The sequence below is a fragment of the Typopeltis vanoorti genome, chromosome 3 (genome assembly GCF_054136105.1).
Source record: "Typopeltis vanoorti isolate ZY-2024b chromosome 3, IOZ_Tvanoo_1.0, whole genome shotgun sequence".
In the NCBI taxonomy this organism is placed as follows: domain Eukaryota; kingdom Metazoa; phylum Arthropoda; class Arachnida; order Uropygi; family Thelyphonidae; genus Typopeltis; species Typopeltis vanoorti.
Genome location: NC_143551.1, coordinates 127,054,034 through 127,324,243, shown reverse-complemented (window position 1 = coordinate 127,324,243; position 270,210 = coordinate 127,054,034). Strand labels below are relative to the sequence as shown.

Genomic DNA, 270,210 nt, shown 5'->3' with positions numbered 1-270,210 from the left:
ATTAAAACGATGCCGCATCCGTATGTCACGTGTTATTGTTAATAAAGATGCCGAATATTTTCATGCCAATTTAGCTAACTGTGGCTCAGAAACAAAGTAGAAGATCATTTTCGAGAATGTAGCGCCTCCGTAGCGCAATTGGAAGAACGACGGTACATTGCGCCCTTCGATTGGAATAGGCCTAAGTTCGATTCTCGTCGCGACGGGAGGAATCTTTATCTGGTCTATTTCAATCGAAGGTGAGTTAGCCGATCTCATATGGAGGTAGCAGGGTTTTTTCTCCCGGAAACTCGGGTTTTTCATCCCGCATACATACAAATCGGCCCATCAGAACACACGCAATTTACAGACAAAAATTACTAGTTGTGGTGGTGTTGGAAGTGGGCGGTAGATGGCGTTGATGGAGATGAGTCGTAGTAGAGGTTAGGTGTAGAGAGAATTGTAGATGTCCTCCCACGATGAGTCTTCGGACTCCTTGGAGGTATCAGGAATAATAATAATAATAATAATAATGTTTCCAACGAACTGCGTACTGTATTTTGAAGTTTTCAATGTGTATATCTTGAAGGTGTTGAGATTGATTTTGTGCCTAATGTGAACCATGGTTTGATGATAGATCATTGAACTGTTTTGCAATTCCACGCATATGTCTTAGATTGATTCAATAACGTTCTTCAAAATGTTAGTCATAACATTTCTATGGCCATCACACAACAAAGTCAACAAAGGTTGTACATAATTTTCACGTTCAACATATACAATATATACTTCGCAGTGATATACTTCCACCACGACAGCTTCAAGATTGTGCGTGCGTGCGTGCGTGCGTGCGTGCGTGTGTGCGTGTGTGTGTGTGTGTGTGTGTGTGTGTGTGTGTGTGTGTGTGTGTGTGTGTGTGTGTGTGTGTGTGTGTGTGTGTGTGTGTGTGTGTGTGTGTGTGTGTGTGTGTGGATACTACGAAATATTACATTATTTCCCCTTGAATTCTCTTAGTAATTTCTACACAAAAATTATATTTATATTTTCGATTCTTACTTGTAGATTGCAATTAGTATTTGAAGTAAATAACATATCGCTCATTTGATAAATAAATTTGATTTCTGAGATTCACTTTCTTTATCAAACAGATACATTGAATGTTCTCCCGGATCATCAATAAAGTTCCTGGTGAGTCTTCATGATTTAGGGCAATTACTCCGACTGGATATAGAATGGCGATCATCTGCATCCTTTCTCAACCCGCTTACATGGAGGTTATTTGATCATCCAAGGATATACATCAATGAAATTTATGTTACTCACTTAGAAACTGGTGAAAGGTAATAATTAATCTCTCTCTCTCTCTCTCTCTCTCTCTCTCTCTCTCTGTGTGTGTGTGTGTGTGTGTGTGTGTGTGTGTGTGTGTGTGTGTGTGTGTGTGTGTGTGTGTGTGTGTGTGTGTGTGTGTGTGTGTGTGTGTGTGTGTGTGTGTGTGTGTCATGTATAATTATCATCAATGTAAAAAACAGACATCTGATTATGTAACTGAAATCTAGCATATTCTTTGATTGGAACATTGTTATATTAGACCTATTGAAAGTTGAATTTCTAATTGGAAAATGGAATTTTTGTTGTAACTTGCCAACAGGATCAGTTCTTTCACAAATTCCAATGACTTAACACATATCGACGATCCTATGGCTCAATACTGAATAGCTGAATATGATATAATAACCATCCTTTGAGACTGATTAAAGGTCATAGGTTTTCGTCAGAGTGAATTGAATCCTGCTTACTATGACATATCTTGGTTATGAACTTAGTGGAGTAGACGATGAAGTCAAGAAGAAACATGGAAATGTTTAATTGATTTTATTAGGACTGTGAAGAACAAGATAAGTCTCAAATAATAAATAAATAATGAGTAAGATTGAAAACGTTAAGTGGCCCAAAATGAGTCTGGCTCGTAGAATGGATAGCATATCCATTTTTCAACAGGACTTTGGTTCAAATCCTGCCATACGTTGTGAGATTACATCCCACTTATAAAGGCCTCAAGCGGCTTGGAGATTCTATGTTTATTCTGTGATCCTTGTCCACTCAAGGTGTAATGTGCTGTAAGGGTACATAAAAAAGCGATTTCAGTTTTGAGGAAGAATTGCAGAAATTTAGTTTGTGGTAGAAACTATGGCCTTTGATAAGAAGTGAGGGCAGATTCCGTTTACATTGAGTAGGAAATCATTATCGTAGCGACCACAGCAGGAGATGACAGTGAGCCGTTCATGTGACGAGACATTTCAGCCAATTTCCAACCTTTTCCTGGGAAGAGATTGGCAAGGACTGTACCAAACTGTCTCCTCCGTGGATAAGCCAAAGACTTGTTGGTAGATTCGGCCACTGAAAGTAAGCAATTCGTTGAGGTCGTTGAAGTATTTCAAGTATACCAATGGAAGTTGGCGCAATTGTGTTAGGTTCATATTGTGACTTATTGAACTACGGTAATCTTAAACCAGTATTCAGTTCAGTACACACAACAAACATGAGTACGGACTAAACAATAACTCTTAAACTGTACCCTTCAGCTGTGGTCATTAACGTTTCTGATTCAAACTTGAACCAGCATTCTCCATCATCTTTCCAAGACTTTAAATGTAGGATACTGCCTTGGTTCGTCCCTGATACATGAATTCCTTATTGGATTTCGAAATTAACCTTCGAAATGGATCAAACACTTTCATTTTTAAAAATTAATTAGGCATTATATAAAATAAATTCCAAAGTAACCTTTTCAAACTCTGTGAATTACACTGATGTCCAATTTAAGCACCAACTACATTTTTACCTATATACGAAAAAATTTTCATGACTACAGCTAAATGTGGACAAATTTATTGCCAGCATACTAATAAATTATATTCCACAAAAAAGTGTTATAAATTTCGTTCAAATTAAATTGCAATACGTTTCTGGCAAAAGTTACAAAACACCTAAGGGTGCAGTTAAGGATGTAATGTACAGTACTTACAGGAAACTACGCAGAGACATTTCATTATGGAATATGTCCACCCCGAACTGCGATGCAGCTCTCAAAATTTGGTACCAAAGATTAGCACCAAGTGATTTGTAAGTTCTTGAGGAAACTGCCCCCAATTCCTGCTTCAGAGCAAGGGCCTTGATTGTTTTCTAGAATGGAATTTCGAGCAGCAGTGTGTCTCTCTATTGCGTCCCAAACTTCCGTTCTATGTGGTTGAAATTTGGGGAGCTTTCTGGCCGCTTCACTCGATTAATATTCTCGGTCTCCAGGAGTATCTCTACTGCTCATGTACGCTGTGTTGTGGCAGTGTCATCCATAAAAATGAATTCTTGGCCTACAGCACCACGGAACAATCGCTCATGACGTTGAAGAACTTCGTTTTTATATCGTTCACCAGTCATAGTTCATTTTTCCAGCACTTGTAACTCGGTGCGTCTCGCGATGGTAAGCAGTACCACTTTCAATCCAGATCAAGAATCGGAGGAAAGACTAAAACTATTCTCATCTGTAAAGAGTACATTAGCCCATTGGTATCTTGTCCAATTTTTATGGATACAACACTACTGAAAACTTGCTCTACAATCAGCTGTGGATAAAGAGACGCATACTACAGACTTTTAAGAATTACTCGCTTCTCGAGAATTCGATCATCGTAATTGTTACTTGTACCTTTAACTATCATAACGAACTTCTCAACATTATCGGTTATATATAAAATAAGGTAGTTCAATAATATGCTCTTAACATATTTATTAACACTAAGAAGGTGTTTTTATTTTTAACAAATTATAAAATTTACTTTAAATGGATTTAGGACAAATTACACTCTTAATAAAATGTTAACTGATATTGATTAAGTTTAATTCTGAAAGAATCCAAATCGAATTAGATTTTTATGTAGTTAGATAAAGCATATATACGAGGAGGTACCCCAAAATAACCGGAATTATTATTTTTTAAAATTTATTAACGTTTATAATGCCATATTCTAGTCTCCTTCAAAGTACTCTCCATGTTCATGTGAGTCAATGCCCTTATCCGAACCTTTATTCTACTGCTGGAAACAGTTTCAGAACTGTTTCCAGCAGTAGAATCATTCAACTGGAATACTGTTTATGGCCTCCAGCTACTTTTCTTTCACTTCGTCCACATGAACCAATCGCTGCCCTTCCAAGGTTTTCTTTATCCGTGGGAATAAAAAAAAGTCACAGAGAAAGATTGGGCAAGCAGGGAGGATGGGGACAACCACCATTTTGTGTTTCGTCATAAACTGTTGGACAGATAGGGACCTGTTGTGTGGGACATTGTCGTGGTGTAGCAACTAATCTCTGCTACTCCATAAGATCTTGCTCCTTGGAATCGCGGCAAACGTCTAGACGATGTTTTTTTTTTTTTTTAAATTAATATCCTCAGTGAGCAGACGAGGCACAAATTTAGCGGACACGTTTCATTTGCAAATCTTCTCTTAAAATTCGGTGGCACGAACTCCTTGACAAATTCGTCTTTTCAGAAACTTGCTCAATGTTTCTTCGACGATCTTCATTGATTGCCTAGCAAACCTTTTCGATGTTTTCATCATTTCTGCTTTCGAAGGTCGGCCAGATCGTAATTGTTCTTCAACTGATATGTCCCCGTTTTTGAAATGGGAACACCACTAGTAGACCTGCGATTAACCTAAAGTGTCCTCCTTAAAGGCTTGCCGAAGCATAACAATAGTTTCAGCTGCAGTTTTATCCAAAAGAAAATAAAATTTCACGCACACTCTGTTCCTTGTGGTCAGCCATCACAAAATCGCCAAACTTACTTGCAAGCAATAACAAAAATGCAGTCAGAACAATGAATAAGTTCACAGTATGATGCCACTTGCCAGACTGGTGCGGAAAACTGCACACTCACGATCCCTAGCGCCATCATTCATAACTAGAAAAGGCGAGAACGCTAAGTTCAGATTCCGGCTATTTTTGGGTATCCTCTCGCATCCATCCCCTATATACAATATTCTCCATATTGTCTAAATATGGAGAATATTTAGACAAAAAAATTAATGTCTAAAGTGGAATTTAGCAAATTAATATTTCTTTACTGAATATTGTTACATTGTATTTTTCTCCCAACAGAACCATCTTCTGTGGAAACGATGAAGCAATAGACCAACAGAGGATTAAAAGCATATTTCCTACGCAGAAGTGTAAAAATAGTGAGTTAATTCAAGATCAAATGCATTAATAGCATCTATGAAATATCTGCTGCTGGTCAGTAGTGACTTTCAAATCAAGAAAGTGATATTTGATTACTCAAAGAATTAAGAGGAGTCTGCCAAATCGGTGAAATTATTACTCGTCGTTAAAATCTCCAAATAAGAAAAGTGAGACAAGATATTATATATGCGATCTTTTATAGAAACAAAATCAGTGAATAAATATATATGTTAGGTATTCAGGGATTTTTCATATTTTCAGCTATGAACTTATTATATGTCAAAATTACTTATTTATAAATCCAAAAGAGTTTCCTTTAATTTTAGGAAAACAAATTGCATCATCAGGACAGAATTTAAGTTTTTAATGGCGTTCTTCATTATGTCTCGGTGCAGCATTTGCTCATTTATCAAATATCATAATTATTCCTACTATCTGAAGAAAAGTTATTGTTTTATCCTTTATTAAATAAATAAAATTCCCTTAGTACCTTTACATATCCTCAAAGAGAAGAGGCAGCACGCTTTTAGCTCTAAAGTTTGGAGATCAGCTGGCGACCAGTCTCGGCTTTATTTTTTATTGCTACATTTGACTGAATTCCAACTGTGGCCACATGTGTTGTCTATTGTATTGTCAAATTTGAATTCTACGTGTATGTAAAAATCAGAACTTCTTTGGGTTTTTAAGCCCCCCCCCCAAAAAAAAAGATCGAAGGTTTGTGAAGAGAGTTCTGTTCTTGTATGCATTATTAAACATAAAAACATATAAAAACAATAATTTAATATTCTATTTCTTTGTTCGTTTTACTTCTTATTTTGGGGGGGGATACTCATATTTAGTGGCTGGTGATACGAGTAGATACTTAAATAATGAATATTGCTCTTAGTGTAGAGTTCCTTTTTCTTCTCACTATTTTATCCATTTTCTAAAGAACATTTTCCCTCTCTCATTTGAAACCAGACAGTTGGTTAAAAGTAAGCACTTTTAGAGTGGTAATACAGTAAGCGAGTTAAATCAGATTTAGACATTGATGAATACAAAATGGACTTCTCTACTGAAATAACAATCTCAATAGCCATAAGCGCCACTGCGTATGCTTCTGCAACCTCAGCTATTGTAGGATTGAAGAGAAGCCCATCTTAAGATCAACCTTTACATTTTTATTCCGCCTGCCTTCCACCTTCAAACATTTATATCGAACTGTGATGTTTCTCTGATTTTACACATTTTTAAATATGTATTCATCGTGTAGCCATTTCCATTGAGTTGGATAAAGAAAATGCTGCACGATGATTTTGCAAAGGCATTTGACAAAATATCAAGTGGAACACTGTTATACAAAATAGAACAAATGGAGATACGAGTAGATATGACACGAGTTAAGTGGAAAAGAGGTTGGCTGCTAGACAGCTATTACAAAGTAGTATATGAAAGGACAGAATCTAGACAAAAGCAGGTGACTATTGGTGTGCCACAAGGTTCAGTGCTGGGACCATTGCTGTTTAATTTGTACATAAAAGATATAGGAAATAATCTGAAAGGAAATAATTAGTTGCTTGCTGATGATGCGAAATCAGTTACAGTAATAGTTAATCAAGCTACGTAGAGGGCTTGCAGAAGGATTTAAATACGCTGTCAGTATGGGCAAAAGTTAATGGGTGTCAGTCTGATGTCGAGAAATGTAAAGTTATGCAATTTCGGATCAATAGATTGCGAGCCGTGTGTGACATTGGTGGCACTGTACTCCAGGAAATAGATGAAACTAGAGATACGCCCACATCTGGATTACTGTGCTCAAGTCTGGTCCCCAGGGTTTCTTGTGCTGAGGAAGCAGTGGAGCAGATTCAGAGGCAAGTGACCAAGATGGTGAGTGGCCTGTGGAATGTTCCTTATGAGGATAGATTGAGGGTGTATGTGGATTGCAGAAATTGAATGATAGGAAAAAAAGAGGGATATGATAGTAACATTTAAGTTGCTTAAAGAATTTTATTGGATAGATGCAAGAGAAATGTTTCAGCACTTGGCTAGAGTCACCAGAACATGAACAAGGTCATCTCTGGAAGTTGAATATGGACTAGAATTTTTGCTTGGAGAATGGTGAATGAGTTGAGTAGGTTGTCAGAGTCAGTTGTGAGTGCTCCGCCTGTTAATGGGTTCAAGGAGAGGTATGATAGATTGTGTCGATAGACTGGGTCTCTCGAGATGGGTCTTCGGACTCCATGGAGGTGTCCGTATAATAATAATAATAATAATAATAATAATAATAATAATAATAATAATAATAATAATAATAATATTTGAATGCCTCTTGTGGAATAAGTCTGCTGCGACCTTAAGAAGATAGGAATCACATCTAAGGAAGCAGGAAAAAAACGCTCTTTTTTAGACAGTTAAAAGCCAGACTTCCTCATCGTAGTTGTGCCTTGTTAGCCATAATGGATAGACGAAAATCTACAAGATTATATCAAACAATTGTCAATATTCCATTACTAATCCGAAAAAAAAAGTGTATTATTTTTATTATATGTTCGGAGTTTTCTATCTTGCCCATGCGGAAACCCCAATACATTCCAAGAGAAAACTAAAGCCTACTAGCCAAAGATCGACTAACTCCAGAATTGGGTAGAAAATCTTTAAAAAGTTCAGTGACTAGAATTGAAAATGCAAGCATTTCTTCTGCATATCTAGCAAAGGAAGTTACCAGGAGGTTATGCAAGCCCTTCAAATCAATGCTACCCTACATGCATGATAAATTAAAATGATTAATAACAGTATGTTATTAACAAAAATTGATATACTAATTTAAGAACTTTAATAATCTACCGTTTTTGCTCTTGTGCAGCAGTGTGAGTGACGTTTATTAATTTAGATTGTTTTAGTTAATAAATTTGCCTGTGTAGTTCAGTGGAAGTGACACTTGTATCCTCTTTGCTAGGCAGCCCGAAGATAGATTTAAGTTCATGTCTAGTCTCCGAATGGAAGAACTTTATCTAAGCCTTCTTCAACCGATTCTAAGTAAATCTGTGGAAAGAGCAAACGATTTTTTCCCTCCGGTAAACTCTCGTTTTTCGTCCCGTAAACTCAAGAAAATCGACAGTAGAACCCACATTATTTCCGATATTAATATATCCTGTTAGAATTAGGTACCAAGAGATGACAGCACTTGTTTGCTTGTCTCTTCATCATTTGCCGCTTATAATTAGTGATAGTCATGGGCCAGCTATCTCTGAATGGCTACCGGCGGAGATTGAACTGCCGACTCAGTCTCCAAAAGGTAGATATTGTCAAAAAACCTCGCCTGCTCTTATAAGGGAATAAAAGGCGTTAGCTGATTATTTATTTATTTACTTATAGTTAATAAATACCCATAAATAACTTGACATTTAGCTGAATATAATATCTATGAACACACAGGAAAAAAATGTACTTCTTTATGTTTGAACTTGAACTGTGAGAAGGTAATGATTTTCATACATTTAGAAAGGAGTTGGAGAATTATCGATGCATAATCTGATGAATAACATGAAAATATTTGTAGAATATGCACGCAGCAAAAACTGAAAAACAGTGGAGTGAATTGGTGAGAAAATGCATCATTAATTAACCTAAATGCTCTTCTACACTGCGAAAGTAATTTTTTTGTCTTTGGGAGATTACTTGAAATGTTACAGGTAACTTTTTGCGCGATAAGAAAAGCTAATTATTTGTATGCTGAGAAGGAGGAGATATATTTATATTTATATTTATATATATTTAGAGGTTAATTGTAGAGAAACTCCATCTCTACCAGAGATTGGGTTGTAAAACTTGAAGAAAGGAGTTTTTTTTATTTTTTGCTGGAAGTAAAAATCTGTTATTAGGCATAAGACTAACTTTATCCTAACATGATGTTTACGAAAGGGAGCTGGGACATATTGTGAACCTTAAGAACCTGTTAAGTACCCCGAATTATTATTATTATTATTATTGTGTATTATTATTGTATATATTATAGTATTTAATAATATATATATTATTAAAAAAATTATTATTATTAAGACAGTACAATACACACATAATTTTTTTCATATCAGTATCATCATTTATTATTATACACGGTATTGAACATATACATTACAATAATTTGCAGTCTATGATTATGAGGATTAGTTGAACGTGGCAGGATAATCCCCCCCCCCTACTTCGAACCTAGTGTTAGCTTCTATGAAGAGAGTAGGATTAGCCTTCACTATTTACTGTAGTTTGTTGGGTACTGTTTATGGATGGAATGTAGGCGTTGGATGCTTGTGATTTGCCATGTGTATATAAATGTTAATGTGTTGGTATGGTTTCCAGAGTTCGCGTTTTAAGGTTCTGAAGTTTTCTATGTGTTTTAAATTTCTTGGTAGGTTGTTGAGTAACGTGGGTATCACATGCGATCTCACAAAAGAACCGTATGGTTGCTGAAGGGTCTAGGGATGTAAAGAGTTGTTGTGGGTTGTGTTATGCGATATGTGTCTCTTTTTTTACGATAGGTGATGTTGAAGTAATTTCTTAGTAACATTATGTAGTGTTTCAGATTTTTAATGCTCAGGGATTCTGTGTGTCGCCATAAGCGGTTCGGATATTGGCTGTTGTGAATAAGGTCTCCAAATCACTGTTGACACTATTTTAATATGTAATATTTCTAATTTTGTTAAGTGGCTGTTTGATGTGTTTGCGTATCACAGATATTGTGATATAGGAGTGTTTTTATGGTAGATGGAATCATGTCTTTTACTTGGAAGAGTTTTTGCTGCGATGATGCGGAGTTTAGTATGTAGGTAATCTATATGTTTTGTCCATTTAAGTAAGCAATCTATGTAAGGCCAAGGTGCATGTGTTACAGGTTTGATTTCGGGATATTGGCAGGTATTTTTGTTGTTATGTATGACATGTATCGATAGTGGTGCGCGGCACGTGATTCTCGGATTATGTATTATTACCATCTGTGTCTTGGTGCCATCGATTACAATTGAGTTTTGGTAGAAGTATGTTGTGATTTCATTTAGGTCTTGTTGTGCTTTGGCGAGAGCCGTGTTGATGTCTGTGTGAACTGCTAGTAGCGCGGTGTCATCAGCGTACTGAAACATTTGACTTCGTGTGGCCAGGTTATGAACATCGTTAATGTATATGTTGAATAGAGTAGGTGATAATATAGCGCCTTGTGGGACCCCGTGTTTTAATTGAATACCCCGGCTGTAACATGAGCCTATTTTTATTACTTGTGTTCTGTTTGACTAAAACCTGAATAATAATAATAATAATAATAATAATAATAATAATAATAATAATAATAATGGTGTTTAACAATTAACTGACAAGTTCACAGATAATTGTTTGAATGCTAATGATTTTTTTCATGACTTTAAAAAGAAACAAAGTAAGAAAAATCAGAAGGTAATTTCATTAAAAGATTCATCATTCTTTTTAAGAATGCATTGAATATACGCTATTTTTTAGGCAGCATAATAGGTACCAGTGGAATAGGAGAATAAAATGGCAACAAAGAACAGCAGTTAACTCTGTAACAAAAACACTTCCGAAAAAAAATCAGAGAAATGCTAACAAGTCGAGGATACTTTTCAGGATTGTTATGCTTTCCTTCTTGTGAAAAGTCAAAGGGAGAATTGAATGGACATGTCTGGGAATTGTAGGAGAACATCTCAAGATTGTCTTTGCCCGAACTAGAACGCGAGTAATAAGAGAGATGATTGACTGCTTCTGGGAGTAACGATGCAATAGACCCATTCGAGTGTTAAAGGAATGGAAAGATACTAGCTTTAGCAAGAAATTGAAAAGCATTACTGACATGTTTGCAGAGATGTGAGTTTTCTGATTTTGGACATTTCAGAATCAGTTTTGGATGCTCATACTTTGCTTGCAGCTATTTTTTTGTATTTTTGTATTTTGTATTTTTTTTTTTTTTTTTTGAATCAATTCCATAGCGATCAAAGCCAGTTGTTATGTTAGATAGTTGATCTGTGGCACAGAAATAGTTTTTTTAATCAAGTTTTAAACCTCAGAAAAAAAAAAAAACATAGAATAGAATTACACAATTACAGACAATAATCTGGTGTTAAGATTCAGGATTAAGATGGCACGAGTTTTCTGTTGTACTCTGACTTCATTCTTTTCTTGTCATCAACAGCCATTGCCTCAGCATTCTGTGATGAGTAAACACTCGGTTTCCTCAGGTTTCCTAAAAGTTCGGGTTAAAAAAAAAAAACGCTGTCTGCTTTCTTTGTTATAAAAGGCATTGGAGAATTGGGGCGAAAAGATTAAAACTGTTTCAGTGATATCCTCATTGCAAATATTTGGATCCGATAACCAATAATTCAGCCATGGAAATCGGGAACTAATTAATGAATATTATTTCTCTTGCATTCTTCATTTAAAAAAAAACAAACAAAGAGAGTTGTGTTCATCAGTATTAAAAAATCCCCTAGTGCATTTTATTCTTCAAAGGGAGTAAGGATAAATCCTTTAATTAAAACTATCTTTTGAAGATAGATGGGAAGCCAGTCTTCAGCTTCACTGATAGAGAGAGAGAGAGAGAGTTTAACGGAAACGTTGCTTATGGTGACTGTGTAATATCATTTAAAGGAGCCAGTCCAGGATTTACAAAAGAATGCTTGTTAATAATTATTCCATTTCTGTGTGGTTGGTTTGGAAACCTTCAGAATGAACAATACGTGTGTAGTACATTATAATCAGCAGACAAAATTCCTTCTATCCTTTTCCTTCATGGTGGTGCACTTGGCAATTTTATCAGTATCTTTTTGCAGGGATGCAATGTGGGATTGTGCACCAGTAAATCATAGGACCTCACAACAAATAACTAGGGATACCGTTGTTGACAGTTTGTGCATTTTTCAAAATTGAATTTTTTGCTATTTTCGATTCGTTATTATAGAATGTCTCCTTCCAGTTGCCTAATGATTTGTTTAAAAAACAAATCCATTAACAATACCACTTATTCCTCAAATGAAGTAGGTGAGGCTGTTTAGCCCTAACTAACTTTTTTGGAAGAAAAAAAAGTTAGTTAGGGCTAAAAATAAACGGCCCTAAAGGCTAAAGCATTACTCCCTTTGCTACCAATCCCCACACCTTGTCAATTACTGACAGCTTGCTCAAGGCTATCAGTACTGTTTAATCGGTGCACAGGACAGGACGGAGAGTATAGCAAACTATCACGCCTCTGATGGTACTTAACTGTAATACTATATATTATTATCTGAAATAGTTTGAGTTCTATGGTCGATTTTCTTGAGCATATAATTATAAAAAAATCATTTATTTAGAGAACATACTAGGCCTTCTACTTGTGGGATCTTGACTTTCTAGGTGAAGGAAAGAACCGCAAGCCTTATTAGTATGTCTATATGTGGAAAAACCCACAAGAACCATATTTTTCCGCCTCAGACGAATATTTTTTCAACAGCAAGAGTCAAACTTTGTGTTCCTTTATTACACACGGCTGTGACATCATGACGATGCAGGTAAATGGATATTTTTTTTTCCTTTCTTTTTTTTTTCTTCCCCCTATGGTTGTAAGGCTACATCTAACAAGCATAGGGCTAAGAATTATAATGATACTAGATAGTCCGAATGTGTTAGTCTTTTCATCTAGGGGAATCTCTCTGATTATCAAGTTGTAGATTCGAATCCAAATACACTGTAAACATGGATGTTTGGGAATGTATTTAGGTGATAGAAGTCTGTCATTACTCAGCATGAAGATTTCCATCTTTCTTTATTGAATTTTTTTTATTATTATTTTACTTTATTTTTCTACCTTCGCACCTAAATCAGTGCCACATTCTATTACTTCACATGTAGACCCAGAGAAGCTTAGTCTCCAACAATATCATTATGCTACCCAACGTCGACCCTGAGAATCGGGAAATCATTCTCTGGTAAGTTGGTCATGGTGCCAGTTCTCCAAAATACACAAAGAAAATATCTAAATATAAACCCGAGAGTGTGGAAAGCTAAATAAACCCGTGTAACTTTGATGATCGGTTACGACTTGAAAAAAAAAGTTCCATGTTTGGCTTACAGAAGCGGATATTCCTCCCATTATGTGTATGCACTGTAGAATCACAACCTTTTGTAAGTAAGATTCACATAAACAATAATGATGCAGTGAAATATGTGATTCATTAGTATAACTTCATATAGAAAGCTTTCTATTGTATAAAATTAAATAATTATGTTATTCATTATATTGTCGTGTCAGATATCTTGTTTGTTGCAGTAAATTGATGCAGAGTTAATCCTATTTCAAAAGCGTACGTGACGAATTCAAGTTAAGACATTAATATATTGATGTTTCTACTTATATGAGAGAATAATTATTCCGCCCATTCGCACATAACCATAATATTACATTTACTGTCGACTCCCCTTACATATAAATGCCCTTGATGTTTATTTTTAACTGAAGCAATGAATAATTCAACATTTGTATTATAAAAATATGCAGATGAAAGGATTATTACCGTGTGGGTAAAAATCAATTCGTAAGCCTGAAACAGTCGACTCATTAATCGTGACTGCAGACTACATTGAATGTGAAGGATAAAGGATAACTGTCAATACAAACGAATTATCTTGGTTAATGAATGCGTTTGTATGAAGTCCTCGAGTGGCATGAACACTCAATTCATTTATTTCATAAGGTGTGGGGCTCTAAAAAATATTTCAAATTCAGTACATTATACATGCTTGTAAGCGATAAAGCCAGAATTGAGATGATTTTTCTCCCCTCTTCTAGTCTTAACTCATTCATGTGTTTGGCAAAATATGGTGAGAAACAAGGCAGTCTCGATTTTCTAGCCTGGGCAACTGAGCGGATTACATCTATATTTTGCATCCAAGAGAGGGTTGGATTCGATTCCCATTGTGGATATTAATGAAAGGTTTTTATCAGCCTTGAGAGAGAGACTGCCACCGGCGTGGTGTTGGTGCATGTGAATAAGAGTCTCCATGAAAATATGTCTCAGGGGACAGAATAATCATAGTTATGCTATAGGCTATAATCATCCTAACTGATCTACTAATTACAAATGAACGCCAGTTTAGCAATACCATAACCACAAACCATCACATCATAATAACTGTGCAAATTGTCTGTGTAATAAAGATAATATCCACAATTTACATGGAAAACAGATTCGTGCTTATATATGTTTATTTGGGCAGAATAATTTTTTCTTAATGACCATTAACTCAAAACTGAGCGATCAATATTGAAATCTGGATGCCATGGCCATGGTATAGCTGGGCAGGTTCATGCGGACATGATCTCGTGTACGTCAAAGTTGGACAGCTGAAGAGTAACAATCATATAGGTTATAGCTAAGGTTAGTATTAAGTTGAAACGTATTGAGGACAATTTCTATTTTTTTTTTTTTTTCAAAATTCTTCTCTCCAGCTCATCGTATCATCTAAAAATGTTTTCTGATTTTTTCCAGATCACTGGATGAGTGAAAGAATCTTCATCATTAGGTTGAGCAGAATTAATAATGTGATTAGAAAGTGCGCTGGCTTGGCTCTATTTCTGCCATATCTCATGACTCATATATTCTTCCATATGCAACTCAATGGATTTCTCCGTCTAACCCAAATAGGATACAATACAGTTACACCAAAGACGATAAACCTCTGGATACTTTAGGCTGCAATTTTTCGCTTTATGTATACCAAGTAAAGAACAGAGTTTGGATAGAGGAGTAAAAGAGGAGAAACTGGGGTAATACCTTGTATGAATATTAAATATCTTGAGAATGTTAGTTAACTTAGATGAAACGGAGCTGATATATGGTAGAGATATAGAGCAGCTTTTTACATCAGTACTATCATCGGTACGTTGTGCCGGTGGATTAATTAGTGGCTTGTGAACAGTCTGTTTAGGATAACCGTTTTTCTGAAAGGTTGTAAGAAGAAACTGTAATTCTTTGGTAATCTCTTCCTCTTCACTTAGGAGGGAGCGAGCACGTTTACCTAATGTAGAAATTATGCCAAGCCTTTTGTCTTTTCCGTTCATGTTATGCACCCGATGAACGTTCCCTATAAGGATAGATTGAAGGCGTGTGGATTGCAGAAGTTGATCGATAGGAGAAAAAGAGAGAATTCGATAGAAATATTTAAGTTGCTTAAAGGGTTTTATAGGATAGATGCAGAGAAAATGCTTCAGCACTTGGCTAGAGGGACCAGAATAAGGGATCATCCCTGGAAGTTGAATACAGGTGTGGTTTGTAGGGCTGTGAGGACTAGATTTTTTGTTTGCAGAATTGTGAATGAGTGGAATGGGTTGCCATAGTCAGTTGTGATTGTTTTGTCTGTTAATGGGTTCAAGGAGAGGTACGATAGATTGTATTGGATAGACTGCGTCTCTCGCGATGAGTCTTTGGACTTCATGGACGTGCAATATAATAATAATAATAATAATAATAATAATAATAATAATAATAATAATAATAATAATAATAATAATAATAATAATAATAATGAGATATCAGCAATAAATGTGGAATTTTCCAAGGTGATTCCTTGTCACCATTGCTCTTCAACATTTCTTTCATATCGTTAGTTATGATTCTGAAGTAAACAAAATTTGGATATGAAATTCCTAAATGTAATATTAAAATTTCCCATCTGTTGTATATCGATGCCTTGAAGTTATATGGAAAATCGTGCCAGGAAATAGACTCTTTAATGAACACAGTTCGTATTTTCAGTCAGGACATCAAAATGGAATTTGTTTAGATAAATGCGCAATTTTATCTATTAAACGAGGAAAAATTAATGACACTAGCAATTTTAATTTTGATCAAGAGAAATATATAAAAGCAGTTTCAGCTGACGAACACTATAAATACCTAGGAATATTAGAAGTTAATGATATTCTCCACTCGAAAGTTACATAACAGGCAGCATCAGAATGATCAAAAGAGTTAGAAATATTCTGAAAACAAAACTAAATGGATTAAACACAATTAGAGCAATGAATTCTTGCGCTATACCAGTTATCCGATACATAGTTGGCATAATAGATTGGATAAAAGAAGACCTGGAAAAATTGGACCGCAAAACTAGAAAACGTATGACTATGCACCATTCATTACATCCATGAAGTGATGTTGACCGGTTGTACCTACCAAGGAGAATAGGTAGACGGGGTCTGCTGCAAGTGAGACAGACTGTGGAGGAAGAAGAAATTAGCTTAAATAGTTACATCGACAATAGTTCTGAGAAAATGCTTCAAGCAGTTACACAAGAGGGTCTTCTGAAAGCAACAGGAAACAAATGCGATTACAAAAAGGAACGGCAACATAACCGATATGTACGCTGGAAAAATGAGACTTTGCATGGCAATTTCTTAGAGATACTGAGTACAAAATTGACGTGAACAAGACGTGGCAATGTAAGACGAAGAAGATGAAAGTAGTTTAAGAAGGTCCATCGACAATATTTGTGAGCCAGTGTTTGAAGCAATTGCACAAGAGGACCTTCTAAAAGCAACAGGAAACAAAAATTCAATTATAAAAAGAAAACAACATAACCGATATGTGCGCTGGAAAAATAAACCCTTGCATGGCCAATTTCTTCGAGATACTGAGGACAAAATTAACGTGAACAAGACCAGACAATGAATACATGATATATTAAATAAGAAACAAAGGATTTATTCTAGCAGCTCAAGAACAGGCATTACAAACTAATGCAATCAAAGCAAAATTTTATTTTTGAACATCAATAATAACAGCAAATGCAGATAATGCGATCAGAAAGATGAGACTGTGGAACATCTCATCAGTGCCTGCAGCAAGATAGCTCAAACTGACTATAAATACCGCAGTGATCAAGTGGCCAAAATAATTCATTGGCATGTATGCAAAAAATATGGCTTTCCTACTTCTGATAACTGGTGGCAGCATAAAATAGAGACTGTATTGGAAAACGAAACCGCAAAAATTCTCTGGGGCTTTCGAATGCAAACTGATCGGCATGTGGAACACAATGGACCTGACTTTACAATTATCGAACATCGACAGGTTTGGATTATCGATATCGCAGTGCCCAGTGATAACAACATAAAAACAAAGAACTGGAAAAAAAATTACTAAATATCGAGATCTGCCAATCGAAGTTGGCATGTTATCGATGCACTTGGCGCAATTTCAAAGAAACTATCCAACTATTTACAGCAATTAAATATCAACGAAGTGACCTCATATGACCTACAAACCACAGCATTACTTGGAACAATCCATATTTTACGACGCTACCTGACAGACTATTCTTAGATTCTTGGTTGAATCTGAATTGTTCAGTATCACCAGTCAAATTGTTGTTTAAATAATATTTTTGTTTAAATAATGTTTTTTTAAATATTTTTTGACTGTGTATCAATTATGTGAATAATAATAATAATAATAATAATAATAATAATAATAATAATAATAATAATAATAATAATAATAATAATAATTATTATTATTATTATTATTATTATTATTATTATTATTATTATTATTACATTTCAATTTTCACTTTTATTACGTTTCCCAACAATGAATTGTCGGCGAATAATTTCGGTGAATCTTTCAATATTTTCCATTTCTAGAGTTACTTAGTGAGTTATGGCCCTACCTGTCACATCGAACTGCTATTGTATATTATAGATTTGAAGATTTAGTAATTGTTTTGCTAACAAGATGGAATTCTTGTTAGCAAAACAATTACTAAATTGTTTTGCTAACAAGAATTATTTTCGTTGAATTCATGTTTCTTTCTTCATTAGCACTTTCCGCCCATTGGAAATATAGGCTCCTCACTTAACTCTCCAGTTCTCTCTGTCTTAGCCAATGTTCACCATCTCGTGTGAAATCTTTGTAGATTTTCTATCTTGTTCTTTGCTTCGGTTTCATTTTCTTTGTATTTACCCAGCTTAAATTTGTACATCTTTCTTCTGAAAATCTACTAATATGGACAGGCAATCTCTATTTACATACGTGGCAATATTTCGCAATATCTTTTACTGCAGCCATCTTCGTAAGCCTAACATTTCTTTGGCTTACTCTATAGTCTGCTCTATCTGTTAAATGCGTGTGTGTTCCAGATCTGGCGGTTTTACAGTTTCTTGATTGCAGCAAATTATTCAAAATAACAACAACAACAACAACAACAATAATTAATAATAATATTTTTTACGATGACAAAGTTTATTATCTTCTATACCAGCGCTTCCCAAACTGTGGGCCGAGGCCTCTTGGGGGAGCGTAGGTTTTGTTGAGGGGGGCCGTGAAATATTGAAAACAAATTTAAAATTGTTTTAAGACTAAGTAGATTTTTTTCATCTTAAAAGAAACGTATTTAATTTTTATTATTTTAATGGAAAAAAATCACACATTGGTGCGGTGCTTTATATATAAAGTTTTGTAGATGTTTACCAGAACTTTCCAAACCCTCCCCCCTCGTAAAGTGCTAACATTATAAATTCGATCATTTGTTTTATATGCTTGAATAATGTCGAATTATTTGTAATGCGATGAGGGGTTCGCAAAATTATTTGTTCTAGGGCTCAAGACGGCTAGATAATGTGAAATTTCAAGTTATGCATTTTTTAAAAAAATATATAAAATAAAATCAAATTATCACCCGATGAACTCTAAAAGATTTCTATTGCACTCTGCACAGTAAAAGGAGTCAAAACACAAAAAAGTAACAGACACAAGAAGTTTCAAGAAAAATAAGTTTTATTGCTTCTCTACTTCAGTTACAGAGATTCTACTTCGATAGCGGGATTAAAAACCCGAGTTTCCGGGTGGAAAAACCCTGCTATCTCCGTACGAGAGCGATTAACTTACAACGAAAGAAATCTACATGAGCATTTTTCTCGTCATGATGAGAACTGAAATCAGGTTTTTGCAATCGAAGGGACTCTACGGAAGGTCATTCATCCAACTGCTTTATGAAGGCGCATTGCAGACAGGTTTCTGAAAGTAGCTTCCAGAATGTCGTTTTCTGTAATCGAGAAGCGTCTTCTGGATTCAGCACTGGCAACTCTTCCATGTTTGACTGCAAATCTCTCTCTCTCTCCCTCTCTCTCTCACTATGTTACCTGTAACAAAGGGAACAGAATTCATTATTCAACCGGATCTTTAGACGGGATTTCCCTTTTCGGAAGGACACCAGCACGAACAATGAGTGTCACCGTTTCCTCCCCCTCCTCACGGGCAAACATGTGCTGCACGGGTGGCCCCACCCCATCGTCCGGATCCAGTTGTGCTGATCGATACTCAACTTAACCTAACTTAAAGAACTAAACTGGCTCGTGGCTGCCAGCTCAGAAGAGCGGCTCTACACAGCCTGTAATGCTGTGACGTACCCCTTCTGGATGGAGACGCCGGATTTCAACTACGCAAGACGTCGTGTAGGAACAATTGGCGTATCCTCCAACTCCTAACGACAAAGTTCGACTACAACAAAGTGCTGTTCAGTTGGAAGCCAACACGCCCATCGTACATCACCTTGGGCTTCTCAACGAATGAGAATGGTCACCTTCACAAAAAAAAAAATAAAAAATAACAAATAAAATAAAAATAGAAAAATCACCTGAAAACGACAAAAATACAAGAAAACCTATTCTGAAAGCAAAGTTGAATTTGCTAATCAATGCTTAGAATTATTATTAAAGGGAAAATAAAGACCAGATAAATAAATTGAACACTATCATTGAATAACTTTCACTAACTACTAGTGACACCATTTTCTCATTCATTCATTCACTCGCATTCAAGTTACCAATATAACACCGATTTGATGTTTCCTTGTTTTTGCCATCTTCTGCAAATTCACTTGTGACATCGCAAATGTACTCATCGAAGACTCGGCGTTCTATCTTCCGATTGAAAGGTGTGAAATATGTTGATTACACTTAAATTTCCTTTAAATGCAATCAACATATTTCACACATTCCATTTTCACCGACACCTTTCACATTATCTCCCGTTCATTTCAAAATCAGTCCTGTTTATTTATCTGATGTGCAGGGAAATTCCATTAAACAATGAAAATTCTATAATCGTTCTTTCAACAGCAAATGACTCTGTTAGGATGCATTCCATTGTTGACAGGAAAGCTAAAATTCACTTTCACTAATTCTGGATCATTGTTTGGTTTCTTTGTTGAAATTACAAAGGAATACAGAAATTACCACAATGATTAATTCTTCAATCGGAAGACAGAACGCCGACAATTTGATGAGTACATTTGCGATGTCACAAGTGAATTTGCAGAAGATGGCGAAAACAAGGAAACATCAAATCGGTGTTATATTGGTAACTTGAATGAGAGTGAATGAATGAATGAATGAGAAAATGGTGTCACGAGTAGTTAGTGAAAGTTATTCAACGATAGTCTGTAATTTATTTATCTGGTCTTTATTTTCCCTTTAATAATAATTCTAAGCATTGATTAGCAAATTCAACTTTGCTTTCAGAATAGGTTTTCTTGTATTTTTGTCGTTTTCAGGTGATTTTTCTATTTTTATTTTATTTGTTATTTATTATTATTATTATTATTACTTTTTTTTTTTTGAAGGTGACCATTCTCATTCGTTGAGAAGCCCAAGGTGATGTACGATGGGCGTGTTGGCTTCCAACTGAACAGCACTTTGTTGTAGTCGAACTTTGTCGTTAGGAGTTGGAGGATACGCCAATTGTTCCTACACGACGTCTTGCGTAGTTGAAATCCGGCGTGTCCATCCAGAAGGGGTACGTCACAGCATTACAGGCTGTGTAGAGCCGCTCTTCTGAGCTGGCAGCCACGAGCCAGGTTTAGTTCTTTAAGTTAGGTTAAGTTGAATATCAATCAGCACAACTGGATCCGGACGATGGGGTGGGGCCACCCGTGCAGCACACGTTTGCCCTTTAGGAGGGGGAGGAAACGGTGACACTCATTGTTCGTGCTGGTGTCCTTCTGAAAAGGGAAATCCCGTCCAAAATCTACAAAGACTAAATATGCAGGAAGATTATATTCATTTGCTTTTTCTATTAATTCACAGCCTCGGGTGTTTTGTCCGTAAACTCCAGAAAATCGATAGTTGAATCCAAAGCATTTCGGACAATAACATGTTGTGTTTGTGGACTACGAGATGTCGCGCTTAAATAGATAGCTGATCGAAGACTATCACTGAATGACTTGGGTCAGCTCTCTCTGACTGGCTACCCATGGAAATGGTACTGCGGACTTAGTTTCCAAAAGTTACATAGGGCTAAAACTCCCTCACCTACTCCCTAGAAGGAGAATAAAAGGTATTAGCTAATTTATTTATTATATATGCTGGCCTGTTTGGCCGAGTTGTTAGTGTATCTGCTCTCCAGCCAAAAGGCTGCTGGTTCGGATCCTGCTGTGGGCATGGATGTTTGTGATTGTCTGTGAAACTAGTGGTGGTGGTATATGGCGTTGGTGTAAATGATGAGTGTAGTTGCAGTTCGTTCTAGTTGGAGAATTGAGTGGTGGAGGCAGTGTTGTAGAGTCCGTGCCATCCATTGATAAGTCTTTGGACTCTCTGGAGGTGTCATGTAATAATAATTGTTTTTATAATAAATACATACATTACATACATTGGTTTACATGTGATACATACATTTCATGCATTTGGTTACATATGATACATCTTGGATGAGAACTAATTTCTCTGCTTTCATCCTCGAAGCTTATATGTACGCTTATATGAGGATGACACCAGTTGGTTACTATTTATTGTTTTTTTTTTGCTGTGTTGGGAAGCTACGACATCTATGATTGAGAAATTCGCACGCGCGCGCGCACGCGCGCACACACACACACACACACACACACACACACACACACACACACACACACACACACACACACACACACACACACACACACACACACACACACACACACACACACACACACACACACACACACACACACACACACACACACACACACAAATAACTTGGAATGTATTGATGCGTCGCTGAACTGGAAGCCTGAACGAATATATTGTGTTTCATTAAGTTTGTATGGTATTTTGGGTGCGTGTTTCTTGTTCACAGTATGTCCTTAGAGCTCTTTTCAGGCTATTATAGCTTGTAAGGTTTCTGTATTCAAAAGGTAATTTGTTTATCATGTCTGAGATGTAGAAGTTTCGCGTGGCCTTTCCGTAGTGATTTTGTGATTATTGTATTTATATGTGATGTAATTAGTTGTCTGAGATCTTGTTATACGGTATGTATTTCTGACTATCCTGTAGTTGGCATCGAAATAATGTTTTAGCAAGGCTGCATAGTGACATATATGTTTTGCTGTCAGTATTTTATGATCTGACATTGTAATGTATATAAGGTCATTATTTTCTCTTTGTTCCCCAAAGATCAGTTTTATCATTTTGTACTGTAGCGACATTAATCTAGTTAATTTGTAGGGTGCACAGAAAGAATACGTTGTTATAGCGTATCTTAGTATATTTTGGCATAGTGCTTTGTATATTAGTGTTTTTAGGCGTTGGGAACTATGTCTTTTAACCTGTAGAGTTTGCCACTTATTGTTTGGAGTTTGTTATGTAGATGGTTTATGTAGCTATTCCAGTTCACTTCATCATCGAAGTAAATTCCAAGGTATCGTATTGTTTCAACCTGAGTGACTGTAGTTGTTTTGCTGTTCTGTGTGTTTTTTGTTTGGAAAGTGGATGTTGGATGGTCATATATTTGTTATCAACTGGTAGCGTCAGCGGATTTTTGAATGTCATCAATTTTGTATTTTCTGAGTTTAGGTGTATGGAGTTTTTCGTGAGCCAGTCTATGATCAGATTTATGTCATGTTGCCTATTTGTTTGGGCTATGCTTGCTTTATTGTGGATGGATATTATTGCTGTATCGTCTGCGTATTGGAATATCTTACCTTTGAGTAGTAGCTGATTAATATCGTGCGTGTAAATGTTGAATAGAGTTGGGGAGAGTACAGCTCCCTGTGGTACTCCACAGGTTACTAGTAGCTCTCTGCTTCGGTTTGACCTGATACGTGTGATATGCTTTCTATTTTGAAGGTAGTTTGTAAACCACCTGTGAAGAGGCCCGTCTATTCCAACATGCCTCAGCTTTTCTAACAAGGTTTGATGTGTAAGTGTATCGAATGCTTTAGTTAGATCAATAAAGACTACCATGGAAATTTTGTTTTTGTCCAAGGCGTTATTAATTACGTCTGTAAAGTCTTCCAAGAGAGATGTTGTTCCCTTATTTTTCTGAAAACCATATTGTGTTTTTTGGGGATAATATGAAAGGTCTCTGTGTATGCTGTGAGTTTCTTCAGTATGATCCACTCCATAATTTGATTGATAATTGGTAATGTTGCTATGGATCTGTAATTGCTGATTAAATTTCTTTTTCCATGTTTGTATATGGGTGGGATTATGGTGGTCTTTAGCATACTTGGTATATGTCCTGTTTTAAATATTTTATTTATTAATTTTAGTAGGATAGACTTAAACTAGTTGTACGTTGCTTTATACCTTTAGGTCTGATACCATCAATTCCCGTGCCGTTGTTTGGTTTGATTTGATGTATTGCAGAGAGAAGTTCTGCTTCTTTTATGGTTGGGAACCATTATGTCTGTTTTGATTGTGGTCCAAGTGGAGGGTCACGTTTTGTGGTTGGGGGAATATTTCTGTGCAATTCTTGGATGGAGTCTGCAAAGTATTGGTTAAAGTCATTTGCTAGTTGTTGGATAGGTTTTGCGTCTTTCATGAAGCTGTGTTTTATGGTTTCGGAGGCTGTGGTGTTGGGAACACAATCTAGCATCTCATTGATCAATGCCAGGTTTGTTTCATGTTGTTTTTAGCAGAGGTTATTTTGTCTATGTAGTAGCTTATTTTTGCATTTCTGATTTGTGTTGTAAGACGATTCCTTGTTATCTTATATTCAGTTTTTAAAGCTGTGTTATTTGGATATCGCTTTAATTCTTTCCATAAAGCGTCCTTTCTGTGTATTTCTAGGATTAAGTTTTGTGTTATCCAAGGATTTTGTGTTGTTTTTGAACGAATTCTGACTTTCTTTGTAGCTTTCTTATATATTTCCTCCAGTGTGAGTTTAATGTTGTTGAATAAGATATCTGCTGAATCTGATGCCAGGTGTTCCCAGTCTGTTTTTATTATTTCGTGGTTGACTATTTCTTCGTCTATTATTGTTTTCTGTCGCTTTTCTTCTGTAGGATTGCATGGATATTGTCTTGGTGTGCAGGTTTAGAACGGTGAAGTAATGGTCTGCTACTTTGCACTTTATGACTGATGCAGTGTAACTGTTAGGTGGTGCTCGGACGTTTATATGGTCTAGACAGGAGGCAGTGATAGTATTTCCGTATATTTCTTCTCTAGTACGTGATGTTATTGTTGGTATTAGATTATACATGGATAGCGTGTCTAGGTATTGTACAGTGTTGTTCTGGTTTTCGTTTGCAATATTTATGTTTATATCGCCAATTAACATTAGGTATTCGGTTGAGCATATTTCTTGGCGTGAAAGCCAGCAATTGAGTTAGTGCAAGAATTTTATCATGTTTAGGTTTGGTTTCCTGTAAATAGCATTTAGTATTATGGGGTGCTGTCTATTGGTGGTATTAGTGATTTCGAGGCAAAGAGTTTCAGCATGCTCAAACTCATAGGCCGTTTCTTTTGCTATTAATTTTTGTTTGATAAATATTAATATTCCACCCCCTCTTTTTGTTCGGCGGCATGATCTATGTTGTTGGAAGCCTGGAATTTGGAACGCAGTTGCTTCGTCATTAGTTATGGATACTTCTGTTAGAATCATTATATCAATAATATCAGTATAATTCCTCAGATAAGCCTGTAACAATAACCAATGTTTTCGGATGCTTCTGATGTTACTATGCAAGATTGAGAGACCTCTCGCTTGTACTGTGTGTTGTTTCCATGCATCAAGCGATTCGAAAGTACAATTACTGACGTATTCTGGTATAATTACATATATCTGATAGTTCACATTCATTTTGTTGTGTTGAGATCTTCTTATTGAACTAAGTTGGAGTCCTTTGTTTCACTCTGGCAACTTATCTATATCTTCCGAGCTATTTTGCCGTCTTTGATCCATAAAAATTGATACTTTTTCTGTTTTTTCTTTTCTTGCTTGGTTCAAAAGATTCTGATTGAAAGGTGTTAAATACTCAGAGAGAAAGAATGGCGCATTGTCTTGCGATACATTTAAATCCTTCACAACTGTTTTTTTCAGTCTGCTGGCTTTTATGAGATTGTCTCTTGTAGCCTTGCTTGTCAGACGGATTATTACCGGTGCGAGTCGTGGCAAGCCTTGTTTTTTGTTCTTCCTGGGAATCCGATTTATGGTCTGAATATCATTATGCTCTAGTGGGGGATGTCAATTGCATGGCCTAACTTTAAAACTACGTCTCTGAGATTTTCTGTGGATTCAGTTTCTGGAAGACCGTTTATGACAAGGTCTTCTTTATGTTGTTGTTGTTGGTTTAAAACTTCGTATTGTAGTTTCAGGGAATTAAATTCTTGACGGAGTTCCGATATGTCTTTTATCAATTTGTACTGCCTGTCAGTTAGTGCATTAATGCTGGTTTTAATGTCTTTTACCGTTTGTAAGACTTCTTCGACTTTTGAATTATTAAATTGAACAAACTCTTCATATTCGCTAATTTTTTTAGTTATTTGGTTATTCTGTTTATCAAATAGTTCTTGGACAAGATCTACCATGCTGGCTTTTATATTTTCTAAACCTTTTCTAGTAATAAATTTACGGAACTCAAATTATAAGACTCATCGGTATTTTTTTGTCTGTTGTTCATCATCCGATTCTGCCTTCGGCGTAATCCGTTGCGTCGTGGGTGGCGGCGTTTCTTTGTTCTCTCTGCAGTATAGGCATTTCCATTCCTCTCGTTTGGCATTGGATTTGCGTTGCCATGTTGTTTGTGAAAACCCGGAACATGTAAAGTGAAGATTCCTAAGGTATTTCCTGCAGGTTATATAACTTCCGTCGGACGGTAATTCCTTCAGGCACTTGTTGCACTTCATGGCTCACCTTTCTTCCCTTCGACAACTGTAAAGATGGCGACGTCCTTTGTTCTGTGCTTGTTAATGACCACAGTGACCTCTGCTCAACCCTCAGCACACTCAAAATTTGGGTTTAACTTGAGAGATTTCGATGAATAATAATAATAATAATAATAATAATAATAATAATAATAATAAGAAGAAGAAGAAGAAGAAGAAGAAGAAGAAGAAGAAGAAGAAGAATGTATAGAATTTTTATCTGAATCCTGCTTGTTTATATGGCTGTGCAACATCAAAAAATCTTGTGATTCTATTTAATGTAATGGACATAAACATTTTGTATAATTGTGATATCAAAAGTGATTTGCATATAGTTATTGATATCTCTTTTTGTAACAAGGCAATCAGTGATTTACATACTGGACTGGAATTTTTTTCCATAGTTAAAATATCATTGAACAACTCCTAGAGTTAATTCTAGAGCTAATACATGCAGCAGAGCTCCGACCTTCGGGGACGAGCGCTTTTTAATTATTATTATTTTTTTTTTTTTTTTATTAGACACATCTGGGGAGTCCAAAGACTCATCGAGGGAGAGTGTGCCAACAGCATCGAACGATTTGTCCCTTTCCAACTACTAACCGCGCTCAAACTTACTTAACTGAGTCATTAGTAGCAGAGGCTCTACCAATCGACCAACCTTTGCCGGCTATTATTAGACCTTTTTTGTTGGCCTTTTGTTGGCTGAGTGGTTAGAGTATCTGCTCTGCAGCCAAAATGCTACTGGTTCGAATCCCGTCGTGGGCATTGATGTTTGTAATTGTCTGTGAAAATACTAGTGGTAGTAGTGGTAGATGGCGTTGGGGTAGATGATGAATGTAGTTGGTGGATGGAGTGGTGGAGACAGAGAGTTGCAGAGTAGGTGCCCTCCCTCGATGAGTCTTTTGACTCCCTGGAGGAGTTATGTAATAATAATAATAATAATATCTAATATGATCTTATGAAACAGTGAACATCCTGATTTTATGTGTTCTACTAATATATCCATATTCTCCAGGAGTTTTATTATTCCTTGCTGACGTGAGGGCTTTCCATTTCTTCCATTACGGTTGGTGGTTCTATATTAGCCTCATCTAAATACAGTGGAGTATTTGTACCTTTTTCCTTACTTGTATATAATTCCCTATAAAATTCACTACATATATCCCTGATTTCTTTTCTTTTTTATTGTACTATCTGTTTTTTTTTATTATGTTTTCCCCTTTAAATGTGACCTTTGTTTGATCATTTTCAGGAACGTTTTGTTTTTCTTTTATGTTCTGAATTGTTTTTAAATTATATTTTATGCTGTCGTTTTTTAAATTTCTTTTCTAAGTAACTTTCGCATTTCCACGAGCTATTTTTTATTTTAATACGGACGCGAAGCAAACTGATTTGTGACTATGGAAATGATTACAATTGATAATTCAATGCGATATCTGCACTCCTTCTAGCGGAATCTCCTGTGTTGAGGGTTTCGGTGTGTTGTTGTTGTGTAATGCGGTTTTCGTAGTTAATGGCTTTCGGGTATCGGTGTTCCGTGTAGATAGATAAGTGTATATATGAAATAATATGGCACAAGATACTGAATTACGCCACCAATTAGTAGATTTTTTTCACAGCTATCCAGAAATTAATGTACGTCTTCTTGATATTTGTCGTGCGTTACGTCAACCAAAAAATGTTGTGAACAGCCTGCTGTATAAATTAAAAAAAGAGGGAATTTTAGTGAAAGTAGTTGAAAGCCCGCCAGTTTGGAGGATACTGAATAAACAAGTTCAGGATATAAGTACTCGTAATATTAGTGATGGCATTGAATGTAGGTTGTCAAAATTGAAAATTCAGAATTCTTTACCTGGACAAATTAGTAATCTTAAAAATGCATCTAGACCCTTAACTGTCATATCAACAGAAGAAAATTGCAATACTGACATTTCTGCACCATTCAACTTAAGTCAGTCCGTGAGTAAATTATTACTTGAAAGCAGTTACGAATTGTTTCGTAATAGATTATTTTGATTTTTGCTATATTATCATTATTATGCTACACAAATTACGTGGTCCTTTCGGTACATTTCCTCATATAAGAGGCATTATTATTATTATTATCTGAGACCTCCAGGGAGTCAAGGACTTATCATGATATTTTGTGCTAATATACCATATGCCCTTTATTTAAGAGGACAGTCCCTTATTTCACTGCTCTGACCTTTAGATTTATTTCCCCCCCCCTAAATTTTGTCCTTTATTTTGTGAATTGAAATAGTACATCGAATATTGGCGTGGGGCACACACCCATAGAAACATGAAACTGTCATTGAAAGCATGCATTTAAACCAAATGCAACTTTGACATGAATTGTATACAGTTTTATGAATTTTTAAAACACAAAACCGGATTTATTAAAAAAAAAGTCCATTCTTCTGAAAAGTATCAAAATTAAATTCTGTACTGGTTTTTCTTTTAGATACAAATTTAACATGACAGCAAGTAATCTGCAACTTGACAGAAACTAAACATTTATAAACACCTCTGTCATGATATCCCCCTTCTGTCATATAAAACTAACCTACTGTACATTCATACTAATGAATTTAAGCTACTTTAAACTGTGTCACATTCTTAGAGTGACCACCAGCCATTATTCAGAAACCAAAGAATAATGATTAATACATTAAGTGATATGGGATGTCTTGCATCTTTTGTTCTTCTATACCAGAAACACTTCATCACTAGTAGTAGTAGATAAATGGTAGTTTGCCAAGACTGTAGTTAGATTTTTCAGCCTAAAGTGATGTTTGCTGAATATGTGTTATCTGTCTTTATTAAGTCTTTTGCAAGTGGTGCTCAAGTTAGGTGCTTGTTTTGTACATGATACATCTGTGTACATCTCGTAGTGTGACAGTTATGAATGACATTGTTTGGGGTGGGGGGGGAATTGTCTCATTAGCACAGTTAAGCAATATATACCTCTTGATTGAGGATACAAATCTTGAAAAGGACTCAAGGCTTTTCAGTTGTCAGAGCATTCACTTCCCATGTGGAAGTGGCAGAGTGTTTCCCTCAAGGAAGTAAACTTTTTATTCCTACAGATGATATTCAGATTTGAGTTTGAGATGGCAAGGATTCCCTCTCACAGGTTTCCTTGGCCTTCACTACCAATAGAAAACCCATATACACAAGTAAATACCTCCACCAACAACAACCACATCTACCTCCTTCCACCACCCAACAATATGGCATTATAAAACCATAGTAAACAAACCAAAATTGATTTGCTCTGATTACACCGCAATCACTACTGAACTCAACCACATACAAAACACCTTTTCAGCTGATGGCTACACCACCACCAGATAAAAAGAATGCTAATATCCCCCCTCCCCCTCCAAACATAGATTACAGTAAATCCATATTAAAACGATATTAGGAAGAAAATTACCATTACTAGCATTTAGGAATGTTAAACTTCTAAACTCAGGTCATTTAAATAGAATGGAAGAAGAAAGGTTGGCAAAATGTGTTTGATGGCAGGAAAAAAGATACAGAGAAAGGTCAAGATCTAGATGGATTGATGCAGTTAGAATTGCTTTAGAAGACCAAAATATAAGACCAGACAATATTTTGGTCTTCTAAAGCAATTGTCAATTGAAAGTTAGTAGTAATGTACATTTTTTTCATGTACAACCCATACATAAAAGGTTGGTCAACCTATATTATGCCAGTACTGTGGATGGGCAGACATTGTAGTATAATCATAGTATCCTATATAACTTTGAGGATACACATCAAGGATTTGTGATGCTGAACTTATGTTTTTGAAAAAATAAAAAAAAATGGAATTATTATTTTGAAGACTTAATGCAAAAATTCCTGATTCCCATTTTTATGGGAATCAGGAATTTTTGTCTGTTTTTGAACGTATACATCTTTTCTGTAATAGATGAGTTCTCCTTTGTATGAGGATTATATGAAACCTTTTAGCAGGTAAGTTTGGGTTACTGGAGATTTTAAATTTTCTCCACCTGTAGATCAAAATCTGGAATAGGAAGTTAATATATACAGTTAATGTTATTAGTAGACATTCATAAAAATTACTATTGAAAGTTTTATATCTTGCTTTTTTTTTTTTTTTTAATTTCCATTTATAATCTTCATTTCAACTTCTTATTTTAAAAATTACACCAATGTGTGTGTGTTATGGATAGTCCACATAAATTCACCTGTCTTGCTCATATGATGATGTCACCATACTGTGTGTGTGAGAACTCTGATTTGGTTTATTGTTTCTTATCAGATTTCCGGATGGAATAATAATAATTTTAGAATAAAATTACAGGAAGGCAGCTGGAGTAGATGATATTTGATCAGAAATGCTAAAATATGGAGGCATAAAAGTTTTACAGTGGCTACAATGCATAATTCAGAAAACCTGGTCAGAGGATCTACTTCCAGATGATTGGAGAAGAGCACTCATAGTGCCTATCTATAAAAAAGGGAATAAAGTTGAATGTTAGAATTACAGAGGAATTTTTCTGCTTAGTGTTCCTGGTAAGATTTATGCAAGTATTCTTGAGAAATGGCTCAGAAAAATTGTGGAGGACAAGCTGGGTTCAGGCCAAACAGAGGTTGTCAGGATCAGATTTTCACTTTAAGACAAATAGTTGAGATATTATAGGAAGATCTGTATTTAAGTTTTGTAGATCTGGAAAAGGCATGTGACAAGGTGCCAAGAGGAAAGCTGTTCAAAACACTCCAGTTATATGATGTAAATGGGACATTATTACTATTATTATTATTCAGGCCTCCACGGAGTCAAAAGACTCATCGTGGGAGGTCATTCTTAGGAAACGCAAAGTCTATCATACCACTTCTTGAACTCGTTGACCGTTCTTGCTCTAACCTCTCAATCAATGCATTCTATAGTTCAACCACCCTCTACACAAAGAAACCACTCCTCAAACTCTTGCTCACGGCTTCCTTTTGTAACTTCCAGGGATGACCCCTTATCATTGCTCCTTCCTCTCATTCCACCAAGTGAAAGAACTCCACAATGTCTACCCTGTAACTGCCTCTCAACAGTTTAAAAGTCTCCATCGTGTCACCTCTTTCTTCTAACCACCAAACTCTGCAGTCCACATTCCCTCAGTCGATCCTCGTAGCTGACATTGTACGGTCCTGAAACCGTCTTTATTATCCACCTCTGTACCTTTTCCACAGCTAATTTATCCCCTTCAAATGCTAGGGACCAAATTTGAGAACAATAGACCCTGATCAGACCACACATAGTGTAGTCTGATCAGGGTCTTATACAACGGAATGGTAACTCTTTTATTTCTACAGGTCAGTGTCCTTCTCGGTATTGCAGCAATCCTCTGCATTACCTTCACCACCTTTGCAATTTGCACTCTGAACTTCATTTTTCTATCAATCATCATCCCCAGATCTCTTATCTCCCCTTCCTGCAGTATAGCTTCTCCAATCGAGTATGCATCCTCCCATTGATGGATCCCAAACTTCAAAGACTTTACATTTTGCTGCATTAAACCGAGACTCCCCCATTCATTTGCCCATCTGTCTAGTTTATTCAGATCCTCTTGCAGGGCTGCCACATCTGCACTATTACTGATAATCCTTCCCAGCTTCACATCATCTGTAACTGAATATCCCCTTGCCGTCCATTGGCAATGTCATTGATATAAAGGTTGAACAATTACAGGTCCCAGTACTGAGCCCTGTGGACAGCCAATCCTGAATCCATTTGACTAACCCGACATTTAAAATCATGTGCTGCAACTTAAATATAAGCTTATCATGTGGCACCCGGTCAAACGCCTTTGAAAAATCCAAAAAAATGGCAGTATATGCCTTTCCCTCATCAACTGCTCTTGTCACTTTATTATAAAAGGCAATCATGTTACTAAAGCAAGAGCACCCCTTAACAAATCCATGTTGATTCTCACAGATAACATTACCCTCATCTGCCGAACGCTGTATGTAGTCCCTCACTAATTTCTCCAATACCTTAACAACTACTGATGACACACAAACTGGCCTATAATTAGACACTTCCAGTCTGCTACCGCCCTTGTGCAGCGGCACTATCTTGCCTTCCTTCCATTCCTTGGGTAACTTTCCCGCAGCCAGACTTTTATTGAAGAGCCAGGTCAACGGAGATGCCAGTTCTTTAGCACATTCTCACAAAACCTGTGGTGAAATACCAACCAGTCCCACAGCTTTACTGATATCCAGAGTACTCCGTATTTGGAACACCCTCTCCTCTTGCACCTCTAAACCCTGAACCTGCCTTATCCCTTTAGTATTAAAACCTTCTTCTCCAGGATGAAATACTCCAATGAAGTGCTCATTGAACAACTCCACTATGTCCTCTGCATTAGTCACTCTGTTCTCATTTTTATCCGGCAATGTCATTCTTCCACAATCATTTCTCCTCCTGCTGGCCATATACCTAAAATATTCCCTAGGATTTTCTTTAGATCTTAGTGCCAATCTCTTCTCATATTCCAGTTTTGCCTTCCTCACCATACTAGTCACTCTCCTGGCCTGTGTCTTATATTCTTCGTGCATCTGCCCTCTACCTCTCTCCTTATATCTCTTCCATAATCTCTTTTTCAACTGCAGTTCCTGTTTGATATTGTTTGTTATCCACTTTACACCAAAATTATATGAAGCAATACATAGCCTCTATTTGAGTTGTAAATCAACTCAAATAGAGTTAGAACTGAAGGAGGTACAGGAAGATGGTTTGATGTTAAGTCAGTTGTGCGACAAGGGTGTATGTTATTTCCACTGTTATTCATCATTTATATTATGAAGGAAAGTGGTATCAAACCTAATATCAAGATTGGAAAAGTTGGTCTCAGCTCTTGACTTTATGAAGATAATGTTATACTCCTAAATAAATCCAGGACAAGTCTGCAGGATTCTCTAAATTTGAATAACTGCTATAATAAATTGGTATCAAAATTGACATTAAAACGACAGTGAAGATAGGCAGAAACATTGAAAACATCAACTGCAACCAGAATGAACCTATAGAACAAGTAAAGTATTTCAGCTATTTAAGTACAATTTTTAATGAAGATGGCAAATTAAATTTGAAAATAGACAGCAGAATTAGCACAGCTGGTAGTAAGAAGTCAACTGAATAAATTTATTTTGAATAAGAGAGAGAGAAAGATTAGTCAAAACATTCAACTAGCTGTATACAAGGCAGTGTTCAAACCAATTTTAACTTATAGATCTGAGAGCTGGGTTAGAAATAAAACACTTGATCAAAGGACTGGAGACATCTGAAATGAAAGTCCTGAGAAAGATTAGGAGGACTGAACACATGGCACCAATGGCAGTATCATATTAAAAACAAGGATATTAGGAATTGTTAACATTCAGGAACATGTTAGCAGAGCTAATCTCAGGTGGGATGGCCACTTAAATAGAATAGGAGAGGAAAGGTTAGCTAAACATGTGTTCTTTGCCAGGATGACAGGAAAAAGACCCAGAGGACCAAGAGGATTGATAATACAAAAAAGTGCCTTAGAAGACAGAAAGGCAGAAATATAAGATCTGATAATATTGGAATATTGGCAGATAACAGCTTAATTTTGAGGAAAATTGTTGATAGGAAGTAATGGTGTAAGTTTTCTTGTGGTACTATCATAAGATCATGTACACCCCCTGATATGTCATATGTCACATCAGGGGATATGTCAGGAATTTGATGATGATAAAATTACAGGAGTAGTTCACAAGGGAATGAATATAGTATAATATTTCTGCATTTGCAAAGGCATTTGACAGGTTGATGCATGGCTTGATATTTAAATTGATAATGAATGGTTTAGCTGATCAGCTAGTGGATTTGATTTGATTGGCTGTCAAAAAAAAAAAAAAATTGTATTGGGAGTATCGAAGGGCAGTTAGAGGAAGATAATACTTTGGGTTTTTGCTTAGCTGAGTACTAGTGTTAAATTATAATATTGGTTTATAATTTAATTGTTAATTGATGTCAACTGCTCCATTCTAGTATTTTACGTCTATTATCAACTGTGCCTTTGTTATTCTTTTACACGTGCACTTTAGGCTTAACTTACTACTTCTACTTTACTCAGTCGTAACTATAATATGCTTAAGATAAACCTCTCTATTAATCCCTTATAATCTTCTTTATGTTCCCACTGCTAGTGAATGACCTTTGCTATTAGTCTATCCACGATAAACAGGTTATCAACTCTCAAACTTCAGTTAGAACAATTTATTTGTTTAACGACTACACTATTCTAATTTGTATATATAGCTTGAGAATTAAAGTATGGAACATAGGCAAGATCAGATTTAACATATGCAATCTCTTATAGCTAATCGTGGCGATTTTTTAATCAAACAAGCTCACTAATTTTGGTTAGTTAATTTTTTGGGAGACAGTGCATTGGCAATACATCAGGCAAGATAGTTATATAAACAAAACATTTTATTTTGATCTTAGTATGAAACTACAAATCACAATGTAAGAGGGAGAAAATCTCTTTCTCAACCTAGTCATATACACATTAGGTGCAACATGCAATTAACTTTCTCTTACATAACACTTGCTTAACCCTTTACATTGTTAACTCATCTAAATTTAACATACAGTTATTCCTTATGCACTGACTTAGCTAATCTCTGTTCATTCTATATACAAAATTTATATTCATTTTCTTTCATGACCATAACTGTTTACTTAACTAGTTATTAACAATTTTCTGTAAGCACTTTCATTACATACATAAATTTCAATAGTAAGCATTTAAAACATTAACAGAAATTATGTTTAGAGTAGTCTTTACAGATATAGTCCAGTTAACATGAACAATTCTTCAGCTGGATTTGCTTAACATTGTGACCTTTTCCTGGAATACGACAGTTGACTGGACGATGTAGCGGTTCTTCACTTTTGCAGTTGCCCGGAAATTTAGGTAGATTTCTTCATCGAAAACAGGAAATGAACTGCCAATATCTTCTTCATTATTCTAGTAGCAAGGCTTATACATTGGTCATACATAACTGGTAATTATCTAAGGAATTAACAACGCATATAAAGTATATTAATTAAAGATAACTTTAATAAATAACTTCTATATTTTGGCAACGTCACGTTGCCATCTTCAGGAACATAAAGATATGGTATGTGCACGCAGGCACTAACAAAGGCAAATGAGGAAGAAAGCAAGAAACTAATATTGTTCCTAAAGTCCTAATGGTGCCCTCTGGCGGGCTAATTTGGTTGTCTTGGCAGTTGGGCTGAAGTTCTCAAAATGTAAGTCTCCCAAATTTGGGGTAGTTTCATGCACCCAAATTTGTTGAGGTTAGGAACGTTTTTTAGAGCTGATGATGATTCCTTGAATAATCTTTCGTATTTAAACTTGCTGCGGTGTATTATTTTTGTTTTCTTCCAACGGATTCTATGGTGGGTATCTAAGGCATGGTCTGCCAGCCCAGAGCGGCTGTACTGGTGAAACCGGATGTAGTCTTTGTGTTCTGAAATCCTGATATTTGTTGTTCTGCCTGTTTGGCCAAAGTAGGACAATTTGCAGCTGCAAGGGACCTGGTATACACCAGGTGGGTCTAAGGGAAGTGGTTGGTCTTTGGTAGAGCGGATAAGGGATGCCAACTTTTTATATGGTCTATAACAAGAAGTAAGGTCATATTTTCTGAGGATATTGGTTATTTTCTCAGAGGTGCCCTGGATGTAGGGGATGGTGATAGATTTGGTGTAATCTATTGTGGAGGGGGGGGGGGATTGTGGTTTACTGGTTTGAGTATTTTTTGGAGTTATAGCCATTGGCTAAGAAAGTGTTGTGGATGTGGTTTAGTTCAGTAGTTAGGGCCTTGTCATCTGAGCAGATTAATTTTGCCCTGTTATATAGTGTTTTTATAACCCCATATTGTTGTGAGGGGGGGGGGGATTGCTGGTGAATGTATCTGCCAGTATGGGTGGGTTTTCTGTAAACAGAGAAAACCAAAGCTCCATCAAGCTCAGCTGGCAGGTGATTAAAGTGTCTAGGAAGGGGAGGGTGTTGTTTTCCTCTTTTTCTAAGGTGAACTGGACTCTGGGATGTTGGTTGTTTAAGTGTGTTAGGAAGGAGTGGAGTGTGTCTGAGCCATGTGGCCAAATAGCAAACACATCATCCACATAACGAAGCCAAATAGTGGGTTTTTGTGGGGCGGAGTTTAAGGCTTTCTCTTCAAATGTCTCCATAAAGAAATTGGCCAAGGGTGGGGAAAGTCGTGAACCCATGGCTGTCCCCTCTATTTGTTTGTAGAACTTTCCTTGCCAAACGAAATAGCCTGAGTTCATTGTGAACTGAAATAGGGCTGAGATATCGGGAGGAAACTTGGCTTGGATGAGCTCTAGGGTTTCTTTGAGTGGGACAATAGTGAATAGGGAGGAGACGTCAGAACTGACCATTATGTCAGTGTGTTGGAGTGAGAGGTTTTCTATACTGGCTTTAAAGTGGGCTGAGTTTTTTATGTGCGATGGTGTGTTGCCAGTATAGTGTGTGAGCGTTTTGGCTAAATGTTTGGCTAATTTATATGTGGGGGAATCAATGCCATCCACTATGGGACGTAATGGCACATTTTGTTTATGTATTTTTGGGAGTCCATATAATCGGGAGGGGGGGGGTCTAGAGTTATAAGGTTTTAGTTTGTTAGTGATCTCCACAGGCCAAGAAGTGACTTTCTTAAGTAGTCTGTGGAGAGTTCTAATCTGAGAGCTGGTAGGATTATATTCAATGGGGAGGTAAGTAGTATGGTCTAGTACTAAAGCATTAAGCTTATCTTTGTAGTCCTTTTGATTTAGCACTACAGTGGCGTTTCCCTTATCCTCTTTGGTGATTATTATTTTTTTGTGTTATTCTTCATTTCTTGTAGGGCTGTATATTCGTCTTTGGATAAGTTGGTTTTTGGAGGTTTGGCTTTAGTTAGAACACCGACTACATCCAGTCTGACGTTGTTGTCGATATGGTTAGGAAGGTTGCGAATCAAAAGTTATCTTTAATTAATATACTTTATATGCGTTGTTAATTCCATAAACTAATTACCAGTAATGTCTTCTTCTATGCCCACTGATAGCTGTACGCTCCTATCACGTCATTGCAATCTAGCTGGAGTTCCATTGAAATAGGCCTTGCCTTCACCACCAGAACTCTGTCCACCGAAAGGGACTGGCACCAGAAACCTACAAAACTCAGGAAGGAGAGCAATAGAGTGTCTAGTGAGAGTCTTCTAAATCCTCTATTCTCTATATTTTTGAGAGTTCTCTTAAATATCTTGTCTCATTCTATGTAACCACATAATTGTTGCCAGGATTCACCCGGTTAGAAACCTGGGTTAGAAATAAAACACTTTACCAAAGACGTGCCAAACATTGGTCGATTGGTAGAGTCTCCGCTACTAATGGCTCACACAAAATGTTAAGCAAGTCTGAGTGTGGTTAGTAGTTGGAAGGAGACCAATCGTTCGATGCTGCTGCCACTGTGCTGAGGGCTGGCCATTCTCATAGGGTTAGCTTCGGCCTGTAAACTGACATATGTCAGTTTACAGGCCGAACAGTTTACATGACAAAGTACCAAAGACTAGAGACCACAGATGTACCAAAGACTAGAGACCTGAGAAATAGGGATGTGAACAGATGGCTTTAATGGCAATATCATATTAAAAATGAGGATATTAGGAAAGAACTTGACATTGTTAGTATCCAGGAATGTGTTAGAGAGCTAATCTCAGGTGGTATTGTCACTTATACAGAATGGGAGAGGAAGATTAGCAAAATGAGTGTTCTCTGCCAAGTTGGCAGGAAAAAGATCCAGAGGAAGGCCAAGATATCAATCAAAGAGTTTACTATATCAATCCAAGAGGTAGATTGATACAGTAAAATGTGCCTTAGAAGGCAGAAATATAAGATCTGATAATGTTGCAGTCTTGACAGATAACAGATTAATTTGGAGGAAAATTATTGATAAGAAGTTAGTAATGATGTAAGTCTTCATATAGTACTATCATAATATCCTGTACACCCCTTGAGAACACATGTCTGGAATTTGATGATGACCATCCCATTTGTAGGTATGGCAGTGAAACAGTGCTTCCCCTTACACAGAGTCCATTAGGTAGTGCATGGGACTTGATCATATAGCAGAAGATTAGATGCTTCTTGGCCAATTAATGAATAATCCCACTGCTATTTTTCTACGTGATCATGCCTGGATGGAGGAAGCTGAAGTATGTGGTATGCAGGGAGAACTGTTGAGGCTACACAGATAGGAATTTGGGTTACACAACTGTGTGTACAGGCAGTATGTTTATGAATCTCTCACTTCCCTATGTACATGTGGCATTGATATGCTGTAGGTCTTATGACCTTTCAAGTGTGGCTCAGATGTTAAAAAAAAAAAAAAAGGGGGAGAAGATGGCAACAAAAATGGGAATAACTTTGTGATTTAGAAATTAGCATAATGGACCTCAGCAGCGTTAGGTCAGAAATGGGTGAATACCAACTGAGAGAGAAGAGTAGCATGATCAAGGGTGATGATAACGAGCAGAATGTGAATGCAAAATAAAAGTAGGTAGTGTAGTAGGTTTGAAACATCACGAAGTTTTCGAAGATGGTGTTAATTGTGAGATGAATGTTGAGCAAGTGTAGATAGCTTGCAGAGAGAGAGATTGATGCACTGAAAGAAGAAGTGGAATGTATTGGGAATGAGCTGAGAAGTGCAGAGAATGAGATTAGGTGACTGGAAATAATGAATGCAAAACAAATCAGAGTAGGAGTGAGCGAGAGAGTTATGGGAATGATGGAAAGGGGAGAGAATAAGAGAACCAGTAAAAGAGGTGGGGGGGGGGTTGATTGAGAAAAATGCTGGATATGGAGAGATGACATGACAACAGGTAAGTGGGAGAACAAAGAAAGAAAGAGAGAATGTTAGAGGAGAGTGAGGGATGCAGGTGGACAAGGAAGAAATATAGTGTTAAGAGATGTGATGTTTTTTGATTTTTTGATTTTTTTGAGACACTGCTCCATCATACACAATCTGCTGGTATCATTCAGAGAGCCTCTGATCCATCTAACCAATATACTATCTATTCCCATCCTCTGCAGCTTGTACCAACTTATGTGGTAATCTTTCCAACTCTTTTGCAAAGTTTAAGAATATCACTATATAATTCTCCCTTATCCAACACACTTATCGCCTTATCATAAAATGCAAGTAAATTACTAAAACAGGACCTACCTACCCTTTACAAATCCATGCTGACATCATAGAGAATGCTATGCCCATCAGCCCAATTCTGTATTCTATTCCTTACCAATCTCTCCAACACCTTGACCACAACTGCAGTTATACAGACTGGCCTATAGTTGGAAACTTGTCATTGAACTATGCTTGTGGAGTGGTACTATTTTGCCTTCTTTCCGCTCCTTAGGAACCTTACCTATTGCAAGACTTTCATTAATTAACCAGTGTAATAATATTTTCCGTGTCTTCTATCTATTCTATCTATCTTACTTCCTTACTTAGTATTACTTCTTGCCCCTTCCCCCCTCCAACTTCTGCTGCTAGATAGATCTCGTTTTTAAGATCTATCTGGTGTGGAACTCTCTGAGCAATCGTACACAAATCAATTAAGAAATTTATTTAAATTCCAACTGCGCCACTTAATTGATCTAATTTATGTTAACAGTCAGGGCGAGAAGAAGACAAAATGTAATCTTACACTTCTACACAACTATCCAAAATTGCAAGTCGTGGTTTGCTGTTATAATTTACTCCTGCAGGTTCGTTAATTATTTTCGGGATAGTACATTGGCTTAGGAATTAGAATCGGGCAATTGTAAAAACAAAACATTTATTTTGACTTCAAAGACATGATACAAAGCATAGAAAGAATGATTAAATATTAACTTAAACAAAATGCACCATATATCACGCATTAACTCACTAACTGAACATCATAGATTATAGCACTTTTACAAAATTACTCAATCTTACTTATCACAGAATATCCTCTATGGGACAAATATAACTCATAAGTATATACAATTGTTATAAGAACATTATCACAGTTAATTCTCTTCCATTCCCTTTTCTTCTTTTGGTGGTCAATTTTTTTTCAGTCACAACCTTTGAGCCATGTTCTCTAGGTTTATGTCCTTTCCTTCCACTTCTCTTGGGGGTTTTTCTTTCAGCATATTAAGAACTAATTCAGATATTGTATCAAGCATCTCGAGAATCAGATAACATTAACAAAACAAGTTCTTCAAAAAAACAAGACATTCAGTTCACATACAGCTGCCAGTTAACAATTAGGCTCTTTCTTTCTATTTACGATTTCTAGACACAATCGTATCGCATACTGCAAAACAAAACGAGGGCTTACTTGTTTACAATTTCCTGAGAGGAAAGTTCGATTCCTTAATGATACACATGGACACTTCTATCAGGTCAAATCCTCGATAGTCTTCCTTCGAATTATGCACTGGACTTCTGTTCTGGCTATCTGCAGCCTATAGCGAGTGGGTGGCAAAAGTACATCAGGCATCGGCGGCAGGAAAAACAACCATCCTTCAACTCTGGAAGGAGCCCTCGTAGGTGCTGTGCTAAAGTCCAGGAAAGGTCAGCCACAGGTCGAAAAAAGCCTTGAACCACGTGCTGTATTGCCCTTTTATTCAAATCACAGTTCTTTGTTCTCAATTCGGAACATTCCAGGATTAGCCACGAGCAATGAATGAACCTACTTCAGCACAGATGGTTTGACGTTACGATCTTTTTGGTGCTCGGCGCTAATCCGACTTATGTCTTTTTAAGCTCTTAGTAACATTTCTTTAGTGCAGGTGCACTTTTAACAGTATGTACATCTTTACAATTCTTTTATTATTGCAACTACTTAGTACATTCTTATATTTTATTTTTCTAGACAAAATTCTCATTGTAAAATAATTAACAAAAATCCGTTAAACAAAACTTATTTCTCGCGATATTTTATAAAGGCCATCCTTTTCTTTAAAAAAATTAAACTCAAAGGTTTAATTTTTTTTTGTTCTTTGCTTCCCTCGTTCTCTGGAGATGACTTTGACTAGTTCTTTACACTTTCAATTTTCAAACCTCTGTTGACACATACGACAACTTGCCACATATTCAGCAATATCATTTTTCATTCCTTTCCATGTGTAGTTTTCACTAATCTGGTGCCATGTTTCATCAAATTCTCTGTCTGTTAGAATCATGGAACTGGTAAATTATCCATGGAATCATGTTTCTTGGGACAAGAACCCTTTCTGCAAAATTTGTCAAGACTCTCCTCATAGATGAGAGAAGTCTGTCTTTGTCCAGATAAAGTGTTTTGAAGAATATTCTATTCTTGGGAATATGGTCACCTCATTTAATTTTTTTATATATGTTCCTCAACTCAGCATCTCCTTTCCGAGCCTCTATAATACATGGCTTACCCCAGGTTTGGCAATGAGGGGGTTTATATAAGACTCTTCCTAAAGTCTCAGTACTGCTTAGCTCACCTATGTTACTGTCTTCCCTCATCACAGGATCAGCCAGCGCAACATTGGAAATCACATATGTTTCAGTAACCATTGCCTTTTCGAGACTTCCGTTTTCTATAGGATTATCGGAAGAGCCATTCGAATCAAATCGGCACTTGTCTTTATCTTTCTTTCTTTGCCTATTCATCTTTCTGCCTTTATTTGCTGGCTTGGTTCCCTTGTCAACCTTTTTTGCCTGAGACCTAGGATTGCTGCTGCCATTTTGTGTGCGTTTAATCCCATTAGGGAAATATTGCATTTTTGGAAATCACAGGAAAAGTTGCACTCTGCAGAAAATTCAATTCCAAAACAATTTGAACGTTCAGATAAGAGGACATAGGAAGAATTAACAATTCTTGGGAAACGTTCAAATTAAACTCGGGTAGCTTAATGTCTACTTTTATCTTTCTCTGAGTACATATATTCAGATTTTGAGATGCCTGTTAGCTTGATTGGCTTTCTCAGCTATCACGTCATTTATGATATGGGTACTTATTCTCTTGAAGAATGACCAGGTTATAGCTGAGACGTGGGACCCAGTATCCAGTAGGATATCACAAGGTATCCCTCCTACCAGGCCTTGAATAATTGTCATAGAACTGTCAGGTCTCTTCTTATTAAACATGACATATCTCATTCCTCTAGGAGGTGATTTACTCCTCACAAAGCAGTTATTAGCTGAATGTCCTTCCTTGTTACAGTTGTAACATTTAGGTGACTTTCTTTTGTCGTTCTCTTCACTACCTCCCCCCCCCTTTCCTGACATGGATTAAATTTTGGGGCCATCATTTTGAGCTCGCCTAATTCTTTGATAATGGCATCTAATCGCTCCATTACTGGTTGATGTAATCTCTCTATTTCATGCTTAATTAATAATCTTACTGACTCCATATCAAAGGGATCAGTTTCCTTCGGATTGGTGGTCAATTTTTTTTCATTCACAACCTTAATATGAGCCATGTTCTCTAGGTTTATGTCCTTTCCTTCCACTTCTCTTGGGGGTTTTTCTTTCAGCATATCAAGAACCTTTTTTGAGTTACAGGTGGAATCACCTACTTGCTTAATAGAGTGTTCTTGTTTGAGGATAGAGGCAGGATGTATATCTCAAAGACTTTCCTCTCTGTCTCTGACTGCAAGGTAACACTCTTCCAAGTTCGTTATTTTCTTTTTATATGCTGTTTCTTTTAGTTCTTCCCTTAATCCCAATTGAAATTGATGGAAGACTGCCCAATCCAATCTAAATGCGGCTTATCCTCTTCAGAAACACTCAGACTACTTGCAAGGTTAGTAATTTATTATAGAAGTCTGTAACACTTTCTTTGTTTCCTTGCCTGCATTTCTGTAACTTCCAAAGATTGGGGCTTACGTTCCTCACTTTGGAATACTGAGATATTAAAGTATCCTTAAACTTTGAATACTCTAACATGTCTCTAAGAATAGGAGGAAGCATTTAAGAAGATCTTTGCTTTACCAACCAGTTTGTTTCTTACGAGAATCAGTAACTGGAAGTCCGTCCACCTCCCAATTTTTCTTAATTCCTCTACAAAACCAAAATAGGAATGAATGTCATCATTTTCATCCCCAGAGAACGATGGAATAACAAGGTGAGGATTACAGTCCTAAAAAAACTCCTTATCATCTATTCTTATGTCAGTGCTAGTTACTTTACAATCAGTAGTATCATAATTCATATAAATTCAATTTCAATTGCAAAAAAGGAAATATTCTTACTTGCTAAACTTGACCTGTTCCTTAAGCCAAACTATCCCAATCAACTTCACTTGAATTTTATTATGTGGATTTTATCCTGCTGAAGGTGCACCATTATAATATTTTCCGTGTCTTCTATCTATTCTATCTATCTTACTTCCTTACTTAGTATTACTTCTTGCCCCCCCCCCACTTCTGCTGCTAGATAGACCTCGTTTTTAAGATCTATCTGGCGTGGAACTCTCTGAGCAATCGTACACAAATCAATTAAGAAATTTATTTAAATTCCAACTGTGCCACTTAATTGATCTAATTTATGTTAACAGTCAGGGCGAGAAGAAGACAAAATGTAATCTTACACTTCTACACAACTATCCAAAAATGCAAGTCGTGGTTCGCTGTTATAATTTACTCCCGCGGGGTTGTTAATTATTTTCGGGATAGTACCTTGGCTTAGGAGTTAGAATCAAGCAATTGTAAAAACAAAACATATTTATTTTGACTTCAAAGACATGATACAAAGCATAGAAAGAATGATGAAATACTAACTTAAACAAAATGCACCATATATCACACATTAACTCACTATCTGAGCATCATAGATTATAACACTTTTACTAGCAAAATTACTCAATCTTATTTATCACAGAATATCCTCTATGGGACAAATATAACTTATAAGCATACACAATTGTTATAAGAACGTTATCACAGTTAATTCTCTTCCATTACATTTTCTTCTTTTGGTGGTCAATTTTTTTTCAGTCACAACCTTAATATGAGCCATGTTCTCTAGGTTTATGTCCTTTCCTTCCACTTCTCTTGGGGGTTTTTCTTTCAGCATATTAAGAACTAATTCAGATATTGTATCCAGCATCTCGAGAATCAGATAACATTAACAAAACAAGTTCTTCAAAAAAACAAGACATTCAGTTCACATACAGCTGCCAGTTAACAATTAGGCTCTTTCTTTCTATTTACGATTTCTAGACACAATCATATCGCATACTGCAAAACAAAACGAGGGCTTATTTGTTTACTATTTCCCGAGAGGAAAGTTCGATTCCTTAATGATACACATGGACACTTCTATCAGGTCAAATCCTCGATAGTCTTCCTTCGAATTATGCACTGGACTTCTGTTCTGGCTATCTGCAGCCTATAGCGAGTGGGCGGTAAAAGTACATCAGGCATCGGCGGCAGGAAAAACAACCATCCTTCAACTCTGGAAGGAGTCCTCGTAGGTGCTGTGCTAAAGTCCAGGAAAGGTCAGCCACAGGTCGAAAAAAGCCTTAAACCATGTGCTGTATTGCCCTTTTATTCAAATCACAGTTCTTTGTTCTCAATTCGGAACATTCCAGGATTAGCCACGAGCAATGAATGAACCTACGTCATCGCAGACAGTTTGATGTTATGATCTTTTTTTTTTTGGCGCTCGGCGCTAATCCGACTTATGTCTTTTAAGCTCTTAGTAACATTTCTTTAGTGCACTTTTAACAGCATATACATCTTTACAATTCTTTTATTATTGCAACTACTTAGTACATTCTTATATTTTATTTTTCTAGACAAAATTCTAATTGTAAAATAATTAGCAAAAATCCGTTAAACAAAACTTAATTCTCGCAATATTTTATACCAGGTCAAGGGCATAACCAGCTATGGTGCACATTCCTTAAGAATACATGGTGATATGTTATCCATTCTCACAGCCGTATTCATATCTAATCCCACCAACATCTGATACATTTCTGTTTCTTTCACTTTCAATTCTTCTAATATTTGCCTCTCTTTTATATGTTGCACTGGATCATTTATACCAGTATGATATACACCGATAAAGCTCGTTCATTAATTCCACTATATCCTTTGCAGTTGTTAGTCTGCTGCCATGACTATCCACCAATGTTAATCTGCCATGATTATTCTTCCTCTTGCTTGCCATGTAACGGAAAAATTCCCTCGAGTTAACCTTGGCCTGACCAGCCAATCTTCTCTCATATTGCACCTTTTCTTTCTTTACCATGCTTGTCAACTTTCTAGCCTGCACTTTATACTCTTCATGGATTTGATCACCACCAACTGTCTTGTACCTCCTCTGTAACATTTTCTTTTCCAGCACGGCTTGCTTGATTTCACTGTTCATCCATTTCACTCCTACTTTATTTACTCGCTTAACCCTCGGTATGCAGTCATACATTGCTTTTGTCAGATACTGCCTTGTGAGTTTTCATGCATTGGCTACATCTTTTTGCTCAACTCATCTACCCACCATACTGATGCTAACTGACTACAGAGCTTTCTATAATCACCTGCTTTATACTTCCACATGTATCCATTTTTGGCAGTGACTTTTTCTTGTTTCATCACTTCCCAAAAAAGTACCTAATGATCACTGCCACCAACCAGCGGCAGTGTCAATAATTTATTAACAACTACATCTTGTGAAGTTATCACCAAATCCAAAACATTAAAGCCTCTAGTTGCTTCAGTCACATACTGCTTGAGATACTTATCTCTCAGAAATTCCACAAACTCGCTCTCCTTGTTCCTATACATTGTCTCCTCCTTCCAGTCTATATTCCTGTAATTAAAGTCTCCCATCAGGATCACCTTTTTACATACCCAACTAATTTGCCTGAACATTTCACAGTCACTATTCTCTGCATTCCCTGGCCTATAACAGCATCCTATCAGATATACTAAGCTGTTTATTTCAACCTCTTTTCACATTTCTATTTCAACTTTGCACCACATAGATTCAAAATCTGTGCATGCACTATCAACTTCCACACTTTGCGGACACAATTCCTCTGCAGTCATTAACAGCACTCCCTCTCTTCTTTTGATCTATCCTTCCAGAAACTTACATATCCTTCTAATTCTATTCCCGGCATTACATTCTCCTCAGACAACCAAGTTTCACTTATTCCAATTACTTTTGAGCTATCTCAATCAATGCAACAAACTCAGCTCTCTTGTTTCGAATGCTCCTTACATTTATGTATAAACATAACAATCGCTGTGTGTTTTATGCCATTCTACCAGCACCAACATTCTCTATTCTAGCTGCTATACTACACCTCTCTTTCTCTCTCTTCTGTTTGATCACTCCCTGTGATTTCCATTCCTGCTTGTCTCATCCTCACCTTTATGCATTCCATCACTTTGTGCTGCTGCAACCACATCTTCAACCTCATATCCATCTTCCTCCTGCTGTACCATCTGTTGATTTGTGCTATCACAGGTAGACTCTGATCATTTGCTACATTAACTTCTTGAGTCTGTGCCTTCTTAGAAAACAATAGCCTTTCTAAATGCCCAACACCAAACCCATTCAAATGTAATCCATCAGCTTTATACCATTCCAACTTTCCTTCAAATTCACTCCACAGATTTACAAATTGAATCCCCTTTGCCTCACACAATTCATTTCACTGTTATCATGTCTGGCAACATGCCTACAACTTTCCCAACAACACTATTCTTCTTTACCTGCTGCAACAACTTCCTCAAGTTTCTATCAACATTCTTTTTCTTCCCAAATAAATTATTTGTGCCCACGACTACCACTAATTTTGACGCCTGCTATTTCCTTTTTCTGCAACACAGTTATTTACTTCACTGTTCCAGCAGGAAAGCATGTTTTGTGCACTTTATTAGTAATCACACCTTTAATGATCAAGTCCCCATACACTGCTATATGACTATCCTTTGATTCTTTCTTTATAAGATTAACCTCCTCCTCCTTATCATCAGAAAATCTCTCCTTTAGTTGTTTAATATCCTCTTCCAGATGTTTCATTTCACTTTTCATTTTCACTAACTCCTGCCGAAGCTCTTCTACTACGGTCCCAACATTTGCTTCCATTTCTAATCGCTCTAATCTGTCCAGACACTTTTCACATACATTATGCTTTCCTTCTTCTCATTTACCCAAACATTCCACAGATCTTTCACATATGTTGGTGCATACATATAACAGTTTTCAAAACACATCCACTCCGAAAAATCCAAGGCAGAGCCATACCTTTGGACAGAGGCTTCTGTGCCACTGACATATGTTTCTTTATGAATACCATCTTTACAAGTTGCTGTGCATTTGAACTGTTATTGTACAAAGAGTTCTTGTTAGGGGAAATTACTTCTCGATATGAGATCTATGGAAAGTCAGGGAAACTAGACAATGTAGGAAGGAATGGTGAGTATCTGTATGTAAGAGCAGATATGTTACATAACTGTAATAATGATACAAATGTGCATAGTAAGGGTGGTAAGTATAATGAAAGGATGATTGTGTGCCTGCCAGATTCAGTAGTTGGAGTATTTTATACGAATAAAGATCCTCAAATTGTCCAACTGAACCAGCAGGCAACAGAAGTGAATATACAAAGAAAATGGGAGATAACTTGTCTGTACATAAATGCAAGGATTATCAGTAACAAAGGGATTGAGTTAACTTGTGATTATTTTGCAGCCTCAAATTGTACACATTAGTAAGACCTGGTTTTTGGATGCAGATATATTAACTGGAGTTGAGTAGAAAAGGTACAGTCATCTGTCAGTTTAGGAAAATGAAATCCTCAACATGCTTCTTATGAGATTTCATTGGCACTACCCAATCAATGTTTGTGTAATAAATTTCTCATGATAATTACTTGTTTGTTAGTGTCTTTCATCTTCACTCTCAACTGGTCCACTCAGTCTATAATACCATTCCACTCTGTATTTTATCCGGTTAAACTCTATCTCACATCAGACAGGTTCAAACTCGCCTCCACATGGAGCATTATTACTAACATTGCATTTATAGCTTTCTAACCTGAATGGATTTGAATCCCCTAATACGGTGTTTCTCAACCTGTGATCCACAGGCAGACTTTATATATATATATATATATATATATATATATATATATATAAAGGTCTGCTCTTTATATATATACATATATATAAAATAAATATATATTTTTTTTAGTTATCCAAACAAAACAAATTAAAATTGAATAAGTAAGTAAAAATTATTGAAATCAAATGAGGACTTAAAAAAAAAACCCAAATAGCACCAGAATGTTCAAAGGCAGAAGCATTAAAACTATGTTGTTGTTCACTTCACCCCTCTTTTATTATTCATCATTCTGCTGCTACAAATTTAGCGGCCGAATGACGAATAATAAAAGAGGGGGTGAAGTGAACAACAATATAGTTTTATTGCTTCTGCCTTCCCTTGCTCTTTTGTCAGATTTGAAGTGAACATGTGTTATCCACATTCCAACCAATTGTTTGTTGTTTATTGATTTTTATTACTGAAGGTTTTCTTCCTTCAACCAAACCTCAGTATATCTTCAGAAGTGCTAAGTGATACTTGGACAAAGTGTCATGAGTTAACCCTAGTATTTATATATTTTACAGAAATGTTTTTTTAATAATGGAAAAGTGGCTTAGAACTAGGACTTTGAAAAGAAGAGCAAATGAAACAGACTATGCTTACCCTTGTGATACACATGTTGTAACGGCGAGTAAATCTGATACTATTAAAGTAGAAGAAACAAGCAGTTCAAAGAAAAAATACAGTAGGAAATATAACAGTTCATATTCGTTATTCGGGTTTACTTGGTGTGGAGATGAAAGTGAACAGAAACCTCAATGTGTTTTTTGTGTTATGAAGTGTTGTCGAATGAGTGCATGAAACCTGCGAAACTCCGACATTTAGAAACTAAACATTGTGCTGTGAAAAATAAGCCAATTGAATTTTTTCAGTGATGCTTAGGGACATTAAATCATGAGAAAGATATAGTTTCGGCCATGGGTTCCATTAATATCAAGGCACTGGAAGCATCCTATCTCTTAAGTTTGCACATAGCAAAAACAGGAAAATCCCATTCTATTGCATAAAATTTGTTACTTCCAGCTATAAAAGATGGTAAGAACTATGTTTGGCAACAAGTTACTAAAAGATGTTGATTTGACTCCTCTTTCAAATGACAATGTCAGTCGTGGAATTAATGATATAGCAGGTGACAAAGAATCTCAGTTAATCGAATGAGTTAAGAAGAGCCATTATTATGCGTTACAAATAGACGAGACTACTGATGTTACAGATGATGTGCAGTTAATATGCTGCGAAAGATATGCACATAACAGCATTCATGCCGATATTCTCTTTTGTAGAACTGTGTCATCCCAAACAACTGGAGAAGAAATATTTCATACTCTCAATAATTACATAATACACAAAGGGATGCAATAGGAAAAATGTATAGGCTTGTGTTTGGATGTAGCTCACTCCCTTACAGGCAGATATAGTGGGGTTGTTTCTGTGGTCAAGGAAGTAGCTCCGGATATGAATTGGGTACATTGTTTCATATATAAGAAAGCTTTAGCCTCCAAATCCACCAGAATATAAAAAACTGTGCTGTATAACACTGTAAAGCTAGTTAATTTTATTAAAGCTCTAATAACAGGTTATTTTTAGTACTCTGCAATGAAATCGGCAGTGAATATATATACAACTTTTGCTTCATTCTGAAATTTGCTGGCAAAGTTATTTCAATTAAGGGATTAATTTTTTTTCGAAATTAAATGAACTAAATCTCTCCCTTCAGGGAAATTCTTTAATTGTTCTTGAATTGTAATTGCCTACAGAAAAATAAAGGCATTCGAGAAAAAAACTGGTTTTATGGATTAATTATGTAAAAGACATACAATTTGCACCTTTTCCAACATTGGAATCCTTTTTAGTGGAAAATGATATTTTGTTGATTCTGAGTTTCTGGAAAGGGTTTGTGACCACCTCAAAAATCTGAAACGGAATTTTGAAACATATTTTCCAAATAACTTTTATAAGAAATTTCTGTGGATTCGAGATCTATTTCAGGCTTATATTCACGAGAACGACCATTCGTTATTGAAAAAAGAAGAGTTAATTGAGCTTTCAAGTGACAGTGGGCTTAAAATGCAATTCTGTGATCTTGGTTTGGTTCTATTTTGGATCTTGCCTTCAGTGAGAAGTGAATTTCCTGAATTATCTGAAGAAGCATTGAAAATCATCATGCAGTTTTCTACAACCTATTTCTCTGAGAAAGGCTTTTCATCGCTCCTTCAAATAAAAACAAAATACAGAAATGATCTTAGTATGCGTGCTGATCTTCGACTGAAGTTGACCAATATTGAGCTAGATATCCAGCAACTCTGCAACGGCCGAGAAGCACAACCATCTCGTTAAAAGTAAGTAGTAACATAATTATATCATATTATTCATTTGTTTAATAAAAATTAAAACTTTGTTCAATGATAATACACTTTTAATCGTTTACTTCCAATTTAATTGAAAGTAAACGATAAGAAAACAATTTCTTGGAAGTTTAATTGGAAGTAATTAGAATTTAAATTTCCAATTTAATTGGAAGTAAACTTTTTTCCAATTTAATTGGAAGAAAGCGCCTCCTCCGTAGCGCAATTGGAAGAACTATGGTACGTTGCGTCCTTTGACTTGAAATGGCCTAAGTTCGATTCTCGTCATGATGGGAGGAATCTTTATATGGACTTTTTCAATCGAAGGTGAGTTAGCTGATCTCATACAGAGGTAGCAGGGTTTTTTCTCCCGGAAACTCGGATTTTTCATCCCGCATACAGACAAATTGGCCCTTCAGAACACGCAATTTACAGACAAAAAATACTAGATGTGGTGATGGGCAGTAGATGGTGCTGATGTTGTTCATTATTGGTAGAGGTTCGGTCTAATGGTGGAGACGGAGAGTTCTACAATAGGTGTCCTCCCGTGATGAGTCTTCGGACTCCTTGGAGGTGTCACGAATAATAATAATAATACATATGTATTCAAAACATGCTTTTAGATTTATTATGTTATAAATGGCACAAAGTTTTTCCAAAATGTTGGTAATTCCTACATAGATTTTTAAAAAAATAACAAAAGTCAGAATGACGTGTAGGGAAATAAATTAAAAACATTGTTTATTTTTGAAGTAAAACTTGAATTCCAACATTCTAAAATGTTAATTTTGCTGTTCGCAAAATCGTCGATGACATTGTCGAAGTGTATTTCATCACTAAGTTGTTTTATAGACAGTATGGCAAGATTTCTTAAATGCCAAAGAAGTGCCGCTCAGGGCTGATCCTCCCCCAGCTACGCTCTGTAACTTAGTGGTCCATAGAATTGTTTTAGGCATTTTACTGGTCCTTGGACTTAGAAAGGCTGAGAAACGTGCCCTAATATCATTAGCAATGCACCCTCTTATCTCTCCTATCCTGTCTGGCCTCATGAGCAAGAAATTCTTATGAAAAAGATAAGGATGCAATGCCATGTATAAAGATGATGATGGTTATGAAAACTACAAAATCAGGCCAGAAAAGTTACAAATATTGTATGGAAAGCTAAATCTGAATTTGAAAAAGCACCTGACTGTATGCTAAGGGCAACAGAAATGAATTCTGTTATTTTATTGCAAGTAAAAGAAATAATCCTACGGATTGTAAATGATAGATGCAAAATAGAATTCAGCCAATGAGTGCCCGCTTTGCTAAGAGTTATGAACATGGAGTTTAGTGCTGCATCTACACTGAATGATGTGACTCAGGTATGTGAGGAGGAGATACAAGATGGTTGCAGAAAACTAAATAAGTATTTGGCAGTAGGGGTTGATGAGATTTCAGCATAGTTATGTCAAGGGAGTTAAAAGCAAAAGTGGTTGTGCCTTTGACTTCTAGTTGTATAACTTTGAGTCTTAGCATGTGGAATAATCCACAGGAGTGGAAAAAATGCATGATAATTCCATTACACGAGTGATATAAACTTTTTGTCTAAGAGGAAGAAGTGTCTAATTAAGGAAAGATGTATATATAATGTGAATGGCATGCATCTAAACCAATGATTTGGCATTCAGGTGTCTTGAGAAAGTGTTGTTCAGTGAGAGTTTGGAAGTACAAAGTCAGGAAAACCAGAATTTTTTTTTTTTTTTAGGGGGTTAGATGCAGGTGAGTGTGGGTCCAGGCAACCTAGTGGTTAGTAAGTGGGACAGTTATCACATGACGCAAAATGTAACACACCAGTTTAACTATAGTCAGCTAAGTAACAAAAGGTGTAAGGGAGGGTATTGCAGTTTATGTATACTAATTCTAGAAGTATTTGAAATAAGGTTGAACTTTTTTGCATTGGTTAGCAGCACAACTTGGCCAAAAGTTATAGGCATTAGTGTGATGTGGTTTACTGAGAATGATATGATCATATGAAGCAAGGGATATAGTTGTTTCAATAAGGAAATACTGTGAGTAGGCATATTTAAATAAATAATTATAATACTGGAATAAACTTGCATAAAATATTATTTGATTAGTATAATTTTCGCCTACGTATCAAAGGCCTCTTCAGTACATGTAAAAAGCTAATCGAACAATAACTGACAATTCCAAAAGATGCTGCCTAAGTAGCTAATGTAAGATAACTAAAAAAAGGTCATTAAATTTCCTAACTTATTAAAACACAAATAAAATAAACAAACAAATAAATATATATATTTTTTTTCTTACGTTCTCTTCACCTCTTATTCCACGCATTTATGGAGTTCTGAAGATATACAAAGAAAACACCCCTCTTCGCCCAATTGTGGAAGGAATTGATGGTCCTACTTATAAGCTTTCGAAACATCTTGCAGAATACCTCAAGTGTTTCTCCAATAAATCTTCATTGTTCATCAAAAACACCACAGACTTCGTTTCTCATATCAAAAATATTTCAATCAGTGAAAATGATATAGCAAGTTTTGCCATTATCTCATTATTTACTAACGTTCCTACTGAGGAGGTATTAACATTACTTAAGGACAAATTGTCTAAAAAGATATTTGCTTTATTAAAGCATTGTATTCAATCAGGCTACGTCAGATGTACGGACTCCATTTACAAACAAAACCAAGGCCTAGCAATGGGCAACCCTTTATCCCCAGTTCTAGCAAACATTTTCCTGGAAGATTTTGAAACAAAAGCCATATCGTCCTTCTCATTTAAGCCGAAACTTTGGAGACATTATGTTGATGACATTTTCATTATATGGTGTCACGGACACACACATCTCTCATGGATTTTCTTCAACATCTTAACAACCAGCATCCTGATATAAAATTCACTGCTGAACTAGAACGAAATAACTGCCTTCCTTTCCTGGATGTAATTCTTACACGATGCTCTGATAGATTTAAAATCTCTATATACCGAAAACCAACTTATACTAACAGATATCTGCACTGTCAATCTTATCACTTTCCACCACAAAAGCTCAGAACTATTTCTACCTTAGGACACAGAGAACGATCTCTTTTAAATGAACCAGATGAACTCCAAAAAGAAATTGAACAACTTTCTCTTATTTTTAAACAAAATGGATATTCTGAAAAAACAATTAAGAAATTTCTTCTGGACCCTAGGCAGCTTACTACGTACTACGGAAACTACTGATTTTAAAGATAGCATCTCAATACCTTATAGTTTTTCACTACACTCCCTAAAGTCCGTTCTCTTATAAGCCATCCGAAGCCTATTCATCATAACCTGAAATATCCAGGTGTTTACAAGTTATGGTGTGACTGTAATATTCCTTATTTTAGGGGGACAAATGGAGACCAACAGAGCTAAATATGTATTTGACTGCTGTTATAATCCATGGGGTAAACAGAAAAATGTAGATAACATACACTTGCAAATTAGCATGATTAGTACAGTTTGAGTAATTATTATTGTGTATTTCATCTAATGGGGACAGACTGGGAGGAGGAATAGTCACAGTTAGGGATGGAAATTGAATTTATACAGCTGCTGAGAGATAATTACCTGAAGCAACATTTAATGGAGGGGACATGAGGTTCAGGAGTGGTGGATCTGATCATTTCATCAGAGAACTTAATGCTAACACATTTGCTGTGCTGCCTCTGTTTGGAGAAAGTGCTCATGTGGTCTTAACCTGGAAGATTGCCAGACATGCAGAATTTTCTATTAAGAAGGGATATATGTGGAATTACAAAGCAAGTAATTATAATAAGCTTGAGGAGACAGCTTTCAGCAGAGCAATAGTATGAGAATTTGGAGGGGGGAGAGATGTTGTTGGTGCATGGGAGGCAGTCAAGGGATGTTTGAAGAAAGCAGTATCTGAATGTATACCTAGAGTCAGAAGGATAAATCAGGTAGGAGTTAGATGGATGAATAGTTTCATTAAGCAGGAGTTGCACACAAAGAAAAGGTTGTGGAGGGATTATAAAGAAAAAGGTGATCAGCTTGTCCATGAGCAGTATAAGGCACAGGCAAGAAAGGTGACTGGTATGGTAAGGAAGGGCAAAGCTAATTATGAGAGAAAGCTAGCTGACAAGGTGAAAAGAAACCCTATGAAGTTCTTTCACTATGTGGCAAGTAAAAGGAGGAATGACTATGGAAGGACGACTTTAAATAGTGTTGATGGTGGGGAGGTAATAACAGAACCAAACCAAATAGCTGAATTACTGAGTGAGCATTTTGCAGGGATATACCATCTTGGTGGTGACATTGATTAATAGGAGAATAGAGGTTGAAGAAATGGAGGTGCTTAAAATATTGGAGAATTTCAGTATGAATACAGCCATGGAATTAGATGGCATATCAGTTCATGTATTACAAAAATGTGCAAGGGAATTATCAACTCCTCTGACCAAGCTGTTTAATTTAAACCTGCGTATTGGGAAGGTGCCATTGGAGTGGAATGAAACAAAATAGTCCCATTGCTTAAAGGAGGCTCCAAGACAGAAATAGCAAATGATAAGCCAGTCAGCATCTCAGAAGTGGTGGTTAAGGTATTGGAAAAATTGGTGAAAGACAGAATTCTGGACTGGGTGGATAGGAATATGATACTCTATAAGGGACAACATGGTTTTGTGAAGGGCAGGTCTTCCCTTAGTAATTTGCTTACTTTTTTTTATAATCAAGTGACAATGGAGTTGGATAAAGGAAATGGCTACTCCGATATTGTTAGACTTTGCAAAAGCATTTACAAGATTCAACATATAACTCATCATCATCATCATCATCATCAAATTCCTGCCATGTACCCTCAAGGGGTGTACAGGATATGACAGTACTACATGAAAAAATTACATCATTACTAACTTCCTATCTACAATTTTCCTCCAAATCAGTCTGTTACTTGTCAAGACTCCAACATTATCAGATCTTATATTTCTATCGTCTAAGGCACTTTGTACCATATCAATCCACCTATATCTTGGTCTTCCTCTGGGTCGTTTTCCTGCCAACCTGGCAGAGAACACTTGTTTTGCTAATCTTTCCTCTCCCATTCTATTTAAGTGACCATACCATCTGAGATTAGCTCTGCTAATGCATTCCTGGATGCTGACAATGTCAAGTTCTTTCCTAATATCCTCATTTTTAATATGATATTGCCATTGATGCCATCTGTTCACGCCTCTAATCTTTCTCAGGACTCTCATATCTGCGGTCTCTAGTCTTTGGTCAAGTGTTTTACTTCTGACCCAGCTCTCCGATCCATAAGTTAAAATTGGTTTGAACACAGTCTTGTATACAGCTAATTTAGTGTTCCGACTAATTTCTTTCTTATTCCATATGAATTTATTCAATTGACTTCCCACAATACCAGCTTTGCTGATTCTGTTGTCTATTTCTATATTTAGTTTACCATCTTCAGTAAAAATTGTGCCTAAGTAGCTGAAATGTTTTACTTGTTCCACAGGTTCTCCATTCACAACACAGTTGACATTTTCAATGATTCTGCCTATTTTCATTGTCTTTGTCTTTTTATTGCTGACCTTCATGCCATATCTATTACAACAGCTATTCAATTTAGTCAGAGAATCTTGCAGACTTGTAGCGGATTTATTTAGAAGTATAACATCATCCGCATAAAGCAAAGAGCTGACATTAACATCTCCAATTTTGATATCAGGTTTAATACCACATTCCTTCATAATGTGATCCATATAGATAATGAATTACAGAGGGGATAATGTACATCCTTGTCTCACACCAGATTTAACATTAAACCATCTTCCTGTACTTCCTTCAATTCTAACTGCTGACTCACAACTCAAATAAAGACTAAGTATTGCTTGATATAATGCCCCATTGACACCATATAACTGCAGCGTATTGAATAGCTTCTCTCTTAGCACCTTTTCATATGCCTTTTCCAAATCGACAAAACTTAAATACAGATCTTTGTTATATTCCCATGCTTTCTCGACTATTTGTCGTAAAGTGAAGATCTGATCCTGACAGCCTCTATTTGGCCTGAATCCAGCTTGTTCTTCACCAAGCTTTTCTTCCACAATTCTTCTCAACCGTTTCTCAAGTATACTTGCATAGATCTTGCCAGGAACACTCAGTAGAGAAATACCTCTGTAATTCTCACATTCAGTTTTATTTCCCTTTTTATATATGGGTACTATGAGAGCTCTACTCCAATCATCGGGAATTCGTCCCTCTGTCCAGGCTTTCTGAACTATGCAGTGCAGCCACTGTAAAACTCTTATACCACCATACTTCAGCATTTCTGGTCGAATATCATCTACTCCTGCTGCCTTTCCACATTTCAAGCCTTTGATGGCTTTTTCTACTTCAAGTATGGATATGTATTCCTGACTGCAAGCCTGGTCAGTGTTTTTTATCACTGTGCTCTCATCACTGCTTGTTTCATTTAGCAGTTTTTCAAAGTAATTACTCCATACTTCAAGGATATCTTTTTCTCCTGTTTTCATTTCACCTTTATCATCTCTAATTCCTTTTACAGCCCTCTTTCCTCCATTCCTAAGCTTCTTCAACAACCTCCAGAATATTTTGCCACCTTCTTGATATTTATTTTCTATATTCTTGCCAAAGTCCTCCCATGACTTTTGTTTAGCTAGTTTTACACACTGTTTAGCTTTCTTACATTTGTCTCTGTATTCTGTAAGAGTAAAAGCTGACTTATTTGCCAGGAACTTTTGATATGCTTTCTTCTTTTCCTTCACTGCCTCTTTAACTTCCTGTGTCCACCAGGGAGTTCTGATTTTTTTATCTTTGCACACAACCTCACCACATGCCTCTGTGGCAGAATCAATCAATGTTTCCTTCAGAGTTTGCCACTGAATCTCCAAAGTTTGATTCCTGTTCTCAAACTCTTTCATTTTCTTTTCAATAATATTGCTGTATTTTAGTCTACAGTTTACATCTGAGAGCTGCTCAACTTTTATTCGCTTTAAAACTTTCTTACATGTTATTCTTTTCAATATGAAATTCAATTTTATCCTGCTCAAGACTAAATAGTGATCACTTCCAATTTCAAATCCTCTGTACACTCTGGTGTCCTGCACCAGGGAGAAAACATCACTATCAACAATAATGAGACTTTTCTTATTCCTAGCCTCTTCTCTCCATGTGAATTTGTGCACATTTTTATGTTGGAACATGGTGTTAGTAATAACCAGTCCATGTCCTGAGCAGAAATCCATCAGATATTTGCCATTATTATTAGCTTTGCTCTTTTCTCCAAATTTTCCCAAAATATTTTTGTATGTCTCACAATCATTTCCTACTCTACTATTTAGATCCCCAACAAGGACCAACTTTTCCTTTTTCATTGTGTCAGTTGTTTTTTCTAAAGCCTCAAAAAATTCCTCCACTTCTACCTTAGTAGAACCTTCTGTGGGACCATAGGCACAAATAAGTCTCATTGTCCAGTTCCCCATTCTCATATTTGCCCACATTACTCTACTTGAGACTGACTGCCATTCAAGAAGATTAGCCTCGTATTTTGTGTTGAATACTATGGCTACTCCTTCTTTTCCTTGATTGTTATTGCCTGAATATAACATTTTGTATTTATTGCTCAGAAAGATCTCACCAGTTTTGGTCTTATTTGTTTCAGTCACCCCTATTATGTCGATCTGGTACTTATCTAATTCCTCAGCTAGCTCCATTTCTTTGCCATTCAGGCTTCTTACATTGATAGTACCGATCTTTAACTCTGGTGATATTGAGTTGGGGTTTGTTTTCAGATTTGTTCCAGTAGCTGACTTTTCGCTGTTCGCCCTGGTTCCCTGGCGAAAACAACGGGGGCCTTGTTTAACCGGGCGACGCCCCAGCCGGCATGAAATTTTGTCATGTCGTACCATCATTTTTTATTTTGGTTTAACCAATAAGAATACAATTTGGTCGGCTAAATCCCAAATTGCCAGCCCATCCTCGTTCGTTCAGTATCAAAGTAGATACCCAACAGGGTGCACCACGAGAAGGTGAGGATTGGACATTAGGTCAGAAGCCCTGGTCGGTTCTCCGCATTCCTTTAAAGGCTATGTGGAGGTCTCCTCTCAGTTATACAGCTTTGACCCTTAAGCACCCCAACATATAACTCTATTACATAAATTGGAGCAAAAGGAGATGGATATGAATCTGGTGATTTGGATTAGATGATGGACAAATATTAGAGAGGTTTTTATTTTTTATATACCACAGGACTCAGTACTCGGTCCTGTGTCGTTTAATTTGTATATCAATGAGGATTTAGTTGTTTGCTGATGCTGCTAAATTGGGAAGAGCAATGGTAAATGAAGATGATGATGCACAGATCCTGCAGGAAGACAGACTAGCGGTATGAGCAAAGGAAAATGGCTACCAATTTAATGCGGCCAAGCATGAAGTGATGCATTGTGGGAAGAGATCAGAAGCTGTGTACTATATTGATGGAACTGAACTGCAAGACATTAATAGGACCAGAGACTTGGGTGTGATTGTAGACAGGAAGTTTAAGTTTAAAGGGCATATTGCTGAAGGTAACCGAAACAACACATCATATTACGTGATTATTGAAGAAAACACTAACAAGCGGGAATAGAGAGATTATTGTGTTCCTTTATAAGGTTTTAATAAGGCTACATCTGGACTCCTAGATTCCATGGTGATAACGAAGTTGTGGAGAGGGAGAGGATCCAGAGATGAATGATAGAGATTGTGGCAGGTCTGTTGAATGCTCATATGAGAATAAATTGGTCTGTGGGCTTCAAAAATTATCTGATAGATGAAAAAAGAGGAGGAATGATAGAAGCTTTTAAGTTATTAAAGGGATTTTATAGAATTGATACTTTTGTACAATTTTTTTTTTTTTTTTTGATTTTTTGATCGGAGGGTGGTGAATGGGTTGACAGAAGTGGTTGTGGGTACTTCATCAGTGAATGAGTTTAAGGATAGGTATTGTGTGAATAATGAATCTCCCACAGTCTTCAGACTTCTTGGAGATACCTGAATAATAATAATAATAATAGCTATTGACCTGTCAGGTCTTTGGGGTGGTGGTGACAATTGGAAAATTTGGTAAGCGCTGCATGCAGAAATGGATGGACAGAATCTATATTTTGCAGTGAACTGTGTTGGTTAACTCAAACATTACCAGTTCTTGCTTGCTCACCAAAACCTGATCCCCAGGAATCATTTCTTGGTCCATTGTTATTCATTCTGTACATTGATGACATTGAAAAGCAATTGATAGGAGACATACAGCTGTTTGCTGATGATGCAAAGGCAGGATAATTAGGGATGTGACTGGCATGCATTATTTACAGAACAAGTTGAATATGCTGGTGTTGTGGACAATTAAAAATGGATGTCAGATGGCTGTTAATAAATGTAAAGTCATGTGCTTTAGTGTGATGAGATTCCCAGTGTCATACATATCTTGGTGGGATCATTCTAGAAGAAACTGATCATGCTATAATAAATTTAGTTAATCCTTTATCCAAGTGTAAGCACACAAAGTTTGCATCTGAAGTATCTTCAGGACTGAGGCAACTCATGGTAAAGGTGGACCAAGCTCTCATCACTCCTTGTCTCAGTATCTCCCATAATGCAAAGCACATCTCCTTGCAGACATGTATAATGTTATGCATTAAGGGAAGCGCCACTACCCAGACCGGTTGCGACCTTTATTGAGGTCTCGTCAGTGGGAGCCAGACCCAGAAGTGGTGATACTAAGGCAGAAGCAGTGGAGAGGTCATATTTACCTATACGAGTTGCCAAAAGGTGTACCACCTTTGGGGTGGGGGGGGGGGGGGGTGGGGGGGGGGGGGGGTGGGGGGGGGGGGGGGTGGGGGGGGGGGGGGGTGGGGGGGGGGGGGGGTGGGGGGGGGGGGGGGTGGGGGGGGGGGGGGGTGGGGGGGGGGGGGGGTGGGGGGGGGGGGGGGTGGGGGGGGGGGGGGGTGGGGGGGGGGGGGGGTGGGGGGGGGGGGGGGTGGGGGGGGGGGGGGGTGGGGGGGGGGGGGGGTGGGGGGGGGGGGGGGTGGGGGGGGGGGGGGGTGGGGGGGGGGGGGGGTGGGGGGGGGGGGGGGTGGGGGGGGGGGGGGGTGGGGGGGGGGGGGGGTGGGGGGGGGGGGGGGTGGGGGGGGGGGGGGGTGGGGGGGGGGGGGGGTGGGGGGGGGGGGGGGTGGGGGGGGGGGGGGGTGGGGGGGGGGGGGGGTGGGGGGGGGGGGGGGTGGGGGGGGGGGGGGGTGGGGGGGGGGGGGGGTGGGGGGGGGGGGGGGTGGGGGGGGGGGGGGAGAAATAACTAAATCAAACACAAAAAAATTATATATTTTGATTTTAATGGATGAAGCATATATAAAAATTATAATTTTTTGTATCACTCTTATATTATATCCTGGGATTTCATTAGATCACTGCGTGTCGTAGTAACTAGATATGTGACGGCACATAAATACTGGGGAAATTGACCTAACGAATGGTTAGTTGTCATGCTGTCTTAGTATTTCTCTGTTCAGTGTGACAAGTATTATATATGATCATTTCCCCTAAACAAAAATCATGAGTCTTTTGTCATCGGTGAGAATAAACGAAGTACAATATTAAAGTTGTTAAATTCAGTGAGTAGAGGTTTTTCTTATTGTTGTATATTCCAACTATAACGAGAGACATCGTAAACAAATATTTTTCCTTTTTCCATCCGGAAAAAAAATTATTTACTTGAAATAAATTTTAAAATAAAATATTAAAGTTACATATGCCCTTCAAAATCATGAATAATTTTTTCCGTAAAAAAAGAAGTGAAGATTCTGACAATCAAGAAATGTCTACTTGTAGCAAAGCTAACGAGCCAATTCGCACTAATAAATTATCAAAAACTGATACTTGCATTAATGAAGATTTGACTATTTTTAACGTTCAGCAACAAAAAAGCACTAATGAAACAACAGAAACAGAATAAGTTCATGTAAAAAGGGAACAATGAAAAAGAATGTAAAAACTCATTTATATCAAGAGAGCTATCTAAAAATAGGATTTACGTGGTGTGGTGGTAAATTAATTCCCAGACCTAAGTGTATTTTGTGTGGTTTGGTTCTATCAAATGAGGCTATGGTTCCTAGCAAATTATTGCGACATTTCTCCACAAAACGTGACAACTTGTCGAATAAAAATCCTGAATATTTCAAAGAGTTAATAAGATTACAAGAAAAACAAAGTAAAAGTTTTGTAAGAAAGTTTACAATTTCCAACCGAGTTCAAGAAGCGAATAATTGCGAAGGAAATGAAGCCTCATATTATTGGTGAAACCTTGATTCGTCCTTCCTGTTCAGCAATTGTGAGAACAATTTTTGGTAGTGAGACAGAAGAAGATTCCATTATCAAATGATACTATGAGTAGACATATTAATGATCTGTCAGTCGATATTGAAAAGTCAATTATAACCAAAATAATCGAATCAAAATTTTTCAGTTTGCAGTTAGATGAGTCAACTGATATCGGTGGTAAAGCACACTTACTTGTTTTTACTCGATTCATTGAAGATGATAAATTTATCGAAGAATTTCTATGCTGCAAGGAATTCGAAAAAACTACGACGGGAAAAGATGTTTTTGATATAATGAACACATATTTTAATACAAATGGTCTATCTTGGAAAACTTGTGTGGGTATATGTACAGATGGTGCACCTTCTATGGTTGGAATTACAAAAGGGTTTGTTTCCTTTGCTAGAAAAGAAAATGAAAACATTATAACAACTCATTGCTTCATTCATCGTGAATCATTGGTGGCAAAGACAATAGGCTTGGAATTAAAAAGTGTATTAGAAGAAATCATTCAGATGGTTAATTATATCAAGGCCAGACCATTAAAATCTAGAATATTTGCAGGACTATGTGAAGAGATGCAATCTCACTACAAGAATCTTCTTCTTCATACCAAAGTAGGATGGCTTTCAAAAAGTTGCGTATTGGATCATTTTTTTGAACTTAAAGAAGAAATATTAATGTTTTTCCAAAATGAAGACAAACCAGAATTCTATAAATTATTACAAGATGATTTTTGGTGTTCCAACTAGACTATTTAACAGACATACTCGATCGTCTGAACAAGCTGAACTCCAACATGCAAGGAAGAAATGAGAATATTTTGACATCTACAGATAAAATTAAAGCTTTTAAAGATAAAATAAAAATGTGGAAGCTAAAATTAAGCACCAACAATGTAGAAATGTTCCTTAAAGTTGCCTCCAGAAAATGTAAGAACACTGATCTGCAAAACACTGATCATTTAACATCGTTAGAAGAAAAAATTGACCATTATTTTCCAGACATTTCATTCAATTTATACGACTGGATTCAAAATCCATTTGTAATGAGTTAGTTAAGTCTTATAGAAGCCGAAGAATTAATTGATATAAGTAACGAATCGTATGTTGAGATTGAAGCATTCAGAAATGTGTCTGAATTCATTTTGGATAACAACTATGAAGGAGTACCCCAATATAGGATTCAAAGCACTTAACATCTTATTGCAGTTTTCTACATCTTATTTGTGTGAACTGGGTTTTTCTGCACTCGTAAATATTAAAACAAAGAAGAGAGAAAGACTAAAGGCCCTTGAAAATGAGATGAGAATATGTCTCTCAAAAACAAGACCTAATATCAAAGAAATATGCAAACAACACCAGGCACATACATTAAGTTCATATTTTATTATCTAAACCTTTATAATAGCTTTTGTTTTGTATGTTTTTGGGTTGTTTGAAAATAAACCAATTTAGTTGAAATAAAATCTGTTTTCTTTTAAACACGCTTTCCTTTATATCTTTAGTATCTGTAATATCAATTTATTTATGGGTTATATATGCAAGTCTTTCAGAATCAATTAATCGGCACTTTACTCTCTATAGAAAGCAAATAATACTAGGGGTGTCGTGAAATTTATTTATTGATTTTAGTGTGCCGCTAGACAAAAAAGTTTGAGAACCACTGCTCTAGAGTCCAAATATGATATTCACAAGCCATTAGGATGCTAGAGAGAGAAAAGTAGTTTTGCAGTCTCTCTCTTTGGGCTACAAAAATTATCTCTCACCTCAAAACATTCATAAACGTCCATTTTATCCACACTATGTGGGATTCAAATACAAATCTATCCACTTGGTGTTTAAATTTTGGTGACCGTGGGGCCAGATAACAAAAATATCAGCATGTCAGGTATGCCTATTCTGTAATCAGAATCTGTAGTATGTTGCCCAAATGCTTCAATATAAAAATTAGCAATAGAAGCAGATAGTGGTGAGCCGTGCTCCCACCCCATCCCTCGCCAAAGAATGTGCTTTACCGTGAAGGAAAGAAGATGAGTTGGTAACAAGAAAGATAGCACAGTTACGTGGATTCTGCCATGTAAGTTTGAATGATTGGAGAAATATCTGGAGTCTAGTATGAGAAAGAAACAAAAGGAAGAGGTGCGAGAGAATAAAAAACAGTAGATCAGAGTATGCGAGAGTAAAAGACAGACATTAAGGAATGAGTTTTGTATGGTGATTCTGTAATGATTGCTTGATAAGCATGTGACAGAATTATGTTCTCTCTCATGAAGATTAAGGATGTTAAGTGAGGGCTGCAAAAATGCAGAGAGTGAAAGAGGTGGTCTTTTTGGCAGGTATAAATGATCTGATGCTGACAAGCATGGTATGTGATAAAGATTCTGGAATAAATGAAAAGGGGAGGTCGAGAGAGACTAAAGATTGTGAGCCTATTGCCACAGTATAATGGAGACAAGCGAAGAAGAGTCATGATCACAAATGAATCGATGTCTGTTGTGTAGGAGGAATGGCATGCAGTTGGTGGATGTGTGAAGTAAGTTTAATGGACTTGAAGGGCTTTGTAATATGATATTGTGTTTGAATGGATTTGGAGGTTAGGTATTGTCTGAAGGAAGGAATTTTTAGTGAGAGTTCAGTGAACAGGAAAACTGGGTTGAGTAGCATTAACTAGTAGGTATGTGATTATTAAATTAGCTGAGCAGGCTAAAGGAAATTCCAGAAAGTTCTTTTGCTACTTGGTAAGTAAAAGATAAAATGTCTAATCGAAGGTGAGTGTGAAAATGATCAAAAATTGCTGAGTGTAGTTTCTCAGGTCCAAAAATTAAGTGGTTAAGGAATAGTCAATACAAGGTGTAAAGGTTGTTGTGGATCCCAGAGGACACTGCAATTTATATATACTACTGCTAGAAACATACAGAATAAGAGAAGTTTTTGGCATTAGTAAGTTGAACCTTGTCAAAAGTGGCCAAAACTTGGCCACATGACAAAGGATGTTATAGGGACAAGCGAAGAAGAGTCATATATAAGATATAAGGGAGGACAGAGGGTAAGAGGAGGATGGTGGAATGTTTTGCTAATAATAGCAGAAAAATTGAAATCGAAAAAGAGTAGGAGTTCAGTGGTGGTGGGGAGGGGGGGGAAAGGAAATGCAGAATACAGTGCATTTTAAGCAGTCTGGTGTGAGATAAAGTCTAACTGGATAAAATATAGTCACTTGCTGCTATAGACCAAGCAGTCAAGAGAGGGCAGGTATGTATTCACATAATTGAAAGGAGAAATAATTACACAGAGAAAAGGAATGGACATTGCTAAGAGATAATTACTTGAAACTACATGTAATGGAGATGACTTGGAGTTTGAGAGTGCTGGATCTGCTTGATAGTATAAGAGAATTTGTCAGTAACCTAGGTGGCCACATTGACTCGTGTGTGTGTGGGGGGGGGGGGGGGTGATCATGCCATATTGATCTAGGCGGTTACCAATCATTTGGAATATTCAGTTAAGGAGTACTATACATGGAATAACAGTGGGTGATTATGACCAGCTTAGGAGACAGTTGAAGCAGTGCCATAAAAATAGAATCTGCAAGGGAAGAATGTTAGTGGTGCATTAGATGGTCAAGGGGTGTTTGAAGAAACCAGTTTCATACTGTCGACCTAGGTTGAGGATAAATTGGGTATGAGTTAAATGGTTGAGTAGCATTAACTAGCAGGTATTCTAGTAGTAAGACTTATACGTTGGTTAGACATAACTGGTAATTAGTTTACGGAAATTAACAACGCATATAAAGTATATTAATTAAAGGTAACTTTAATGAATAACTTCTATATTTCGGCAATGTCACATTGCCATCTTCGGGAACATAAATATATGGTATGTGCACTCAGGAACTAACACAAAGCAAATGAGGAAGAAAGCAAGAAACTAATATTGTTCCTAAAGTCCTAATGGTGCCCTCTTGCGGGCTAATTTGGTAGTCTTGGCAGTTGGGCTGAAGTTCTCATAATGAAAGTCTCCCAAATTTGGGGCAGTTTCATGCACCCAAATTTGTTGAGGTTAGGAACGTTTTTTAGAGCTGCTGAAGATTCTTTGAATAATCTTTCGTATTTAAACTTGCTGCGATGGATTATTTTTGTTTTCTTCCAACGGATTCTATGGTGGGTATCTAAGGCATGGTCTGCCAGCCCAGAGCGGCTGTACTGGTGAAACCGGATGTAGTCTTGGTGTTCTGAAATCCTGATATTTGTTGTTCTGCCTGTTTGGCCAAAGTAGGACAATTTGCAGCTGCAAGGGACCTGGTATACACCAGGTAGGTCTAGGGGAAGTGGTTGGTCTTTGGTAGAGCGGATAAGGGATGCCAACTTTTTATATGGTCTGTAACAGGAAGGAAGGTCATATTTTTTGAGGATGTTGGTTATTTTTTCAGAGGTGCCCTGGATGTAGGGGATGGTGATAGACTTGGTGTAATCTTTATTGTGGAGGGGGGGAGGGGGGTTGTGGTTTACAGGTTTTAGTATTTTTTGGATTTTTTTGGGGTTATAGCCATTGGCTAAGAAAGTGTTGAGGATGTCGTTTAGTTCAATAGTCAGGGCCTTGTCATCTGAGCAGATTAATTTTGCCCTGTTATATAGTGTTTTTATCACCCCATATTGTTGTGAGGGGGGGGGGATTGCTGGTGAATGTATCTGCCAGTATGGGTGGGTTTTCTGTAAACAGAGAAAACCAAAGCTCCATCAAGCTCAGCTGGCAGGTGATTGAAGTGTCTAGGAAGGGGAGGGTGTTGTTTTCCTCTTTTTCTAAGGTGAACTGGACTCTGGGATGTTGGTTGTTTAAGTGTGTTAGGAAGGAGTGGAGTGTGTCTGAGCCATGTGGCCAAATAGCAAACACATCATCCACATAACGAAGCCAAATAGTGGGTTTTTGTGGGGCGGAGTTTAAGGCTTTCTCTTCAAATGTCTCCATAAAGAAATTGGCTAAGGGTGGGGAAAGTGGTGAACCCATGGCTGTCCCCTCTATCTGTTTGTAGAACTTTCCTTGCCAAACGAAATAGCCTGAGTTCATTGTGAACTGAAATAGGGCTGAGATATCTTGCCGATGTGCATGAGATGTCATGAAGTATAGACCATAGATCAAGGCCGAGTGTATTAGAAAGCTCTTCCTCTAGCGCCCGTAAGGTTTTGTTTTCATCGGCAAGGAGAATGCGCGTCGCGGTAATTTGTTCTCTTAACAGGGCGAAGCTAGTGCGGTTATAAATGCGTAGAGCTTTCTCGGAAGTGAAACAGTGCTTCAATTTCACACAATTAGGGATCACTTTGTTATCATTTGGTCTATACTTCATGACATCTCATGCACATCGGCAAGAAAGGAATTCGAAAAAATACGTAGTCGGCACGTGAAAAAATACGAAAACCTGACAAAGACTTCTACTTCTGTACCCCAGCCACCACTCAACACTGTAGTCAACCTCTCGTCGGCAGTTTTAAAGCCTGAAGCACTCACCGCACTTTCACGTGATCACAATTTCGCCCTAGCTCCTAAAAGGATACCTGCTGAAGAAATCATGATCCAAATAGAGCGTGGAATTCGCAACCTGCCTAACCATATCGCCAACAATGTGAGACTGGATGTAGTCGGTGTTCTCACTAAAGCCAAACCTCCAAAATCCAACTTATCCAAAAACGAATATACAGCCCTACAAGAATTGAAAAACAACAAAAAAATAGTAATCACCAAAGCTGATAAGGGAAGCGCCACTGTGGTACTCAATCAAAAAGATTAGAAAGGTAAGCTAAATTCTTTAGTACGAGACCATACTACTTACCTCCCCATTGAATATAATCCGACCAGCTCTCAGATTAGAATCCACAGACTCCTTAAGAAAGTCACTTCTTGGCCTGTGGAAGTCACCAACAAACTTAAACCTTATAACTCTAGACCCCCCCGATTATATGGACTCCCAAAAATACATAAACGAAATGTGCCATTGCATCCCATAGTGGATGGCATTGATTCCCCCACATATAAATTAGCCAAACATTTAGCCAAAACGCTCACACACTACACTGGCAACACACCATCACACATAAAAAACTCAGCCCACTTTAAAGCCAGTATAGAAAACCTCACACTCCAACACACTGACATAATGGTCAGTTTTGACGTCTCCTCCCTATTCACTAATGTCCCACTCAAAGAAACCCTTGAGCTTATCCAAGCCAAGTTTCCTCCCGATATCTCAGCCCTATTTCAGTTCACAATGAACTCAGGCTATTTCGTTTGGCAAGGAAAGTTCTACAAACAAATAGAGGGGACAGCCATGGGTTCACCACTTTCCCCACCCTTGGCCAATTTCTTTATGGAGACATTTGAAGAGAAAGCCTTAAACTCCGCCCCACAAAAACCCACTATTTGGCTTCGTTATGTGGATGATGTGTTTGCTATTTGGCCACATGGCTCAGACACACTCCACTCCTTCCTAACACACTTAAACAACCAACATCCCAGAGTCCAGTTCACCTTAGAAAAAGAGGAAAATAACACCCTCCCCTTCCTAGACACTTTAATCACCTGCCAGCTTGATGGATCTTTGGTTTTCTCTGTTTACAGAAAACCCACCCACACTGGCAGATACATTCACCAACAATCCCCCCCCCCCCCTCACAACAATATGGGGTGATAAAAACACTATATAACAGGGCAAAATTAATCTGCTCAGATGACAAGGCCCTGACTATTGAACTAAACCACATCCTCAACACTTTCTTAGCCAATGGCTATAACCCCAAAAAAATCCAAAAAATACTAAAACCTGTAAACCACAACCCCCCTCCCCCCCTCCACAATAAAGATTACACCAAGTCTATCACCATCCCCTACATCCAGGGCACCTCTGAAAAAATAACCAACATCCTCAAAAAATATGACCTTCCTTCCTGTTACAGACCATATAAAAAGTTGGCATCCCTTATCCGCTCTACCAAAGACCAACCACTTCCCCTAGACCTACCTGGTGTATACCAGGTCCCTTGCAGCTGCAAATTGTCTTACTTTGGCCAAACAGGCAGAACAACAAATATCAGGATTTCAGAACACCAAGACTACATCCGGTTTCACCAGTACAGCCGCTCTGGGCTGGCAGACCATGCCTTAGATACCCACCATAGAATCCGTTGGAAGAAAACAAAAATAATCCATCGCAGCAAGTTTAAATACGAAAGATTATTCAAAGAATCTTCAGCAGCTCAAAAACGTTCCTAACCTCAACAAATTTGGGTGCATGAAACTGCCCCAAATTTGGGAGACTTTCATTATGAGAACTTCAGCCCAACTGCCAAGACTACCAAATTAGCCCGCAAGAGGGCACCATTAGGACTTTAGGAACAATATTAGTTTCTTGCTTTCTTCCTCATTTGCTTTGTGTTAGTTCCTGAGTGCACATACCATATATTTATGTTCCCGAAGATGGCAATGTGACATTGCCGAAATATAGAAGTTATTCATTAAAGTTACCTTTAATTAATATACTTTATATGCGTTGTTAATTTCCATAAACTAATTACCAGTTATAACTAGCAGGTATGTGATTATTAAATTAGCTGAGCAGGCTAAAGGAAATTCCAACGAGTTCTTTTGCTTCTTGGTAAGAAAAAGATAAAATGTCTAATTGAAGGATTACTTGTGAGTGCTGATGGGAGGAATATAACAGAAGCAAATGAAATAATTAAGTAAGTAATGTCCTAGATGTGGTAAGTAAGTAAGTAATATTCTAGAAGTAGCATTTGATGTAAGAATAGAAGTCGATGCATTGGAGGTGCCAAGGATATTGCAGAATCTTAATTCAAATATTGCTTTGGGATCAAATAGGATATTGTTTTGCATATTATGAGTGTACATAGAAACAGGACAGTGAGTAATGACTTCACTGTCAATTTCTTCCTTCACAGTTTCCTCCTACCGTACAGCTGCGACTGAGCATATGATATATGCATGTTGAATGACTCATTCTTGTATCCAAGATATAAATGATAGCAGTTTTTCTGCCTTTTCCCTGACCAAGCTGCTTAAGTCTCTGCCCTAGTTCCTTTTCATAAAAGAGGCTCCAAGATTGTTGATAGCAAATTGACTGATGAGGATTGTCAGGAGTGGTGGTCAGGGTATTGAAAAAGGTGGATGAGGACAGAATTTAGGATTTGTCTTACTTTAGTAATTTACGCACTTTTTATAATAAAGTGACTGCATAGTTGGATAAAGAAAATAACCACAATTGATGTTTCTGCACTGTTGCTAAGGCATTCAACAGGATACCGTAAAGATGCATAAATTGGAACAAATAGAGATGGATATGAAGCTGATGGTTTAGATAAGAGTATAGATAAAATAGATGGTGTTGAAAAGACAACAGTGAGTAGCATACAAGGTATTTAATCCAGGACATGGTGACTAGCAATATTGTATACCATTGAAATTGAGATTTAAGTGAAATTGTATAGTTGTTTGCTAATTGTGTAAAATTTGTGAGAGCATAGTTAATAAAGATGATATAGTGATTTAAATGTTAATAAGGCTGTGGGAATGGATGCCATATCACCACGTATTCTTAAAGAATGTGCACTACAGTTGACTATGCCCTTGACCTGGTTATTTAATGCAAGTCTTGCAGTGGGTAGGGTTCCTAAGGAGTGGAAAGAGGGAAAATAGTACCACTCCACAAGCATGGTTCTAAGACAGAATGTAGTAACCCTTTATCTTTTCATATTTTTCACCATGCAACTTTAAAATCAGATTTTATCTTCGTTAATTTTGCGTCTGCCCGTATCATGGATGTAGTTATAAGTAGAGAATTTATATTAGAGGAAATACCCTTTAGCATGCATGTACGTCAGTTGTTTGCCGTATAAAGTGTTTATTATCTTATCTTTATTATCTTGAAAATTATCTTCGTTTTTTGCCAGGAAAGGGCATTAAAAATCATAAGTGTGCTAATCTCAAGCTGGGCACTTTATTTTCTGGTGAGTTAAAAATGCTTTTTTTATGTAAAAAATTTATTTTTATAGTAATGGCCACTTAAAGGCTTTTGCAGGATGGTTGAAAACGAAATTAGTGAATTAATTGAAGACAAAACAGATTTAAATGAGGAGGAACTGGTAGAATTAATAGATGACATCCAACCAAACAGCAGGGAAACTTCTGCTGAAGATTTTGATTGTGATGACCATGAAAGAATTCAGTTTAAAGAATTAGCAGAAGGATTGGACTTGGCAAGAAAGTTAGGAAGTTATTTTACGGACAATGATCCCCCAATGGAGCTCTCTGGAAAATTCACAACACATTGGATATTTGTTTAGCTGTACATTATGAACTTAATAAAAAAAATTGCAGCATAGCGGTAAGCAAGATCTTATTATTGACTTCTTGATAACTAAACCAGCCAAAGTATGCAGTGAGAATTATACAAATGATGTCCACGAGATTTCAAATGATGAAGACGTCCAGCCACTCGTAAATAAAGAACATCTATGAAATGTTATTTCTGAAGACATCGATGACGATTAAAATATGCACTTTATTTTATTTTGCCTAAAACATTTATGCATTATGTGAAATGAAGTTTACGTAAAATTTGTAATTTTATAAGTTTATACTATGTATTTGTTTCATAGTTTATATGTTTTCTTAACTTACATGAATTACCTAAATTAAATAAAAAAATATTTTTATTGGGTATGTTGTTATTTATATATTAACAAAAAAAAAGATTTCGGAATATTACCCTACTTTTTCTATGTGATCCGAGTCTCGCGTAATGCGATTTATATAATGCGGCATTTCTATGGAACCTAACATCCGCATTATACGAGGGTCACCTGTATACACACACACACTGTATAAAACATTTAAAATATAATTTTATAAATATCAAAGCAGAGAGAAGTTTTCAGTAATGGTGGGCTGAATATGTTTATTGGCTGCGCAGTGAAGTTTCTTTTCCCTTGATGATTATTTCACACACTTTGTGTGTGTGTGTGTAATATATATATATATATATATATATGTTAAAAAGAAAACTTTTACGGGTATTTTAATTTCAACGATGTAGAAAGACATGTACATCTTGCCAATTCTTGTTGTTGCTAAATTGGAAAATAATTCCACTGGTGACTTGAACTGTGGGACGTGGTTATTCTTAATGGTCTTGTTAGTCAGTTACTAAAAGCGAAACTACAAGTACTGATGCACTGTTCATCTTACAATGTAATATTGTTTTGATAAATAAAATCTTATCAACATAACAATATTTTTATACATCTTTTATTTCAATTTTAATTAACTAAACTATATTTTTGTAAACAAAAATCATGTAAAGGTATTTAAATATGCATATTCAGTTTCCCACCATTCTTGAAATTTGCATTTTTACTTAAATTTTTTTTTTTAATTTGCAGTCATATGGCCTAATTGTTGCAATTTATTAAAAAAAAAAAAGTCTACTAATGCAATCACAAGTGACACCACAATATGTATTATATTAACTTGCAAGATATATTCAATTTAAGTGGTTATTGTCCATCAGCTTGTCAATTCCCCAAACTGCTACATTTCTTAATGATACCAACACACTGACTTCTGCTGATGATTTAAATACAAACATTGCTGAGTGCTTTAATGTTCTTGAAATACAAATGAATTCTGAGATATGACTGTAATATGTACACATCATTGAATTCCTGATGTGTAATAGGGTATATTATGATAGTACTACCTAGTCTAGCCATAAATACTGTTACAACTTGAACAGCTCTGCTTTCAGTACATTCACACCACATATATAACATGCATATAGCAGCACTCAATGTTCAAAATGTTACCCTGTTGCCTTCACGCACTCCCATAGTCTGTGAGGCCACATGTCGATGGCGGCACACACACAACATCCACTGGAAGCAAGTCCAACACAGTAAATTCCTAATTAGGACTTAAGTTCCTTGTGTTTTCTGGTACAATTTTTTAAACTAGTTCCACCATTATACCAAATTATTGTTGTTTGCATACTGCAACAAACTTTTTTTGTACTCTGAAGATGCTGGATATAATACCAGCGAAACCTCAACAAATAAGTCTCTCTTGTTTTAGCAATATGCTAGCCTTTTATAATAAAGTTACAAGAGCATTAGATGAGGGAAAGGCATATACTGCCATTTTCTTAGACTTAGCGAAGGCATTTGACAGGGTGCCACATGATAAGCTGATATTTAAGTTGCAGTATGTGGATTTGGATATCAGATTGGTCAGCTGGATTCAGGATTGGCTGTCTGATGGGTATCAGAGAGTTGTGTATGGTGGGGCAGTTTCAAGGAGGCAGAGGGTTACAAGTGGGGTCTCACAGAGCTCAGTACTGGAACCTATATTGTTTAATCTTTATATCAGTGACATTGTCAGTGGATTGCAAGGTGATATTCAGTTGTTTGCAGATGATGCAAAGCTGGGAAGGATTATTAGTAATAGTGCAGATGTGGTAGTCCTGCAAGAGGATTTGAATAAGCTAGATAGGTGGGCAAATGAATGGGTGTGTCAGTTTAATGCAGTAAAATGTAAGGTCTTGAGGTTTGGGACATATCGATGGAACGCTGCATACTCTATGGGAGGAGTTATACTGGAGGAAGTAGGGGAGACAAGAGATCTGGGGTTGATGATTGATAGAAACCTAGAAGTTAGGGGACATATTGCAAAGGTGGTGAAGGTAACACAGAGGATTGCTGCGATAATGAGAAGGACAATGACCTGCAGAAATAAAAGGGTTATCATTCCATTGTATAAGACTCTGATCAGACCACACTTAGACTATTGTTCTCAGATTTGGTCCCCAGGATTTGAAGGGGATAAATTAACTGTGGGAAGGGTACAAAGGCAGATAACAAAGATGGTTTCAGGACTGTACAATGTTAGTTATGAGGATTGGCTGAGGGAATGTGGATTGCAGAGTTTGGTGGATAGAAGAAGGAGAGGTGATATGATTGAGACTTTTAAACTGTTGAAAGGTGGCTACAGGGTTGACACTTTCGCTTGGTTGAACAGCGGGAAGGAGTGATGACAAGAGGCCATCCCTGGAAGTTACGAAAGGAAACCGTGAGCAAGAGGGTGAGGAATGGTTTCTTTGCATGGAGGGTGGTTGAACTGGAATGCATTGCCTGATGGATGGGAGAGTGAGAACGATCAATGAGTTTAAGGAGTGGTATCATAGACTTTGTGTTTCTTAGGGGGGGACCTCCCCTCGACGAGTCTTCATAGACTTTGTGTTTCTTAGGAAGGACCTCCCACGATGAGTCTTTTGACTCCATGGAGGCCTGGATAATAATAATAATAATAAGTTAATGAATATTAATTATTTTTTTATCATTCTGTGTTGTCATCAGTACTGTGAAAATAAATTAACATGCTGCGAACATATAGGCGTTTCCATACAATCCTTATTCTTCCCATGGTACTAATTACTATGGGGTGCTTCTTCAGTAGACTACTATTGTATAATTTTTTTTCCAAGCATAGCAGTAGGTTTGTTGGATGTAAATATTCTATTCTTCTTCTTTTCCGCTCATGGCGGGTTGAGTTCCTCAAAGATGAATTTTTGCCATTTATTTCTTTTTCTGCTGTCTTTTTATGAAGTTCTATTATGGAGTTTAAGTGGGTGCTTTCTTTAATGTTATCAATCTTGGTCTTCTGCTGCTGTCCTTCAATTCTATCATTTAATAATATGTTTGGTAGTCTTTCTGGGTTCATTCTTGAAACATGTCCAAACCAGCTTAGTTGGCTCTTTTTTTAGTGCTGTAATTATTTTTCTTTAAAGTTAAGTTCTTCTCTGACATTTTCATTTGTTTTTCTTTCTGTCCAGTTTGTTCTATTTTCTTATGCATTTCATTTCAAAAGCATTGAATTTATCTGTTTCTTTTTTTCTTAAGATCCAGCATTCCGAGTCATAGAGTACTGTGGGAATTATCATTGTTTTATATATATCTTTAATTTGAGTTCTTTGCTTAATTTTTTGTTGTCTGCCCATTGTTATCCATCCATTATTGATTCTGTGTTTGATGGTTTTGAAATAGTCTAGATCTTCAGTGATCATTGATCCTAGGTAATAATTGAACTGCTTTACTTGTTCTATATTATTGTTTCCTATTTTCATTTAGATTGCTTCCCTTTTTCTTCCTATTACCATTAGTTTTGTTTTACTAAAATTGATTTTCATATCATATTTGTTACTTGTTTGATGCAGCTTGGTCAGGATATTTTCTAATTTTTCTTGGCTGTTTGTAGTGATAACTATGTCATCATCATGCTTTAAATGTGTTATAATTAATTGTCTACTACTTCTGTACAGGTTGAATAAATATGGTGACATTGGACAGCCTCGCATAACTCCTTTTTTAATTGCTATTTGATCTGTTACTATGTTTTTGTGATTCACTATTGCTTCTGTTTCTGGATAGTAATTCTTGATACATTTTAATAGGTATTTGTTGAACCCTCTGTTTTCTAGAATTTTAATGAGTTTGCTTCTGTTTATTGAGTTAAAAGCTTGTTTGAAGTCAATAAAACAGCAGTAGTTTTTTATTTTTGTCTCTCATAAGGTCTGCTAGTCTGTTTCATGTGAAAATTGCATCTATTGTGCTTCTATTTCTAAATCCCATTTGCTCTTCTTCCATCTGTCCTTCATAGGAATGTTTAACCCTGTTTTGAAGAATCCTGATTAACATTTTATAAAATGGGTGATAGGTCTATAGTTAGTGCAGGATCTGACATCTCCTTTTTTGTGGGTGGGTATGATCTGACCTGTTCTCCATTTTGTTGGTAAATTTCCTTTCTTTAGTATTTCGTTGATTAGTTCTCTTAAGTAATTTATTATGCTTTCTTCCCCTTTTTCTAGACTTTTGGAATGTTGTCTATGCCTGGCGCTTTATTATTTTTCATTTGTTTGATTGCTCTATGTATTTCTTCATTTAATGTCTTTTGTGTGTCTTCTGGGTTGAAGGTGCCTTGATCAATGTTTTCATCATCAAATTCTTGACATGTACCCTCAAGGGGTGTACAGGTGTACAGAACACTTGTTTTGCTAATCTTTCCTCTCCCATTCTGGAGAGGAAAGATGAGCAAATTTAAGTGACCATACCAACCTGAGATTAGCTCTGCTAAGCATTCCTGGATGCTGACAATGTCAAGTTCTTTCCTAATATCCTCGTTTTTAATATGATATTGCCATTTGTTCACGCCTCTAATCTTTCTCAGGACTCTCATATCTGTGGTCTCTAGTCTTTGGTCAAGTGTTTTACTTCTGACCCAGCTCTCAGATCCATCAGTTAAAACTGATTTGAACACTGTCTTATATACAGCTAATTTACTGTTCCAACTAATTTCTCTCTTATTCCATATAAATTTATTCAGTCGACTTCCTACCATACCAGCTTTGTTGATTCTGTTGTCTGTTTCCATATTTAATTTACCATCTTCACTAAAAATCATACCTAAGTAGCTGAAATGTTTTACTTGTTCCACAGGTTCCCCGTTCACAACACAGTTGACATTTTCAACAATTCTACCTATTTTCATTGTTTTTGTCTTTTTAATACTGACCTTCATACCATATCTATTACATCAATTATTCAATTTAGTCAGGGAATCTTGCAAACTTGTAGTGGATTTATTTAGAAGTATAACATCGTCCGCATAAAGCAAAGAGCTGACATTAACATCTCCAATTCTTTTAAAAGAGGTATACCTTGATTAGACATATCGATACAAAATTAATAACGGACAAAACTCACGTACAAAGATTATTTAATAGTATAATTTTTGCCTGTGTGCATCTTCAGTACATATTAAGCTCAAATTAAACAATAACTGACAATTCCATAAAGCGCCACCTAAGTAGCGAGTGTAAGATAACTAAAAAGGTAAATAAATTTCCTAAAAAAATAAAAATAAAAAAATTAATACAATGAAAAGTTTGGAAAGGTTAGCTGATTTGTAAAGTACTATCTCCCATAAAGGAGATAGATGTAAGTCGTCGAATCTGTTTAAGTTAGGAGAATGAAGTAGAGTTTCTTTATAAAGGCGTTCCATGAGGAACTGACTTTTGTGAAGAACTCTTGTCTTTCTCCAATGAACTCTATGTCTAGTGAAGATGGAATGTTCTGCAAGTCCAGACTTTTCAGGTTTAAAGTATTCAATATAAGATTGGTCTTCTTCTAGTGGAATAGAGGCAGATCTTCCCGTTTGTCCGAAATAAGATAATCCACAAGTGCACGAAATCTGGTAGACACCTGGATGATTAAGATGTGGAAGCTTGTCCTTAGGAGAAGTGAGAAAGGGGGAGATTTTTCTAAAGTTGTCAAAAGGCAACAAAAATATTCAGGGGTTTTAAAACTTTTGCTATACGTTCACTGATGCCTTGTACATGAGGGATAGGAATGCACGTTATTTCTTCTGTGTTTGAAGAGGAAGACATATTAAAACTACTCAAAGTTCTTTTGATGAAGCAATTCTTATAACCATTAGATAGAAAGGAAGAAGTTATATTTTGTAGTTCTTTCTGTAAAAGATTGTCTGAAGAACAAATGGAGTGGGCCCGATGAACCAGTGTTTTAATAGTTCCTGCCTTTTGACTGGGTCGGTGATGAGATTCCGCATGAGTCTTCTTTCTATAAACTGAGAAATGTAGGTTACCATCTGGTTGGCAAAGAATTAGAAGATCTAAAAAGGCTAACTGCTTATTTGATTCTACTTTTAGGGTAAACTTGATCCTAGGATGGAGTGTGTTTAACTTAGTGAGAAATTGTTGAAGTTCATCCGAAGAGCCATTCCATACAGCAAAAATGTCGTCGACATATCTGAACCAACGAGTAAGTCTGGGAGAAATGTTGTCAAAGATACGTTGTTCAAAATGTTCCATAAAGAAATTGGAGATAGCTGGAGAAAGAGGATTGCCCATTGCTGTTCCTTCAATTTGTTGATACAACTTATTTTTAAAGGAAAAATAACCAGCATGTATTACAAAATCAAATACGTTTACAATGTCTGATGGAAGTTCCTGTTGTAGTTATTCAATGCTTTTAGAAAGAGGCACATTTGTAAATAAAGAAACAACATCTAAACTGATCATGATATCAGAAATGTCCAAATGAAGATCTGAAATTTTATTTTTGAAATCCAAAGTATTTTTTATATAAGTATCAGTTCTTCTAGTTGAAGAGGAGAGTAAATTTGATAAAACTTTTGAGATTTTGTAAGTGGGGCAACCTATACAATCTACGACTGGTCTTAACGGAATGCCTGTTTATGAACTTTTGGAAGACCATACAACCTAGTGGACAACCGAAGAAGGTTTTAAGTTTTTTCTTTTGATCTTCATTCCATGTAGATACATTATCTATAAGAGAATTAAATCTCTTCAATTGACTCTGGATAGGATCCGATGTAAGAGGCCTAAAAGTTGAACAGTTGCGAAGTAAAAGAGGCATTTTTCTCTCATGTTCCTTCCTATCTCGAATCACTAGAGCCTTCCCCTTATCAGCTTTCGTAATAATTAAATTATTGTTATTCTTCAGTGATTTCAATGCTTTAAACTCAGAGTAAGAAAGATTAGGACGAGGAGGCTTGGCATTAAAAAGAAATTTTGCACATTCAAAACGTTATCTGTTGGCTGTTTTTTGGGATAAGGATCGAATACCCCTGTCTATGTTATGAAAAAAACTCCATAAGTGGCACCTTATTCTGCGTAAAGACGAAATCATGTTTTTTTGATAAAATGAAATGTTCACAGTCTGTTAGTGGATGTCTGGAAACATTTATAACTACTTTATCTATATCAATAGTATTATTACTGGATCTAGGTAGGCTGACCAGTGATTCAAATTTGCGTTTTAGCTTGTCACAAGAATCATTAAAGATCTTTAGGTAAGAACTCGAAGATATGCGCATTATAGTATTAAAAGTTTCAACCATTAAAACAGAGTCCAGATCATTTTTTATGTCCATAATTTCTCTATTTAAGAGGGCAAGAGATTTTTTAGCTTTGTGTAGCTGATTATTTAAAAGAGACTAGCTTTTAAGTAGATCCGATGAGCTTTTGGGGACCTAAAAACTTCTTTTCTTTTACAACAGGTTGGAATAACCAGGGCCATCTTACATTGTTTAAGGAATATTAATCTGTTAATTCATTTGGCCTTGTTTACCAATACTTTACCGTATCTAGCAGATTGTTTAGAAATAGACTCTCCGTGAAGTCTAGCAATAAGTTTTAAAAGAGGTATACTGTGAGTAGACATATTGATACAAAATTAATAACGGAAAAAACTCATGTACGAAGATTATTTAATAGTATAATTTTCATCTGTGTGTCACAGGCATCTTCAGTACATATTAAGCTCAAATTAAACAATAACTGACAATTCCAAAAAGCGCCACCTAAGTAGCTGGTGTAAGATAACTAAAAAGGTCAATAAATTTCCTTAAAAAAAATTAATACAATAAAAAGTTAGGAAAGATTAGCTGATTTGTAAAGTATTATCTCCCATAAAGGGGATAGACTGTTTAAGTTAGGAGAATGAAGTAGAGTTTCACATGTTTCTTTATAAAGGCGTTCCATGAGGAACTGACTTTTGTGAAGAACTCTTGTCTTTCTCCAATGAACTCTATGTCTAGTGAAGATGGCATGTTCTGCAAGTCCAGACTTTTCAAGTTTAAACTATTCAATATAAGATTGGTGTTCTTCTAGCCGAATAGAAGCAGATCTTTCCGTTTGTCCGAAATAAGATAATCCACAAGAGCACGGAATCTGGTAGACATTGATTCCGTGCTCTGATTCCATTTCTTTGCCATTCAGGCTTTTTATGTTGATAATACCGATCTTTAACTCTGGTGATGTTGAGTTGGGGTGTGCTTTCAGATTTGTTCCAGTAGCTGACTTTTCGCTGTTAGTCCTGGTTTCCTGGCAAAAACAACGGGGTCCTTGTTTAACCGGGCGACGTCCCGGCCAGCATGAAATTAAGGGTCAAAGCTGTATAACTGAGAGGAGACCTCCACATAACCTTTAAAGGAATGCGGAGAATCGACCAGGGCTTCTGACCTAATGTCCCCTCACCTTCTTGTGGTGCACCCTGTTGGGTATTATTATTATTATTACGGGCAACTCCAAGGAGTCAACAAACTCATCGAGGGAGGTCCTAACATCATATCAAGAACCACTATTCGTCTTTCACACAGTATCTATCATACCTTGCCTTAAACTCATTCACAGTCATAGCACCCACAACAGACTCTGGCAGCTTATTCCACTCATTTACCACTCTCCAAGTAAAGAACCTAGCTCTAACACCCCTGTTAACCACATTTTTGCCCAGTTTCCATGTATGGCCCCTAGTCCTCCCACCACCAGCCCTATTCTCAAAAATATCTTCTGGATTAATCTTATAGAAACCCTTCAGTAATTTGAATGTCTCAATCATATCACCCCTTTTCTGCCTATCAACCAATTTTTGCAACCCACAAATCTTCAATTTGTTCTCATAAATTCATTCCACAGACCTGCCACCATCTTGGTCACTCGTCTCTGAATCCTCTCCACCTCCTCCCCATCAAGAAGAAACCCCGGTGCCCATATCTGGGCACAGTAGTCCAGATGGGGTCTTATCAGGGCTCGATATAGAGGAACAATAACTTGTTTGTCTCTGCTCGTTAAAGTATTTTTCAGTAACCACGTGATTTGATGAGCTGTTTTAGCCACTTTTGCAATGTGCCCCCTAAACTTCAATTCCCATCCACCAACACTCCCAAATCCCTGGCCTCATCAATCTCCTGGAGTACGGTTCCATATAGAGTGATATACTGCTACTAATCTTTTCACTCTAAAATGCATAACTTTACACTTTGCCACATTAAATTGACATCCATTTTCCTTAGCCCAGTCCTCCAAACTATCCAAATCATCCTGCAAAATTTTGACATTCTGTGCACTCACAATTGCCCTACCCAACTTTGCATCTTCACTTCCTCAGCAACACTTCCTCTCAGATCCTTTCCTATATCGTTAATGAACAAATTGAAAAGTAGTGGTCCAAGAACAGAATCCTGCGGCACACCACTAGTCACAAGCCATCTTTTGGACTCCACTCCTGAATAAACCGCTCTCTGGTATCTCTTCATCAACCACCCTCCTATCCATCTCACCAACCCTATATCCATCCCCATCTGCTCCAGTTTACTAATTAGAGTTCCATGTGGTATCCTATCAAAGGCCTTGGCAATGCCCTGTAGAATCACTGAACCCATTACCCTTATCCAGTTCAGTCGATACTGTGTTATAAAACGTGAGCAAATTACTGAGGCATGATCTACCCTTCACAAAACCATGTTGTTCCCCATTTAGTATCCCATTTTCATCTATCCAATCCCATATTCTTCTCTTGACTAGTTTCTCCAAGACCTTGACAACGATTCCTGATATGCTAATCGGTCGGTAATATACAACAGCAGTCTCGGAACCTCCTTTATGCAGTGGAACTATTTTCCCCTCTTTCCACCCCCTCCGGACTAACCCAGACCCGAGACTCAGATTAAACAGAATGGTAAAAGGTACTGACTATTCTTTAGCCGCTTCACGTACGACACGAGCTGGTATACCATCCAATCCCACAGATGTATTGACATTGAGGTTTTGTAATAGACTACTCACCTCCACCTCATTCACCACAATTCCCGTATAAACTTTTGGTTCATTCATTTCTGCAATGTCACCACCTGGATGATATACTCTTGCAAAGTGCTCGCTCAGTAATTCAACTATATCAACTGATTCAGTTACCTCCCTACCATCAGCATTCTTTAAAATCATTCTGCCATATACATTTTTTCTTCTACTTGCAACATATCGAAAAAACTGTTTAGGATTGTCTTTAGCCTGCATGGCCAATGTTCTTTCATAATCCTTTTTTGCTTTTCTTACCACACTTGTTACCCTTCTGGCCTGGGCTTTATACCGTTCATGTGCCTGCCGGTCACCTTTCTCCTTAAATTCCCTCCATAGTTGTTTCTTTTTTTGTAGCTCAAGCTTAATGGTGTTATTCATCCATTTAACTCCTACTTGATTTATTATTCGGACTCTAGGTATACAGTCAGCCATTGCTTCATGCAAACACTTCTTAACTGCCTCCCATGCACTGTCAACTTCTAGCCCTTGCAGTTTTACATGCCATGGCACTGTACCAATCAATATCCTAAGCTTGTCATACTACCAGCCCGATAATTCCACACGTACCCTGTCTTAAATGTAGATTCCTCACCTTTAGTCACCTCCCAAGTCAAGACCCTATGATCGCTCTCACCAATTGGTGGCAACGTGGTCATATTCGTTACAGCCAAATTCTCAGATGCAATTACTAGTCAAGCACTCTCTGACCCCTAGTATTTTCCAATTTTCCATTACATGCTGTCGCAAATAGTTATCCCTTAATAACCGCATAAAATCCAATTCCTTCCTCCCATATATCCTCTCCTCCTTCCAATGAATTACCATAGTTGAAATCTCCCATAATAATTACCCTCCTTCCACTCATTTCTTCTATTTGCTTATGCATACTATCTCCACCATCTATTCCATCACCTGGTCTATAGCAGCACCCAACTGTATATTTTGTTCTGCTAGTTTCAATCTCAAATACCAAATAGCCACACCAAATAGCCTCAAATGTGCTCTTATCTTTATCCTGCAGTTCCACTTCTATTCTCTTTGCTGTAGCTCATCTGCTATCATCAATAACACACCTTCCCCCATTTTATTCTCCCTGTCTCTCCTGAACACACCATACCCTTCACATTCAATCCCACTAGCTGTGTCATCTTCTGTCAGCCGTGTTTCACTAATGCCAATAACCTGTGGTCTGGAAGTGCCAACCAAGGCCAAAAATTCTTCCTTATTGTTCCTAATACTTCTGGCATTTGTATACATGAACTGAAGAAGCCGATTTGTCCCGTCCCTATTTTGATGCCTTATACTAACTATCCCATTCTGATTTGTGGTCTTTCCTACTCGCTTGGACATATTACACACATTCACACACTCAACTTTCTCCCTAAAATCTGCATATCTACTCCTCCCCCTCCCCCCCCCCTTAATAACTCTAGTTTCCCTGGTTCTGTACATTCACTTCCACCACATTTGACAACACCTTTTCAAGTCTCCGCACACCAAATCCATTCAAATGTAATCCATCCATTTTATATAAATCCTTGCACCCATTGAACTCATTCCACACCACTCATCAAACATAATTCACGCATAAAGTCATTAGCAATTATGGCCCTCCTATACTCTTCACTGTCATGCCGTGACAACAGACTTGCCATCTTAACTCTCTCACTCTTTTCTTTTGCTACCTCAAGCAATTTCCTCACATCGTCATTCATAGCCTTTTTGTTTCCTTTCAAATCATTTGTACCCGCTACCATTATCAGTTCCTTCACCTGCTGTTTTTGCATTCTAATTGACTCGCTTACATTCTTTACGGTCGCACCGGGTTGGTACGATTTTGTTAAACTCTCAACTAACACACCTCTTACTAGGGAATCTTCATACAACACACGCTCTTTCATTTTGTTTACACTCACTATCATACCCTTATTTTTTCTATCATACTTTTGCCGATTATTAGTTGGTACACTTGTTAAAGATTTTTGCCAACGTTCCAGTTTGTGGTTTACTCCATGTATCGCTCCGCGTAATAGAGCTATTTCACTCATTGCGTCAGTGTCATCATTTTTATTTTCCAATGATTCATTCAATCGCTCTGTATGCTTAACTTCATTCTCTCTTACAATGCCACTCTCACAGCTATCAGGTACTACCTCGCAAATATCCTCATTCATACCTTGAATAACGCTGGTATCTAGATTTTCACTTTCGACAATGTTATCACTCACACGACCTGAAACACTCTTTAAATCCTCACATTCTTTACACTTTTTGCACACATTCACTCCACAATTGTTGTTTAACCAGACTCCAACCGCTCTCCTTGATGCGTACATTTTGCAAACGGTACACTGAATCAAGTCTTTTATGTTAAGATTTTCAGACAAATATGGCGACCTGGATGCCATCTTTGTATTCCTCTTTATGGGAGCCATGCACAGATAATCAATCTATCAATTTATTATTAAATAATCAAAAAGCACATAAAAATCACCCAGATACTTTAAAATACTAAAAGTAAACAATACTATGTAAATAGTATGCAAATTCATCAATTTTTACTCAAAATATCACTTTATCTGGTCAGGAGCTATCCTCAGACACTACATACTACTATCTACCTGGATACTGAACGAACGAGGATGGGCTGGCAATTTGGGATTTAGCCGACCAAATTGTAATTCTTATTGGCTTAAACCAATATACAAGAATCTGTTTTCTTCAGCTGCAAATGTTTCTTTAAAATAATTAGTCCATATTTCTTTTATTGTTTCACGGCCACTTGTGGTTCCATCTTTTTGTAGTATTGAAACTGGGTTGGGTGAGTATGTTCCGGTTATCTCTTTAACTATTTCATAAATGGTCTTGGAGTCATGTTGCTTCTTCACATATTCTTGCTTTTTCTTCTAAATATGTCATTTTTGCTAATCTGCATTTTTTGTGTATTTCTTTTTTCACATTTTTGTGTAATATCAAAATATAATATCATTCATTATCTTCTTCTGAGCGGTTAGTTTTGTATATTCTTTTTTTTTTCTCCCATATGATTCAAAATCCTGGTGTAAACCATTCTTTATTTACTCTTGTCTGGTAGCCCAGATGTGTTGCTGTTTCTTTAATAATTTCTTTACCTTTTTTCCAAGACTGTATCTAAAGCAGGATTATTTAATTTTTCTTTTAATGTTCTCTGATAATTAGATCTTGTCAAGCTATCATTGAGTTTTGAGATATCTATCTTTTGTTTTTGGTGGTTTATTCTCTTTCTTTTGAAACTGATTTTTAGTTTGGCTGATTGTAGTTAATGATCTGTATCCATGTCAATCTTTTTTAATGTTTTGACATTTTGGAAGGAATGCCTCCATTTCTTATTAGTGATTATATAGTCTATACAGTTTTTGATTTCATTGTTTGGTGATGTCCAGGTGTATTTGTGTTGTGGCCTGTGGTAGAATAAGGTATTTGTGATTAATAGTTGATTTATTTTGCGAAAATTAATCAAGTCCTCTCCTCTCTCTCTCTCTCTCTCTCGTTCATCTCTCAGTGACCAAATTTTCCCGTTACTTCTGCTTTATCTTCAGAGTACTGACCAATCTTTGCATTAAAATCTCCCATAATAATCATGATATCTCTTGTACTTGTTAGCTTGATTTCTTCTTGCAGTTGTTCAAGAAATTGGCTATATTCCTCCTCTTCATGTGATTGGTCTGGGGCATAAACTTCTATTTTTTTATACATATATATTCCTTTTTCTTTTGCTTTGAATCTTACTGAGATGATTCTAGAGGAAATTGGTCTTATATCAACTATTGAGTTTAGGAGCCATTTTTTAAAGATTAGTGCTACACGTTCTCTGTGATGGTTATCTTTCCTTCCTGAGTAAAATGTACTTGCATTTTTTATGTCGATTTTTCCCTTGCCTGTCCAGTGGGTCTCTGCAACTCTCACTATTTCCCATTCAAACAGTTCAAGTATTATATATGCAGTTTGCATTCCACATAGTCATCTTCTCGCTTACTCTATGTGGGCTTGAGTTAAGTGCGCCAGCTCTCCCATATGCGGCAGCATTATTTCTGCTTCTATTTGCTGGCCGATTCATCTTTAAAGATTTTAGGCAATTAATGCAGCCAGCTTGCCATTCCTCTGCTTCCTACCTGTTGTTCCACGGGACGTATTTCATTTCCCTCCTACCACCCATTTCTGGGAGGGATTCCCCGATCCGCCACCTGGAGACGCGCTTTCTAGGGGTTACAGGCATCCCCCAAAAGGTAAATATTACCATCTGTAAATCGAGGTCCCTGTCAGTATAAATTGCAAGCACTCAGTTTCAAAATTCCAAAATAGTCATAAGCTGCATCAGAGATCCAAAGTATCTATACTTTCATGTACTGTCAGGGTATAAAATAATTTCCATAGTTGATATCCAGAAATTGGTTTTGCATGAGAGAGTTAATGCTGTGCAAATTCAAGAGCATAATTTTTTTTCTATGCAACATTTCATGAATTAGCTGAATGATCACGAATGTTTTGTATGAGAAAAATTCATAAAAACCTTTACGTTTTATGACTTAATAATTGAATCCACATGCTCATTTTGGTCCTGATGCTGTGAGTGATGAACCTACTTATAGAGGAAATCATGTTATAATCTCTCTCTCTCCCCCCTCCCCTCACAGCCAGTTTGTTTCTACTCTCTTTTTCCATCTTGACACCAAGCTGTCTGAATATTTTTAGCATGCTCAGACCCATAACCAGCAACTTTCAGCATACTAAAACATAAAACAGTGAAACTAATACAAGTAATAATAATAACAAAATATTTCTGAATTATTTATTAAGACACACAACCTTAATAATTTATTTTTAAAATATAATTCAGGTCTGTACAGCAAGTTATATTGAAAAAAGAAAAAGAAAGATTTAAAAAGTAATGAAAATGTTTGTTTTCTTCAGTGACTTTTCTTCATCCTTGCTAAGTAATTTAACTAAAGGCTGTGTCCTTGGAAGTTGGTTGTAGAAAAATGTCATGAATAGAAATAGGAATAGATTTTTTCTTCTTTTTAAAGTAAGAATAGATTTTTTACATGGAGAGAGGTAGAGAGGGGAATTCATTGTTAGAAAATGTTATGAATATTAAGAGTGTGTATGAGTTCAAGGTTCAATATGGATAAGCTGCTCACTCATCAAGATTGTTGTAATAATACATAATATTCCTGACTTCTGCTGTATTCTCTGGAACAACTTTCCTCATCTAATTTTTTCCAAGGACTTCAACTATTCAACCAGAACATCAGTAGGTTTCCTCTCTGTCTTCTCACCTTCTGGTTCATAGACACACACACATACAAATTTCACAAATGTGCTATAGGTTCTGCAACCTCGTTTGTAGGACTGATATTAAGAAAATGCATGTACCACTTTCTCAGTGAACATGTTTCTTTGATTGTTCAAGATGGTTTACATGGTTAACCATATACTAACCTAAGAGCATAGTTGCTTTGTCTGTAATTAAGACCAAGTCATTACTTTGGATGTGGGGGGTGGCAAGAAGAATATTATGGTGCATAATTTCTCATACACCATATTAATTGTCACTACTTAAGTGATTTTTTAATGATTTTTATTTATTTGCTAGAAAAATTATATTAATTTATTTTATATTTCACTTTAGGACCTTTGACATCCAAAGATATTAGCACTCAAGTGGGCTATATGGAATCAATGGTTAACCTAATTTTGCTTCAGCTTCTTCACCAAGGACTAGCAAAAAGAGTGAAAGAAAATCCCTCCTTGTGGGTTTCTTCAGGATTAAATGATGCAACTGTATCAAACAATATAATGACTAATATTATTGGTTATCTACAAGAAACTCAGATGGCAATACCAGCTTTAAAGTTAGCTAAAGCAATGGGATTTCAAAGTAAAAAAGAAATAAATCCTTATTTATATCAGTTGGAAAAGGAAGGTATCTTAAAAAAGATAAATAATAGTCCTCCTATGTGGCAGCTGGTTAATTTTGATGACAGCAGTTTCAACCAGAATCATATACAGAATAAAGAACCTGTATCATTAAATATTGATAAACATGTTAGAGACCATTCAACTAATATAACGGTTGAAACAGAGAAAAATCATGAGCTAATGCAGAGTAATTATAAAGAAAACTTAAATAGGGACATTCTGGAAATAATAGCACACAATGGCTCTTCATCAACAGCAGAGATAGCATTATCATTAGGTGTTCAACAAGAAAAAGAAATTGAGGATGCACTTTATAGTTTGCAAAAAAATGGTCTTGTTTCGAAGTCATATGATAGTCCATCAAGATGGTTGTTAGACAGACGTAAAAATGGACCAACAGAAAATCCAATTCCACTGCCGCCACATGAATTAATAAAATTATACAAAAATATTCATCCTTCTGATGCAAAGAAAACAGAACATTTACAAAATTCTAATCATTCCATCTCATCGTCATGTTTATCCACATTTTCCACCTTACAGCAGACACCTCTAAAAGCACATGCCAGTTCCATTTCTTCAACAACAAAATCTCATATTGCAAGAAATTCATTACAAGAAAGTGGAACAAGAAAAAAAGACTCTGTTACTACTTTATCATCAGATGCAAACTCATTTGAAATATCATCATCATCAGTTCACTATATTAATGATGTATTAAACAGTACTAGTTTTGCAGCACTTATGAAAAATCCTGTCAGTGCATTGTATGAATATGGTCAGAGAAATCATGTGATAACTAAGGTGGAAATTGTGTCAACTGAAGGTCCTCCACATAATCCTCGGTAAGTCATCTTGTGTGTGTTTTTTCCTTCCGAATAGTTGGCCCTACTAGGAGTTTTTTTTTTTAACATGCTTCATTGTATACAACCCATGTATTGACTTAAATTTTAACATTTTCGTGTTTTTCATTGTTGTATTTTATTGCATATATTTTACACATTATAATCGTGACTATTATTAATCAGATAACTACTTCTAATATATTTCTAATTTTATATTTAATTTAGTATATGTTGTATTAATTGAAAAACAGTCCCATTGTCAAAAATGAAGAATTTTGATTAATAATTTTGGATGTCTTTGTTTTGATACTAGCCATTTATCTCTTGCTGAAGTGTTAATATGTTTGTGTCAGAGGCATTTGGATACATTTCAGGTAACTCAAAATCAAAATTTAGGTGATAAGTCTGTTCACCATATGGACTACAAATGTAGGATGGTAATTCTTGGGGAACTTGTGCCGATAATATCTTACTTTTTTCATGATTTGTTAAAAGCATGGTATCCTGTAGAGATTGATTTTAGTTATAATCCGCCTTCGACAGTAGTAGTTTTGTTGTTAATCTGTTTCTCGACTACTTTGTCCATTCTTCTTCCTGCAGAATTAGACTTGGTTCTTCTGCAAGTCTTTTTATGGGTGATTTTGAAAACTATTTTTAGCTTATTTCTATTTGTTTGTAGCAGCTTTCTTAGTCAACTGATCTGTTCTTCCATTTCCCACAGTGTATATATGCCTTTATCCAACAGATCTTAAATCCTATCTTTCTCTCCCCCTCTCTAGACTACAAATGAGATTTTTCTGGTGAAAAGTCTTATTCTAGAAAGAATAAGAATCCTTATATCTCTTAGTTGTTCTGTTGATTCTGGGTGTTTTTATGCCACATAGTGATTCTATTGTCACTATAAATTACGGCAATCTTTTGTTGAGAGGTGTTGCTTTCTGATTCTTGGAGAGAGAGGGGAATATGACCAGCTGTTCTTTATTATTTAAATGGAAAGGATGTAATTTAAATGTTATCTTTTATAATGGTTTGTCCTACCTGTCTGCTCCATCTTGTGTTCAAGCATGCATTATAAAATATTACATGTAGCTGTGCATGAATTAGTGTTGTTTGATGAAATAATGGTGTTAATTTAATTCAAACTGTTATCTTCCCTGATATATAGTACTAACCTTAGTGTAAGTCTCATACACCATTTTGATAGTTTAATGCATTTTTCTTATTTACTTTTGCTTATTTTATTTTATTGATTCTCTCATGAGACTTTGCTTCAGCAATTCTGTAATAGAGAAATACAAATTTTATAAGATTGAATAGATAAATTTCATCATTTGGTGCATTTCCATTACCCTTATTGGTGGCTGGAAGTAGTCTGGAAAGTTCCATGTTTGGTCTCTTGAGTAAGATTTCCAGATTATATAAAAATAAATAAATATAATACATGAATAAAAATGGAAAACAAATAATCAGCCCACCCAACCTACTAATTTACTATAGGGTTTACACACAAACATACAAAAAAGAGAGATGTGACTTATGGTTGTTTGGCTAATGCTGAAATTTAGAAAAGTATTACAATTTTATCTAAATTGTATATATATAGTATTTGTTTTAAAGTTTCAGTCTTGAGACAAAAAATATTAATATTTACAAGATTTAGAAATAGCATCCTTGTTGCGTTCATATTTCTGTTGACCTTATTTGCTATAAACAGTTTTTTGTCATTCCTTCCCTACACACTTCCAGAGAATGGTTGAAGTTATTGGTTTTTCCAGGAAAAATTTTCAGTTATAAAAATGTATAAAACATTGTTCTCATATAGTGATTTTTTTTCGTGTGTGTGTGTGGGGGGGGGGGGGGTTGAGGCTGTCTGAAAAGATGTGCTGTTATGAAGCTCCTGAAAGATCAATGATTTTTGTAAGATTAATTGGTGTACTTTTAGTATATTATAGTTTTTTAGTGTATTTATTGTACTACAGCATTTAATAACATAATTGTGGAAATATTATTTTTTACTAATCTTAAGAATGGTGCCAAAATAACTTCACAGCACGGCAGTATGTAAAGCACAAGTTAAAGTTGTTACCGTTGAGGAGAACCTTTGTCTCCCAGTGAGCAGAATCATTGGTGCAGTGATGATAATGTATCTGAGGACACCCTGACATTGTGAATAACTCGATTAAAAGAAATTATTAGAAAAGTGACTAGAGAATTTGAAAAAGTTACAAAATGTTTAACAAAACTTAGACAGGTTCTGATCCTTTTTCATATCCTGTCTAAGTTTTGTTAAACATTTTGTAACTTTTTTTAAGAAGAGATAAGAAAGCACTGAACTTGGTAATAACAACAACAAGGTAAATCGATTAAAATCTAAGGGGAAAAAAAAAAGGTGAAATGGTAGGTGATTCAATCATAAAATTTGCACTGGGGAAAAAAATTAAAGATATGACAAACATAATTAAAAAACAGAAAATAAAAGTAAAAGTGATAGTAGTTCTTGTAGGAACTAATTGTAGGAATTTACATTGGATGATCATATTATTAGAGCCACCTCCATAAATTACAGTAACAATTTTACACTTCAACCAGTTATAATAAACGAAAACCTGGTTACACGGAGTTCTTTATATTTTTTTTATTAAATAATTATGTTTACTGATTTTAAATATACAGTTGACAATACTATACTGTTGGTTTCATAACCTGTCATATAGATGCCATTTTGTGTTCAGATTCCCAGCCGCCGCTTGACAGTCATCTTGTTCAGTTGTGTTTGTTTATAAGTTATTTGTTTATAATATTTTAATGGTAAGCAGTTTATTTCAAATTTGTATTTGGTTTATAAGTGTTGTGTTATTTTATGATTTTTTTATTCTTTTCTTGACAGAGTGTATTTTTACCATGGGCAAGGCCAAAGATCTTTCTCCAATGAAAATTTCAGAAATAATAATAATACTCTTAATGAATACTGAACATTCTCAAAGGAAGATAGCATCAATTGCTAATGTTTCACGAGCATCAGTGGGCTGAATAAAAAAAAAGAAAAAAAGATGCAAATGTTGAATTGCCACCGAAGCGTTTGAAGAAATGTGACTGAAAAAAAAATTGCCACCCCACGAGACAAAAGAAAAATTAGAGATATTTGCGTGGAAAACAGGAAGGCACCTCGGAGGGTTGTTACAAAAATGATGCAGGATGCTGGCATTAAGATATCTTCGATGACAGCTCATCAACGCATCAAGGACTTGGGCTTGAATAATAAAGCAGTATCAATACATCAAGGTACTGGAGACCAAGATGATACCCCAGGTACAGGAGTGGTACTCGAATAACGATTTCGCATTCATGCATGATTCTGCTCCTTACCATAGGGCAAAAAAAAGTACAAAATTCCTGAATGACAAAAAAGTCAAGGTTCTTGACTGACCTGGAAATTCACCTGATCTCAACCCCATCGAGAACCTTTGGGAACTGGTGAAGCGTGAAATTTCCAAGGAACTTTTCACCAACAAACGCCAATTAATAGAGCGTTTGATTGATGTGTGGCACAGGAATGAATGAATAAAATTAAACTGTGCCAAATGCATCAAAAGTATGCCCAAAAGAATCAAAGCAGTAATTGCAGCAAAAGACAGTGTTATCAAATATTGACCTCATAATTATTTCTATATACATTTTTCTTTAAGTGTATCATTAGAGGACTAATTTTAATAAAAAAACAATTTGATGTAAAAACATTGACAGTGTGGTTTTATTTCTACCTGAAACTCACAAAATACCTTTTTCGCACTGTGGCTCTAATAATTTGATCAACCACTGTAAGTAGTGACAAATATAGTATGAGAGAGGATATGAAAGTCTGTTAGTGGAAGAAGTGAGAAAGAAATGTGAGAGAGTAAAAATTGTAAGTTTGCTACCCAGATAGGGCAGTACCGAGTTAAGGGGGAAGGCAATGATAGCAAATGGCTGTGTAGAAGAAATGGATGCAAGTTTTGTGTGGAGTGTGTTTGATGACAGAAAAGACTTGTATAAGAGGGATGGCCAGCACTTGAATTCATTTGGTATCGGGAGCCTAGAAATTACTTACTGGAAATTCTCAGAGAGTCTGGGAAACTAGATCATCAAGGGAAGAATGTGGAAAATGTATATGAAAGTTCAGCTATGGAATGCAAACATCATAAAGATATAAATGGATTTGAACGTATTTTTGCATTTGGTGAAGGGGGTGGAAATATACGCTTTGGGTTCAGATATTTTGAATATCTCTGGGGAGGGAAAAGAGAAAGTTTTACAACAAGGCCAAATAGATCGCATATCTAATTATAAGAGTAGGCTAGGTGGTAATTTGTTATGTCTATATACAAATGCTAGGACCATCAAAAACAAAAGGGTTGAGTTTATTGCTTTATTGAATACATTATGGCCTAAGATTGTTGGCATTAGTGAAACCTGGCTATCAGATATCTTAACTGGGATTGAATGTAATGGGTATATTATTTTTAGAAATGATAGAAGAATACTACTAATGCTATCGACAACTTAAGTCCAGTTAGGGACTTAGGGTGTCGATATCATTGGTAGCACAATGTTGTACTATAATGTTAGAAATGCAAGAAAAGAATGATAGCAATAATGTCCCATGTAGCACTGAGTTTGAGGCTATCTGGTGTGAAGTGGAGGCTAACAGAATGAAATATATGGTGAGGTATTGCTACAGACTTTCAAAGCTCAGGTGCAGGGGACAATGAAATGCATTGCCAATTTAGCCTTATGGTTACTAAACAAGTGATCATTATAGAGGACTAAGTATTCAAACAATGATTGGGTAGAAGTGAAATCTCATGATAAGAATGAAGAGGAATTTATTGAACTGTTGCAAGACAACTTTCTCAAGCAGCATATGAAAGAAGGAACTCGAGGTCAAAGAGTGTTAGATTTGTTCATAGCATCAGAAGGAGTCTCTGTTATCTCCAGTTGGTGATGGTGATCATGCTGTGCTTTCTTTGGAAGTATCAAATCATATTGATGTTCCAACTGGAGATAACAGAGACTCCTGATAGAACAGGTTACATGCTGAACTGCAAAGCAGGAAATTATAATCAACTTATTATCAGGGATTCCAAAGACTCATCGAGGGAGGGCACCTACTCTACAACTCTCTGTCTCCACTACTTAATCCACCAACTACAATGAACAGCAACTACCATCATCATCATTTACACCAACACCATCTACTGCCCACCACCACTAGTATTTTCACAGACAATCGCAAACATCCATGCCCATGGCGGGATTCGAATCTACAGCCTTTTGGCTGGAGAGTGGATACGCTAACAACTTGGCCAACCGTGCTTGCAAATATGTTATTACATGACATCTTCAGAGAGTCCAAAGACTCATCGAGGGAGGGCACCCACTCTACAACTCTCTGATGGGAACTTAGGAGAATGCTATCTTTCTTCCCATGGTACCAGTAACTGGGGAAAATGTCAGTATCTGGTGACCGGTGCATGGAAATCTTTGAAAAAGTGCTTAAATGAGGCAGTATGTGAATTGATCTCTAGAGTTCAAAGAATAAATAGGGCGGGAGTGAAATGGATGTGCAACCTTATTAAGCAAGAGATCCACAAGAAGATGATGTGGACAGAATATCATGAGAATAACAGTGAGAGGAGTTATGAAATATATAAAGTGCAGGCCAGGAAAGTAACAAGTATTGTGCCAAAAACTAAATCAGAGTATTAAAAGAAATTGGCTAAGCAAGCTAAAGGCAGTCCAAAAGAATTTTATCATTATGCTGCAAGCAAAAGAAAGCATGAATGTGGAAGAATAACTTTACTGAATGCAGATGGTACTGTATTGTCAGAAGTTAATGAGATTATTCTATTAATTAATGAGTGCTTACTTTGATAAGATATATCACCAGATCTATATAACATGGTGCATAGTGCTACTACTGGATTGGATGAAGACTTAGAGGTGCATGAGAATGAGGTTGAAGAGCTGTTGCATAACCTGGATAAAAATTTGTCAATAGGGACACTTGGAATATCAGTATGTTTGCTAAAGGAATGTTCAGCTGAATTGGCTAGGTCTTTCACATGTTTGTATAACTTGAATCTCAGTTCTGGAAGGATAGTTCCATTGTACAAGAGTCGTGCAAAATCTGATTTTCTAACTACTGATCTATCAGTATCTCTGGTGTGGTGGTGAAAATGTTAGAGAAGTTGGTAAAAACCTGCATATACAGACTTTAGGTAGACAAACAAGCTGTACTCTGCAAAGAGCAGCATGGGTTTACTGAAGGGCAGCCCTGTTGTGTAGCAGTTTGCTCATATTTTATTACGATGTTACGGCTGAGTTGGACAAGGCAATGGATACGTTGTGATAATTTTGGATTTTTCTAAGCCATTTGATTGGATACCACATGAAAGGCTGTTGCATAATCTGGATAATATGGGGTTGGAATATAAACTCTTGACTTGGATAAGTGAATGGGTGACAGACAGATATCAAAAAATGGAATATAGTAGGTATGAATATGCCAGATTTAAGGTGACCAGCAGTATATCCCAGGATTCAGTCCTTGGGCCACTGTTGTTCAGTCTGCACATTATTGACATTGGAATGGTCTAACAGGTGATGTGCAATTTGCCAATGATGCAAAAGGAGGCAGGGCAATCATAGATGCTACTAATATATAATAATACACTTACAGAATGAATTGAATAGGCTGGAAATTTGGGCAAATGAAAATGGCTGTGAGTATAATGTTAGTAAGTGTAAAGTTATGCAATTTGGCATGATGAGATTTTCAGCAGCATATTATATTAGTGGGATTATGCTACAAGAAACTGATGAGGCTAGAAATCTTGGTGTAATGGTGAATAGGAATTGTAAGTTCAAAGGTCACATAGCAAAAGTTGCAAATACAACTTGAAGGATAATTGCGATGCTGAAGTGAACCTTGACATGTATGGATAAAGAAGTAATTTTGCCTCTTTATAAGGTCTTGATGTGCCTTAATACTCTAAACATCTAAACCATTGCATGCAGATTTAGTGTCCCAGGTTCCAAGGGGATAAAGAAGCTGTGGAAAGGGTATGAAGAAGAGTTACAAAGATTATATCGGTATTATGGGATTTAGATTATGAGCACAGATTGCAAGTATGTGGATTACAGACTGGTTAACAGGAGAAAGAGGGGGTGATATGATAGAGAAATCTATGAACTTCTGAATGATGAAATTTTTTGTTATATGGAAGGTGGAGAGAGAGCACAGGGGCATGCGTGGAAGTTAAGTTTGTTCACAGTCAGAGGGATAAGAGCTAGGTTTTTCTCTCACAGAGCAGTGAGTTAGAAATAGTTTGCCCTTAGAGGTAGTGAGCTATCTAGTGTGAATGAATTTAAGGGAAGGTATGACAGATGGTGGTGATGTATAGCCTCCCTTGATAAGTTCTTGACTCCCTGGGGTCTCAGATAATAATAATTTTGAAAGCAGTTTTTGTTTTGAAAAAATATTCGTGATATGTTTCAATTTACATATTTGAACATGACATTTATATTGCTTCTTTTTTAATTCTCAGATACAATATAGCTATTCGCTGTTATAATTTCCGAGTGGCCAATTCAAATTACTTAGCTTGTAATTGGTTTCATTTGTGCAGGGGTTTACTTTAAATAAAGATAACAGTAATAAATAAAACAAAGATTGAGGTAATAATAAAAGAATGCTGTTGTAATGACATCTTTATCTGTTTATCTTTTGGATTAGCTTATTCAAGAATTAGGTTGCATATTTTAAAATAATTTAAATCTGAAATTAAAATGACATTTAATGGTGGGTGTCAGAGAGATGTAAGGTGGAAAATCACATAAAAGGACAAGAAGCAGCATACCATGAATAGACCTTTTGATCTGAAGGAAACAAACACAGCACAGGGAGATTTTTTTCTGAAATTCCTCATCTCCAAAGTTACCATTTCATAATTTTGCATATTTAAAAATAATTTATAATAACTTCATAAATTGACTTATTTACTTAATATACTTTTTTAAGTTTTTTCATTTTTCTTTTATCTCCTTCCCTTCCCTCTCCCAAACCCTGTGAATATATTATAAATTTAAAGTGTTTTAAAATATTCAACCAATCCTCAAATAATCCAGGTGAAAGATAAGTGCTAGGCTTTAGTGTAATACTCTTTAATTCTTATTTTAACCTTTATTTTATATATTGTTATTATATTATATTATTATCTAGCTAGAGGTTAAATGATTTCTCTTAATACCAGCTCATTTACCTGAGTGGATAACATACCTACTCTCCAATCAACAGGTCATAGGTTCGAGTCCCACTGCAGGCATGGTTGTTTTTTAAAATTGCTCTGGATGAGCTTGTATAGCTTCTATGAGGCTTTAAAAAAAAAAAAAAAAAATTGACCTACCTGAGAACAATTCTGATTCTAATCTTTATTTTATATATTCACTTTCTTTCGTTCTCTCCCTCACAAAAAATAAAATAAAATATAAAAATAAATAATTATATGAAAATGATGCATGTTATTGCAATTAGTTGTATTAGTAAGAAGATGATACTGTGCCATCTTAAGAAAAGTAATAACATGTTGATTAACCAATATATCATTAGGGGAATATTGGTCATGGAGAAAAAGGAGTCCAAAGCAAAACTAGCTGTTATTGTTTATTCTTAAGATGACTGCAACAAGGATGTTTATTAGACACTATCAGGGGCATTTTGCATTACATGAACTCTCAGTGACAGTATAGCAGTAACCTACTAATTTGGTCAATTGCCCAAATCTTGACCCATAGGCACAATGCTATGTGAATGGAATTTCACTGTTGCAAACTATCCACTATAACAAAAAAGTGAGCAATTCTCACTATAGCAACCTCCCCTTCCTGGTCTCTGTGGTTTTGTTGTTGTGAGACTCAACTGTATACCGTATTTACTTGAATATAACTCGCACTTTATTTTCCCCACCATTCAAGTTAAAAAAATTGTGATGCGAGATATATGCAAGGATTTTTGGAAACTAAAGTTTTTTCAGGAAAAAACTAAATTGATGTTTATAATTAAATCCTCAGTATTCATTATAGTAATATTGTTAATTAAAATTTATAAATTTTAATTATCAACATTATTTAACTTGCTGGTTTTTAAAAACTATTGGTAATTATTTCTGGCAAAACCATGTCTCAAGCTCTAAATCCAGTTGCACAACAATATTAATGATTGTCTCTTAATCTTCCCTGCTGGAGTCATGTTGTAGCTGCCATCCACTCCATGTAGAATTTTTGTATGCGGTCATTGAATGGTTTGTTAACTGACAAACCATTCAACAAAATATTCAAGGGCTGTAGACAAGGTGTAATATCACGAGGAATAATGGCCACTTCTGCCTTCACATCCAAAAGTTTTAATATTTCAGGTCCTAAACATCCACGGAAACTAACTTGCATGAGGAGAGCCAGGCATCCAAATAAGCCCCTGGCTGTTTGTCCCCAACTGTTCTGATCTTGAACCACTGTAGCGTCCAACCATCCTTTTTCTTGAACTCTTACATGAATTCCGAAGGGAGAAAATTTCCCCTTTGGCATTGTTTTCCTTTTGATTATTACATAAGGAGGCAACTTTCTTCCATCTGCAGATTGCCAATGTGATTGTGCATCGCGATTTTCACTTCCAGTTGTGTGCATTGTCACACTTTTTTTCATCTTTTTTCTGTTATTGTTCTTTGGTGCAGTATGTCAAAATTGAGGGGTGTTTGATCAGCATTGGCTATGTGTGATAACATATAGTTATTACTCTTCCTAAATTGAATCACATAGCGATGAAAATCCATCACTTTATCCTCGAAAATTATGGCTGATGATTATTGAGTTGAAATGCTGATTTTCTTCAACTGAATTCCAAAATATCTGAAACCGCCATAACAAAATTCACTATCTATTTCTTAAAGTTTTAAAATTTTTTTCATGTGCGAGGTATATGCGAAACTTTTTAATTTCTTTTTTCATGAAATAAAATCAGGGGTGCGAGATATATGTGAGGGTGAGTTATATACGAGTAAATACAGTATATTCATTATAATGGTATAGCATAATCAGATATGTCTTCTGGGACATCATTCTTGGTGCCACAATTACAGAAATATTATATTGACATTATTGATGTTACTGCGAGACCAAAAGAGGTAGACTCCTAAATAATAAGTACATAATTTATTAATTCAAGCACTAGTATTTAACAGCAAAGTTTTCACATGGGATTTGATTTCAGGTACTATAGACAGATTACAAACTGCGAAATTAGGTAATTCGACTTGTGCACTAAGAACATTCTTACAGAAAGTTTTAGTGAAGAAATGAGGAAATTTTGTTCTTTTATCACTAATAATAAAAAAAGGAACCCCTATAGCTCAATTGGTTTTGATGGGCCGTTTGGTTGGAAAGATTGGGGTTCGAGTCCCATCTATGATGTGAGGATCCTTTATCAGGTGTTTTCAATCAAATGGTGAGTTAGCCTGTCTGGTACGAAGATGGAGGGTTTCCCCTCCTGGAAACTGGTCCTGTGAACACATACATCTACAGACATAGCACACTTCTGGAATAAGGATTAACCAACCTATTCCATAGGATTTAGATTTCAAATGCCTGCACGGTGAAGTGTGGGTCTCTGCGTGAGCATAAATCAGGATCACTTAGGATTGGAACAATAGAAAATAAATAGAAATACAAAAAAAATAATAAAAGATCAATAAAGAAATAGGGAAAAAAAATCTGCTCTAGGTTTACATAAATCTTTTATGGGTGCGAGTCATCTAAAAAAAAAGTAAATAAACTCAATATCCCTGCATTAGAAATGCTTTAGGGAAAGTTGGAGAAAAGATCATGCTAGATTTCTGCTCAGAACATGTTTTAATGCCTGGCTACTAGTTACTGACATGTTCCTACATAAAAATATGCATAAATTCACATAGAGAGCAGATGCAAGAACTGATGTCTTATACGATTCTTGATAGTAATGAATTTTGATTAGTCCTGGACAAAAAAATTGTACAGAGGAACTGAAACCACCTAGTGCTGAGCAGGACAAAATAAGTGTCCATTGAGAAGAAAAATGTGCTCAAAAGTTTTGAATATAATGAAGTAAAAAAATAAAAATTGCATGAAGATATGAGCTTACAGGTATAAAAACATGCAGATGTCATTGGTTATGGAACAAGAATCAGACTTAGAGATGAGTGGCAAACTCTGAAGAGAGAGTATAGACTCCCCAGAAAGCATATGGAGAAGTCTGCAACGATAGCAAATTAAGAACTCCATGTACAAGACAGGGATCTAGGGGAGGGGATCATTAAAAAAGAGGAAATCACATAGAATGCTCACTGTTAAACATCTATTTTTTTATATATTTCTTCTGCACAAGTTGCAGAACCTATAGCAAATTAATGCTGTGTGTGTGTGTGGTTAAGAGAGGTCTGTTTTTGAAGAACTAGAAATTGTAGTCTTTGGGGAATACTTAATGGGAAAGGCTGTTCCAGAGAATGAGTAGGTGAAATGAAAAATGAGTGGGAGTAACACATTTGGTAGAGTTAACGAATGCTAAGAGCAGCTACTGCTCATGTTATTATAGGTTTAGCAGAAACAGAGAATGATAGATGCCAGTTTGGAAAAATAGATAACAACAGCACTCCAGGCTTTTACCTTTTCAATACCATACTCAAACATCAACTACCTCCCAGTAGAAATCAAGAATCTTATCCATGAGAACAGAGCCATTTGCCAGTATCGCAGGACTCATGCCTTTGAGGACGAACAAAGCCACCTGTTTAGTCTGACAAGCACTGAGAGACTACTGGAACCAACCATTTTTGTTTCCAATGGGAAACAAAACTGCTGTCCCTAAACACTGAAGATTATTCACTATGGAAGATGACAACGGCTTTCAGAATGGACCACAAACCTCTTACCAATCCATGGTGAAATGGATTTGGTCTATCATGATGTCAGGAAAGCAGTAGCATTCATTGACAGTTTAAAACAGTGCAGACCTAGATTTCTTCAGGAAAGTTCACACTATATACTGGATGCTGAAATGTACAAATATCTCAAATGACACCCAACCAACATCGCTCATTGACATATGAGAAATAGTCAAGAAACTGAAGAACAGTCAAGTACTGGACCCAGATGGAATTTCCAACAAGATCACTAAACAACTACCCTGCAAAGCCATTATGCATCTTCTAGCAAGCATTAATGCAATTTATTTTATTTATTCGTATGGAGTTTTTCTCCCCCCGTCCCTATTGGAGCGAGTTAGCCCCCTCATGGGGAGGGTTAAGTATTTATAGTTGTAGATCCGTGTGTGTGGGTGTTCACGTGGTCGGTTTGCCTGCTTGTGGGATGAAAAACCCCAGATAAACTGGGGGAAAACCCTGCTGTCCACGCCCAAGACCGGCTAACTTGGCTATGGCTGAGGAAGATCCTTAAGTTCCTCATGTCGGCAATGGGAATCGGACCTAGGACACTCCTTCCCAAGGCATATGGTTGTGAAATGCAGACATTAATGCAATGCAAAGATTTCACTAATTTCCACCACGCTCGAAAGAAGCTAGCATAATCTTAATCCTGAAACTGTGGAAAGCAAAACATTTCCTTCAGAACTACCATTCTGCTTTGCATCCCATATAGATTATGCCTGCTCAAAAGCAAACAAACTAATAGGACAACTCTATCTGTTACTGAACCGATGCTGTTGGCTAGGCATTGAAATCAAGCTGCTCCTATACAATATTAACGTACAGTTCACCATGCTTGCAGACTCAAACATCAAAAAAATACAAGTCATGCAAACAAGTGCATCCACATGGCATTCGAGGAAGAGAATGGATGATATAATGGAACTCTGAGGAACACCTGAATTAGTGGAAAAATGTGAAGAGAAAATTCTGTACCATTGCACACAGCAAACAACCTGAGAGAAAGCAGGTGTCCAGTTATAGAGGGTGGTAGGAAGACCATACGATGGCAATGTGCTGAGAAAAACTTAATGATATTGGGATGAGTTTAACTGGTGATGTGCAGATGATGCAAAATTGGGGAGAGTAATGCAGAGTTGAGCAGATGTTATGGCCTTACAGAAGGACTTGAATAGATTGCATGAATGGGCACATAAGTGGAACTCAGTTCAGTGTTAGGTAAGCAATGATGAGATGCAAAGTATACACTTGGTGGGGAAACTTTAGAGGACATGAGAGATCTGAGAGTGGTGGTGAACAAGGACTTGAAATTCGAGGGCCACGTTGCAAAAGTTGTGAAGTTGTCACGTCAGATAATGGCAATGATGTGGAGCATCTTTTTGTGTGCAGAAATAAACAGATTTTGATGCCATTGTATAAGGCCTTGATCATGCATCGTGTGGATTATGGTGCACAGACTTGATCATCGGATTTTCACGGTGGTGAGGATATGTCAGAAAGGGTGCAGAGAAGATTCACTAAAGTTGTCTGTGGTCTTTGGAATGGGAAACGTAAGGACAGATTGAGAGAATGTAAATTGCAAAACCATGTGAATAGGAGGATGGGGGTAGAATATGGTTGAGACATATAAGTTAGTTGGGGATTGTTATCAGGTTGACATGGAAGAGATTTTTCATAGAGGGGATTGAACAAGAGGCCATCCCTGGAAACTATAAGGAGGGTGTGAGAAGGGGGGAAGTGAGGGTGTGGGAGATTCTTTACATGGAGAGTGAGTGAAATGCATTGGCTGAGTTTGTTGTGAATGTAGACACATTGAATCTGTTTAAGGCATGGTTGGATAAGCTTTGTGTGTGATAGTGTGTACCTCCTATAATGAGTCTTTGACTCCATGGAGGTGAGATGTTAATAATAATAAACCCTTTATGCCATACCCTATTAAATGCCTTGGACATGTCAAATTTAACATTTTCTCCAAACCTTCCCATGCCATGTCTAGAGGTGTAGAGAAGATTGTTTTCTATCTTTGGTGACAGAATCCATACTGTGGTTACTAGCTAATAATAGCTAGCATTTTTGTGAGCAATGAAGAAACTGATTGTTGATGACCTTCTTCATTACTGAGGTGAGAGCAGTAGCCAATTTAATGGAAGATAAATTGACTGTTGAATTGAAGATATATTGAACTATGGTTTTGAAGCATAAATAATTTTGGCAACTTCAAAGCTTAATTTATTTTTGTCCTCATAGGAAAGATGATTGATATTACTTTCAGTATTATGTAGAAAGTCCAGGTTTTGCAATAAGGGAAATGTTTTAAAACAAATGAAAAAAGTTACTATCCTCAGGTATTATCTACATTGTTGTTTTTTTAAATTTCCATCTCTATTTTGTTACACTGATGATGGTTCAGGAAACTTAAAACTCCAACATTTGTATAATTAATTATACAATGAATTATATGAAAAGATATTTCATTAGAGATAAAATTTATATGAGATTATAGTCTGAGTTGTCTAGAGAAGAAATATAAAATATATATGAACACAGTAGAGTTAATTAAATATCTCTGTGTTTGCATGTATTTTATATTTCTTCTCTCAGTAACTCAGATTGCAGTTTCATACAAGTTTTATCTCTAATTAATATTCCTTACCTCGGCCATTCTTGACTTTTTTTTTCTTTTTTTTTTTTTGGCATTGCAATGACACAAAATAGGAAGATCTCAAAAAAAGACCTCTTTCACTTGCCAGATCCAAATGTGTGTGCCTCTGAGCTAGATGAATTACTCATGTTGAAACAAGAGCCTCATTTCCCACACAAAATCCTTACACGACATTCAAGGCAATGGTTTTCCAATTAGTGTGCCAAAGTAGTCCCCAAGAAGAAAACTAAGTGGTTTGAGAAAAAAAAAAAACTCCAACTTCATTCTCAATTTATATTGAAATATGCCACAGCTGCAAAGCAACCATTTAATATATCTGTCTGACTTTGAAAGAGCTTGAGATGGAAAACTCACCTCTTGCACAAGCAGTCATGGCTTTTTGTCCCTTTGAAAAGGATGTTCTATGGGATTTCTCTTTTCACCTCTTCTCTTTCAGTTCCTGCAGAGATGACCAGTTATTATTTACTAAAGTATGAACAGTGCACATACATACTTTCCACAAGCATATGATAGTGATCAGTGGGAGTTTGAACCATTCCTCCTGTAGGCATGTAATGAAGTTCTGAGCTGTTGTGGAGCAGATGTCCCTTGACCTCACTCATGCTCCAGTTCATCCCACAGATGTTCAATAGGATTGAGAGAGTGCTGTGGAGGCCAGTCAAAAGTATGGTGACATCCATGTCTACAAACCACACAGTTGCAGCAGCCTTATGACACAGTGCATTGTCTTGCCAAAAGAGACAATGGTCAGTTCCTTGGAAATGGCACAAAGTAGGAAGCATTATTACATCGTCTAGACTGTTCAGATACGAGTTCGTTGTTCATGGCACCACAAACAAAGGTCCAAGATCAAACCAGGAAATACAGGACCATCTGTCATCTCTGAATTTTATAGTTAGAGTTACATACTCTGGTAAGAGACATCCATCGGGCATCTGCCAGACCCACATCCATCCATTTGCTCCATAGGGGGTGTGGCATGATTCATCTCTCCATAACACAGCTTTCCAAGCTTCCATGTTCCCACTGTGCATGCCCTTTGCACCATTGAAGATGACACTGCATGCTGATTTATGTAATGTGGGGCTTGCATATTGCAGTTCTACTATCGAAACCCATTTAGTGAGCCTCGGTTCTGAATGTTTTTGTGCAGGTTCATGTTCCAGTCGATGCCTGGAACTCTGCATTCACCGTGTCAGCCAACTAATGCATTTTTACATATTATCCTTCTTAGCTTCCTATGTTCACATTCAGTGAGTGTAGTGAGTTGTATGCTATGGGTAGCAATTGCAGTTAATTCCCTGCACTTCCATCTCAGCATGATTTCACTAATTGTTGACCTGGGATGATCCAATTTGTCAACAATTTGCTGAATAGATAAGCCTGCAGCATGGCATCCTATCACAACACCTCTTTCAAACTCCATCTATTCCCTTGCAGCCATTTTACCTGGACGCTCACAGTTGCACTGACTTTGGAGCATCGTGTTCCTCCACTTTATAGCAGCTACAAACATGTGACTCGTTACATGACATGATGCACCTTGTCCATGGGGATGTCCATGAACTTCTTTCAAAGCAGTGTATATTGGTGGGATTATGCTTAGAATAACTGATGATGCTAGAGATTTTGGAGTTACGGTGAATACAAGGTTCTTAAAAGGTCACCTAACAAAAATTGCAAATACAGCTCAGAGGATAATTGAGATGTTGAAACGAACATTGAAACATAAGGATATGAAAGTCATTGTCTTCTCTTTGCCTTGATACAACCACACCTGGCTTGCTGTGCACAGGTTTGGTCTCCCGGGTCCCAAAGGAATAAAGAAGTTACAGAGATGATACTGGGATTATGGAATGTAGATTATGAGGATAGATTGAGAGTATGTGTGCTTCAGATGCTGGTTGACAGAGGGGCATCTGTGGGAGTTAAGTTTGTGTGCAGTTAAGAAAGGGCTTAGAGCTAGATTTTTCTCTGATAGAACTCCAACAGTTTGCCTCTTGAAGTTGTGAGTTCATCTAGTGTGAATGGATTTAAGAGAAGGTATGATAGCTGGTGTGGGTGACGTAAGGCCTCCCTCAATGACTCCTTTATCGTTAGATCTAATAATATTGAAAGTAATATCTGTCATCTTTCCTATGAAGACAGAAATAAATTAAACTTCAAAGTCACCAAAATTATTTATTCTTCAAAACCGCTATCTCTAAATATCTCTGTCTCAGAATTAAAGGCTCTTTGTAGCTACATAATAATCAAAATCTTAACATTATGAAAAGCAACAAATACATTACTACTGTTATGTCAGACTCCTCTAAATATATGTGTAAAAATGTCTTATGAGATCGAAACACCTGTCATTATTGGCCAAGATCAAACCAATAGCCAGTTGAATAAACCTAACAATTTATTAGATAATATAATCTTCCTTGACCCAAATGCAGTTCAAAGGCTTAGAACCTATCATGCAAGACCACTCAGGATTTATGGCAAGTAAAACAGTTTGCTAAACTTCACCCCTGGATATCCTCTGTGACTTATTCTTGAACCCATAGGAGATAATTATAAAATTTCATGTTTCTCACAAATTGCCTAACTCTCTTTACTGACTATTCTTTCTCTTCCATGAAGAAAACCTCTCATTTTATTTCAAAAATTAGAAATTAGAAATTTTACTCTTCCAATTTAATGATTCGTTTTAACATTACCTCATTTACCGATGTTCCTGTAAATGACATTTCATCATCATCATCAAATTCCTGACATGTACCCTCAAGGGGGTGTACAGGATATGATAGTACTACATGAAAAATTTACATCATTACTAACTTCCTATCTACACTTTTCCTCCAGATCAGGCTGTTACTTGTCAAGACTCCAATATTATCAGATCTTATATTCCTGTCATCTAAGGCACTTTGTACCATATCAATCCACCTATATCTTGGTCTTCCTCTGGGTAGTTTTCCTGCCAACCAGGCATAGAACACTTGTTTTGCCAATCTTTCCTCGCCAATTCTCTTTAAATGACCATACCACCTCAGATTAGCTCTACTAACACATTTCTGGATACTGACAATGTCAAGTTCTTTCCTAATATCCTCATTTTTAACATGATATTGCCATCGATGCCATCTGTTCACGCCTATAATCTTTCTCAGGACTCTCATATCTGCGGCCCAAGTGGAGATACCAGGCAGAAGCATTAGCCGGTCATCTCTACCTATAGGAGTTGCCAAATGGTGTGTTATACTCTAACCAAGTGAAAAATAAACTTTCAACATCTTTCTCTAAATCCAGAGTAATTTATTAAAAAAGGGTGGCACACCATTTGGCAACTCCTATAGGTAGAGATGACCGGCTAATGCTTCTGCCTGGTATCTCCACTTGGGCCTGGCTCCCACTGAAGAGACCTCAATAAAGGTTGAAACTAGTTTGGGTTGTGGCCCTTCCCTTAATGCATAACATTAGACATATCTGCAAGGAGATGTGTTTTGCATTATGGGAGATACTGAGTTAGGAGTGCTGGTAGCTTGCTCCACCTTTGCAAGGAGTGCCCTGGTGTTGTACCACCTTCCCCAGTCCTGAAGATACTTTCAGGCGCAAACTTTGTTTGCTCACACTTGGATAAAGGATTAAACTAAATTTATTATATTCAATTTAGTCAAGGAATCGTGCAGACTCGTAGCAGATTTATTGATAAGTATAACATCGTCTGCATAATGCATACAGCTGACATTAACATCCAATTTTGATATCATGTTTAATCCCACTTTCCTTCATAATGTGATCCATATAGATAATGAATAACAGAGGGAATAATGTACATCCTTGTCTCACACCAGATTTAACATTAAACCATCTTCCTGCACTTCCTTCAATTCTAACTGCTGACTTACAACTCAAAGATTAAGTATCGTTTGATATCATGCCCCATTGACACCATATAACTGTAGCGTATTGAATAGCTTCTCTCTTGGCACCTTGTCATATGCTTTTTCTAGATCTACAAAACTTAAATACAGATCTTTGTTATATTCCCATGATTTCTCAACTATTTGTCGTAAAGTGAAGATCTGATCCTGACAGCCTCTATTTGACCTGAATCCAGCTTGTTCTTCAGCAAGCTTTTCTTCTCAATTGTTTCTCAAGTATACTTGCATATATCTTACCGGAACACTCAGTAGGGAAATACCTCTGTAATTCTCACATTCAGTTTTATTTCCCTTTTTATATATCGGTACTGTGAGAGCTCTACTCCAATCATCGGGAATTTGTCCCTGTGTCCAGGCCTTCTGAACTATGCAGTGCAGCCACTGCAAGACTTTTATACCACCATACTTCACCATTTCTGATCGAATATCATCTACTCCTGCTCTGCTGCCTTTCCACATTTTAAGCCTTTGATGGCTTTTTCTACTATTCCTGATTGTATGCCTGTTGAGTGTTTTTTACCATTGTGCTATTACTGCTTGTTTCATTTAGCAATTTCTCGAAGTAATTACTCCATACTTCAAGGATATCTTTTTCTCCCATTTTCATGCCACCTTTATCATCTCTATCTCTTTTTACAGTACTCTTTCATCCATTTCTAAGCTTCTTCAACAACCTCCAAAATATTTTGCCACCTTGATATTTATTTTCTTTTATGTTCTTGCCAATGTCCTCGCATGACTTTTGTTTAGCTAGTTTTACACAGTGTTTAGCTTTCTTACATTTGTCTCTGTATTCTCTAAGAACACAAGCTGACTTATTTGCCAGGAACTTTTGATATGCTTTCTTCTTTTCCTTCACTGCCTCTTTAACTTCCTGTGTCCACCATGGAGTTCTGATTTTTCTCTCCTTGCAGACAACCTCACCACATGCCTCTCTGGCTTAATCGATCAAGGTTTTCTTTAAGGCTTGCCACAGAATCTCTAAATTTTGGTTTCTGTTCTCAAACTCTTTCATTTTTTCTTCAATAATCTTTGTGTATTTTAGTCTACAGTTAACATCTGAGAGCTGCTCAACTTTTATTCGCTTTAAAACTTTCTTACATGTTTTTCTTTTTAATATGAAATTTAATTTTATCCTGCTAAAGACTTAATGGTAATCACTTCCAATTTCAAATCCTTTGTACACGCTGGTGTCCTGCACAAGGTAGAAAACATCACTATCAACTATAACATAGTGAGACTTTCTTATTTCTTGCCTCTTCTCTCCATGTGAATTTGTGCACATTTTTATGTTGGAACATAAAAGTGTTAGTAATAACCGGTCCATGTCCTGAGCAGAAATCCAACAAATATTTGCCATTATTATTAGCTTTGCTCTTTTCTCCAAATTTTCCCAATATATTTTTGTATGTCTCGCAATCATTTCCTACTCTACTATTTAGATCCCCAACAAGGACCAACTTTTCCTTTTTCATTGTGTCAGTTGCTTTTTCTAAAGCCTCAAAAAATTCCTCCACTTCTACCTTAGTAGATCCTTCTGTGGGAATATAGGCACAAATAAGTCTCATTGTCCAGTTCCCCATTCTCATATTTGCCCACATCACTCCACTTGAGACTGCCTGCCATTCAAGAAGATTAGCCTCGTATTTAGTGTTGAATACAATGACTACTTCTTCTTTTCCTTGATTGTCATTGCCTGAATATAATATTTTGTATTTATTGCTCAGAAAGATCTCACCAGTTTGTCTTTTTTTGTTTCAGTCACCCCTATTATGTCGATCTGGTGCTTATCTAATTCCTCAGCTAGCTTCATTTCTTTGCCATTCATGCTTCTTATGTTGATAGTACCGATCTTTAACTCTAGTGATGTTGAGTTGGGGTGTTTTTTCAGATTTCTTCCAGTAGCTGACCTCGCTGTTCACCTTGCTTCCCCGGTGAAAACAACGGGGGCCTTGTTTAACTGGGCGACGCCCCAGCTGGCATGAAATTTTGTCATGTTGTACCATCATTTTGTATATTAGTTTAAGCCAATAAGAATTACAATTTGGTTGGCTAAATCCCAAATTGCCAGCCCATCCTCGTTCGTTCAGTATCCTGGTAGATACCCAACAGGGTCCACCACGAGAAAGTGAGGATTGGACATTAGGTCAGAAGCCCTGGTCGGTTCTCTGCATTCCTTTAGTTGACTATGTGAGGTCTCCTCTCAGTTATACAGCTTTGACCCTTAAGCACCCCGTAATTGTATTCAACACTAATGACATTTTGAAGTTTTATCTTCTAAATTTCCATTGGATATTGTGGACCTCTTTAAGTTTGTCATGAATTTCTGATGGAATGGAAAGTTTTACAGGCAAATTGAAGGAACTGAGATGAGCTTTTACTTGGACGAGATTATTTTTGCAATCTGAAATAAATCGTGAGTAATTAGATATCTTCCCAAAAAAAAAAAAAAAAAGCTTTCATCACAGAATCATATTTACCTTGGACATAAAATCAAATGGAACTATATTCTTGATATCTTCTTAAAAAGAGAAAAGTAAAACTTCAGTCTACTGTAAATGGTCATTTTGCAATCAATATATTCATCACACATTGGTGTCACCCCTTGCCAAAGTTTGGTATTATTAAATGCTTACTATCAAGTGCACGTCATTCTTCATCTGAATGCTTTAGAAAGAAATTTTATACCTTAATACTTTTCCGTGCATTGTTAACATTCATGACATTTCTTGTGCCATGGCATTGCTTCTAGCTACTCACAGATTTGTCATAATTGGTGGCATTGTAGTTTTACATATATCCCTTTTTAGCAGAAATTCCACATGCTTAGCAACCTCCCAGGTCAGTATTATTTAAACAATTACCATTTGGAAGCAAAGTTGTTACCTTGGCTATGGTTGATGATGTCACTAGATCCAGCAAAGCCTTGATCTGAAACATCATGTGCTACTTGAGGTAATTATCTCTCAGTAGTTGCATGCATTCCCTTTCCTTTTCCAGTGTGTGTGTCCTCTCCTTCTCTTTCTCCATACTTGCTGCTTAACTATTCTCTTCCCAGATGATTATTCAACACTGTGCTCATTCATCTAACTTGACATTTCATGTTATATACATCTCCTTTGTACCCTTTGGCTTACAGCAGCACTCAACTATATGTTTTGACCTGTTGGCTTCATCTCATATCAGATAGCCTGAAATGCCTGTATACTTTCCCCATTTATATCTTCCTTTTGAACTTCTACTGTTGTTGATTGCAGTTCATCTACAATGTCCACTCTTTTGTTTTTATGGATTCCTTTTAATAGTTTTAATTTCCCTGATTTTGCATTTCTTTTCTCTCCCCACAAAAAAACTTTCCCCTGTAAATACGATAACTTATTTTAGATTCTATCCCTATAATAGTATCTTTTTCCATCAGCAAATTTCACTAATGCTTATAATTTTTGATCAAGTTGAGCTAACCTGTGCCAAAAACTTTTCATTCTCATACTTATTCTCAATGCTTTTGCCATTGGTATACATTGAACTGCAAAATCCCCTTGAGCCCACAAAATACTCTTGCACTTTTATGGCTATCCTATTCAGATTTGACCTGAGAAACTGCATTCACAGTCCTTTAATCTTTCTCACACATGACCACTCACTGACCTGAAGCATGCTTACATCCACTTCTGCGATTTTGCATTTCTTTTTCCTGCACAAAACTTTCTCCAAAACACTTAACTTCATATCTGTTGAAGTTCTGTCCATTAGTCATATACACATCCTTTCATCTGTGAGATTCATTCCATATATCTAAAAACAGCACACTATTCCTCCTACACAACTTATGCACTGACTCGTTTGTAGTCACAGCTCTCTTTCTCAGTTCATTATCATATCTTGGCAAGAACTGAAAAGCTTCTCACTCTTTTTCACTTCTTCCTGTAATTCTTTCAGAATCTCTCCCATTCCATACTTTTGCTCTTTTAAATTATTCATTCTGATCAAAATTAATAATTCTTACTTACTTTCTTTTTTTTTTTTTTTGAAAATGATCTTTAATCTTTCCATCAGAAAAACATGATATAGTTATGCACTTGTGACGGACATCCCAATCATGGAATTGCCATATGCTATTGTTTCTTCAGTATGCCTTTTTTGCTCATTAATACTCCCCTTTCTTTTCCTTTCTCACCTCTTCTTTTTCACTTTTCTTTGCTACTTACTAGATGCTTCCCCAAACATACTAGCTCATGCTTTGTTCTGTGAAAGACTGTGTAAGTCTGCTATATAAACTTATAAAAGCACCTCACTATGCTTGTCTTTCTTCCAGTGTACACATTCATCATTCATACTTCATCAGCTTCAGTTTCTCTGTTTTCCCACTCTGTTCTCTACCACACTTACAATTTTTCACCTTTATTTTATTCTCAAAACTATTCACCACACTATTTTCTTTTCAACAAGCACACTTCTGACACTCGCATAACATTTTAAACACACATAAATTCTTACACCATTTTTACTTGTTGCTCATTTTGAAAGCAAATACATCACATATGCTACATCTCATAAAGTCCATCATATTAAATTCCCAGATCCTTGCCCACCACTGACCTGGTTCATTTTGATACCTTTAGCTATTCTAATAATGTATATAAAAATAAGCTTATAAACACTCTCATCAAAAAATGCTATATACTGAATTAAGACTACATAATAAACTAAAGCTAACAAAAAAAAAAAAAATCACAGTATAAAAATTAAATTATAAGACATCTTTTTTCAACACACACCACACCAACATTTCTTCATGTGGTGTCACCTAGTGGAATATGCCTGCTTCGAAAACTGAATAATAGTGTGAAAGAAAGTAGAGTGAGTAATTTAGAGATAATATGTAATGAGCAAAAAATTTCTGAGGAGCTCAATAGGCATCACTGCAAATGCAAAACAGTATGCAATGGATGGATAACTGCTCACATTAATAACAAAGCATTAGTTTTGTTATTATGTGTTACTAACAGGTTTATTATTAATAAATAATGTCAAGAGTGGGGAAGTGTTGAGTGAGCGTGCCAGCAGTAAAGAATATAAATACACACTTGATGAATTTCTGCCTGATACAACAATTTAGTGTTAATACATCTTTGTGTTCATATTGGGTGTTAAAGGAAAAAATCACACAAGTTCATATCAGATTGGTGTAATTAACCTTAAACTTCTTGAGACATGACAAACTTACAAATTAATAAATATAAAGCTGTTTTGGATCCAAGGCTTTTTAATTATTAAAATTAATATCTTATTGTTCATCATTCAGCCTTATCATTTCAAAGCCGATCTTGCATAAACTCAGTTTTCACTCTAAAAATATTAATTGAAAAGCGAAAAGGATTTCGCAAAGAAACACACATGGCCTTCATTATGAAAAAGCCTTTGATAAAATCACTGGACAAAAGTTATTTAAAATGCTAACTGATCTAAATATACAACCGGCTCTTATGGGGTACATCCTTACCGTACTCTATTACCTCTGGTTTTTAATATAATATACAGTGGTGCCTTGGTTAACAACAGCCTCAGATAACGATGTACTTGGTTAACGACAAGTGGCTGGAAGAAAAAAATCTCTTGGTTAATGACACAGGCTTTGGTTAATGACTCTCGATTATGCAAACCTCTATCCGATCTAAAAAACTGGAATTTTCCGATCGCACTCAGCCATGCGTGGGAAGACATTGTCGAATAGAGAACAGCCACGTGGCATAGCTGTGAAACTCGGATATGTTTGACCCATTATAGCCAGCTGTTTACGTTTTCCGTTTATTGTTTCTTTTCTTGTAATGTACTGTGCTTTATTTTAAAATTTGTGGTTATAAATTCGTTTTATGATGAAAATGAGTATTTAAGCATTTATTTTAATGTGTTGGTTCATATGGACAATAAATCGGCGGGTGCGTGTCACTGTTCGTTCGCCATCAAAAAGCAAAATGAAATCTAATCTGTATAATAATCGTTGTATCTATAAGCTGCTAATCAATGTATGTTACGGTAAGTGCTGTATCTAATATCGTCACCTTACAAGCAAAATGCACTAAGTCAAAAATTGCAGATTTTGAATTTTACTGTTAACTTTTGTTTCAAAAAGTTTTTTCTTTTTTGAACTTTTACTTTTATTTTCAGGTGACGATATGTTCTTTGTATCCTTTGTCTTAGTGTTGTACAATTTGTAATAATACCGTATTTTGCGTATCTTTTTTTTTATAGAGTGACTTTTTTTACCGTGTGACAAAATGGGTCCCAAAAAGGAAGCTAGCGAGGGAAAAAAAAAAAAAAAACAGAAAAATTGTCTTTATTGAACAGAAGAAAGAAATAATAGCAAAACATCATGAAGGTGTGAAAGTTATGCAGCTAGCTCGAATATATGAAACCAGTCAGTCTACAATATCAACCATTTTGGTAAGAAAAAAGAACTTATGGTAGCTAAGGTTACTAAGGGAACTTCACGGTTGAATGTCAGAGGGCTTCTTTTTGAGCAAATGGAAAATCTATTACTAATTTGGATCAAAGAAAGAGAAATGTTGGGTGATACTACATCTCAAAATGCAATCTGTCAGAAAGCTAAACAGATTTATCAAGATTTGAAAAAGAAGACTTCAGGATCAAGTTCTGAGGTAGATGATGATGATGATTTCAAAGGTAGCAGAGGTTGATAAATGTCCCAACAGGACATTTATCACAAAAGAAGAAAAAACACTTCCTGGGCATAAACCAATGAATGATAGGTTAACATTGCTTTTAGCAGCAAATTCAAGTGGAGACTGCAGGGTAAAACCAATGTTAATCTACCACTCAGAGAATCCCCGAGCATTCAAAAAGTTCATTGTCTCTAAATCCAATCTTGGTGTTTTGTGGAAGTCTAACAGCAAAGCCTGGGTAACAAGAATAGAATTTAGAGACTGGATTCATGAAGTGTTTGGACGAACTGTCAAAGCCTATCTTGAGCAAAACAGTCTGCCTCTATAAGCCATTTTAACTTTGGATAATGCACCTGGCCATCCAACTGGCATACAAGAAGAGCTATCAGAAGAATTAGATTTTATCAAGGTGATTTTTCTTCCAAGACTACATCTCTGATTCAACCTATGGATCAGCTGATAATTGCAAATTTTAAAAAACTTTACACAAGGGCACTTTTTACCAGGTGTGTGTGTGAGGCTACCAACATAACCTTAAGAAAATTTTGGAAGGAAGAATTCAACATTGTCATAGCAATTAGGCTAATTGTAAAGGCTTAGCAAGAAGTAACAATGAAATGTCTCGAAGCAGTGTGGAGGAAACTGTGTTCTTCCTTTGGTAATGAAGAAAATTTCAGATGAAGGACACAAATTGGTAAAGGATATTGTGGCAACTGCTCATGATCTTAACTTGGAAGTAGAGGAAGAAGATGTTGAAGAATTATTGGAGATGCATGACCGAGAACTGACTACTGACGAGTTAAAAGAACTTTTCAAGCAGCAATGTGAAGAAAAGGAAATGGAAATTTCATCTGAAGATGAGGATGGGGAGAAAGAACAAATTATGACTGCTGAAATCAAAAATGTTTTGGCAAAGTGGGAGGAAGTTCAGAATGTTGCTATGAAGTGGAATCCAAACAAATACGAGGTTATCAGAACTGCAGATCTATTTAATGAAAAGTCTATGCAGTTTTTCAGAAACATTTTAAAAACAATAGACATGTTTTTTACAGGTTCATTTGTCCAAAAAATCCGAAGTTAGCCCAATTGTCCTTCTGGTGAAGATTGATAATTAAAAACTGAACTTTTCATGAACAATTCATTTTATTAATCTTAATTTTTTTGTAGCAAATACATATACTGTATAATAAATAAATGATATTTTCCATATTTTTATGACATTTTAAATGAGTTTTATCTGCATTTTTAATATGTACTATGGTTGTGGGGAGGAGCCGGAACAAATTAATTGATTTTCAATTAAATCTTATTGGGAGTCGCGCCTTGGATAATGACTTTTTTGGTTAACGACGGTAAACCTGGAATGGATTGCCGTCGTTAAAGGCACCACTGTGTATATATTATAATTTATAACATTATGGAAATAACATAACTCATTTGGTATACAAATAAACCCACAAATACAGATAGATACACTATTATTAAATTGTATTAGCTACATCAGAAGATGATCTCCAGAGATCAATAAAATCATTAAATGAAATTTCAGAACAGTATAATATGAGAATATTAAAAGTAAAGACAAAAATAGTTGCTTTCAAATGAGAAAAGCCAATAAGAAGTAAAATGGTGATAGATAATAAAATATTGGAGAAGTTAATACTTTCAAATAGCTGGGATGCAATTTATCATATGAAGATGAAAAAGCTATAGACATTAAAGTATCAAGTTTTGTTAAACTGCATAATAAATAATATATTTTAGCTATCCTCGATACAAAAACACTCGAGAATCAGACTATATAACATTCTATCTAAACCAGAATGAAAAACGGAGAAGAAGGAAATACAGATTTAAACAGCAGAAATTAAATTTCTAGAAAAACTGCTGTATATACCAGGTGGGACCATAAGACAAATGAAGAAATTTTACAATCCCTGAATATAAATAAAAAACTAATCCACTATATAAGTAATTATGAACAAAAATGATTAAAATATCTAAATCGAATGGACGTAAAATTTCATGCTATAAATTAATTTAATTAATTTATCGAAAGGGTTTTTATAAATGTAGAAAAAATTAATGTAAGATTCCTTTGTCTGAATATAAATTAACTGTATTGTAATTTGTGTTAAATAATTCATGTTTAAAATATTGTACCTAAAATTAGAGAAAATGATTATTCCCATTGTATGTAAGCAATAAGAATAATGTATCTGAAACGTTCGTAACAACTTGCGAACAAATTGATTGCCTAAGGCATGGACCTTCAGCAAGAAGACCAGAGTGACGTCATCATGCCGCCAGATAATTACGGACATTCGAAAGTTAAGAACAAAGTCAAGAATCTTATTTAAGAGGACTACCATGGGCTAACAAGAGGGGAGAGAAGTTGACCCATACCTTTTACTACTGCTGCAGCAGGTGTTTTGATTCCCTATTGGCTGAGTGGAGGAAGGGAGAAGACAACATGGAGTACGCAACCGGTGGTTTAGTGCCCATCGTTGGAGCTGCTTCATCAGCAATTTCTCTGAAATGTTCTGGGAGGCTTCCATGGAGCGACCAACAACATACGTCCCATCGAATAGCTGGCCACGATTTTCACAAAAGGCTTGAATCAGCAACGGATTAGCAAATGGTGGAATAAAAGAAATGGAGTATAGACATATCCAAGTCAAGAATGTGTCTGGTATAATGGAAAGAATTCAACATATCCCAACTGAGGTATAGTTCATGAAAAAGAACTAAGTTTACTGAAAGAATTGTGAGTAAACAAATGATATTGTTATTATTTTCCTTGTAACTTAGATTAAGTGGGAATTGTAAGTGTTACAAAAAGGTCAGTGGTATAGTTTGTAGGTATATTATATAGTATCAAGGTAGAACAAGTGTATATGTATTGCTGGTGCAAGAAGTATTTCCTGAACGTAGTTATGTTAGAGGGAATAGTTATTCTATACTTTTGTAAAGATTGTATGTTTCATACTGCTAAATTGAGTGAAAATGTTAAGTGAATGTAAAAATGTATTTACTTTAATGATGTAATCATTTTGCTGAGTGGATGTGTTAAAAGAGTTATTCATTTCACTGTGTTGTAATTTCAAGTTAAGTTAGAATAGAATGTTTTTGTTTAAGCAACATTTGATCTGATCATTTGCCAATGCACTATCTCATAAAAAATTCATACCTGTGTGCATGAGTAGATTTAGAATAGCTATCATCATCATCTAATTCCTAATACATACCCTAAAGGTCTGTACAGGATATGATAGTACTACATGAATAATTTACATCATTACTAACTTCCTCCTCCAAAGCAATCTGTTAGCTGTAAGGACTCCAACATTATTAGATCTTATTTTTCTATCTTCAAAGGCACTTTTGACTGTATCAATCCACCTATATCCTAGTCTTCCTCTGGGCCTTTTTCCTGCCAACCTGCCAGAGAACACTTGTTTTGCTAATCTTTCCTTTCCCATTCTGTTTAAGCGACCATACCACCTGAGATTAGTTCTGCTAACGATGAGAGGGTGCATTATCGTGCAGAAGTGACCAGCTGCCTGCATCACGATATTCATGGCATCATTGGTCAAGTGTTTTACTTCTGACCCAGCTCTCAGATCCATAAGTTAAAATTGATTTGAACACTGCCTTGTATACAGCTAATTTAGTGTTTTGACTAATTTCTCTCTTATTCCATATAAATTTATTCAGTTGACTTCCTACCACACCAGCTTTGTTGATTCTGTTGTCTATTTCCAAAATTTAATTTACCATCTTCAATAAAAAATCATGCCCAAGTAGCTGAAATGTTTTACTTGCTTTATAGGTTCTCCATTCATAATGCAATTGATATTTTCAATGCTTCTGCCTATTTTCATTGTCTTTGTCTTGTTATTGCTGACCATATCTATTATAACAGTTATTCAATTTAGTCAAGGAATCTTGCAGACTTGTAGCAGATTTAGAAGTATAACATCATCCACATAAAGCAAAGAGCTGACATTAACATCCCCAATGATATCAGGTTTAATACCACTTTCCTTCATAATGTGATCAATATAGATGATGAATAACAGAGGGGATAATGTACATCCTTGTTGCACACCAGATTTCACATTAAACCTTCTTCCTGTACTTCTGTCAATTCTAAATTCTAATTGCTGACTTATAACTCAAATAAAGACAAAGTATTGCTTGATATAATGCTCCACTGACTCCATAACTGTAGTGTTTTGAATAGCTTCTCTCTTGGCACATTGTCATATGCCTTTTTCAGATCTACAAAACTTAAATACATATTTCTCAACTATTTGTCGTAAAGTGAAAATTGGATCCTGACAGCCTCTATTTGGCCTGAATCCAGCTTGTTCTTCACCATGCTTCCCTTCCACAATCCTTCTCAACCGTTTCTCAAGTATACTTGAATAAATCCTACCAGAAAACTCAGGTGGAAATACCTCTGTAATTCTCACATTCAATTTTATTTCGCTTCTCATATATGGGTACTATGGGAGCTCTACTCCAATCAACTGGAATTTGTCCTTCTGTCCAGCCCTTCTGAACTATGCAGTTCAGCCACTGTAAGACTTTTATACCTCATACATATTTCTGGTTGATTATCATATACTCCAGCTGGCTTTCCACATTTCAGGCTTTTGATGGCTTTTTCTACTTCAAGTATGGATATGTATTCCTGATTGCATACCAGGTCAGTGTTTTTACCACTGTGCTGTCACTGATTGTTTCATTTAGCAATTTTTCAATGTACACCCTCTGTCCAAAAAGAAACCGAACTTTTGATAGAAAATAAAACACGGACCAATTATAATTATTCAAATCATTTATTTCAATCAATATACTCTCCCTCAGCTTCGATACAGTGTTTGGCACGGTCAATTAATTTGTTAAATGAGTTTTTTATATCAGTTTTTGGGATACTGTTGAGGGTCGTGGTTACTTCCACTCGAACGTTTTAAATGGTGTCGTATCGCTTTCCTTATATCGGCAAATGAAGTCGGGAGAAGAGAAAGAAGTCACAGGGTGCTAAATCAGGTGAATACGGCAAGTGATCCAACACACAAACTTGGTTTTTGCTCAAAAACTGTCTCGCAATGTTTGAATGATGAGATGGTGCATTATCTTGCAAAAGTTACCAGCTGCCTGCATCACAATATTCATGCCGTACGCAACGAATTCTCACTATCAATCGCTTCAAAACTGCGAGATAGAACTCGCCATTGACCGTTTCTCCAGGTGGAACGAATTCTTTGTGTATGATGCCCTTGGAATCGTAGAAACAAATCAGCATTGTCTTTACTTTTGACTTCTCCAAGCTACTTTTTTTTCGGATAATACCCTTCTTCTGGTGGTCTCTACTCAGCACTCTGGCACTTTGTTTTGAGCTCATACACAAATCTCCACGTTTCGTCAAAGCAGCGATTGTTTCAAGGAAGTTTGAGTCTTTACGAGCAGTTTTAATGAGGTCCTTGCAGTGTTCAATTCGATACATTTTTTGGTCGTCAGTCAACTTGTGAGGAACAAACCGCGAATTCAATTTACGAAGGCCTAAACTCCCGATCAAAATGTTGTGCACAGTTGATTTTGGAACCCCAATTCATCTTCAATCAATCTCATGGACAATTTCGGGTTTTCTTTGATGAAATCATGCACTTTTTAGATGTTAACTTGGCTCAGTCCAGTTTTTGGACAGCCCGGCTTTTCATCGTCCTCAAGCGTCTCATAACCACTTTGACATCGCTTAAACCACTCGTAAACCTGAGGACAGGATAAGCATTCATCACCGTATGCTTTTTGAAGCATTTGATGTGTTTCAGTGAAACTTTTACCAAGTCTAACACAAAAGTCGATCGTTGCTCTCTGTTTGAAACTCATTTTCCGACCATTTGTCAAAACACACTGTCACTCTTGGCCCTATAACTTTGCTTCTAATGAAACAAATGTCATAAACAGTTGACACAACACTAATGATGGTTGCCTCTTTCAAGAACAAAAAGATACAAAAGGTAGTGCCACTAGTTTCTTCTGTTTTCAAAAAGTTTGGTTTCTTTTTGGAACAGAGGGTGTAATTACTCCATACTTCAAGGATATCTTTTTCTCCAGTTTTCATGTCACCTTTATCATGTGTAATTCCTTTTACAACACGCTTTCCTCCATTTCTGAGCTTCTTCAACAACCTCCAGAATATCTTGCCACCTATGTAGCAAGCCATGGCTATTCTAAATAGTCATGACTTGCTATATAGTTCATATTAATTATATATAATTCATACTCTTATTACTCTTAGACTATATTAATTTTTCTAGACTGGTGCAGTCGTTAAAAGGAAAAAATGAATAAATTTGTTTAGAAGAAGTGTCTGAGAGAATAAGTACACCACAATCGTTTAGCCAGCGATAGTTAAATACAAGGGCAGCTTAATGTGTGGTAGGAGGCAAGGGTAAGAAAGAAAGGGGAATAAAACGTTAAGATAGGTGGGCTTAGTGATCAAAGAAAGTAAGGAAGGTTAAGGAATAACGAGAATAGGCGAAACTTTGTGAGTAGTATAAATTTTACATAAGGCGCAGCTCGACAAGGATTGAAATTAAAATATGTAATAAACTTAGAAAATAACATATTTTTACAGACATGTAGTCTGCCAAAAATGCTATACAGATATAATATAAATGGAAAAAGAAGAATTGGAAGACCAAGAAAGTGATAGCATGAGAACCAGAACAGGCCACTTGGCCTAAAATCAATGATAGGAAGATCATTCTTACATTGTCACTTACTTTTAATTAACTGATTTACAAATTAATGAATATTACTAAGTAATTATCAGTCAACCAGCCTGAGTATCTTATTTTTTACAGCAAAATTCTACATGGAACAATTTTTATTAGACATCAGGCCTTCTTTGAAAATGTAAGCTTTTTTTTTTTAACTTCTATAGGACAGTGCATTTTTTCTTTATTTGGCTTATGTACCATATTTTCCATGTAAAAACAGAACATATTGGATATTTTTTAAAATATTCAAAGTATATTTAGTAATTAGGTAATATTTTTAAGATACATACTAAGAAATTATGCATCACTCTCAGTTCCAGGCATATCACTTTCTTCAACTACTTCTGAGTCACTGTCTATATATATGACATCATCCTCAGTTCCATCCATGGTATTGTTGATTCCACATTTCTTGAAGGACTTCACAACCACCTCTTTCTTGACTCCATCCCATGAGTTTAGGATCAATTTGCATACCTCAGTAATGGTTGGTTTTTTTACTCTTCCTGTCAGTGTCAAGTTATTATCTGCTTCTTGCATCTATTTATTCCATTCTTCTTTCATCAGAGCTTTGAAGAGCTTGTTGATAGAAATTTCTAGTGACTGTAGCTGATCTGTAAGTTCACCAGGAATAACTGCTGGCTGTGTTCGCAAATCCACTGTAACCCTTTGTCTTTTCTGTTAATTGTGCTCAGAGCTGATCAAACACAAGCAGAGCTGACCTCTTTGAGAGCCCTCCAGGTCTTCTGGACCAAATCTTTGCAAACCAAATAGCCATGATCTCTTCATTCACCCAGTGGTTCTCATGAACTTGGACAAGAACGACAGGTGGTATGCTCTCTTTAGGATACTTTTTCCTCTTAAAAATGAGCATAGGAGGCAATTTGGTACTATCTGCACAGCATGAAAGGACACCGGTATAGCGTGTTTTTTCATGACCACTTGTTTTGATTGCCACTGTTTTGACCCCTTTCATATCAACAGTTCTGTTGGAAGGCACATCAAAATGGAGTGGCACCTCATCCATGTTTACAATCTGGCTTGGCAAAAGCATATTTTTATCCTCATAAGCTGGTGGCATTTTTTGAGCTGACTTGGTTCATGTTCTCATGGCCAACCCTTCTCTCATGAAGTTGAAGCACCATTTTGCCTTTCCTGTGAAATCAACAATGTTCATTTCTCTTGCAAACCCTTTTTGCATCATATTGAATAAGCTTGGTTGTCACACATATTCCACTCTGACGCTGCTCCATAATCCAAGTCTTAATCCTCTGCTCCAAGTTTGGCCATTTTGCTGGTTTTCCTCTTAAGGTCCTCTTCTTTTTTGGCATCTTGAGTAGTTGTTCTTCCTGTTTTCTCCACTGTCTAATCATATACTCAGTGGAAGGAGGTCTAAACTGTCTCTCTGAAGTTTTATTTCCATGTTCTTTTGCGTAATTGAATATTGAAGAATATGACAATCGTTTTTTATTTTTGGACATTTTTATGGGCTAGTGCTCAAAATATTGTTTATGCATTAACTTACCCCGCCAACGAGTTGCAGATCTGTGAATGCTTTCAGAGTTCTGATTGATTTATTCAGAATCAGCCGTTAATGACGTCGATCGATAGAGTTAACAAAGGCTAGGGATTGGCAGAAACCTGTTTGCGGAGACCAGGTACCAGCAGTTTCGCCATGGCAACCACAGGTCTCTCAACTAGTTACTGCCCACTTATAAGATGACCCCCAATTTTTGGTCTACAAATTTTAGAAAAAAGTATAGTCTTATACACAGGAAAAATACAGCATGTCTCTTCTTCCACACGTTGTCTTCTCTCAGGTAATCACAGATAAGGAAGTGTAACAACAAATTCCCATTTACCAATGAAAGCAATTTTTCTTAATGTCTTACAAAAAGAATGTAGCATAAAAATATGCCTCTTCTTTATTTACATTACTTTACAGTTCAGATTGTCTAACTCCTTCACTTGTTTTTGAGTAATTATGTCATTTATCATATCATTTGCATCCTTGAGACATGAAAGAAACTTTCCTTTGTATTTGTTGATTGGATTTTAACAGTATAGATGCAAACACAGCTTCAAAGCATACAAACAAAGTTTGTTACAGTAGCGAGACAACTGCAATCTGGTGTAACAACGGGACTAGTATGAGTAATTGTAGCATGCAACACAAAGACTAAAGTCCTAATTAGGCGCCATCTAAGTTAAAAAAAAACAAAAACAAAAAAAAAAAAACATATTAATTTAGTCTTAGGATGACTGTCTCCCAAATCTTTGGTAGATTTATACAGCCATACTTGTTGAGGTTTGGAGTATGTTTCAAGGCTTCTATTGATTCTAGGAACAACCTCTCTGACTTGTAAAAGCTTCTGTGCAGTACTTTTGTGTTTTTTTCCAATTGATCCTGTGTGCATGGGTATCCAAAGCATGTCTGCCAGACCTGACTTGCCATAGCGAAAGTGCCGGATATATTTTTTGTGTTCACTGAGGTGGATGTTCACAGTTCTTCCTGTCTGTCCATAGCAGGCTCGATAACATGAACAGGGCACTTCATAGACTCCTGGATATGATAAAGGAGAGAATCTGTCCTTAGGTGAGCTGATGAGAGTTGCCAGTTTCACGTCAGGTTTAAATACAGTGCATAGTTGGTGTTTGTTAAGCACACTAGATATCTGTTCAGATCATTTTCCACACAGTTTCCTTTGTATTGATTTTTTTCAAACATTGAGATGGAGCATCTATTGGGTGTCCTTTTCTGGTACTGTCTGTTTAATTATGTTATTAATCCATCAGCCATAGGATTTACCTATGCTTAAAATTTCATTTTTGGAGATGCCTAACATATTCCAGTCATAAAGTCTTATATGAACTTCCAAAACAAATCAACTAGTCTCCATTCTTAATTTTTTTCATCTGTCTATTACTTATGATGCTTTTTATCTGTCAGTATCCCATGAATCTCTTTGCTGCCTATGTATAGTTTGATTAGACAGCAAGTAACAAGTTAATGATGTCTGCCACATTATCATTAGTAAAACAAGGTTGTCATTACAATAAATAACTATTACTCTACATTCACAGAATTTCTTTAAAAAATTCATTGAACTAAATAGATAAATACTATTTAAATTATTACAATCATACAGCTGGTAGGTATATTTGGATCTAAAATGCAATTTTCTACTTACTTACTGTCCTCTTCTGGCAGGGACAGGTTGAGTCTTGCTTGGCTGGTGAGCTGTCTATATGATTGTAATCTGTAGTTGACCTTTATTGATGTTATCCTTTAGTTCTTGGTCTTTCTTTTAATCTTCCAGACAGAGCAAGGTTGGGTAGCCTTTTTGATGGCATTCTCTCGATATGTCTGTACCATTGAAGTTGTCTTCTTTTGATCTTTTCTATTAATGAGTATGTATATATTAGGTCTTGTCTTACAGTTTCATTTGTTTTGTTTTATTTATTTTTCTGAGACATTTCATCTTGAAAGCCTCCAGTTTTCATATCTGTCTTCTTGAGTGTACAAGTTTCTGAAGCATATAGCACAGTGGGTATTATAATTGCATTATATAATTTTATTTTTAGAGGTTTGGAGATTTTATTATTTTTACAATTTTGCCTTAGCTTATTTAAAGATGACCATGCCGTCGATATTCTATGTTTAATAGTGGTCATAATATTTAAGTGTTCTGTTATTACAGTTCCTAAATAGTTGAATTGTTTTACCTCTTCAATTGTTGATCCATTCAAGGAGAAGTTTACTTTTTCTTCATTTTTTCCAATTACCAAGATATTTATTTTGTCTGTATTTATGGTCATGCTGTATTCTTTAGCCATATTGTTGAGTTTGATTATTAGGTTCACTATTTTTTCTTTCGTGTCCGCTATCATTACAATGTCATCTGCATATTTTATGTTATTAAAGTTATAACCATTTAGGTTAACCCCTTTTTTCCTTTCAAGGCTTGATTAACCATATCCTCTAGGTAGATGTTAAAAAGGTATGGGGAGATGGGACATCCTTGGGCTACTCCTTTACTGATGTTTATTTTATCTGTTGTTATACTGTTAAATTTAATTATTGCTTCTGTGAGTCTACAGTATTTTTCTAAGAAGTCTAGGGTATCTTCATCGATTTGTTTCCGTTTTAATATTCTTAATAAAGTTACTCTGTTTATTGAGTCGAATGCCTGTTTAAAATCTTTAAAACAGTAATAGATATTTTTATGTTCCCAGTATAATTCTGCTAGTCTTTGTATTATGAAGATCTGATCCAGTGGAGTGATTCTTTCTGAAGGCTGCCTGTTTTTCACTAAGAATGATCTCATATGTGCTCTTCATTCTGTTCTGTAATACTTTGGTAAGCATGGCTGAGTAATGTGATTGGTCTGTAATTTTTACAATTTTTCTTATCACCTTTCTTGTAAATTGATATGATAATTCCTGTTCTCCAATCTTCTGGTATTTCTCCTGATTGAATGATTTTGTTGAAAAGTGTGGTAAGGAATTTTAAAGTTGTTTGCTTTCCTTTTTTCCAGAATTCAGATGGAATTTGGTCTATCCCTGGTGCTTTGTCAGATTTCATTTGCTTTAGAGTATTCTCCACTTCCAATGGAAGGATCATTAAGGTGTCATGTCTTGAGTTAGTATGGGGCCTTGTTGTTAGGTAGTTATTGCTTTCATTCTTAAAGGTTTCTTGGTAGTATTTCATCCATATTGCTTTTATCGCATTTGGATTTCCTGTTTCCTCGCCCTGATGGTTGATCATTGTTAGAGGTAGTGGTGAAAAGTTTTTTGGAATTTCTTTGTGTTATGTAATGTGTTTTTGAGTTATGGTGTTTATATGCCTCATTGCATTTTTCTGCTTTTTTATTTAGTCAGTTTTCTTTAGCCTGTCTGCAGAGTTTTTTATCAATTTCGTTTGTGAGTTGTTTGTATTTCTTCTTGTTTTCTTCTGAGGTATGTCTGTTTATTTTTGTTTTCAGTTTTCTTTTTTCATCACATTTTTCTAAAATTTCAATGTTATCCATTTATTATTGGATCTCTTATAAATTCCTAAAGTTTCCCTTGCCGAGTTAATTAATATTTTTTTTCCTGTTTTCCAAAGGTTTTCAGTTTCATCTGTTTGAGTTCGTTTATTTCTTCAATTTTCCATGTGGAGTTTATCAATTCTACTTCTTTTATAGTTGACTTTGAATTTTATCCGCATTGTTACAGAGAGGAGTTCATGGTCTGTATCCAGCTCTAGGCTTTTGAGTGTTGTTACATTTTTGATTGAGGCTTTACATTTATTTCTAATTAGGATATAATCTATACAATTTCATATTTCTCTATCTGGTGAGATCCAGGTGTATTTAAAACTAGGTCTATGGTAAAACATTGTGTTTGAGATGACAAGGTTGTTTTCTTTGCAGAAATTGAGCATAGTTTTCCCCCCTTTCATTTTCGGTTCCAATTCCAAACTTCTCCATTACATCTTTTAGCTCTTCACTGAAAGTTCCGATCTTAGCATCGAAATCTCCGATTATGAATAAGATGTCTCTGGAGTTAGTATTATCTATTTCTTTTTGGAGATCGTTGTAGAATAGTTTGATGTCTTCATTTTTTTTGAAATTTTTTAGATATATATTTCTAATTCTGCACATATGTAGGAGGGATGATGTAAAGTTTATAGATATTTGTAGTGAATTTAATGGATGAAAGGGCATGTATGTGCCTAATGGATTGTACTTGAATGGATTTGCAGTTAGTGTGAAGAATAAGTTTTGTTCACTGAGAGAATGGATGTGCAAAGTCAGATAATCTAAAGCTATTAAGAGAATGCAGTCTCCCTTGAGGCAAAGTGAGTATGAGATTGAGAAATATCATTAAATATTGAATGTAGTTATGAAGTCTGAAATCTGAATAATATTGTTTGGAATTACAGCATGTTTATTATGTCTTTTAATTGTATGAGTTTTCTGCCCAGTTTTCCTGTTTGTGAGATGAAAGACTCAAGTTCCAGAAGGAAAAATCTGTCTGACTCTGTATGAGACTGTCTAATTCACCTTTAATTGAGAAACACTTATAGAGATTCTTCATATCCTAGATGAGATTTGAACTCAAGTTTTTCCAGTCAGAGGACTTTTAATACTTAAGTAGCTGTTGAGGCTCTAAATTTGAACAATGCCCTTATTAAAAGATTCAAGGTTTTGGAGTACCTGTGGGCCCTAAAGGTTATTTTAATGCATATGTACTAATGCCAGAATTTTCAAATAAGGATGAGAAGTTTTTGGCATTAGTTAGCTTGAATTGGTCAAAAATTATAGGCATCAGTGATATCTGGCTAACAAAGCAAGATCTTGTCATGCAAGTAGAATATAAGACATCTTATAGAAATTAAATTGATAATGTTAAGAAATTATATTCTTGTTTAATCCTTATCCAACTGTAAGCAAAGTTTGCAAGTGAAGTATCTTCATGACTAGGCTACTTTTTATATAGAGGCTAATGACTTCACATTAATTGCATTAGTATCCTATATTGCAAAGCACATCCTTTCGGATGGTGTAATGCATGATGGAAAGGGCAGCTACCCAGACCGGTTCAACCTTTATTCGGATCTCATTAGTAGGAGCTATACCCTGAAGAGATATTGTTAAACTGTGAATGAAACTATGTTGTGTATTTTGTTTTTTCATTCACATTTAACATTGTTTATTATATATTAATCATGACTTGTATAAAAGTTATTTATTAATCCTTATTTAAGAATTATTATTTAAGTATTTATTCTGAATTTAATCAGCTATTAATTAATTAAACAATATGTGTATAATTTATTGTAACTTATATATATATATTGTAACGTGAATATTATTATAGTTATCTGTATACGAAATGAAAGAGTTGATTAAGTAGCTCTAATATTCTATTTATTGTGTTTTTATTAACCCAATGTAGTGGTATAGCCTTATGTAACATTAACGAAAATGTTTACGTTTATTTGTTGTCATGGAAACGCGTGAAGTAAACGAGCGCGAGTGGAACAGAGCGTGAGCTTGGGTAAGGGAAAAAAAAAATAAAAGGTAACAAGGGGAGTTGGGACGGAATTTTTGAAGCGAAAAGAAGCAAGGGTATAAACTAGAGAGGTGGAAGTAAATGAAAGGTTCTCAAGGGCAGAAGTTAAAAGGAATAATATTTATAAGCGAGCAAAGACGAAGTGAATCTTATGGTTAGCTGAAGGTGAAGTCAGCAGTAATAATAAAAGGAAATTAATGCCGTAATCGGATAATATAAAAAACTGGACGTTCAGTGAAGAATTATAAATAAATCCAGTTAGTCTAGAATTGCGACTTATTTCTAATTTGCCCTAAGGAGAACTGCACAGTGTTTAATTGGTTAATAAGTGGTAACAAGGATAATTAAAGTACCCTACAGTTGATATCTAGAGTTGTGAAGCGCGATTAATAGTGTTTTAGTTATAACTGTGGAGAAGTCTTATAGATGTGTTCTTAAGTGTAATAAATATATTTTGAAAGTATACTCACAACGTAATTGATGTACTAAGAACTATTTCTGGTAAGGACTGTCATATTGATTTATTTCAATGCATGAAGAATTGAGTGTTAGTTACGCTACGTTTAACCTAACTTTAACTGTGGCAATTCTTCGAGATTGAGAATTGAAAATAAAATTTGCTTGAGAAATATTTACAGCTATTAGTGCCTGCGGTGTTTTTTAAGCGTATAGCATGGCTGAGAAATGCGTGGAAACTGATTAAATAGGAAGTTCTATTATATTTAATTAAGTGAAGGAACTTTGTGACTCAGAAACTGAGAAAGTGTATGTGAAGGTTTGGAAGATTGAACTAATGTGATTGACTTGACCTAATGTTTAACTTGATTCTATTATTTAAAATTAGAAGTAGAATTTATGTATGTGTTATATAGCTTATATTAAATGTTTTATTTTGTTAATCTAATTATTGTGTTTGCCTGAATTCCTTTTTATTGCACCGTTCATAAAAATTCGAATCTTGCGGGAATCCCAAGTGGAAAACAAATACTTCGGCCAGAATAAATGAGGAGACTGCTAACTAACTATGAATTGATCCTGCTATTTTATATAGACTAATCTAATGATAGAGTGGCGCAGTATAATAGAAATTTCCCTACCCTTGGATTGGTGATCAATTTACAATTAGTTGTTTTTTTTGATGAATGTGACTTATAACAAGATGGCGGATTCGAACACGAAGAAGAGAATGTCACAACAATATCAAGGTTGAAGTAATGGAAGTCATAAATGCCATATACAAGTAAAAGTGTCACACCTTATTATTGAAATATTTTGGATTAGAGCTAGTTTATAGAAAGAATTTTTTGTTATAAATTAAATTAAAGATGCCAAGAAATTAAATTCTTGTTTAATCCTCTATCCGAGTGTAAGCAAACTAAATTGTGCATTATGGGATACTAAGGCGGTTAATATGAAGTCATAATTAGCCTCTGTATACAAATAGCCTAGTTATTTTATTTAGCGTATGATGTACAGGTCTCAGGATAATACATACAAATTACATAAAACAGCATAAAAACAATTGTAAAAATCATATTAAAAAAGTGGTACACAAGGTTGAAATGATTAAACATCAGAATTAAGAATCAGGAGTCAGAGCTTAATCCTTAAATCCCGGATCCACTCCAGGGATTCTGGGGTCAGTTTAAAAAAGTCCTCTTTAGAACCTGAGAATGAGTAGATAGGGTACTCAAGCACAATGTGATTGATGGTCTAGATCCCTCTTCCGCATTCACAGTTTGAAGTATCGGACCAGCTCCATTTATGCAAGAGATGCTTACATCTCCCATGTCCTGTTCTGATCCGATTTAAAGTGGTCCAGACATGTCTAGGGAGATTGAAGCCCTCCAGACGAGATGTCGATTTGAAATTGGAATTTGAAGATTGGAGGTACGTTGAAACCAATACTCTCCCCCATGACTCGCATAGGTTGAAGTTCAGGTCGTTTATTTGTATTGCACTCCTCCAGGCAGGGTGCCTGGATTTCAGTCTTTGTGAAGTATGGAAGGAAATGTCTTGGTGGATAGGCAAGGAACTTTCATTATTTTGTCCATAATTTGCTTAAGGCTTGGGTCCTGTGGAGCGAGAGAGGGGCTATATTACTGAGAGTTGGGAGCCAGTAGCCAGGAGTAGATCTTAAAGCTCCAGAGATTATCCCCATTGTTTGATTCATCTGGACATCAACTAAAGAAGCATGTGCACTGTTCAGCCACACAGGAGCACAATACTCTGCTGTAGAATAGAATAGACCAAAGACAGTGCGGTGATATACAGTGTGTTGGCATCAGCACCCCAAGAAGTACCAGCAAGTTTATGCATTATATTATTACGAGTTTTTAATTTTCTGGCAATATTTGCTAGATGATATTTAAATGTCAAACTTCTGTCCAGGATAACTGCTAGGTATTTTGGATGATTGTTAAATTTCACCTGTTTATTTCTGAAGTAAACTTTTGGGATATAGTTGGCCTGGATATTACTGAAATGAAAGGATGCTACTTCAGTTTTGTTCAGGTTAGGTTGTAATCGGCATCGTCTAAAGTATTTATCAAGTACAACCAGATCTTCAGTTAAGGTGTTCTCAGCTTTTTGGGATGTTGAATGTTGAGTTGTAATGGCAATATCGTCAGCATACACGAATCTCTGTGATGCTGTCTCTGGGATATCACCAATATATAAGTTAAAGAGCAATGGGGCAAGAACTGACCCTTGAGGTAGGCCATTTTTAATCTTAAAGAATTTACTTTTGGATTCATTGAGAGATACTTGTATCCATCTGTCTGCTAGTATTTGATTAATTAGGGTGGCTAGTTTTGGTGATGGGATAGTTTCTAGGAATTTTAAGATAAGACCCCTCTCTCCACACTGTGTCATAGGCAGCAGAGAGGTCTACGAATACCGCTGTTGTTTTCAGTTGTTTTTCATAACCGTTCTCTATAAAGGTTGTCAAGGCCAGTACTCGAACGCAACAACTTCTATCAGGTTGAAGCCAGCCTGTTCCTGTGGAGTTCTGTTATGTATACTTGAAGAAATTCTGTTGTATAGCATTCTTTCGAGAAGTTTCAGGCAGATGCTTAACAAGGCGATAGGACAGTAGTTGGAAGCAATTGTAGGGTCTTTGCACATCCAAAATAGCCTACTTGTGAAGGCACTTAACACACAGACTGTTTGCTTGCTTACGCTTGGATAAAGGATTAAACAAGAATATAATTTCTTGACATTTTTAATTTAATTTATAACCAAGTGAAATAAACTTTCTATAGCTACTTCTAATCCAGAGTATTTTAATAATAAGGTGCGATACTTTTTCACTACTTGTATATGGGGTATATATGACTTCTTCATTACTTCAACTTAATGTGAAGTCATTAGTGTATATACAAGTAGCATAGTTGTGAAGACACTTCATGTGCAAACCTTGTTTGCTTATACTTGAATAAAGGATTAAACAAGAATATAATTTCCTGGCATTTTTAATTTAAGGCATCTTATATTTTCTAGGAGAATAGAAGTTCAGCAAACAAGTGAAATTGAGGGAGCAGTACTTTAAAGCAGTTTTGCTGCTATAGGCAAGTTAGAACAAAAGGACATACGGATAGCATACATCACAGATTAGCTCAGTAATCATGAGGACTTCAACTGTGGGGACATGAATTGGAATTGGGAAAGGGCATATGGAAGGAAGAAATGAAATTTATGCAGCTATTGAGAGGTAATTACATTCAACAGCATGTGATGGAAGGCTATGGAATAGTATCAGAATTTGTCCATAACAAAAGTAACAACTTGTGTTTGATTTTGGTGTGATTGTGATGTTTTGACCTGAGATATGGCTAGGCTAGCAAGTGGAATTTTCAGTTATGAAGAATTAAATGGGGAATGGCAAAGTTGGTGATTATGACAAACTCAGGAGGCAGTTTTGAGCAGAGCCATGGCTTAAGAAACTGCAAGGGAAGGATGCTAGTAATTCAACACATAGCATTTGTAGATTACCAGAAAGACTGACAGAATCTTAAGGAACAAACTGTGGACCACACTCAAGAATCTGAACATTCCAAAGCAGCTGCTTGCTGCAATAACTATCATGTATCAACACAACCAAAACAGTTGTAAGAATAAATGAAAAAATTACAGAATGGAAATTAAAAAACAGAGGGGTCTGTCAAGGATGCCAAACATCATCACTCTTATTTAATATCTATATAGATGAAATAGTAAGGAAATGGAAGAAAAATATAAATCCAGCATTTGAACTGGATCGCAGAACTATACTTAATACCCTTTTGTTTGCAGATGACCAAATAATCATGGTATGCAGTGAAGATAAACTCCAAAGATCAGCATATACCTTAAACATACTTACTAAAAAATTTGTAATACAAATTTCAACAGACAAAACAAAAATCACAGCTTTAAAGGATCTTCGGTCAGAAGTAAAATCATGATTGAAATAAAGTAAAAGAAATTGCTTCAAATACCTTGGATATGCTATATTATATACAAAAGAGGTTGACATTGATATCAAATTTCCAGCTTTCTAAAGATAACAGGAATGAGCAATAATATTTTCAAACCTAACCAAGTTCAAAAGCATATAAGAATAAGAGTATAAAGTTTTGGCAAGAACTTCTCTACTGTAAGGAAGTGAATTACTGACCATAAAAACTGCAAAAGAAAAAAGAATAGAAACTGGAGAAATTAAATTCCTGCCAAGGGCAGCAGGCTAATTTAATAAATATGGTTGCATTAAACTTCCCAAAATTTGGGTAACACTAACACTTAGAGATCCATTTTCCTTGTGACAGCTTCTTCAGAAGTCATAATCATTTATGTTACCAAGTGTCAAAGCAAACTTCAAGTAGCAGCATGGTTGCTGGTAGTACAGCTGGTACAGGATATGATAACATACACTATAAAGGATTTTATTATGAAGGTGAGTATGTTGGCTACTTAAAATGTGTTTTACTTTCTTTTATATAGTCATTGTTCATCCACAGCTGTGATGATATGCCTATTGTTACCATTAAGAAATGCCAACAAATAAAAATTGAAATATATATATATTTTATCTCATGCACATATCTATAATACCAAAATTTTTTTTTTACAACATGAATTTTGTTAATTCTCGTTTTCAATTTGTTTTTAAGGTTCAAAGCAGTTTCATTTATGGGAAATGAAGAACTTTCTGCTGCTTGGGATAAAACAAAAAAAGATGCTAAACGACAGGCTGCAGAATTAGCAGTAAGAAGACTTGTTGCCAAAGGTAGTTTTGGGAAATGGAATAACCTCACTCCGAGTGTGAGTTTTTTTTTTTTTTTTTAATAATCATAATAATAAATTTCATCTAAGTTATAAATGAGGATTTGGTATTATATGTAATGCTTTCTCAAAATATTAGGAAATGTGTGAATGTAGGACATCTTCTGTCATTCTCTTAGACAGATTTGTCCTTTAAATTTCCTTTCATTAAACTACAATTAACTAATTGTTGTTTAATGCCATTAGCAATAACACACAAGTTCTGTACATTTCATGTCATTTTGGTACTGTTTAACCACACAGCCAACCATATCGATAAAATACACACTCCTCATACACTTCGTATCCATCATATATTTCAATGTAATATCAATGGTATTATATTACGGTTTTAATATGCACTTCACATCCATGCTAACTTTGACGTCTATAGACATTATGGCCGGTTGGGTGGTTAAAACTTCCAAATTCATATTGCAATAATTTGACTGCTGGGCCTTTGAAGTTTTTGAAGTCAGTAAATTGGTTATTGAATTTAGTGTTATAATGGACTGCATTAAAAAAAAAGGTACTTCAGGTATTCAAACATTTGAGAATCTATCTTTTTTTGAAAAGTAGCTAGATGTGTTTCCAGGGTAATTTCTGGCCAAGTTTATATCACAACATTTTCTGTCAAAATTGAGTGCCTCAAGAACCCTAAATGTCTCCACTTGGAATGGGCCTCGAAAATCTTGTAGTAATCTTAGAGTTTCTGTCAACAATCCCACGATATTGTTTGTTTTATATATTGCCTTCTTAGCACAATCACTTGAATTCTTTTGGCCATTTATCTTGGAGAGGAAGTCTTGATTGTTTTTAGTTGATGCAAAAGAACTCTTTTTTTTTCCCAGTGTTTTTAATACTTTCTAGTCTCTTTTGCCATCAGTTTTATGCTGTTTCACAAAACTAAAAAGTGTAGTTTGAGTTTCTTTTCATCTATTGCACTAACAATGAAGGAAGAATTTATGTAAATTATCCATAAAAATAATTCAATACGTAAGACAAATAATAAAATTTAGGAAAACAACAGAAAATGGCCAGGAGAACACTTTTCACAATGTTGTGTCAGTAATGTGATCCTGTCTCTGATTCTAACCTTTGCAAGATAATTGTTTTTTTAAATAACACTATTAAAAAACCTTTTCATCAGGTAAAATGTTCAAGTAAATAATTACATTGAGCTAATTCGTGTTGTGAAAATAAATTTATGCCAGTACTGCATTACAACTGCATACATCGTTAAATTCCTGCCATGTACCCTCAAGGGGTGTACAGGATTGATAGTGCTAACTTCCTATCTACAATTTTCCTCCAAATCAGTCTGTTACTTGTCAAGATTCCAACATTATCAGATCTTATATTTCTATCATCTAAGGCACTTTGTACCATATCAATCCACCTATATCTTGGTCTTCCTCTGGGTTGTTTTCCTGCCAACCTGGCAGAGAACACTTGTTTTGCTAACCTTTCCTCGTCCATTCTGTTTAAGTGACAACTGAGATTAGCTCTGCTAACACATTCCTGGATACTGACAATGTCAAGTTCTTTCCTAATATCCTCGTTATTAATGATATTGCCATTGATGCCATCTGTTCACGCCTATAATCTTTCTCAGGACTCTCATGGCCTCTATCTGCGTCTCTAGTCTTTCATCAAGTGTTTTACTTCTGACCCAGATCTCAGATCCATAAGTTAAAACTGGTTTGAACACTGTCTTGATACAGCTAATTTAGTGGTTCCGACTAATTTCTATCTTATTCCATATGAATTTATTCAATTGACTTCCTACCATACCAGCCTTGTTGATTCTGTTGTCTATTTCTATATTTAATTTACCATCTTCAGTAAAAATCGTGCCTAAATAGCTGAAATGTTTTACTTGTTCCACAGGTTCTCCATTCACAACACAGTTGACATTTTCAATGATTCTGCCTATTTTCATTGTCTTTGTCTTTTTATTGCTGACCTTCATACCATATCTATTACAACAGCTATTCAATTTAGTCAGAGAATCTTGTAGACTTGTAGCAGATTTATTTAGAAGTATAACATCATCCGCATAAAGCAAAGAGCTGACATTAACATCTCCAATTTTGATATCATGTTTAATACCACTTTCCTTCATAATGCGATCCACATAGATAATGAATAAGAGAGGGGATAATGTGCATCCCTGTCTCACACCAGATTTAACATTAAACCATCTTCCTACTTCCTTCGATTCTAACTGCTGACTTACAACTCAAATAAAGACTAAGTATTGCTTGTTATAATGCCCCATTGACACCATATAACTGTAGCGTATTGAATAGCTTCTCTCTTGGCACCTTGTCATATGCCTTTTCCAAATCGACAAAACTTAAATACAGATCTTTGTTATATTCCCATGATTTCTCCACTATTTGTCGTAAAGTGAAGATCTGATCCTGACAGCCTCTATTTGACCTGAATCCAGCTTGTTCTTCACTAAGCTTTTCTTCCACAATTCTTCTCAACCATTTCTCAAGTATACTTGCATATATCTTGCCAGTATACCTCTGTAATTCTCACATTGAGTTTTATTTCCCTTTTTATATATGTGTACTATGAGAGCTCTACTCCGATTATCGGGAATTCATCTCTCTGTCCAGGCATTCTGAACTATGCAGTGCAGCCACTGTAAGACTTTTATACCACCATACTTCAGCATTTCTGATCGAATATCATCTACTCCTGCTGCCTTTCCACATTTCAAGCCTTTGATGGCTTTTTCTGCTTCAAGTATGGATATTTTTTCCTGACTGCATGCCTGGTCAGTGTTTTTTACCAGTGTGCTGTCATCACTGCTTGTTTCATTTAGCAGTTGTTCAAAGTAATTACTCCATACTTCAAGGATATCTTTTTCTCCTATTTTCATGTCACCTTTATCATCTCTATCTCCTTTTACAGTACTCTTTCTTCCATTCCTAAGCTTCTTCAACAACCTTCAGAATATTTTGCCGCCTTCTTGATATTTATTTTCTGTGTTCTTGCCAAAGTCCTCCCATGACTTTTGTTTAGCTAGTTTTACACAGTGTTTAGCTTTCTTACATTTGTCTCTGTATTCTCTAAGAGCACAAGCTGACTTATTTGCCAGGAACTTTTGATATGCTTTCTTCTTTTCCTTCACTGCCTCTTTAACTTCCTGTGTCCACCATGGAGTTCTAATTTTTCTATCCTTGCAGACAACTTCACCACATGCCTTTCTAGCTGAATCAATCAGGGTTTTCTTCAAGGCTTGCAACTGAATCTCCAAGGTTTGATTCCTATTCTCAAACTCTTTCATTTTTTCTTCAATAATCTTTGTGTATTTTAGTCTACAGTTCACATCTGAGTGCTACTCAACTTTTATTCGCTTTAAAACTTTCTTACATGTTATTCTTTTCAATATGAAATTCAATTTTATCCTTCTTAAGACTAAATAGTGATCACTTCCAATTTCAAATCCTCTGTACACTCTGGTGTTCTGCACCAGGGAGTAAACATCACTATCAACAATAACATAGTCAATGAGACTTTTCTTATTCCTTGCCTCTTCTCTCCATGTGAATTTGTGCACATTTTTATGTTGGAACATAAAAGTATTAGTAATAACCAGTCCATGTCCTGAGCAGAAATCCAACAGATATTTGCCATTATTATTGGCTTTGCTCTTTTCTCCAAATTTTTCCAAAATATTTTTGTATGTCTGACAATCACTTCCTACTCTGCTATTTAGATCCAACAAGGACCAACTTTTCCTTTTTTATTGTGTCAGTTGCTTTTTCTAAAGCCTGAATAAATTCCTTCAATTCTACCTTAGTAGAACCTTCTGTGGGACCATAGGCACAAATAATTCTCGTTGTCCAGTTCCCCATTCTCATATTTGCCCACATTACTCTACTTGAGATTGCATGCCATTCTAGAAGATTAGCCTCGTATTTTGTGTTGAATACTATGGCTACTCCTTCTTTTCCTTGATTGTCATTGCCTGAATATAACATTTTGTATTTATTGCTCAGAAAGATCTCACCAGTTTTTGTCTTTTTTGTTTCAGTCACCCTAGTATGTCGATCTGGTACTTATCTAATTCCTCAGCTAGCTCCATTTCTTTGCCATTCAGGATTCTTATGTTGATAGTCCCGATCTTTAACTCTGATGATGTTGAGTTGGGGTGTGTTTTCAGATTTGTTCCAGTAGCTGACTTTTCGCTGGTTACCTGGCAAAAACAACGGCAGCCCCTTGTTTAACCAGGATATGCCCCATCCGGCATGAAATTTTGTCATGCTCTACTATCATTTTTATTTTGGTTTAATGAATAAGAATACAATTTGGTCGGCTAAATTCCAAATTGCCAGCCCATCCTCGTTCGTTCAGTATCCAGGTAGATACCCAACAGAGTGCACCATGAAAAGGTGAGGATTGGACATTAGGTCAGAAGCCCTGAGCGGTTCTCTGTATTCCTTTATAGGCTATGTGGAGGTCTCCTCTCAGTTATACAGCTTTGACCTTTAAGCACCCCTACAGCTGCATACTTAAGAGTTAAAGAGGGCATTGGGGGAATAAGAGTATAAATTTGTCTTGTTTTATGTTACACTTGGCAATGAAACAAGTGAAAGTCGGTCTTTTTTTTTTTTTTTTTTTTAAATGTTATGTGTTATTTTTATAAGAATGGTGATGATTTACAAGTTATTCAAAATAAAATGTTTGAGAATACTTGGTTATTTATTTCAAAATTAATTTGTAGATGCAGAGTAGGCTTAAGTTTATAAAAGATGATGAGAGATATATAGTACCCTCTGTTGTTATAAATTTGAATTACTTTATATTTTGGAAACAGCAGTGAGGCATATCCTTGAGAATATTCTTTGTGCAAATAAGTTTTAGCAGAGACAAATGTGCAGGAAAATGTATTCCTTGTAGATAAACTTATGTAGATAAAATATGAACTGACCATCTGTTACCAGCCATATAAGAAATTCGCATCCCTTATCTGCTCCACCAAAGACCAGCAACTGCCCATTAAACCTACCTGGAGTGTACCAGATCTCTTGCAGTTGTAAACTGTCCTACTATGGCCAAACAGGCAAGACAGCGAATATCAGGATATCCGAACACAAAGACTACATCCAATTTCACCAATACTCAGGACTTGCTGACCATGCTCTAGATACTCACCTAGATACTCATTTCAGAATTATCTGGAAGAAAGCCACTTTATTTGCAGCAAATATAAATATGGGAGATTGTTCCTGGAATCAGCCTCAGCCCTGAAAAAACTTCCCAAATCTCAACCAATTTGGGTGCATGAAACTGCCCCAAATTTCAGAAGCTTGCATTCTAAGAACATCAGCCCAAGACAACCCAATTTAGCCTGCTAGGGGGGAGGGGGCACCTTCAGGACTCTAGGACCATCTTCAGTTGCTTTCATCAGCCTCATTTGCTCATTGTTAGTGCCTGCATTCACATATCTTTTATGGCAATGTAACATTGCCAGAATATAGGAAAATATTGATTAAAGTTTTTTAATTAATATTTTAGCATATGTTATTTCCTGAAAAATTGAAAGTCAGGAAAATGTATATATGAATAAGACACAAGCTACATGACACTGCACATAAGTATGCTAAAGTATAACTTCTCTGTTAACTGTTTACCCTAATCTGATCTCTGTAAATTAACTTATTATATTAATAAGTTAATTTACAGAGTTAATATAACATATAATACTATCTCCTGGTGTTGAAAATAAAACTTCTTTGTTATATTTATTGGAAGGTGTCCATGATCAGGTAACTTGATAGTGAATGAGATGTTTTAATTCACTATCAAGTTATCTGATCACGGACAGATAACTTAGTATCACGGATGTGGAAAAAAAAAAAGTGTAAATTATGTGAAGAAAACAACATAACATATTTTGCACCTTTTTTTCCCACTTACCTCTGACAACTCGCCTGTGGCGAGTGGGCAAGTGGATTTCTTGAGCCCTGGTTATCAGATACTAATATTTTTACAGCAGTATAAATTGTATTGATCTTTTCTTTCTTTCAAGGTTACACAGTGGTCAGCATTCATTGCGTAGAATTTATGGAAACCAAAATACATGTATTAGAGCAATTACTTTACTTAGCTAAGAAAATAACACTTGAAGTTTTACCTCTATAATCAAGGTCATCATCAGGAAAATGTATATATGAACAAGACATAAGCTACATGACACTGCACTCAAGTATAACTGCTCTGTTAACTTTTTACACTAGCCTGATCTCTAAATGGTTAACAAAACAGTTATACAGTAAACCCTCGATTTAACGGACAAAATTTTCAGTAAGTATGTCACGTGAAAATTAACACCTGTTAATTTTAAAATGCTTTTAACCAAGATTTTCTTATAATTAAATTAAACAGGTTATTTTTTGTTATTAATTTCCTGTTATTTTTAACAAATTTTGGCGAGTAGGCCATCATATAATAAATTTAGTTTAATCCTTTTTCCAAGTGTGAGCAAACAAAGTTTGCGCCTGAAAGTATCTTCAGGACTCAGGTAAGGTGGTGTAACACCAAGGCGACTCCTTGCAAAGGTGGAGCAAGCTACTATCACTCCTATCTGAGTATCTCCCATAATGCAACCAAATGAAAAATAAACTTTCAACATCTTTCTCTAAATCCAGAGTATTTTATTAAAAAGGTGGCACACCATTTGGCAACTCCTATAGGTAGAGATGACCTTGCTAATGCTTCTGGCTGGTATCTCTACTTGGGCCTGGCTCCCACTGAAGAGACCTCAGTAAAGGTCGAAACTAGTCTGGGTAGTGGCCCTTCCCTTAATGCATAACATTAGACATATCCGCAAGGAAATGTGTTTTGCATTATGGGAGATACTGAGGAAACTAGTCTGGGTAGTGGTCCTTCCCTTAATGCATAACATTAGACATATCCGCAAGGAGATGTGTTTTGCATTATGGGAGATACTGAGATAGGAGTGATAGTAGCTTGCTCCACCTTTGCAAGGAGTCGTCTTGGTGTTGCACCACCTTACCCCAGTCCTGAAGATACTTTCAGGCGTAAACTTTGTTTGCTCACACTTGGATAAAGGATTAAACTAAATTTATTATATTCTAATCAAGTGAAAAATAAACTTTCAAAGGCCATCATATGCTGGAAAAACGCTGTAGTAATTTAGCCAACATAAATGAGTCACCACCGCTCATAAAACATGTTTGGCGAATGATTAGGACATGATCACACCAACCGCACTGTAATTGGTTCTTTTGTCGCGTGGCGTAACTTTCTGCGGCAGTTTTATTACACACATTTTCGTAATTTTAGGGAGTTAATTATAAAAAAAAAAGCTGAATTCAAATGTTCAAAAAAAACTTGATAGTTTTTCAAAGCAGGATTACCTAAATTAAATGCCTCAACATCAAACATTACCTTCACGTTAACTTATCTAAAAGTGTGTAAAACATTTTTTTTGTTATTACAGTGCTAATATTGATAAAATTGCAGTATAATGTTAGATATTTTTATTTTAAAAAATTCGCAATTTAACGGATTTCTGGAGGGTTAAATTGAGGGTTTACTGTACTTTAGCATACTTATGTGTAGTTGTAGTGTTATTTAGCTTGTGTCTTGTTCATATATACATTTTCCTGATGATGACCTTGATTATAGAAGTCAAAATGTCAAATGTTATTTTCTTAATTGTAAGTAAAGTAATTGCTCTAACACTTATGCTTTTCTTTTCATTAATTCTACACAATGAATAATGCTGACCACTATGTAATCTTGAAAGAAAGAATTGTCATAATCCACGGAGGATTCTTAAATGAGTAGAAAGGCTTATGTGTGGCAGTACATGTCAGTTTTTTAACAGTATTAATTCACAATACAAGAATAACAAGAAAATATTTAATATTTATTTAACTTATTTGTTGGTATTATGTCCAGCATCTTTAGAGCACAAAAACAGTTTGTCACAGTACACGAACATCAACAATTAGTTAACATTAGGAAATTGCAGTGTACAACACAAGGAGTCCTAAATATCAGCAAGTAAGTTAAATAAATAATATATATATATATATATATTTTTTTTTTACAACAGAATTGAAAAGTGTTTAAGTTTTAAAAGGAATGTAAGTTGAGCAGCATCGGCATTCAGAAGTGAACTGTTGACTCAAATACACAAATATTGAGGAAAAATTAAGGGTTTGAAAACAAGAACCAAACCTTGGAGACTGGCAAGCTCTAAAGAAAACATTGTTAATTGAATTAGCTAGAGAGGCATGTAGTGAAGTTGTCTGCAAGGATAGAAAAATCAGAACTCCGTGGTGGACTCAGGAAGTTAAAGAGACAGTCAAGGCATAGAAGGAAGCTTATGAAAAGTTCCTGATAGGTAAGTCAGCATGTGTTCTGAGAGAATGCAAAGAAAAATGTAAGAAAGGAAAGAGATGTTTAAAACTAGCTAAACAAAAGTCATGGGAATACTTTGGTGAGAATATAGAAAATTAATGTCAGGAAGGTTGGCAAAATATTCTGGAGGGTATTGAAAAAACTTAAATGAAGAAAAGAGTACTGTACAAGGAATCAAATGACAAAAGGTTCTCGAACTTAGTCATTCTAGATTTCTAGAAGATGTCAGATTACTTTCAGTGATTGCTAAATGAAACAACTAGCAGCTGCTCTGTGTTAAGAAATACTCAACAAGAATGCAAAGCCATCAAAAACCTGAATTGTGTGAAAAGCAGCTGAGATGATATTTGATTATAATTGCACAAATATGGATGCATAAAAGTTTTACAGTGGCTACACTGCATAAATCAGAAGTCTTGATTCCAAGGTTGAATTCCTGATTTGAGTAGAGCTCTCATAGCACCCATTTGTAAAAAGGGAAATAAAATCGAACGAGAAAATTATAGAGGAATTTCTCTACTTAGTGTTCCTGGTAAAATTTATGTAAACATATTTGTAGAATGGAAACAAAAATTGTAGAATGGAAACTTGGATAAGTAAGATAAGATAGTGTTAGATTCAAGCCACATAAAGGTTAGGATTGAATTTTCATTTTAAGACAAATAGTTGAGAATTCATGGATATATATCAAGGATTTATATTTAAGTTTTGTACATCTGGAAAATTATATTGCGACAAGATGCCAAGAGAAAAGCTGTTCGAAATGCTACAGTCATGTGGTTTAAATGGGGCATTGTATCGAGCAATACAGTCTATGTATGGGCTGTATGTCAGCAGTTTGAATTGAAGGAGATACAGAAAGTGATTTGATGTTCAATCAGGTGTGAGAGAAGGGTGCACATTATCCACTGTTATTCATCATTTATATGGATCTTATTATGGAGGAAAGTGGCATTAAACCTGATATCAAAATTGGAGATGTTAATCTCAGCTCTACTTTATTCCGAAGACATTATACTCCTAAATAAATCCAATACAAGTCTGCAGGATTCTCTAACTACGCTGGTTTTCATAAGTTAAGAACAAAGAGAAAAATTTCAATAACTCAGGATGGGGAGGGAAGCATACGAAGCTCAGGTACATTATGTAAAAAGTGATGCTGTATTTAGTTATTTTATACAAATAAGTGGCACTATCAGCAGCATATGCAAATGAGCCATGGCATAAAAGTAGGCATTTTGGAGGGGTTTTCCATTTCATGTCTGGAGTGAGAACAAGACATTTTGAGATAGCAGAAACCTTGGATAATTCCACAAGACATCATTTAAATGATAAATTCAGGTTGTGAGCCATCATAAGACTAGATGCTGGTCAAAATCAGGCAGAGGTAGAAAGATGATTTCGTGTGAGTCATTATGTGGTTCACAGACTGTGGAACCAATTCCAACAGTCACACAAACAGCATCCCATAGATACAATGAAGGAAAGCCATGGGCTACAACTGTAGTGAGTGACTGATCTCTCTTTGATTACCTGCTTGCTACAACAGAAGTGCTATCCCAAATCATCTACAATCAGACCTTGCATTTGCTACAGGAACGTTGATATCTGCTTCTGCCTGTACACAGAATGTTTCATGAAGGTGGTCTATATGCTAGGCAACCATAGTATGTGTGTCTGTACCATGCCACCAGCGAGAATGCTTGAAATGGACCAGGCTGACTCCATGTCGACTGGACCGATTGGTCTTGGGTATTGTTTATAGACAAGTCCCAATTTTCTCTACAAACTGATACCATCCCCCTCTGATATCCGTGAAAGGCACACTTATTGTGGAGGTAGTGTAATGTTTTGGAGCCATCTTGTTGGGTGGATGCACAGACCTGTATGTGCTTCCTAGCAGAACCACAAATGCTGCAATTTATGTAGATGAGGTTTGGGTGAAATAGGAGAGACATCTTACAAGATAATAATGCTTATCCTCATCAAGAAAAGCTTGTAGATCATTATTTTCAATAAGATACTACCATATCTATGGACTGGCCAGCTAGTTTCCTGACCTTAATTCTATTGAGCATGCATATCTGGGATGCGCTAGATATATATGTTGCTGCTCTCGAACCCCTCTCCCCAAAACCTTGAGGTGGCTTAGGAGAGCTTTGCTGGAGCAATGATTGTTATTACCAGCTGAGCTCCCAGATACCATTACAAACAGTATGGAATATTGTGAGTGCTATGTTGTGAGGAGTGACAACAATCCTTATTGAGGCACTTTGACAATCTCATTTTGGTGTCTTGTTTTTGACCACTCTCCTCATGTACCAATTTTTTTTGAATGTTTCTTTCATATTTCATATCATACTGATTTTCACCAAATTGAATAAAAATTCATCATTCAGTTTTTTAGTTATCGTGATTCTTAAGTCTGTTCCTTAATTTATGGAAATCAGTGTGAACTGCCATAATAAATTTGCAATAAAAATAGGCACTAAAAAGACAAGGACAATAAAAATAAAAATAGGCTAAAACGTTGAAAACATCAACTGCATCCTGAATGAAGACACAGAGAAGAAGTAAAACATTTCAGCTATTTAGGCACAATTTTGAGGGAAGATGGCAAACAGAATAGGAAATAGGCAATAGAACTAGCAAAAGATTCAAGTGAATAAATTTATATGAATAAAATTCACTGTTGATTATATTTGGTGAAAGTTTATTTTTCACTTGGTTAGACTATAATAAATTTAGTTTTTCAGGCGCAAACTTTGTTTGCTCAATCCTTTATCCAAGTGTGAGCAAACAAAGTTTGCGCCTGAAAATATCTTCAGGACTGGGGTAAGGTAGTACAACACCAGGCAACTCGTAGCAAAGGTGGACCAAGCTAACATCACTCCTATCTCAGTATCTCCCATAATGCAAAACACATCTCCTTGCAGATATGTATAATGTTATGCATTAAGGGAAGGGCCACTACCCAGACTAGTTTCGACCTTTATTGAGGTCTCTTCAGTGGGAGCCAGGCCCAGAAGTGGAGATACCAGGCAGAAGCAATGGCGAGGTCATCTTTACCTACAGGAGTTGCGAAATAGTGTGCCACCTTTTTTATTAAATTAAAGGATTAAACTAAATTTATTATTGTTGATTATATTTACGTAATATTTTTATGATTAATCACAGAATTTTCACCCAGTATTAAAGGCATCTTCAGTATCGATGTCTGGTGGAGATAGCATGTTCCTCAAGTCCCAACTGTTCAGGAATATGGAATTTAATGTAACCAAAGTGTTCGACAACCAGATGATAGCTCTCACTTCTCCATTTTTAGAAAGAAATCCCATACTGGAATTTACGTTTAGGATCTTTCACGTCATCATCAAAAGTCTGGCACCATTAAGACTGGTACATAGAGCTCATTCTATGTGCTCTACTGAAGTGCTGCTATCACAGAAAATAACATCAAGTGCACCTTCTTTACTAATGGTTTTCCTAAGTCTTATGTCAATAAAATCATTAATAACTACAGGGTTTTCTTCTCGTCTACTTCCAAGAGATGGTCCATTGTGTCACCATTTTTTATGTTAAAGGTGTCTCTGAAAGAATAGCCAAACTACTCAGATCTGTTGTCCTACAGATGTCCTTTGGCCCAACTTAGTCTATCGAATTCCTTGCCTGTGTGGATTGTTATATTTTGCCAAACTGGTAGATCAGTAGCGATACATAATTACACCTTAGTTACATTAAATTCCATTAGGATGAACAATTGGGACTTGTGGAACATGCTATCTCCACTAAACATTGAATCATTGGGAGGAAGATTAAGGTCCTTCACAAAAGTAACTATTTTATGGAACACTTATTCAAAGAAATTTGGGAACCCTTACTACGTCTAGGGGCACGCCAAGGGTATTTGCCACCCAGTTGCAAACTTTTATTGGCTGCCCCTAATACTGCATTGTATAATCCAAATTAGATATTAGCTACATAAAATGCCGCCCGGGTGCGGTCACCCCTTTCACTCTCGGGTTGGCGTGGCCCTGACTACACCATCCAAAACTGAACAGAAGTAATGGACTGAAGTTATTCCTATTATATGAAATTGTACTTCTCCATACATTCTATAGGCAATGGTTATTTTAATATTAATTATCTCTTGTTTAAAGTTGTATGGTTAGCAACTTAATATCTTTTAGACTATGTCATTATTATCATGCATGTGTGGCTCATGTGTTTTCATTGTTGAGTCTTCCAGTTTCTACTTGTTTAACTCGAAAGTCATCTGAAAACACTCTTGATACTTGGGTGAAAATTCTTTAAAAATATTATGTACATATTATCAGTGGTGAGTTTTATTCATCTAATTAATGGCTTACTTGCATTCTCATTTGTCGCATTATTTATGAATAAATGCTTATGGAATATGAGAGAAAATAGTCACAAAACTAAACTTAGTCTTGAAAATTAAACCAATTTTAACTTACATCTGAGAGCTGGGTTAGAAAATAAAACTTAATCTCAGACAGGATACCACAAATTTTAGAGTTCTGAAAAAGATTAAGGAAGTGAACAGATGGCATCAGTGGCAGAATCATATCAAAAACAAGGCAAAGAAATGTAATATTGTTAGTATTCAGAAATGTTTGAGCAGAGCTGTCTCAGGTGGTATTGTCACTTACACTGAGAGAGAGGAAAGGTTTTCAAAATAAATGTTGTTGTTTTTGTTGTTTTTTCCAGGATGGCAGGAAAAAAGATCCATAGCAAGACTCTCTTAGTGGATAATGAAGTGAAAAGTTCTTTAGAAGACTGATTATAACATCTAATGATTTTGGAGTCCACAGAAAATTAATTTGGAGGAAAATTGTTGACAGGAAGTTAGTGATTATGTAATCTTTTCTTGTAGTACTATCATAATAGCATGTACCTCCTGGGGAATTACATACAGGAATTTGATGATGAAGATGACAGACAGACCAATGGTTGAGATATAATGAAAAATGAATAATAAGCTTAAAAAGCATAAGATATATATATATAAATAGAGAGTTATACAGAGTGATTGAGTTAACTCCAAATATACGAGGATTGTTTGAAAAGTTTGGTAAATTTCCAATAGACGGCGACACAATTCGTTCATTCATTCATACTAGTGTCGGCATGTATCATCTTTTTCATGATCCATGGCAAAATTTTAGCTACGTGCAACTCATAGTTCTCCTTTGGCAAACATTTAAAATGACTGTTCTCATTCATATTTATAAATTTAGGGACACAAAAACATGTGTTGAAAAGATTATTTTATTAATTATTAATAAAATAACACTACATTTTGACCTCTGTATCGAGGGGTTTAAAAGAAAGAATTTAAAATGACTGTGTTTGCATTTTTCATAAAAATGGAGAAAAACAAGTTTCGTGCAGTGATAAAACACTTATTTGAAGAAGTGGATGGCTGCGCAGATCAAAGTCGAGTTACATGCAGTTCGTGGGGACTGCACCAGCATTAAAGACTATTTATTTTTGGATAAATGAGTTTAAACGTGGTTGTAAGTCCATCGAATGCTCCGGATGCCCGACTGAGATCACTATGAAGGAAATGATTGACAAAATCCATTGTATCATTATGGAAGACTACCAAGTGAAAGTATGTGAGATTGCTGAGATTGTAGACATCTCAACTGAATGGATGTATAATATCCTGCATGAAAAATTGCACATGAAAAAGCTGTTTTGCTGCGATTGTTGACTGTCAATCAAAAACATATGCAAAAAGACATTTCAACACAGTGATTAGCAATGTTTAATCGCAATTTGCAGGATTTTTTGCATTGATTCATGACTGTAGACGAAACTTGGATCCACCACTACGCACCTTAGTCCAAGCAGCAGTCAAAACAGTGGACAATGTTTGGTGAAAGAGCACTGAAAAAAGCAAAGATCATTTTGTCAGCTGGGAAGGTGATGGCCACTGTTTTTTGGGATTCCCAAGGAATTATCATGATAGAGTATAAGACAATAACAGGAGTTTGTTATGCGTCGTTGTTGGATCATTTAAAAGAAGAACTGAAGAAAAAACAGCCAGGATATGCACACAAAAAAGTGCTCTTTCATTAAGACAATGCACCGTCCCACATATCGGTCGTTGCAATGGCAAAATTGCACGAATTGAGGTTCGAATTGGTTCCATATCCACCGTATTCCCCAGACTTGGCCCCGTGTGACTTCTTCCTAAACTTAAAAATTTGGCTCGGCAGGAAAAAATTTTCTTTAAATGAGGATGTCATCAAGGCTGTCAATGACTATTTTACACAATTTGATAAATCCTATTTTTTAGATGGGATGAAAAAATTGGAAACTTGCTTGACCAAATGTGTAGACCTCGATAGAGACTATGTTGAGAAATAAAGGTGATTTTTTCCAAAAAAATGTTTAACTTATTTTTTTACCAAATTTTTCAAACAACCCTCATAGTAAACATCTTTATAACAAACTTCTGGAATAACTGACCAAAGGAATGTAGACATAGTGCTGTTTTAAAGGAAATTCATTAAACTAAGCTCTACTATAACAAATTAATTCTATAGGTCTCTATGAATATGCTATAGTTAATGTCAGTTGTACATAGCTTGTGCATAAGATGCAAATTGCTAGTTAGAATTGAAGAATATGTAAGGAGATGGGCTCTTAAATCAGGTGTAAGTCATGATTATATGCTTTTCCAGTATTTGTAATCTTTATGGACATTAAGGAAAGTGGTATTAAACCTGATATTCAAATTTAGTTCTTTACTCTCTGAAGATGACACTATCCTTCTTGAATAAACTGCTGTAAAGTCTTCTACAGTCTTCTTTCATAAATTTGTCATTGCTATGACAAATTTAATATGAAAATCAGCAAAGCAATAAAAAGACCAAAACTATGAAACTAGGCATAAAACAAAATACATTAATTTGATCCTCTGTGGTGCATGTTATTATTATTTTTTTTAATTAATGAGTTCTTGTGTGGTGGGACCGTTTTTTTGGCATATCCTCAGAAGTGAGCCCATATTGATTTTTCTCTTTTATACACTCTAGGGAGACTGCAAGCAGATCATGCCATTCAGGGAAATTCCTATGAGAAGGAGGTTCAGCTACTGGAGATGATAAAATGCATCACCATTTATCCCTGGTGGATACTGAGTAATCATTATAGGTGACAACTTAAATTATTCATTATAGATTGGGTAGCAGAGAAAACTCATAAGAACAAAGGAGAATTTATTGAGCTGTTGTGAGACCTTTCTCAAACAGCATCTGAAAGAAGCAAGCAACTCAAGGCTAAAGAGTGTTAAATTTGATCAAAATGTCAGAGGGTGTCTCAATTAAGGATATGACTTTTTTTTTTCCCCCCAATTGGTGACAGTTATCATGCTATACTGGCCTGAGAAGCAGCAAACTATATAGATCTTCCATGACACATTACATACTGAGCTGCCCTCGGGGGAGAAAGGGGAGGAAACTCCATACGAATAAATAAACATATTAAACTGAAAGAGCTAGAAAAATGGGAAATTTTTTGTATTTGTATGGATCCTAATACCTCGCCTTTCTTAATGCTAAAGAGAAATAGGTGATGCATTAACCTATTATCGAGACATTTATAAAGAGAAGAAACAAGCCACTGTTTAGTCAATTTTTATGAAATTATCTCTTGATAATTTCATAAAAAAAGGTTGAATTGTCCATATTAAGCATTTTTTTTAAAATTTTTTTTCTATTTTCTTGTATTTTATACTGTATTATATTACTTTGCTTTAACAATTATATATTAATTCCATTTTTTTGTGAATTCTTGACTGCAAACATAATTAATCCTTAAAACATGTTAATGCACCACTGCATATATGTACTGTAAACATGCAAGCAAAAGGGTGTGATTAATGAGTGGAGTGATTAAATCTGACTTACATGAAATTCAAGTTATGTAAAGTTTGTGGAACATAACTCTTACTTAAGTTGGGGACTGTTTTATATTTGACTTATGGTCATTCAGGTAATGACTAAGTCATTACAGATGTACACAGGCTGTACATTCCTAACACATAATCTGTTTTTTTATTGTCATAAATTTGAAATTATACTACATCATAAAATAACTATTTTACAATTTTTTATACTTGATGTCCTTTTCATTCAGAATTTAAAAGATATACTGAAATTGTCTAAAATATATATTTTTGCAGGTTGACAGCTTGACTGATATTTCACCTGGCTTTAGCCACTTTGATATGATAGCTGCCCTGAGTCACAAAGCTTTCAATGAAAGAGTTTTGCAAGTGCCAGAATATATGGGTGGAAGAAAGGTGTTAGCAGCATTGGTTATGAAGAGGGCTCCAGCTGACACAGGCACAGTGATATGTTTTGGAACAGGTCTGTTTTCTAAAGAAGGATGATTATGTATGCATGATATTTCTTTCTTTCATTAACACACACACATCTATGTGCATGAACATGGATACTAGAATTTTACAGTTTTCATCATTTTTGAGAATGCATTCTCAAATGATCATTGTCCAATGCTGTCATGGATATTAATATAATTAATTATATGGATTAATATATAATTAATTATATTGTTTATTAATCCATTATAATTTAAAAAACACTTAAGTCCATCTCCAGAATTATAGAGTTTTAAGGTATGTTCATGAGATTCATAAAGAGTACCTATCAGACTTATTTCCTCTTCTCTCTCTCATCATCATCATTAGTTTCCTGTTATTTTCGGGATGGTGGGGGGGATATACAGGATAATACTGTTCAGTACCTCATGATTAAATTTTCATTACTGACAGCTTTCTTGCAAATTAATCTGTAGTGTCATATTTTAACATTTCAATCTTTGAAGGCACTACTAACAGCATTAATATATATTGAGATCTTGATTATTTTTTTTTTCTCCCATCCAAATACCAAAGGCTTGCTTTGCTAACTTTCATCTCCTATTCTGTATAAATGACCATATCCCTTTAGATTAGCTCTACTCACATATTCTTAAATACTAATGATATTAAGTTGCTTCCTAATATCTTCATTTTGAATATGTTTCTGCCACTGGTGCAAGCTTTTCACTTCCCTAATTCTTTTCTGAACTCATCTGTAGTCTATAGCTATTTGTTTCTACTCCATCTCTCAGATCCATACATTAAAAGTTTAAATGCTAATTTTGTATTCAGTGTTACCAGACGCTGTATGGTGTCTAACCTAGGAAGATTCCACCCTTAACAGGTGGTGGATGAGGGAAATCCTTAAGAATAAGAAGCGTGTTCCAAAGGGATTTTGTCCATACTATGGAAAGGACCTTGATCTTATCACTCTTTCACCAACCTCTAAAACTTAATCTGATTATAGTTCATTACAAACTTTATGCTTCATCAACTGCCATGCAGAAAAATCAATGCCACATTCAGGATTTATGTAGTGTGGGTCTTGTTGTAGAACTTTATTAAAGTCTTTCCAGAATAAGTCAGTGTTACTATGGATGGAGGATACAGAAGGCAGTTGACCTCAGAGATAAATATTACAAAAGCATGTCGAATGTCTTGGGGATTAGGGCTTCAGGTGGGTTATCTTGACATTGTCTGTAGAGAGATTGAGAGGTATACTGTAGATAACCTCGGAGTTACATACCAGGTGAGACGATGAAGGACATTACAGCAAGCTGGTTATTTTTTGTAGGAAATTCAAAGTATCGGAGAGCAGTGGCAGTGCTGAGAAAAGATTAGGCAAATCGCTTCTTGAATACTTTTTATTTGACACAGCTTATTCTACCAGCTTTTCTTTTAATAGGCATGATGAAAAAAAAATGTTCTGTGAAAACTTAGAGTATTTGGGACGGTCTGGCAAGGAGAAAGAGAGAGAGAAATGGTCTGCATTCTTTTGCAGTGAAGACTTCAGTGCAAAAGTATGGAAGTGTATGAAGTTTGGTTTAACATGATGATTTGGGTAGATGGCATCTACCCAAATGTTTAATGTCTACTGGGACATCAGACATTGATGAGTCAGGTGCTTGAATGTAATTAGTCTGATTACATCCTAGTTTGAGAATAACTCTTACTAGTTGATCTGTGAGTAACACTAATTTTAAGACTCTTAGGGGGGCGGGGGGTCTTGTTCATCTAAACTGGATATCACAGTGATTCCTCAGAAAGTTCATAGTAAAAACATCAAAGAGGTTTGATGCTCTAATCCTCACCTTCTCATGGGGCACTCTCATTAGTAGGTATCTACCTGTATATTGAACAAACTGGGATGGGCTGATTTCAGATTTATTCGTAAAATTGTATTCTTATTGGCATAAACCAAAATCCAAAATGATAGTACTGACATGACAGAATTTCATGCTGGCTGGGGCATTGCTCAGTTCAACAAGGCCCCTGTTGCTTTTGTCAGGGAACCAGAGCAAATGGCAAAAAGTCAGCTGCTGGAACAAGTCCCAACTCAACATTAGCAGAGTTCAGGATTGGCACCATCAAAGTAAGAAGCATCAATAGAAAAGAAATGGAACTAGCAGAAGAATCGAATAAGTACCAGATCAATGTGATAAGCATTTAAAAAAGAAAAAAAGTGAGATTTTTCTGAGAAACAAATACACAATGTTATATTTAGATAAGGGAAAAGGAGTAACTATAATATTCAATGCTAAATATGAAGATAATCTTCTTGAATGCAGGCCATATCAAGTAGAGTGATGTGGACAAATATTAGAATGAGGAACTGGACAATGAATATATTTGTACCTATGGTCCAACAGAAGGTTCTACTAAGGAAGAAATTGTGGAATTTTTTGAGGCATTGGAAAGGCAGCTGACACAATGGGGTGTGTGTGGGGGGGGAGAGTTGGTCCTTGTTGGTGACCTACAGAGTAAGAAATGATTAACAGACATAGAAATGTTTTGGGAAAATTTGAAGAAGAGAGCAAAGATAATAATAACGGTAAATGCCTGCTTGATTTCTGTTCAGGACATGGACTAGTTATCATTAACACCATATTCCAACATAAAGAAGATGTGCACAAATTCACATGGAGAAAAGTTGCAAGAAATAAAAGTCTCATTTTGACTATGTTATTGTTGATAGTGATATCTTCAAGGTGGTTCAGAATATAAGAGTACACTTAGGATAGATGTTCATAAGCGATCATGATTTAGCTTTAAGTAGAACAAAATTCAATTGAAAAGTGTAAATTTTAAAAGGAATCTAAGTTGAGCAGCTTTCAGAAGTGAACTATAGCCTCAAATACCCAAATGTTATTCAGGAAAAAATAAGAGAGTTCAAAAACAAGAACCAAGCCTTGGAGACTGGTAAGCTCTGAAGAAAACATTGATTGATTGATTCATCTATAGAGGCATGTGGTGAAGTTGTCTGCAAGGATAGAAAAATCAGGTTTAAGTGTGAGAACAGAACCCAATGGCAGACTTAGGAAGAGTCAAGGAAAAGAAGCAAGTGTATCTGAAGTTCTTGGCAAGTAAGTCAACATGTGTTCTGAGAAAATACAGAGAGAAATATAAGAAAGCACTATGTAAAACTTGCTAAAGTAAAGTAATGGGTAGAATTTGGTATGAACATAGAAAATAACTAAGTAAAATGTTCTGGAGGTTATTGAAAAATCCCAGAAATGGAGGAAAGAGTACTGTAAAGGAAATGAACGATAAAAAATATAAAAAAAACAAAAAACAGGGAAGAAGTTATGTCTGGAGTAATTACTTGGAAAAATTGCTAAATCAAACAAGCAATGACTGCTCTGTAGTAGAAAACACTCAACAGGAATGTAATGAGCATTGTGTGTGTGTGTGTACACATATATGAACTATTATCTAATGACTGAATTCCAAGATTATAAGGAAATAAGGAAATTTAGTATATCCACACAACTAGTTTCATCAGGATGCTGACTTTGTCAGGTGTGATAACATAAAAGTAAATAATCATCATCATCATCATCATCAAATTCCTGCCATGTACCCTCAAGGGGTGTACAGGATATGACAGTACTACATGAAAAAATTACATCATTACTAACTTCCTATCTACAATTTTCCTCCAAATCAGTCTGTTACTTGTCAAGACTCCAACATTATCAGATCTTATATTTCTATCGTCTAAGGCACTTTGTACAGTATCAATCTACCTATATCTTGGTCTTCCTCTGGGTCGTTTTCCTGCCAACCTGGCAGAGAACACTTGTTTTGCTAATCTTTCCTCTCCCATTCTATTTAAGTGACCATACCATCTGAGATTAGCTCTGCTAACGCATTCCTGGATGCTGACAATGTCAAGTTCTTTCCTAATATCCTCATTTTTAATATGATATTGCCATTGATGCCATCTGTTCACGCCTCTAATTTTTCTCAGGACTCTCATATCTGCGGTCTCTAGTCTTTGGTCAAGTGTTTTACTTCTGACCCAGCTCTCAGATCCATAAGTTAAAATTGGTTTGAACACAGTCTTGTATACAGCTAATTTAGTGTTCCGACTAATTTCTTTCTTATTCCATATGAATTTATTCAATTGACTTCCCACGATACCAGCTTTGCTGATTCTGTTGTCTATTTCTATATTTAGTTTAAAATCTTCAGTAAAAATTGTCCCTAAGTAGCTGAAATGTTTTACTTGTTCCACAGGTTCTCCATTCACAACACAGTTGACATTTTCAATGATTCTGCCTATTTTCATTGTCTTTGTCTTTTTATTGCTGACCTTCATACCATATCTATTACAACAGCTATTCAATTTAGTCAGAGAATCTTGCAGACTTGTAGCGGATTTATTTAGAAGTATAACATCGTCCGCATAAAGCAAAGAGCTGACATTAACATCTCCAATTTTGATATCATGTTTAATACCACTTTCCTTCATAATGTGATCCATATAGATAATGAATAACAGAGGGGATAATGTACATCCTTGTTTCACACCAGATTTAACATTAAACTATCTTCCTGTACTTCCTTCAATTATAACTAACTACTGACTTACAACTCAAATAAAGACTAAATATTGCTTGATATAATGCCCATTGACACCATATAACTGCAGCGTATTGAATAGCTTCTCTCTTGGCGCCTTGTCATATGCCTTTTCCAAATCGACAAAACTTAAATACAGATCTTTGTTATATTCCCATGCTTTCTCGACTATTTGTCGTAAAGTGAAGATCTGATCCTGACAGCCTCTATTTGGCCTGAATCCAGCTTGTTCTTCACCAAGCTTTTCTTCCACAATTCTTCTCAACCGTTTCTCAAGTATACTTGCATAGATCTTGCCAGGAACACTCAGTAGGGAAATACCTCTGTAATTCTCACATTCAGTTTTATTCCCCTTTTTATATATGGGTACTATGAGAGCTCTACTCCAATCATCGGGAATTCGTCCTCTCCAGGCTTTCTGAACTATGCAGTGCAGCCACTGTAAGACTCTTATCCCACTATACTTCAGCATTTCTGGTCAAATATCATCTACTCCTGCTGCCTTTCCACATTTCAAGCCTTTGATGGCTTTTTATACTTCAAGTATAGATATGTATTCCTGACTGCATGCCTGGTCAGTGTTTTTTATCACTGTGCTGTCATCACTGCTTGTTTCATTTAGCAGTTTTTCAAAGTAATTACTCCATACTTCAAGGATATCTTTTTCTCCTGTTTTCATTTCACCTTTATCATCTCTAATTCCTTTTACAGCCCTCTTTCCTCCATTCCTAAGCTTCTTCAACAACCTCCAGAATATTTTGCCACCTTCTTGATATTTATTTTCTATATTCTTGCCAAAGTCCTCCCATGACTTTTGTTTAGCTAGTTTTACACACTGTTTAGCTTTCTTACATTTGTCTCTGTATTCTGTAAGAGTAAAAGCTGACTTATTTGCCAGGAACTTTTGATATGCTTTCTTCTTTTCCTTCACTGCCTCTTTAACTTCCTGTGTCCACCAGGGAGTTCTGATTTTTTTATCCTTGCACACAACCTCACCACATGCCTCTCTGGCAAAATCAATCAATGTTTCCTTCAGAGTTTGCCACTGAATCTCCAAGGTTTGATTCCTGTTCTCAAACTCTTTCATTTTCTTTTCAATAATATTTCTGTATTTTAGTCTACAGTTCACATCTGAGAGCTGCTCAACTTTTATTCGCTTTAAAACTTTCTTACATGTTATTCTTTTCAATATGAAATTCAATTTTATCCTGCTCAAGACTAAATAGTGATCACTTCCAATTTCAAATCCTCTGTACACTCTGGTGTCCTGCACCAGGGAGAAAACATCACTATCAACAATAACATAGTCAATGAGACTTTTCTTATTCCTAGCCTCTTCTCTCCATGTGAATTTGTGCACATTTTTATGTTGGAACATGGTGTTAGTAATAACCAGTCCATGTCCTGAGCAGAAATCCAACAGATATTTGCCATTATTATTAGCTTTGCTCTTTTCTCCAAATTTTCCCAAAATATTTTTGTATGTCTCACAATTATTTCCTACTCTGCTATTTAGATCCCCAACAAGGACCAACTTTTCCTTTTTCATTGTGTCAGTTGCTTTTTCTAAAGCCTCAAAAAATTCCTCCACTTCTACCTTAGTAGAACCTTCTGTGGGACCATAGGCACAAATAAGTCTCATTGTCCAGTTCCCCATTCTCATATTTGCCCACATTACTCTACTTGAGACTGACTGCCATTCAAGAAGATTAGCCTCGTATTTTGTGTTGAATACTATGGCTACTCCTTCTTTTCCTTGATTGTCATTGCCTGAATATAACATTTTGTATTTATTGCTCAGAAAGATCTCACCAGTTTTGGTCTTTTTTGTTTCAGTCACCCCCTATCATGTCGATCTGGTACTTATCTAATTCCTCAGCTAGCTCCATTTCTTTGCCATTCAGGCTTCTTACATTGATATTACCGATCTTTAACTCTGGTGATGTTGAGTTGGGGTTTGTTTTCAGATTTGTTCCAGTAGCTGACTTTTCGCTGTTCGCCCTGGTTCCCTGGTGAAAACAACGGGGGCCTTGTTTAACCGGGCGACGCCCCAGCCGGCATGAAATTTTGTCATGTTGTACCATCATTTTTTATTTTGGTTTAACCAATAAGAATACAATTTGGTCGGCTAAATCCCAAATTGCCAGCCCATCCTCGTTCGTTCAGTATCAAAATAGATACCCAACAGGGTGCACCACGAGAAGGTGAGGATTGGACATTAGGTCAGAAGCCCTGGTCGGTTCTCCGCATTCCTTTAAAGGCTATGTGGAGGTCTCCTCTCAGTTATACAGCTTTGACCCTTAAGCACCCCAAAAAAAGTAAATAAAAAACCGTAAAAACATTGCACTTCTACAACAACAGAGCATTAAAAAACTGTAGTTATGTTTGAATTGGAGTCCGAGCTACAGTTCTTATGTTATGCACGTGCGAGCGTATGACTTTTCTAGCCCACCAAACTGAAAAGTCAATCTTTCTACATCTCGAAGAATACCAGAGAGACATCTCTTATAACAGAAACCGAGCCAGTGCCCTCTCCAGCCATGTCTTGTTCTCAGTTAACTCCAATGATGAAGGCTGCCAAAATCTAATAGACTGGAATTTAACATCCAACATACATAAATGTTATGATGAACTAGAACGTCATATCCTTGAATCCAAAGAAATAATCCTCGACTCTTCCCACATGAACATCAATCTCAGTTACTTTTTGGCAGACTCGCATAGCTCTGCTGTTCAGTATTGGCGAGCTCGAGAAGTCATACACTCGCACGTGCATAACACTAGAACTGTAGCTCGGACTCCAATTCAAACATAACTACAGTTTTTTAAAGCTCTGTTGTTGTAGAAGTGCACTGTTTTTATGGTCTTTTATTTACTTTTATGTTATCCCACCTGACGAAACTAGTTGTGTGGATATGTTAAATTTACTTATTTCCTTATAATCTCGGAATTCAGTCATTGGATAATAGTTAACATGTCTAAAAACCGAGAGTCAATCTGCTTACTAATATATATATATATATATATATATATATATATATATATATATATATATATATATCAATGCTTGAAATAAAAAACGCTATCAAAAACCTGAAATGTGGAAAGGCAGTTGGGGTAAATGATATTCAACCAGAAATGGTAAAACATTTGGGGGGAGGGGTATAAAAGTTCTACAGCGGCTACATTGCATATTTCAGAAGTCTTGGTTAGTGGGCCAAATTCCAATGATTGGAGTAGAGCTGTCATAGTACAACTCCATTAAAAGGGAAATAAAACTGATTGTGAGAATTATACACATATTTTCCTACTGAGTTCCTGGAAAAATGTATATGCATATGTTTCAGAAAAGGTTAAGAAAAATTGTGGAAGGGAAGCTTTGAGAAGTACAAGCTGGGTGTAGACCAAATAGAAGTTACCAGGATCAGATTTTCATTAACAAGGATCTGAATTTAAGTTTTGTTCATCTGGAAAAGGCATGTGACATGGTGCCAAGAAAAATACCATTCAAAATGCAATAGTTATATGGCATAAATGGGATATTTTATTGAGCAATATATATAGTCTATATTTCAGTTTGAAGTCATTAGTTTGAATTGAAGGAGGTACCTGGAAGATGGGTTTTTTTTTATGTTAAATCAGGTGCAAGGGATACTCTTACTACACCCTTTTTTATTTATGTGGATTATATTATTAAGGAAAGTGGCATTAAACTTGATATCAAAATTAGAGATGGTTATCTCTGCTCTTTACATTATGCAGATGATGTTATACTTCAAAAGAAATCTGCTACAATCTACAAGATTTCCCGACTAAATTGAATAACTGCTGTAATAAAGTTGGAATGAAAATCAGCAATATAAAGACACAGATAATTAAAATAGGCAGAAATGCTGAAAATATCAACTGCATCCTGGGATAACTAAGAACTCAGAGCAGTTAGAACATTTCAGCTCCTGAGGTACAGTTTTTAATTAAAATGGGAAATTACATATGGAAATAAACAACAGAATTAGTATGTCAACTAATGGCAGGAAGTCAACTGAATAAATTTATATGGAATTAGAGAGAAATTAGTCAAAACACTAAACTAACTGTACATCAGACCAATTTTAACTTATGCATCTGAGAACTGGATTAGAAACAAAACACTTGATCAGAGACTGGAGGCCACAGATATGAGAGTTCTGAGAAAGAAAAGGAAAGTGAACAGATGGCATCAATGGCAGTTTCATATTAAAAATGGAGATATTAGGATAGAACTTGATATTGTTAGCATTCAGAAAGGTGTTAGTAGACCTAATCTCAGGTGGTATGATCACTTAAACAGAATGGGACATGAAAGGTTAGTAAAACAAGTGTTTTTTTTTTTTTTTTTGGCCAGAATGGCAAGAAAAAGACTCAGAACGAGGTGGATTGATATAATAAGATGCACTTTAAAAGACAGAAATATATGGGGGTGCTGAAAAGTTCTGATAAATGGTTCTACCTCAATTCCTATCATGGTGATTATCACAACTTTTCATCACATCCTTGTAAGATCTGATAATATTGGAATCTTGACAGATAAGTTAATATGGAGGAAAATTATTGATAGGAAGTTTGAAATGATCTAACATTTTCATGTAGTACTGTCATAATATCCAATATAACTCTTGAGGGTACATATCAGGAATTTGATGATAATGATGTACTTTGGAAAAGGGGAAGATTATGTTTAAATAGTTGAAATATTTTACTTGTTCTATAGGTTCTCCATTGAGAATGCAGTTGATGTGTTCAATGTTCTTGACTATTTTCATGCCATATTTGTTATGGCAGTTATTCAGTTTAATTAAAAGAGGTCTAAAGACTTGTACTGGATCATCTGCAAAAATAATAAAATAAATAAATAGATATAATGCCAACTTTCCTTCAGTTAATATAATTTATATTATTGCTAACTTGATTGGCTAAGTGGTTGGTGTACTTCAGCCAACAGTTACAGATTCTGATCTCCAGTCTCTTTAGGTGATGGATGTATTTTATGGCTGTATGTCAGACCACCACCGTGCTGATTGGAGTAACATGAAAAAGTTCCATGTTTGTTCCCTACAGCAGAGTTTGTGAATTAATCTGAATAAAAAAATTAAAAAAACTCTTAACCCCCTCACAGTACTTAATAGGTTTATGGCCCTTTGTAAGGGGAGTTGCATATAGTGTGTGTGTGTGTGTATATATATATATAGAGAGAGAGAGAGAGAGTGGAGTTTGTTTTTTTAATTAACAGTCTTATGTACAAAAGATCAACTAGCATTAATTTACATGGATTTCTCTATCCATTCCAGTAGACAGTTTACAGTGGAGTGAGCAGCAGCATTGTCTTGCACATAATTTTGTATCAAAATTACACCTTCTTCAATTCTGATAGCTGGCTTAAGTATAGGCTGTTGCTAAGTATGTGCTGTTTATACATCATAAATTGTGGAGTTTTGAACAGATAAAAAACTTTTATACAGAAACTAGTTGTATTCCCATGATTTCTTGACTTAAAGTAAAAAAAAATCTGATTCTCACTTCTATTTAGCCTGAGCCTAGCTTATTCTTCCTATAGTTTCTCTTCTTAATCTTTCTTAGCCTTAATTCTGACAATGTATTTCACTTGAAATATGACCTTCTGTCCAGGCCTTTTGAATTATGCAGCGTGACCATTAATAACTTCTGTAACACAGTTTTAAAACATTTTTTACCACCTTTAATAGTCTCTCAAAGTAATTATTCAAGACATTCAGAATATCTTTAGTTTTTATGTTGACTTTTCTGAATCCCTTCATAGTATTCTTCTAATTATAAACTTTTGAATAGTTTCCAAAACATTTTTTCATCCTCGTGATATTTGTTTTCTCATGAAATTTTTTAGCTATTTTTAGATGTTTACTTTTAAATTTTTCTCCATATTCTCTGTGGGCATCTGATAACCTACAGAAATTTTACTTTATAAGATAAGATTTCTTCTTTTCCAGGACTGTCTTTTTAGCTCTTCTTGGATTCACTGAATGCTTTCTTCAGATTTTGTTACCGAAGTCTCCAAGGTTTGATTCTTGTTTTCAAATTCAATTTTTTTTTCTCCAATAATATTTGTATATCTCAGTTTACAGTTCATCTCATGGGGATCACTTCCTATCTCCTGTGTTTCCTTGTATCTTGAATCACTGGGAAGATATCACTGTGATATTTACAGTAACATAGCCAATAAGAATTTTCATATTTCATGTGTGTTCCCACGATGTGAATTTATGCATGTCTTTATGATGAAACATCATTGTGTTAATACAGCAGGTACATATACTTACCATATTATTAGTTTTGCTTTTTTCTCCAAATTCTCCTAATGTATTTCTATATATCTGGTAGTCATTTCATACTCAGCAGTTTAGATCTCCAACAATAACCTACTTTTTCCTCTTTTTACCTTATGTCAACATCTGTTTCTGATGCCCTGAAAAATATCAATTAGTAGACCCTTCTGTGAGGTTCTACTAGGGAAGAAGTAGAGAACTTTAAAATTTGCCTGCATTATTCTATTTAAAATTAATTTGAAGCATTAATTTGAAATTAATCTTTCAAGAAGTTATCCTCATATTTAATGTTGAATACATACTGCAGCTATACCTTCCTTTCCCTGATCACTGTTGCTCTAATTTAACGCCATATAGTTATTAAATAACAGTATCTCACTTTTTAGACTTCTTTGCCCTGGTAACCCAAATTACATTGACATGGTACTTCTGCTAGTCCCACTTCTTTTCATTTGATGGTGCCTGTCTTTAATCCTGCTGAGGTTGAGTTTGTATCTCTTTATATGAGTTATTCCCTGGCAGAGGCTGAGTAGATTTTCTTGATCAGTTTATGGAATCCTTCCAAAAAATTATCATCTCAAATTTTGTATGGATTATTTGCACATGCAAACTTTGGCAAATCATTTCTATATTCTCAAAGCAATAATTCCCCTCCTAGTTGATGAAATTAGTAAAATATGATATATAGGATGTTTATTAAATAATGTACACTAAAATTATCCTATTAAAATGTTACAATTGGATAATTTTTATTGGTAGAATGATTAAAATGATAGTAATGATTTCATCTTAGCTGGATGAAATTTAATAAAATTTGGTACTTTAGATTCAAAATAATATTTGTTAACCTGTCTTGGGTTTTGGTTTTCAATTAAGCTATTTTTGTGGCAGAATTTTGTAAAACAAAATTATGTTTCTGGTGCAAAATTCACAAATGACTCAAGGTTTATTTGTGGTGATGAATGATGTCATTATATAGGAATGTTATTATGAATTGAATTTCATACTTTTATGATCATCTCTTGTCATAAATTTGGAATGCACTAGCCAGGTGTAGTTTCTTGTGCTGTATCATTGCTACTAGTACAAGTTTTTGAACATTTTTGTCTTACAAATCTTAGTTGGTTAAATGAGTACTATTTATTATATATTTTTGAAAATGGTTCTAAAAATTTTGTACACCTAACTAGTTTTATGCTCTCCATAGTGCTATTCTATATTATTGCATAGGGCTTCTAACCAATTCATCTTATCCATTCTGACTGCTTTTTTCACCTCATTACACTTTCTTCTATATTGCTCCTCTGTTCTGATGTACACCTTCTTATCTTCAATATTCTTTTCTCCTGAACTAACTTCATTGTTTCTTGTCTAAACCACTTCTTGATCTTCTCTTCTAGTACTGTTTCTTCAACTGCATCTTCTATCGCCTTCATCGCTCCTTTCACTCTTAGATTCGAATATTTTTCTTTTCCACACTTTTAAGTTTCTCTTCTAACACTGTTCTGTACCTTCTTTGTATTTCTGCTTCACTTATTCTTGCTGTATCTCTTTGTTTCTGATGATGAGGTTTATATTTTCTTTTTAATTTCAACTTGATGGATTTCAACAAGAATGAGAGTTGCTTGACTTTATTTGGTAAGAGCACTGATGAAATTTCAGTAGCTAGAGCAAAGCACTGGTGGATTTTGAAAAATTGATTTGGCATGGTGTTGTTCCCTTTTTACATTTAAATATTTTTAAAGTAAGAAAATGGAGTATTACATATATAGAGGTGTCTTGGATAAATTTGTCACTTTTGGCCATGTAGAGTTTTCTGAACAAAGGAGTGCTTAATTAAACAGTAAGTTTGTTTAATATTAATTTCAGATCATTTTCATAGCATGGATAATAATAAAATTCACTGTATTAAAAGTTCTTGGGGGGGGGGGAATATTGCAACATAAGTTGACTTGAAGAAATTCAAGAGATAATGTGTTTGATGTATTTCCAAAATGTGCAGCTGACAAAGCCTACTTCAAGAATCTATTATATTTAATTTTTTCATTATTATTATTATTATAGGAACTTGCATTTCAAACGAGACGAATTTCACCATTTATTTATTTTATTTTATTTTATTTATTTATTTTTTTCCAGAAAAATTGTAACTTTTATCGTCTCCTTATATTATTTTCTGAAATTTTTGTTTTCTCAACAAAATTTTTTTTGTTTCTCAGTAAATTTCAATAAATGTTTTACACATTTCAGCGTACAAAAATATATTAACTGATCATTTCTTCTCATCAGCCTCATTGATTTATTTGATGTGAAGAAAAGATCCTGCATTAAAGTCACATTAAAGGAAAAATTAATGTGATCTTGAAGTCAGATTTACAAAACCTCAGAAACCATTCCAAAAAAAAAAGTTTTACTGAGATAAAGGTTTTTATTTAATTTCTTCAAATAGCTTCTATATTCATGTGAGAACCATTCTGAAATATCTTCACCCATTGTCCCCTATATGATAAAATGCACACCTTTCGGTATTTCAATTTTCATGTTTTGTGTATCCAATCAAATCAATCATGATTTGATTCCTCAGTCTGCTGACAGATGGTTGAAATGACAGCATCACTGCTCTCTTCATCCATCAAGACTGTGTTTGAATCTCGCTATGGCATATGGGTGTTTGTGAATGTCTTTAGATTATAGATAATTTTCATCTTATCAAGCCATCATTCTGATTAATGAAAGCCTGGAGTGGCTAAAATGAATGTCATCTTTCATCTCCAGAACAAAGTTTCCAGATTATTTAGCCCTTAACCCACTCATAGTACTAATGGGTGTGCTAAGAGTAAACCCATCCATTAGTACCATGGGAAACATGGCTAAATTTTTTTTTGTGGAGCATACTTAAAATGTGTAATTTTTTAGCTGGTCCCCAACATTCATAAGCACTTATTAGATTCATTTGTCTGTCTGTATGCAAATACTAAACTTAGCTGGATGAATTTTATTATTATTATTAACATCTGACCTCCATGGAGTCAGAGACTCATCATGGGAGGTACACAGTATTGCACACAAAGCTTATCCAACTGTGTCTTAAACTGATTCAATGTGTCTACATTCACAACACACTTAGGCAATGCATTCTACTCACTAAATACTCTCTCTCCATGCAAAGTACCTATTCCTCACTCCCTTGCTCATACTCTCATTATACAATTTCCATGGATGGAAATTGTATAAGGAGATATGTCTTCTTGTTCTACCCCTCTATGAAAAATATCTTCCATGTCAGTGCGATAACAATCTCTGACTAACTTATGTCTCAATCATATCTCCTCCTCCTCCCCCTTCCTATTCACATGGCTTTGCAATTTACATTCTCTCAATCTCTCCTATTTACTCCAAAGCTGACCACCTGTATGAAACTTTTCTGGACCCTTTCTAACATATCCTCCCCACCATGAAAACCTGGTAATCAAATTTGTGCGCAATAATCCATATGAGGCCTGATCAAGGCCTTATACAGTGGCATCACAACCTCTTTATTTCTGCATATCAGAGTCCTCTGCATAATTGCCATTATCCAATGTGACATCTTCACAATTTGTGCAATGCGACCCTTGAATTTCAGGTCCCTGTTCATCACCACTCCCAGGTCTCTCTCTTCTCCTCTGCCTCCTTTAAAGTTTCCACACCAAGTACATACTTTGCATCCCATCATTGCTTACCAAATTTCAAAACCTTACACTTTGCAACATTGAACTGATAGTTCTACTTACCTGCCTATTCATGCAATCTGTTCAAGTCCTCCTGTAAGGCCATAACATCTGCTTGAGTCTGCATTGCTCTCCCCAATTTTGCATCATCTCATCTGCAAAGAGCTGTATATCACCAGTTAAACCCATCGCAATATCATTACTATACAAATTGAACAACATTGGTCCCAAAACTGATCCCTGTGGCACGTAACTAGTGATATTCCTCTTTCAGGATGCTGCACCTCCATATACAACTTTCTGATACCTATCTGGCAGCCAGTGTCACTGATCCATCTCATAAGTCTGTTATCCAATCCCATCCATTTCAGTTTATTTAACAGCTTGACATGTGGCGGTCTGTTAAAAGCTTTTGCAAAATCTAAGTATACCACTGTATATGCATCTCCCAAGACATTTGTCACCTTGTTATAGTACATAAGTAAGTTAATAAAACATGATCTCCCTTTAACAAACCCATGCTGGTAATCACAGAGAATACTGATGTTATCAACCCATTTCTGTATCCTACTTCTCACCAAGCTATCTAGTACCTTCACTGCAACTCCAGATATACAGATTGGCCTATGATTTGTAGCCACAGCCTTATCACAACCTTTATGCAGTGGAACAATTTTACCTTCTTTCCACTCCCTTCGAACCTGTACTTCTGGAAGACTTATTAAACAGGCAAGCCAATGCTACTGCCAGTTCCTGGAATATTCCCTTAAGACACATGTATATGTCAAATCCTATCACCTTATTGATATCAGGGTTATTTATTTCCTCAAATACCTCCCGCTCACTCACAATTAAGAAAGTACTTCACACATTTCAGGTAAGCGGTAGTGTTATTTAGTATTTTATTTTGTTTTTTATTTTTATTTTTTTAGCATACATAAATTGATCACTGAATACCTCAACAAATGTCTTCTGTGGCAGTAACCATTCTACTATTTTCATCCATTAACATCATCTTATCATAATCATTCTTCCTTCTACTCGCCACATATCTAAAAAACACTCTCTAGGGTTTTTCTTTTCCTGATTTGTCAATTTCTGCTCATTCTGCTCTTTTGTTGTCCTTACTAACTGAGTCACTCTCCTGGCTTGTTCTTTATACCCTTCATGTAACTGATTTTAATGATACGATGAAGGAAAGTTTCTCAGGCTTAGGCAGATTTCAGGAATAGCCTCTTGTATTTGTATTTGCTGCAGTGCTGTAGAGTGGCCTTTTTCCATTCCAAAGCATGGTCAGCAAGTCCATAATAGCTGCAGTGGTGGAATCGGATGTAATCCATGTGTTTAGAAATTCTCATATTGGATGTCCTGCATGTTTGACTGTAATAGGACTGTGTGCAACTGCAAGGGACCTGGTAGGTCTAGGGAATGTGGCTGGTCTTTAGTGGGCAGAAGGATGCTAATTTTTTAGATGGTCTGTAATTGGTTGCAAGTTTGTATTTCTTTAGAATTTTTGTTAATTTTTTGGATGTGCCCAAGATATATGGAATGGTGAGAGTTTTTTGTAATCTCTGTTCTGAATAAGTAAGGGGAGGGGTTCGGTTACAGGGTTTAATATTATTATTATTAAGAGATACCCTCCAGGGAGCCAGGGACTCATTGAGGGAGCCAACATGCTACATGCACCAGATATCATACTTATTCATGAATTCATTCACACTGCTTGCACACACAACATCCAATGGCAATTCATTCCAATCATGCACCTATGAGAGAAAAATCTAGCCCTCACCTCCTTCTTAGCAGAATTAATTTTTAGCTTCCAAGGATGCCCTCTTATCCTTTCCCCACCCCTCCATAAAATGAAAAATTCCATCAACTGAAATCCTGTATGACCCTTTCAGAAGTTTGTATGTCTCAGTCATATCACCCCCTCTTTCTCCTGTTTGTTAGTATAAATTCTCAATCTGTCTTCATAATCAGTATTCCACAATCCTGATCTTATTTTTAACACTTTCCTCTGCACTCTTTCCACTATATGAGAATCACAATGGAAATCAGGAGACCAGACCTGTGCACAATAGTCCAGTTGAGGACTTATGTGAAGGCCTTGTAAAGAGGCAAAATGATATCCTTATCTTTATATGTTAAGGTTCTTTTCAGCATTTTAATTATCTTTTGAGTTGTATTTGCAATCTTTGCTACCTGGCCCCTGAACTTCAACTTCCTGTCTACTAACACTCCGGGATCCCTAACCTGATCAGTTTATTGTAGCATAATCGGAACTGATTAATTTAGCTGTTATATAGGATTTTTATAATTCCATATTGTTGGCTGGGGGGGGGGGGGATAACTGCTTATGAATGTATCTACCAGTATGTGTGGGTTTTTTTAAATGGAAAATGCTACAGATTCATCAGGCTGGAATGTAATCAAAGCATCTAGGAAGGGGAGACTGTTGTTTTCCTTTTCCAAGGTGAACTGAATCATGGGATGGTGATTATTAAGATGTATGTTAGGAAGATGTTGGGAGTATCCAAAGCTATGTGGCCAAATGGAGAATACATCTTCTATGCACCTTATCCAGATAGTGGGAGGCAGAGCTTAAGGCTTTCTCTTCAAAGGTTTCCATAAAGTAGTTGGACAGAGGTGGTGAACCCATGGCTGTCCCCTCTCTCCGTTTGTAACTCTCTTGCACTTTTTTCTCGTATCCAAAACATCAATCATCCTGTTCATCCTTGCTCCTTGAACATTCACCACACCTTTTATAATAGAATCTTCATACATTGCTACTCCTGAATCATTTGCTACTTCTTTTCCTCCACCATTTTTCATGTTATTCTTTCACACTTTTCTGTTTGTATCCACTAAATGGCTAAACTCATTTTGCACATGCCTCATCTCATTTCACATCTTAATCATTTCATTCTTCAACTCTTGCATTCCAACAATTGTGCTCTCTTTCGTGTCTTCATTTGTTCTTGCTTTTGCTCTGCTCTCTTCCATTCCTGTAATCATGATTTCTTTTGCTTTTCAGTTACTTTCATATTCAAGATCATATTCACTGCACTCATATTCTTTTACTCTCACCCTTCTGGTTGATATCATTCACAGTCTTAGATCTGTCATCCCTTCCACTTTTCATCTAATATTCACTTCTCATTCTTGACTTTCATTTAAATCAATGCAGTTAAAATATTGTATATTACACTCCTGACTACAAACCATCTTAGAAAAATCCACTGCTCACTATACTTGTTTTCTGTGCCACATGTCTGGTTGTTTTAGTACTAACTGCCATTTTGATTTCATTAATTGTAAATTGTGTTACACAAAATTCACTACAGAACCTACTGACAACCTTGATTATTATATGTTCAGTTTCAGTATCACTAATAAATTTTTGGTGAAATACATATAAATTTTCAAAAATACTATAACAAATAAAACTTATCTTTGCTGAGGAATTCTACTAGCCATTTTGTACTGATGATTAGACATTCACCCAGATCTTGCTGCAACAAAATCTTACTGCATACTACAATGGTATATGTGTACACGCATAATGGGTTTGAGGCATTTTGAATGAGGTTAATTTATTTCAAGTATATTAGTGCATTTTTAGTATATTATTGTTTTTTACTGGATTTAGTGTATTTATTAATAATTTAAGATAGTCTTTAAAAATGTGGTGACAAAAACCCAAGAGGACAATAGATTGTCAAAAGCAAAGGAAGCTAACGTAGATGCCAGAGATGAAAACCTTTGCCTTGCTGAAGAAAAAAGCATTACAACGCTGTATCACAAACTTTCCAGATTAAAGCAAATCATCAGACAATCACCCAAGACAGTACCTTCCAAGTCCTTTAGGAAACATTGAGCAAAGATATGAGCCCATTACAAAATTACTTTGAAAGCTGGAGACTATCTCCTAAGCAAAACCATTGTTTCTGCTTTCCACCTAAATAATCATGAGGCTCATAGAAAACTAAAAATAAACTTCTGCAACAGGACTCTAATTCATGAAAGTAATCCTTATTACCTTGGTATCACACATGACCATAGTCAAACTTACTGAAAACATTTGGAAAAAACTAAGTTAAAGATATCTGCCATGAACAACATAAACAAGCTGACAGGTACAGCTTAGGGTTGTAATGCCTTGACAGCAGTTCTGGCTCTGATCTTCCCTGTTGCTGAGTATTGCTCACCAATATGGAACTGAAGTCACCACACGATGCTCGTAGATACACAGCTTAACATAACAATGAGAATCATCTCTGGCTCCTTAAGATCTACTCCTCTCCCATGGTTACTTGTTCTTTCCCAAACCACTCCTCCATGCTGCAGAAGAGAAGAAGCTATCATCAAAGAAATAAAGAAAATCAGGAATAACATGTACCTTCCTATACATGAAGATATCTCTCCACCACCAGCTCGCTGCCTTACCTCCAGATCTCCCATATGGCTAGTGGAAGTACCAGGTGATGGTCCCCATTACTGGTGGAGATGACTGCAATGAACTGCTAACAAGTACCCGATTACAGATCTAACTATCAAACTTCCAGAATTCATTGTATTTGAATCCTGGAAGTTTGATCTGGTCCTAAACAGATTTATGACCAGACAATTCTGTTGTGTCCACTTATTACATCTATGAGGAATTTCACAGTCACTGTTTTGCGTTTATGGTGCTGTGCAGAATATGCATCATATCACTGATGACTGTCCTACACACTCCTTCCCTGGAGACCTCAGGGACTTGCATTTATTCCCAGATAGTGCCATCGATTAGTTAACTGAATCTCAATCTGTATATAGTTTTGCTCATTAATTTCTTGTATTTTTCCCCATATACTAAATAAATAAATCAGACAATCGACTCAGGGGTTAAAAAAAGTTGAGAAATGTTTATTTAAAAAAACTCAGGATAACAAAAATAAGAGACAGCAAAACAAGGAAGCTGGTAAGATGTCAGTGAATAATAATAAAAAGGTAGATCAGTTAAAATGTAAGAAAAAAGAAGTAATATGGTATGGTTATTTACTCATCAATTTTGCACTTGATGACAGTCATTACTTCAAGTTTTACAACAGCAAAAATTAAAATGTGATGAATGCACTCAAGAAACAGAAAAGTAAATGAGATGGTAGTACTTAATATTATTATTATTATTATTACCACGGGCTACTCCAGGAGTCCTTAGACTCATCGAGGGAGGCCCTAAACATCATGTTCACACAGCTGTTCAACATTATTCTCACAGTATCTATCATACCTTGCCTTGAACTCGCTCACTGTCATAGCACCCACAACAGACTCTGGCAGCTTATTCCACTCATTTACCACTCTAAAAGTAAAGAACCCAGCTCTAACACCCCTGCTAACCACGCTCTTGCCCAGCTTCCATGGGTGTCCCCTAGTTCTCCCACCACCAGTCCTGATCTCAAAAATATCATCTGAATTAATCCTATAGAATCCTTTTAGCAATTTGAATGTCTCAATCATATCTCCCCTTTTTCGCCTATCAACTAGTTTCTGCAACCCACAAATCTTCAACCTGTTCTCATATGGTGCATTCCATAGACCTGCTATCATCTTAGTCACTCGCCTCTGGATCCTCTCAACCTCCTCCCCATCAAGAAGGAACCGAGGTGACCAAATCTGGGCACAGTAGTCGAGATGAGGTCTTATCAAGGCTCGGTACAGAGGTACAATAACTTGTTTTTCTCTGCTCGTCAAGGTATTTTTCAACAACCAAGTGAGTTGATGAATTGATTTAGCTACTTTCGCAATGTGCCCCCTAAACTTCATCTCCCTATCCACCAACATTCCCAAGTCCCTGGCCTCATCAATCTCTTGGAGTACAGTTCCACCAATGTGGTATACGGCTGCTAATCTTTTCACTCCGAAATGCATAACCTTACATTTTGTCACATTAAATTGACATCCATTCTCCTTAGTCCAGAACTCCAATCTATCTAAGTCATCTTGCAAGACTTTGACATCTTCTGCATTCACTATCGCCCTACCCAACTTTGCATCATCAGCGAACAAATGAACTGTCCCACTTAGACCATTCCCTATATCGTTAATGAACAGATTAAACAGCAGTGGTCCAAGAACAGAACCCTGTGGCACACCACTAGTCACAGGCCGTTTTTTGGACTCTACTCCTGAATAAACTACTCTTTGATATCTCTCCATCAACCACCCAGCTATCCATCTCACCAACCCTATATCCATTCCCATATGTTGTAGTTTACGGATTAGAATTCCATGTGGTATCCTGTCAAACGCCTTTGCCAGGTCCAGCAGTATCACTGTAAACCCATTTCCCTTATCCAGTTCAGCCATCACCCTGTTATAAAACTTGAGCAAGTTACTGAGGCATGATCTACCCTTCACAAAGCCATGCTGTCCTCTGTACAGTATCTCATTTTCATCAATCCATTCCTGTATTTTTACAGATGATTTAAATAGTTGTAAATAAAGTATGAGAGGATATAAATACAACTCAGAAGATAATTTTGATGTTGGAATGAACATTGACATGTATGGATATGGAGGTTATTTTGCCTCTTTACAAAAAAAAAAAAAAAATTGCTATGATTGTACTTGGGCTATTATGTGTAAATTTGATCGCCTGGGAGCAGATGGGATAAAGAAAAGCTGTGGAAAGGGTACAAAGAAGAGTAACAAATGTTGTGAAATGTAGATTATGAGAAAGTATATGGCCTTGGAGGCACTAGTAAAGAGGAGTGATATGATAGAGCTCCATAAACTTAAAAGGATTATAGGATATCTACTGATGAAATTTTTCATTCAGTTTATATGCAGTTAAGAAAGATATAAGAGTTAGATATTTCTTTCACAGAACTGTGAGTGCGTAGAACAATTTGCCTTTTGTGAAGTAGTACATCTAACTTGAATGAGTTTAAGAGAAGATATGACATTTGGTTTGGGTGATATGTGGCTTCCCATCATGAGATTCCATGGAGATTTCTGATGATGATGATAATATTATTATTATTACTATTGTGTTTATTTGCTGTATATAAATTGGTTGGTTTCTGCATCCAGTGACTGTTTTCTACTGAAAATTTGAAATAGATTGTTAGAACATTGTATTTTATTAGATACTATGTTTAGCACTAAAAGCTTTTGCTTTGTTTTGCTTGCATTTGTACAGTATAGTGTCTGTGGGAGGTGAGGTTTTTCTCTATTCAGGGCCATTTTCATATCACTCATCTAATGATACTTAATTACTTTAATTGTCATTAAATATAGTACATTGACTGTGTTCCTACTGGATTTAGTGATACAACAAAATATCTACTTTGATTTGCTTGCTTTTATGCAGTATGGTGTCTTTGTGGTGGTGGTGGGGGGGGGTCATTAAATAGGAACATTTTCGTTCTAGTCCAGGAAGTATAAATGTGAATCTGGACTGTGTTTGGTAATCTTGATCAAAATATTAGTATATCTGGGATTTATTACTATGTTAAAAAGAAAAAAAGCTGTTAATCATGACAATATTACTGAATAAAAGAATATTCTTAGAAAAAAAAAGTGAAATATAAATTAAAAAAAAACAGAAATAAATACATGTAACAAGCTCAACAAATTGTATATGGTGATTTACTTAGTGCTCCATAAATGCACACAATTCATACCATACGTAGACACATCATCTGGTCAGCATTACTAGTTTGATGGAAATGCCCCCCATCCCAATAGTCATTTACTAAGCTAGTATACATGTACTGTTTATTATTGGTCTGTTATTTAGAGTTTGCAGAAAAATCTCCTTCCCTCTCATAAGTTTAATTATTCCCATCATAAATGCAAATATGCATGTGTAGAGATTATAGGATGACATTTAATTTGTTCCACACCACAGCAGCTTATTGGACACACTTCACATGCAACACTACATTTGTTAATTATTAGTAATTCATTTAATTTGCCTCTAATGATTGTATTTCTATTTACCTCTATTCAATGTCTTTATGTTCCAATTCTCACATATTTACACCTTTTAGTAATATATCAGCTAATAATTTTCTAATAATTTCTTGAAACAAACATTATTTTTTCCCTGCAAGATTTTTTGGATTTCAGTAAAAACATGTCATGATTTGTGGCATGCCTGCCCACCCAGTATTGCAAATAAGAAATACATGACAAATTCTCATGTCTCATCCCAGGATCAAGTACAACACAAGACAGTTTGTCCCTATCCAGCATGGATAACTTAAGGGAGTAAACTTAAATAATGATTTTAAAAAAAAAAAAAAAAATGAAAGGGGAAAAAAAATCATGATTTGCTGTTAAAACATACAGTTGTGGCACTGGAGAAAAATATTTTTCTCACTTTTTCTTTAGGATTAGGTGCAAATATGGTAGTCAGCAGTAATTTATTTATTTATTTATTTTTTGCAAAATAGATAACAAACAACAGTAATCTTCATTATTAAATAAATTCATTAAATATTATGTACATTAAGTAATGAATACTGTAGTGAACAAAAAAAAAGATGATAAACTGTTGAAGCAATAAAATGCTGACTTCTGCAGTTAGATTTTTTTTTTTTTTTTAACTACAGCAGAAGCAGAAAAATTCCTGTTAAAAGTGGAAAAAATGTGTCATAAGGTTTGGTTATTTGAAGGTTGGATAATTGGGAGATTACTGTAGTTTTATAGTACTTTGACAGATTATTACTCTTCCTTAATTATAGAATTACAGACAGAATTACATTGGGATATGTGCAATTCTTTAATTATGAATATTCCACAGGTCTCATTATACAAGAAAATATTACTCTTCCTGTAATCAGTATAAAGAAAGTGAGTAATATGCATTTCACGCTTCTGTCCAGAACAGTTGTATACACTAATAGCTGTCAGTCAGTATACATTTCATGCAAACAATGCCAGTTAATTACCAGTTAAGAAAGGGTATATGTGAGACTACAGAGCTGGTGATTATGACAACTTCAGGAAGTGACTTGGAGCAATTCTGTGTAATAAAAAACTAAAGGAAGAATATCAGCAGAGTATGGGGTAACATTCACAGGTTGTTTGATCAGAATGCTTTTTTAGTCTAGTTTTAAAAATTTTGTATTTGTGTAAAATTAGGAGCATTCTTTTTCAATGCCCATCTCATTTTCTTTTATATACTTACCAAATAATGGAACTATTAAGTAAAAATTATATGAAACTTCAAGTCTTACAAAGTTTTATTTTTAATGCAGTTTTTCATTATCACATTTCAACATAGCTGCCATCATTGTTGATACATTGTTCAATCCCTTTCTTGAACTCAGTGAATACATTGCATAATTAATGCACTGATATTGCTTGAATTGCATTTGTTATTATGACTTTGAGTTCATCCAAAGAACAAGGTTTTGATGAGTAGACAAGTGTTTTGACATGATTCCATAAAAAAATAAATAAAAATAATAATTGAATGGAGTTACATCAGACAAATACGGTGGCCAAGCAATTGATCTGCATCAACCAGTCCATTTGTTGAAGGCGATATTCATAAACCATCGTATATTCAGTGCATAAAGACAGGTTGCTCCATCTGGCTGGAAGATAGTGTTGTTTGAAAATTTTAAACTCTACATTTTGTGGATGAAGAAATTCTGCAACATGGCAAGATAATGTTCTCCATTAGGCATTAATTCTTAAAGAAGAAAGGGACCTATAATGTGAGAAATTAATAAAACAAATAAAAATAAATGACAAAAAGGAAAAATCAGATTTACATGGATGAAATTATTGTATAAAAATTTTTAAGGCTTGAACTTTCATATAATTTTTACTAAATAGTTCCATTATTTGTATATCTTTAATTATTAAAATTAAAATTGAATTTCATATTGAAAAGAATAACATGTAAGAAAGTTTTAAAGCGAATAAAAGTTGAGCAGCTCTCAGATGTGAACTGTAGACTAAAATACAGAAATATTATTGAAAAGAAAATGAAAGAGTTTGAGAACAGGAATCAAACCTTGGAGATTCAGTGGCAAACTCTGAAGGAAACATTGATTGATTCTGCCAGAGAGGCATGTGGTGAGGTTGTGTGCAAGGATAAAAAAATCAGAACTCCCTGGTGGACACAGGAAGTTAAAGAGGCAGTGAAGGAAAAGAAGAAAGCATATCAAAAGTTCCTGGCAAATAAGTCAGCTTTTACTCTTACAGAATACAGAGACAAATGTAAGAAAGCTAAACAGTGTGTAAAACTAGCTAAACAAAAGTCATGGGAGGACTTTGGCAAGAATATAGAAATTAAATATCAAGAAGGTGGCAAAATATTCTGGAGGTTGTTGAAGAAGCTTAGGAATGGAGGAAAGAGGGCTGTAAAAGGAATTAGAGATGATAAAGGTGAAATGAAAACAGGAGAAAAAGATATCCTTGAAGTATGGAGTAATTACTTTGAAAAACTGCTAAATGAAACAAGCAGTGATGACAGCACAGTGATAAAAAACACTGACCAGGCATGCAGTCAGGAATACATATCCATACTTGAAGTAGAAAAAGCCATCAAAGGCTTGAAATGTGGAAAGGCAGCAGGAGTAGATGATATTCGACCAGAAATGCTGAAGTATGGTGGTATAAGAGTCTTACAGTGGCTGCACTGCATAGTTCAGAAAGCCTGGACAGAGGGACGAATTCCCGATGATTGGAGTAGAGCTCTCATAGTACCCATATATAAAAAGGGAAATAAAACTGAATGTGAGAATTACAGAGGTATTTCCCTACTGAGTGTTCCTGGCAAGATCTATGCACGTATACTTGAGAAACGGTTGAGAAGAATTGTGGAAGAAAAGCTTGGTGAAGAACAAGCTGGATTCAGGCCAAATAGAGGCTGTCAGGATCAGATCTTCACTTTACGACAAATAGTCGAGAAAGCATGGGAATATAACAAGACCTGTATTTAAGTTTTGTCGATTTGGAAAAGGCATATGACAAGGTGCCAAGAGAGAAGCTATTCAATACACTGCAGTTATATGGTGTCAATGGGGCATTATATCAAGCAATACTTAGTCTTTATTTGAGTTGTGAGTCAGCAGTTAGAATTGAAGGAAGTACAGGAAGATGGTTTAATGTTAAATCTGGTGTGAGACAAGGATGTACATTATCCCCTCTGTTATTCATTATCTATATGGATCACATTATGAAGGAATGTGGTATTAAACCTGATATCAAAATTGGAGATGTTAATGTCAGCTCTTTGCTTTATGCGGATGATGTTATACTTCTAAATAAATCCGCTACAAGTCTGCAAGATTCTCTGACTAAATTGAATAGCTGTTGTAATAGATATGGTATGAAGGTCAGCAATAAAAAGACAAAGACATTGAAAATAGGCAGAATCATTGAAAATGTCAACTGTGTTGTGAATGGAGAACCTGTTGAACAAGTAAAACATTTCAGCTACTTAGGCACAATTTTTACTGAAGATGGTAAACTAAATATAGAAATAGACAACAGAATCAGCAAAGCTGGTATGGTGGGAAGTCAATTGAATAAATTCATATGGAATAAGAAAGAAATTAGTCGGAACACTAAATTAGCTGTATATACAAGACTGTGTTCAAACCAATTTTAACTTATGGATCTGAGAGCTGGGTCAGAAGTAAAACACTTGACCAAAGTCTAGAGACCGCAGATGTGAGAGTCCTGAGAAAGATTAGAGGCGTGAACAGATGGCATCAATGGCAATATCATATTAAAAATGAGGATATTAGGAAAGAACTTGACATTGTCAGCATCCAGGAATGCGTTAGCAGAGCTAATCTCAGGTGGTATGGTCACTTGAATAGAATGGGAGAGGAAAGATTAGCAAAACAAGTGTTCTCTGCCAGGTTGGCAGGAAAACGACCCAGAGGAAGACCAAGATATAGGTGGATTGATACGGTACAAAGTGCCTTAGACGATAGAAATATAAGATCTGATAATGTTGGAGTCTTGACAAGTAACAGACTGATTTGTAGGAAAATTGTAGATAGGAAGTTAGTAATGATGTAATTTTTTCATGTAGTACTGTCATATCCTGTACACCCCTTGAGGGTACATGGCAGGAATTTGATGATGATGATGATGATGATGATAATTATTAAAATTTAAAACTGGTGTAGGATCAGATCATCTTGCATTAGATAACAGCCTTTTCTTGTAATGCTTTCAAATAATTTTCCAATTGTCTTCATTTAGACAAAATGTCTTCTTTTGTACAGTAATTATTATATTTCTATTTATTTATTTTTCAGGTTATAGTTGTAGCAGATTAAATTAAAATCTACTTTATATACATATAACTGTGTGTATGTATATATATATATATTTTTTTTTAAATTTTTTTTTTGCCTCTCCCTGTAGGCAACAGATGTGTTAATGGTGAAGGCTTGAGCCAAGATGGATTGGTTGTTAATGATTCACATGCAGAAGTTATTACACGACGGGGATTTTTAAGGTACATTTATAGTTTTTTATAGTAATAACAGAAATTTCACTTTATGGGGAAATGCTAAATTAAATTGCAATTTCTATTTATTCTGTGATGTAGAAATGCTTAAATTTCAGAAACAGTCTAAATATTTAAATTTTATTCCAAAGAAAAGTTTCATTGTTTTAGAAAACAATGATCTTGTTAGAGATCTTCCATAGTTCAGTCAATAGTAACAGTGCCCTCTGATAGGAAAGATGTGGTTTTGAATCCTGTCCCAGAACAACTAAAGAAAAGCTAGTCCCTTATGACGATTGGCTGGTTTTCAAATCTCAAAATAAGCTGAGAACAGACTATTAGGGACAATTAACCACACTATCATAACATTAATGAAATTCACATTAAGCCTAACCTGTTTTTGGGAGAGGTGGGATGAAATGATCTCTTCAGCTTAATATTGCTTTGAATTATAGGTTGTTGCCTTTTTTAAATGATACATACATACATATATATAAATATAAAATATATATAGCACAAACTTTGTAAAATTTTTGATTTCAGATTATTTAAAATTTTAAATTCTTCACATAATACACATTAAAACATATAGACAGTTAAATCATTAAAAAAATTAAGAAAAAATGAAGCATGATTAAAATTAAATATACTTTTTTTTAGAAGACCCAAGTGGTAGTAATTTGTGAAAATTAGACCAGAACTACCAGAGCAAATTTTAAGGAGCAGGATGGCAAATCTTATAATAACGTATAAAATACAAACTATTATATATTTATATACAATTATGCACTGTATTAAAAGAAATACACAAATGATTAAAAAAAAATAGCTCTATAAACCATGAGCTATTGTGCATTTGGACGTCCATGTTGCAACTAAATGCACCATGGATGTCCTGTTGATCAGATACTAATTTTCTCAAATAAAAATACACTAACAACTTTTGGATATTTGAGAAAATAAGTCGCTGTTAACCTGGACATCCATGTTGCAACCAAACTGTTAGTTGCAACATGAATGTGGCCTCCCATTCTCTCTTGAACTCTTTCATACTAGAACTTGGTACAAGGAACCTAGGTTCCTTGCCACTCATTCCTTTTGGTAGTACCAGTGGTGTGGTTTGACAGACCCGATTTTCCTCTGTGTAATATCTGTCTACACCGAGGAATTGTGCAATGATCAATCAGTAATTCAACTGTTTTTTTTTTTTTTTTGTCACCATGCTACCATCAGCAGCATTAATATTATCCTTACATAATGATTCTTCCTTTTGTGTGCTGTGTAGCAAAAGAACTCTCTGGGATTTTCTTTGGCCAGCACATCTGATTTCTTTTCATAATCTGATTTTTTTCTGATCTGGGTGTAATGATATAAACTTTTCATGTACAAAAGTTTACATCGTTATCACAATATTCTGTGCATATCAGTGATGGTAATGAACTATTGTTTAATTCTTTCCATATGCTACTTTCATTAATTATCAAGAGAATACAGCTTAAACCAAAAGACAATGATGGTACAACAAGATGTCATGCTATTTAGGGTGCCTCCTAGTTAAGCAGGACCCCACTATTTCCATCAGAGAGCAAAGATGAACATTGAAAAATTCGGCTACTGGAACAAACACCAATTCAACATCTGCAGAATTCAAGATAGGTACTATCAGCATAAGAAGTATCGAGAGATAATTGGTGTTATCCAAACAACAAAGATGAAAATAGATGAGATTCTCCTGTATAACAAATACAAGATGTTATTTTCAGACAGTAATTAATGATTGTGGAAAGCAATCATTAGTTTTAACTATAGTACTCATAATCAAACACAAGGATAATCTTCTTGAATAACTGACAATATCGAGTAGAGTGATATGGTCAAACACTTCAGAATGGGCAATTTGATAATTTTGTGCCTATGATCCCATTGGCAGATTTTAGTGGAGAGTTTTTCAAGTTATTAGAGAAAACAGCTGATAGAAATGAAAAGTTGGTCTTGTTGGAGATCTAAAACAGCAGAATAAGAAATGAATACCGGAAATATAAAAATGTTTGAGAAAATTTGGAGAAAAGAACAGTGCTAATAGTAATAATAGTCACCTGCTCAATGGTTTCTGTTCAGGACACAGACTAATCACCACTAATACAATGTTCCATTGTGCACAAATTCAAATGAAGACAAGACACAAGAGATAAGAAAAATGTCATTGACAGCAGTATCTTCATGATGGTTTTGAACCTAAGTATATAGCAGATTTGGGATAGGAAGCCATTACCATTTAGTTTTAACTGGACAAAATTGAACAAGAAGATTTTGGTAAGAATATAGAAGATAAATATCAGGAAGGTGGCAAAATGTTCTGGAGACTATTGAAAAGATAACAAATGAAGGAAAGAGTACAGTAAATGGAAGCAGAGATTGACATGCTAAAGGTGACATGAACACTGAAACTAAAGATATTCTGGTTATCCAAAGTAATTATTTTGAAAGACTGTTAAATGGAACAAGCAGGTGACAGAATAGTAGTAGAAAATATAATCAGAAAGGCAACCAGGAGGACATATCAGAATTTGAGTTAGAAAAAGCTATTAAAAAAAACCAGAAATGTGGAAAGACATCTGGAGTAAATATTTGACCAGAAAAGCCCTAATTTGGAGGTATAAAAGTTTTGCAGTGGCTGAACTGCATAATTTAGAAGGTTGTATTCCAGATGATTAGAGTAAAGCTCTCATAGTACCTGTCTATAAAAAGGAAAATAAAACAGTGTGAGAATTACAGAGGAATATCTCTACTGAGTATTCCAAGTAAGCTTTATGCAAATATACTTGAGAAACAGCTAAGAATAACTTGGAAAAGAACAACTGGATTCAGGCCAAATAGAGGTGGTCAAGATCAGATTTTCACTTTATAGCAAATAGAGAGAGAGAAATCTTGCAAATATAACAAGGATCTATATTTAAGTTTGTAGATCTGGAAAAGCATGTGACAAAGTGCCAAGATGTTGGAAGTTTTTTCACTTGGTTATACTATAAATTAAAGATGCCAAGAAATTATATTCTTGGTTTAATCCTTTATCCAAGTGTAAGCAAACAAAGTTTGCACCTGAACTATTTTCAGCACTGGGAAACTTGTATAACGAAGCTAATAACTTCACATCACTTGCCTTAGTATCCCATAATGCAAAGTAAATATCCTTAAAGACATGTATAATACTATGCATTATGGGAAGGATCACTACCCAGACCGGTTTCAACATTTATTAAGGTCTCATCCCATAAAGGCAAGTGATGTTGAAGTCATTAGCTTCTTTTTACGAGTTGCCCAGTCCTGAAAATAGTTCAGGAGTAAACTTTGTTTACTTATACTTGGATAAAGGATTAAACCAAGAATATAATTTCTTGGTATCTTTAATTTATAGTATAACCAAGTGGAAAAACTCCCAACAACTGTTTCTAATCCAAAGTATTTTAATAATAAGGTGTGACGCCTTTTGGCTACTCGTATATGGAAATATGACCTGCATTGTTTTAACCTTGCTATCAGATTGACTGGGGATTAGAGATTGAATTGTTTTGGAGATCGGACATGTTATCTTAGACTGTGCCTGATTGAATTTCATAAAAGGTTTTTTGGGAACTCGCATTGCACTGGTCCTAACACAGTTTGATTTCCACTGTCTTCCCCTCTGCATGAAACATGCAAGAGGTCTGATGGCCATGTAGGTCCCACCCACTATGAGGACCAGTGGTGGATATGTTATTTTAGGGAGGGAGGTTTTCACTCTGTGACCAAGTGAGTTCTTGACACTCCTTTCCCCATTTAGTAGGGCATTACAAGTTTAGACATTGCTAGTAGACCACCTCGGTCTACAGGATTTTTGCTGGCAGACCCCTAGCATTGTGGGATTATATCTGTAGGCCAACAGGCTTACTTCACTGTAAAGACTCACACATTCTTTACTGCTCTCAAACAGCTCCAGCTGGCAGGAGATGCCACCTTGATATGGAAAATATCAAAGAGCAGATACAGATCCTTAATAAGGAGCAGTCACTAGAGGTACTAATGGACAAGCTTGAATCTGACTGGCCAGGTTTTATAAAGCATCTAATGATCAGGATGGAGAGGAGGAGGTAACACAAGGAGAATTCATACTGTTTCTGCCATCAAAATACTCCCCTGCCAAAACAACTCACGGGGGGGGGGCATTCAAACAAAAGACCAGGTGGAGGAAGACTCACCAACACCGGATGTCCCAAGGAACACCGAAAAGGCCCCCCCCCCATTAAGGGACAAGGGTAAATGGGCCATTGTCTCATCAGCCCTTAGGGAACATAACATCTCATATTCCTGGGCCAAAAACCTAGATGAAGGAATCAAAATCCAGCCAGCCTCTATAACTGACTATAGACAAATGACCAAGCTAATGGACAACAAAAGTCTTCCTTACCATACATTTGCTTTACCAAGTGAAAAGAATTTGAAGGTGGTACTTCATGGGGTCACCAAATGTGTTACCCCTGAAGAAATCATTGCTGACCTTTTGAGTCAGGGCCTGACCCAGTCAAAGTGAGCAGGATGCTCAGGTCAGATAAGCGGCCTATGCCACTGGTGTTGGTAGAGATTGACAAGATGCAGAAGCAGATGTACGAACTGACTGCTATCTGTGGCCTGGGAATTTCTGCCGAGCCGCTAAGGTAAAAGTCATCAGCTGGGCAGTGCCGAAGGTTTGGCCATTCCCCAAAACTTTGCAAGGACAACTTCAGGTGTCTAAAATGCGGTGAGGGCCCCCAGACCATCACATGCACAAAACTAAGATCCGCACCAGCTAAATGCACCAACTGCAGAGGACCTCACCCTGCCAACTACATGGGGTGCATTGTACACCCAAAGAACTGCAGGTTAGCAAAAGCTGCCCTACCACTGCTCCACAGCGACACTCAAGGCAGCGGTGCAGATTGCCCATCAGTCCAAATAATCTCTAATTCGACAACTCAGGAAGGAAAACAAACTGCAGCAGTGACCAAAACTTATGCCGAGGCCATACAAACTAAGGCTATTTCATCCCATGAACAAATAAGCTCTAATTTAACATCAGTATTAACTGCCTCGCTAGCTACCATGTTACAGGAATTCAGTATGACAAATCCATTGCCATCCTCCACGAAAAGACTCCTGCAAGGCACTCATTCAATTCTGACAGCCCTCAATCATGAATAAAAGAAAATATAAGCCTAACTCCCTCGGCTTCATCACTGTGTGGAATGCTGATGGACTGAGCAACACAATCCTGGAACTGCAAGAGTTTACTCAAAGATACAACCCTGATATAGTCTTAGTAAATGAAACACATCTCAGGCCAGCTAATAGCCCTAAATTACGGGGATACGTGTTGTACAAAACAGATAGATTCACTGCTAGTGGAGGAGGCTCAGCCGTATTTGTTAAAAACTATTAAGCCACAATGCCCTGACCAATCCGCAAACCAAGAACCTTGAGATAACAGGTATTGAAGTTCATTCTAACAATACTGGCAGCATCAAAATCTACACTGCATGCAACCCACCTATCATCCCACTGTTAGCATCTGATTTGGATTCCATTCGGCTCTACGGATTCTATTATTATGGCTGGAGATTTCAACGCCAAACATATAGCTTGGTTCAGCTCCACAAACAATAAAGGTTATACATTAAACAATTATTCAACACAAAACTCTACAGTTATAGCTGGACCTACAGAGCCCACCCATCACAGTCCAGTCGGAAGCTCAGATGTACTTGACATAGTCATCCTCAGAAACATTAGATACCAGTATCAGCTGGAAACGCTAAACAAGCTGTCTTTTGACCACAATCCCATCCTACTTAAGCTCGGTATGCTAGAGCAACTCACTCCTCCGCATTCCTTTATACCATGGGACAAACTCTAGAATTCTCCTAGAGCACATCTGCCCAGCTCCCATTATTCACAATAAAGAAGAGATAAACATTGCTGTAAAAAAACCTAACCAGCCAAATCAAAAAAGCAATAAAATCAGTTACCCAAACTACACTCTTTCATCCGATCAGCCAGATCCCTGAGGAAATCATGGACCTAATAAGAGCAAAAAACAAAGCCCAAAAGAGATACCACAACACAAGAGCCCCACAAGCTCTTTTGTTGTAGTATCTAATACTGAACAGATTAAATGGGCAAGTCCGTGAAGCTCTTCAAGAACACCAAAACCAAGACTGGGAAACCAAATTGACTAATTACCCAGAGGACAACTCCATCTGGAAATTCTTGAGATCCTTCTGCACTAAAAGGCAACTTATTCCCCCAATACAGAGCAAGAAGGGAACAGCCCACACAGACAAAGAAAAGCTGAAGCTCTAATAGACCACTTGGAAACACAGTGTAACCCCTGTTACGAAAATTTAAATATCAACCTTATCTACAAAATTCATCACCGGGTCAAGCAACCCTTAAGACAACAAACGGATAATTCAGAACCTGTCACACCTACTTCTCCAGCAGAAATAACAAGTATTATAACCCACCTGAACAACAAAAAGGCTCCAGGGCCAGGTGGCATCACCAACAGATTAATCAAATTACTACCCAGAAAAGCTATAATTCATTTAGTCAACATAATCAACGCTACTCTTAGATTTCAGCACTTTCCCCGCAATCTGGAAGACTGCCGACATCATCCCTATCAAAAAGATTGGAAAGAACCCCCCAACTCCCAGAAAGCTGCAGACCTATCAGTCTTCTACCTTGTCTAGGTAAGATCGCTGAAAAAGTTATTCTCACAAGGCTTCAATCTGAAACGAACAAGTTAGGAATCGTTCCAAAAGAGCAAATTGCATTCCATAAAGACCATAATACAGTACAACAGATACATAGACTGGTTGAGCATATCACAAAAAGCTACAATTGGAACCTCCATACAGCTGCAATCTTCATAGATGTTGCAAAGGCTTTTGACAAGGTGTGCCATCAGGGCCTGCTTTATGAACTCATAGAATTCAACCTACCAATCAAGCTAATAAAAATGATCAATGCATACCTCAAAGACAGATATATGCAAGTCAAAATAAATGAAATTATATCAACAAGATGGAAAATTTGGCTGGAATGCCTTAGGGCTCTCTCTTGGCCCCAACTTTTATTTTCAATATACATAGCTGACATCCCCAAAAACCCTAGTACAACCATCAATGCATTATATGCAGATGATACCGCTCTGTTAGCAAGATCTCTCAGCCCCCAACTGGCAATCAGAAGACTCCAAAGCAGTATTCATACACTAGAAAAGTAACTGATGGACTGGAGGATTCAAGTAAACCCCTACAAAAGTTCAGCTATAATGTTTTCCAAAAAGAAGGTCCAGAGCAAGAAGAACATTGTTAGGAGTCAAGATTCCATGGCAGACTGGAATTAAATACCTCGGCGTGCTGCTTGACAAAAAACTTCATTTCAGCAATCACGTAAAACACATTGGCTCAAAGACATCTAAAGCAATTGCGCAACTCTATCCCATGATCAACAGCTGAAGCAAGCTGGATATACGTAACAAACTACTTATATATAAGATGGTAACACAGCCAGTCATCACTTAGGCATCTCCTGCATGGAGTCATACCTCGAATACAAATATTCAAAAATACAAAGGATACAGAACAAATGCCAGAGGATGATTCTGGATTCCCCATGGTTTATAAGAAACTCCCAGATTCACAGAGAAGTTAACATTCCCTATAACTCCTCCCTTCTCCATGATCTAGCAGAAAAGTTCTTCATCAAGGCAAGTAATCATCCAAACCCACTGATCAAAACAAGCTTCAGACTACAGTGATGCGGAATACTATAAATATAAAAGACCCAAATCTATCATCTATCTTATGCTCAGCTGAACACTGCTAATCTCAATGCCCTCACAGGGCGAGCTTAGAGCTCAATAACACTCCACTCAAAGAATTTCCCTCACAGACAAAGGGGAATATGAAAAGCATTAGTGCTTCACCCATCAAACAAGTGATGTTCTGTCTTGGTATCACCTCTTTTACTTTTTGGCTCCCACTGATTAGGCCTCAATAAAGGTCGAAACTGATCTGGGTAGTGACCCTTCCCATAATGCATAACATTTACATGTCAGTAAGGATATGTGCTTTGCATTATGGGATACCAAGGCAAGTAATGTGAAGTCATTAGCATCTTTATACAAGTTACCCAGTTCTGAAAATTGTTTAGGTGCAAACTTTGTTTGCTTACGCTTGGATAAAGGATTAAACCAAGAATATAATTTCTTGGCATCTTTAATTTAAAGTGCCAAGAGAAAAGCTGTTCAGAACTCTTGAGTTATATGAGGTAAATGGAACATTACACAAAGCAATATATAATCTCCATTTAAGTTGTAAGACAGAATTAAAGGAGGTATAAAATCAGTGAGAGAGTTGTACACTATCTTCACTGTTATTTATCATCTATGTGGATCACATTATGAAAGAAAGTGGCATTAAATTTTATACTAGAATCAGTGATATCAAACTTGCTCTGTGCTTCTTATTCCACTAGATTAGTTTATTCCTAAATTAATCTAGTTCAAGTCTCCAGGATTGTTTAACTAGATTGAATAAAAGCTGTAACAAATTTGGCATGAAAATTAACAATAGAAAGATTAAAACAATGAAGATAGACAGGAACATGGGAAAAAGTTATGTATCTGAGTGTTGAGTCAGAAATAAAACAGTTGATCAAAAACTGGATACCACATTTATGAAAAAAATTAGGAAGTGAACAGATGACATCAATGTCAGAATATGAAAAATGAAAATATCAGGAAGAATTTAAAAATGCTAAAATCAGAATGTATATATGCATATATGCTGTGTAAGTGACGTTTACTATCTGCATAAAGGTTTTTGATTCAGTGTCCAGTATGTGTAATATATGTAATTACACCTGTTTTTAATCTTTTTTTTTTTTTTTTTTGTTTTGTTTCATCGACACCTATTTATGTCACTCTGGTGCTTACTAATTTTTCTGATAGTTTTTTTTTTTTTTTTTTTTCTCATGTTGATGGTGCCATTCTTCAACTCTGCTGATGTTGAATAGGAGTTTGTTCTGTTTCTGATCACTCTCTTTTTATAAAATCAGAGATGCAATTGATCGATGCATGTTTGAAATGGTATGAGGTACATACCATGATTTTTTAAATTCAAGAATTGGATAAAAAAAAATTGAAAAAGTTTGAAAATAGGCTTTTTTCATTGTTAACAATGCATTAGAAGTATCAGAGTGAAAATTAGGCAAAAGCAGGTTTGTACAAAAGTAATGACTGTGACTTTGGCAGGAGATCAAAAAATGTGGTTATTTTGACACAGTATAGATTTCATGATTTGACCCCCCTCCCCCCATCAAAATTAGTTTTGGATGTCTGATTTGTTTGTGACTATTTTACAGCTTTAGTATAAACAGAAAAGGAAGATAGTTTTTATGAAAGTTAGTTGTGATATGTGTGATACTTATCTTGTACATATTTGGCATACTTTTTGAGAATGTAAAGTAGAATGGGTGAGTGATTGTTTTCATACCAATAAGAATTGTTTCAGTAATGCTTTGACTAGAAATATTTGAATCAGAAGATGGAAAACAGTAATCCACCCAGGAAAAAAGGCATTAGAATCACAAAGATCATTCCACTTGGCATATTTTTTTAAAAAATCTTAAAATGCCAGGACAGGATGAATGTGGCTATGCATGTGCTGCTCCATGTGGAAAGAAATTAGCATGAAAACTGTGATCTAAATTGACGATATTTGTGAGCATTCTCTCTGATTTTATAGATGAATATTTTGGGAATATTTTGGTGTTCTTCCCTTTGCAAAATAGTTGATTTGAATATACTTGGAGAAAAGAAACATAATAGTCTTTTTGGGGGGGGCGGGCTATTATCAGTTCATAAAACTTGTTTCTGCTGTTAAGGGTGATAAATAATTAAATTAATTTATAAGCAATTGAAAACATCTCCACTACACTGGATTCCTTTGTTTCTCTGCTCTACACTGAGCTTGTTAAAACATGAGCAGTGGTTATTAGACATCTTTTTTTTTTACAGTCGAGCTTCAAACATGCTGAACCTGCTTCCCTTCATCTTTTCATTCAAGCTGCCCCTGTTCTATGAAACAGCCTTCCTTACAAATTTCCGCTACAACTATAACACCCTCCTCTTAAAAGTTTCTTTCCTCAACTCTTGCATACACATGGATGGTACTAGTATGTGATCAATTATTCTTTGGGGGAGGGGGGGGGATTTAATATTCCTTTGCAGAAAAAATTGTTTATTTATATTTATTACTCTGCTTCATCTATTAACATTAATAGATATGGTATGAGAAATAAGCAAATACATTTTAATGCAGATAGTTCTAATTTAATTTACTTTGCTGAAGCAGCTCACGTGGTTACCCTTGACATTTCAAAGGCATTTTATTGGGTTTGGCATAGGGGTTTACTTAACAAACTGCCATCCTAGTCTGCCTTCCTCACTCTGCAACTGGATTCCCAACTTTCTCACTGATCGCTCACTACGTGTCGTCGTGGATGGTTTACTCTTTTCAGATTTCCCCACCAATGCAGAAGTACCCCAGGGTTCAGTTCTTTCACCCACTCTCTTCCTCTTGTATATAGATGATCTGCTCTCACATACTTCAAATTCTATCCATAGCTTTGCCAATGCCAGTACACTCTATTCCTCCTTTTCATTCCAGTGACCTGAACTCAAATCTCCTAGCTTTATTCCAATGGGGCAAGGACAACCCTGTAATCTTCAGTGCCACCAAAAGTCAATTCCTTCCGATCTCTCACAAGAAAGAATCCCCCCCCAACCTCTGCCTTTAGTAATACTGAGATATCCAAACACGATCAGATTTCTCTTCTTGGACTGACCTGCACTTCCAATCTTTCCTGGCACAACCACATTTCAACTATAACTTCTGCAGCCACCAAAAAACTTGGTGTACTTTTTCTTGCAAGACACTACTTCACAGCTACTAACTCTATGCAAAGTCCAAATCCACCCAGCCATGGAATATTGCTCCCATATTTGGGGTGGTGCACCAAAATCCTCTCTAAGGATTGCTCAGTTCTATCTAGAAGGTTAATTAATGATTCCTATCTCACAGATATTCAGTTTCTGCCTTGTACCTCTTCTACAGAGCATTGTCATGAACAGTGCTCTGCTGACTTGGCCATTATTATTCCTCCACTCTCTTCCAAAATCATTAAAACAAGAGCCACTGCTAACCAGCACCTTTTAACACTCTGTCTTGAAAATTCACTGAACCAGTTTCACTGTCTCTTCTTTCATTTCATAAAATGTGAACATATTCCTCTTTTCTTCTATTCCTCTTGCCCACACACACCAATGTGTTATAGGTCTTGTGGCCTTTCTTGTATGCATCATATATATATATATATATATATATATATATATATATAAAAGCTGAAGTTCATCATCATCAAATTCCTGACATGAAAAATTTACATCATTACTAACTTCCTATCTACAATTTTCCTCCAAATCAGTCTGTTACTTGTCAAGACTCCAACACTATGAGATCTTATATTTCTATCATCTAAGACACTTTGTACCGTATCAATCCACCTATATCTTGGTCTTCCTCTGGATAGTTTTCCTGCCAACCTGGCAGAGAATACTCCTTTTGATAATATTTCCTCGTCCTAAGTGACCATGCCACCTGAGATTAGCTCTGCTGATGCATTCCTGGATGCTGACAATATCAAGTTCTTTCCTAATATCTTTGTTTTTAATATGATATTGCAGTTCATACCATCCGTTCACGCCTCTAATCTTTCTCAGGACCCTCATATCTGCGGTCTCTAATCTTTGGTCAAGTGTTTTACTTCTGACTCAGCTCTCAGATCTATAAGTTAAAACTGGTTTGAACACTGTCTTGTATACAGCTAATTTAATGTTCAGACTAATTTCTGTCTTATTCCTTATGAATTTATTCAATTGACTTCCTACCACACCAGCCTTGTTGGTTCTGTTGTCTATTTCCATATTTAATTTACCGACTGCACTTAAAGTCGTGCCTAAGTAGCTGAAATGGTTTACTTGTTCCACAGGTTCTCCGTTCAAAACACAGTTGACAGTTTCAACGATTCTACCTAAATTTTCGTTGTCTCTGTCTTTTCATTGCTGACCTTCATACCATATCTATTACAACAGTTATTCAGTTTAGTGAGAGAATCTTGCAAACTTGTAGCAGATTTATTTAGAAGTATTACATCATCCGCATAAAGCAAAGAGCTGACATTAACATCTCCAATTGTGATATCATGTTTAATACCACTTTCCTTTATAATGTGATCCATATAGATAATGAATAACAGAGGGGATAATGTACATCCTTGTCTCGCACCAGATTTAACATTAAACCATCTTCCTGTACTTCCTTCAATTCTAACTGCTGACTTGCAACTCAAATAAAAACTAAGTATTGCTTGATATAATGCCCCATAGATTCTCTCTTGGCACCTTGTCGTATGCCTTTTCCAGATCGACTAAACTTAAATACAGATCTTTGTTATATTTCCATGCTTTCTCAACTATTTGTCGTAAAGTGAAGATCTGATCCTGACAACCTCTATTTGACCCGAATCCAGCTTGTTCTTCACCAAGCTTCTTTTCCACAATCCTTCTCAACCGTTTCTCAGGTATACTTGAATAAATCTTATCGGTAACACTCAGTAAGGAAATGCCTTAGTAATTCTCACGTTGAGTTTTATTTCCCTTTTTATATATGGATACTATGAGAGCTCTACTAAAATCATCTGGAATTCATCCCTCTGTCCAGGCCTCCTGAATTATGCAGTGCAGCCATTGTAAGACTTTTATACTCCATACTTGTGCATCTCTCGTCAAATATCATCTGCTCCTGCTGCCTTTCCAGTGGAATAGATCGGAATAGGTTGTCCATAGAAATGGAGAATTCTCCATCTGTGAATGAATTTAAAGAGTCTGTGTGAGCCTCCCAAGATACGTAGTTATTTAATTGCAGGATTGGGAGGAATTTACATAAAAAATTATACATATATATGAGTAATGATAATTTTAGTCTATTCACTAATTAACATTATAGAGTACTATAAAAATTTTAGATTCTTATATATCATCATATAATAATGATAATCATTTTAGCTCATTTCATTAATTCACATTATAGAATACTGAAAATAATTTCAGGTTCTTATATAAGCAGTTAATGGCATACAAAGCAGGAAAAGAGCATCCAATTTTGGAACCTTCTTCTTCTGAAAATCACTTACTTAGAGTTCATTCAGACATTACATTTCATCTATACATATCTACTGCTCCATGTGGTGATGGAGCTCTATTTACGCAGTAAGTAGAATACAACTTTATTAGTCTGTTAATTTTTACTTATAAATTTCTAAATAAAATTGTTTACTTCTGACAAGGACAGCTTAAAATTGTTATTAAATTACAATACTCTCAAATTTAGGAAACTTTTTGAAAATCAGAAAGCACTTATTAAATAATTTTTTAACATCATGGAAAAACACAACAACATGATATATTAACTAACATACAACTCAAAAATGTAGAACTTCCCATGTAACATTTTATATAGTACTGACTCCTTGGGCTAACCACTGTAATTATATGGGAGCAAGTTTCAATTGCTTTCCTGTTTAGCCAAGTAGATATTGTTTTTGCTTTTCACTCTTACAACCTGTAGTTTGAATTCTATTGAGACATATATATTTGTGAATCTGTAATTCATCACCAGATGTGATACCACTATTATGCTTGAAAAATGTTCCTCTAGAGAAAAGTTTCTAGGATTTTTAAATTTCTTTTTTTAATGTGAATGCTACTCATTTAGGACTGTATTCCTGTATAGTATAATTACTATCAGTGTCATGGGATGGTTAAGGGCTAGATAATCTTGGAAGCCCATTCATAGGTTTTTTCACAGCACTTCAGTATGCAAGGTGATGACTACAATGGGTGGTTGAAAATCATGTACCACCTGATGATATTAATAGGTATCCATATCTGCTGTGGAATTTAAACTCCTAGCCTGTTGGTTGCTGAGTGGATATCGCTGTTCAGTAATATGCTTTGGATCTTCAGACCTTTCATGATCAGGAATATCATAAGAATTAAAGCTAAACTGCACTATAAAGGGAGCAAACTTTGTTTCACCAGTAATCATATATAAACAACACTTCCTGTAACTGCTGAAATCATACTACTTTGGATACTTTTTTAATCTTACTGGATATAGAACAAAAGTTAAATTATAGTATTATCTTGTGATTGTTAGAAATGGTGTATATACTAGTAAATACTGCTTGCTGCATTATCAAGCTCATTAATGCAAAAAATTATTGGCAAAGATTAATAAATTTATGGCAAAGAGGTATTAACTAGAAGATATTATTTAATGGAAGTGACACTGATACAAATCAGTAATACTGAAGGAAATCTTGCATAATTAATACTTATCCATAGAAGAAAGTGTCATAATAAATCTGGAATTGGTTGCATGAATGATTGAGTTCTACAAGAAATAATATAAAAGAAAACTGGAAATAGGTCAAATTTTATGATTCAGCTAAGTGTAGATCTAAAAATTTATTAATTTATTTTGTGGTAAAAAATACATTTTTTACCACAAAATTTATTTGGCAATAATTTGTGGTAAAATTATTTATTTGAACTTCATGGTGGTCTTACAAAATTAAAGAAGCTGTCCTGGTCAAAAAAAAAAAAAGAAAAGAAAGTATATTGAAAGTTGTTAGTAAGTCAACATATACTCAGAGAGAATAAATGCAGAAAAAATGTAAACAACTAATCTTTGTGTAAAAGAAATAAAACAAAAGTCATGGAAAGAGACTATCTCAGGAAAGTGAAAAAATGTTTCAAAAAAACTATTGAAAAACGTAGAAAAGGATGAAAGAGTAAAAGTAATCAGAGATGTAAAAGGTGACCTAAAAGCTGATGATAAAGATATTCTGGATGTCTGGAGTAAAATGAAACAAGACATTGACAAAACAGTGGTATAAAATATTGATGAGGAATGTTATCTTCTGATAAAATTCCTCAGAAGAAAAATCCTCCATAGCTCAGTTGGTATAGACAAGCCCTTTGATTGGAAATACCTGGGTTCGATTCCTGTCAGTGAAGTGAGGAACCTTTATCTCATCTTTCAATGAAAGGTGAGTTAGTTGGCCTCGTATGGAGGTAGGGGGTAGTCACCCAGAAACTCTGGTTTTTCATTCCCCAGAACAGGCAAACCGGCCCCATGAGCACGCACGGATTTGTCACGAACTCCTCATTAGGGAGACTCTACCTGTCCTAAAGGGATGGATGAGATCAATCAATCAATCAATGTTATCAGGAGTACACGTCAATACTTGAGGTAGATAAAGCCATCAAAAACAACAAAGGTTGAAAGACAGCTGGAGCATATGATATTTAACAAGAGATGCTCAAATATGGAATATAAGAGTTTACAGTGGCCATTGCATAATTCAGAAGGTGTCACCTGAAAGTGAAATTCCAGATGACACCTTCTGAATTATGCAATGCAGCCACTGTAAAACTCTTATATCTCCATATTTGAGAATCTTTTCAAATATCATGTACAGCTCCCATTTATTAAAAAAAAAAAAAAAGGAATTAAAACTGAAAACGAGAATTATAGAAGAATTTCCCTGCTGTGGTCCAACTAAGAATCATGCAAGCATATTTTAAAAGAAAGACTACGAAGAATTTGGGAAAGACAAGCTGGATTCAGACCAAATAGAAGTTGTCAGAATTAGATTTTCACTTTAAGTCAGATAGTCGAGAAATCATGGGAGTATAATATTGTAAAGTAATTATTTGGACAATAGAGATATGGAAAACCCTAATTAGATCTCTTAACACACACAGGAAATGAACTTCATTGCAAACTACAGAACGTTCCTTAGCAACAACTAGTTGATCATGTACACGCGATACATGTATCACTCACGTTCACTGCTATTTAGTTTGTAACTATAATCGTTAGAATTTTACTGTTATTCATATTTGTATAATGTTTTTTAACCTAAGTGCTTGTACCCTGAAGATGCCAACAGCTAAAGTTTGGTGAAACTAGTAGGTTTAATAAATATTTATTAGTTAACACTTGATCTATTGTCCGAATAATTACTCTAGTTAGATGATCAAGAAAATAAACATTCATTATAATATTGTAAGTTTCATAGATTAGATCTGGAAAAGGCGTATGACATGGTATCAAGAGAAGAGCTGTTCAGAATGCTACAGTTATATGTTGTAAATGGTACATTGTATCGAGCAACACATAGGCTATGTTTACATTGTAAACAGCAGTTAGAATTGAAGGATGTACAGGAAAATAAATTTGTAAAATCAGATGCAAGACAAGGGTACACACTATCTCCACTGTTATTCATCATCTATGCAGATCACATTATGAAGGGAAGAAATGAATTAATCCTGATATCAAAATTGGAGGTGTTAATCTCAGTTCTTTACTTTATGCCATTGAGAAAGAGAGAGAATAAAGTGGTGACATAGTATAGAGGTTAACTCTGAAATCTTCAGAAAATTGCTGTCAGCACCACTTTTGTTGTTGTTCTTATTCAGTGTAGACCAAGATTTTTTTAATTTCTTTTTAAAAACTCTTAGAGAACTTTAAATTGCACATGCTTGACATGGTAAGATGACATTTATCAAAATCATAAGTGCAAGAATTGGAGAACAACTCACATTGACCTTTTTTTTTTTTTTTTGTGGGTTTACAGTGTAATAAAAACAATCTGAGTGCAAAAGAGGTGGCAACATAATTGCACAAGTGGTTAGGTCTTATAAGCTTTTTTTATTGTCATTTGGACGGGGTGCAAGTTTCCTGCTTTTGTCCTTTACAAAAATCAATTTTGAATATGTTGATAATTTGTTTGCAACGTTTTTGAGCTTTAGAGTAATAAAAGACAAAAGACAATATTCTTGATGTTTATTTTGTAGAGCTATGGCACACTTCTTGGAAAACAAGACTTAGTTAAGAGATGAGAATTCAAAGTTGGATGTTGGGTGAATGTTTCCATACCAATGCAAGTAAGTCAGCATATATCTTGAGAGAATATAAAGAAAAAAAATTAAGAAAGCTAAGTTATGTGTAAACGTAAGTAAATAAAAGTCATGGGAAGACTATTAAGAATATAAAAGATAAATATCAGGAAGATGGCAGAATGTTTTGGTGGCTATTTGATAAAACTTAGAAAGGAGGAAAGAGTACTATTAAAGAAATCAGATAAAAGAAATTATAAAACTGAAGTTATAGATATTCTGAATGTCTGGATTAATTACTCAAAAGCATTAAATCAGAGTGACATAGGGAGTGAAATGTAATCACATCAGGTAATCAAGTACACATCAGTACTTGAGATAGAAAAAAAAATCATCAAAAAGGAATGAAATGTAGAAAAGAAGCTGGAGTAAATTTGACTAGAAATGGAGGGATAAAAGTTTTATAGTGGTTACAACTACAATATATAATTCAGATGGTGTGAGCTGAAAGTTTAATTCTAGTTAATTGGAGCAGAGTTATGGGAAATAAAACTGAATGGTGAAAATGATAGAAGAATTATAGATTTGGGTGAAGATATCCTTTCCAAGCTCCTTCTGCTTGTAGGCTTCTCTAAGAGCGCTTTAACCTACCTGCCTTATTTTCTATGATGGTTCTTCAACAGAAAATAGATTTCTTTTAATCCTTGATGTTTCTTGAGTTTTTTTTTTTTTTTTTATGTATTGTAGTTGGTAGCTACAAGTACAGCCTTCCTCCTTTTTCACCCGAGTTTGGGACCCAGCAATGGCAGAATTAATTAACACAAAGTGGTTGAATGTTGTAGAGTCTAATAAGAAGCTCAGAAATTAATGCTAAAAAAGGAATCAAAGATTATAACAAAGATATAAAAACAAATGTGTGGAGTAAATAACAATGATATTTTTAATGTGTGGAGTATTATTTTTGAAAACTTATTAAATAAGGCAAAAGAGAATAACGATAAGAAATATCCATGAGATAAGCAGGCATCTAGGAACCTGTAATGCATAAAGGTAGCTGTAGTAGATATGTATTGTTGAAGTGCTGAAATATGGCAATGTTAAAGTTTTACATTGTAAACTCCAGCATATTTATAGAAAGGATAAAGATAACCATCCTTTCTATAAATATGCTGGAGTTAACAATATTCCATGCTCATGTGGTTCAAGTTACATCAGGCAGTCATCAAGAGAAGCCTCGAAATTAGATGGAAGGAGCACATTGGTTACGTCAAAAACAACAGACAAGACATATCAGGACTGTCATCTCATTTTTCTGTAACTAACCATGTCATTGAGTGTGATAAAAGCTGCTCCCCTTACATAGAAGAAGACTACCACTCCCTGTTTAAAGAAGCAGCTACAGTTGCTCGCTCTGTTGATAACCTTAACAGGAACCAGGGTTTAATACTCCCAGAGATATGGAAAACCCCAATTAGATCTCTTAACACACAGGAAATGAACTTCAATGCAAACTACAGAACGTTCCTTAGCAACAACTAGTTAATCATGTACACACACGATACGTGTATCACTCAGGTTCAGTGCTATTTTAATTTGTAACTATAATCTTTAGAATTTTACAGTTATTCATATTTGTATAATTTTTTTAGCCTAAGTGCTTGTACCCTGAAGATGTCAACAGCTAAAGTTTGGTGAAACTAGTAGGTTTAATAAATATTTATTAGTTAACACTTGATCTATTTGAAAATAATTCTTTATCCAAGTGTGAGCAAACTTTGTTTGCTCACACTTGGATAAAGAATTAAACTAAATTTATTATAGTCTAACCAAGTGAAAAATAAACCTTCAACATCTTTCTCTAAATCCAGAGTAATTTAATAAAAAGGTGGCACACCTTTTGGCAACTCCTATAGGTAAAGATGACCTCGCCATTGCTTCTGCCTGGTATCTCCACTTCTGGGCCTGGCTCCCACTGAAGAGACCTCGATAAAGATCGAAACTAGTCTGGGTAGTGCCCTTCCCTTAATGCATAACATTATACATATCTGCAAGGAGATGTGTTTTGCATTATGGGAGATACTGAGATAGGAGTGATGTTAGCTTGGTCCACCTTTGCTATGAGTTTCCCGGTGTTGTACTACCTTACCCCAGGCCTGAAGATATTTTCAGTCGCAAACTTTGTTTGCTCACACTTGGATAAAGGATTAAACTAAATTTAAAATAGCTATTTCATCTGAATTCTCTTTTAGCACCGATGTTGATATACCATCAGTCCCTATTGCCGAATTCTTATTCGATTTGTACAACAGCTGTAATATCTCCTCTTCATATACCTAAGTTTCTTCATCCAGTGAAGAGGTGGCAGTGAACTCATTGTTGCATACACCGAGTTGATAGCTTTTAACAAAATTGGCACTCATTAGTTGTACAACCTCTTCTGCATCTGTCATTCACACCATCTGCAATCAGAAGAGTTATTCTTTCATATTCATTCTTTCTTTCTTTTACTTGCAGCATATGATAGAATTCTTGTGGGTTGTCTTTAGCACTCAGGGCCATCTTCTTTTCATACTCACACTTAGATTTCCGTACAACAATTGTGACTCTTCTAGCCTGCTGCTTATAATTTTCATAACAGACATCATTCTTATGCACACGGTATTTTTTCCACGGCATCCTTTTCTTACGAATTTTTTGCTTAGTAAGATTACACATCCATTTGACTCCTATCCTATTTATTCTTCAAACTCTTGGGACACATTCTAATATTGCATCATTTAAGTATCTTTTAAATGCTTCCCATGCACTATCGATATCATCCCATACCATTTTGCTGAACTCAGTATGCTCCTCAGTCGATCATAATTTTCTGCTTTGTAGTTCAGCATGTAATGTTTTCTGAAAGGAGCATTCATAAACTTAGTCTCTTCCCAGCATGATCACTATAACTAACCAGAGGTAGAATAGTTAACTGAAACACCCACTGACACTATAATCAAATCTAACACTCTTTAACCTTAAGTTCCTTCTCTTACATGGTATTTGCGGAAATTGTCTTGCAACAGATCAATAAATTCAGTATCATTCTCATGAGATTTTACTGTTACCCAGTTAATATTTGGATAATTAAAGTCTTCCATTATGATTACTCTTTTCGCACCCATTATCTCTATTGGTGATGCATTTCCTCATCACTAACAACCGATCCACCAGGTCTGTAACAACACGCCCCTAGATATTTGATCTTGTTAGATTCCACCTCACACCAGATGGCTTCAAACTCACTGCCACAACACTCTTACTAGTACTACATTCATAGATTTCAACATTAACTGGATTCAAGTCATCCGATATCATTAACAGCATGTCCCCCCCCCCTCCTCTCCTGTGTAGCCTTCATAAAAATACTGTACCCTCTACACTCAGTACCAGTTAGTATGTCTGATTCTGATAACTAGGTCTCATTAATGCCTACAATCTGAGGTCCCAACATATTGATCAAGGCAACAAACATCATCCCATTGTTTCTGATACTCATAGTATTTGTATACAGACATAATAATCTACCTGCTTGACACAGTTTGGACAACTTGCAGATCTCTATTCTTCTCTAGTGCCTTACATGTAGGTATGTTTGCTCACATTTGATGGATCTGAACCAGACAAACACAAAGTCGAAATCGTTCTCTCCTCAATCATATCCAGTGTATTGCTCATTCCTATCATTAACACAATTGTACAACATTGTTGTTTTTTTACACTCATATTCTCATCATTCCTCCCATTATTATTTAGTTTCCTTGATTCTCTGTTAGTTCTCATACTAGTTATTAGTTTTTCAAGACTCCTGATGCCAAATGCAGTCAGATGTAAGAATGTATGTATGCAGTTTTATCTAAAGTTTCCCTCAGATGTAATGGATTTTTTTGTCCTGATTTTTGTATGTGGGTGGGAGAGAATATGCAAAGAGCTCTGCTAATTTTTGTTTTGAATATGATTGATTTTAGCAGAGAGGCTAATGTGATTTGAGTAGATGGTTCTAGCTCTGTTTGCTAAAGATTGATAATACCTACCAGTAGTATGAATGATAAATTTGCTGTTTTATTTACCTACCAGTAGTATGGTGTGATAGGTGGTGTATGTACCTTCCAGTGAGGTTGGTTGAAACATGGAAAAAAAAAACACCATGCTTCACCACAACAAATTAAAAAAAGAGAGACTATTCTTAGAATCAGCAGCAGCTCTCTGAAATCAACCAAATCTTAATAAATACGGTTGCATTAAGCTTCCTAAGATTTGGGAAACACTTATCACCAGAGGTCCCACCCTACATTCCAGGCCACCTACAACCACCCTTAGAGGGTGCTCCACCTAGTTAGGACTTTAGTGTCACCCACGTGGTTGGGCTTAGTATTGTTGTTTGTTATTTGTGTTTATGTTACATTAGTTTTTTTGTAATCCCTGAAGATGTCTCAGTGACTGAGACGAAATATAGGAGGTATTAAATTCTGTTTTAATCCTTTCTGAGTGTTGTAAAAAATCCATTAAGCCTCCAACATGATGTCCTCACAGCACTTAAGCCTCTACACACAAATCACCAAGTTCAATGGAGGAAAAATCTTCCTCCTATACAGAAACCAATTTAAAACAGAAAGACTATTTCTGGAATCCACTATTACACTACAACATTCCCCAAACTTGAACAAATTCAGCTGTATCATGTTGCCAGAAATCTGGAAGATCATCATTTTGACAACTTCAACAAGTGTCCATCACCATACCCATAAACGGTGCCATTTGGAACTGTAAGAGCTCACGTTTTATTATCAGTCTGTGTTTGCCTTCCTACTAGCATGCCTGCATACACCTGCTCAATATTATAATTATTATTATTTATTTGGGAACTCCATGGGATCAAAGACTCACTGCAAGAGACCTGCTCTGTCTATTTACACAATACCTATCATACATCTCTTTAAACGTATTTACTGTTGGGGTGCTCACAACCACTTCTGGCAATCCATTCCACTCATTCACCACTCTCTGAGTAAAGAACCTAGTCTGCACACCCTTACTAACCACATTCTTACAACTTCCAAGTGTGACTCCTTGTTTTACCTCTACTTCCCATGTATTGAAAAATTTCTTCTGTATCCATCTTATAGAAGCCCTTTAGTAACTTATAAGTTTCTATCATACCCCCCCCCCCCCCTCCTCCACCTGTTAGCTAAACTCAGCAACCTACACACCCTCAATCTATCTTCATAGGGAACATTCCACAGACCTGTCACGAGCTAGGTCACTCATGTGTAAATCTTCTCCACTACCTCCCAATCTCCGTGAAACTCAGGTGACCAAATCTGTGCACAGTAGTCAACATGTGGCTGAATCATAGCCTTATAAATAAGGATAATAATCTCCATATATTTCTTTTTGCTCACAAAGATGCCTTGGTGACCAAGGTGAAATATTGGCTAGTAATCATTATTATTAAATTCCTGATATGTACACTTGGAAGGGAGTGTAAAGGATAATTATGATAGTATACATGGAAAAGTTACACCATTACTAACTTCCGATCAACAATTTTCCTCCAAATTAATCTGTTAAGACGCCAACATTATCAGATCACTTCTGAATAAATCCAGCATTAGTCTGCAAGCTTCCCTGACTAAATTGAATAACTGCTGTAATAAATTTGGTATGAAGATCAGCAATAAGAAGACAAAGACAATGAAAATAGGCAGAAACATTGAAAACATCAATTGTATCCTGAATGGTGAACCTATAGAACAAGTAAACATTTCAACTATTTAGACACAATTTTTAGTGAAGATGACAAATTAAATATGAAATAGACAAGAGAATTAGTAAAGCTGCTATGGTAGGAAATCAGCTGAATAAATTTATATGGAATAAGAAAGAAAATTTAATTTTTTTACAAAAAATTAGTGGCAGTATTATATTGTGTGGTATGCTATCAGATGCTTTTAGCCAAATAAAGATGAATCACTGTATAAACATCTATTCTATCCAGTACACTAGTCACTTTGTTATAAGATGTAACCAGTTATTAAAGCAAGACCTCTCCCTTAACCAACCCATTGTTCTCTTAAACAATTTCCATTCTCATGAATCCAGGTTTGTACTCTGTCTTTAACACCTTCATCACACCTGATATACACATTAGTACTATTTTTCCTTCTTTCCAGTCTTTAGGGACTGTTCCCACACCCCTTTTGAACAACCAAGTCGAGGGTATTGCCAGCTCTTTTGCACATTCCTGTTAATATATGTGGTAATATCCCATTCAATCCCACAGCTTTATTAATATCAATGTTACTTAAGATTCTAAATACTTCCTTATTCAACACTACTCCTAATCCATCTACTTGAAGGACACTAGCAAAAATACTCATTGAACATTACCACTACATCTTCATCTGATGTGTCCCATGTTTCATCTCCAGCAACCAAAGTCAGTCTTTGTTATTCACTCTTTCTTCAATTATCACATTTGTACCATATTTGCTATTCTGACTTTTGCTATACTTTTATCAGTTATGTCATTCACACTATCATCAATTGCTTTCACTCGATCACTCACCTGTGTTTTCATAACTTTCTTACTACTGACTCTCTGCCCTTTCACATTTTCTCTATTTGCTATTGGTGAACATTCACTGTTCTTGCTACATTCTTGCTATTCTCACCATTACTGCCCATCAACTCTGCATTCAAGTTGCACTTCACACTCACTCTCCTTTCATCTGCCTTAAAAATCCATAACTTATTCACATAATCCAACAAGTACATAAAGCATACCTCACATTTCACAAAATAAATTCAAAATTTAAATTACGAGACAAAGCAGCCAACGACTTTCTTTCACTGCTTGTTAGTATGCCACTCTACACTTTAAGACTTTGTAAGAAAATAAACAAGCATATACACTCTATAAACATATAACTTCTTCAGCGACTCTTGCATATAAACACAAATCCACAATTAACCAAAAATACACCCGAACCCACTGCATTCTTGCTCAAGTTTTCATATGAAGAATCCTCTTGCAGCAAATGTCTTAGTTATGTCTTAAATTTTGGTTGTCCATGATGACATATGTGCATTGTAAGCAAAAAGTCATTTGTACTTAGTTCTTAAGTCATGTAGGCTGTAGCAAAGTCTGTGATTATAGCTAACAGCTGTCATTGTTATTCTATAATCACAAAAATGCTTTCTTGTTGCCATACATTTGCAGAACATTGTGTTCAGCTATTACAGTTGATTCACAACTGTTTATTTACTTATTTAACTATGCTTTCAAGAATATCAAATTTTAGAATTCTTTGTTTTCATTAATTGGCTGTTTGTGTGATAATAATCAGTAAACATTTCATTCTTTATATAGTGATGAACAAATATAAACACTTTAATTTCTTTAGTAACATAAAACCTGGTGAACAAGTGGAACCTTCTGACACTAGTGATGGAAAACACCATCCAGTGTACACAAAAAGCTTACAGGGTCTGCTAAGGTCAAAAATGGAAGCAGGTCAGTTAATATTTTGAATCATTCATCTTCTTCTCTTGTAAACTTATTCTTTAAAACAATGTCCGTTTTCGTTATTAGTAACTATCTGAATCCATATAACTTATAAGTGAATTACAGTGCAACTGTATTGAAATAAATAAGTAAACAGTATCCACACAATTCTTTGCAGACAATCCATTGTGAGAAAATTGAAATAATATTGTAATGATACACATATATAAAAAAAAATTAATGCAAAACAAGAAATATTTTAGAAAATATAGTTTTTTTTTTGTATTATTTATTTAATTAGGTTTATATATGTATATATATACTCCGGTCTTTTTTTATACGGTAGATATGTTTTACAGAAAACTGCATATAAAAAATCGCACAAAAAAGGCCTAACTTATGTTGAAAAATCGGAGATACGTTCCATAATTTTCTAAAACTGCATAAAACCGAAGCAATGAATTAAAATAAACCTAAAATCGCATAAAAATAGTTTATGAAAATTCAAGGAAATAAGAATGCCTAAGTTTGTTTTAAAGCTTTATTCATTTAATTTTATTGCAAAGTAACATTTTTTTTAACATTGTCATCAGAATTATCATCGCTGTTAGACAATATTCGGCAACGTTTGCGAACTGGTGCAAAATCACTTGCATCACCAGAAGAGATAGTCAGCGCATCAGATCTGTATGGTAAAGGCAATGGTTTTTCACCCTCGTTCTGTGCTGATTTTTTTCTTCTGACAATGTAATCAGTGATTAAACTTTGCAATGATGATTTCAGTAATTATTTATACAGCTCGCGATATCCAGACATAAAGTTCTTCAGCTCGCGTTAGAATTTAAAGGCTCGTTCAGAATTTGTGTCATTAACAATAAAATGATTTTCCAATTTATTGCACAGTTCAAGACCTTCTCGAATTATATTTGCAGTGAGGGGGACAGGTTTTTCTTCCGTTTCACTATGGTTTTCTGGATCTTCGACAATATCTAAAGTTAATCGATATCCAATAATATCGTCACTTAAGGCATTATCCACAAGCAATTCATCTACATCATTCTGGCTAAATGTATCAAAACCTTCTCCACCAATTTCATGTGCCAATGTAATGATTTCAGCTGATAATGTAAGATGTTTGCATGGTTGCACTGTTTGCAATACATCCAGGCCAAGCTGCTTTCCAGCAAGCATTTAAAGTTTGCAGTCTTATTTCAGCAATAGCAGATGCAACATGATTTAAGCAATCCAAAATAGAAAATTTTTTCCAAACTTCAGTTACTGTTAATGATTCATTTTTTGTTTATCCAATATAAATTGAAAAGTGTGCTTAACATAATTTTTTTTTAAAGTAGCAATTATGCTTTGATCTAATGGCTGAATAATGCTTGTTGTATTAGGTGGAGAAAACACTACCTGCACATTTGGATGATCTAAATGCAGATGACTTGGTGCATTGTCAACAATTAATAAAACTTTAAAATTGAGAGCGTTTTGCTTCTTGTATGTTTCCACTTCTATAGTACAAAGCAATTATTGCATTCAGTAAATACAGCAGTTGTTACCCAGGCCTTTGTATTAGCCATCCAATGTACCGGCAGCTGTTTTAGATCTTTGCCTTTTAGAGCACGTGGTCTTAGAAATCGATTTACTAGGAGGGGTTTCAACATTTGATCTCCTGTTGCATTGCTAAAGTAACAACGTTACTCGATCTTTGCTTGCTTTAAACCCACTTGTTTTTTTCTCAGACTGTGATGTAAGTTTGACTAGGCATTTTCTTCCAAGACCTCCACACATAGCCTTTAAAGGAATGCGGAGAACCGACCAGGGCTTCTGACCTAATGTCCGATCCTCACCTTCTCGTGGTGCACCCTGTTGGGTATATACTTGGATACTGAACGAACGAGGATGGTCTGACAATTTGGGATTTAGCCGACCAAATTGTATTCTTATTCGTTAAACCAAAATAAAAAAATGATGGTACAACATGGGTTAAACCAAAATAAAAAATGATGGTACAACATGACAAAATTTCATGCCGGCTGGGGCGTCGCCCGGTTAAACAAGGCCCCCGTTGTTTTCGCCAGGGAACCAGGGCGAACAGCGAAAAGTCAGCTACTGGAACAAATCTGAAAACAAACCCCAACTCAACATCACCAGAGTTAAAGATCGGTACTATCAACGTAAGAAGCCTGAATGGCAAAGAAATGGAGCTAGCTGAGGAATTAGATAAGTACCAGATCGACATAATAGGGGTGACTGAAACAAAAAAGACTAAAACTGGTGAGATCTTTCTGAGCAATAAATACAAAATGTTATATTCAGGCAATAACAATCAAGGAAAAGAAGGAGTAGCCATAGTATTCAACACAAAATACGAGGCTAATCTTCTTGAATGGCAGTCAGTCTCAAGTAGAGTAATGTGGGCAAATATGAGAATGGGGAACTGGACAATGAGACTTATTTGTGCCTATGGTCCCACAGAAGGTTCTACTAAGGTAGAAGTGGAGGAATTTTTTGAGGCTTTAGAAAAAGCAACTGACACAATGAAAAAGGAAAAGTTGGTCCTTGTTGGGGATCTAAATAGTAGAGTAGGAAATGATTGTGAGACATACAAAAATATTTTGGGAAAATTTGGAGAAAAGAGCAAAGCTAATAATAATGGCAAATATCTGTTGGATTTCTGCTCAGGACATGGACTGGTTATTACTAACACCATGTTCCAACATAAAAATGTGCACAAATTCACATGGAGAGAAGAGGCTAGGAATAAGAAAAGTCTCATTGACTATGTTATTGTTGATAGTGATGTTTTCTCCCTGGTGCAGGACACCAGAGTGTACAGAGGATTTGAAATTGGAAGTGATCACTATTTAGTCTTGAGCAGGATAAAATTGAATTTCATATTGAAAAGAATAACATGTAAGAAAGTTTTAAAGCGAATAAAAGTTGAGCAGCTCTCAGATGTAAACTGTAGACTAAAATACAGAAATATTATTGAAAAGAAAATGAAAGAGTTTGAGAACAGGAATCAAACCTTGGAGATTCAGTGGCAAACTCTGAAGGAAACATTGATTGATTCTGCCAGAGAGGCATGTGGTGAGGTTGTGTGCAAAGATAAAAAAATCAGAACTCCCTGGTGGACACAGGAAGTTAAAGAGGCAGTGAAGGAAAAGAAGAAAGCATATCAAAAGTTCCTGGCAAATAAGTCAGCTTTTACTCTTACAGAATACAGAGACAAATGTAAGAAAGCTAAACAGTGTGTAAAACTAGCTAAACAAAAGTCATGGGAGGACTTTGGCAAGAATATAGAAAATAAATATCAAGAAGGTGGCAAAATATTCTGGAGGTTGTTGAAGAAGCTTAGGAATGGAGGAAAGAGTGCTATAAAAGGAATTAGAGATGATAAAGGTGAAATGAAAACAGGAGAAAAAGATATCCTTGAAGTATGGAGTAATTACTTTGAAAAACTGCTAAATGAAACAAGCAGTGATGACAGCACAGTGATAAAAAACATTGACCAGGCATGCAGTCAGGAATACATATCCATACTTGAAGTAAAAAAAGCCATCAAAGGCTTGAAATGTGGAAAGGCAGCAGGAGTAGATGATATTCGACCAGAAATGCTGAAGTATGGTGGTATAAGAGTCTTACAGTTGCTGCACTGCATAGTTCAGAAAGCACAGAGGGACGAATTCCCGATGATTGGAGTAGAGCTCTCATAGTACCCATATATAAAAAGGGAAATAAAACTGAATGTGAGAATTACAGAGGTATTTCCCTACTGAGTGTTCCTGGCAAGATCTATGCAAGTATACTTGAGAAACGGTTGAGAAGAATTGTGGAAGAAAAGCTTGGTGAAGAACAAGCTGGATTCAGGATAAATAGAGGCTGTCAGGATCAGATCTTCACTTTACGACAAATAGTCGAGAAAGCATGGGAATATAACAAAGATCTGTATTTAAGTTTTGTCGATTTGGAAAAGGCATATGACAAGGTGCCAAGAGAGAAGCTATTCAATACGCTGCAGTTATATGGTGTCTATGGGGCATTATATCAAGCAATACTTAGTCTTTATTTGAGTTGTGAGTCAGCAGTTAGAATTGAAGGAAGTACAGGAAGATGGTTTAATGTTAAATCTGGTGTGAGACAAGGATGTACATTATCCCCTCTGTTATTCATTATCTATATGGATCACATTATGAAGGAATGTGGTATTAAACCTGATATCAAAATTGGAGATGTTAATGTCAGCTCTTTGCTTTATGCGGATGATGTTATACTTCTAAATAAATCCGCTACAAGTCTGCAAGATTCTCTGACTAAATTAAATAGCTGTTGTAATAGATATGGTATGAAGGTCAGCAATAAAAAGACAAAGACAATGAAAATAGGCAGAATCATTGAAAATGTCAACTGTGTTGTGAATGGAGAACCTGTGGAACAAGTAAAACATTTCAGCTACTTAGGCACAATTTTTACTGAAGATGGTAAACTAAATATAGAAATAGACAACAGAATCAGCAAAGCTGGTATCGTGGGAAGTCAATTGAATAAATTCATATGGAATAAGAAAGAAATTAGTCGGAACACTAAATTAGCTGTATACAAGACGGTGTTCAAACCAATTTTAACTTATGGATCTGAGAGCTGGGTCAGAAGTAAAACACTTGACCAAAGACTAGAGACCGCAGATATGAGAGTCCTGAGAAAGATTATAGGCGTGAAAAGATGGCATCAATGGCAATATCATATTAAAAATGACGATATTAGGAAAGAACTTGACATTGTCAGCATCCAGGAATGCATTAGCAGAGCTAATCTCAGATGGTATTTTCACTTAAATAGAATGGGAGAGGAAAGATTAGCAAAACAAGTGTTCTCTGCCAGGTTGGCAGGAAAACGACCCAGAGGAAGACCAAGATATAGGTGGATTGATACGGTACAAAGTGCCTTAGATGATAGAAATATAAGATCTGATAATGTTGGAGTCTTGACAAGTAATAGACTGATTTGGAGGAAAATTGTAGATAGGAAGTTAGTAATGATGTAATTTTTTCATGTAGTACTGTCATATCCTGAACACCCCTTGAGGGTACATGGCAGGAATTTGATGATGATGATGGTACAACATGACAAAATTTCATGCCGGCTGGGACATCGCCCGGTTTAACATGGCCACTGTTGTTTTTGCCAGGGAACCAGGGCGAACAGCGAAAAGTCAGCTACTGGAACAAATCTGAAAACACACCCCAACTCAACATCACCAGAGTTAAAGATCGGTATTATCGACATAAGAATCCTCAATGACAAAGAAATGCAGCTAGCTGAGGAATTAGATAAGTACCAGATCGACATAATAGGGGTGACTGAAACAAAAAAGACCAAAACTGGTGAGATCTTTCTGAGCAATAAATACAAAATGTTATATTCAGGCAATGACAATCAAGGAAAAGAAGGAGTAGCCATAATATTCAACACAAAATACGAGGCTAATCTTCTTGAATTGCAGTCAGTCTCAAGTAGAGAAATGTGGGCAAATATGAGAATAGGGAACTGGACAATGAGACTTATTTGTGCCTATGGTCCCACAGAAGGTTCTACTAAGGTAGAAGTGGAGGAATTTTTTGATGCTTTAGAAAAAGCAACTGACACAATGAAAAGGAAAAGTTGGTCCTTGTTGGGAATCTAAATAGCAGAGTAGGAAATGATTGTGAGACATACAAAAATATTTTGGGAAAATTTGGAGAAAAGAGCAAAACTAATAATAATGGCAAATATCTGTTGGATTTCTGCTCAGGACATGGACTGGTTATTATTAACACCATGTTCCAACATAAAAATATGCACAAGTTCACATGGAGATAAGAAAAGTCTCATTGACTATGTTATTGTTGATAGTGATGTTTTCTCCCTTGTGCAAGACACCAGAGTGTACAGAGGATTTGAAATTGGAAGTGATCACTATTTAGTCTTAAGCAGGATAAAATTGAATTTCATATTGAAAAGAATAACATAAGAAAATTTTAAAGCGAATAAAAGTTGAGCAGCTCTCACATGTGAACTGTAGACTAAAATACACAAAGATTATTGAAGAAAAATTGAAAGAGTTTGAGAACAGGAATCAAACCTTGGAGAATCAGTGGTAAGCCTTGAAGAAAGCCCTGATTGATTCAGCTAGAGAGGCATGTGGTGAAGTTGTCTGCAAGGATAGAAAAATTAGAACTCCATGGTGGACACAAGAAGTTAAAGAGGCAGTGAAGGAAAAGAAGAAAGCATATCAAAAGTTCCTGGCAAATAAATCAGCTTGTGCTCTTAGAGAATACAGAGACAAATCCAAGAATGCTAAACACTGTGTAAAACTAGCTAAACAAAAGTCATGAGAGGACTTTGGCAATAAATAGAAAATAAATCAAGAAGGTGTCAAAATATTCTGGAGGTTGATGAAGAAGCTTAGGAATGGAGGAAAGAGTGCTGTAAAAGGAGTTAGAGATAATAAAGGTGACATGAAAACAGGAGAAAAAGATATCGTTGAAGTATGTAGTAATTACTTTGAAAAACTGGTAAATGAAACAAGCAGTGATGACAGCACAGTGGTAAAAAACACTGACCAGGCATGCAGTCAGGAATATCCATACTTCAAGTAGAAAAGCCATCAACGGCTTAAAATGTGGAAAGGCAGCAGGAGTAGATGATATTCGACCAGAAATGCTGAACTGTGGTGGTATAAAAGTCTTACAGTGGCTGCACTGCATAGTTCAGAAAGCCTGGACAGAGGTACGAATTCCTGATGATCAGAGTAGAGCTCTCATAGTACCCATATATAAAAAGCGAAATAAAACTCAATGTGAGAATTACAGAGGTATTTATCTAATGAGTGTTCCTGGCAAGATCTATGCAAGTATACTTGAGAAATGGTTGAGAAGAATTGTGGAAGAAAAGCTTGGTGAAGAACAAGCTGAATTCAGGCCAAATAGTGGCTCTCAGGATCAGATGTTCACTTTATGACAAATAGTCGATAAAGCATGGGAATATAACAAAGATCTGTATTAAAGTTTTGTCGATTTGGAAAAGGCATATGACAAGGTGCCAAGAGAGAAGTTATTCAATACGCTACAGTTATATGGTGTCAGTGGGACAATATATGAAGCAATACTTAGTCTTTATTTGAGTTGTAAGTCAGCAGTTAGAATTGAAGGAAGTACAGGAAGATGGTGTAATGTTAAATCTGGTGTGAGACAAGGATGTACATAATCCCTTCTGTTATTCATTATCTATACGGATCACATTATGATGGAAAGTTGTATTAAACATGATATCAAAATTGGAGATGTTAATGTCAGCTGTTTGCTTTATGCGGATGATGTTATACTTCTAAATAAATCCGCTACAAGTCTGCAAGATTCTCTGACTAAATTGAATAGCTGTTGTAATAGATATGGTATGAAGGTCAGCAATAAAAAGACAAAGACAATGAAAATAGGCAGAATCGTTGAAAATGTCAACTGTGTTGTGAATGGAGAACCTGTGGAAGAAATAAAACATTTCAGCTACTTAGCCACGATTTTTATGGAGATGGTAAATTCATTATAGAAATAGACAACAGAATCAGCAAAGCTGGTATTGTGGGAAGTCAATTGAATAAATTCATATGGAATAAAAGAGAAATTAGTCGGAACACTAAATTAGCTGCATAAAAGACAGTGTTCAAACCATTTTTAACTTATGGATCTGAGAGTTGGGTCAGAAGTAAAACACTTGACCAAAGACTAGAGACTGCAGATATGAGAGTCCTGAGAAAGATTAGAGGCGTGAACAGATGGCACCAATGGCAATATCATATTAAAAACGAGAATAATAGGAAAGAACTTGACATGGTCAGCATCCAGTAATGCGTTAGGAGAGCTAATCTCAGGTGATATGGTCATTTTAACAGAATGGGCGAGGAAAGATTGGCAAAACAAGTGTTCTCTGCCATGTTGGCAGGAAAACTACCCAGAGGAAGACTAAGATATAGGTGGATCGATATGGTACAAAGTGCCTTAGACGACAGAAATATAAGATCTTATAATATTGGTGTCTTGACAAGTAACAGACTGATCTGGAGGAAAATTGTAGATAGGAAGTTAGTAATGTAAATTTTTTATGTAGTACTATCATATCCTGTACACCCCTTGAGGGTACATGGCAGGAATTTGGTGATGATGATGACGAACCTGTTTCGTCAACGTTAAACACTTGATCAGGGCAACATCCACCATCTTCAATAATTTTTGCTAACTTCTCTTAAAAATTTTTGGCAGGCTGCAACTTTGCTGTAATCTTCATGTTATGAAGTGCATTCTTTTTTAAAAACCCAGTTTACTATCTTTTGCTTGCCGAAAATTCTTTATCAGCCTGGGAAGCAGAAGTAGATGGCTCCAATTGATTCATCTGTTCATAAAACCGAAGAGCTTTTTCTTTAATTAAATAACCACTTATAGAAATTCCCCTTCGAGTTAATTCTTCAATCCAAATTACGAGCGCTTGTTCCGTGCTTTCTAACAAAGCATTTGTTGAGTACAATGATAATTTGGCACTTAGTTTTGTGCCAGAAATGACAGATTTTCTTATTGCAATTTCATTCTTTTTAATTGCTCTTATAGTAGATTCGTCTAAATTAAAATGTTTACCAATCACCTTAGATCTCTCTCCTTTTGCTAAGCAATCTAAAATTGCAATTTTCATTTCCAAAGAAATTGCTTTTCTTCAGTGCTTTTTTTATTCTCCATTGGGCCAAATTTGATTTATTAATAATTAATGATCAATTATTAATTATTAATAAAAATTAGCTAAATTAACAATTAATTATTAATGAATACATTACAAAATAACCAAGGTGTTCGATGAAAATTTCAGGATTTGTGAAGTGTTTCCATTGCAGGAAAAGTTTGGGAAACGCTGGATTACCCTATTATTGGAATGGATTCTCCTTCTGTTGACATTTGCAGAAGTGTCGAAAGGTCTGGCATCTGTGGGCGTTAACCGCATAAAAGAGACCCAAATGTGTGTGTGTGTATAATGTTTTTATTCTGTATAAAGTGAAATTAATATTTTGTGTTTTACCTGATCGGTGATGTCTGTAATTCTTGTTTATTTCATAAAATGTTAATTGTTTTTTAGATACCTCAGGCTCTCTGGAGACATGATATTATTATTATTATTATTTGATTTGATTTTTATTTATTTATTTTTTATTTTTACAAAACTGTGATAAGGTTAGGGAGTAAGGGCACAAAATTTAAGAATATTTAGTTACTTTTGCAACCTTTCACTATTTTTCAGTGCATGTGAGGCATTTGTCCAAATGTAATAGTATTTATTTATTTATTTACTGAACTAATTCAGAAGATGGAGTAGTTTAAATAAAAGGATATCTGTGTATTTTGGAGCTGAATTCACTTTTCCTGAATAGTAACGAGATTTTGAAGGCAATTATTGTTTTACAGGGCTGGTTTTTAAGACTATATGTGCACCTCTGAGTAATTATATTCAAGAAAATGATGGTAAAATTACATAAAGACTATGTGTGCATCTCTAATCTAAGTGAGTATATATATTAAAGAAAATGATAAAATTATAAATCCTTTCATGATGTAAATCAGCTTAAGGCAAAATTCCCATCTGTGGCCGAAATATTAGCTTTCACTTTGTTTCCCACTGCTAATATTTTATGAAATGAAAAATTTTAAAATTGATATTTGATAAAATTTGTCTTCTTACTCCCATACTCCCAAAGTGAAATATATAGTTAATTAATTCTGTATGAAAATTAATTAACTATATGGTTGGAGAATATATACATTAACCACTCAACCAGCTATTTAACCAACAATTCCAATTACAAATATTTTTATTAGAGTTTAAAGACAAATATTATCAAATATAAGTTTTAAAATTATTTAAAAGGATTAACATTTTAAGAAATAAACAGAAATTAGAGAACTCACCAGTCAGTAAAATACAAAATATTAATTTCACTTTATACAGAATAAAATATTATTAAAATAAGCTAAATAAAATCTAATTAAATAAATAATGCAGAAAGAATCTATGTTTTCTAAAATATTTCTTGTTTTGCATTTGTTTTTCATATATGTGTATCATTACAATATTATTTCAATTTACTTGAGGAAAATTTTCCCTGCAAAGAATTTTCTCATGATGAATTGTTGGCAAAGAATTTTTCATGAACCTGAATTAACTTCATTTCATTCATAAATAGAACTTATTCTTATTTTTCAAGGCTGTTTCTATAGCTACAACTATTGGTAGTAATTTCTAATTAAGTACAGTCTGTTCTTTTGAAGTTTTTAAATAATATAGTTTAGAAGTAGACAACTCTAAAGCATATTTAAATAATATGCTTTAGAGTTGTCTATTAATCTACCAAAAATTATTATTTAATACCTCACTAAAATAAAAAAAATAAATAAGAAATAAATAAGAAGTTGATGGTTTGGTGGGTGTTTTCCCCTTTCTTCTTCCCCAAAAGGAAATTGCCTTTCAACTTCAAATTACTTGTCAAAAGCTGATGATCGACATTCCTTATTGAATGTGATCAGAATATATATGTACAGGATAATTCTAAATTATTATCAGGATTTCTATGGCCTATCATTTTCAAACTGGAAACAACAAAATAAAATTTATAACAGAACATGAAAGTGTAACTCCAAACATCCACCTTCAGATAATGCTATTCAATGTTGGTTAAAGCAATTTCAAGAGACTGATAGTGTTCAGCATCAAAAAGGAGTTGGAAGACAGCACTTTCCAGGAAGCATTTTATCGAAGTCCAGAAAAATCAACTAGACAAGCTTCTTTGCAGTTGGGTATACCACAGATGACTGTTTGGAGGGTTCATAACTGATTTCAACTCCATGCCTACTAACTGCAGGTTTTGCACAAGACATTCTGTCAAAAGTCGAAGCTGATGAAATTACCTTGGAGATGAATATGTAATAATGAAGCAATGTTTTACATATCACAACTGCAGAATATGGGATTAGAAAACCTTCATGCCATTCGAGTATTCGAAAGTGATAATCCAGAGGCGAATGTCTGATGTGTTTTGTCATGTTCAGAAGTTTTGGTACTCTTATTCTTTGTAGAAAAAACAGTGACAGCAGTGAACTATCTGGTCACGCCTTGCCCAAATAGTCTCATTATAGTGGCGATCACAAAGCAAGATGCCCAGGCATCGCATTTGGAAGACTCCGAGCTTGTTGATGTCTGATGCAAGCAGAGTCCATGTTTCTGCTTTATATGTGAGGACTGGCATAATCAGTGTCCGAAAGAGGTGAATTTTTGTTTGGAGATGTTGGCTCTCTTCCAGAGGCACCATTTGAGTTAGGTGGAAGCTTCTGTTGCCTGACCAATCCTACTGTGGACTTCAGTGGTAGATGCCACTTTCTTCTCCCGCACAAGTGACCCCAGATATTTGAATTTATGGATCTGCTCGATTTGGACACCATTAAGATAAACATCAACCTGTGATCCGTCTGTGGTCATAACTTTGGTTTTGTCAACATTCATTCTTAGACCATACAGCTGGGCGATGCCAGTAGCCTCTGCATCTGTGTCAGCAAATATGGCACTGTCATTCGCAAACATAAAGTCAGTCAGGAAGTTGTTTGCACCATACTGAACTCCACACCTGCCCTTGAAAACTTCTCTCATAATGGCATCAATCACAGTGTTGAAAAGCAGAGGAGAAACAACATCTCCCTGGCGGACTCCAGTTCGGACAAGAAAATTCTCAGATGGCTCATTTTGAATCTGTACACTCTTGGTAGAGCTATTGTATGATGCTTTGAGGAGTTTGGATGATCTTTATTGGCACATGCTCATTTTCAAATTCTTCCATAAGGCTGGCCAGTGAACACAGTCAAATGCAGACTAGAAGTCAATAAAGACGATCACGATTCGCTTCCCACGTCTGATTCTTTTTTCCATCAGTTAGCAAGTGGCAAATATTTGATCAGTGCGACCTGAAATCTGCTTGTTCCTCAGGGCTGGTCTGTTCACAGTACTTCTACAGCCTTGCTTGTATGAACTTCATGAATACCTTGGTGATGATCGAAAGAATCCAGATGCTGCAGTAGTTCTTACATTCCTGGCTATCACCTTTCTTCAGAATCGGTACAATGATAGCTTCTTTCCATACTGCTGGGATGCATTCCGAATGTCCTTCTGCATGTCAGAAGGACATTGAGCTATTGTAGCAGGACATCTCATCAAGCTTTGATTGCTTTGGCAGTGATTTGATCCACTCTGGATGCCTTTCCATTCCTCAGTGATCTTATTGCACTCTTCACTTCATCGGCTGTTGGTTCGCTGTTGAAGGATGGATTCTCTGGCATGTCAATGGATGGCATTTCAGGTGGTGGCCTCTGGGGTGGGTTGTAGTTATAAAGCTGCTGGAAGAATTCTTTCCACTGCTGAAGGTGCTCAACAGAAGAGCTCACAAAAGTGCCATCTGCCTTCTTGATGTTCTCATTTATTGATTTAGTTTTACCACTCAATCTCCTGAGGGTCTGATATAGAGTCTGGTATTCATGCCTGGATGCTGCTTCCTCCAGATCTGCCATGACACTATTTCAGTAGGCTTCATCTTCCATCTAAACATTTGTTCAATTGCGGTAGTGTTCAAAGTTGACATGCTTGACTCGTTTCCATTTATTCACCAGATCCAAGCTCTCATCCGAAATCCATGGTTGTATCCGATGGCAGGTGGGGGGGGGTGGCGGCACAACTCTAGGATAGATGCTGATAACTGCTTCTCTTCCACATCTACATCATCCAATAGCTTGAGTACTTCATATCTGTTCGATAAGGTAATTTGAAATTCCTGCCTGATTACTGGATCCTTAAGACATACCCTGTTTGGTTTGGCTAGTAGGGGGTACAACTGCAGCTACAGCTTTGCCCACTGTAGCTGCAGTTGTACTTTGGCACGAATGAAATAGTGGTTGGTGTCAGAACCACAGTCAGCCCCTCGTTGCATGGGCATCCTTGAGTGACAATCAAAATCAAGAACTGATGAAGATGTAGTCCAGGATGGATGAATCCTTACCAGCTGGGTTGTGCCATGTAAACGTGTTTGCGAGAGTGTTGAAAGTGGATGTTGCCTGCAACCAGGTTGTTTGATGCAACAAAGAACAACAAGCGCAATCCATTGTCATTGATCTCACCATGACCAAATCTGCCCAGTGTTCCTTCCCATCCAGTCCTGTCTGCACCAACATAAGCGTTGGAAATCTCCCGCCAGAATGGTCAGCTTGGTCTGCAAGGATCATATCCAGTGTGTGTGCTGGAGCTGGTTGTAGAAGTCATCCTTCACTGTATCCAGGCTTGTCTCAGTTGGGACACAGGATTTTTTAATTGCACCGTCAATGGTGAAAACGGCCATTCAAGATCCACCTCTGACCTAGTAGCTTACATTACCCACCACTGGACATGTACCATGGAAATGTTTGGAGAAGGTTGTTCTGCTGTCCTTAACATTGCATCGAGGCACACAGTAACTACTAATCCTATCCACAGCTTTGCATACAATAGTTACTCTCTGCCCATTCTATTCATCTGATCCATGCAGTATTTGGACTAGTATCTTAAACATTGATCTATATACTATCCTTCAATGGGGACAAGGACAACCTTGTCAACTTCAATGCCACGAAAACATCGTCTTGCCTTTCCTCATGCAAAAAGAAAAAAGATAGAGAACCCAGCTCACTTATCTTTACTCTCAGTAACATACAAATCACCAGAAATGATCAAATCCCTTTGCTTGGACTAATATTTACCTCCAGTGTTTTCTGGCATAAATACATCACATCAGTAACCTCTTCATCATCCAAGAAACTTGGCATTCTCTTTTGTTCAAGAGCATATTTTACATCCAACTTGCTTACGTGTTTGGGGTGGTGCACTTAAAATCCCTGATGTCATCCAGAGACAAGCAGTTTGACTCATAGATGATCCCTATCTTGCAGATTCACTTCAGCTTCTATCTCGCAGGCACAGTGTTTCAGCACTTTGCTCCAGTGAACTGGCAACCATCATTCTTCCACTTTCTGTTGTACCTGTTAATACAAAATCTGCAGCTGCCCAACATCCTTTTACTGTTCAACTGCAAACACGCTCAACTGCTCTTCTATTCTTCCTCTATTAGTTTGTTTACCTCTGTCATTTGGGATAGCCTTCTTCATAAAGTATTCCCAAACTACAACCCACAACTCTTAAAAATAAATAGCAATAAACTTCTATCTCAGTTTCATTTCAGTTCTAAACCAGTACTGTTATATATTTTAAAATTTTAACTAAAAGATGCAATATATATGTGTGTGTCATGTTTTAGTTAACATTTTTAAAAAAGAAATGGGTAATATAATATCATGACAGAAGAAATCTTTCTGGATGTTAGTGTTTCAACATCCAGAACAGAAAGTGTTTGGTACGAGTACAGAAAAATTTGATAACCACTGGTATCAAAAGTGAGGCATACCTGGAAAGTTTTAAGGCAGATCCAAACAAAAGTTTCTGTGTGTAGATTGCAAATTATTGAATCCAAAATTCAAAAAATTGGCACTTGTTTATTGTAAAATAGAATTACTTTATGGTGTGTGCAGGTTAGTTTATCACATTTGCCCATGGACAAAACAATAGCATAAACAACTTTCTTATTTTGTATATTTCCAAAATTATTATTGTTTTGTCAGAAAACACATATCTGAATATTTTTGTTGTTTGCCAGAGTGTATAAGATATCCTGCAGTAATTTTTTTTTAACTGCACATCACCTTTATTACTTTATCAATCAACATATTTTCAGTTAATTGATTTTTTTTTCCTTTTGTGATAAGGGGTTTTGTTCTGTACTTTTTTGATGTGCTTTTATCAAATCTACAAAATTAACATTTTTCAAATGAAATTTGTTCTTTTTTTTTTTTAAATCAGAAACCGATTTAATTTCTGTATTTCACTGCAGTGAAAAAATATTTTAAAAGGAGAGGGATGCATTGAACGTAATTTTTTTTCCTTTTTATTCGATTCCGACCCACAATAGTAATTAATGTATTGTGTATTAAGTACTGCTGGCAGACTAAGAGAGGGTGCTTAAGGATCAAAGTTGTATAACTGAGAGGAGATCTCCACATATCCTTTAAAGAAATGCAGAGAACTGACCAGGGCTTCTGACCTAATGTCCAATCCTCATCTTCTCGTGGTGCACCCTGTTGGGTATCTACTTGGATACTGAACGAACGAGGATGAGCTGGTAATTTGGGATTTAGCCGACCAAATTGTATTCTTATTGGTTCAAACAAAATAAAAAATGATTTTACAGCATGATAAATTTCATGCTGGCTGGGGCGTCGCCTTGTTAAACAAGGGGCCCCTGTTGTTTTTGCCAGGTAACCAGGGCGAACAGCGAAAAGTCAGCTACTGGAACAAATCTGAAAACACACCCTGACTCAACATCACCAGAGTTAAAGATCGGTACTATCAACATAAGAAGCCTCAATGGCAAAGAAATGGAGCTAGCTGAGGAATTAGATAAGTACCAGATCGACATAATAGGGGTGACTGAAACAAAAAAGCCAAAAACTGGTGAGACCTTTCTGAGCAATAAATACAAAATGTTATATTCAGGCAATGAGATTCAAGGAAAAGAAGGAGTAGCCATAGAATTCAACACAAAATACGAGACTAATCTTCTTGAATGGCAGTCAGTCTCAAGTAGAGTAATGTCGGCAAATATGAGAATGGGGAACTGGACAATGAGACTTATTTGTGCCTATGGTCCCACAGAAGGTTCCACTAAGGTAGAAGTGGAGGAATTTTTTGAGGCTTTAGAAAAAGCAACTGACACAATGAAAAAGGAAAAGTTGGTCCTTGTTAGGGATCTAAATAGTAGAGTAGGAAATGATTGTGAGACATACAAAAATATATTGGAAAAATTTTGAGAAACGAGAAAAGCTAATAATAATGGCAAATGTCTGTTGGATTTCTGCTCACAACATGGATTGGTTATTACTAACACCATGTTCCAACATAAAAATGTGCACAAATTCACATGGAGAGAAGAGGCAGGAATAAGAAATGTCTCATTGACTATGTTATTGTTCATAGTGATGTTTTCTCCCTGGTGCAGGACACCAGAGTGTACAGAGAATTTGAAATTGGAAGTGATCACTATTTAGTCTTGAGCAGGATAAAATTGAATTTCACATTGAAAAAAATAACATGTAAGAAAGTTTTAAAGCTAATAAAAGTTGAGCATCTCTTAGATGTGAACTGTAGACTAAATACACAAAGATTATTGAAGAAAAAATGAAAGAGTTTGAGAACAGGAACCAAACCTTGGAGATTCAATGGCAAGCCTTGAAGAAAACCTTGATTGATTCAACTAGAGAGACATGTGGTGAAGTTGTCTGCAAGGATAGAAAAATCAGAACTCCATTGTGGACACAGAAAGTTAAAGAGGCAGTGAAGGAAAAGAAGAAAGCATATCAAAAGTTCCTGGCAAATAAGTGAGGTTGTGCTATTAGAGAATACGGAGACAAATGTAAGAAAGCTAAACAGTGTGTAAAGCTAGCTAAACAAAAGTCAATGGAGGACTTTGGCAAGAACATAGAAAATAAATATCAAGGTGGCAAAATATTCTGAAGGTTGTTGAAGAAGCTTAGAAATGGAGGAAAGAGTTGTAAAAGGAGTTAGAGATGATAAAGGTGACATGAAAATGGGAGAAAAAGATATCCTTGAAGTATGGAGTAATTACTTTGAAAAACTGCTAAATGAGACAAGCAGTGATGATAGCACAGTGGTAAAAAACACTGACCAGGCATGCAGTCAGGAATACATATCCATACTTGAAGTAGAAAAAGCCATCAAAGGCTTGAAATGTGGAAAGGCAGCAGGAGTAGATGATATTCGACCAGAAATGCTGAAGTATGGTGGTATAAGAGTCTTAACAGTGTCTGCACTGCATAGTTCAGAAAGCCTGGACAGAGGGACGAATTCCCGATGATTGGAGTAGAGCTCTCATAGTACCCATATATAAAAAGGGAAATAAAACTGAATGTGAGAATTACAGAGGTATTTCCCTACTGAGTGTTCCTGGCAAGATCTATGCAAGCATACTTGAGAAATGGTTGAGAAGAATTGTGGAAGAAAAGCTTGGTGAAGAACAAGCTGGATTCAGGCCAAATAGAGGCTGTCAGGATCAGATCTTCATTTTATGACAGATAGTCGAAATTGCTTGATATAATGCTCCATTGCTGTCAATGGGGCATTATATCAAGCAATACTTAATCTTTATTTGAGTTGTAAGTCAGCAGATAGAATTGAAGGAAGTACAGAAGATGGTTTAATGTTAAATCTGGTGTGAGACAAGGATGTACATGATCTCCTGTGTTATTCATTATCTATATGGATTACATTATGAAGGAAAGTGGTATTAAACATGATATCAGAATTGGAGATGTTAATGTTAGCTCTTTGCTTTATGCGGATGATGTCATACTTCTAAATAAATCCACTATAAGTTTGCAAGATTCCCTGACTAAATTGAATAGCTGTTGTAATAGATATGGTATGAAGGTCAGCAATAAAAACACAACGACAATGAAAATAGGCAGAATCATTGAAAATGTCAACTGTGTTGTGAATGGAGAACCTCTGGAAGAAGTAAAACATTTCAGCTACTTAGGCACGATTTTTACTGAAGATGGTAAATTAAATATAGAAATAGACAACAGAATCAGCAAAGCTGGTATGGTGGGAAGTCAATTGAATAAATTCGTATGGAATAAGAGAGAAATTAGTCGGAAGACTAAATTAGCTGTATACAAGACGGTGTTCAAACCAGTTTTAACTTATGGATCTAAGAGCTGGTTTAGAATTGTAGATAGAACTCTCATATCTGCGGACAAGAGACCGCAGATATGAGAGTCCTAAGAAAGATTATAGGCATGAACAGATGGCATCAATGGCAATATGATATTAAAAACGAGGATATTAGGAAAGAACTTGACATTGTCAGCATCCAGGAATGCATTAGCAGAGCTAATCTCAGGTGATATGGTCACTTAAACAGAATGGGCAAAGAAAGATTAGCAAAACAAGTGTTCTCTGCCAGGTTGGCAGGAAAACGACCCAGAGGAAGACCAAGATATAGGTGGATTGATACGGTACAAAGTGCCTTAGACGATAGAAATATAAGACCTGATAATGTTAGTCTTGACAAATAACAGACTGATTTGGAGGAAAATTGTAGATAGGAAGTTAGTAATGATGTAATTTTTTTCATGTAGTACAATCATATCCTGTACACTCCTTGAGGGTACATGGCAGAAATTTGATGATGATGGCTGACTAAGAGATATTTAAAAAAATGTTGTTTATTTCTTATTCATATATATTAAATTCAGGACTAAACATGGAACTTTTACCAGCTACTTTGGCTCTTTAGTTAGCAGAGTGATTATATTCATCCTCCACCTACTGACATTTGTTAACATATTATGGCCATAGCAGGGTTTGAAATTACAGCTTGTTGGTTGGAAAACAAGTAAGTATACCACTTAACCAACCAATCGAGCATTGAGAATTAAATCATGGTAGAAGTAATTCTTGTACAGTTTTAATTAGGAGTAGTATAACTGTTCTATCTTCTTTCTTCTTCCAATCCAAAATAAGACTCAGTAAGCCATAAGCAAATTTATTCTAACAAATCTCATTTTCAGAATGCCAGAAAACTAAAGTTCATTCATGATGTGCATTTTTATGGAAAGAGTTATTCTGGAAATAACTCTTGAAAACAAGAAAACTTTTATTTAAAAAAAAAAAAATAAATAAATAAATTCTGGAATAAACATGTTACATCCATAAATTGTGTACATGTTAGAACACATGTTAGAGCAAATATTCTACTTACAAATAAGAAAATAACATGATATTTCAACCTCTGTCAACCTAATGATGACCTATATCAAGGTCATCATCAGGAAAACATATATATATGAATGAAGTACAAGCTACATGATACTACACAAGTAGACTAAATCTAATGGCTTTGTTAACCATTTACACTAGTGCGACCTCTGGTGAGAAAAAAAAAATAAAATAACATAAAAATTTTATATATATAAAAAGTATATTAATATACAGAGGGAGAAAAAAAATCACAGTGGAACTACATCAGATGCACCTATACAGTCCTGTTATCTTTAGGTTTTCTTGTGTTAGGGTTCTGCCATCATGTTCTGGATGCTGTATAGGTTGCAAATATGTCTTCCAGATTCTTGGAATTACTAATCCATCATTCTTGTTGAGATTAGAATGATGAATTAGCATCTCACAGGCTTCCTGGAATTTTCTTTCAAACCAGATTTTTAATGTAGTGCTGGGACTTTGGTACCTTTCCATTTAATTCTGGCATTACAAAATGTGACTATCATTCGTAAGGAAAAGGAATGGACCTGCCACTAAGGAGTTGTCCTTCTAGTGGCAGCTATACCCTTTCCAGCAAGTCCCACTTAATACTGCCATAGAGGTATTTGCCATCTGACTCTCAGTCAGAATTCTAATAACAGTATGCTGCATCTACCTTCCTCATGTAACAGATGTCTTTGAGGATGACTTTAATCACATCATATTGCATTTATCACTCCCTTACTTTTAATGGGAGAGAGTTAAACAAACACAACACTATGGAGTAATGCTCGAACAAACAGAGTTGTTCAGTGTATGCTTGACAACAATATATCTCTTGAACACTGGAAGCAGCACCTTCTTCCATGTAACAGATGAACTTACTTGAAGCCATTCACTTAACTGTCCACTCAACCTCTCTTTTCCCACTCTTTAAGTGGCATCACAATGGAAAACTGAACAAGCTGATTGGCTCACCTTCTCTACTTTAGCAGAATTCAATTCTGTGACAGTTATCTCATCTCCTGTCAGTGATGCAGGTGAACCACGTGACAATGTTTTACACGAGCTGCAACAATTCGATTCCTGAAACCGTTAGTTGGCCTCTCTAAGCCATGGTGAAAGGATGATTGCACAACAGCCAGGGAAGCTCAGAAGAAAGCATGAAGCATCTTCTACAGATAACCTACAACAATAATCCCCTTGCTTTTAAACATGCTTGAACCTGAGCAAGACACATTCATTGTCAGAACTAGAAGGAATTCTGGATCTAGTATATATCTTCTTGAACAAGATCAACCAAGAGCAAAGAAGTATGGGATAATATATTTGGTTTAATCCTTTATCCAAGTGTAAGCAAACAAAGTTTGTGCCTGAAGTATTTTCAGGACTGGGGCAACTCATGGTAAAGGTGGGATAAGTTCTGATCACTTGCCTTAGTATCCCATAATGCAAAGCACATCTCCTTGCAGACATGTATACTGCTATGCATTAAGGGAAGGGTCACTACCCAGACCGGTTTCGACCTTTTTATTGAAGTCTCGTCAGTGGGAGCCAGACCTAGAGGTGGTGATACTAAGGTGGAAGTAATGCAGACGTCATATCACCATATACCAGTTGCCAAAGGGTGTCAACACCTTATTACTAAAATTCTCTGGATTAGAATTAGTTGATGGATTAAGCCAAATATATAATTGGTAGCATATCCAAGTGATGGGGGCAGGGGGGAACTTCCATCAAGTATGGGATAAAATCTAGGCTCTGGTGGTGTATCTGCCTTTTCTGGATAAAATCCAGGAAAGGCTGTTACACCATTTACCAGCTGTCTATCCTTGAACATAATGGATGTATACTTGAAATACAAAGCAGAAAAACAATAAATTCTGTTTTCTTCGAACAGTATACTGAAGAATACAACAGGTTGTTCACAAAAGAAGAAATGAAATTGTTTTACTTAAATGTTGCCCAACTGCTGTTAGACTAGATAACATCCATTATGAGATCATAAAACATTTCTTGCCATCAGCCATGAATTAACCAAATGCTGTATATTTTCAACAGATTTTCTTTGAAAACGGGTTTCAGGATACTGGGCAGAATATTTTTATTGCCTTTCAAAAGCCAGCAAAGGATCCAGAATCCCAGTGAATATTATCCAATTACTATGACCAGCTGCCTATGCAAAATTATTGAAAAAATAGTTAAATCTCTTTTTTATGGTTTCTGGAAAGAAATAACCTTTTTTCCAGAACACAATCTGGCTTCCTCAAATATTCTAGAACTGATTATCTAATTTGTTTGGAGACATGCATTAATGATGCTTCCCTGAAATGCAGACACTTCGTATTGGTTTTGTTTGATTTGGATAAAGCATGCAACACTAATTGGAGTGGAATATTGAAAGACCTACACAGTTTTGGTCTCAGAGGGAATAACCTTTTTATAAATAATTTGTTATTCAACCAGATCTTCTAAGTGGGAACCACTCTCTCTCACACACACACACACACACACACACACACACACACACACACACACACACACACATATACCAAAGAGAAGGGAATCCCACAAGGTTCTGCTTTAAGTCATGCTTTTTGCAATGAAAGTTAACTCATTAAATGAACAACTTCCTCAAATTATAAGTAATACTCTGTATGTGGTGTGGATAACTTCACCACCTTCTGTCATTCATGTAATATGACATAGAAAGACAATGCAGCAAGCCATTGAATATTTTTCAAAATAGATGCTTGCAAATGGATTTAGATTTTCACAGCAGAAGACAGTTTGCCTGCATTTTTGCTGCAGACATGGTCTTCATCCCAACTCAGACTTAGATGACTTTAATCCCTTTTGATTGTACAGGGCACTGATTAAGATCCAGACTTGATTATGGGTCCAAAGGTTATGCTTCTGCCAGAGAGTGCCCTGTGATGGTTTGACCCTTCTTCGTTATTAAGCCATAAGAACAGCCAACTGGAAGATTATTTTGAACTTCACGAATCCCTAATCTATATTTTGAGGCAAATGAACCACCATTGTTGCTATCTATTATACACTACAAAAATAAAATCCATGCTAGACCATTCACATGGCCAACTATTTTTTGTGCTTGGTTGGAGAATCTGTACAATGCCCATCAGACTACCATACCATACCACTCTTTGCTTTGTGAGTAAAAGCTCTCTTCCATGCTTTAGATATTGCAGTAGACAGCATAGCACACACATGCCACTAAATGCACTTCCACTGTGGCATTCATACAGCTTTCTATAGGGCAACTCTTTCAAGCTCATCAAATGCTCCGATTTTGTGTTTGATTACACTGATGGTTCAAAATCAGAAGCTCTAGTAGGATCTTATACTGTCTTCCCAGGCAGCACTATATCTGCTCAGATCCCACTAGAATGTAATAACTTTCTAGTGGGATCTGAGCTGTGCTGAGCTGTACACTATAGAGCTTGCCTTAAACTACATAGGACTGTATCATTACCAAAGGAGCCTAATATATGCAGAAGAAGACTAGAGCTACAGAAACATCTAATGCTCTTGAATCTAACATGTTCTTTCTCAGTTATTGACTCTACACTTGGATATACACTTCTGTTTGATTTCAAGCCACAATGGGATTAAGGGATATGAGGATGTCCCTTCACTGATTATGGGCATTTATACAAATAGCCTAGTCATGAAGATACTTTATGTGAAAACTTTGCTTCTCTCTCTCTCTCTCTCTTTTCACATAGCTTACCCAGTGAGAGAGAGAGTAGCACCATAAACTTTGCTTATAACTTAGGTAAAAGGATTAAACAAGAATATAATTTATCAGTTATAATTTCCATCATTTGTTTGTTTAAATGAAGAAATGGACATCTAGCCATAATAACACAGAAGATTCTACTAAGGTAGAAGTGGAGGAATTTTTTGAGACTTTAGAAAAAGCAACTGACACAATGAAAAAGGAAAAGTTGGTCCTGGATAGGAATCTAAATAGCAGAGTAGGAAATGATTGTCAGACATACAAAAATATTTTGGGAAAATTTGGAGAAAAGAGCAAAGCTAATAATAATGGCAAATATCTGTTGGATTTCTGTTCACGACATGGATTGGTTATTACTAACACCATGTTCCAACATAAAAATGTGCACAAATTCACATGGAGAGAAGAGGCAAGGAATAAGAAATGTCTCATTGACTATGTTATTGTTCATAGTGATGTTTTCTCCCTGGTGCAGGACACCAGAGTGTACAGAGAATTTGAAATTGGAAGTGATCACTATTTAGTCTTGAGCAGGATAAAATTGAATTTCACATTCAAAAGAATAACATGTAAGAAAGTTTTAAAGCTAATAAAAGTTGAGCATCTCTTAGATGTGAACTGTAGACTAAATACACAAAGATTATTGAAGAAAAAATGAAAGAGTTTGAGAACAGGAACTAAACCTTGGAGATTCAGTTGCAAGCCTTGAAGAAAACCCTGATCGATTCAGCCAAAGTATGTGGTGAAGTTGTCTGCAAAGATAAAAAAAATTAGAACTCCATCATGGACACAGGAAGTTAAAGAGGCAGTGAAGGAAAAGAAGAAAGCATATCAAAAGTTCCTGGCAAATAAGTCAGCTTTTACTTCTTACAGAATACAAAGACAAATGTAAGAAAGCTAAACAGTGTGTAAAACTAGCTAAACAAAAGTCATGGGAGGTCTTTTGCAAGAATATAGAAAATAAATATCGAGAAGGTGGCAAAATATTCTGGAGGTTGTTGAAGAAGCTTAGGAATGGAGGAAAGAGTGCTGTAAAAGGAGTTAGAGATGATAGAGGTGACATGAAAACAGGAGAAAAAGATATCCTTGAAGTATGGAGTAATTTGAAAAACTGCTAAATGAGACAAGCAGTGATGACAGCACAGTGATAAAAAAAAACGCTGCCCAGGCATGCGGTCAGGATTACATACCCATACTTGAAGCAGGAAAAAACCATCAAAAACCTGAAATGTGGAAAGGCAACAAAAGTAAATGATATACGACCAGAAATGCTCAACTATGGAGGTATAAGAGTCTTACAGTGACTGCACTGCATAGTTCAGAAGGCTTGGACAGAGGGATGAATTCCCGATGATTGGAGTAGAGCTCTCATAGTACCCATATATAAAAAGCGAAATAAAACTGAATGTGAGAATTACAGATGTATATCCCTACTGAGTTCCTGGTAAGATATATGCAAGTATACTTGGGAAACAGTTGAAAAGTATTTTGGAAGAAAAGCTTGGTGAAGCTGGATTCAGGTCAAATAGAGGCTGTCAGGATCAGATCTTCACTTTATGACAAATAGTGGAGAAATCATGGGAGTATAACAAAGATCTGTATTTAAGTTTTGTCGATTTGGAAAAGGCATATGACAAGGTGCCAAGAGAGAAGCTATTCAATACGCTACAGTTATATGGTGTCAATGGGACATTATATCAAGCAATACTTAGTCTTTATTTGAGTTGTAAGTCAGCAGTTAGAATTGAAGGAAGTACAGGAAGATGGTTTAATGTTAAATCTGTTGTGAGACAAGGATGTACATTATTCCCTCTGTTATTCATTATCTATATGGATCACATTATGAAGGAAAGTGGTATTAAACATGATATCAAAATTGGAGATGTTAATGTCAGCTGTATGCATTATGCGGACGATGTTATACTTATCAATAAATTCGCTACGAGTCTGCAAGATTCCTTGACTAAATTGAATAACTGTTGTAATAGATATGGTATGAAGGTAGGCAATAAAAAGACAAAGACAACGAATATAGGCAGAATCGTTGAAAGTGTCAACAGCATTGTGAACGGAGAACCTGTGGAACAAGTAAAACGTTTCACCTACTTAGGCACAATTTTACTGAAGATGGTAAATTAAATATAGAAATAGACAACAGAATCAACAAAGCTGGTATGGTAAGAAGTCAATTGATTAAATTCATATGGAATGAGAGAGAAATTAGCCAGAACACTAAATTAGCTGTATATATAAGACAGTGTTCAAACCAGATTTAACTTATTGATCTGAGAGCTGGGTCAGAAGTAAAACGCTTGACCAAAGACTAGAGACCGCAGTTATGAGAGTTCCTGAGAACGATTATATGCGTGAACAGATGGCATCAATGGCAATATCATATTAAAAATGAGGATATTAGGAAAGAACTTGACATTGTCAGCATCCAGGAATGCGTTAGGAGAGCTAATCTCAGGTGGTATGGCCACTTAAACAGAATGGGCAAGGAAAGATTGGCAAAACAAGTGTTCTCTGCCAGGTTGGCAGTAAAACGACCCAGAGGAAGACTAAGATATAGGTGGCTTGATATGGTACAAAGTGCTTTAGACGATAGAAATATAAGATCTGATAACTGGTAATTAATTTACGGAATTGACAACGCATATAAAGTAAATTAATTAAAGATAACTTTAATGAATCACTTCTATATTTCGGCAATGTCACATTGCCATCTTCGGGAACATAAAGATATGGTATGTGCACTAAGGAACTAACAAAGCAAATGAGGAAGAAAATAAGAACTAATTTTGTTCCTAAAGTCCTAATGGTGCCCTCTTGCGGGCTAATTTGGTAGTCTTGGCAGTTGGGCTGAAGTTCTCAAAATGAAAGTCTCCCAAATTTGGGGCAGTTTCATGCACCCAAATTTGTTGAGGTTAGGAACGTTTTTTAGAGCTGCTGAAGATTCTTTGAATAGTCTTTCGTATTTAAACTTGCTGCGATGGATTATTTTTGTCTTCTTCCAACGAATTTTATGGTGGGTATCTAAGGCATGGTCTGCCAGCCCAGAGCGGCTGTACTGGTGAAAACGGATGTAGTCTTGGTGTTCTGAAATCCTGATATTTGTTGTTCTGCCTGTTTGGCCAAAGTAGGACAATTTAAAACAAAAACAAAAACTTACGGGCGCTAGAGGAAGAGCTTTCTAACACACTCGGCCTTGATCTATGGTCGATACTTCATGACATCTAATACACATCGGCAAGAAAGGAATTCGAAAAAGTACGTAATCGACACGTGAAAAAATACGAAAACCTGACAAAGACTTCTACTTCTGTACCCCAGCCACCACTCAACACAGTAGTCAACCTCTCGTCGGCAGTTTTAAAGCCTGAAGCACTCACCGCACTTTCACGTGGTCACAATTTCGCCCTAGCTCCAAAAAGGATACCTGCTGAAGAAATCATGATCCAAATAGAGCGTGGAATTCGCAAGCTGCCTAACCACATCGCCAACAACGTGAGACTGGATGTAGTCAGTGTTCTCACGAAAGCCAAACCTCCAAAATCCAACTTATCCAAAAACGAATATACAGCCCTACAAGAATTAAAAAACAACAAAAAAATAGTAATCACCAAAGCTGATAAGGGAAGCGCCACTGTGGTACTCAATCAAAAAGACTACAAAGGTAAGCTAAATTCTTTAATACGAGACCGTACTACTTACCTCCCCGTTGAATATAATCCGACCAACTCTCAGATCAGAACTATCCACAGACTCCTTAAGGAAGTCACTTCTTGGCCTGTGGAAGTCACCAACAAACTTAAACCTTATAACTCTAGACCCCCCCGATTATATGGACTCCCAAAAATACATAAACAAAATGTGCCATTACGTCCCATAGTGGATGGCATTGATTCCCCCACATATAAATTAGCCAAACATTTAGCCAAAACGCTCACACACTACACTGGCAACACACCATCACACATAAAAAACTCGGCCCACTTTAAAGCCAGTATAGAAAACCTCACACTCCAACACACTGACATAATGGTCAGTTTTGACGTCTCCTCCCTATTCACTAATGTCCCACTCAAAGAAACCTTTGAGCTCATCCAAGCCAAGTTTCCTCCCGATATCTCAGCCCTATTTCAGTTCACAATGAACTCAGGCTATTTCGTTTGGCAAGGAAAGTTCTACAAACAGATAGAGGGGACAGCCATGGGTTCACCACTTTCCCCACCCTTGGCCAATTTCTTTATGGAGACATTTGAGGAGAAAGCCTTAAACTCCGCCCCACAAAAACCCACTATTTGGCTTCGTTATGTGGATGATGTGTTTGCTATTTGGCCACATGGCTCAGATACACTCCACTCCTTCCTAACACACTTAAACAACCAACATCCCAGAGTCCAGTTCACCTTAGAAAAAGAGGAAAACAACACCCTCCCCTTCCTAGACACTTTAATCACCCGCCAGCTTGATGGATCTTTGGTTTTCTCTGTTTACAGAAAACCCACCCACACTGGCAGATACATTCACCAACAATCCCACCCCCCCCCCTCACAACAATATGGGGTGATAAAAACACTATATAACAGGGCAAAATTAATCTGCTCAGATGACAAGGCCCTGACTATGGAACTAAACCACATCCTCAACACTTTCTTACCAATGGCTACAACCCCAAAAAAATCCAAAAAAAAAAAAAAATATTAAAACCTGTAAACCACAACCCCCCTCCCCCCCTCCACAATAAAGACTACACCAAGTCTATCACTATCCCCTACATCCTGGGCACTTCTGAAAAAATAACTAATATCCTCAAAAAATATGACCTTACTTCCTGTTACAGACCATATAAAAAGTTGGCATCCCTTATCCGCTCTACCAAAGACCAACCACTTCCCCTAGACCTACCTGGTGTATACCAGGTCCCTTGCAGCTGCAAATTGTCCTACTTTGGCCAAACAGGCAGAACAACAAATATCAGGATTTCAGAACACCAAGACTACATCCGTTTTCACCAGTACAGCTGCTCTGGGCTGGCAGACCATGCCTTAGATACCCACCATAAAATTCGTTGGAAGAAGACAAAAATAATCCATCGCAGCAAGTTTAAACACGAAAGACTATTCAAAGAATCTTCAGCAGCTCTAAAAAACGTTCCTAACCTCAACAAATTTGGGTGCATGAAACTGCCCCAAATTTGGGAGACTTTCATTTTGAGAACATCAGCCCAACTGCCAAGACTACCAAATTAGCCCGCAAGAGGGCACCATTAGGACTTTAGGAACAAAATCAGTTCTTATTTTCTTCCTCATTTGCTTTGTTAGTTCCTTAGTGCACATACCATATCTTTATGTTCCCGAAGATGGCAATGTGACATTGCCGAAATATAGAAGTGATTCATTAAAGTTATCTTTAATTAATTTACTTTATATGCGTTGTCAATTCCGTAAATTAATTACCAGTTATGTCTAACCAACGTATAAGTCTTACTACTAGAATCAAGATCTGATAATGTTGGAGTCTTGACTAGTAACAGACTGATTTGGAGGAAAATTGTAGATAGGAAGTTAGTAATGATGTGAATTTTTCATGTAGTACTATCATATCCTGTACACCCCTTGATTGAGGGTACATGGCAGGAATATGATGATGAGGCATAATAACTAGCTTTTTTTATATTTATTAAATTATTGGCCAATATTTTGTCTTGGTTATGAAGACATTTTTTTGTATGTACTTACTTGTAGGCATAACAGCAGGACGGTAAACACTGTTCAAAATGGCATGACCCTACAGTCATAACTGGCTGGCACATTCTTTTTGGACTTAGTGATTAGACTTTGATTGTTAGCTGATGAATTCGTGATGATATTTTCCCAGATTTTCGGTAGAATGAGATAGTTATTCAGGCTAGGAGAATGTTGTAGATTTGTTGCAAATTCCAAAAAAAAAAGTCTTGGATTTATATTTACATCTGTATAATAAAGATGCCCCCCCCCCCCCACACACACACCGGATCTGATGATCTGTGTCAGTGATATTGTCTTCAGTTCCAGAGCAGCTGTAATATAGATTTTCTGGTCAACTATTGGCTGGTCTCCTTCCAGTTTGACCAAAATATTTCAGTTTTCAGTAGTAAGGAATACTGTAACTACCATTGTAGCTAAGTGATGGAGAGGATCTTTTAGTGAAACTGATAAGAGTAGCTGATTTTTAGTAAGGTTTGAAGGAAGCTTGAATATTGTATCTTTAGAGAGCATGTGAAATTTTTCTGTGGTGTTCCAGATGTCAGTAATGCTGATGTTTTTTTTTTTTTTTGTGTGTGTGTGTGTGTGTGTGTGTGTGTGTGTGTGTGTGTGAGATCTGGGTTTTGGTGGGAGAGATAAGTTTGGGAGACGAATGTAATTTTGTTGATTCTGTAAAAGAGGAAGTTAATTTTAAAAAAAAATGGCACAGATATGATTGTTTCATTGAAATGGCTAATAAGGTCCAAATATATAATTCTAGTTCCATTTGCAAACATTTTAATGAGCACCATACACTGACAGAATGTAAAGGCTGATAGTATGAAAGATGATGGATGTACTTACTAGTGTGGGTAGATTTTCTGTACATAAAGAAGTATAAGGATACATTGGTATCCATGTGACTAGAATCAAGGAAAGGCAGGCAGTTTTATTTTTCATTGGTAGAATGGATTCTATGGTATTTTCTGCTGAGGTTTGCCAGTTAGGACTGTTGGATCATGCCATTTTGAACATAGTCTGCATTTGATCATGTGCATCTTATATATTCATAGGTATTATGTCTGGGAAAATTCCTATGTTACTCCTCTAAAATAAACTATTATTTTTATGACTAATATAGCCTACTTTCGTGTAGGAGTGCCCTTTTTTTTTTTTTTTTTTTTTTTCAGGAGTAAGGAATACTTTAACTACTATTGTAGCTAAGTGATGGAGAGGATATAAAGGGGCACTCCTAAACGAAAGTAGGTTATATTAGATAAAAATAATATTATATATTCATTATCTTGAAAATGCTTTGTTGCCCAAGGCTAAATATTACTAATAATCTAATAACTAAAAAGTTATTTAATTATTGTGCTGTAGATATCCATTTCTTCCCTTAAACTAAATGTCCATACAAGATCAGAATCTCCAGTTGACTCTTTGAACTCCCCATCAGCTTTGTGCAAATCTTTCCAATTAATATAGTTTCATCTGGGAGATACTGATATATATTTAATGCTTTATAGATTTTAAACTAATATGGAGTTTTGGGAAACATAATTAAGGATAACTAACTAATATGATAAACAAATATATTTATATATTAAAAATTTATAATGATACTATAAATCTTTAATATATTCATTTTCATGTATTTGACTTTTCTTTTTTCTTCCCAAAATATGAATAGGTGAAGGAACAATTCCGATTGATACCCAGTACACATTTCAAAGTTGGGATGCAATTCTTAGAGGAGAAAAGCTGAGAACAATGTCTTGTAGTGATAAAATTGCTCGGTGGAATGTGTTAGGCTTACAGGGAGCACTACTAAGCCACTTTGTAGAACCTGTATATTTGAGTTCTGTAACCTTAGGTATGTTGTAATGTAAATCTGCTGTAAAATTGAAAAACAGAACTATATTATACCTTTACAGGTGAATTCAATAGCAAACCTTGTTAATATGGAGTTTTGTGAAACATAATTAAAGATAACTAACTAATATGATAAACAAATATATTTTATATATTAAAAATTTATAATGATACTATAAATCTTTAATATATTCATTTTCATGTATTTGACTTTTCTTTTTTCTTCCCAAAATATGAATAGGTGAAGGAACAATTCCGTATTCATCATTGTATTCATCTTTGGATAATTCTATATTATTATTTTGACTGCTTTAATTCAGCATTACCATTTGTTTTTCACATTCTTCCAAGTTGTTCTTGTTTCAGAAGTGCACTGAATGTGAGGGAACGTTCTTAGCATGCCAACATTTTAGCAGCTATTAAATTCCTTGTTGTGGTGACTATGTATATTCATACTCTTCATAATAAATAAAACTGTGTTTAGTAATATATGAGAATCTTATGGATAGCAGTCATTAGAATGTGAAAATTAACTTGCAGATACTGAAGGAGAACTGCATTTGTATTTAGAATTTTAACTTCTCTCCACTTAGCATATTAAGCATAAGGAAATTGAATGTAATTATTAGCATAATTGTATAATTTCCTTTCTACTAATCTTTGAATTTTTTGTGTTACTTACTCCTGAGCTGTTTCAGAAGTGAAGAGAGAATGATGGTTATTTATTTTTAATATATCTATATTTATCTTTAGTTGGCAATGCTGTTTTGAGACTCTGCATAATGGCTGCTAGCACATGCTGTATATTGGCCTTTTTTTTTGGCTTATTAGAATTTTATCTTTTTGTAGATGTTCAATAATACTCAGAACTCTCTTATGTTCTCCCACTTCTTGAAGATGTATCATCTGTTCTTATAGATGATATTCTATGGACATTGCCTAAAATTAAGAGATTTGGATAGTATGAGGGGGGAAATAGCAGAGTTGAAGGATGATGTACAACTTTTAATTAAAACCACCTGGATTTTAAATTTTGTTAAGAAGATGAGGTAGTTTCTGATGTGAAACCATCCTTATGTGCAACCCCCATCCCCCCCCCCCCCATACACAAAAAAACCAGGTTCTGGAAATGACTATAGCTTCAACATCACATACCTGTCTCTGCCTGTACTGCTTCAGCATGGAGTGACACTTGCCAGCATCATGTCATTTTGTGGACACTTGAGTTCTACTAGATTGATTTCAAAAATTCAAAATGTAGTGATTTTCTTTTGTCATTATAGCTAAGAAAAGCATAAAATTTTTGGTTCAAGTCTCAGAGACAGACCTCTCTCCAATAACTGAGAATTCCAGAAAAACCATGTACCCTATGCAACAGTCACATGACTGATACCACATCCATAGACTTTGGTTATGTGACACTGCTGCTAAGCAGACAACAAACTCTGTTCACATGAGAAAAGATACATTTTCGGGAACAAAACAACACCAAACATCACACATATATAATAAAAAGAAAACAACAGTACTAAGAGAATGCATCCATGAAAAATAAATACAGTAAAACTTAAATCACACAAAACAAAACAGGCAAACTTACTGTCATCTACATAAACAACCTGATTTCTTCCTGTAAATTTCATCAAATGTTACACATAATAATTATAGCACAATTACTATGAATATCTCAACTAAATGGAAATCAAAATAATCCTTTAGTTATCAACCAATAGTTCATCTTATTACTTGAGATCTTCAATACATTAAAATGAAATTAATACAATAAATACTATTAATTATTCCCTTGTTTATTTTCCTCTTTCAATTATTCACTAACTCGTAACTTATATGATTTTCAGCAAATTGTCATATGGCAAATAAATAATACATTACCTCTACTTCTAAAAATTTGTTTGACTAATTGAAGAATAAGAGTGGAGATAATGTGCATCCTTCTCTTAACCTAAATTTCGTCATCATCTGTTTCCTGATATAATTACCTTAAAGGAGTGTGCAGGCTACTATGACAGCACTATATAATTTGCATGATTAAGCTTATTATTATTATTCTCTTATCACTAATTCTCCTCCAAATTAATTTATTACATGTCAGCACTCCAATATTGTCATACTGGAGTGCTGACATGTCTAACATTTTTGGCTGGGTCTTTTTTCTTGTCATCTTGTCATTAAACACCTCTTTTGCTAAATTTTTGTTTTCCATTCTGTTTAAGTGGCCATACCACCTCAGAAATACCTACTCACACATTTTTAATATAATTCTGACATTGATGTCATCTGTTCACTATCCTAATCTTTCTCTGAATTCTCATATCTATGGTCTCCAGTCTTTGAGCAAGTGCTTTATTTCTAACCCAACTGTCAGATCTGTAACTTAAAATGGTTTGAACACTGTCTTGTATACTGCTAGTTGTGTGTTTTGGCTAATTACTCTCTTATTCCATATAAATTTATTCATCTGGCTCCCCACCATATCAGCTTTGCTTATTCTGTTGTCTATTTCCAAATTTAATTCGCTTTCTTCACTAAAAGCTATGCCTAAATAGCTGAAATATTTTACTTGTTCTATAGGTTCTCCATTAAAAATGCAGCTGAATTTTTTCTACGTTCCTGCCTATTTTCATATTTTGTCTTTTTATTGCTAATTTTCATGCCAAATTTGTTATAGCTGTTATTTAATTTAATGAATCCCAGAAAGTTGCACTGGATGGATGTGTTTGGATTATTATTAAGCTTCTTATTAAATAAGAGTGCAATATAATCTGCCTAAAGCAAAGAGCTAAGTTTGATATCTCTGATTCTAATATCAGGTGTAATGCCACTTTCTTTCATAATGTAATCCATATAAATGGTGAATAAGAGTGAAGATAATGTGCATCCTTGTCTTAACCTAATTTTACATTAAACTATCTCTATATTTCCTTCAATTCTAACTAATGATATAACATAACCTCCATAATAAATTTAGTTTAATCTTTTATCCAAGTGTAAGCAAACAAAGTTTCCCCCTGAAGTATCTTCAGGACTGAGGCACCTCGTGGTAGAGTTGGACCAAGCTCTCATCACTACTTGTCTTAGTATCTCCCATAATGCATGTCCACATATCCTTGTGGACATGCATTAAGGGAAGGGCCACTACCCAGACCAAGTAATGGAGAAGTCTCACATTATTAATTATCTGGATTTAGAGAAAGATGTTGGAAGTTTTTCCCACTTGGTTAGACTATAATAAATTTAGTTTAATCTTTTATCCAAGTGTAAGCAAACAAAGTTTGCACCTGAAGTATCACCACCTCTGGGTCTGGCTCCCGCTAACGAGACCTCAATAAAGATCGAAACCAGTCTGGGTAGTGGCCCTTCCTTTAATGCATAGCGTTATACATGTTTGCAAGGAGATGTGCTTTGCATTATGGGAGATACTAAGACAAGTAGTGATGAGAGCTTGTTCCACCTTTACCACGAGTTGCCTCAGTCCTGAAGATACTATAGGTGCAAACGTTGTTTGCTTACACTTGGATAAAGGATTAAACTAAATTTATTATAGTCTGATCAAGTGGGAAAAAACTTCCAACATAACCTCCAGCAATAAAAATGTGCAAAAAAAAATTTTTTTTTTTTCTATAACCTGTTGACTTTAACTTATTGAAACATTTTAGTGACAACACAGTGGACCATAAAGAGAGAGCAAGAGTACTAACTCTATAGCATAATATGTTAGGTAATTGAGAATGGGGAGGAAGTCCTGTATGTAATTGTTACCAACGAACACAGGGACAAAAGACCAGAAAGAGAAAAGTACACATTATAGCAATCTCTTATGAAATATGTGTTGCCCAAGCAATCAGTGATGACATTGTTCCTTATCTCTAGCTATTGTTCCCCCCCCCCCCCCAAAAAAAAATAAATAAACAAACATTCCTGCAATTCAGAGACGTCATGATATAAAGAGAATAATTTGTGCTTCAATGGGAAAGGCAGCATTCACTATCGATGGTACAGTGGTGCATACAGCCTTAGAAATTTCAATCTCCAAGAACATGTCACTGTCATACAAAGTTGCGTAGCAATACAGAACCATGTTGAAATACATTCAAATGCTTATTATCGATGAAATCAGTATAAGTGTTGAGCTTTTATCTCAAGTCAGTGTGAGGTTAAAACAATGGGGCATATTGATTATAACTTTGGTGTGAAGGATATGTATTAAATAGGAGATCTTCAGCAATTTCCCCCAGTACGAGGTATTCCTGTCTACAAACTGATTAGACAGCATATCACCTGTCCCACTCTATGGCATGGGCTTAAATAGTACAAGTTCAATGAAGTGATGCATCATTCTAACATTGTTTTCTCTGCCATGTTAACCAAAAAGCTGATTAAATTGCGTTTTGTAACTGAAAAAAAAAAAAAAATTCAAGTCTAAAGCCAAAGTCTGGCCCAGATATGTTGATGATATTTTTGTCATTTGGCCCCACGGCTGCGAAACATTAAATGCGTTGCTAATCCACCTAAACATGCAACACAAATGTATCCAATTTACCATCGAGATTGAAAACAATAACTGTCTTTCTTTTCTAGACACACTTGTTACACGTCTTCCCTCTTGCTGCCTTTCATTCACGGTCTTCTGCAAACTTACATACACAGGCCAATACATAAATAAAAATTCATACCACCATCCATCACAAAAGCTAGGGTCATCAGCACCCTCAAACATAGAGTCCTAATAATTTGCTCCATTGAGCAGGCACTGAACAAAGAATATGAAATGATTAGCCAACCATTTATAAAAAGTGGCTACAACAACAAAAAAAAAAAAAAAAAATCACAAGGTCCTCCACAATAATACCATTAAAAGCAAAACAAATTACAAGAATACCATAGCTATACTATACATTAGGGGAATATCAGAAAATATAGATAGAACACTACATAAATACAACATTAAGGCAACCTTCAAACCTCCTGCAAAATTAAGAAGTATACTCAGCTCATCCAAAGATCCCCTTCCCTATCTTGCCCACCCAGGGGTTTACAAAATTCAGTGTACCTGCAACCGACCCTATGTAGGGGAATCAGTGCACACCATCCAAATAAGAAAAGACGAACATAAATGCCACATTAAATTCCTCCACTATGGTTAAACAGGCCTGTCAGACTATGCACTTCAAATATGTCACAGAATCATCTGGAAAGGCACCAAAATCTGGTTTGAAAGCAAGTTCAAGGAAGCTTGTGAGATGCTGAAACATCATCCAAATCTAAACAAAAAGGATGGATTAGTAATTCCAAAAACCTGCAGGACCCATCTGCAACTTATATAGCATCCAGAACATGATGGCAGAACCTTAATATGAGGAAAACCTTAAGAATAGGGGATGTTAGAGATGTAGACGTGTTTGATGTAGTTCCACTATAATTTTTTTTTAATCATCTGTATATTATTATACTTATTTTGTATATAAAAATATTTATGTTAATAAAGACAAACTAGACATTTTAAATAAGGTCAATGTTGATAATCCCCAACATTCAAGTCAGCTAGCAGACCTGCATCTAACCACCTCTCTACCAAAGAATTTTGAAGACTTCACTGAAAAGGAATTAATGGAGTTAATAGCAATAGATCAAACCAAAGCAGGAAAATCCCCAAGGATTCATGGAATCAGAGCAGAAGCTTTCAAAAATGCATATTCCAATCTCCTTGCCATAATGAATCAAGCTTTAAACACTGGAATAATACCTCAACAATGGAAATAAGGCCTTATTGTCCCTATACCCAAAAAGGGCAGTCTTAATAGAATGGATAACTACAGAGGCATTATCCATAGTTAAAATCTACAATAGGATGATACTCAATAGAATAGAACCTTACTTAACACCACTTTTAAGAAACAACCAAGCTGGATTTCTAAAAAAAAAAATGATACAATAGAACAGATACATTGCATCAGAAGAATCATAGAAGGTTCATGATAAAAACTTACCACTCATTTTAACCTTTGTAGACTTCAGAAAAGCCTTTGACTCCATTAATAGAGAAGGAATGTTTAAAATACTCAGCTTCTATGGTATATCCTCAAAAATCATACAAGCAATCTCAGCACCTTAAAGATTATAATGCTACAGTAATCTTTAAAACAGAAACATCTGAATCCTTTCTGGTGACAACAGGAGTCCTGCAAGGTGATGTACTGGCACCTTATTTGTTCTTAGTATGCTTGGACTACATCTTCTGGACCATCAACACAGAAGATCTTGGTTTTAACATTAGAACATCCACCCACACTATGCAAATAACTGATGCTTTGCTGACTATGTTGTACTTATTGATACAGAACCAACAAATGCTCAAAAACATCTCAGTCTACTAGAGACACAGGCTAAACTTATTTGTCTGCAGATCAAGATCCAAAAGTCCAAAGTATTCTCAATAGGTTATGAAAACTTTATACTTCATATCAACAATAAACCTCTTAGAAAGAGTAAAGGACTTTCAATACTACCTTGGATCGTACATCAGCAATACAGAAAACGATGTTAGAAAATGTAAACAGTTGGCTCTAGTCTTCCATAACAAACTCCACCCCATCTGAAAATCATCATTAATATCATTAAAGACAAAATTAGGACTATACCATGCAACCAGTAGATCCACTTCTTGTGTGGGTCTCAAACCTGGACAATAAGCACCAAAAAAAAACTACAGATCTAATTAACTCCTTTGGAACTGCATGTCTCAGACTGATCCTTGGATACACTTGGATGGACCGTGTCACTAACTCTGCTGTGCCAAATCTGGCTAAGCAAGAACAACTTGTTAATATAGTCAAAAAAAAAACTACAACTCAGATGGCTTGGACATCAACTCAGACATCCTGAAGGCTCACCCTTTTTGGAATCCCTCATCCTGTGCAAACCAGTAGATGGCAATCGTAGTAGAGAAAGACCATGCAAACAATTTTGGCAATACATATATGAAACCATCAGTAGGCTGAACTGTAAAACTCCATCTGACATCTACCAGCTAGCTCAAGATAGAGAGACTTGGAAGACCATAATTTGCAATATTTAATGTTTAATATAAATCTCTTTACCCTTTTCACATTGTATTGTATTGTGAATAAACTATAAATGAATGAATATATATATGTATGAATGTATAAATAAAGAATATATATACTCCTAGACTATATGGAGTGCATAAGGAAGAAGTGCCACTTCGTCCAATTGTATATGGCAGATCTTCCCCCACTTACCTATTGGCTAAGCACCTGGCTAACTTACTTAAGGGAAAAATTAGACAAACAGAGTCCTACATAAAAAAATTCTAAACAATTTGTTGACAAACTTAAAAACGCGAAGATAACACAAACAAACATAATGGCCAGTCTAGTCGTAGTATCCTTATTCACGAATGTACCAGTAGAAGAAGTTATGAACATTATCAAAGATCTCTTTCCTGCTGATATTACAAAGATGTTCAAACACCGTCTACAATCAAATTTCTTCAAAGTTAACAAAAAGGTATACCAACAATTAGAAGGCAGCCCTCTGTCACCACCATGTGCAGACCTTTTCATGGAGAAATTTGAAAATCAAATCTTCACCAACATTACTCCTAAACCTTCAATATGGTGGAGATATGTGGATGATATCTTCATCACATGGCAGGACAACATGGAAAACCTACATATGTTTGTCAATAGAATCAACTCACTCCACAATACAATCAAATTTACTCTAGAATAGAAAACAATGAACAACTATACTTCTTGGACATACTAGTTAAAAGACAAGATAACAATTTCAAACTGTCCGTTTACAAAAAAAACTATGGACATGGGATGATATCTACATTACTCTTCAAACCATCATAGGTCACATAAACAAAGCATCATCCACATGTTGAGAAATCGAGCCAGAAACTTTATCTCCGACGATGAAGAAGTTCAGACAGAACCCCAAATCGCTGTAACACTATCGCAAAATGGTTATCCTCGAAACATCATCAACAAATTTCTGTACAAAGATAACCAACAAGAAAGAATGGTCTCCCAGCAAATTTCAACAGCAGTCATCCCCTTTATGGGTTCAATTTCTGCCAAAATTGCGAGATTGTTAAAAGCCCATAACATCAGGGTTGTATTTAAACCAACTACTAGCATCAGACAGGTTCTAAGATCTAAGGACAGTGTTCCATTTTATAAATATCCAGGTGTGTATAATATTCCATGCACGTGCAGTGTTTCCTACATTGGACAAACTTCGAGAAGCCTGGAAATAAAACAGAAAGAACATGTTGGCGATGTAAATCACAACAGAACGATCATCTCTGGTTTAGCACATCACTTTTCAACTTCGAACCACACTATAGACTGGGATAACAGCTCTATGCCCTATGTAGTTGATGATTACAGACATAGATTATTCAAAGAAGCAGCAGTAGTGCTACGTACAGGCAGCAGCCTAAACAAAAATCAAGGGGCCATACTGAATGATACTTGGAAAAATCTAATTAATTCCCTAAGTTCAACAGAACTACAGTACGTGAATAATCATATTATGCGTTTGCATGTAACGCATGTTCATGATACTTAGTTGAAAGTCACAATGTATACAGACATGTCACGCAAACATGTTACCTTAGCTACCTAACGGGTACTAGTGTTTTTTGTATTCTTAAACCTTTTTTGCATTTATCAATTGTTTGTACTGTGCAAGCCTTGAAAAAGCTAGTCAGTTACTAGCGAAACCGGTAGGCAATATTGTACGAACATACGTACGAATTAAAAATCTATGGTCAGTTTATTAGCATTATGTAGGTTGTGTCTTGTTCATATATGTTTTCCTGATGATGACCTCAATATAGAGGTCGAAACATTTATTTGCTTAATTGTAAGTAAAGTAATTACTCCAACATGAGTGTTTTACCTTCATAAATTCTACACAATTAATTAACATTATGATCTCATTAGTATTAAAATTCATCAAATAACTGTATAAAAGATTCTGCCACTTTCTTTCTACATTCTGTCCTAATCCTAATCTTGCTACACATTTATATCAGTGCTTTGCAATACCATTGGCACTTCCTACTTATCTCCTCTATTCTCTCATCTGATCTCCTTATCTCCTCTATTCTTTCTGATCGAAGTATACTTGTATAAAAGAAGCATTCATGTTGCTCACCTGGTTTGATGGAATGGAAAGCATCTTCAATTGCCAGCCAAAAGGTTATAGCTTTGAATTCCACTGTGGCACAGATATTTGTGAAAGTTTATAGATGATAGACAATATTTGTCACCTGATGTTAGACTACCAATCTGCTTATTGAAGGCCTTAAGTAGCTTGAAAAGTTTGTTTGATCTCCAGAATTCTATTCTGGAGATCAAACTTCCTAAATTATCCAATCTTTAACCATGATATTAATGTGCAATTATGTTTACAACCTTTTGTTAACATATTAGCATTTAAAAATAAGAAAGAAAAAAAAAGTAGTTATCTCGCATCTGATTTTACCTTCCTTAACTTTTCTGCTTGCTCCCACTTTATTACATGTTCTTGTTTTATTTTTATTCATTTTGCTAATTTTGGAAAGCAATTTTACATTGCTCTTTTCAGATCTTGCATGACTGATTCTCATGCCAGGGTATTATCTCATTCTGCTTTTTTAAATCTAAATGGATGCTGCTCACTTTGCTACTTTTTTACTGATTCCTACTTTATTTACACAATGTTAAGCACACCACATATGTAATTGCTCTTCCTCTTTTCTGTTAAAAACACATACTTCTTACATAGTTGTTAAATTTGAAAAATATAATAAAAAAAAAAAGGAGAGTGAGAGAAAGGTTAAATTCAATTCAGTTGTCTTTGTACTCTTTAAGACTTTCCATTTGATTTTGTTTTAGGTAATCTTTATCATCATGGCCACCTTTCAAGGGCAGTGTGCTGTAGACTAGAGGGAGAACCAAATCTGAATAATCTTCTCCCAGAATGTTATCATCTAAATCATCCAGATTTGGGTAGGGTTAGCATTTGTACCCCTGCAAGAGAAACAGAAAAGACAAAGCCACACAGTATTAATTGGTGCGTAGATGATGATAGACCTGAACTCACCAGTGGAGTTACTGGTACATGTGATGAACGGTAAGAATATATGTACATATCAAATTTAAAATAAACTACACTATAACAAAACGTGGTCTGTTATAATGAGTATTTGCAGTGATCATGTGAAAATGTCACATTTTCATTACTCTGTTTGAATATTATAATTAAAAAAAACCCATCTTACTGATGATTTATAGTCAGTTCACAAAAGAACTACATTTATGCAAGTTTAATAACTGCAAGAATTCATGCATCTATGTGTTGTTAGCATGAGAATTGAAATAAGCATGATGTCAGTATAGTCTGCCCCTAAGCAAAAAATAACAGTTACTTTATATCACACTGAGTTTTCAGAATTTTCTTTCCAACATACTTGTTTTTATCCTACAAAATAGGAAAATTGGCCAGAGTGCACACAGTTAACAGACATCATATATTGGACTCATAAGTTTAGTTTAATCCTTTATCCAAGTGTGAGCAAACAAAGTTTGCACCTGAAAGTATCTTCAGGACTGAGCTAAGGTAGTGCAACACCAAGGCAACTTGTGGCAAAGGTGGAGAAAGCTATCATCACTCCTATCTCAGTATCTCCCATAATGCAAAGCACATCTCTTTGCAGATATGTGTAATACTATGCATTAAGGCAAGGGCCACTACCCAGACCGGTTTCAACCTTTATTGAGGTCTCGTCAGTGGGAGCCAGGTCCAGTAGTGGAGACACCAAGACAGAAGCAATGAGAGGTCATCCCCACCTATATTGCCAAAAGGTGTGCAACCTTATTATTAAATTACTCCAGATTCAGAGAAAGATGTTGAGAGTTTATAATAAACTCTCAATATTGGACTCATAGCTAGCTTTAATTGATTTGGCTAATTCCAGATAACACCTTTCATATCATGCACATCTTACCTCTGCTTCATTCAGGTGTTCATTATTCTGACACTAATTGATATTTTTACTAAGCAGTAAAAGTTGTTTTATGAAGCACATTGCTAGCCAGCCTGATTTGCTCAGTGTATGGCACCTCTCCTCTTCAACCAATGGACTGTGGATTCAAATCATACTGCAGACAGGAATGTCTTTAGCTGGTTGATGATTTTTCATTGCCTGATACGAGCTCAACATCCTTTTTAGTGCAGAACTGAAATAGTTTGAAAAAGTTCCATGTTTGGTCTGTAGAGCACAATTTCCAGATTACTTTAGCCTAGTTTGAACATTATGCTAATGTACAATAGTTCCTGGATGCAATTGACATAAAAACTTTTAAATAAAAATTCAAACAGCAATCCATTTGAATGTAGATCACTAATTCAGTAGTGCAGGACAAATAGTAAAACTGAAAGAAATAAAGTTGTTGAAAAGGATTATTCAGTATGTGTGCTGTATCGTTTTAACTTTGATTTATGTGACTACCCAAGTGAAAGGTTGTAAATTTTTTAATACCTTGGGCAGGTCAGAGAACTTTCCTGTTTTTATTAACTTTTCATATTTTTTGTATTTTTATTTATTTTTTTACATAATCTGGAAACTGTACTCTGTAGACCAAACATAGAACTTTTTTAAGCCACTCCATGCTTCCATTTGGTTGCTAGTCATTCAGCTGTTTTGCAATTTGTGATTTTGAGGGTGATGAATTATAAAGATATTGTGCTCTAGAAAATTGTTGAGTATTTCAAAAATGGGAAAAAAAAAAAGCAACATATCAACTTATATACAGTTTTTGGCTGTTCCTGTCAAGTTAGCAAACAATGGATCTCCTCTTTATGTGGTTAGTGATTCATATATGCTGTTTGACAGAGATATATGCAAACTCTTGAAGGTTTCAGATTTGGAATACACAATATGCTGATTTTGAAGTCACTCTCGAATATGAAACATTCTATTCAACCAATAAACAAAAATAAAATAAAATTATAAATATAGTTAACTATATTTACGAGTTAACGAGAGCCTGTGTAGCTCAGTGGATGTGGCGTTTGCACACCACCGCACTTGGCCGCACGAAGGAAGACTTGGTTTCGAGTCTAGTCGGCGACTAGAGGAAATTTTTCTAAGCCTTTTTTCGACCGGTTCCCGAGTTAGTCGATCTCTGGCACGGGCAAGCAGGTTTTTCCTCCCGGAAACTCGGGTTTTTCGTCCTGTAAACTCAAGAAAATCAACCGTAGAACCCACATTATTTCAGACATTAAATATATTGTGTTAGGGACCACGAGATAGCGGCACATTTGAGCCATCTCTCTTCACTGTGTACCGCTTAATTAGTGATAGCATTGGGCCATCTATCGCTGATTGGTACCAGTGGAGATTGAACTGCCCACTCAGTCTCCAAAAAGTTAGATAGGGCTAAATGGCCTCGCCTACTCCCGTATACGGGAATAAAAAGGCGTTAGCTGATTTTTTATATAGTTAACTTACTCACCACAGATGAATATTAACATAAAAGGTTGGTTATAGACAAAGGTGGGAGTTAACATTTCTACTGGGAGGGTTTCTGATATGAATTCTCATTGTGAATACAGCTAAGAGATTGGATGGGATATTGTTTTGTGTTTTACAAGAAAGTGCTACATAATTTGCCAGTGTTCTTGATTAAGCTGTTTCAATGTTAGCTTTAGCACTAGCAAAGTCTCATGCAAGTGGAAAGAAGGAAAGATTATTTATAATGTTACATGAAGGATAGTTCTATAGGTCTTGCTTTATAATTTGCTTGATTTCTATGATAAAGTTGAACTGGATAAAGTAATGGCTATACAACAATATAGATGAACTTTGTAAAAGCATTTGATAGGATACTATACAGATGAATACCATACATATCTATTATGTAAACTGGAGCAAATAGGAGATATGAAGCTGGTGACATCATGGATAAAAAGGTGGCTGGCTGGCTGGCTGGTAGACATCAAAGAGTAGTATATGGTGTAATAGAATCAAAGAGAAAACAGGTGACATTGTGCAAAAGGGCTCTGTATTTGGATTGTCGCTGTTTAACTTGTATGCATTATACAGCAGGGGATGTTCAACCCATCGATCATGGAGCGATTTTTGGTCAATCGCTTGTGTATTCCTCCTTACTTACAAATTTAATTCAAACTGAAAACATAATATTTTATTTATCATTATTTTGTATTATTTTTAATTCGCTTTAAGTGTATTGCTATTGTTTATTTATTTTTTGTTAAAATTTTCAAATCAGTAATTTTCTTATAAGTCCGGGTAAATGAATTAATTTGGATCAATGGAAGTCAAACAGCGAGCCGAGTGAATACGATTATAAGCAAAGTGTAAAAACTCAATTGTAGCTTAAATATTAAATATTCCAAAGCACATTACATTGATTTTTTACTTAGGTTAAGTCCCATGTGAATATTGTAAAAAAATAAACTTTGTTTGCCTCGGTATAGTTTGTATTAGATGTTTTTGTAAATAACTCTTTTGAAGCTAACTGTATATACTGCTTTAATAAGAATATGTTAGTGTTAAAAACAAAGGCAATGTTTTTGTCACCAAAGCTATACATGGCAGCATTAGAAAGATTATTATTGAAACTTGTATGTATGAGAAAGGCTTGCAGGCTCTAAGTGTAAACATTTCCGATGGCTGGCAACTTACAATCAGAAGAAAGTGGAGGAGAACAAAAACTTAAGATGAAAGACTCATACTGATTCTTTGGGGGTTGCCAAACTTTGTGCGAGGTCTCAGAGGAGGCCTAATAAAAAGGGACTGAAGCAAGCAGAAGGGGTCCTGGTTCCAGAATTGCTTCAGAGAGGAGGCCGCCCAGTCCAGAGTTGCCATTAGAGAGACTGCTCAGATCAACATTGCTTGAGAGGGGAGTTTCCCGCTTCCAGAAAGGAGCTTCTCGGCTCGAGACGTTGCTAGAGAGAGAGAGACTACTTCTAGGCCTCAGACAAGGTTTCAAATTGCCGAAAGGAAGCGTTCCAATTGCTGGAGAAAAGTTTCCGGGTCAGGTTAATGTCAGACATTCACCAGTGTGTTGCGTTTTCATTACAATTTGATGAATCAAACGACTTCACTGATATTGCTCAGTTAATGGTATTTATTCGCATAGTATTTCAAGATTATTCAAGTAAAGAAGAACTTTTGAAAATTATACCATTATTGGAAGGACTAGGGGAGAAGACATTTTTTGGCATTTAATGAATTTGTGAAACACAAACTTCTGCTTTTTAAACTTGTGTCTATTACTACTGATGTGCTCCTGCAATGATAGGTAATAAATCATTTCCTTATGTAAAAATGATGACAAATATCCAGATTTTTTAACCACTGTATTATTCACCAACAAGTGCTGTGTAGTAAAAGATTAAACACAAAAGATGTTTTGGATATTACATTTAAAATTGTAAATTCTGTTCGAGGAAAAGCCCTGCAACAGCGGTTATTTAAATTACAGGCAGATGATGATAGGGAACTTCTGTTGTACAATAATGTTCGCTGGCTCAGCAGAAATCAATTTTTAGAAAGATTTCTTGTATTAATTAACGATATAAAAATTTTTCTTGATGAAAAAGGATATATTTATCCACAATTGAGTGATAAAAGATGATTGTTACACTTATCATTTTTAGTAGATTTCTGTACGAAATTAAGCAATTTAAATTTAGAGTTACAAGGTAGAGATAAAAATTTAATTGACATGTTAAGTTCAATAAAAACTTTCCAACAATACTTACTTTTATTAAAGAAAAATATAAATGAGCGGGAATTTAGACATCTCCCATATTTATTAAAAATTTTTGAACAAAATCAAGAAATGCTTCGCTATGATTTAAAAGAATTTATTCATGAAATAGAATTAGTTGAGGAAGAAATAAATTCAAGATTTAAAGATTTTAATAAAACTGAAATGATTGTATCTTTTATCAATAATCCGTTTCAGGAAAACTTGAACATCACAGAAATTTCAAATAAAATTAGTGGGCTGTTTGATATAAACTAAGCTGAAGTAGAACTTGAGATAATAAACATTCAGAATAGTTTACATTTAAAATCAATAAACAATGAAGTCATTTGGAAGTATGCACATAAAAAATTTCCAATATTAACTGATATTGCGCGAAAAATTCTGTCATGTTTCGGATCGACATACTTGTCAGAATCTGCTTTTTCCAATATGGCCGTCATAAAAAATCAATTAAGAAACCAAATTACAAATGATCATTTGGATGATTGTCTGTGATTGGCCACTTCTTCATATCAACTTGACTATGAAAATACTGGGAGGTCCAAACAATGCCAAATTTCACATTAACTTTTTTTTTTTTTTTTAATCAACCAGCATTTCCTGTAACTTCTCAGTTTGTTGATTGATTACAAACAACAGTTTGTAATCAATCTGTTGTTTTTTCTAACTTTGGTTTTCCAAAATAGAGAAATAAATATTTTATTCCAATATATATATATTTTTAATTGTATTAAAATAATTAAAAGTGATAAATAAATTTTTAAATACACAAAGGTTTTAGTTTTTTATTTTTTTTAGTTGTTTATTTGTGTGTAATCAGATATCAGGTTGGGGGAACGCAATCTATATAAGAGAGTAGATCGCCGAATAACTTTTTATAGAAAAGTAGTAAAAAAGGTTGAACACCACTGTTATATAGAAATAGTCTAAAACAGGGGTCGGCAGCCTGTGGCCCAAACATGCATTTTTGGCGGCCCATAAAAGGTTGACCATACTTACATGGCATGTGTCCCTTATGTTGAATTATTTAAATAATACATTTTATAATATGAATAATAAATTAAAAATAATTTTATACCTATACTTTGTGATATCTCCCGTGCAACTTGGAAATACCAACAAAAGGAAACATTTGCTGGTATTATTGAAGATTTACAAATAGAATTTTCAACAAGATTTGTGGATTTTAATAAAAAAATAACATCGAAATGCGATTATGTTTGAACATTTTTTAATGTTGACTTTGATCGATGCTTACCAAAAAAAAAAAAAAAAAATTGAAAGATTAATCAGTTTCGCAAAGATGACAGTCGCATTTAGAAGCACCTACATTTGCAAATAAGCATTTTCTGCCATGAGTTTTAGAAAAAATAAAATTTCTTCTCGACTGACTGATGAAGTTTTGCATGCTTTGATTCGAATTTGCACCTCAGGTTATAAAGCGGATCTAGATAATCTGGCTAAGGGAAAACAATCACAAAAGTCACATTAAGCAGGGAGACATGTATATATTGTGATGGATACACTATATTACTTTGTTTTTACGTGATAATAATTTTTCATTGTGTTTCATTTTCATTCTTGTTTCATATCTCATACTTTAAATATTTCTGTGTTTTTTAAGATTGACATAATAAAAATTGATAGCTTTTTTTTGTTTTCACTCACTATTTTCTCTTAAATAAATGCTTGTGGCCCGATTATTAAAAATAAAAGTTGAATGTGGCCCACCAGTCTGAAAAGGTTGCTAATCCCTGGTTTAAAATAATGCTGAACAATGGAGGGAAATATTTTAAATAAGATGATTTTAATAGACAGGCAGTATGGACAAGGATAATGGTTGCAGTTCAGTTTCAAGTTATACACTTTGAGATGAAAGTTTTGATTATAGTTTGTCTATTACATTAATAGAATTTGACTGCTAGAATCTGATGAGGCCAGGGATTTCAGTGTGATGGTGGACAGGAGGGTAAGTTTAGGAGACGTGATGCAAAAAAGTGTGCAAAATAATTCATATTATCATTTGTATGTTGAAGAATATGCAGACAAATCAAGATAATGGGCTTAGATATACGCACAGATTTCTTTTTTTATGTGAACTTATGTTATGTCTTACTGTGGGTGCACTAAGAATTTTTTTTTTGTTTTTATTTATTTTTATATAGTCCTGAAAATGCTGCTCTAGAGACTAAACATGGAACTTTTTCAAGCCTCCTCCTTCAGGCCTCCAATAAGCCAAGAGACACATCGGGCAATGAAATTCATTTTCCACCTAAAGACAATCACAAGCATCCATGCCCATAGCAGGATTCAAACATGCAACCTGTTGGTTGGAGAGCAGATACACCAATCAGGCCAGCAATTGCCTGGGTTACTTGGAGATGAGGAAGTGATGAAGATTATCTTCATCAAAGATAATTCATGGATGAGTGACCAGGATGGTCAGAGTCCTGTGCAATGCTTCTTGCAAGAATGGTATAAAAGTGTGGGTTATTAAATTTGGTTGATAGGAGGAAAAGAGAGCAGAAAAATGATAGAACATAAAAGTTACTAAAGCTTTTATGAGACAGATGGGTCCTAAGAGAGGACCAAACACATTCCTCTGAGGATTGTCAAAAGATTGCATGATTACAGTGCCCACGGCTAAACCTCAGCAATCTAAAATGCTGATTGAACTGGTGTTCTGGCTGCCACTATATAACATATGCCCAACTTTGGTGAAGTCTGGTTGGACTTGGCAACCAAATCCTCTTCCTACACTTTCATTCTGGTGGGCCTGTTAATCCTGCATGTATTCCCCAAACACCAGGCATTAAACCACTAGACTGGAGAAACTATTAATCAGTGAACTAACATAGACAAGAATTGAGGTATGGTATCCACACCCTAAGAGGAAAGTCCAGACGTGTGTGTGTGTGTGTGTGTGTGTGTGTGTGTGTGTGTGTGTGTGTGTGTGTGTGTGTGTGTGTGTGTGTGTGTGTGTTCCATGCTAAACATGCTTAGAGACCCAGAATATCCTTTTTGAGGGTATATAGATGTTATATTGGCTTTAACCTCTCAGTAACGAGTCAGGAGGCTTCCTAGTTTGCTGCACAACATAATCACGCTGCCATGTACTCTGCCATCTTGTGCCTGGAGAGACTCCACGTAGCGGTATGTGCAAGGCACTGTTGAGGCTAGGTTATGGCAAGGAGACTGGTCACTCTCTGTATGAGTGTCATGTTCAAGAGTATCTCCTCTCATGGCATGTCACTGCTCTTTCATTTCATCTGAAAATGATATTGACAAACAGTAACAGTGATGCTTCAATCGAAATAAATCTTCTTTGTAAACTCTCTTCAAAAAAAATCAACTGAAGCCCAATATTTCAAACATGCCAGAATTCCTAGCAAAAAAAAAAAAAACTTGCACAAATATCCTTCCACTTTACAAAAATCCATGACTTCATCACTACTTATAGGCATCCAGACCAGGCTTTCTGCTCTTGATAGAAATTCAAATTGCAGCTACATCTATAGTCCACCTTCAATGCACAAATTAAGCTCTTCACGATTCATTTTGTTAGAAAGGTTACACCTGTACCATTGTGGGATCCAACATTGCCTACTAGAGAATACCAAATATAGAACTACCTGCTTTTGACATTCTCTAGTGAAAAATTTACTTGCCCCATTCAGTAACAGTCATATGCTGTCTTTACAGTGCTCCAAATTTCTAAAACCACTCTGACTCTTTAATTTTCTGTCCACAAAGCTCGACTTTCTGTATCACCTGCTGCTGGGCATGTGCCATGGAAAACTTTGGAGCTATGTGCTGTTGTCTTTGACATTCCAGGGCTTTTGATCATGTTTGGTATTGAGGTCTGCTTTGCAAATTGCTTTCCTTCAGTCTCCCTACCAAGCGCTGTAATTACAATTACAGAGAATAGCATGATTGTGTGTCATTCACTGCATATCATGGTGAATGACACCCTCTCTTCAAGCTCTTCTAACAACAGAGTGCCTCAGGGTTCCATTCTATCACCTACTCTCTTTCTTGTATACATAAATGACCTACTTTCAATCACCAAACATTCTACTCTTTTCACAAATCTTACAGTTCTCAGACATCCCTAGCTTAGAAGATTATCTGCAACTATTGCCACAAAGGGATACAAATCTGAAAGCACACCCCAACTCAACATCAACAGAGTTAAAGCTCGGTACTATCAACATAAGAAACCTGAATGGCAAAGAAATGGAGTTAGTGAGGAAATAGATAAGTATCAGATCGACATAATAGGGGTGACTCAAACAAGAAAGACAAAAACTGGTGAGGTCTTTCTGATCAATAAATACAATATGTTATATTCAGGCAATGACAATCAAGGAAAAGAAGTTGTAGCTATAGTATTCAACACAAAATATGAGGCTAATCTTCTTGAATGGCAGGCAGTCTCAAGTTGAGTGATGTGGACAAATATCAGAATGGGGAATTGAACAATGAGACTTACTTGTGCCTATGATCCCACAGAAGGTTCCACTAAGGTAGAAGTGGAGGAATTTTTTGATGCTTTAGAGAAAGCAATGACACAATGAAAAAGGAAAAGTTGGTCCTTGTTGGGGATCTAAATAGCAGAGTAGGAAATTGTCAGACATACAAAACTATTTTGGGAAAATTTGGAGAAAAGAGCAAAGCCAATAATAATGGCAAATATCTGTTGGATTTCTGCTCAGGACATGGACTGGTTATTACTAACACCATGTTCCAACATAAAAATGTGCACAAATTCACATGGAGAGAAGAGGCAAGGAATAAGAAAAGTCTCATTGACTATGTTATTGTTGATAGTGATGTTTACTCCCTGGTGCAGAACACCAGAGTGTACAGAGGATATGAAATTGGAAGTGATCACTATTTAGTCTTAAGAAGGATAAAATTGAATTTCATATTGAAAAGAATAACATGTAAGAAAGTTTTAAAGCGAATAAAAGTTGAGTAGCACTCAGATGTGAACTGTAGACTAAAATACACAAAGATTATTGAAGAAAAAATGAAAGAGTTTGAGAATAGGAACCAAACCTTGGAGATTCAGTTGCAAGCCTTGAAGAAAACCCTGATTGATTCAGCTAGAAAGGCATGTGGTGAAGTTGTCTGTAAGGATAGAAAAATCAGAACTCCATGGTGGACACGGGAAGTTAAAGAGGCAGCGAAGGAAAAGAAGAAAGCATATCAAAAGTTCCTGGCAAATAAGTCAGCTTGTGTTCTTAGAGAATACAGAGAAAAATGTAAGAAAGCTAAACACTGTGTAAACCTACTAAACAAAAGTCATGGGAGAATTTTGGAAAGAACATAGAAAATAAATATCAAGAAGGTGGTAAGATATTCTGGAGGTTGTTGAAGAAGCTTAGAAATGGAGGAAAGAGTGCTGTAAAAGGAGTTAGAGATGATAAAGGTGACATGAAAACGAGCAAAAAAAATATCCTTGAGGTATGAAGTAATTACTTCAAAAAATTGCTCAGTGGTAATAATAAATTTAGTTTAATCCTTTATCCAAGTGTGAGCGAACAAAGTTTGCGCCTGAAAGTATCTTCAGGACTGGGGTAAGGTGGTACAACACCAGAGCACTCCTTGCAAAGGTGGAGTGCCCTGGTGTTGTACCACCTTACCCCAGTCCTGAAGATACTTTCAGGCACAAACTTTGTTCGCTCACACTTGGATAAAGGATTAAACTAAATTTATTATACTCTAACCAAGTGACAAATAAACTTTCAACATCTTTCTCTAAATCCAGAGTAATTTATTAAAAAAGGGTGGCACGCCACTTGGCAACTCCTATAGGTGGAGATGACTTTACTAATGCTTCTGCCTGGTATCTCCACTTTGGCCTGGCTCCCACTGAGGAGACCTCAATAAAGGTCAAAACTAGTCTGGGTTGTGGCCCTTCCCTTAATGCATAACATTAGACATATCCGCAAGGAGATGTTTTGCATTATGGGCGATACTGAGATAGGAGTGTTGGTAGCTTGCTCCACCTTTGCAAGGAGTGCCCTGGTGTTGTACCACCTTAACCCAGTCCTGATACTTTCAGGTGCAAACTTTGTTTGCTCACACTTGGATAAAGGATTAAACTAAATTTATTATACTCTAACCAAGTGAAAAATAAACTTTCAACATGCTCAGTGGTAAAAATACTCAACAGGCATACAGTCAGGAATACATATCCATACTTGAAGTAGAAAAAGCCATCAAAGGCTTGAAATGTGGAAAGGCAGCAGGAGTAGATGATATTCGACCAGAAATGCTGAAGTATGGTGTTATAAGAGTCTTACGGTGGCTGCACTGCATAGTTCAGAAAGCCTGGACAGAGGGACGAATTCCCGATGATTGGAGTAGAGCTCTCATAGTACCCATATATAAAAAGGGAAATAAAACTGAATGTGAGAATTACAGAGGTATTTCCCTACTGAGTGTTCCTGGCAAGATCTATGCAAGCATACTTGAGAAACGGTTGAGAAGAATTGTGGAAGAAAAGCTTGGTGAAGAACAAGCTGGATTCAGGCCAAATAGAGGCTGTCAGGATCAGATCTTCAATTTATGACAAATAGTTGAGAAATCATGGGAATATAACAAAGATCTATATTTAAGTTTTGTCGATCTGGAAAAGGCATATGACAAGACACCAAGAGAGAAGTTATTCAATACGCTACAGTTACATGCTGTCGATGGGGTATTATATCAAGCAATACTTAGTCTGTATTTGAGTTGTAAGTCGGCAATTAGAATTGGAAGAAGTACAGGAAGGTGGTTTAATGTTAAATCTGGTGTGAGACAAGGATGTACATCCCCTATGTTATTCATTATCTATATGGTTCACATTATGAAGGAAAGTGCTATTAAACATAATATCAAAATTGGAGATGTTAATGTCAGCTCTTTGCTTTATGCAGATGATATTATACTTCTAAATAAATCCGCTACAAATCTGCAAGATTCCCCGACTAAATTGAATAACTGTTGTAATAGTTATGGTATGAAGGTCATCAATAAAGACAATGAAAATAGGCAGAATCATTGAAGTTGTCAACTGCATTGTGAATGGAGAACCTGTGGAACAAGTAAAATATTTAAACTACTTAGGCATGATTTTTAGTGAAGATAGTAAATTAAATATGGAAATAGACAACAGAATCAACAAAGCTGGTATGGTAGGAAGTCAATTGAATAAATTCATATGGAATAAGAGAGGAATTAGTCAAAACACTAAATTAGCTGTACAAGACAGTGTTCAAACCAATTTTAACTTATGGATCTGAGAGCTAGGTCAGAAGTAAAATACTTGACCAAAGACTAGAGACTGCAGATATGAGAGTCCTGAGAAAGATCAGAGGCATGAATAGATGGCATCAATGGCAATATCATATTAAAAACGAGGATATTAGGAAAGAACTTGATATTGTCAGCATCCAGGAGTGCGTTAGCAAAGATAATCTCAGTTGGTATGGTCACTTAAACAGAATGGACGAGGAAAGATTAGCAAAACCAAGTGTTCTCTGCCAGGTTGGCAGGAAAACGACCCAGAGGAAGACCAAGATATAGGTGGATTGATATGGTGCAATGTTCCTTAGACGATAGAAATATAAGATCTGATAACGTTGGGGTCTTGACAAGTAACAGACTGATTTGGAGGAAAATGGTAGATGGGAAGTTAGTTATGATGTAAATTTTTCATGTAGTACTATCATATCCTGTACACCCCTTGAGGGTATATATCAGGAATTTGATGATGATGATTAATTAATTTTTTAATGCATTTCAAATTTTAAAATTCAGTGCAACTCAAAATGCTCATATTAAAAAAATTAGAGTAAGCAGTTATTCATTTCACTTAACTCCTTTGTTAGCATCTAAAGAGTTAGAGGAGAAAATAATAAAAGATATCCGATAATTTTAAAGGTAAAAAGGGATAAATCTCAAAAAATATAGTTTTTGAGATCTTTTATCTGCAAACTCGTGATTTTTCTAACATTACATTTTACACCAGGTGTTATTTTAGTTATGAGCTATGAAGTTTTCACTTCCCTCATTTCTTAAACACCATTTAAGTGGAATGTGTGAATTTCAACCCAAATGTTATTGTTGAATCGAAGGTTAAAAATAAGTGAAACAAACTATAGAAATGCCATCCACAAAAATACACTTAGGTATATACACTATAGCAGTGTTTTTCAAACTATTTTGACATCGACCCACAATAAGAAATAAATAACTGAAACAGTACGGAAACAAAAATTTCACAAAACTATAAGTAGTACCCTTACTACATACAATAAAGTAAAAAGGAAAACGTAGCAATACAACATTGAAAATAAAGTCAAAATAAGCAATTACATTAACAGAAATTAGTAAATATTCTATCATCATCATCAAATTCCTGCTATATATCCTCAAGGGGTGTACAGGATATGATAGTACTACATGAAAAATTTACCATTATTACCTTCCTATCTACAATTTTCTTCCAAATCAGTCTGTTACCTGTCAAGACTCCAATATTATCAGGTCTCATATTTCTATCTTCTAATGCACTTTTTACTATACCAATCCACCTATTTCTTGGTCTTCCTCTAGGTCTTTTTCCTGCCATACTGGCATTCCTAATATTTTCTCTCCCATTCTGCTTAAGTGACCATACCACCAGAGATTAGCTCTGCTAATACATTCCTGGATGCTGACAATATCAAGTTCTTTCCTAATATCCTCATTTTTAAAATGATATTGCCATTGATGCCATCTGTTCATGTCCCCAATCTTTCTCAGGACTCTCATATCTGAAGTCTCTAGTTTTTGGTCAAGTGTTTTACTTCTAACCCAGCTCTCAGATCCATAAGTTAAAATTGGTTTGAACACTGTCTTGTATACAGCTAATTTAGTGTTTTCATTAATTTCTCTCTTATTTCATACAAATTTATTCAGTTGACTTTCTACCATACCAGCTTTGTTGATTCTGTTGTCTATTTCCATATTTAATTTACCATCTTCACTAAAAATCGTGCCTAAGTAGCTGAAATGTTTTACTTTTTCCACAGGTTCTCCATTCACAACACAGTTGACATTTTCAATGTCTTTGTCTTTTTAAAGCTGACCTTCATACCATATCTATTACAACAGTTATTCAATTTAGTCAGGGAATCTTGCAGACTTGTAGTGGATTTCTTTAGAAGTATAACATCATTCGTATTGTTGGATTCTAATTATGTAGAAAATAGAATAAATGTTATTTGATTCAGAATCCAACATGATTTTCCATCGCAAAGGCTAGACTTGTAAATATTATTTAATGTATATAACTTATTTTAAAATTCAGTATTCATATAACTACCTTAATTTTGTCTAATATTTAATTATTTAATCAAAGATATATGTATGAATAATGAAAAGACTGTATTAAGTATTAATAAGTTATTTTATTTATTGTTATGTCAATATTATAAGAACTTGTATTTGTAATTTAACTACGCATTTATTGAAATGCAAATATTCTATTTATTCTTTTTGTGAAAGTTTAACATTATGTAATAACTGAATGTAGTTATATAGCCTAATGTAACATTCGCGAGAATGTTTACGTTTATCGGTTGTCATAGAGACGCGTGAAATAAATGAGTGCGAGTGAAGGGGGCGTGGGCAAAATTAGAAGAGAAAATATATATGTAGTAGGGGAGTCGGAACGGAATTTTGGAACTAAAAGGTAACAAGGAGATAAACTAGAGAAGTAGAAGTAAATAAAAGGTTCTTAAGGGTAGGAGTTGAGTGGATATTTTTTTATAAGTGAATCTTATAGTTGGCTGAAAGCAAAATCAGCAGTGGTAATAAAAGGAAATTAATGCTGTAATCGGATAATTAGGAAGAATTCTGAATAAATCCAGTCAGTCTAGAATTACGACTTATTTCTATACTACCATAAAAGGAATTGTACGGAGTTTAACTAGTTGATGAGTGATAAACAAGAATAATTAATGTACCCTATAGTTGTTGTCTGGAGTTATAAAGCGCGATTAATAATGTTTTAGTTATAACCTTGGAGAATTCTTATAGATGTGTTTCGCAAGTGTAATAAATATAATTTGAAAGTGTGCTCACAAAATATTGGAAGTACTGAAGATTATTTCTGGTAAGAACAGTCATATTAGTTTATTTCGGTGTATGAAGATTTAAGTATTAGTTCCGTTGCGCTGTTTCTAACATTAACTGTAGCATATCATCGAGGCTGAGAGTTGAAAATATAGTTTCATTGAAATGATATCTACCGTGGTGAGTGCCTGTTATGAGTTAATCATAGAGTGTAGCTGAGAGATACATGGAAACTGATTAAATAAGAAATTCTATTGTAATAAATTGAGTAAAGAAACTTTGTGATTCTGAAACTGTGAATTTGTATGTGAAAGTTTGGAAGATTGAATTAATATGAATGACTTGACCTGATGTACTAACTTGACTGAGTTGTCATATTTTAGAAGTGGAATTCATGTATTTGTTATATAACCATATATTAAATGTTTTGTTTGTTAATTTAAATATTGTGTTTGCCTGAAATTCTTTTTACTGCACCGTTCACAAAAATTCGAATCTAGCGGAAATCCCAAAGAAAAAAAATAAATACTTCGACCTGAATGAATGAAAAGACTGCTAACTAATTTTGAATTGATCCTACTAATTCATATAGACTTATCTAAGGATAGAGTGGCGCAGTATAATAGAAATTTCTCTACCCTTAGATCAGTGATTAATTTGCAATTAGTTTTCCTTTATTTTATGAAAGTGACTTTTAGCAAGATGGCGGATTCGAACATCAAGAGAACGTCACGACAGTATAAAGCAAAGAGCTGAGATTAAATCTCCAATTTTGATATCATGTTTAATAGCACTTTCCTTAATAATGTGATCCACATAGATAATGAATAAAAGAGGGGATAATGTGCATCCTTGTCTCACACCAGATTTAACATTAAACCACCTTCCTGTACTTCTTCCAATTCTAATTGCCGACTTACAACTCAAATACAGACTAAGTATTGCTTGATATAATGCCCCATTGACACCATGTAACTGTAGCATATTGAATAACTTCTCTCTTGGCACCGTGTCATATGCCTTTTCCAGATCGACAAAACTTAAATATAGATGTTTGTTATATTCACATAATTTCTCAACTATCTGCCATAAAGTGAAGATCTTATCCTGACAACCTCTATTTGCCCTGAATCCCTCTTGTTTATCACCAAACTTCTCTTCCTTTCTCACCCGCTTCTCAAGTATACTTGCATATATCTTACCAGGAACACTCAGTAATGAAATACCTCTGTAATTCTCACATTCAGTTTTATATAGGTACTATGAGAGCTCTACTCCAATCATCTGGAATTCGTCCCTCTGTCCAAGCCTTCTGAACTATGCAGTGCAGCCACTGTAAGACTTTTATACCTCCATATTTGAGCATTTCTGGTCGAATATCATCTACTCTTGCTGCCTTTCCACATTTCAGGTTTTTGATGGTTTTTTTCTACTTCAAGTATGGATATGTATTCCTGACTGAATGCCTGGTCACTGTTTTTTACCACTATGCTGTCATCACTGCTTGTTTCATTTAGCAATTTTTTAAAGTACTTCAAGTACTCCATACTTCAAGGATATCTTTTTTGCCCATTTTCATGTCACCTTTATCATCTCTAATTCCTTTTACAGTACTCTTTCCTCCATTTCTAAGCTGCTTCAACAACCTCCAAAATGTCTTGCCACCTGCTTGATATTTATTTTCTATGTTCTTGCTAAAGTCTTCCCACGACTTTTATTTAGCTAGTTTTACACAGTGTTTAGCTTTCTTACATTTGTCTCTGTATTCTCTAAGAGCACAAGCTGACTTAATTGCCAGGAGCTTTTGATATGCTTTCTTTTTTTCCTTCACTGCCTCTTTAATTTCCTGTGTCCAACATGGAGTTCTGAATTTTCTATCCCAGACAACCTCATCACATGACTCTCTAAGGTTTGGTTCCAGTTTTTTTTTTTTTTTTTTTTTCAATCATGTTTTGTATTCTAGTCTACAGTTCATATCCGAGAGCTGTTCAACTTTTATTCACTTTAAAACTTTCTTACATGTTCTTTTTTTCAGTATGAAATTCAATTTTATCCTGGTCAGGACTAAATGGTGATCACTTCCAATTTCAAATCCTCTGTACACTCTGGTGTCCTGCACCAGGTTAAAAACATCACTATGAACAATAACATAGTCAATGAGACTTTTCTTACTCCTTGCCTCTTCTCTCCATGTGAATTTGTGGACATTTTTATGTTGGAACATTGTGTTAGTAATAACCAGTCCATGTCCTGAGCACAAATCCAACAAGTATTTGCCATTATTATTAGCTTTGCTCTTTTCTCTAAATTTTCTCAAAATATTTTTATGTCTGACAATCATTTCCTACTCTGCTATTTAGATCCCCAACAAGGATCAACTTTTCCTTTTTCATTGTGTCAGTTGCTTTCTCTAAAGCCTCAAAAAAATTCCTCCACTTCTAACTTAGTAGAATCTTCTGTGGGACCATAGGTACAAATAGGTCTCATTGCCTAGTTCCCGATTCTCATATTTGTCCACATCACTCTACTTGAGACTGCTTGCCATTCAAGAAGATTAGTCTCGTATTTTGTGTTGAATACTATGGCTACTCCTTCTTTTCCTTGATTGTCATTGCCTGAATATAACATTTTGCATTTATTGCACAGAAAGATCTTACCAATTTTTGCCTTTTTTGTTTCAGTCACTCCTATTATGTCGATCTAGTACTTATCCAATTCCACAGCTAGCTCCATTTCTTTGCCATTCAGGCTTCTTATGTTGATAGTACCTATCTTGAAGTTTGGTGATGTTGAGTTGGAGTGCGTGTTTTATTATTTGTTCCAGTAGCTGACTTTTTGCTGTTCGCCCTGGTTCCCTGGCGAAAACATGGGGGCCTTGTTTAACTGGGCGATGCCCCATTCGGCATGAAATTCTGTCATGTTGTACCATAATTTGAAATTTTTGTTTAAATTTTTATTTTAAAATTTAAACGATTTTAAATTCGTCTAAATCCCAAATTGCCAGCCCATCCTCGTCTGTTCTGTATCCAAGTAGATACCTAATAGGGTTCACCATGAGAAGGTGAGGATTGGACGTTAGGTCAGAAGCCCTGGTCGGTTCTCTGCGTTAATATTAATAACTCAATATCACTAGGCTATGTGGAGGTCTCCTCTCAGTTATATAGCTTTGACCTTTAAAACCTGAAATATGTGAAATCCACTGTGATGTTTTCTACAATATTTCATTAAAAAATACAGGTTGCAGCGAGAAAATTGTAATATTCTTAGCATAATCTTCTACTTTTCAACTACACTTACCACTTGTAATGGAGAATATTCAACAGTTGTTTGGGTTCTTTGCATTTATAAAAGAAGTAGCCCATGCTATGAGGCTGCTATATTATTTGTAAATTGTATTATTCTGGTCAGATGCTCTGTTTTTTAGGATGACAAACCATTTTCTAGGAAGGAAAAACCCCATTGTCTCTGTATGATACTCAGAAGTTTAGGCTTTAAAATGCTCCTGTCCCTAGATATATCACTTCTCCTGATCTTCAAATGCAACAACTTTATTAGCAGTTTAGGTGTTACACTGAGCTATTGGCTTCAATCATTTGCCTTGGTTATATTTCATTGTAACAAAATCAAATTATTAATTGCACTTTGATAAAAATTATTAATCAATTTCTTCACTCAGCATATATATATTACCGAATGAAATCATCTTCATAAGAACAGTGCATCGTACAAGTAGAAAATTCAGCTGAAAACCTGTTCCTTTGAAGGAATGCACTAAAATATTTTAATACTTTTGGGAGGGGATAATTATTTTTTAATCAAGATAGTTGTGGTAATAATAATTAATGTTATTCCCTTCTTCATCCTCTCTCCTTAACCTAATGATTAGTGAGATAGCAGTGCTACTTTGCTAGGGAATAATTATAGAACAATAAGGTTTCCTATCGTCTTTCTTTTCATAATTGTTTCATGTCTGTAGATATGTATGTTCATGGAACTGATTTGCCTGTTTCCTGGAGGAAGTGATACAAACTATGTAAATGATAAAAATTATGTGTCGTTGATGGGATTTGAACCCAGGTCTTTCAAACTAAAGGGCTTTGTTTATGCAGACTGAACTATGGCGGCTCCATTATGATTATTACTAGTAGTAATATGTGACATCGATATAGCAATTATTATGAGATGAATATTGCTCAGATTCGTTATTTGAAACTTTTACAAAAAAAATTGTCCAACTGTTCCATTTTTCAGTTCAACTAATTTGGGGCTACAAAGAATTAACCTATCGAAATTATATATTACAATAACTCTCTGACTTAGCAAAATTTGCAGTTATCCATACAAGAAGCTGTCTTCACGTTTCAGTTTTAGTTCCAACTGGATCACTTTTATTATTATTATTATTATTATTCGAGACTTCCAGGGAGTCAAGGACTCATCAAGGGAGGCTATAAATCACCCAAACAAGCTATCATACCTTCTGTTAAATTTGTTCACACTAGATACACTCACTGCCCCTAAGGACAAATTATTTCACTCATTCACTGCTCTCTGGGAGAAACCTAGCTCTTACCCCTTTCTTGACTGTGAACAAATGTAACTTCCATGGATCCCCCCCCCCATGTTCTCTCCCCACCTTCCATATAATGAAAAATTTCATCAGTCGATAACCTATAACACCCATTCAAAAGTTTATAGACCTCTATCATATCACCCCCACTTTTTCCTGTTAACCAGTCTGTAATCCACATACTTGCAATCTGTCCTCATAATCTAAATTCCACAATCCGGATATAATCTTTGTAACTCTTCTTTGCACCCTTTCCACAGCTTCTTTATCCTCTTGGAACCCAGGAGACCAAATTTGTACGCAATAATCCAGGTGTGGTCTTATCAAAGCCTTATAAAGAGGCAAAATGACTTCCTTATCCTTACATGTTAAGGTTTGCTTCAACATGGCAATTATCCTCTGAGTTGTATTTGCAACTTTTGCTATTTGACCTTTGAACTTTAAATTCCTATCCACCAATATGCCAAGATCAGATCCCTTGCCTCTTCAGTTTCTTGTAGCATAACCCCACTAATATAATATGCTGCAGGAACTCTAATCATGCCAAAGTGCATAATTTTACACTTACTAACATTAAACTGACAGCCAGCTTCATTTGCCTAAATTTCCAGTCTATTCAAATCATTTTGTAAGTGGTGAATATCAATAGCATCCCTGATTGTCCTACCTATCTTCATATCATCAGCACACAATTGCATGTTAGATCCTGCCTGATGTCATTAATGTATAGATTCAACAATAATGGCCCAAGGACTGAACCCTGAGGCACACCACGTCACATTAAATCTGGCAGATTCACACCCACTGTATACCACTTTTTTGATATCTGTCTGTCAACTATCCCCTTATATTCCAGTTCCATATTTTCCAGTTTATGCAACAGCCTTTTGTGTGGCATCCTATCAGATGCCTTAGAAAGATCCAACATATCATAATGTATCCATTCCCGTTATCCAACTCGGCCTTAACATTGTTATAAGATATGAACAAATTGCTAAAACATGACCTTCCTTTATACTGTTCCTTGCAGAGTATAGCATGTTTGTCTACCCATTTCTGTGTGCAAGTTCTTACCAACTTCTCTGAAATCTTCACTACCACACCAGAGACACTGGAGGTCAATAGTTACAGTTTTTTGCACCACCCTTGTACAAATGGAACTATCATACATTCCTTCCAGTCCTATGGTATCATTCCTGAAATGAGACTCAAGTTATACAAACGTGGAAGGTGTAGTCAATTCAGCTGAACATTCCTTTAGCAAAATTCCTTGTACAAATGGAACTATCATACATTCCTTCCAGTCCTATGGTATCATTCTTGAAATGAGACTCAAGTTATACAAACGTGAAAGGTGTAGCCAATTCAGCTGAACATTCCTTTAGCAAACGGGCTGATATTCCATCTGTCCCTATAGACATATTCTTATCCAGGTTATGCAACAGCTCTTCAACCTCATTTTCATGAACCTCTAACTCTTCATCCAGTATAGCAGTAGCACTGTGCACCATATTACAAATACCTGGTTAATATATTTTAGCAAAGTGAGCACTCATTAACTGACCAATCTGATTAGCTTCTGACACTCGAGTACCATCTGCATTCAATAAAGTTATTCTTCCACATTCATTCTTTCTTTTGCTTGAAGCATAATGATAAAATTCTTTTAGATTGTCTTTTCCCTCCCCAGACATACTCAAAAGGTCCAAAGCATATTTTTCCACCTCTTCACCACATACGTAACCATGTTCGAAGATATATCTTTATTACAACATTTTCATAAAGAAGTTTTTCAAAATGATATTAGTAATAGAAAGTTTTTTAACTTGGGTATATTATGCATTCAAGATACCAAGTAATTTTATATAAACTTGGTCTTTAATCCTATTTCCCAAGTAAGCAAACAGACAAGTCAGGTTTGCACCTCAATAAAGGTCGAAACCAGTATGGGTAGTGACCATTGCCTTTAATGCATAGCGTCATACATCTCCGCAAGGGAATGTGCTTTACATTAAGGGAAAAATACTAAGGAAAGTGATCAGATCTTAATCCACCTTTATCACGAGTTGCCTCAGATACACATAGTTGCCACTGTGTGCAGATGCAAACTTGACTTACTTGTCTGTTTGCTTACTTGGGAAATAGAATTAAAACCAAGTTTATATAAAATTACTTGGTATCTTTGAATACATAATATACCCAAGTTAAAAAAACTTTCTACATCTATCTCTCATCCTGAGATTTTATTTAATAAGATCAAAGCACCATGTGGCAACTTGTTTAGGTAAAATTCATAAGCTCTGCATTACTTCAACCTTAACATTGTCAGGTCCGACTCCCACTGATGAGACTTCAATAAAGGTCGAAACAGGTATGGGTAGTGACCATTGCCTTTAATACATAGCATCATACATCTCTGCAAGGGGATGTGCTTTACATTAAGGGAAAAATACTAAGGAAAGTGATCAGAGCTTAATCCACCTTTACCATGAGTTGCCTCAGACTTGCACTACGTGCAGGTGCAAACTTGACTTGTCTGTTTGCTTACTTGGGAAATAAGATTAAATACCAAGTTTATATAAAATTACTTGGTATCTTGAATACATGATATTAGTAATTCCACTCTGACTGTATGAAATTTAATGAAATTTTACAGTTAAGATATATATTAAATTTTTAAGTTTAGTCTGACTAATTCTATTGTGACAAAATTTGGTAGAATGAAATTTGTTCTTCATTGTGCAGATAAATCACTATCTGCACAATGAAGGTATGTACACTTACATAAAATGTTCTAAAATGCCTCAAAGTAATTATTACATTTCAGTGACCACTTATCTGTATCTTGAGTAATGTTAGGTATTGTTACCGAACACTTTTAAACAATAGTTGCAAGAAAAATTACTTTTCAATTAATTATGAAAGAATTAATCAAAAAATTATTGGTGAATTATTATTTGATGAATTGCATTTTCATCTGATTGTGCGATGAAATGTTGTTCAATGAATTGCCTTTTCAGCGAACTGCTATTCATTAAATTGTCATTCGCTGAATTCTTTATTCAGCAAATCGCTTTTTTGACGAATTGCATTCGATAAACTGTCTTTGGATTTTTGATAAACTCTTTTTCAATGAATTTTCATGGAACCCATCCCAATAGAGTATTGTTAAGTTCTGAATGAAACTAAAATTGGATTAATTTACGTTTCCTTCAGACTTAACATGGGGTTACATTTTGAATCAATTATTGATATATCAGAATATACCAAACTATTATAAATTACTAAAATATTAGTAAACTGAAAATCTTTCATTTTATTTTGTTATAATGTAAAGTATTATGAATTGCTAAATTGCTTAAACCTTACTGCTTAAGTGTAAGTACTTATAAATTTGCTGGGAGAAAGAGATAATCCGATTAAATAAAAGGTGGCCAGAATCGAAAACCCATGCAATAAAGAGTACAGGTGCACCCTTTTCGTAAGCAAGTAGTCTTCACCCCCCCCCCACACACACACACTCATGCATTTCGAGAATCACGCTAAGGATTCCGTGTGTGGCGTTCAGTACTGAGAGACGTGAAGTGACGCTAAAGAAATGGGAGGAGAAATTGATGACGTAGTGTTAACGTGTAGCGTGCAATTTAAAAAGTTATGCAGCTCCAGAAAAACAGCTTCTTGCTCTTAGGCTTGTGCTCTCTTACGCTCTGGGTCTCGTGCGGTCTTGCTGTGGAGCCTCCTCGTGGCATCCCCTCGTTCCCCGCGGATTCAAGATAATGACTGAGGAACTTTGCCATGGATTTCCCGAAAATTTACCAATCAGCGACCAGCCCAGTAGAAGATATTCACTGATGCTTACTGAGATTTCGTTACGATGTTGAGCCAGTTCACCAAAGAATAACGTCTACTTATTTTCGGAGGCAGAAGTATGTGCAGATTGAACCCTTGAAGAATGCCTCAGGAAAAGCAGAAGGAATGTGGAGTCGAAAGTATTTGGCCTGACGAGATATGTGAGGTGGCCAAATAGTTTCCCCAGCAATTGGTAACGTACAGTCTAGTTTTTTATGTAAATATATACTAAAAGGATATCTGTAAATTTTAGGAAAGACTCTAGACATTGTTTCTTTTAATGATAGAGTATATTATGAGTATTTTGTGAAAGAAATTGTATGAGAGCACATGGAGCCTAGGAATTGTGTCTTTTAATAATTGAATAAGTTATGAGAATTTTGTGAGAGAAATTGTGTGAGAGCACGTGGAGCTACATTAGTAATTTAGTTAACAAATGTCTTTAATATTGATGAATAAATGTGATCTTTCAAATATAAGTCGTAAATCATAAATGAAGTTCTTTGTTATACATGCTAAGATAGATATAAAGAATCTGTGAAATTGGTGCTCATTCTCCCAGTGAGAGCAAACAAAGTTTGCGCCTGAAAATATCTTCAGGACTAAATATAGTGTTGTACTATCTTATCCAGTAAGTAGTGCAACACCAAGGCAACTCGTGGCAAAGGTGGAGCAAGCTACCAGGCATTTCTAACCCAGTATCTCCCATAATGCAAAACACATTTCCTATGTGGATATGTATACTGTTATGCATTAAAGGGATTGGCCATCTACCCAGACTAGTTTCGACCTTTATTGAGGTCTCTTCAGTGGGAGCCAGGCCCAGAGCTGGAGATACCAGGCAGAAGCAGTAGCAAGTCATCTGTGCCTATGGGAGTTGCCAAAAGGTTTATCACCTTTTTTAAAAATTACTCTGGATTTAGAGAAAGATGTTGAAAATTTATTTATCACTAGGTTAGACTATAATAGATTTAGTTTAATCCTTTATCCCAGTGAGAGCAAACAAAGTTTGCGCCTGAAAATATCTTCAGGACTAAATATAGTGTTGTACTATCTTATCCAGTAAGTAGTGCAACACCAAGGCAACTCGTGGCAAAGGTGGAGCAAGCTACCAGGCATTTCTAACCCAGTATCTCCCATAATGCAAAACACATTTCCTATGTGGATATGTATACTGTTATGCATTAAAGGGATTGGCCATCTACCCAGACTAGTTTCGATTTCGACCTTTATTGAGGTCTCTTCAGTGGGAGCCAGGCCCAGAGCTGGAGATACCAGGCAGAAGCAGTAGCCAGTCATCTGTGCCTATGGGAGTTGCCAAAAGGTTTATCACCTTTTTTAAAAATTACTCTGGATTTAGAGAAAGATGTTGAAAATTTATTTATCACTAGGTTAGACTATAATAGATTTAGTTTAATCCTTTATCCCAGTGAGAGCAAACAAAGTTTGCTCTCACTGGGATAAAGGATTAAACTAAATCTCACGGCAACTCGTGGCAAAGGTGGAGCAAGCTACCTGGTAGCTTGCTCCACCTTTGCCACGAGTTGCCTTGGTGTTGCACTACTTACTGGATAAGATAGTACAACACTATATTTAGTCCTGAAGATATTTTCAGGTGCAAACTTTGTTTGCTCTCACTGGGATAAAGGATTAAACTAAATCTATTATAGTCTAACCTAGTGATAAATAAATTTTCAACATCTTTCTCTAAATCCAGAGTAATTTTTAAAAAAGGTGATAAACCTTTTGGCAACTCCCATAGGCACAGATGACTTGCTACTGCTTCTGCCTGGTATCTCCAGCTCTGGGCCTGGCTCCCACTGAAGAGACCTCAATAAAGGTCGAAACTAGTCTGGGTAGATGGCCAATCCCTTTAATGCATAACAGTATACATATCCACATAGGAAATGTGTTTTGCATTATGGGAGATACTGGGTTAGAAATGCCTGGTAGCTTGCTCCACCTTTGCCACGAGTTGCCTTGGTGTTGCACTACTTACTGGATAAGATAGTACAACACTATATTTAGTCCTGAAGATATTTTCAGGCGCAAACTTTGTTTGCTCTCACTGGGATAAAGGATTAAACTAAATCTATTATAGTCTAACCTAGTGATAAATAAATTTTCAACTTGGTGCTCATTCATTAGCAATTGCAGATTACTTAATCAGAGTATATTCATAATGTGTAATATGTATCAATTGAATTAAATGTTTTGTTCTTTTTGTTTAACTGATGACTTGCCTGATTTTCTTCTCTGTTGCACTTGCTCATAAAATACGGACCACAGCGGGAGATTAATTTATGGTGAGGCTACGACTGCAAACATAACCTATAGTAATATAAGATTGTAAACTAAACTGTTTCTGGTTCCTTGATTCTACATTCTTTGTTAATCTAGGATTCAGGGTGGCGCAGTGAAAAATAAATTTTCCCTGAATCCGAAAAAGGAATTAGAACCAGTGTAGAGACAAGGGAGTTGGCATTGACCATTAATATTCCCTTTGTCCCCCAAACCACTAGCATCATTCTTATATGTAAAGATCAGCCAAGAGAAATATAGAAGTTAAGAGAATAAAGTCTTAATAGAGAAGGATTTTACTATGGGCACGGATACAAGTGCAATATAAGTGTAATTAAGATTTAAAGAGAACAATACGTAAGATAAATAAAGGAGAAATTAAATTTTACAGTGGTGACATAGAAAAAGGACAAGACAATAGAAAGACATAAAAGGATAATAAAAACTTTACAGTATCATGATTCTACTACCCATTCCTGAATTCTGCCCTTGACTAGCTTTTTCAATATCTTAACCACCACTCCTGAAATGCCAATTAGTTGGTAATTTGCTAACTCACCCTTGGCCAGTTTTATGTAATGGAACTGTTTTCTCCTCTTTTCATTCTCTTAGCACTCTGCTAGTGCTGAGACTTTCTCTTGCACTTTCTGATAACATATAGACTGATATCCAACTCTACGACTGTATTCATTCAGATTTCTTAATATTCTGAACCCAGTTCATCTACTTCTGTTCTAGTAGTAGTTCTATCTATCCCCTCCTTTCAAAAACTCTGAACACCATGGCTGCAGCCAGTTATGAAATTACAGTTTATAGCTTCATTTGTCACTAATTATCATCCTCTTTTATGTTTACTGTTTTCATCTTGTTGAAATGGCTCTCATCATCAGTGTTCCCACCAACTATAACCTAAAAATAAATTTCTTTCATTTTCCTGGCTTATTCACTCACAGTACCGGTAACTTCCTATTCTTTTTTTTTTACATCATGTTTTGCTACTTTTTTTTTAGTAGTGAATTTCCTGTTAGATTAGTATTGAAGCCATGAAGCTTCGTCCAGAAGTGTTTGATAGTGAGTGAGTTCACTGTAATGATGTTTGTTGTAACAGTGGCAGTTGACACAGTCAACATTAACAATTTTATAATATATTCTGTTACTGCACCATGGATAAAATAAATACATTTGCCTTAAAATGCTATAGCCATTTCATATTTTATACATCTTTTTTTATTGCAGTGGAGGAGGACAGTTGCAGTCAAGGCTTTGCAAAGCTGCAATGTTTCAAAGTTTTAAGGAACTATGTCATCATTTCCATAATGAGAACCTACTTCATAAGTCATATGGAAAAGCAAAGGTCATAGCAAAAGATTTCCAAATAGCAAAGAATGTGCTTTTTGAGAGATTCCAACAACTTGGTAGGGGAACGTGGATCAGGAAACCTCCAGAAGAAGAAGAATTTATGTGAAAGAATTTTTAAATTTGGATTTCTTTATTTGTAATTTGTAAACTTAAATATATTTTATAGGAGTTAGGTTTATGATTTGTATATTTTGCATTGTGATGGTTTTTTTTTTTTTTTAGTTTCTCACATTATCATAAAATAATTCAAAATGTAAAAATCATAATCATTGTTTATAAGCCATCCTTTTAATTGTGTAAAGATTTGGGGACATTGAAAAGTTTGTGAAATGACTTAATTAGGATTGCTGATTGGTGCATCTATTTTCTTTTTCATACTCTTTACAAAGTAACATAGATGAAAATTTTCAGCTGAATATGTGGATAAAAAAATTATATTTGTTTTCATATTAACTCAAATGGAAGTGATCTAGGTTGGACATTATACAATGCTCACACTAATCATAACTTATTGCTGCATCTGGCACCAATTCCTTATTCATCACCCCTTGTGTTGACAGCTTTACATAATTTCTGTTGGTGATCCCTCTTTTTCACTGTCCTGTCATTATTTTTTTTTCATGTTTCTGTCATATTTCCTCTTTTGCACCTATAATCAAACTTTATAAACTATAAACTTTCAGTCTATCCTTATAAGGAACATTCCACAAACCTGCAGGTTTTGTCCTCTAGATCCTTTCCACCAATTTTTCATCTCCAAATCTGTGTAGTAGTCATCTAGATGTGGTTATATCAAAACTTATAACTTCATTCTTCTTACGTAATGCATTTCTTCCTTGGAGTTATTTTGTCCACTTTTGCACTATATCCTTTAACTTCATCTCTGTTCACCATCTTCCCCAAATAGTTTCATTTTCTTGCAGTCTAGTTCTGTAATACATAGCTTGTACTTTTTTCTCATCCCAAAGTATCTACACTTACACTTTGAACTGG

General features: G+C 35.7%; 1 protein-coding gene across 1 annotated transcript; it reads left to right on the top strand.

Annotated features, from left to right (window-relative positions):
- The first annotated feature begins 27,913 nt into the window (after positions 1 to 27,913).
- LOC150108545 (uncharacterized) lies at positions 27,914 to 269,359 on the top strand. Its single transcript, XM_090390486.1, has 10 exons — positions 27,914 to 28,307; positions 87,661 to 88,795; positions 133,084 to 133,234; positions 149,868 to 150,054; positions 177,097 to 177,190; positions 190,434 to 190,592; positions 201,740 to 201,849; positions 232,001 to 232,183; positions 242,118 to 242,355; positions 269,095 to 269,359. The coding sequence occupies exons 1-10, from the start codon at positions 27,914 to 27,916 to the stop codon at positions 269,321 to 269,323; spliced, it is 2,880 nt and encodes a 959-aa protein (XP_090246612.1). The 3' UTR covers positions 269,324 to 269,359.
- Positions 269,360 to 270,210: the final 851 nt, after the last annotated feature.

What these genes read in the sequence shown, in the direction of transcription:
- LOC150108545 (XM_090390486.1), top strand. Translation starts at nt 27,914, where the DNA reads ATGGCACAAGATACTGAATTACGCCACCAATTAGTAGATTTTTTTCAC. An exon ending in CAACTTAAGTCAGTCCGTGA is followed by an intron (nt 28,308 to 87,660) that starts GTAAATTATTAC and finishes ATTTCACTTTAG; the next exon opens with GACCTTTGACATCCAAAGAT. An exon ending in TTTGAGTTCTGTAACCTTAG is followed by an intron (nt 232,184 to 242,117) that starts GTATGTTGTAAT and finishes ATTTTGTTTTAG; the next exon opens with GTAATCTTTATCATCATGGC.